The 247,351-nt window shown below is 45.0% G+C and overlaps 1 protein-coding gene and 1 long non-coding RNA gene across 4 annotated transcripts in view; both read right to left on the reverse strand.

Moving 5' to 3' along the window:
- LOC139039969 (uncharacterized) overlaps positions 1-3,466 on the reverse strand; it is a 25,593-nt gene extending 22,127 nt beyond the window's left edge. Inside the window, exon 1 of the long non-coding RNA XR_011493507.1 lies at positions 3,319-3,466. This is a non-coding gene — a long non-coding RNA (uncharacterized lncRNA). The remainder of the gene's footprint in view (positions 1-3,318) is intronic.
- A 28,138-nt stretch (positions 3,467-31,604) lies between these two features.
- On the reverse strand, positions 31,605-165,537 carry PLPP4 (phospholipid phosphatase 4). Of its 3 annotated transcripts, none has more exons than XM_014865992.3 (7): positions 164,994-165,537; positions 116,565-116,673; positions 107,674-107,764; positions 102,842-102,905; positions 100,712-100,836; positions 46,192-46,362; positions 31,605-33,947 (listed from the first exon to the last, which is right to left on the reverse strand). In XM_014865992.3, exons 1-7 carry the CDS (start codon positions 165,047-165,049, stop codon positions 33,748-33,750), a joined length of 816 nt encoding a protein of 271 aa, XP_014721478.1. In that variant the 5' UTR covers positions 165,050-165,537; the 3' UTR covers positions 31,605-33,747. The 3 variants fall into 3 exon arrangements, with proteins under 3 accessions (XP_014721478.1, XP_044605712.1, XP_044605723.1); XM_044749777.2 differs by lacking the exon at positions 164,994-165,537 and adding an exon at positions 134,831-134,957; XM_044749788.2 differs by lacking the exons at positions 100,712-100,836; positions 102,842-102,905; positions 107,674-107,764 and having other exon boundaries at positions 31,941-33,947; positions 164,994-165,198.
- Between the last annotated feature and the right edge of the window lie 81,814 nt (positions 165,538-247,351).

Here is a 247,351-nt window from a genome sequence, read left to right on the forward strand (position 1 = left end):
GCCTTCAGACTACACTTAATTCCTAATTAAGCTTTTCCCACCTTACCTCACTACCTCCCATTTATGCACAATCAAATGCAAACAAAACTATTTTAATAAAGTGTATTATCCTGTTAGTTCATGTCCTCTGGGAAGTAGATACCAAGATGGGATTAGATGTGTAAGAGATTTATTGGGAAAGATGCCTATGAGAGAAAACAGGGATGGAGCTGAGGAAGCTGGAAGAGCCGTCAGCTTGCTATGCAGGTCCAACGGTGGGGAGGATGGAGGGCAGGAAGCAGCAGGCTAGGAAGAGTCTTCGACTGCGGAACTGTTCTAAGAAATGTTTGGCCAGGTCAATAGGGAGCCCCGGAGCTGAAGTCTCCTGTTGAGGAATATTATGTCTCCCAGGAACAGGCCTCCCTTAGAATTCCTACCAAGCTCAATCATTGGCTAAGGACAATGTGAGGGAAGCATGATACAAATCAGGTGATAGACTTCAGCCGGGACCATTGCTAATTATGGTCTTCGCCGTTGGAGATCGGAGAGGCGCGTTTTCATGACCGTCATAATTATCAATTGAAACAAGCATATCTAGTGAAATATTCCGTGGGAAGGCACTGAGCTCTGACTGAGCAATGTTTTCATGGCATGCTTTATAAATCAAGAATCAGTTCCCTCATAAGAGGAAAGCTCTATACAACAAATGCCTCTTCCTCCAGGCAGCCTTCCCAGGAAACGCAGACTGAGGCAGGTGCCTCTGAGTTCCCTGCCTGGATGACCATCGGCTCTGCCCAGTGGTTGTTCATTTCTACCCGTGCCAGCCTCACCTCCTTGTCTGACTTCAAAGCCCCCATCTTCCCCCTTCTCTGAAATTCTTTTCTTCTCTATCACTACACCAGGTTTGTTTCAGCTTTTACGAGAAACTTCCTGATTCCTGACGTGGCCTAACTATCTAGAAGAGCTTGTCGGATTCCTTGGGGGCATTCACCAGGGAAGTTAAATATCAGGTATTCTGTGCAGTTGCTGAACATTTTATTTTCAAATGTGTGTGAGCATTTATTTCTCAATTCATTCCTTTTGCCCATTTTCACCTTCCTCATCGCCCTCGGCGGGGCTGTTAATAGCAGCCCTGATATTGGTTCCCCCACAGTGAACCCAGCATCAATGGGTTAAAGCTAAAAGCACACTTTCCCAGCTGCCTGCTTCTTTGGTTATACTCATATGTAAATATTTGTTTCTTTAACCTCTGACTCCCTGAGCTTTACAACCAAATAGAAGTTACAAATTGTTAAAGTCCAGATGGCCTCAGGCTGGGCTCCCACTAAAGTTGTGGCTAATCACAGGTCCTTGAAATTCTTTTACAGAGAAACTAAGTCCAGAAACCATCAAGAAACTGAAGCTTCCCAGAGTCTGCCATCCACCATGGAGATAAACAGCCAAGGACATCCATCTACGGAATCCTTTGTCTCCCCACCCCTTGGAGGCAGTCCCAAATGCAGGCAGATGGGAAAATGCTGAACAAGAAGGCCATGGGCCCCCTCCCCTACCTAAAACCCCAAATAAAAACTCCTACTCGTTTCTTAACGGGGAGCTAACAATTCTTAAGGTAGTAGCCGTTGCTTTGCTCTCTCTGCCTGGCAAAGAAAGTAAAGCCTTTCCTTTCCACTCAAGGTTCTGTTCTCCTTATTTGGATTGGCATCGGGTTCAGAGACTGAACTTTCGGTAACAACGCAATTGTTCCAAAGTGCAGTCAGGAATGAATTGTGGAAGCCAAACGGAGACGTGTGAGAGAGAGGTTGATCCCGCTGGTTTCAGCTGAAGTTGGTTAAAGGAAAATGTAAAATTGAAGCATAAATTGATTTACAATGCCACAATCTCTAACGACCAAGCTTATTACCTTAAGTTTTACTTAGTAAATTATCATCTTGGGTGGTCTTTAATCTGGATCATGGCTGCAAAACAGTGTAAATTGCACTTTATACCATTTGTCATTTGTCGTTAAAACTTTTCTTCTTGATCCAGTTCTTGTGTGTTCTTTTAATACACGTTTCATGATTTCCCAGAACAAGTCTCTGTTCTCAGTCACTTATTGGATATTTGACAGAAGCTGAATTTTTACTAGGTAACTTTTAACAACTGTAACAGGTCTCATCTAGACTGCACGTCACTTAGGGAAGGGACGGTGTGCATTTATGCAACTTCCAACACTTAGCACAGTGACTGGCATATAGTAAACATGTTAATAACCTTCAGTTTGAATGAAACAATGTGCCTTTTCCAGGCACCAAAGCCTGTGGTTTGCAATAAGTCACAAACTTTGGCTTCACGAAGAGCAATTGTTTAGATGGAAAAGACTGGCCAACAATCCAAGAGCTCCACTTAGGGGTGGTATGTACAACCAGAGAAGGATCTATGGGTGCAAAGGGCATGAAAGGTGGTGGGGGCTGCAGGGGATTCTTGGAAGGGGCCACCCCCAAGCTAAACACAAAAGACGAGTGGAAGAAGTGCATGTCCTCTGGCTCTTGAGCCTTCACTAGGCTTTTTAACACCATTTTGTGCTACACAAATAACTCTTCTCCTTTCTCATCCACTCTTCCCCATTAATCCACTAAATAAGCTTAGACGGCAATGGTCTGAATGCTCCAGCTCTCGGGGAAATGAGTGTAGGAAGCAATTCACAATGTTATAATCGCAAAATCTTGGGACAACCCAAATGCCCTTTTAACAGGCAACTGTTAAAAAAATAATGACAGATTTGTTAATTAATCCACTTTGTCATTTGTCCTGCTAACACTCATTGAGCATCTACCATATGTCAGGTCAGGTTCTAAGTGCTGATACAACATCGAACAAAACAGAAATTCCTGCCAGCAGGTAGCTCGCACTATCTGCCTTGTTCTCATTGTCAGCTGTATCTTTCTACATCTAAGTAGAATCTGATTCTCAAATCTCTTCAAGTCAAGACCAACTGGAACAAAACAAGTGAAGAGTCAACCTGATTTCCATTTCATAAATGAGAGTTCTACTTAATCCACATTTCTGTTTATGTAGACATGCAATTCAATAATAAAGCACCAAATACTGCCATTCTTCAGTATTTTTTGAATGTCAACAACTTTTCAATTACTATGTAAGCTAAGGCAACATTTTATCTGGTGCTTTTGTGTAGAGTGACTATTCAAACTGTAGATTCAATTGTAGGTTAATTTATAGCTGAGTTCACAGCATAAAATCTAGCTATTAATTTAAAAATTTTCTTTAAATCTAAGCTGCAATTTAGCAAGGGGTTTCTATAAGTTTGGAAAGATACAAGAAACAAAGACTGAAGGAGCTCACCTTAGGGCCTATAAGTTTCAGGCTTTTCTTTGTTTTCCCAAATGAAAATTTAGTCTTCTCACCAAAGGTGAAGGACTGCCACAGGCAGACATGTGGCTCAGAGAGGCACAGAAAGAGACGGGTTCAAACGCATTGTTCAGAAAGAGCTGTTGAATCACTCCTGATTTAAACTTTTGCTACCACTTCCTGAATAAGTACTTATTTTTGTTTACGCAATGTCTAATAATTAATAAGGCTAACATTCTGAACCACGGTCTCTCAACCTCAGCACTATTGATGTTCGAGGCTGAATAATTCTTTTTCGTAGGGCTGGCCTGTGAATTGTAGGATGTTTAGCAGCCACTGGATGCCAGTAGCACCCCCACCACCCTCTCACTCCATCCTTCCTTTGTGACAACTAAAAATGCCTCCAGATATTGCTAGATGTCCCCTGGGGGAGGAGGACAAAATCACTCCTGTTTGAGAATTATTTTTCTGAACAAAGACTACGACTATTGTCTACTTGTTCTTTGCAATTGCATATCCTGCTGGTACTTGGAAAACGAGACTGCCATGTATGGTTGGACAGGTTATTCACTGCACAAGGGCACCTGGCCAAAGGTGTAAGGAAGAGGTAAACTCTAGCGGTTGCTCTGCTGGCCAAGCCAGGAGCCGTGGAATAGGGCTCTGTCCTGGAGGAAGAGGCCTCTTTAGAACTTACATATAAGTGCTTGCGGGTTAGCTTCTATTAACAAGATTAACGAATGACTAGAATGTCAGATGCTAAATGCATCCAGCCCAACTCCTTCAGTTTTACACATTGAAAACTGAGGTCCAGGGAATTCTGGAAGGATAACTGTGAGGAAATCATTCAGCCTCTAATTTAGATAGAAAACGTGGGATGAGAAGGGAGAAGTTACAGCTCTTCAGGGAGCTTGACTGTCAAACGGAAAAATCTAACACACATTTTGGGGAAGGAGCACAATCCAGTTTGCAGGCCGGTACAAGACAAAGAAGAGATAACCCTTCACATGACAGATGGACTGGGCAGGAGGAATGGAGCGCACTTGACCACACAGGAAATGTCCCTGGAGAAGAACGTATCGATGCCCACTGCTAGACTGGGATTGGTTCAAAACCAAGGCCAGTGTCTGACTCATCTTTGCAGCCTTATGCCTGGCCTGCATTGTCACAGAGCAGAAGCACAGCGAAGCCTAACCCTGGGCAAAAAGTTGTTGACAGTGGAGACCTCTGGGGCAGAAACAAGTCCTCTGGTGAAAAGGGCAGGCTGTCCAGGAGAAGAGAGAGCATTCCAAGAAGTCACTGCTCAGTCTCCCTGACCCTCAGAGGGTTCTCCTGTCCCTATAAGAAAGCACGGCTAAATGTGACCCCCTCCCTCCTCTGGACGATCCACACACTGAAGGTGGAACAACAAGGTGTATTTTGCCTATCTGCCCTGGTGAGCCTGGCTGCACCCACCTGCCCCTGGACTCACCAGCTGGAACACATCCCTCCCCAGGATGAGCAGACCTCTGGGTCTCTGAGCCCACTGACTTCCTGGAACCTCAGCACAGGGGCATCTGTCCCAAGCACGTGCTTTTCTCCTTACTCTTTCAGATCGGCTTTGCCTTGGCTCAGGGCTCAGCCCCTCTTACATTCCCCAACCAGAATCCTGACCAAACTCACCACAAGTTTAACAGAAGCTACAGCAAATGGCACACAAGCTCACAAACCACCACTGACATGTTGCTCCTCCCTGGGCTTCGGGCTGCAACCCCATGGCAGTTCTTCCCCCTGCCCAGGGAACTGGAGTTTCACTGGCCTGTCTTTTCTGCCCTTCAGGGGTGATACTCAAATATTTAGGAAGCAACTCCAATGCACCAGCTTATCAGAACAGGTGCCTGGAGGCCCCTGCTGGGCCAGGTGTTAACTCACTGGTGGCTGGGTTACACGGAGCGCTGGGTCCCGGGGACCATCCCCACTAGTCCAGGAGTCTTTCAGTGTTTTAAGCCTGGTAGGCTCTTACTAGTGGATCTCAGTCCTGAATCTCTCCCTCCTTTTGGCTCTGCCTGGCTCCTGCAAACTCACAGAGGCTTCTGCAGCCTTCAGCAGGTCCCCTATGGGCACTTCAAGCTCTAGAAATCCACACTGCCTGGGAGGTGATGGGGTCTAGAGATAACCCCTCCACAAGATTCCTCTGCAGTTTTTCTGTCCACAAAGCGCCGGTTGTGGCACTTTTTGGGGACAAAACCTCATAATACAGCCCAGGCTGCTGACTCCTCTGTTCTGAAGCCAAACTTCACAGATGTTTCTGCGGGACTCTGTAACAATCCATAAGGCACTAACTACAGCTATAATTAAACTGTAAAAATCAATCCAGCAGCAACACGTAACTGGGGAGGGATTCATCTCCTGTGATGTCCCCAGTGGGCCATAACCCCCCTCTGGCTGCTGTGGCATGTGGCAGAGGGCATTATATCAGCAGCACAGAGGCCCAGAGTGCACCTCTGGCTCTTACTTCCACGGCAGGGGTTTGGGAATCTGTCACTGGTGCTGCAGTGACAATGGCATGGAAAAGTACTCCACAGGGTGAGTGTTGTTAAGATGAGTGACTCGAAGCCTGGAGCTCCGACAGCTCTGCAGTGAGGGTGGAAGATGTGATGCCAGGAAGGGACCAGCCAGGGTTGGGTTTGTGATTGAGCAGAGATGATAGGAGATCTTGGACCAAGAGAATGAAGGAAGAAAGTGATCCAGGCCAAAGTGGAGGCAGAACCCCAACACTTCAGACTGAGGTTTCCATTGGTAGGGGTGGCCACCCAGACTCGTTAATCTAATTCAGTTTGCTTAGCATTTAAAATTTGCTACATGTCTGCTTAAGTTAATGTGTGTGTATATGCAGGTCATTCTACAATGTGAAATTCATTTTCAATGATTCCTTCTGTTATCCTCACAAAATCGTGGAATTAAAAGGAATCTCTTTGGATATTGTTAAGGTGAGGCAATAAATTGAATTTGCATTTGGCACAAGAGTTCTGCAGCCTGGACTGGAAACAGCAGGTGACCACGTGCCTTATGCTGATTTCTCATTTACATGGGTTAAAGGTCTCCCTCCTATAGCTCCCTCCAAGGATATATCTACCCAAAACCTATGATGTGACCTTATTTGGGAAAAAGGTCTTTCAAAAGTAATTAAGTTAAGGATCTCAAGAAGAGATCATCCTGGATTAGGGTTGATCCTAAGTCCCATGTCAAGTATCCTCATAAGAGAAGAGAAAGGGAGTAAAAACACAGAGAAGACGATTTGAAGACAGAGGAAATGAGTCTACAAACCAAGGACCACCACGGATGGCCAGCAGCCACCAGAAGCTAGGAGAGAAGGATGGAAAAAATTCTCCTCAGAACCAACCCTGCCAACACCTTGATTTTGGACTTCTGGCCTCCAGGCTGTGAGAGAATAAATCTCGGTTGCTTTAAGCCACCCCGTTTATGGAAAGGTGTTATGGCAACTACAGGAAATGAACACATATGGTAACTGGTGACATGGCGACATGGGGAATGGCATCAAACGCTGGCTTTGGAGTTGGATTAACGTGGATTTGGATTTGAATCGTGTCTCTGCCATTTCCTACTTGTACAACTTTAGACAGATGATTTCTCAATAGTTCCTTCTGTGCAACAGGAATAGTAAATAATATCTATTTCACGAGGTTATAAATGAAATGAGACGGCACCTGGCACGCAGTAAGCACAGGATAAATTTTAGGTTATTATCATGACCTACTATTAGAAGTTGGTTGAACACCTAAGTTAATGACTAGTTAAGGGGAAGGCAGGAAAGGACACAAGTTACTTTGAATTGCATTCCAGAAAGAGACAATGGCTCCTCTTTTGGGAAAAAGTAGGGATAGAGATATTTGGAAGAAAAACTAAAGAAGAGAGTCCATTGGCTATATTTGAAAAGAGGAGAGAGGAGGAGAAGAGAGAGGAGTAGGCTGGGGAAGACAGGGGGGAGGACTGGTTTTAAAACACTTTCCAAAGAATTGCTATTTTGGAAGATGAATGGGGGGTGTTGCTTTGTGTTTGGGAGGAGGATGGAAATGGAGAAAGTATTATTTTAGAGAACAGAGGGAGAGAGGCTATAATTATGAAGGGGGTGTACATGCCCCGTGGGCTGAGTGATTAAACAAACATGGCTTAAGGAAGGAGAAGCCCAGGGAAGGGCAAATTTCCTAATCAGGATACCTCAGGTAACAGAATGGGCACCTGCCTATCTCCTGGGCTGGGGGTGATAACAGGTCACAGAGAGATTTCCAGGCAACTGCCCAGCATGAGGGAAGAGCACTGCCTGGGAGTGGCGTTGGCAGAAATTTAGAACCCCTAAAAAAGGGTATAAAATGTGTCCTTCGGGCTAGTCCTAGAGGTGCGGTTTCGACAGCAGAGAGGGTGGAGGGTGTTCTGGGAGGAAAGAACAGGTTGGGCAAAGATAGCGGGTGCATCATAAATGAAGAGGATAGAAGAGGAGGGGAGAAGCATGCAGAGTGTGTACAGGGGGGCAGTGGGAGAGAAAGGGAGAGAGGCTGGGGCACCCATCCCTCCTGAGCAAGGGGGCGCTATGAGCAGTGCTCAGGAAGGTCAATTAGGCTGCTCGTGTAGAATGAATGGGAAGGGGAGGAGCTCTCACAGCGTTTTATTAAAAAGTTTAAAGTAGTGCCAATATGTAAGAATCGACAGATTTTACTTAAAAGCCAGATTACTGGTATCTCTTGAAAAATCAGAAGGTCTGGCAATGCTGGGTCCGTCTTGTGGTGTGGTCTCGGGGGTGCACTGAAGAATGGGCTGCTAATGCTTTGGAAGGCTCATGCTGTCTGTACCACGGCCCCTCATTGCCCACAGTTTACATGACCCACTTGGGCCTTGCTGGCCAGACATAGCAAATGGAGATGTCACGGAGGGGCAATGCAATGTGTTCCTGCCCTCTCTCCCTGCAGGCCCTGTGCTGAAACGCATCTCTGATGGAGGCAGTTGATTGATAGTGTTATTCAAATCTTCTTTATCCTTAACTATTTTTCGGTTTTTGTCTACTGGTTCTAAGAATTATTGAGAGAGGAGTGCTAAAATCTCTAATGACATTTGCAGACCTATTTCTTCATTCAGTTCTGTGAGTTTTTGCTCAATGTATTTTTGAAATTTTGTTATTAGGTGCTTACACATTTAAGATTTATATGTCTTCCTGACAAAGTAACCCTTTCATCATTAGTCTGTTTAATACAGATGCTCCAGCTTTCTTATAACTGTTGTTTGTATGGTATATATTTTTTTATCCTTTACTTTTAATCCATCTGCCTTTATACTTAAAGAGAATTTCTTGTAGATAGCATAAAATTGAATCTTTTTTTTAATCCATTCTGACAGGCTTTGCTTTTTAATTTGAATGTTTAGACCATTTACTTTTTTTTCTTTTGAGGAAGATTGTCCCTGAGCTAACATCTGTGGCAATCATCCTCTATTTTGTACGTGGGACGCCACCACAGCATGGCTTGATGAGAGGTATGTAAGTCTGTGCCTGGGATGTGAACCCATGAACCCCGGGCCACCAAAGCAGAGCACAAGAACTTAACCACTACCCCACCGGGCCAGCCCCTAGACCATTTACATTTAATGTAAGTATAGATATGGTCAGATTTAAATCTACGTCTTGCTTTTGTTTTCTACTTGTGCAATGTGGTCTTTGTTCTTTGTTTCTGGTTTTCCTGCCTTCTTTTCTATTAACCGCATATTTTTTGTATTCAATTTTATCTTCTCTATTGGCTTATCAGTTATATCTCTTTTTTTAAGTAGTTTCTCTAAGATTTAAAGTATGAACCTCTAACTCACCACAGGTTACCCAGATAGCATTATACCACTTCAGGTATAACCTAAGAACCATATAATTCCATCTCTCTAACCCCTGTTTGTTATATGTGCTATTGTGTCACATTTTTCTCCTATATATATTATTAAACCCACAATACATAATATCTTTGCTTTAAACAAAAAGTTACTCAAAATGGATCATTTAAATATAAGAACAAAACCCAAAACTTCTAGGAGAAAATATGAGAGGAAAATTTTGCCACCTTAGAATACAAAATGTACCTACCATAAAGGACAAAAACTGATTAATTCAGTTCATTAGAATTAAAAATTTCTATTCTTTGATGTACACTGTTAAGAAAATGAAAAGGCAAACAACAGACTGGAAGAGATTTGCAATACGGATGTATGCAAAAGGACACATAACCAAAATATGTAAAGAATTCCTACAACTCAAGAAGATAACACAATTAAAAATAGGCAAAATATCGACAACACAAATGCATTTCACGCATGCAAATACGTGCATGCACACACAAAAACATACACAAACATACAAGAATGGCCAATAAATACACAAGAAAATGCTCAGTATCATTAGTCATGATGCTGAAGTACAAATTAACAGCACAATCGTATGCAAATACACACCTGCTAGAACGGCTAAAATTTAAAATGACTGACAGGACCAAATGTTGCTAAGGATAAGAAGGAACTGGAATTCTTAAATACCAGCAGTAGGAACGTAAAACAATACAAACAGTTTAGAAATCAATTTCAAAGGTTTTTCATAAAGTCAAACATGCATATCCCATGATCCAACAATTTTACCCAACTTAGCCAAGAAAAATAAAACTGTCTGTCAACAGAAAAACCTAAACACAAATGTTCATAGCAGCTTAATTTATAGTCAAAACCTGGAAACATCCCAAATGTCCACAAACAAGTGAGTGGATAAATACATTGTAATGTAGTCATACAATGGAATATAATCAACCATAGAAAGTTATAGCAACAAAAGAAGTGATGATACACACAACACCACAGAGGGCCCTCACAGACGTGTTGAGCAAAGAAGCCAGGCAGGAAAGAACACATGTTAAATGATTCCATTTATGTCAAGTTCTAAAGCTGGCAAAACTTAATAAAAATTGGATTCTTGGTTGCCTACAGGATAGGGATTGACTATAAAGAGGCACAAGTGACTTTCTTGATGATGAAATGTTCTATTTCTGTTCTTTATTAGAGTGCTTAGATAGATGTATACATTTGTCAAAACTCATCACACCATATACTTAAAACCTGTGCATTTTATCAGCGTAAATTATACCTCAAAAAAGTTGATTTAATAAAAGCCCCTCCCATTGGAACAGCCTACAGAAAAATGTACAGATGCAGATGTGTCATGCTGGAAAACAGACAGCACAACAGCAGCCTCCACCACGCCTCCCAACCAGCAACTAGCATCCTGAAGGGCACGTTAGAACAGGGCAACACCTTCCGAAGAAATGAAATGATAAAGGCATGGTTTCAGAGGATGTGCTTTGAGCAACAGAACAAGTGCACAGGCAGCATCCCAGCCCTCAACCACGAAGACCCTGAGGAAAGAAGTGGATATTTCTACAGGGCAGTGTGGACCGGTCCTGATGGTCTGGGGCATACCAGAGCTTCCACTTCTGGGGAAAAGAGGAGTCCAATAGAACCAAACTATTTTTTTAGCCACAGAAATTGAGAATCTTTCTTGTTGTTATTGGTGGTAGTGGTGGTGGCAGTAAGTGTTTTAACCAGCTTCTTAGGGAGGAAAAACTGCAGTCAGGAATCAGCTCACACAGAGCCTTCACGCCTGGCATCGAAGTAATTTATTGACCTGCATCTACTCCTCGCAGAGGGCAGGTTCAGACACTCTCCTGGGACCATCATAATATCTTTAGAAGGAGCCAAGAATGCAGATACAGCACCTAGGAGGACCCTATCAGGCTTATTAAATCAATATTCTGAAAGTCAGAGTTGCTAAAACCAAGTTAACTGCTACAAATTCTATATTAATAAGGCTTCTTTCTCTTTGGGTGGTATATGGTATACAAAGAAAAACTATGAGATCTTTTCTGTTTCTTCCATGGTTTCAAACTCAAGGCAGACATATCTGTAGACCACATTAGCTGAGTACCAGACCTTGTGTCAATACAGGCATCACCCCAGGATGATTTTCCCCAGGGAAAGGCTTTGGCAAACTCTTTTAATGTGAAAGTTCTGCAACCCTCTTCAATCGACCTTGAGAATTGTAAATGCAACCCAGAGATGGAACCTGGCTTTTACCTTCTTTAAAAAGATTTAATTCCAACACCCTTACTGAAACTACAAACAACTAGTAGTCACCGTGCAATTCCATTTGACTATAGTTAATATTTATTGCTTTTACTTCTCTGTGGCATTTCCTCAGGCTTGTTTTCATCCTTTGAGCAAACTTCTCTTTATTCTCCACCAAACCGTTTTCAAGTTCCTGTCCCAGCTTATGCAAGTCAAACAGTGTGCTCCACTGATCCATCCTCTGACTTGACTGGGAATCAGGTCCAGGAGCAAAATATGTGCTGGCAAGAAATCTTGCCAGCAGTATATCTCAGCAAGAATCTTGGAACACATGATAGAACAAGATTACAGTGGGGACGGGCTGGAGGTGAGCTTGAAGTCTAGAATATAGGTGGGCATAGAGGACAGATGGGGTCTTACTGATTGGAGGTTGGGGAAGGAGTATAGCCTAAGAAAAGCCCTTACTAACACCAGGCTCCCCCACTGCCCTTCTCTGCCACATGAAAGCATCATCTTTCATGTGCATCCTGTCTAGTCTAAGGGCCCAGGATCCTGGGGACAGAGAAAAAACATAGTCCAAATTGGTTTATTAGTTCAAAATTGGCACCTGTTGTCACTCCTCAGAAAAGCATGACTGGGACAAGGGTGGGTCGATATTGATAATGAGAAAGGGGAAGTCTTTTTTAACCTAGGTTAGATGAGTATTAGTGTAGGGCCTGGACAGAGAAGATCAGGACATGGTCAGCCTGTGCATCTCTGCCATTCTCCCCTATAGTGGACTTATTTATATGAACGTCTTCCCATTAAATTACAGTCTCCTCCCCAACTCCAACCTCCTTGTCCTATTTCCATTCACCTGTTTATTGTTGGTGAACTGTTGGCAGCAGACACAGTGCAACAAATGCATTGAGAGACTAGGAAACCAAGAGCTTCCACTTTTAGCTATGACAGAGCAACTGGGATTAGACTTGTCTTTCCACCATTAACTACTAGAAAACCAAACAGAATATATGAAACAACTATTTTCAGACATTGGACAATAGGCAGCACAAGACTGTGAGCCCTAGAGAAGAGAAATGAACAAGATGAGTTCTATAATCATCTTGACTTTCTGCCTGGAAGCACTTTCCAGATCTCAGTGCAGCGAGAGACAGCCCAAGCAGAACACCACAGTCTAGCTGAACTGAAGAGACAGAGATCAGAGTTCAGAGACTGAGGCAGCTTCACAGTGTAGAGCATTAGTGGGGAAGGAACTACTCAAAGCAAGATACCCAGAAGTCTGCAGAGGTGGCCCTTTGAGGCTCTGGCTGAATACTAAGCCATGCATTTTTAGAGTGAAACTCCACAGGACTGGGTAAAGAACAACAACCTGTGAGCTGTGAGCTGTGAGCGGAACAACTCCCAGAGCTCACACAGGGCGAGGAGATGTTTTAGTTCTAGCCTGTCAGAGTGGAGAGACCACAGTGAATATTGAAGGTGTTTAGTAGAGATTTTACAAGGGTCGCACCTTTGTAGTAGGGCTAACCTAGCCCAGAATAAAGGCTACTTTAGAATAAAACTTAAAAAGAAGCCTCCATAGGCTCAATTTGGTCTTCAAATAATTTAACTGCCTGCCAGAGCAAAGTCCAACTCTCTTTAAAGGAAGGCAACAAAATCCAGATGCTCAACAAGATGAAATTTACAGTGTCCAGCATACAATTAAAAATTACTAAACATGCCAAGAAGCAAGAAATGGGGACCTAGAACAAGAGAAACAGAGAGGAAGAAACTAAATCCTTAGGTGTATTTTTGTCTCGTACCCACATTCTTCCTCTCATAATTAGTAATTGATTTTACCCCTGTCAGACTCTTTGAATACAAAGCCACTCTTGTTTATAATACCATCTGATGTGCTTGACATCTAATTAACCAAACATTCACAAAAAATCCTCAGAGGCCAGCTGACAGCCTCTGCCTTGGAATTGCCAAAGGCTGGGCTTGCTCAGTTGAGATTAAAAAATCTGCTCATCCATGGCACATGAGAATAATAAATACCAGATAAATTCCTTCCAGGGAGGTGAGGTGCCCATTTCCTTTTCAGCTTCTCTGGGTTTTATAAAATTGTCTCCCATCTCTACTTCCGCATCCTCAGGCCTATAGTGATTTCAAAGCCAATGAATGAGAATCCACATAATAAATATTAGCAAGCTCTCAGAATATGAAAGTAGGGAAATGCAAAAGTGAGACTCTTTTTGGAAGATACCTTGGTTTTCTATTATTCTTGGGGAATTATTCTTAGTTATTCTTGGGGAATTATGCCAAATTATTTCTTTCCTTTAATGAGCACATTAAAAAGTGACCCAACGTTCAATAACTATGATTTCACAAGTAGCTACCTAGAACAGCCTGCAGAAAGTGACAGTCACCATGTCCATAGAATACAGCATGCTAAGAACAAGTGGGAGAAGGAAATTGTGTCCATCTAGGCTTCTAATTGGTAGTTTATAAACTTAAATTTTGCTTAGCTTCATAAAAAATGTGATCAATTCAAATTTAAGCCTTTATTTTAAATGTTACCCCCACCCCCACCACACACACATACACACAAGGCTCTTGATGTGTAGATTTGAGTGTGACAGGGAGTCTCTAACCATAAAAAAGATGTTTGTCCACTTTTAGAATATGCTGGGCCAGCTGAATTGCAGGGCCAACTGAAATGCAATAGCTCCAAATGTTATTATGCTACATGTCCTGGAGTTTAAGTGGCTTCTGCCATGCCTCTTACTCACGTCGTTGTGTGGGTGGCAGTGTTCTGGCAACAATGACCATGCACAATTTGGGACTGAGTGACTTTTATGACCACCTCACTAGGTTCTGAGAGCTCTCCAGAGCTGACAGCTCAGGGCTAATTAGAAAGGCAACTCAAGTTAGTTACTGGATAATGAGGGGAAATGCCTGTGATTTAACTTTTCCCTCCTATTGTTCCCTGTGGGGTGTTTGGAGGGAAGCAATCACCTCCTCGTTACCGCAAAGCATTACTTGGTGTGTGTTCTGTTGTTGCTGCCATGGTTGTTTCCTCCTACGAACTCTCTCTAAGAGTTATTTGTTCCCAAATACTTTGAGCTTCTTTTAGGTATTCTATTAAGATCACTTCTTAATTTCTAAGAGTCAAACAGGAAACATAGACTCTCAGTAGTTAGCTAGTCTAACATTGTCCTCAATGTGTGAATTCCCTTGTCAACACACCCTATATGTGTCTCATCTTTGCTTGTACATCTCCAGATAGGGAACTCACTACCTCACTTGGGAGCCCATTTCTCTATTAAGGAAGTTCTTAAAATTGAACTGAAGTCTCTGTCTTACTTATTGGTTCTAATTCTTCCTTCTGCCATACAAGAAACAAGTCTACTTGAGTTTTCAAAAGATGGCTCTTGATGTGTCCTTCTGTGGTCCAACCCCTGCAGCCACTCCCCAAGCCCTGTCACCCTCCAGTGTCCTCCCCTCTAGCCAATAATATGGGAATATAATTCTGACCCTCTTTGTTTCTTTTTCTTTTTCCCCCCCTTTTCTCTGCTTTTTTTCCTCCATTCTTCCTTCCTTCCTCTCTTCCTTTTTTCTTTCCTTCCTTTCTTCTTTCCTTCTCCCCTTTCCTCCCTCCTTTCTCTTTTACCTCCCTCCCTCCACTCCCTCCATCCATTCATCCTTCTTTTCTTTTTATTAAAAAACATACAATTTGAGCATTGTTCAGAAACACTACCACACGCCTCCAGCATTCCCCACTGTCTCTCTGGAAGTACTAGGCTCAAATCTGCTCCTGATAAGGGTTGCTGTCTTGCTGCATAAAAATAGAATATTGGATCCTATTTACACAAGGCAGCATAATGACAAGTTTGCTTTGGGTCTTCTTTTTTCCAGAATGTCAATATCTACCAGACTCAGGCCTCAACTTTCATTTCACTGCACAACTTCTGAGCACAAAATATAGTTGAGAGTCAAGACAATCACTCGGCTGAATTCCGATGACAAACTTTTTGGTCCAATGTAGCAGGTGATAGAAGAAAAAGTATTCCACGAACACGAGGCTTTCTGATAAGTGTCCTAAGTCTCTACATGATCATGCAATGTGCAGACAAGGCCTCTGAGTGCACACCGAGCTTCGTGACTCCTTTGCTTGTGAAGTTGCAGTGCTTCTCTTTTCGTGCATAAACTGGGATCCTAGAAACTCCCCACCTGCCTGCAGGGGGATATGTCCTTCATGAGAGATGCAACGATGACAATCCTTTAGGAAAAATTAACACTGCAACTGTAAAAATAATTTGCAAATGGAATATAGAATGTTTCATTATTGCTTATGATATTGATGGTGTATTAACCTACTTTCTTTTTGTTTCTATGGGAAACAAACCACAAAGAGAACATTTTCCCCTCAGATGACATCAAAGTAAGAGTGGATTTAAATGTGCATTTATTTATTTATATACACATATTTGGAGAAATTGGACAACCACATCCCTACATTTTCCAAAATGACATACTGGGTGTCAATAATAGGGTGAAATTGTGGCTCAGAGCCATTAGACAGAAATGGAAGTTACAGCCCAGCTGTGTATACACACTCAGACTGATGAAGGAAGGCGGTGGAATTCCAACCAGCACACTGCATTGCTTTGTATTCATTCTGCATCACCCAAGGCAGAAAAACAGTGCGCTAATGAGGGAGAAAGTCAAATAACACAAAGTTCCACTCTCCAGGTTCCAAGTATCAGCTGGATCAATGGGGTGCCATGGCTGGCTCCAGGGCTGCAGGTGAGCTAGAGAAGGGACCACGAGCAAATGAAACTCATAAAAGAAATGCAAGGCTCAGACAGACTCTCACTCAAGAGAAAGGAGATGAGTGGGAGGGAAGGAAGTGGCCACTGCCCATGTTTTAGGACTTGAACTCACTTTGGCCCTTGCTGAAAGCAGTATCCATTTTGTTTAGTTGCATGAGATGCAAAGTGGAACTAAATCTGACAAAGGAAGAAAAGGGAATTCATTGGCTCAAGTAACTGAAAAGCCAGAGGCAGGGCTAGATTCCGGCACAGCTGGGTCCAGAGGCCCAGACAATGTCATTAGTTACACTCTCTCCATCTTTTGGCTCTGATTTCCTCTGCATGGGCTACACCCACAGCAGATGCTTCTCTTCTGCTGCTAAGATGGCTACAGCTGTTCCAGGTTCTTATAACATCCTCCCAGCAACCCCATTGCTTCTCTTTTTCAATGGTTCCTGCAGAAGTCCTGGAATTGAGTCGCAGCAGCTCTGATGGGTCTTCTGTAGGCCACATGTCCATCCCTCAACCAATCACTAAGGTCAGAGGGATGTGATATTCTGATTGGCCAGGCTAGGTCACATGCTCACCTCTGAAGTGAGGTGGAGTCAGCCCCACATTTACCACTTGCACAGTGGGAAGAATGAGTAGTTCCTCCAAGGGTTGAATGCTATCAAGGGGAAAGGGTGCAAGACAGAAAGCAAAAGTAGATAACCACCTCAAGGCAACAAAATTGATTAAAGGGACTGGGGCAAAGTTTATGGGTGGTCAGGGACTCCTAAATACAACACTAAAGGTGGCTTTATTTGCCATCATCCCAAATGAACCCACACATTCTGGGGATTCTGTAACCAATTAGAGTTCTGCTCTTTCCAGCCACCATTTTGACCATGGCCATTGTTGAAGAATTATGCTCCCAACTTGGTCTTGTCTGAGGACAAAAGCTTGAGATTATCCAGGACAGTTAGAAATGAACTTGTCCTCATCAGTAGTCAGTCAGACTGCTAATGTTTGAAATATATAGTGATTGCCTTTAGTTACTTGGGACAGCTTGTAAGTTTCCATGTTTTCTTTACTGACCCTTAATAGTCACCACTATTATGACTCATTATTTATAAGTTTCCAGTGTGAACTTGTAAAGTTGTCACCATTTCTTTGCTATTTACTGTTTTATTAGAAGTGCCAGGGATCATCATTTCTAAGTTTGTTGATTATGTTGATGTCTCTCCCAAGTGTTCTGTGACTCTTAATCTTAGACAACTGGGAGAGATTGTTCTCAAAGTCACAGAGAGCAGACAAGAGCCAGCGAATTCATTTAAGAGGCCACAAAATGGCCTCTTCTTTCTAGAACTCTGTTAGTCACTTCTACTGACTGGTAGTAATTCTCTCTCTGAGCAGAAGTTCCCTGGAGGCAAGTCCCCACCATATGGCAATTTTAACTGATGAAAGAATGTAGAGTGATGTTTACAAAGCAAAAAGGCCTTCTGACTCCCAGGCTGCAGATCAGCGTCAAGTGGAGGAGACCAGGCTTGGCTATTGGGCATAGCCCTGGCTGGCACTGCCTAAGGCGTCATTTGAACCTCCATAGTCTGCTTCATGACTACCCACTCCACTCCTAATCTAACCATTCATTCCACAAATGCCTGCTTGCAGATAGAAGGGCTAAGTAAGAGAGAGAACATGAAATCCTTTCTGGTCAGATTCCTAAGCTTTCATACTCATTGTCTCATATTAGCCTGAAGGAAATCAGAATATATCACCCCAAAATAGGACACTTTGGCATAAGGGTTATTTTGAGCTGAAGGCAATTGAGAATAAGCAGACACGAAAAAAGAAGATAAAAGTTCTGCTCTCCCCCTATTTTCCCTAAAAGTGGAGTATAATTTCATGAAGGTATCCCTCCCCCATCTCTATCAGGGAGGACAGACGTTGATCACTGGAGACAATTTTAGACCCTTGTCAGTCTGGAGACAATACCAGAGGAGTCTACATAAAAACTTTACCAACTAGCCTTGACTATCATCACTTTCCCATATATTTACCTTCCCACAGTTTGCTGCCCTTGGAAGCCTAAAATTGCCTTTCTTCGTCCTGTCATTTCTTCTCTACAAATGTATTATTTTTTGTTGAAGATGCTACATAAGCCTGAATTCTAAGCCACCTCTTTGAGTTACTCATTTCTGGGTACTTCTACGTGTTATATGTATGATACATATGTAAGTAAACTTGTTTTTCTCTTGTTAAGCAGTGTTTTGTTACAGAGCCCCAGCCGAGAACCAAGAAGGGTAGAAGGGAAAGATTTTTTCCCCTCCTCTGCAGGCCTGATAACCACCTGTCAGTTAAGCAGGGCAAGTATCACTGTCATTTTACAGATGAGAAGACTAAGGCTTGTCCAGGGTCACACAGCTATCTTGGATCCACTACCTAGTAGTGCTTGAGGAATCCATCTCAAAGGGGTTGAAGTTCTGTTCGTATAGCTCACTCTCAAGCTCTAGGCCTGTTTGAAGCTGATGCCCTCATACCTCCCAAGGAACCAAAATGTCAGGTAGCCAAAAGGCCCTCTAATATGCCCATCTCAACAGAGACTCAGAGTTGATGCAAGTGAAAGGCTTTGCTAAGACCAGCACCCTCCAGCAAATTCTTTTCTCTGAGTTTGATAAGCCAACTTCTTTGTTTCAATGTCCACTTTTCTTCTTCTTTTTAGTTTGTCAAGATAATCACTTGCTCTCTGGGGTGAGTTTCAATATCTGCTGGAGGGCCCAGGGTTCCAATGTAGGGAAGATGTGTTTGTGAACTGTGCCAAGAATGCTGCCATGTACACAACCCAAACCCTGACATGACTCAAATTGTTGGTTGGTCTTCTGTGAACCCCAGGTATTTCTCTTAAAAAGCCACTGCATTGTCAGTCCAATGTGTAATCATGGCTTTTGCCCAGTGTTAGGTACAGGTAGAGAAAAGACTAAGCCAAATGAGAGATGCATGTCCATGGGATTTAGAGAAGGACAGGCCTTCAGAAGCCATCTAGTTCAAAGCTTCATGGTGGGTGATCACCAGTAGTCCCTTCCTCCAAAATTAGTCACCAAGAAACAGTGAAAAGAAGAGCCAGTATTTCTCCAACTTGTCAACTGCCAAGCACATTTTCTCAGTGCTTTACGTGCCTCAATTTATTTAATTCTCATAGTAATTCCTCAGGTGAATACTGTCATTATCACCATTTTACAGAAGAATAAACAGAGTAAAGGAATCTAGGCTCCTTGCTCAAGGCCACATGGCAGAGCTGGGTTATAAATCTGTGTTTGAGCTAAGATCTGAGGAATTCTAGAGCTGTCACTCTTACTCAGCTACACTTTTTCAACCAAAACATGGGAATGAGCTAACAAAATATTTGGGGAGTAAGGGACAATATTCTGAAGAGCGAAAAAGTCACCTACCTGTGCAATGCCACTGAGCACACACCTTCCACTGAAGTCTGGGTGAGACCTGAACATGATAAACTTAGATGGGCAAGATGTGTCATGTTAATGGATTTTCCTCAAATCAAATTAACTTTGACTCCGAGTTCCCACTCCCATCCCACTGGCCTGATAAGGAATTCAGACTTGGTGAACTGAGGGCTTGTCCCTACCCAGCATGGTGGAAAGGCCCGGGGGTCTTACCCGGAGGAGATCACTGAGGGAGCCCCATGGTTGCTCCGCTCTTTGCCAATCCACTTGCAGCCCAAACCTGGGCGATTCCTCAGGTACAGATTCTGCTACCTTCTTGCCCCTATTGTATCCATCAGTCTTTGTTGAATTGGGGGCTCTGAGGCATGGGGGTCCCTCCTCTCTAGGTAGACCACACAGCCAAACCTCTGCTCCCTCCCACATTACCTGGGATCTCCTCTTCCCCGAGTTGAGACCATCTCAGTTCTCTGTCCCCTCCAAGTGTGTGCTTCATGAGCTCCAGAGCTTGACACGCAGACTTGTGTTCCCTGCGCCCCCCCTCACCCCTAGAAGGAACCTCCCTGCCCCCTTGGAACACCCAGCACCATCTCCACAGCAACAGGCCTTCAAGAAAAGCAGGTTCTCAGGGCCTGGGGCCGAGAGAAACCCAGAGAACAGGACAGCAAAGGCCCTCATCCTTTTTGGTTCTCCTTCAGCAGCAAAGACAGAACCCAAACTAACATCTCAATAAATCATCCTACCCTTCATGTACCAGCCAGTGAGCATTCAGCACCATTTACTTATCTTTTAGCTGTTGGAAAAAAGACACAAATGTGAAGATAACCGTAAAGATTGCAAAGGTCTTTCTTACTGAAATCACAGAGTTTGAGAGGTTCTTCTCTCCAGTCCCAGGATAACGAGATAGCATTCGCACACTTAAGGGGATTCTTCCCTCTTCACAGCGCTCTTTTGTTCCACAAAAGAGCCCAGCTCTCAGCTTGGGGGAGGCTGATGAAGTCCTGCTGCCGCCTGCCAAACTCAGCACCCACCAGCGCAGGCGGCCAGACACTACACTACGACAAGAGAGACAGAGACAGACACACCGAGAGGCAGACACGCTGGCGGAAAGGGAGAAGTGAGCGTAGAAGCCACAGACACACAGCGGTACACAGAGACCCAGAAAAGACACAGAAGGACAGAGAGACAGAGAAGGAACCACTAAAAAGAAAACTGCGAGTTAGAACACACCAGTGCTGAACTGCAAATGAAAGGTTCTGTCTATCATTCCCCAAACTTAACTGATTTTGCATTAAAGCAGCAGCTGTACCGCTTAGGCATCTGGGGAAAAGATAATTTCATTTAATAGGCGATGTTATTGCCAACCTGCTTGGAGGCTCAGCTACTTAAAGAAGAGACACGTCTGCTCTCCCCGCCTGCCCGCATCCCCCCACGCTGCTCCACAAGCACTCGGGGTCTGAATTGGCTCTCATAGCCCTTCCATGTCAAATTAAAAGCTACCCCAGCCTCTCCTTTTCTGGCCTGTCTGGCAAATGCCTCTTGGTTTGCAGGTATGTTTTAATGAATAGACCTGCAGCTCTATGTGAGCAATGGGCAGCTTCTTGAAAGATCTTTATAAATTAAATTGTAATAAATTATATCATATGAGGATGGATTGGGGTGTTTGCTTTAAAAATTAGTGTGATGGTCAATATTTAGGTTAAGAAAAGAAGGCTTTTGGGGCCGGCCCATGGCCGAGTGGTTAAGTTTGTGTGCCCTGCTTTGGCAGCCTGGAGTTCGCTGGTTCTGGGTCCTGGGTGTGGACCTACGCACTGCTCATCAAGCCATGTTGTGGTGGCGTCCCACATAGAAGAACTAGAATGACCTACAACTAGGCTATACAGGTATGTGCTGGGGCTTGGGAGAGAGAGAGAAAAAAAAAGACGAAGATTGGCAACAGATTTTAGCTCAGGGCCAATCTTCCTCACCAAAAAGCAAACCTTAAAAAAAAATACCAACAAAAACCTACTTCTAAAAAAAAAGAAGAAAAGTAGGCTTTTGTTAAGCTAGTTGGTTTGTTTAATGTAAATATCCTCCTTCAGGTATCTGGGCTTGGTTGACATGTTGTTGCTATTTTTGCTTCTCTTACCACAGATACCTTTGAACCTTCTGAAGCACTCTCAGGAGAACAAGCATTCCATACCCTCTGAGAAGGGAAGCATAGTAGATTTTATTTCCAGGTTTTATCTTACTCAAGAAAGCACTCGGGGAACTGTGGAGCAGTTAGAATGACACAGGACCAAGAATCAGGAATTCTCTCTCTTTTAGCTGTCTCACCTTCAGTAGGTCACCTAAACTTGCTGAGCCAAATTTACAGGGATAATGGTGAGAAAAAAAATAAGATGCTGTGCCCATTGATTAATTCAGCAACACAGGAAGGGCCCCTGTGTGCCAGGCCCTGGGGGCAGATCTGAATGAGACAGAGGGATCTCTGCTCCTGTGAGACCTACACTCTGGTGAGGACAGTAAGAAAAGAAAACGTATTGGTTTGCTAGGCTGCAGTAACTACAAATTGGGGGGTTAAACGAAGGAAATTCACCGTCTCAAAGTTCTGGAGCAAGAAGTGCGAGTGTCGGCAGGTGCTGGTTCTTCTGAGGGCTGTGAGGGAGCATCTGTCCCAGGCCTCTCTCCCTGCTTTGTATGCAGCCGTCTCCACACAGCCTTCCCACTGAGTCTGTCTCCAAATGCAACCCTCTGATAAGGACGACAGTCATAGTGGATCAGGCTCACCCTAATAACCTCCTTGTAACTTGATTACCCGTGTATAAAGACCCTAGCTCCAAATAAGGTCACTTTCTGAGGGCCTGGGTGTTAGGACTTCAGCAAAGGAATTTTGAGGGACACAATTCAATCTGTAAGAATATAGGAATAATGTAACTGTGACATGAAGGAATTTAATAGGAAAATAGGAGAGAAAAATAATTATGTAATTGTGGTGGTAGAGGGGACTGTGAGAAGAGGAGAGGAGGACCACACAGCGAGGGCAGCTCTGAGGAGGGGGCATCTGAGCTGAGACCGGAAGAGGAGACAGAGCCAGGCCGGAAGGAGCTGAGGCAGAGCTGCAGGGGCAGAGGGCAGACACCGCTCAGCTAGTTTAAGGCACAGAGAGGAGGCACCGCGAGCAAAGGGGGGCGGAGCCTAGAGGAGAGACAATGAGGTGGAGACATCTCAAAACCAGATGGAAGTCAGAAACAGAAGGCCAGATACTGTGTGATTGTATTTATCTAACGTTCCAAAAAAGGTAAGACCTTAGCAACAGAAAGCAGATCCACAGTCTCCCGGGGCCAGGGATGGGAGGAGGGCATGGGGGGCAGAGGAGCACAGGCAAACTTCTAGGATGAGGGAGCTGTTCTGTATCGTGATTGTGGTGGTGGTTACACGACAGCATCAACGATCCAAATTCAAAAAGCTGGACACTTAAAATAGCTGAAGTTTATTCTACATAAACAATACCTTAATAAAACACACACACCCATACACACACGCACGCACACGCGCATACTTTGGCTCCTGAGTGGACCCTGGATTAGGGGCAGAGGTGGACGGAGCAACACAGGCAGGAGGCATCACAGTTTCTGAGGTGAGAGAGGGTGGCAGCTTGGACTCGGTGGCAACAGCAGGGCTGGGGGCAGTGGGTAGGTGTGAGGTGTGTTTTGAAGGTAGGACCAAGAGGAGTTACGGATGGAGCGGATGAAGGGAATCAGGCGAAAAAAAAAACCACGGAGGGAGACGTCTGGGATTCTGGCTTAAGCAGATGAGTGGATTGTGGTCCCACAGCACTAACTGTGAAATATCAACCAAAAACAAAACAACATGATCATTTCCGAGATCCCTTCCTCCCAGGGTGGAGGACACCCCAAGAACAGCCCTGTACAATGGTCTTCTCCCCATTCTGTCCCTCGGGGAGAAAGGGAGGCAGAAGCAGGGGCTCCCAGCCATAGGCGCCTGAGATCCACTGCACAGATTCCCAGTCCCCCTCCCCCAGTCTAACTCATGAGCACCTAGGAATGGGTCATCAGATTGTCACCAACTAATTACCCAAGGGACTCAAGGGAGGTTGCAGAAGCGTCTGTTTCTCCAAGTTGTTTTCTCTGTTGTTGTCATGTTAAGAGATGCATCACCAGCCACCCTGACCCAGACCGAGCCCCACCATAGGAGCAGCGCCCGCGCAGATGCACGAAGAGAGGCTGCCCGGCCTGTGCAAGCGCGTGCCCACCTCTCCCTTTTGAATATTCAGGCCCCATCCAGATAAAAGACCCCTGCTTTCCTGCGCTCCAGGAGAGCCCTGACTTTAGAAATGATTCCGGTGGCCTCCTATTTGCTGCAAATGAGTTCTCCTTTGTGTGACAACTCCTGCTGGTGGAGAGTCTGATTTTAACTAGCCGGGGGGCAAACCCACCTTGGTTCAGAAACAAGATGAACAAGGAACCCCCCCGCCCACGTGTGGGTAACCTGAACACCTGGACAGAGAGAACAGCAGGACTTGTCCCCACCACCAACACCCCCTCCCACCACACCCCCACTCACCATGCCCCATCCCACCACAATGCACAGCTGAACCAGGATCAGACACAGGCTCTGTCTTCACCTGAAGCCACTGGGCTGGGGGAACCTTGAACACCATGCCTCTCTGCACCCATCCAGATACGCTGAGTCACTTCTCCATGCCAGGTGCACAGGTTACCTGCTGAGGACACAGCAGGCTACCCTTGGGGACCAATGCTTTTGCAGCAGACGGGGACTTCTGCCTAAGGGGGCTATGAGAGAGGGGCCCTAAGCAGGCCCGGGTGGGGTTGGGGGGAGTGGACGACCCCCAGGCTGGAGGCTTGGGTGACTGCCTGGGGAGTGAGGGGTACCCTCAGGGCGTCCCTGAGGCAGGACTTCACCTCCTCCCTGAGGATGCCTGGGATGGCTGCCTGGGTGTTGTTTTGCCCATTAGCACAGTATGGAAAGTTTCAGGCAGCCCGGTTGTGCTCCAACAGCAGAGGCAGTATCCCGCGGGCTGGCAGCTCTCGGGCCAGGGCCCATCCACTGCAGCCTGGAAAGCTCCCCCTGGGCTCCCCAACCTCAGCTTGGATCCTCCGCTTGGGCTGTGTGTCCCCCACGCCCCCACTTCTCCCCAAATCTCCACCCTCTAGTGATTTCCCAGGTTCCATTTTCCCTGCACATTACTGTCCTAGGAATGTGGCCTCTGCTTCCAGAATAAAAGTCTGTCGATGAGAGTCCAGTGAACCACAGATCATGAAGAAGGAGACGAGGTGAAGAGCGAGGCTCTATTCTCCACTTCATAATGTTCAACAGTTCATGCATCATGCTGACAAGCCTCCGCTGTGTGCCGGGGGCCGCTCTAGTCTGGGGACACAGAAGCGTCCAAGGGAGGATGTCCCTGCTCAGGGGCACACAGCTTGGAGTGGACGGACCCCTCATTAAATTTAAGAGATAAAGTGGCAACTGCAGTGACACACAGCAGCTCAGCCTTCGTGCCTACGCTGCTCCCTCCTGAACCTCCACGACAATGATAGTGAAGTCCTGGACCAGCCATCTGGATGAAGGAAACTGGAGAGGAGATGATAGAAGAGAGAGAGCTCAGCAATATTTTCGAAGGTAAAAATTTAGATGGACAACAACTTCAACTTTCTTTCTCTGCCCCGACAAGTACCTGCACAGTGAGCAGCTGACAAGAACTTGGGAAAGACTTGGGAATCAGCTGCCCCGGCATGGAGAAGGAGAAGCAAATTTGCTGCAGGCCAGAACCGTGTGTAGTGGTTAAATGTGTCGGCTCTGGGGAGAGATTGTCAGGTTCAAATCCTAGTTCCCTCGCTCAGTTGCTGTGTGATTTTTGTCAAGTTTCTGGACCTCTCTGTGCCCTTTTTCTCACCTGTACACTGAGGGGTAGCGATAGGGCCTTTCCCACAAAGCTGTTCTGAGCGTGGCTGAGAGGACACAGGGAAGGTGCCTGGGGCAGCCCTGGACACAGAGTGAGCTCTCAGGAAGTGGTAGCCATCAGTGTCATTCTTTACCCTCTCAGCTCAGGGCATCTTCCAGAGCAGCCTGTGGTCTCAAACCACTCCTGCCCCACTCCTCCCTTGTCGTGTGGTCCCTGGTCATGTGGCTTCTGGTTATGTGGCACAAGGTCCTCCAGGCCCGCCTGAGAGTTCCCTCTGGCTTCCATGATCGTCCCCCAGGCTGAGGCTACTGGACAGTCAGCGGCCAGAGGCTCAGGGGAAAGCAGGTCGGGTTTGTCTGAGGAACAGTCACCAGGCAGACGGACCACCTGGGGAGAGAGGACAGCAGCCCAGGCACAGCAGTGGGCAGATGTCACCAGCCGGGAGCTTTGCCCAGGTGGAGGTTTTAGGCTGGACTAGACACTCAAGAGCCCCAACTTCTGCGCTGAAGCGTCCTGGCTCAGCTCTTAGGGCTGTGAGACCCCAGTTCCCCCCTCTCTCGGGTCATGGGCCTGCAGTCAGCCCCTCTGGAAGTCCTTTTGGCAATTTGGAGGCTCCTGAGGGAAGAGCACTTGCCAGCCTAGCCCTGGGGGTCGTCCTGTGGCCTCCAGCCCATCTCTGTTTTTTCTGCTCCTCCCGGAACCTGAAGGGTCTGGGTATCAGGAGCCCCGCCCTTCCTCCTGCCATTGAGGCAGGAGACGGCAAAAGTGCCCCACAACTGCAGCCCTATTTGTGCTTCGGCAGAGCCACAGAAAGCTCAGCTCTGTGGGCACACAGGCCTCCATGTCGGGGTCTTCCTTCTGCAAGCTGTGTGGCCTTGGAAAGGTGGCTTGCCTTCTCTGACCCCATTGGTTCATCCCTAAAGTGGTGGAAATCGTGTGAATGACCCCATTATTACACCTGGCACAGTTTATTAAGTGCTTTTCAAGTCATGCACTGCGTTCTTCAAGTGAAGGTTAACTTCCCGGAAGCGACCTTTGTGGGGGGAGCATAGGGAGGAAGGACAGAATTCAGCTGTCAAAGATTCTAACCCAAAAGCTCACTATGTGAGGAAGGCTCTGACACCACTTCCCTGGAAAATCCACCGTGTGGACCTCCCACGCTGCACAACACAGTGACAGGTCACGGTGAAACAACAGCTGGCACTTATTGAGCACTTAGCACAGACCAAGCCCTGTGCTAAGCACTTTCTGTATACACCATCCTCATCTACTCCTCACAAAAGCAATCTGGTCTATGAGGACACTGAGTCTTCAAAAGCATTTGTCACTTGCTAGAGGAGGTGTCCCAGCCAAGCACGGCCCAGAGTCTGTGCGGAGCCCTCCTGTGCGTGGCACTTAGTCCACTGTGGTGACCGTGCTTGTTCAGCAGGTCAGCCTCGAAAGGTAGCCCCTGCTTTGGCCTCAGTTTCCTCCTTTGAGCCATCGGCAGTTGAGCCGTGAGTTCAAGGGTCTTTCTGGATGACCAGCTGAAGATCAGAATGTTCTACAAAGTCGGCCGTGGGAGGCCCAGGTGAGGCGAATAAAACTGACTCACCGTCAGACAGTCTCGTGTGTGTGTGTGTACGCACCAGCATGTAAAGGGGTATCCGACTCCCATGTCACAGTACTGCCAGGCTGACCATTTCCTGCAAGTCCCTTTCACTGAAGCCAGCCCTGCCCTCTCTGCACACGTCACCTCTCCAGCTCAGGATCATCCTCTGCATCTAAAGCACAGGTCAAGCACCATTTTGCCCGAATTGTTTCCACGTGAACCAGAACACTCTGCAATCCTTAAGAAGTTCACAAGCCTTTGAGTTTCCCATGGGATTTCTAATTCCACACTTTTCTCCGATAATTCCAGTGCCCGTGGGGTCTGCCGTCTCTCTTCCTTGGGCTGCCGGAGGGTCTCCCTGCCCCTGCCCGGCCCGCTTCCCTCCCAGAGACTCCTCAAGGCCTGGCCCTCCCTGCCACACCCGACACAGCCTTCCCTGCCCTGTCTCTGCAGCCCCTGGGCCCTCGTCTGCCGCTCAGCTGGTGGCTGCAGTGACTTCTGACTCATTCTGAGCACCTCTCAGAGATATTTATTTGTATAAAAACCAACAGAGTGAATTTTGCTATGATATGAATTCCATCTTCTTGTAGCGAGGACTCGGGCTCCCTAAGAGGGCCCGCTGGGGGCAGCGGCCGTTAGTAGAGGGACCGTAATCCGGTCAGGGCTGTGATACTTGACCCCAGCACAGTGGGGCCTCGAAGCTCTGCTCGCTTGGGTTAGAATAAGCTTTCTTCCTCAGGAGTTCTAAACACCAGTGCTTTCCCTCCACATGCCTCAGATGCCCCAGGAATCCTGCAGTAACTACAGCTGCCATGGCCGACAGCTCACCTTCTTGATCACTAAGCCACCCTACAAGGTCCTATGAGGTTGGTGTTATTCCCATTTTGCAGATGCAGATACAGAGGCTCATGGGGCTAAAGCCATTTGCTCAAGGTTAAACAGCAGAGCTCTCAGCAGGGCTGCCTGGCCCCATTCTGAGTGCTTCCCACTCACCCTGCAGTGCCTAGAAGGGTAGGTGTCTCTTGATGCTAAGCACCAGTATGTGGACAAAAGCAGGAGCACAAAAATCAGAAGAGACAAAAGCAAGTGCCCAGCATCACAGTGTGTGAGCTGCCCAGGGGCGTCCATGACTGTGGTCTGTATCTGTCCAGGAACTTCCCAGGACAGAGCAAGAAGAAGGGCTGCCTCAGAGCCGAGGGGCCAGCACCAGGCTCCCCCATCACACAGCATCCACTGTGTGAAGGTGTCACTTACGTCATCCCTGGGAGCACTATTGTTTGTACTCATTTGCAGAAATCCACTAGCAGGTGGTCACAGCAGCATCACAGCAAGCACTGGGATGAAAAGGGGTCATCGAGAATGAAAAGGGGCTGATTCAGCATCAGTTTCTTTAGTGCAGGACTTTTCAGAGCCTTTCATATGCTTTTGCACATTTTGGATCTCTAAGAGGGGAATTAGAACATGTTAACCACACCTGAATTGTATGGGTTGGTACGTATCGTATCATATTGTATCGTATTTTCACAAAGCCAGACCAGTTCTGTGAAACGCCCTTTGAGAAACACCAGTATAAGGTCATCTCTTCTTTTCCTCTCCCGTCACGGAAGAATTTCTTCTAAAGTTCTACATTTCCTCTACTCCCCAGAGTAACAATCATGCAAATCACATTGTTTTTTTTTTTTTTTTTTGAGGAAGATTAGCCCTGAGCTAACTACTGCCAGTCCTCCTCTTTTTTGCTGAGGAAGCCTGGCCCTGAGTTAACATCGTGTGCACCTTCCTCTAGTTTATACGTGGGATGCCTACCATAGCCTGGCGTGCCAAGGAGTGCCATGTCCGCACCCGGGATCCGAACCAGCGAACCCCGGGCTGCCGAGAAGCGGAACGTGCGAACTTAACCGCTGTGCCACTGAGCCGGCCCCCACGTTGGATTTTTAAGCCTAATTTAGACTGGATTCCTTTGCACCAGGAAGGTTATAGCCAGGGGTGATCAAGGTCATTTTCTAATATGTTACCAGTTCTGCTTGACAAGAGTAGGGTCATCCTGTCCCCAAGCAAGAGATGTGATGAGGAGAGCCAGTCCTGCCCATCCAAGTTCTAAGGCTAAACACAAACACACCTACGAGTGAAAATATCCTCCCCAGAGAGGCACCGCATCTTTAAAATTCATGGCAAAGTTTACACTGGAATTGGCATTTCACTCCTTAAAACTTAGAAATGTGTTTTTTGTTTTGTTTGTTTGGAAGTGGGGGGGCGGGGAGAGCAAGATCAAAGCACAGGGTCCAGCCGCTCTTGTCTCAGCTGCAGCGCAAGGCATTCCGTGTGTGCACCGGAGTTGGGACTCACGGACTACTAGAGACCTGAGGAACATTCCAGTTTCGATTGCTACCTGCCAGGAATTCTCTGCAATTTCCAGCTGCAGTTTGCATGATGGACGGGCTCACCTTTGGGAGAGGTCGGTTTGGAAAGTTGGGAGTGGAATTTTGAAGCCCGGTGTCATCAGCACAATGCTCGGTGAACTTGGAAACCATCGCTTTGCGTCTGGGCAGCTGCGACTGATGAAATGAAACTTCCTCTTTAGATGTAGTTTGGGTCGTAAGCAACAGAAAACACTCTAGCGAACAACAAAAAAGTGCATGCTGGCAGGTTCCGGGTGGCTCACAGGACCGAGGCAGGCAGGAAAGAAGGGGCTCTGGGTCTGGGGTCCCTGGAAGTGGGGGCTCATGTTCATCTCCCTGAAGAGGCTGCCAAGAGGGTAGCTCAGTTCTGTCTGAGCCTCCGGGAGTGAGGCTGAGACGGGCTTACCTAAGACAGGTGTCTCCCTTCTGACCAGTCAGCCTGGGTGGGGACGGGGCAGGGCAGTTGCTAGTCACGGCCCCTGGGGCCCGACCCATGTGGGGGGATTTTCCCAGTAAAGGGAGAGCTTCCCAGGGTGGGGGTCAAGTCCAGATGTAAACAGAAAGCAGAGCGCTGCAGACCTGACCCACCGATGCTGCACTGGAGAGAGTGGAATGTGTTGTTTGCGCTCAAGTGAGGGGTGTGGAAATGAAGAGTTAAGAAAGGCAGGGTCCTGAAGGAGGTAGAGTCAGGGGCAAGGATGTCCCAGAAGGCTCCAGGCGATGGAGCATGCCTAGACAACAAGTTCCATGGCTTCAGTCAGAAGAGCTCTTTGGGAGCAGGGCAATTCAATGGCGCTACCACAGATCCATGGAAGGGCCAGCTCTTTTGCTCAAATTCTCGCCCACCGCAAAGCTATGCGATCTGTAAGGGAGACTGCAGACAGCCTGCTCTACACTTCTATTTGACCTCTGTGCCTAATTAAGTTAGGTGTTGTCATACACATTGCTCGTTGTCAACCCAACAGCCATCGTCTACACAATTCCCATGCGGGCAGAATCCATCTCGTACAAAGAGGCTGAAAATGCTGGGTACTCACTCTTCCAAGCTGCCCTTGTTTCGGAGGACGGCCATGTGACATAGTTCTAGCCAACGTAGGTAAAGGGAATTTTTCTCAGGGGTCCTGAGAAACATTTTCTCTCTTAATAAAGAAAAATTCACAAGTGGAGTTAACTTGTCACACGACTGGGCTCCTTTCTTCCTGTGCTTCAGCATGATTGGATGAGGACGTGATTTCTCGGGAGACTGCAGCCGCCTTGTGACCATGAGGGGAGTATCACTGACACACTGAAGATGGTGGAGCATGAGGATGGAAAAGGCTGGGGGCCTTTGATACCATGTTGGTCAAGCTGCTTTCAGTTGGGTGTTTTATTCCTCGTATCCTACAGCATCTCAAAGGGAATAGTTGCCCAATGTAAAATCAAGCAATTTACATAAAAATGCAGATCCTTGACTTCTCTTGAACAATCAGAAGATCTGGCAACACTAGGCTTTCCTTCCTACCTGGCACTTACAACCCGGAACCAAAGAGGGTCAGTACCTTTGACCTGGGGTGTGTACTCTTTAGTTTCTCCACAGTCTCCACCATTCCCTAATGTCCCTGACCTGCCTCATTGACTGTCATTCCTTTCCTAGTCCCTTGAGGTATTTGACCTTGTGCCTGCTGAGTTCTAATTTGACTCTGAGCAGGTTCACTCAGTGAAGGTAGAACGGTCTTGCAGACCACAGCTTCCAGGGTGGGCTCTGACTATTTGCACCATGTGCAACACGCTTTGCCAAAGAGACTGAATTAGTAAGCCCTCACATCCAAAAAAGATCAGGGGCTGAGGGACAAATGCCCTCATTCATGGCCATTTTATTAGGGCGTTACGGTGTTACATTTCCTTCACATTGATAGAGCATGAAATTAAAATATATGGATCCACAAAAACACTTGCCTTTGTGAATTGGCTTATACTGTTAATTATGGCTCCTAAGAATCCTGCCATAGCTTCACGTTATTACATCCTTTGTAATTTTAATTACAATTTAACAAAAACTTTTACGTGGCCTGTCTTAGGACTTTCAGTTTAACAATCAGCATTAACAATACTCTGTTCTTTGTTACTTTTCAGATTTCTCCCATTTATCTTTAAATGTATTTATATTAAATTTACATTTCATGGTCCAGAATTTTAAGTCACCACTAACTGAAGTGTAATGCTCTCTTTGTCCTCCTGCCTGCTCTTGCAGAGCTTGGCTAAAACTAGAATCAAACAAGTATATGGGCTACATCAGGTTTGGGTTTTTTTTTTAACAGTAGCAAAGGACTCCTTTCCTGCATTTTTATTTTTTACTTTATTTTTGACAATTACAGGATTTTTCATTAAATCAGAACATTGTTTAACTTTCTAATTTTATATGAATTTTAGCTCTAGATTTAAAATTATGTCTTATGAATTGCTAGGATTTAGTTTTTAAAATACCTCACATTTGGGGCTGGCCCAGTGGCGTAGTGGTTAAGTTCGCTCTGCTTTGACGGCCTGGGGTTCACGAGTTCAGATTCTGTGTGCGGACCTACGCACTGCTTATCGAGCCACGCTGCAGTGGCATCCTGCATACAAAATAGAGGAAGCTTGGCACAGATGTTAGCTCAGGGCTCATCTTCCTCAACAACAACAAAATCTCACATTTGTTTTCAAAGTTGCTTGTGAGCGTAACTGCTGTAACTTTAAAAAAATCAATAATCCGACTTTGGATGGAAGTCAAGTCAAGCCTTCCCCTCCCCTACCCTACAACAGGACGGTCAACCCATGGCTCTGTGCTGATGCTGGTCTGAAAGGAGCACAGCTCCACAGGGCAGGGCTGCACTGGGGCTCATTTGACAAGGTCTTTCCAAGGTGGTGCCTGCACTCCAGCACGGAGCCCGCAGCCGAGATGGCTGATCAAAGGCATCCTGATGGTTCTAACCGGCACGCCCAGCACAGAGCTGCTCAGGCCACAACTTCTACAGCCACTTGAGTCTTTCCACATGCAGCCTGTTACAATAACTGCTGGAAAGTGACAGCCTTTAGACATCAAAGATGCCTCCCTTCACAGCAGGCCCAGGAATCCGCAGACCCACATGGTGCATGTGATCAGAACTGAACAGAGGGAACGCTTGCGGCTTTGAAAAGAACAAGCTGGCCAAGGAGCGATGGGCTCTAGACTCAGACTACAAAGGTTTCTCAACTGGCATTTAAACAATGCAAAGGGCTGAGCTAGAGACGAGGGCATTCTCATCCTGCTCCTGCACCTCCTTTCAGAGCCCTGTTATGCTGAAAAGCTTCTTGCTAGACAGGAATGGGAGCACGCTGCCACTTGAACGCTTATAGCAGAGCCCTGAAAACCTGGACCCTAAAAGGGAAAAACTCCTACCCTGACGCTGCTTCTTCCCTCCAGGGTCACTCTCTTGAAAGGATATGGTGCCCACCAGCCCTCAGACAACTGCAGGGACCTCCTCCCCATACCCACAGCAGGCGTCTTTATTTTCAGTGTATGTGGTGGAAGCCTATGTATGAAGTTGTTCATCTCACTTCCTTCTAAATTCAAGGATTCCAAAAGCCCTGGACACGCTAACGCGGTGGCTGCAGCTTCAGCTCCGTTTCAGAGACATGTGCTGTGATAAGCGGACGGTTCAGAAAGCTCCAGACCCTATGCTTCCAAGCTCAGGTCCTGGAATGACTACGGCAGAGCTGGCTTTGGGCTGGCTCCCCACCCTGGCCTAGGCTGTGGAACCCACTGTGTCCCCCAGTGACTTGCTGCCCTGGACAGCCAACACCATGTCTTCCGGGGGAGCTTTATTATGCTTCACGACCATGAACACATAGGAAGGCGGCTGCTAGAGTAAACATTTCAGATGGAAGAATCGACCAAGCTGCACCCACCCCACCCTTGCAGCCTCCTTCCACACGTCTCTCAGAGCCTGTTCCTGTGTCCTTCCTTTGCAGAGTCAAGAAAGTTGAAAGGAGACATTCAAGGTAGCAGGAACACCGTCGGCAAAATGGAAGCAGAAGGATAACTTTGAGAAACAATTGATGAGAAACACACTACGGAAAACCTCTTCTATCATGTTATGATGGCGGGGTGGAAGAGCGTGCCCTGGGCTCAATGTCCATCCGCCTGAGACACGGGTCATACGGGGCCTTCGGTGATCCCCTCCAGAGGCATGCTGGGAGGGCTGTCAGCTGTGGGCCTCTCATCCTTCTTCAGCGAGGTCGGGACTCGGAGACTGACGTATGGTTTGTGACAAGCTGTGTTGGCCAGAGGCGGGTAGTGCTGTCTGTAGCAAATGTATGCAAAAATGAGGCCAATGACTCCACCAACAAAAGAATCTAGGCAGGAAAGAGCAAAACGGGAGAAATGCATCATGATTCATTCAACTGTTGCCAGTTATGTTTTCTAGAAAGCACTTTCCCCACCTGCTCCAGTGACTGGTTTGCTTATGGGACCCAGTGAAAGATTAAAGGAGAGAGAAATCATGCTGCATGTATAAATCTTGGTGGCCTCTGCAAACTCATCATTTCTAGAACTTAAACATCCCTTTTAAATGTGTACTTGATTCTCTCTTCTCTTTACTTCTTTAATACGCACCTGAGCATTGCATCAACTCGGATTTGCATTCTTGATTTTTAAAATCAATTCTAAATTGTGGAAGGATTCCAGCCATCTCTATAGGCTCTAAGTACCGTCGGGTTGTGATTTCTTTTCCTGTAGCAAGTTGCCGCTGGAGTCCTGCAACATTGCTGGTGCACTACAGAAACCCAGTGGGCGTGCCGGTCCCTGCCTGGCAGTAAGTGATTTCCCAGGGAAGAAATGAACCTTCTGGGTCACAGAAAAGTGATTAAAACATTTTATGATACTTCAGGATTGGCAAACTCAACAGACCTCTGGTGGGAGAGGTCCAATCCCTCCGATAAGCGGCAGATCTCACTAAGCTGGAGGGCATGAGGGAGGCGGACGAGACGGGAGGGGCCAGCTGCAGGCAAACAGGCCCATCTACTGCAGGGCAGCCCCCTGCCAAAGAGCGCATTCAGCTGGTGCCCAATAGAGACCCCATGAAAGCAGCCCACCCCAACAAGCCTCATTTAGTGTGTGTGTGTGCACATGCTCTTAAATGGTGTCTATGGTTTATTCTTGCAAAAAGATCCTAACACAGTGGAAAACCTCCCCTAACAAACTCTGAACTCTTAGGAAGGTCACTGCCATGCTGACCTGTCTTTCTCCACTTGGGAGTTTCCACTTCCACATTTATTATCGTCTCGGGTCACACATGCCTCCTATGGCACCAGCCCCATTTTACAGAAGAAACTCAGGCTCAGAGAGGCCAATGGCACTCTCTACATCTGCACCCCTTGTTAGTGACAGAATGGAACTGAACACTGGTGTCCTGATTCTGCGCCTGGGCTGCTCTGCAGGGCTGTGCTCGAACCCTGGCAGGTTATTCCGGGCTTTCTGATGTCCCAGCTTTCAGAATGCAGCAGGCCACGACTGAAGGGCAGTCCACCTGGGTCCAGATAAGGGGCGACAGCTTCCCTTAACCGATCAGTGCTCGGGTGGTAAGTTCCCAAACACTTCCCAGGGAGCAGCACACTGTGTATTGACCTCAGTGTAAGTCACAAGCTGATTCTCTTGTGTGTCCTGCAGGGAAATTTGGAGGAAATGTACCTTCCAAGAAAACAAACTGTTCACTGCTTAGATATGTGCACCCACTTCTCAGTCTTGTTGTGGCCCTGCTATAGCTATCCTGGCTACATCTAGATAGACTGGGATAATTTTTGAGGAAGGGGACAATATTTTGGTATCTTATTATTATTTGAAGAATTGCTTCCATCTTCAGCATTTTTACTAGGCTAATAGTAAAACATTAAAAAGTTCTATAATAAATAGCTTTAAGCTCTTTTAAATAAATTTAGTAGTTTAGGGCATATAATTTTATTTATATACAGCAGCAAAGCAGATAAAGGACACAGGCATTTCTGTGATGGCAGCATGAACATCCACTGTGTGCAGACCAAGTATCCCAGCGCTGCTCTGGAGATTGCAGTGTGGACACAGCAGCTAGTGATGTTTTTTAAGTGCAGATAGAGGAGGTCCTCCTCCTGATTAAAGTCTTTCCCGCTGCTCAGAGGGAATTAACAAAGTCCCTGTGGGCTTCAAGGCCACACACTGGGTCCTGCCAAGCCTCCCAGCCACTTCCCCCTCTCTCACTCTGCTGCAGCTGCTGTCGCCCCTTCTGTTCCTCAAAGACGCCTGCTTCTTCCCTCTTCTTCCTCTTTCTAGACATGCTGTCCCAATCCTGGAGTCCCTTCCCTTCTCCTCCTCCCCTTTTCAATTTCTATTCATCCTTCGGAACTTAACGTCATGTGCACCGAGGCCTCACGTGACCGCCAGACCAGACCAAGTCTCCTAGATACACACTTGAGTTGCTGCCCACCCTCCACGTGCAATCGGAATGGCAAATAATGCCAACCTGTGTGGTTCTCTAATGTTCAACATTGGACTCTAAACTCCACGAGGGCAGGGGCTGTGCTTGTCTTGTTGGCTGTTGATTCCTCAACATCTGGAACAACAACTTGCTCACACAGAATTAAGCTGGTTGAGGGAAATGGATGAATGACTACGTGTACACTCTCTCGGGGCTAGATCCTGGTTGCTGTCTTGCGTGTGTGCTGGCTCCGGGCTCCTCCTCAGTAACCTGAAAGCACTGAACGAGTGTGCAGCAGCCAAGAGGCCTTCCCATGGAAGCGTTCCAGGAATCTGGTCCCCCGGGTCAGCCTAGTGAGACCTAGCATTCAGATTATTTGGAAACTCTGCTAAGGCATAATTAGAAAGTAAGTCATATCTTCAGTGGGAAAAAAACCCCACTTAGAAACAAAATCATTCTAAGTGGTGAAACGGAAAGACTGAATAAATTGTGGCTGCTGCTTCTCCACAGTTGCTCAGACACAGTGAGACTGCTTGGCCGCCATCCGGCAGGCAGAAAGGCGAGGAAAACATATTAGTGGCTGCTCAGCCCTGGTGAGGAGCCACCAGGAAGGAGGGGAGGGGAGGACCAAGTGGGAGACAGCAGTTAACCCAGGAGCCCATCCCAGCTCACAGCACAGGCACCTGGGGCCTTGGTAAGGTATCCAGCACCAACTCTCACCCCCTACCCAAGAATCTTCTGGGCTGAGGAATCCTCAGGTGAAGACACTGCAACTGCAGCCCCTGCCAAGGCAAGCCACTGCCCCTCTGAGCCTCAGTTTCCCTAGCTCTCAAACAGGGATCACAATATCCACCTCATTAAGTTGTGACAATGACTTAAGGAGACCATGCTTCTAAAGATTATGTCACAGAGCGTGCCACAAAATAGGACCTTAAAATAGTGTCTGAAAAAATACTGTCCATCACTGTTATTCTTATTCTGTTCCTCTCCAGAACTCCTGGGGGCTTTCTAATCCCTTCCCATCCATCTCCTCACAGAGCAACTCCGCAGTCTAGAGCTCTAAGCTCTTTAGCATGGCCAAACTTTCACGGCATTTTAGATAAACTTCTAATGAACATAAAAAACACCTGTCACCCAAGAAATCAGAAAGTAATATGTACCATGAATTGTTGGCTGGGGTCACAAGGCTTAATGAATGTGATTAAATCCAGTTCCGCAAACGGAGAAGCTCCTCACATAGCCTTTGGCCAGGAGCCTAGAAAACCGGCCAGGGCTTTTTCTAGTTCAAGGTCTGAGAGTTGCACTATTGTTTTTTCTTTTCTAACCCCAGAGAACAGCCCATGGGGCGTTATCTTTATTACCATCTGAAATGATCCAGGCTTTGTGCATTTGAACCACTGACTATTGAACAGATCAGACAGCAAAACCTACCAATAATGCCATTTGACTTTCTGTTTTCTGTGACATGGCATTTCCTTAGGTGCATCTTTTTTTTTTAAAGATTTTATTTTTTCCCCCTTTTTCTCCCCAAAGCCCCCCAGTACATAGTTGCATATTCTTTGTTGTGGGTCCTTCTAGTTGTGGCATGTGGGACCCTGCCTCAGCGTGGTCTGATGAGCAGTGCTATGTCCACGCCCAGGATTCGAACCAACGAAACACTGGGCTGCCTGCAGCGGAGCGCGCGAACTTAACCACTCGGCCACGGGGCCAGCCCCTCCTTAGGTGCATCTTTGACCAAAAGACATCAAATCATTCCAAGTGTCCATTCCCCAGGCTTACTGATGTAGCAGCAAGCGACGGACCGGATTCCTGGATTCCTGGTAGTGCTGCTTTCCCACTGAATGGAAGAGGAAAAAGTGTATTACAGGTCCCACCAGAGTCATCAGAAGTAACCAGGGCAGAGAAAGGTCTGACCAAGCCACCTTCCCAGTAAAGTCATTCAGGGCTTGGTTTATTACAAAGGTGGAGAATAAGACCCCAAAATGACTGACTTTATGAGGGAGATTGTCATCAAGTGCCATCCAGGGGCTACTGTGGTTTTGATGAAATCAAACATATCCTGCAGGGCATGTGCTGACAGAATAGCAGGCAGGGGACAAGCAAGCCTTTATTAGGGAAACACCGCTAGGGGTTGACCTCACCCCAAGGGCAGCAGCATGGGACTGAAGGGTGCAAAAACGGAATACAGGGATCTCAGTGTCCCTGGAATACGAAACACTGCAGTGTCCTCACTCCGTATTGATGCTATTCCTTCCACACACAGTGCTGCACAGGGATCACATGTCAGGCACGATGCGGGGTCCTGGGGCACAAGACTACACAAAACAGCAAAGTCCACAGTCCTAAACAGTGCCGGCCTTATCAGTGAGCTGCAGCTGTGATACGTGCCCTGGAGGAGGAGTGCGGAGCTGTGAGACCACCCAGCAGAGGGGCCTGGCCGGTCTGGACCAGGGCAGTTTCCCTGAGGACATGACCCATGGGCCAGCCCTGCAGGATGAGCAGGTGTGAGCCAGAGGAAGCGGGAAGTGGAGGCAGGGAAAGTTCCTGCAGTCTTCCAGCAGAGGAAGGATGGGACTCGCTTGGAAAATCTGAGAAACTGAAGGCAGGCCCATCTTTTACTAGACAGCTGGAGTCTTTACAATTCTGTAGGACGTAAGTTGACCAGGCTTCTGGCGTGGGCTGGAGAAGAAGGTCTTCCATGTCCTCGAGGGCTCTGTGGAGCCCTCAGCATGGACCAGGGGCCCCCCTGGCTCTCTGGACTACCGTCTGTGCCCTCTTTTTGGCCCACACCTAGCCTCGATGTTGAGCCCCCGTGACTACCTCACTCATCCTCGTTTCCTCAGAGCCCAGCAGTTATTATTCAGTAAATGTTTGCTGAACTGAGATACACTGAACAACATTTAGAAGATGCACTAAAGAATCGACATCACCAGCCACAAAAGGCCACATATTGCGCAATCCCATGTATGTGCAACGTCCAGAATAAGCAAACCCATGGAGAAAGAAAGTAGATTAGTGGCTGCCAGGGGCTGAGGGAAGGGGGACATGGGTTTCTTTTCGGGGTGATGATATATTTTGGAATTAGATAGCTGCACAACTCTGAATATACTAAAAACCATTGAATTGTATTTAAAAGAGAGAATTTATGAATTATGAGTTAGGAATTATACCTCAACAAAGCTATTTTTAAAAGTGGGGGGACCAACACCAGATGGGCTCCATTGGCAATGGAAAGAAGCCTAGACTTTGATTCAGGCAACCTGGCTTTGAGTCCGTATGTGTGAAATGGGCATGACCCACCCTCTTTGCATGAGGTCAAAGGACAGAAAAGGACCCCACAGGATCTGGCACAGAGGTGCCAGGAGATACTGGCCATGCTCATCTGCTCTGGCACAAACAAGAAGAAAGGCTTTTGAAGATGTGCTGCCAGGTCCCAGGAAGGAACACATCCCTCCCTGTGACCATGGCAACATCCAGCATCACTGAAGTGGCTTGACTTGGGACCTTGTACGCCTTGGGCTCTGTGACCCAAGATACCAGGGTAAAAATTAACCCTGGCAAATTCAGCAACCCCGAGTGAGTATTCCCATTCTTTTTATTCCACTATTAGTGAAGCTTCCTGTTTTTATGACTTCGAGTTTCTATAAAGGAACTTATATAGCATGGAGGATGCACATCTAGCGGGTACTCTGGAAGCTGGAAGGGCTGCCACCACGTCTGTCTTCCTCAATACTGTGCCTCCATCAGAGAACATGTTTGGCACACAGGCACAAGAGACACAATGAATGAATGTTTCAAGTCCACCTTGTTTTTGTTCATTTTTAGAGGGAAAGAACTTGCAGAGAATAAGGTGAATTTTAGTAAAACCAGCGTAAAGAAAAAAATGATACTAGTAAGAAAGGAACATGATTTAGTCAAAATCATTCATTCATTTGCTCAACACTTATTCATCAAGCACTGTTATGAGTTGATGTGTCCCCACCAAAAAGATGTGTTGAAGTCCTAAGCCCCAGAACCTCAGAATTTGACCATATTTGGAAACACAGTCTATACTTAAAATGAAGTCATTAGGGTGGGCCCTAATCTGACTGGTGTCCTTATAAAAGGGGGAAAGTTGGACACAGAGACACACAGAGGGAAGCTGAAGTGAGGAAACACAAGGAAAACATCATGTGAAGAAGGAGGAGAGATTGGAATTATGCTGCCACAAGGCAAGGAACACGTGGGGCTACTAGAAACCGGAAGAGGTGAGGAAGATGCTTCCCCTGCAGGTGTCAGTGGGAGTGTGGCCCTGCCGAAACCTGGATTCGGGACTTGTGGCCTCCAGAACCATGAGACAATTTCTGCTGTTCTAAGCCACCCGGTTTGTGGAACTTTGTCACAGCAGCCTTAGGACACCAACGTAAGTACCTACTATATGCCATGCCAACAAGAGAGACAAAACTCCCTGTCCACACGGAAATTACATTCTAGTGCAGAGTCCAGCAAACTCTGTGAACTATTCATTTACACACTGTCTACAGCTCCTTTCTTGCTACTACAGCCAAGTCGAGCAGTTGCAACACAGACTTGAACGCCCACATAAAGCCTGAGATATTTACTACCTGACCCTTTACAGAAAAAGTTTGCTGACTCTTGTTCCAGTGCCTAGGGACAGGCAATAATGAATATGTAACAAATCACTTAGCTTGTCAGATGGAGGTAAATGAGAAGGTGAGAGCCATAGGGGGTGTGGGGGATGGGCTGCAATTTAAATGGAGTGGTCATCACAAGATGTCCTCACTGAGAAGGTGACACTTGAGCCATGATTAAGAGGAAGAAAGGGAACAAGACACACCCACACCTGAGACAAGGGCCTTCCAGGCACAGGGAAATCCCTGAGGTGGGATGGGCCTGGCAGGATCTTGAGCAGCAAGCAGCCCCAGGGCCACTGGGATGGAACCAGCATAAGCAAGGAGGGCAGGTAGTTATAAAATACCATCAAACAGGCAGGAACTGAAGGGCCAAATCTTATAGGCCAATGCAGGACCTGGGCTTTGACACCGAATGCAACCGGGAGCCACCCGGGCTTTTAGCAAGGAGCGGCACGTGCTGGCTCAATGATTTAACAGCTCACTCTGGCTGTGGTGTGAGGGGCAAAGGAGGAAGGCGGAAGACTGGTACGGAGGCTTCAGCTGTAATCCAGGAACAGACGATGGTGGTTGGGACCACAGTGGGAAGAGGAAGTTGAATTCTGGAAATATTTTGAACATAGAGCCAACCAGAGAAACCAGAGGAAATCACAGAAGGCAGAGGGAAGAAGGCTTCCCTGGAGTAAAACGAGCCTTGGGAGCAGCCAGTGTCCGTCTCCCCTGGGAACTAAGCAATGGTGCGCAGAGAGCTAACGCTGAGGCAGAGAGAGGGCAGACCGCCTGACTCAGAAAGCCTCTCTTGAGGCCCAGAGCTCCCCATCCAGTGGGTTCTGATGGGACAGAGGGGTGGCCTGAGGCTGCAGACAGCTGGAAGACACGGTGGCAGGAAGGCAGATGGGTGGACTCCTACGGCTGCCAAGGCTCAGACGTTCCCAGACCCCTAGGCAGCAGTCCGCAGCTGATGATAAATGTGAGTGTCAGCCCCGTGACATCAGGCAGCCAACTGAGGAGGGAAAATGAGGTTAGATCAGTTCACTCAGGACTGAGAATATCAGAGGGAGAATCTCAGGGCTTTTGTTCCATGCAAGGCTGGGAACAATAATATAGTTCCAAGGACTCCTTTTCAAGTCACTTCATTTAGAAAATCTACAGATTGTTTCTGACAGCCCAGGAGAGGCTTGGTTAGCAGTGTGTGTCCCTCAACGGTGTGTTTGGTGGGGAGGGGGAAGAGAGGAGGGGGAGAGAGAGGACGGAGCAATTTCCTACTAGCTTTTCAGAGGCCAGAAGTCTTGTGTGGCCCACGTACCTGCATGGTGCCCCTCCCCCTCCCCCATCCCCCCCTACCCCACCCCAAGAACCACTCCATCTGTAGGCTGATCATCTCCTGAACTCTGGTAACTACATACCAGTAAATTCATTGCAAATCACAAAGCCTTCATAGCCCAGTCAGGGAAACATGGCAAAGGCATGGCCGCCATCTTGAAAACTTCAGCCCAGTTAAATATGGTGTCCATGACTGACAGGGACGCTTTCCAACCTCTGCTTGGGTAGGAACAAATGACTGTTTTCTCCCTTAAGACCAGTTTTCCTGGATTACTTTCAGAGGGAGATGCTCTTTCTTATAATGAAACACCACACAGGGACCCGGGGCTGCTTAAAATGACCTATGATTAGAGAAACCATTATTGGTTAGAAGGTTACCCCTAAAGCTGGATTCACATGAGAAAAGCCTGGATCCATATTCAGGGATTTGAAGAGCAGAGGGAGCTTGTTATTAGGTCCACTAGGGCAACAAGCAATACATTTTTGCCCCTCCAAGCTGTAGCTCTCCACTGACTGGAAGCCATAAACACACAAGACTGAGAGTAGAGGCAAGAGCTGCTTCAATGAGATGCTTCTTATTTCTCCGCATTTGTTTTCTCTAAATATGTTTCCCTAGCATGGGAATTCTGCAAGTTTTAAGGCTGGAAAACACATGGTTAATTATACACGTAAGCCTCTCTGGGAAGCACTGGGCTTTGCAATGAGCATCATCCATGAAACTCCCCAGCTTCCAGTTGACCCAAAAACCAGTGTGTCACAAAGACATGGAGAACCTGAGCCATGTATAGATTTAGTATCCATCATTTCTGGAGAAGTTGTGCTAAATGTTTCATATGCCCCTCCATGTCACGGCCTGTGTCCTCCATTTTCCTCGTTTAATAAAACAACAGACTTACATATTTGGATTGGAACTGAAAAGACAGAAAAGACCAGAAGGGTGATGATGACAGAAAACAACCATGATAATGGACAGAGCAATTTGAGATTATGGGCTATTTATTGGATATGAATATGTAATCAAGTAATCAAATGTACTCCCACATTAGGCACAGTTGCTTAAACCAAAATTGAAATGGAGTCATAAAAATCTCCTAATATTAATGCTGTTAACTAAAGACTAAAGTGAGAGGGGCTCAGTGTTGCTGACGCCTATGCTTCATGGGAATTCTCATCATGATGGATGGTCCCGCCCACGGTCACTGGGCAGCTCAGTCCACCAAGGAAAAGCAACAACTCATTTACCTCAATCAGGCATCCTGCCACAAACACCCACCTACACAGTGGTCAAAGGCCTCACTGTCCATCCCCTCTCCAAGCTGGAAACCTTGGAGGCCTCTCAATTACTCCCTTAATAAGCAAGTGTTGAATGAACAAAATTTTCCACTCATTGAACATTGCTGCTTTTTAAGATGTAATAAGGGAAAAACACATAGAGCTGAGGTATGGTGTGGATCAGGGTTTCTCCACTTCAGCAGTGGACATCTGGAGCTGGAAACGTCTCTGTGATGGGAGAGGTGTACACTGCAAGATGGTTAGCAGCATCCCTGGCCTCTACCCACTAGGTACCAGTAGCACCACCACTATGACCATCCCCAGTTGTGAAAACCAAAAAGATATCTCCAGACGTTGCTAAATGCCTTCTAGGAGGCACAGTCACCCTCTGTTTAGAACACTGGTGTAGACAGGGACAGATGGCTGCACAAAAGGCCAACTGAGGCACAATGAGCCTGACTCAGAGACCATCAGAGGATCCAAGGAAAGGCGCGCTGCTCTCCTGGCTGAGTGCAGGCGTACAAATTGAACAGATGATGGCACAGCTGAACTGGAACTCGGGCCACATCAATGTACCAACCAATGCACATTCAGTTTGGGCTGCAGAAGTCTACCATGACCCAGTTTTGGTTTGCCCCCCGAGTATGGCTCTAACCATCACTGATCATAAATTCTCTTGCTTTGCTTTCTCGTCAGCCCACAAAGCATTAATATTCTCTCTCTACTGCTCCAAGTTCCTCTCTGTGCCAGTTGGACAGGGCGGGTCTGAAGCCCGGCAGCCAGTAGGCCTTGGGTGCAGCTGCATCACGAGTCTACCATTTCCTTAAAGCCAAGAGCTGGGAGTCTTCATTCTTTCGGATGTACCAGCCTCAGCTAGGTAATGACCCAGAGCATTTAAGAGAGGCCAACCTCATGTCTTAGGTTTTCAGGGCAAGATCCATACGCAAAGGCTCTTCCTGCCTTCTAAGATAAAGCAAAAACCCACCCAATTCTGAAACCCTAATCATTTCCCAAATCCAAAGTGGCTGAATAGAAGTGAAAACCAGGAATTTACAGCTTACAAACAGATCGTGTTCCAAAAACGTGTCTGCCTCTAAATCAGTTGTTTGGGAAACACAACACATCCTTCTTTAGAAACAATGCACTAAGCAACAACAATATCAATTTGCATTTGGGTAATATGTTTTCATTTACAAACTATCTTCAGATCCATTATTTCATTCAGTCTCTGAAACAGCTTTGTGAAATACTTGGGGATTATTGTGCTCGGAAGAAGAAACTGCAGTTCACGGGGGATAAGTGAGAAGCAGTCCATAAAACTCCATCCAGCCCATGATATTCTTCATGGGGAAACACCCTAGCCATATATGAGCAAAATGATTCTGTGGGAACATACTCCCAGTTCCCAGGTGAACGGGTACGCCCTTGTGCTCTTGGTTCAGTGCCTCTCCCTGCTTCCCTCTCATGATGGAGCTTCATATTATCCAGAACTTCATCCAAGACAACTTTTGAGAAAAAGAGAGAACAAGGAAGGGCTCAGGGCCCAGCCTTGTGGCGCTCTCCTGACCGCCCCCATCAGGAGGGCCTCAAGCCCCTGACATCACAGCACTGGACGCTCCCACCTGTTCGGACCATGCACCAGCCTCTCTTTCCCCTGCACCCTTTACCCACCCAGGTCAAAGATGCTGCTGGAGCTCATGAGCCCAGAGCATAAGCCCCAGGATGTGGAGGGTGGAAGTGAGGCTGGGAAGGGGCAGAAGAAGCTGGGGAGACGCTGGGAGGAGCAGGAGGGCCCCGGAGAAAATGGGGAGAAGGCGCCCCCAGCTCAGAGTTCCCTCACTTCTGGCCTCATCTGCTGCCTCACTCCCACTAGAACAAACAGCTGGGAAGGGGTGAGAAGCGGTGGTCCCACAGGCAGCTGGCCACAGAGACAGAAAAGAGGGAGAAGGGGAGCAGGGCCTGGTGGCAGCTAGAGAGCAGGAAAGGAAGAGGAGGTGCGGCACGGACTGCTCGGGGAGGACCACTCATCCAGGGATGCTGGATTCAGGCACACGTAATTCAGTTTGTTTGCTTAAAGCGGACTCAGTGGAGCTCTTCACCACTGCTTCTCAGACTTCATCAGAAATAACAGACTTGCTTGTCAACGCAGACTCCTGGCCACCACCCCAGACCCACCCCCAAGAGTCCGACTCCTAGCTCAGGGTGGCCTGATCAAGGGGACCTGAGGATTGCCCAGACCCTGCACTCCTGGAGGCCACACCCCGCGGTCGTCACCCTGTTTCCTGTGGCAGGTGCTGCCGGTCGTTCAGGCAGGCTGTGAGCTGCGGCTGATCTGCAGAGGGACACAGCATGGTCTAGTTTTATTCCAGGAACAAACCCCTGACTTGTTTTGTGTTATTTTGACTTTTCCCAGATACCCCAGGACTCATACATATAAGTAAGCCTCCCCCCAGCCTTGCAGCGGCTGCTCAGAACATCACTGGCATGGATGCCTGGGCTGGATACATCCATTGGATGTGCATCCGAGGTAAGAAATATGTCCTTGTGGGATGGATGTGAGATATGAAAGAAGCCAAAAACTACTTGGCACCAAGTCTGAGGGCTGAGGCAAGTGATCCAGCAGGGAAGTCACATTTGAGTCCAAGGCCAAGGACCTGCCATCCTGGCAGGACCTGAGTAGTCTACTTGAGCACGAAGGAGGAGGAGGAGCTCCACTTCTGTCCCCAGCAAGGGCAGTGTGAAGGCCAGAACTCACTTGAACAGGCATATTTTCTTTAAAACTGTGTCCAATCTGTCATTTCGGCCTCCTCTGGTTTCTGACAGTAGGTGCTTACTTCTCCCTGAATTGGTGCATTTCTACAGCCATCCCTGCAGGAGGGTGGCAGACTACCTTGAGGACTGGGCAGGCCCAGGGCAGGGACTCACCTTGCCAGTGATGCTTGTAATCGCACATGCGGGACAGGGCGATCATCATGGCACAGTACAGGGGCAAGATGGCGGCACAGAGCCGCCAGCTCTTCCCCCGCCCACTCTCGGTGAAGCAGTGCAGCTTGCCAGCCAAGTAGAACGTCGTAAAGCCAAGGCCCGAAAAGGCAACTGCCAAAGAGAAACAGCAGGTGTTATTCTAGTAGGTGGTAAGTGGCAGCGACACAGGGTATCCTGAACATTCTGTCTGCCATCTTGCATACCTTCAGGGCCAAGACCATGTTGGCACCAGACACCATCCAGGCAATCTGTGCTCTTGCTAGAACCACGCTGGTATGAATCTTTCAACAATGATAATGACCTTCCAGTCTTGTGTGTGATCAAAATCTATTCTATTTCATTCATTTGACAATGATTTAGTGGGTATCTACTGTGTACTAGACAGGTGTTGTTCTAGGTGGGAGGAATAAAAAGATGCATTAGATGCTGTCTCAGGCCTGAAGGGGCTCATGGTCTGGTTGAAGAACATGGCTATGCTAACAGATAATTTTAATAGAAGGTGTTGAGTTCTATAAGGAAAAAGTGCATACAAAAGACTGTGATGACAGCTAAGATTTGAAAGGTGAGGGAAATTAAGGGATTTCTGGCTTGGTGGCCTTCAGTAAGATGGGACCAGCAAATGCAGTAGAGGAGTGAGTTTAACGGAGAAGCCACTGCTGACAAATTCCTTGTTTTGTCTTAGAAAGCAGGGTTATTGACTTTTAGAATTGCAAAGACATGGCTGTGCTAAATCCATTGTCAAAAGTGTGGAGTTGGGTATAGCATATATAAGCCCCAAGCTTTTTATCCAGTCAGGTTTAAAACAGTTGGAACTCAGTGAGATTTAAGATGGGTCTTCTGTGCGTTTAGAACAATGGTCCTCAACCCTGGCTACACAGAGTCACCTTTAAACCCTGGGAAACTTTAAAAAATACTGGTAGCCAGGTCCCACTGCTAGACATTCTGTTTTTACTGGTCTATTGGTCTGAAGTGGGCCCTGGTGTGTGTATGTGTGTGCATGTGAGTGTGTGTGTGTGAACTCCCCAGGTGATTCCAATGGCAGCCAGGACTGAGCTGAGACACTTTTGTTGAAGGCGAGTGCCACAGCTCCCACCTTCTCTGGACAGCAGCCTAATCAAAACTTTCCTCTTCATCAGAAAATACCCCTGAGGGGCAGAACTCCTACGTAACCAGCCCACATAATGACTTGGTAAAACAGACCTTGTGAAAACTGTAAATGCCAGTACCAATGACTCTATGAGACTGCCTGAGGCCTGAGCAGCAGCCTCAGCATCACTGCGTTTGTTACAAATTCAAAACCTCCAGCCACCCCAGGCCTACGGAGTTAGAACCTATGTTTCACAAGACCCACAGGTGACCTGTGTGCACACTAAAGTCTACGAAGACCTGGGCTAAAACACACTCATCCTCTTTATAAGATATCTCTGAGTCCATCTTAAGGAAATAATACAAAAATACAGAGAAATCTAGAAGATATTCTGCTCAAATTTATTTATAATTATGGAAAGTGATTAATACAGAGGCATAGATAATGTTGGGCCCCAGACAAAAATATAACACAATGGCATATTGATTATTTTGAATTAAAGTTATGTGAGAAGCAGCCATTGCAAAAAGGGCATTTTGCCCCTCCTCTCTCTGTTCCCCTTGAAAGCAGGAAATAAATCTTCCTTGTGAAAGGTACCCTCCCCACACCAGGAGATAGAGAGACATCCTTATCACCAGACTAAGGAATTCAGGGCTGAGAAGCCTGTATAAACAAGTCTTGTTACTTTTTGCTAATTTACTACCCCAAGCCCAAATATTGCTTAGAGTTCTTTAGATTCTTTACTAATTAAGTGCCCAAACCTAAATTTCTCTGTCTTGTCAAATCCTCACAAATTTATCGCTTCTTTGTGTAAAGAGATATAAAAGCTGCCTGCCTTGGTCATTTCTCTGAGCATCATTATTATGATCTCCTGTGCATACATATTAAATTGGTTTTTCTCCTGTTAATCTGTCTTGCGTTTTTTTATTAGTCCAGCGAGAAGAACTCTAGGGTGGTAAGGGGAACATTTCCCTCTCCCTGACAATAAGCAAACTGTGATATTCCCATTCAATGAACTATGATGCAACCATGAAAATTACTGTGATTATTTAGCAATATGGACAATACTTAGGACAAAATGTTAAGTGAAAAAAGCAGGACCCCAAATTGTAGGTTCAAGATAATCATGGCTATAGCACAGAAAAATGAATAACTTCCACCCTTAACAAGTTATCTCTGATAATAATATTTCTTCTTTTTTTTTGAGGAAGATTGGCCCTGAGCTAAGATCTGTTGCCAATCTTTCTCTTTTCGCTTGAGGAAGATTATTGCTGAGCTATCCTCTGTGCCAATCTTCCTCTATTTTATGTGGGACACCGCCACAGTGTGGCTTGATGAGCGGTGCTAGGTCCGCGCCCAGGATCCAAACCTGCAAACCCTGGGCTGCCAATGTGGAGCGTGAGAACTTAACCACTAAGCCACTGGGCCAGCTCAATAATATGTCCTCTTAAAAGGGATCCCCCAGGTATGAAAACAAGCTTATACCAAAGCAGAACTTTTTCAGGAACCAAATTAAACCAGGCAACAATTGTTTTGTTTTGTTTTTTATGACAGAATATTAAGCCAGGTTTATCCCAGGAATAAAAATGAAGGACTTCAACATTTTTGAATAGTGATTAGCACTCAAATAAACAAAAAAGCAGGGCCAACATGTATTGAATATTCTGATTAAAGTAAGACTATGTGCAACAGTGCATTGCTCGGGCCTATTCTAGACTGCTTGCTCTGATGAAGGGTATTAAGCAATTCACAGGGCATTACTCCAAAGTGGCCCCATAGGGCCCCCATCCTGGCAACACAACAGGTTCTTAATTTCCCATCCTCACCCACTTTGTTCTGTTCCTTCTATTCACTGACACTCTCCCCTGAGGTCAGAGTGGGAGGGGGAGGCTGGACAGTTGGCTTGGTGGGTACCGGCCTCATCCTGAGCTCTTGTGAGGGGAGTGACGGACTTCATCCAAATCAGACGGCTTAGCAAACCTAGCCACCTAATTACAGTGAAGCATCACAGAGCACAAAAGAACTGTGCTGGGCTTGGTAGGGTGATAGATGAGTCTCCAAGATTTGGATCAGAGGAGAGGCAGCCCTGGGTGTTGCCAAACTGGCGTCTCTTACGAAAAGAAACAGGAAAAAAAGGTCAATGAGCACAGGTGGATGTTGAGCTGGAATTCGTATGCGTCACCATAAAAAAAATTGTTTGGAGACTTTAAGACAGAAAAGTCCCAGCTCAGCATCCAATGCTGCTTGAGCCTCTGGGCACATTCACAAGATGGACAAGGTCAGGACCTGGGACAAGTGGTTTGAGGCCAGAGCCTCAGCCTGCATCTGATCACCTCCTTGCCCCCCAGGGCCGTGAGCGTGGCCAGCTTAGGCACCAACAGCTGTGGCTCATTCTTTGGAAAGCAGGTAAGAGGCACTCTTTCCCACACTGTGGGACCCATGCTGCAGCTCTCCAAAAAGCTGAAGCGTGTGCTTCTTTGAAAAGGAGGAGGGATTCAAAGAGACCTTCAAAGGCTGAGTTCCACAGCGTGGATCCTGTGGCATCCGGCAGCAGCCGGTCTCCTCTGACACATTCTATCAGGCCTCCGGGCAGTATTTTTAAAGCAGTGCTATGTGCTCTCTCTTTTCTAGGTGGCACGACAGGCCCCAATTTCATGCTAAACCTTACGCTTGTCACTTTCTCATTGACATTTACACAGTTATCAAGCCAGCAGAACGTCCTTTGGCTTCTAAAGTACTTCTCTCTGGCCCGGGAGGCACCTCTGAGCTGTGGACAGCATGGTGCGTTGCATTCCTGTTTTTCCAAATACTACCTGGTACTTTACGCCCTACCAAACCATATTGAATTCATATGATCCCATAGTTTTTTGCCACTTCCTCCTGCGAAGTTAGGGGTTTGGGACATGGATGCAATCTCTTGTGAGCCTTCCAGCTCTGAGATCCTGGAACACGGATTCAAATTCAACTTGGGGAAAAAGAAAACAGGAAGGTTTTTGTTTGTTTGTTTTTTAGGGTATGTTTTTTGATGAGGCAGACTGGCCCTGAGCTAACAGCTGTTACCAATCTTCCTCTTTTATTATTTTTTCTCCCCAAAGCCCTGGTACATAGTTGTAGATCCTAGTAAGTCCTTCTAGTTCTTCTATGTGGGATGCCGCCACAGCATGGCTTGATGAGCAGTGTGCAGGTCTGTGCCCAGGATCCAAACCAGAGAACCCCGGTCCGCCAGAATGGAACACGTGAACTTAACCACTTGGGCCATGGGGCCAGCTCCCAAAACAGGAAGGTTTTTTTTTTTTTTTTGAGGAAGATTATCCCTGAGCTAACTGCTGCCAATCCTCTTTTTGCTGAGGAAGACTGGCCCTGAGCTAACATCCATGCCCATCTTCCTCTACTTTACATGTGGGATGCCTACCACAGCATGGTGTGCCAAGCAGTGCCATGTCCACACCCGGGATCCAAACCAGCGAACCCCAGGCCGCCAAAGTGGAATGTGCAAACTTAACCACTGTGCCACCGGGCTGGCCCCAACAGGAAGGTTTTTAAAGAAATGCTTTCCAACTCTAGCCAAACAGTATCCTATTCTCTTCTCAAAGAAACATGCATTTGAGACACCGAGGGGCTGTAAAACCTTTTATGCTAGTGTAGAACAAGTGAGATGATGTTCATTCCAGTGACTGTTGTCTTTCCCCTAAAACACAGCCCTTGCTTCCAGCACAAGTAAGAAATGAAACTAGAACTGAGCATTCAAAGATGGAGCAGGGCACTGGACATTTTGAAAGACGGGGATTATAAAACTGGATAAATTTATTCATATTTTTCTAATATTATTAACAACAGAAATAGGATTAGAAAACCCCAAGCCAGTGGGCTGAGAGGATGCTGAGGGTCTACCTGTCTCAGGAGCTCAGAAGTCATTTATTTGCTCTCCAGAGTTTGAAACACACACACACACGCACGAAAGCCCTCACAGTGATCTGTGGGGAAGAGAATATGCCCCTTCCTTTAAGAGCCTGCAGCAGGTTTTCTTGGCTGGAAGTAGCTGATTGTAAATATTTATATGTCAATCTGGCTGTGAAAAGCAAAGATATTCTTGGAGCCTCTAAACTAGGAAGCAGATGAAAAACCACAGTTTCCCCACCCTGTTTCTGGCAGTTTCAATGCTCCCGTGGCTATCGTCATTGAGAGTAGAGAAGCAAGCATCACAATATAAGTTGCTGGCCCAGGAGGTGATGCCAGGCGAGTCCCATGAACAGGGATATCTGTCTGCCTGGTGATTCTGAAAAGCAATCACTGATTCTTCTCTCTGGGTACACAGATGAGTTGCCATAGGTTTATAACTCTCCCTTTGCAAAGAAAGGTCTATTTACTGAGCTGGCTGAGGTGAAATAACGTGTGGATTGTCTTTCCTCCCCAGTTGGCTTTTAAACCAAGTGGAAGACCTTTGGACCCCAATGATGACAAGAAGTAAGAAAATTGGCACCAAAAAAAGAATGCTTTAAGAACAAATGAGATAAGAATCAGGGGGACAGAACTTGCTCTTCATGTTGTATTTTTCACTTTCGCTAATTATAATAAATTTCCCCAGACAAGTTGATCATTTCTGGCACTGAAAAGGGAACTGTGCCCCGATGAGGTAAAGTGTACAAATTTTCCATTTTAGGATGCTCAAAGAGTTATTTTCTTCTCCCAGAGGGAGAAGGATAATACCAGGTGGTTGAATAGATCCTAATGCTGAAGGGTGTGCATCTCCAAAAGACCATCCAAAACTACGGCCATGGGAACAGGCATTCCTGGTCAGTACCTGCAGACCCCTTACAAATAGGAGTGTGCTGTTGGGAGTCAGGGATCCGGGTTCCCATCTTGGCTCTGTCATTAACTGAATGGATGATCTTAGGCAAGTCACTTTCTCTCTCTGGGTCTTGGTTTGCTCTGTAAAATGAGAGGCTGAACCATAAGGGGCCACCACATCATGCCCGTGGGGGCGGGGCAGATAGGGAACATAAGCAAATAGTTGGATGTTAGGGTCAACTTTTTTGCAACAGAATACCCTCAGTCTATCTTCTATTACTCTGCTGTTGCTGGACATTCAGATCCAAGAAATATTTCACTTTCTGGAAAAAAAATCAAAGGTTCATTTGTAATGACAAATGGTAACCAATACCTGGCCTCACTGTTGGCAGACAGCTGGGAGTGGTGAGGACTGGGGTAAACTGGGGAACACTCGCCTGTTTAAAGATACAGCCTTGCCTCTGCCCCAGCTGCTGTCTGCCATGTGGAAACGTGGGCTCTGTGCTCCCGGAAATTTTGATCTCCTGACAGGAGAGGGAAATCCTGATATTTATGGGAAATGTCTCCATTTTTAAATATTAACTAATCAAAAAGTAACAGTCAGATCAAATGAAACTCACCTGTGGGCTGCCAATTTGAGAGCTCACTCAAGTCCTGCCTTCCAGTACAAATGGCCTGCTGTTTAAATGGCCCCGTAAGCCCGAGCTGAAAATTACATGTCAATCCATCCCCTCCTCTCCACACTAGAGCAAAGACGCGCTTGATGAGTTTGGCGTGATTTTGTTTAAACCAATAGCAACAGTAAATTACGTTATGCAGGAAAAAACCCAAATTAAGTTACCCAAGGGATTTGGGAGCCAAATAATCCATTCAACAGAAGGGGCTACTGTGTGCTGATGAAGAGCCCGGGCTTTTGAAGCCAACCGGGTGCACATGGCGCTCAGCTCTGCCACTTACACCCATGTGAGCTTACCTCTCGGGGCCTCAGTTTCCTCATCTGTACCATAGGGTTCATAGCACTTGACTCACAGGTCATCTGGAGGATTAGTGAATGAGGACCTGTGAAACGCTTAGCTGGTGCTTAGCACCGAGTGAGCACTCACCTACCCTGCCAGCTGCAGCAGCCGCTGTTGTGCAGTCTCAGCTCTGGAAAGCTCCATTCTGAAGAAAAGCCTTCACTAGGTCTACCCTCGCCATCTGCAGCTCTCTAGTTACATAACTGCATGCTCCCTGAGAGAGAATTCTCGAGCCAGGTTCTCAGGCTCTTCTAATTCTGCAGCCCCCGAGGTGCGCAGTAGATGTAAATTGATCTTAGCTGGTAAAATGAATAAACTTGAGGACTCAGTGAGAGGAGCTAGTGGAGACACGTTCTCATCTCCCCCTGCAGAAGGTCTGAAGTTTTCACGTGAGAGCGGCAGACAGTCAGGAGACCACTCCTGTGCTAAGTGACCCATCACAGAGCTTTTCGCCTAGGACTCCTCAGAAAGAAGTGTCGCCATGTTGGAACCTATCTTAATGTCCCTTAATATGACTAGTTTCTCATACATAGTTTCAACTTCCTAGTTCAGCCTAGCTAAGATGCTTGTTCTGTTTTGTTTCTTATGACAAGCTATATCCACTTCTATTCTCATATATTGATTAAGAGATTTCACTTTCAAAGAAAGGTCAAAAAAAGATTGCTATAAATCTTAGAGAGAATGTGAGTCCACAGTGAAACGACAGCCTAAACCATTCAGCTGAGCTTAAGGAAAGACAGTTATTTATTCATCATGAAGTTATCAACAGAAGATCATTAACATTTGATTTAGCTACCCAACCAGAGTTACAATTTCAAGGGAAAATTATGATGAAAATTACGGAATAGACCCAGTACCCACAGCGATTTTTTAAAAATCTCACCTTCTCTCTAATCCAGCAGCAACGACATTGTTTTGCTCGGATGTAAGAGACAAAAATCTATCTTTGCTAGAATGAAGAGAATTCTCAAAATCCTTGAAATCTTCTGAATCTCAAACCAACGATTTCTTTAAAAATTTTTCACGACAAAAGATCATCATAATCACTCTAATTCAACAACTTCAAAAGTACCCTTAATTCAACCAGCTAATTTAGGGGAAAGAATCTGGGTCCCGATTTATTGTAGTAAGTATCTATACATAATTCCATTTCTTTGCACATGTGTAGCCAGGCAAACACAGGTCCCACTGGACTGTAAACTCCATGATGGCAGGACTTATGCTGCCTTCTTCAACCTTGTACTTGTAGAGTCTCACACACTGATTAGCACATAGTAGGTGCCCAAATACATGTTGAATGAAGGAAGGACTCGGCCCAATGGTATGCTATTGTCATCCATTCCTTCATTCATTCACTCAGCACCTATTATTAATGGCATCTCTCAAGCCAGGGCCTTTGCTGAACCCTACTGATGGGAAGATGCATAAAAACCAGTTCCTGCCCTGGAGGGGTTTTATTTGGGAGAGGAAAACTGGAGTAACAAGGGAAGCTCCACGGAGGAGATAAGACTGGAGCCTGGAGGACAGAGAGGAAAGGGGGTTTAAGACTACCTCAGTTATCTGGAACCCAGGGGTTAAATTCCTTCAGCCCTGCAGCAGAGCCGCTGTGATTCTAGGCACCATCAGAGCGGCCAACAGCCTGGGGTGGAATTACCTACTCTAGCACCATCAGCCTTAAGATTTAACAAGAACTGGTGTTCTGGTGAGATGCTGAAAGCCATCTTCTGGGACAAAGGAGATCAGATGGATCTTAAGTACCTCGGGGAAGTCAGGTGAGGCTGCGGCTGTTGAAGCTAACACCCCTTGACTATCCAATCCTGAGGGGTGGAGAGAACCATCTCGGCCCACTGAAGGAGGCCAGATAGCAAAGCGGACCTAGTGGATACAACCCCAGATACGTGAAATGAATCGAGAGCCTACAGCTAGTCAGAGGTGGAGCGATAATCTAAGCACAAGCAAGAAGTGCTCCTGTAGTACAGCTAGGTGGACCAGGTATGCATCCTGACCCCACCACCTCCTATCTACGTGAGTTAGGGAAAGGTGCTTAACTTCTGAAACCCCATCTATAAAATGGACAAGCCAACAGCTATCCAACAGAGTGAGTGGGAGGACCAGTGATAGAGGGTCCATGACGCACTAGACAAAGTGCATGGCACACACTAGGCCCTCGGTGAAGGTCTGATCTCTCTTCCTGTCCCTCCACTTTCCCTGCTGATGCTCCTTCTGAAAACCATGCTGCCTCGCCAAAGTGAATCTGAGAATACGGAAGAGGAAACAACGCAAAAGCACAAACAAAGGGAACAAGGATGTGAGCTCTGGGGCACCAGAATGGCTCTATGACCAAGATGGTGTTTGTGTCTGATGCCATTATGTGCTCCACATCAAGAACATTGCCAGGCTCTTCACTGGCGCTCAATAAATACAAGTGAATAAAGAAACTAATGAAATGAAGGAACAATAGGATAATATGAAAGCTGGACCAGACGATGTGTACTCTTGGGGGCTCTAAGGAAACAGAGAGATGAGCATTCCTTCTCTGCTCAGCTAACTCCTAAGCACCCTTCAAGTCTCAGTTTAAACGCCACTTCTTCAGAGGTCCTCCTTGGCCCCACCAGTAGGTGTAACAGGCTCTCATTGTACTTTGTACCTGCCCTTCATAACACTTAACACTACTCTTTTTGTTTAAGTGATTGTTCGCGTCTATCTCCCTTCTACTAGATTCTAAGCTCTGAGAGCAGGGGCTGTACACCCTGTGCCTGATATCACCAGATGCTCAATAAACGTACATATTGAATGAGGACGCATCAGGCTGGAGACCTGATAATCAGGGAAGATTTCACATAAGAGAGTAGGGATTCACTCAATGGAGAAGGGCTGGAGTCAGGCTTGGAACAACAGTGGCTCAGAATAACGTCTCAGAGGGAAGTGAGCTGGGGCATATGCTGAAGTCTTCCTTACCACATCCCACCCTCCAGACGTATACACGGTCTCTCTCTGTCTCTCTTTCACACACACACAATCGCATTTCTCTGGGCTCTTCCTACAAGGGTGACCCTAGAATGTTCTGGGAGCCTTCAGAACAGGGCTATTCTCCAGGGACTGACAGCCACCTGCCAGACATCTGGGCTAGCCTCCAGGGAACAGCGGGAGATGCTCCTGGAGTTCTCAGATAAGGTAAAGCTATAGAAAGGGAAGGATGGACAGGGGAGTGATGTTTCATTGAACTAGAAAAGAAGGAAAGAAGCAAGTGTGCCAACTGGAGCAGGAACCAGGAGTGTTCCATGGGAAGGACAGCAAGAAGATCAGGTGTAGACGGCCTCCATCTGTGCCAGGAGCTTTCGATACCTGGCTTCACTTCATCCCCAGAACAACACAGTGACATATATATTAGGCCGATTTTATGGATGAGAAGTGGAGGCTCAGACAGGTCAAATTATTTACGGAGGGGTTAATGCAGCCCTTAAGAAACTGGGGGGGGAGCTGGTCCGGTGGCGCAGCGGTTAAGTTCGCACGTTCCGCTTCTCAGCGGCCCGGGGTTTGCCGGTTCGGATCCCGGGTGCGGACATGGCACTGCTTGGCACACCATGCTGTGGTAGGCATCCCACGTATAAAGTAGAGGAAGATGGGCACAATGTTAGCTCAGGGCCAGGCTTCCTCAGCAAAAAAGAGGAGGACTGGCAGTAGTTAGCTCAGGGCTAATCTTCTTCAAAAAAAAAAAAAAGAAAGAAACTGGGAATTATTTCTAAATGGATAAAAAAAATCACAGATTTTCTCAGCATAATTGTACTTATACAACTGCTAACTGCCTATTTGTTTTTATACCCCTTGCAGGCATGTGCTTATCAGGACATGCCCTAGGACCCAGCACAGTGCCTGGCAAGAGAAGTCCCCAATACACAGTGACTGAATGAATACATATGTGGTAGAGACCATTTATTCATTTAATAAACATAACTGAACCTGACTAAGTACTCTGGCAACAGGCCACAGACCTCGGGGACAAAAAGATGTATATAACCATGAAAGGTCATGTCCTCCAACCTCCTGTTTCTAGGCAGGGTGATAGTTACGCTACCTGAGCCAGATGAGATTTCCATCTCCTGATGGAAATTATTATACAGCCTTGTTTGAGAATGAGCAATGGGTAAAAAGAAAATGGACCAAAAAAAGCTCATAATTACTCTAAAAGCAAATGTCAGAGGCAGGAAATGCACACAGTGAAAAGCAGACCGTGAACTCCTTGCATAACCCCAGTTTGCATCTTCAAAGAGGATTTTGTTCTGAAAAAAAAGAACCAACTCAGGCACAATGCACCAAAGTGCAGAGGAAGCATGAGCAGTAGAGAAGAAACTGGCTTCGGGAGAAGAAGGTGGCAGTCCTTTTGTCAGCCCCCGGAGGCACAATCCTGGGACCCGGGAAGCATCAGCTGAGGAAGATTAAGCATTTTTAAATGACAGAAGCCACTCTGGCTCCCTCCACATACCCCACACTGCTCGATGAAAAATTCTTATTAGGAATCATAAATGTTACTCCTCGCCCTAGAGAAAGCGATAAACAGTCACAACGATGGGAAGTGGTTTTGCATATCAGAACAAACTCATCTACAGAAGGTCTAAATCCCCAGGACAACGTTTGCTTTTTTCAGTCTTGATTATCCGCCACAGTGATCTGAAGCATAAATATAAGAATAAGACTTCAAAAGGGAGAAATTACTTTTTTCCATAATACCATTAGGGGAGCTGATAAAAGCCTGCACAGGATTCAGATAAAGATAACATTTTAATGAAAAATAATTTTATTTTACCCGCAAAGGCCTTAGCGGAACATAAATTTGATGGGGAAATCTGACTAGTAATGCACAGGTTTGAGAAACCACTGAACGGGCAGGAGTCATGAATTTGCCCAATGTGCTCATCTAATTAGCCTCTACATGGGGTGCAGGGACTTCACGAGAAGCCCTGGAAGTCTTAATGACTGCTACTGCCTAGCTCTCCTCTTAGTAAGTGGCCTCGACTGAGCCCGCCTCCTGGGGGATGTTCGACCACCTGCAGTATGATTTGTTAGGGAAAAACAACCCTCTAACCCGCCCCTAGAAGCTTTGATAGGGGATCTCAGCCCACACAGGAAGGGCAGGTGTGAGATAATGGAAAATACATGTGTTGGTCTCTGCCCCCAGTTCCTGGCACAGAGCTCCTGAGAGCCCTGTACTTTCCTCAGTGATAAGAGCATGAAGAGCATCTTTTGTTCTATTCAGGTGACTCTAGGTGGGCTCCTGGATGGGGGCTGGTCATTAGAGAGACCAAGCCATGATTAGAAGCTTGGCATTTGAAGTCCCCGCTCACCATTCTCCACAGAGGGGAGAGGGGCTGGGAACTGAGTTAATGATCGATCATGCCTTCGTGAGGAAGCCTCCAGAAAAATCCCAAAAGTACAGGGTTCAGAGAGCTTCCAGGTTGAAAACATCCACCTACTGGGAGGGCGACCCCAATTCCATGGGGACAGAAGCTCCTGCACTCAGGACCCTCCCAGACCTCACCCTCACCCAGACCTCACGAATCTCTTCATCCGGCTATTCATCTGTATCCTGTATCATATCCTTTAATAAACTGGTAATGGTAAGTAAGTGCTTCCCTGAGTTCTCTGAGCCCCTCTAGGAAATTAATCGAATCCAAGGAGGGGGTCATGGGAATCTTAGATTTATAGCCGATAGGTCAGAAGCACAGGTGACAACCTGGACTTGTGACTGGCATGTGAAATGGAAGAGAGCAGTCTTATGGGCCTGAGCCCTTAACCTGTGGGCTCTGAGGCTATCTCCAGGTAGACAGTGTCAGAATTGAGTTAAACTGTAGGACTCCCAGCTGGTGTCGCAGAGAATTGCTTGATATGGGAAACTGCCCCCCACACCTGGTGTCAGAAGTGCTGGGAATGTGATAGTAGTTGAGAGTAGAGGAGAAACACAGGAGGAAAGACCGGGGTTTTCTAAAGAACATAAATGGGCTGGGCATTAAGATGCGCCATCCCTGAGGCGTTTGGCTCATATGCTGACCGAAGAGGCAGTCTGTGACGGGTGCTGACAACATGGCCCACTCAGATCTCTTTGGGACTGCACGAGTGGGAAGGGGGAAGGCATGCTGACTTCACTTCACTGTCCTGAGCCAGGCTAGCTCACTTTTTTGGTTACTGAAGAAAACTGCAGCACCTCCCAGTCTCAGGGCTGAAGCCCCAAGTGACTGGGTAGCTGATGAGCTGGCTTCCCAAGTTCCCCTCATGTCCTGGTTTTGCTGACAACAAACTCCCACCACCAAAGACCCTCCCTGCTCATCTCTCATGTACACCCTAAGGATGCTGACCATAAATAGGACGAGAACCTCATTTATTTGACGTATGCAAAGGCTGTCTCTCTCTGTTATGTACAGTATCCAAATTCGAAAAACACTTGTTTTAAGTTCATATGAGAATTGTGGATTTTTTTTTAAGTTAGGAGGGCCATTTAAATTTGAGAGAGCAAATACGTGGCATTTTCATCTCCTGCGATCTTGGCAGACACTGCTAATTGATCAAGGGATCCACCAAGAAGCCAGCCTTGGGCTCAGAATCTTCTTCAAGACAGTGTCCAAGCAGTGATGTGCCCCAAGCAACAAGGGGAAACCCACCTGTTGGCTTCTTTTAAATCACTTAATCTAAGATGGCATTGTCACAAAAATTAAACTCTTCTCCGTATTAGACAACTTGAGTTCCAGGTCAGAGTGGTACCCCCTTCATTGGTCTTCTCTCTTTTCCAAAGGGGGACAACAACACCTACCTCACCCAACTCTCAAAAGACAGGATATTTGTGAAAGTACTTTGTAAACAGAAATTCAACACACAATTGAAAGGAGTTGTTAGTAAAAATGAGGAAACAGATATGCAGAAATACAGAATGTAGGAGCTAGTCTTGAACCCAGATCACCTGCTTCGAAGCCCAAGTGTGGTCCCATTTTCTAGTACAGAAATACCTAATAATTCCCAAACCCAAGACTTTGTTTCCAGCAGTGTGGCAGACTCTACATCCTGATTAAAATAATTAAATGTTGGATGAAATATAAAAACAAGCAAACAATCTTTTAAACATATCCTTGAGTTGACACCAAGAGAAGAATTAATGAAAGCAAAGTTTCCCAAAATGAAGGGAAAGCAAGGAGCTTAAACACAAGGAAACAGCAAAGCCAGATTGTGCCCTGAGTGTGTCTGCAGAACCTGTAGACCTTGAGCTTCCACTCTGAGGTCTCCATGGGGTGCAGAGGCAAAGAGACAAAGTCTCAGGCGTGGCCAAGGTGGAAAACATAATAAGGGACCCTGGAGTAATCCTTGGATCCCAAAGGCTTAAGAGTAAGTAAGAAAGGAAGCCTGGTCTTCAGAGGAAAACAGCTAGGAAACTTGCCTGTCTCCATCTTTGTGCTGTGTGGAGAGATTTCATACCCATGAGATGACTCTCATAGGTTTCTGCTGTCCGATCCATGTGGTCTTCTCATATGGTCTCCAAAACACTTAGGTGGAGAATTAATTTTGGATGGCCCTGGAGTGCCCCAGGTAACGGGCAGAACTCCTCTCTGGAGGAATTCAACTTCAACAAAGACATCAAAATATTTCCCCAAATAAAGTTCTAGGCAAAATTAAAAGCCCACAGTAACAAAACTCAAAAGACAAAAATTTCAGGGGGCATACACAGGAAAATCTGACTTACAACAACTTTAGATATTATGAGGCATAGAATAAAAATAATTACTTGCAATATGTTTAGGGAAATTATAGAGAAGCATAAAAATAAAGATGGAGAATAAGCATTATAAAAATAATGAGGCAGACCAAATAGAGTTTCTATAAATAAAAAATAGACTAATTGAACTTAAAAACTCAATAGATAGATTAAATAGCACATGAGACAAAGCTGAATAGAGAATTAGTAAATTGGAAGATAGATTGAAAATTTTTCCAGAATGCAGTTAGAAGAAAAATATATAGATAGATAGACAAGGGTAGGGTGGGACTTGAAGGAAAGATTAAGCGACATGGAAAACCTGCTGAGAAAGTCTAACAAATGTCTAATTAGGGCTCAAAATTAGAGGAGATAATAGAATGGAGAAGAAGAAACGTTCAAAGAGATAATGGCTGGGGTTATCTGGTTATCTTAAGAATGCTGAAAGACACAAATGTGAGATTTAGAATCTCATACACGATATGTAAAAGGAAATCACACTCAGATATATAACAATAAAACTTTATGACACAAAAGAAAAAGCAAGATTAAATCATCCAGACAGGAAGAATAGAATACCAACACAGAAGCAGCAGTAAGACTTACAATTGACTTCAAAAACACCAAAAAAGCAAAGCTCCAAGACAGTGAAATGGTATCTTCAAAGTTCAGAGAGACAGTAACTGTCAAGTTAGAATTCCATATTTAGTAATGCTATATTCCAAGAACGAGGTCAAATAAAGAAAATTTAGAAAAATCAAAAACAGAGCATTTACTACAGGAGTATCAAAGAAGGAAATTTAAAGGACATATTTTAGGCAGAAGGTAGAAAGGCTGAGACACAAAAGGGAACAGTAAGCACACGTATCAGCATGTGTTTGGGTTACACTATGCACAGGTTGGCAGTTTCGTTGGGGGAGAAAGAGGAAGATGCAGGCTGGAATTAAAATGCCAGACAAAACTACCAGATAAGATAGGATGCATTTATCAGAGCTAAAGCACTTAATGTCTTTATATTGCTCAGAAGAAAAAAATCAAGATATTAATTGAGACTGTTAACTATGCGTGTTAAATTAGAAGCTTGAACTTCCAAATAAAAAGAGGAAAACAATGGAATCAACATGAAAATAATATAAGAAGGAAGGAGAAAACAGTACATAACGAATGATATAAATACATCCTAATATAGGAACAATGACAACAAATATAATTGAAATTAGCTCCTCAGCTAAAAGTTGAAAAAACACATACATAAAACATGGAGCACAAACAGTCACGGGACAGAAAAAGATGTAAGAGGCAAATATTAACCAATAGAAAGCTGGTTTCAATATTAAAGTCAGATGTTCTTTATAGTAAAAAGCAGCATTAGAAATAAAGACGGTCATGATTTAATTATAAAGGTTGTAGAAGGTATAATAGGAAGTATGACAATTCTAAACTACATTTACACACTTCAAAATATACAATAAGAATGGACAAAATTACAAAGATCACAGAACTACGACATCTACAATAGTGGAAAATTTTAATAGATAATTTTATAATTGATAAATAAAGCATAAGCAGAAAAATTAGACAGGATATATAAGATTTGAACAGCACAATGAACAAGCTTGGTCTAATGGACATACAGAACTTTGTGTCCAATAATTTTAAAATTCACATTCTTTTAAAGCCATCTGGAACAGTTATGAAAACTGACCAAAAGCTAAGCCTCAAAACTAGCCTCAAGATGAAAGGACTGGTCGTTTTTACAGAACACATTATCTGACCACAATGCAATTAAATTATAAATCACTTAAAAAATATAACAAGAAAAATATCATATGTTTAGGAACTTTTTAAAAAGCTCTTCTAAACAACATGAGTCACAGAAGAAAAGAGGAAAATTAGAAAATCTTCAAAAGTTAATTTAATGGAAACAATATGCATTAAAACTTATGGAATGTAGCTAAAGTAACATTTATAGGAAAATTTATAGCCTAAATCCCTTAAATTAGAAAAAGAATTGCATTAGTGAGCAATGCATTTCAGTTAACTTAATAAGTTAAAAAGAATAGCCAAATAAATTCAAAGTTCAAGAGGGAAGTAATAAAGATAACAAAAGAAATAATGAAAAGGAAAGCGGATCACAGCAACAGTTGGCTCTTTGAAAAGACTAATAAACCAGCTTAACCTCAGGAGAGATTAACAAGAAAAACTTTTCCGAGACAGAGAAGGCACATGTCAGCAATGAATAATGCAGATATTAAATTGAAAACAAACAGATATTATCAAATACTTTATGTCAACACATTTGAAAGTTTATGTGAAAGGACTAAGTTCTAAAAAAAGTGTAAAAATATAAAAAGTATCTCAAGAAAAAAATTTAAACCCAAGAGTTTTACATCCCTAAGTAAACTGATTCAGTATTTTAAAATCTAGGATGAAAATATTTTACGCATCTATTTGCCAGACATCCCAAAAGGAAATAAATCATCTTACAGAGACTCGACAGAGAATTTAAGATGAGGGAACATTCATTTTATGAAACATATATTTTCCCATTTATATTTGATCTATCAGTCACCAAAATGAATATTAAGGTTTCCAACAATTCTGGTGGATTTTCTAAGTCTTGTACTTCTTTTTTGTACTTCTGTCTGGTTTTGGTAACAGTGATTACAAAACCAGACAAGTGCCGTACAAGAAACGAGAACAATCAACCAATATCACTCAAAACATATTTACAAAAGTCTTAAACAGAATATTATCAACCAAATCTAGCACTAAGTAAAAAGGGGAATACACCTTAACCAGGGCAGTTTAAGTTCAGGAATTAACGCTGGTTTAATATTTTAAAAAACTGATTACTATAAATCACCATATTAACACATTAAAGGGAAAAATACCAATCGGTTAGATGAACAAAATTCAAAATTTGTTCTTAGCAAACTAGAAATAGAAGGAATCTGATAAAGAATGTCTACCCAAAAAAGTCATACTTCGTGGTGAAATGTTGAAAGCACTCCCTTTATAACAGTAACAAAACATGGATGCCTGCTATCCCCACTTCTAGAACACTGTCTGGGAGGGCCTAGCCAATGGAGTAAGATAAGAAAACTAAATAAAAGGCTTAAGAATTGAAAAGTGATATGATTTTCTATGTAGAAAACCCAAAATAATCTACAGATAAATAATTAGAATCACTAGGAGAGTTTAGCAAAATTTCTGCATTAAAAAAATCAATATACCAAAATCACTGCATTTCTGGACACCAGAAAACAATCAGCTAGAAAATGTAATTTAAAAAATAAAATCTACAATAGCAATAAGAATATAGATTACTTAAGAATTAGTCTAATAAATAATGTGCAAGTCCTTCAAACAGAGAAGTATAAAATGATGAAAAGAAATTAAGACCTAACTAGACAAATGCACCATGCATTTGGATAGGAAGACATCATTTCTCCCCAAATTGAACCATGATAAAATGCCAAATCCAACTGATTCAACAAAATGCTAGTCAAAATCTCAAGAGAGATTTTCATGGAACTTGGCCAGCATGTGGAAGAACAAAGGGCTGAGAACAGCCAAACGCTACTGGAGGAGAACAGGTTGGAAACATGGGAGACAATCCTCTACTTCCAGTTACACACGAATTATATTCCCCTACACTCTTGAAATTAGGTGTGGGCGTGTGACTAGTTCTGCCAATGAGATATGAGTAGAGCTGACCCGTGTCCCTTCTGGGAGGAAGCTTTAAGAGCTGATGCTCTCTTCTCCCCTGGGGAAGCACATGTTAAGATGGCAACAAAGCCTCTGTCTGTCTGGAACCCTGACTGACAACAATTCTACAGGTAGCATAAGCAAGAAACAACCCTTTTTCATTTTAAGCCACTGAGATTTATACTCAAAGACAAACCGACCAATCCTGACCAACATGGGGATTTGTCTACTAAATCTCAAAAGTTATTATAAAGCTATAATGATTTGAACACTGCAGCACTGGTACAGAATAAGCAAATAGACACATGGATCAGAATAGAGACAGACAAGAAAAAGACCCATCCTCGCGTGGAGTGGACACAAGATGGGCAGAGGTTGTGTTGTAGATCCGTGTAGATCAATAAACAGTGCTGGGGAAGATGGGTATCCATATGCAAAAAGTGAAATTGGACCGCTACTATATACTATACACCATACCCAAGAATCAATTCCAGATGGAACATAGACCTAAAAGAGAAAGAAAACTAAGAGCAATTAGAAGATGACACAGTCTTGGAGTTGGGAGATATGTCTGTGAAAAGACACAAAAAGTACTATCCATAAAGGAATGAATTGATAAAACTGAGAACTTGGTTTGTCCAAATACATAATAAACCCTGGAGTGGATACAGGTTTGACCGCAGCTGTAAAGGCTATCGGTGGTCAACTGGGGAAATCTGAAGAGGGTCTGCATGTGCCAGGAGACGGAAATTTACTCAAGTGCGAAGGTGGAAATTGTCAACTGAGCTTTCATTTTGATTACACACACACACACGCACACACAAATGTCCAACCCAGGAGAATACGCACTAAGGTGTTAATGCTGGTGACCTGTCAAGCAGTAGGAATATAAAGTTCTTTAAAAAAAAAAGTTTGCTTCTCTGTATATCCTAAAATTCTATAGTATGCATGTACTGCTTCTGTAATGATAAAACAACTATTAAAATGAATGACTAAATAAACGAAAGAAAGAATGAATTCACAAACCATGGGAAGCAAAAACAAAGATAAAGAAAAAGATAAGCACAGAGAGGGAGAAGATGTTTGCTGCTCATATAACCAACAAAGAACTAATATCCAGAATGATATCAATGAGATAAAAGCAGACAAACTAATTGAAAAATAGGCAAAAGCCCTGAACAGTAATGTCACAGAAAGAGGAAACCTAAATTCCATTAAACCAATGAGAAGATGGTCCAGCTCATTAGTCCTCAGGAAGAATATATCACAACCTCCAGGGGCTGCCATTACACCCCCGGACTGGCAAAAACTAAATTCTGACAATGCCAAGTGCTGGCAGGGCCGTGGGCAATGGGAACACTTACAACTTGCTGGTGAGAGGGTAAAACCAGCTTGGTATTATTTCTTACAGTCGAAGATGAACAAATGCCCCAGAAATCTTACTGCCAGCTATACATCTGAGAATTATTTTTGCAGTAAGTGCACCAGGACTTCATGGCAACGGTGTTCATAATTGGTCCAAACTGGAGATGACCCACATATCCATTAATAGCAGATTGATTTTTTAAAATTGTGGTATAGTCATGCCTTAGAATGCCATACAGCACAGAAAATGAATTGACCCCTGCCCTGATATCAGTTCCCCTACATTAAACCCAGCATATATGGGGTTAAAACCAAAGCACTCTCTCCCTGCTTACTCTCTGGCTCCCTGGCTCCAGAATCCACTCTCGCCCTGGAGACAAACATCCAAGGTCGCCCACCTGGACTCTTTATCATCTCCTCCTCCTCCCTGCAAGCAGCATGCCAAGGCTGAACGCAGGCTGGTGGGAAAGCTCCGACCAGCAAAGCCACTGACTCCCCCACCATCTACAAGCAGCCACATTCCTCACAAACCTTTAAAACCCCTTGCCTCCGCTCTCTTGGGAGACGAGACGAAACAAGACAAATTTGAGGGCTCACTCTCTTCTGGTTGATAGCTTCTGAAATAACACTTTCCTTGCAATAAGCCTGGCTTTCCAGTTTTTATTTGGCCCCTCTTGTGTGGCGGGCAAGGAACCTATGTTTGTAGGTGGTAACACAACTACATACATAAATAAAATAGAAGGTCCTCAAAAACAATGGTGAGTAAAAGTAGAAACTTACAAAAATATATTCCATATGACTTCATTTATGTAAAGTTCAAAAACAGGTGAAACTAAGCAATATATTGTTTAGAAGTGTGTGTGTGTGTGTGTGTGTGTGTGTGTAAAACTACCTAGAAAAGCAGATAAATTATTTTTTTAAATTTCAAGGGCCCAGGCTGGTGGCACAGTGGTTAAGTTTGGTGCGCTCCACTTCAGTAGCCTGGGGTTCACAGGTTCAGATCCCTGGCGCAGACCTACACCACTCATCAAGCTGTGCTGCGGTGGCGACCCACATACAAAATGGAGGAAGACTGGCACAGATGTTAGCTCAGGGACAATCTTCCTCAAGCAAAAAGAGGAGGAATGGCAACAGGTGTTAGCTCAGGGCCAATCTTCCTCACAAAGAAAAAACAAACAAATAAATAAATTTCAAGATAATGTTTACAGTGGCATAGAAAGCAATAAGCCACCAGGAAAGGTTCCACAGGATTTCTAAGGGTATAGTTAAATTCTCTTTCTTAATCCAAGTGGTGGGTACATCAGGGTCTTTTTTCTGCTATTATTTAATATTTATTAATATTATTACTTAATAATAATATTATTATATAAATCCATAAAGATACTTTTTATGTATGATTTTGTACATGTATTTCACTGTTAACTAATTATTCTTGTCAAACAACAGCAGGGCACCAAGAAAATTTTATGGCCCAGGAGCAAATGCAGAATTAGAACCAGCCACCGAACTGTTTGCCCCATCACAGGGACGATTCAGTGATTCATTTGGTCATCAAGCAAGTCAGTCCACTTGCAAAAAGCACAAGTTTAGCTCTCACAAGCTGGTCTCCTTTCCCTGTAAAGCTTCGCTTCTAAAGCTCCATCCTCACAGGGCAGGCACCGTGCCCGTCAAGGCTACGTGTGCCCGCTCGAGCAGCACACTAATGAACATATCGTACTGGATTTGGTTTCAGGAGACGTTAAGTATCATAATTATGGAGGCTTTAAATTGCATTTTTATGACGACAGTGATTTGTTTCACCAGAAAACAGAAGCAATGCTCCTCAAGAAAAAACAACCAAGGCAGCCTACCCGAACGTCACCTCATTATTCAAGTGCAATGAACTCCAACTAATGCTTAATTACAAGAGGCATTTGGAGGTTCCAAGTAGAATAGGACATGGCATTCTCCTGAGGCACTTGATTGATTTCTCAGATTACAAAATTCAAGCCACTGAGAATTCTGAAAACATTGATTCAGCAAGAGAGAGCCCAGGGAGCACTCCGGGCTTGTGATCGGAATAGATGCAGACCAAACGAAACCAGCCAGGCTGCCTGTTACAGATCTTACACCAGCACACATTTCAAGCTTCCTTGCTATTTTGTTTTCTAATGTGGTTATTTCTTAAGGATGAAAAGACAGACTTCATCCCTGTTCTCCTGTTCATTGCAATACACACCTGCAACTCAGGGTCATTTGTTATGATGTTTTGCATGATTCGCACAGGCTCAGAAATATGCTAAACCAGGACTCGGAATATTTATTTTCTTTGAAAATAATTAGTAATGAAGCATGCCCCACAAACAGGAATGCAAAATAAAATACTTTTGTTAGGAAGTTTCCAGGGAAGAAAACAGCTACTTCATGCATGAATCATCAAGTGGACACTTCTTCACTAACATCTTGAACTAAATATAAGATAGGTAGATATCTATGCAAAGCGGCATCTAAGTGCCTGGGTTTGAGTCCTAGCTTCACTACTTACTAGCTGTGTGACCCTGGGCAAAACACTTAACCCTCTGGTTCTCATCCGCAAGATGGGATTAGAAAGAATATCTACCTCATAGGGTTTTCCTGAGAATTAAATAAGACAACGCGTGTAGAACACATGGGGCATGCCCGGCATATGGTGAAGGCTCAGTCAATATTAGATGCACATAGTCAGTAAGCCTCTTACTTGTGTTGAGTTCAGCATACTCAATGGGAGACTGAACTCTCTCTGCGTCCTTTCTATTGCAAATGGCAAGCTTACATTTTATACTCATGTCCATACCATTTGATGCCCATGAAATTTGAACACATTTGTTTGCATCCACAAACAGATGCTTGGGGCAGAAACAGTTGAACTGCCCCCCGCCCACTGTGATTTCCAGCATGAGAAAGAGAACAATTACTCCCCAGGAAACAAAGAGCCCTTGCCCATGTGATCACAGATTACTTTCAGGAATCTTTGCAAAAACATGGACAACAGGAAAGGTGCCAGAAGCCTGATGACAGGGAAATATCCTGATTTGTTTTTTTGTTGTTGTTTTTTTCAAAAGAGGCTGAAAAAAGAAGTTAGTATTCTGGAAATTAAAGACAGAAAAGTCTCATGTCAGTCTGGGGCAACAGTCATAGCATGGAGTGTGTGACTGCCTAACGCGCGCCATCTTCCAAAGGCAGGGAGGGGAGAAGAGTTAGTCGCACAAGCCACTACCCTGCAAAAACAAGAGGTCAGGAGATAACCTGCCTACAGTTTGGTCTCACAGTATAGAGAGCCAGCCATCCTCCTGGAAGAATCCCTCCTCTGGAGTCTTGACTTCCTTACTAGACCAGAGTTCCTCAAGGACAAATGCTGTCTTATTCATCTTTGTAGCCTCAACACTGAATTTAGCGCCTGGAATCCAGGAAGCAATCAATAAATGTCTGTTGGGTGAATAAATGAGACGTCAAATGACCTGCTCAAGGTCACTGCTGGAAGTGACAGATATAAGACTCAAGATTACATTCACTCATTCATTCAAACAGGCACTAGGCTGGTCAGACCCCTCAAGTCCCACGCTCTTCCTGCCTTGCATGGTGACACTCTCAGTGGGTCTTAATTTTAGTAAGGCATTTGCCAAAGCCACACTGAAGAACTTAGGTTGAGCCATGCAGGGCTGGCTATTTTGGAGTTTTGGTAGCTGACTGAACAACTAAACTAAAAGAACACCAATGCCAACCTGACCAGGAGCTCCTGGTCTTATTTCTGTCCAAAGTCTTCCTGGATGACTTGGGCGAAAGAGATTGCAAAGTGAGGCGCCAAATAAAGTCCTCGTGACAATGATGAGCAGTGGAAGCTCTTTTTACCTAAGCAGTTTCACGTGCCCTGTGCACAGTGCAAGGAAAATCTAAAATGTGACTCAAACACTAAGGAAAAAAAAACAGTTGTGGCCAGCCCACCATTTGGAAGCTTCTACGTTATTCAGGTCAACCACCACGCAAAGACGATTTTTTTCAATCTAACTATGGGAGTAAAAGTTCTTCCATGGAGCCAGGGTTTCCCTTTTCTTCTCTAGAGGCAAACGTAAGTTCTTTGCTATTTGGGTTCTGCTTGTTTTGGGTGTTTTGGGTTCCTTTCTCGATTACTGGTACTATTCTCCATTATCTTCCACTCCCCACTCCCCAAATCTGGCACTCAGTTAACTAACAGCCTCTGGGAAATTGTCAGCATTCCCAAAACTTCCTAAATGAAGATTTGGGGGCAGGCAAGGCATATGCTGCCCACAGTGGGCAGGCAGGGCCTGCTGACATGGATCTGGGGCAGGTAGGTGCTGGGGACACTGAGGGGAATGGCCAAGTCTGGGCTGCAACTCAGGCCACTGCACTGTCCTCTCAGACCTGTCTCTTCGCCTCTTTGTGATTCTCCAGGGGTCTCAGACACCCGCGGACATCAGGAGGCACCATGTACGTGGAATCCAGGTGACTCAGGGACAGACAATCTCATTGACAGCAAAACGTTACTTAAAGTGAACCTACTCAACACAGAGAGCAACGTTTCACATTCAATAGTGAAAACAAGTTTCTGTTGAGATTCCAACTCAAAAAATTAACCGAAAAATTACGAAAATAAATTTATCTTATATGTAACACAATATGGGTTATAATTGCAACTAAGCTAATTTTCAGAACACAGAATAAATCAAGTTTTGATTGCTTTCAACATTATCTTGAAAATAAAAGAATGTAGCAATGCAATACAACGCTTTTCCCTCAAAATCACCAGGATCATTTTTTTTAACAGAAATATTAGTAGTATTCATCATTTTTCCTTAATTACATCTCATAATCCTTTGATATTCAAATCAGTCAATTCTAAAGCAACCCTACTGACCTCATCCCAGTGGATCTGCTCCTTTGTAATTGTTAACTGGTCTAGCTGGCCAACCCAGCAGTTTTGCAACATCACGTTCATTGACTTCATGAAATCCTGCAGCTTTCTCAAGACGTGCAGTTTTACTTAATCGACTTGCAATGTGTTTGCATCGTACTGTCATATTAAAACACTCAATAATCTGTAAGAACTGAACAAGGATGAAAGGCCCCCCACCTGGAGCAAGAAGAAATGTTGGAGAGTAGGTTCATTTTAGAGATAGTCAATTTATTACTATCTATTTTCTTCCTGGCCTGCTGACGTTAGTGCCCCTGTGGAATCTCATAACCGTGAAGAATCAGATGACAATAACTCAGATGTTGAGAACCCCAATGTCTGTGCCCCTCTCAAATTCAATGGAGCTCTGTTTAAACTGGATCAATTATCAGGAGAAGAGAATTTTAGCGATAGGTCTCAACTCCCTTCATTGCAGCTTTCACAGGCTTTTTCCTGCATCGATTCCATCAGCTCCAGTCCTTATCTCTCAGCTCCTTGAAGAGATCTAGAAATCAGCATAGCTGAATGCCTTTGAGATCACTGATGCAAGCCCACAGCTTTAGGGCAACAAGGCTCAAAGGTTAAAGCTAGCTGCTCTTCTGCAGTGCTAAAGTAGGTCATGGATTCAGTCAGCTCAGTCAAAAAGAAAAATCAGCAGCCACTTGTCAATTCAGTCAAAACAGTCCATCTGGCCCACCAGCCAGACCACTTTCCTGAGAAGGAGCACAAAAGAATGTGCATTTGGAAGGCAGGAGATGACAAAGTTCCTGAGACTTCCCAAGACACTCTTTGATGGCCAGTGGTGATAGAATGAGGAAGGAAAATGTTAAAACCCTGCAATCAAATCAGATTCCCACTTTCTACCCAGAGGAGGGATGACACTGTATTGCCCTGATTTTGGCTTCAGTGTTTCAGCCATTAGAAAAAGCAGCTGCGATTCAGTGAAAGGTCCTCTAACTATATGCAGCCAAATACCTGAGCTTAAAAAAAGATGACTCTCCCCTACGATAATGCAAGTTTTCGTCAATGAACAAGAATCTGGCCTGCGTGGATTTAAAATAATGTGCGGACTTCACAGGACACACAAACATATACACACATTGATTCAAAACAACTATCAGCACCAACACCACACCCGGGGCTATAAGGTTGAGCGTTTCATTATGAAGCCATCAATCCAACAAATATTCATTCAGTTCCTGCTATGTGCCTAGCCAACTATCATGCTCAGCTCTGGGGGACAAGGAGACAGAGTTGGTTTCTGGCCTCCTGGAATCTAGATGTAGAAATAATTCCAAATTATGAAGTGTTAGGAAAGGAACAAACAGGCTTTTGGAAGAGAGAATGGTTGATGGGACCAGGGGAGCGACTACGTTACATAAATCTGAAAAATGAGGAGCTAGATATACAAAAAGCATTAGAGAGAATGTCTAAGGTCGGGAACAGCAATGGAGGCCTCAAAGGAGAGCTTGACACAACCAGGAACTGTCAGAAGGTCAGTGTGGTTGGACTGGAGCACAGCTTGAGATGAGGCAGGGGCTAGAGTTCCACAGTGCTTTGTGGAACACGGTTAAGTCATTTGAATTTTATTCTCTGCAACATCTTTGTCAGACGTTGTTATCAGAATTATTCTACAATCTTATGCGTACAGTCTTATAGAAGCAGGTGGTAAGTGTTTTCTCCACCTCTATTCTTTTGAAAGTTTTGTCTAAGATTGGTATTATTTCTTCCTTCAATGTTTGAGGGAAGATCCCAGTGAAACCATCTAAGCCTGGAGATTTCTTTCCACACAGGTTTTTCATTAGAAATTAGATTTGTATTTCATCTTTATTAGTTTTGGTGAGCAGCGGTTTTCAAGGAATTTTACCATTCTGTGTACACTGTTGAATTTATTGGCATAAAATTGTTCACAAAATGTCCTTACTGTCCCTTTAATGTACTCAGGATCTTTAGGAGTAGCCCTTCCTTCTTTCCTGATGTCAGTCATTTGTATGTTCCCTCTGTTTTTCCCTTGATCAGTCTTGCTAGGAGTTTATCAATTTTATGAATCTTAAATAGTAACAATAAGGGGAAGTCCAATACCAGTTTCTCCCTCATGGCTGGAACTGGAAGTCCTCTGCCTAAAAGTTGTGGTATTCCAAACAACTGTCAACATCTCCATCAGTCCCCAAGATCTAACGCCAACCGTCTGATCCCTAGGTACTCATTACTCTTAGGAAATTCAGCAGCCTGTAACTAAAACAAATGAAAATATCAGCATAATCTGAAAGTTCAATAACATAATCCTCACAATATTATGGAATATTTATTATGTCCACTTCAAAGATGAGAAAAGCAAAGCTTAGAGAAATTAAGCAATTACTAAAGTCACACACACACACACACACACACACACACACACACAAAAGCTATTCTGGATTCGCACTCATGTCCTTCTGATTCCAACACCTATGAACTTGCCACTCAACCAAAAAGTTTCCATGAGCAAACAATTCAGGATCCTATTAGCAGCACTTGAACAGCCTGCCTTTAGAAAGGTATGGTACCTCTTGAAACTGGGGGGTCACGCAGCTGAAAAAAAGGAAGGTATGTCCCCCGGTTTTTTCACATAGCCAAGAAGGGTCACACTATACTACTGCTATTGTTGATGGAAATTACAGAAAGCAACACTTTGGCCAAGTCTAAATGAACGTGGCTCTTTTTTGACTTACTGATATCAATCATTCTCCTACTGGGTTTCTCCTCCAAATTACCAATTGTTTATTTTTTTTAAAAAATGCACAATTTTCAACTTTCACTTCAAAAGTTATGATTGATGAGGATAGGAAATGTCACTTGCAAGCTTATGAAATGCTGTGTTTGATCAAAACCATGCCATTTCCATTTATTTGATAATAAGTCCTCCTAGGGTTATGATTTGCTCTCTAATTTCTAGACATTTCTTTAAAAGGCATTTATTTCCTCTCAGTCAAGAAATCCTAGGGTTTAACTAAATACTAATTTCAGAACTTGTTCTTACTGAGTGACTCATTTGAGAAAATGGAGAAAAGTAATTTTCCTTTCCATTATCTTTGTGCATCAGTCTTTTCTGTTTCACATGGGTTCTTTCTTTTTTAATTTTATTGACGTCAAATAGTTTATAACATTGTGAAATTTCAGTTGTACATTATTATTTGTTAGTCACCATATAAATGTGCCCCTTTAACCCATATGCTCACCCCCCCCAACTCTATTCCCCTCTGGTAACCACTAATCTGTTCTGTTCGTCCATATGTTAGTTTATCTTCCACACATGCATGAAATCATAGGGTGTGTGCCTTTCTCTGTCTGGCTTATTTTGTTTTACTTAATACCCATAAGGTCCATCCATGTTGTTTCCAATGGGACGATTCTGTCCTTTTTCATGGCTGAGTAGTATTCCATTGTGTATACATATACACTACATTTTCTTTATCCAATCATCAATTGATGGGCACTTGGGTTGCTTCCACATCTTGGCTATTGTGAATAATGCTGCAATGAACATAGGGGTGCATAAGTCTCTTTGAATTGTTGATTTCAAGTTCTTTGGATAAATATCCAGTAGTGGGATGCCTGGGTCATGTGGTATTTCTATTTTTAATTTTTTGAGAAATCTCCATACTGTTTTCCATGGTGGCTACACCAGTTTGCATTTCCATCAGCAGTGTATGAGGGTTCCCTTTTCTCCACATCCTCTCCAACATTTGTCATTTTTGGTCTTGGTGAGTATAGCCATTCTAACAGGTGTAAGGTGGTAACTTAGAGTAGTTTTGGTTTGCATTTCCCTGATGATTAGAGATATTGAACTATTGTTGATGTTAAACTATGTGCCTACTGGCCATCTCTACATCTTCTTCCAAAAATGTCTGTTCATATCCTCTGCCCATTTTTTGATCAGGTTGTTTGTTTTTTTGTTGTTGAGTTGTATGAGTTCTTCATATATTTTGAAGATTAACCCCTTGTCAGACATATGATTTGCAAATATTTTATTTCAGTTGGTGGGTTGTCTTTTCATTTTGTTCCTGGTTTCCTTTGCCTTGCAGAAGTTCTTTAGTCTGATCAACTCCCACGTGTTTATTTTTTCTTTTGTTTCTCTTGCCTGACTAGACATGGTATTCAAAATGATCCTTCTAAGACCAATGTCAAAGAGTGTACTGCCCATTTTTTCTTCTAGGAGTTTTATAGTTTCAGGTCTTACCTCAAGTCTTTGATTCACTTTGAGTTAATTTTTTGTGTATGGTGAAAAATAAGGGTCTACTTTCAATCTCTTGCATGTGGCTGTCCAGTTTTCCCAGTATCATTTATTGAAGAGACTTTCCTTTCTCCATTCTATGTTCTTAGTGCTTTTGCTGAAGATTAGCTGTCATTAGATGTGTGGTTTTATTTCTGGGCTTTCAATTCTGTTCCATTGATCTGTGTGCCTGTTTCTGCACCAGTTCCAGGCTGTTTTGATTTCTATAGCTTTGCAGTATATTTTGAAATCAGGGAGTGTGATACCTCCAGCTTTTTTCTTTTTTCTCAGGATTGCTTTAACTATTCAGGGTCTTTTCTTGCCCAATATGAATTTTAGGATTCTTTGTTCTATCTCCATGAAGAATGTCATTGGAATTCTGATTGGGATTGCATTGAATCTGTAGATTGCTTTAGGTAATGTGGACATTTTAACTATATTTATTCTTCCAATCCATGTGCATGGAATATCTTTCCATTTCTTTATGTCATCATCGATTTCTTTCAATGATGTCTTATAGTTTTCATTGTATAGGTCTTTCATATCCTTGATTAAATTTATTCCTAGACATTTTCTTTTTGTTACAATTGTAAATGGGATTATATTCCTGAGTTCTCTGTTAGTTCAATATCAGAGTATAGAAATGCAACTGATTTTTCTAAGTTGATTTTCTACCCTGCAACTTTGTTGTAGTTGTTGATTATCTCTAATAGTGTTCTGATGGATTCTTTAGTTTTCTATACATAAAATCATGTCATCTGCAAACAATGAGAGTTTCACTGCTTCATTGCCTCTTCAGATTCCTTTTACTTCTTTTTCTTGCCTAATTGCTCTGGCCAAAACCACCAGTACTATGTTGAATAAGAGTGGTGAGAGTGGGCATCCTTGTCTTGTTCCTGTTTTCAGAGGGACGGTGTTCAGTTTTTCCCCATTGAAAATGATGTTGGCTGTGGGTTTGTCATATATGGCCTTTATTATGTTGAAGTACTTTCCTTCTATACCCATTTTATTGAGAGTTTTTATCATAAATGGCAGTTGAATCTTGTCAAATGCTTTCTCTGCATCTACTGATATGATCATGTGGTTTTTATTCCTCATTTTGTTAATGTGGTATATCTCATTGATTGATTTGTGGATGTTGAATAATCCCTGTGTCCCTGGTATAAATCCCACCTGATTATGGTTTAGGATCCCTTTAATGTATTGCTGTATTTGGTTTGCCAATATGTTGTTGAGGATTTTTGCATCTATGTTCATCAGCAATATTGGCTTGTAATTTTCCTTCTTTGTGTTCTCCTTGTCAGGCTTTGGGATCAAGGTGATGTTGGCCTCATAAAATGTGTTAGGAAGTGTTCCATATTCTTCAACATTTTGGAATAATTTGAGAGGGATAGGTATTAAATCTTCTTTGAATGTTTGGTAGAATTCTCCAGAGAAGCCATCTGGTGCTTGACTTTTATTTTTGGGGAGGTTTTTGATTACCATTTCAATCTCTTTCCTTGTGATTTGTCTATTCAGATTCTCTATTTCGTCTGGATTAAGTTTTGGGAAGTTTTATGCATTTAAGAATTTACCCATTTCTTCTAGATTGTCCAATTTGTTGGCATACAGTTTTTCATAGTATTCTCTTATATTCTTTTGTATCTCTGTGGTATCCATTGTAATTTCTCCTCTTTCACTTCCAATTTTATTTATTTGAGCCTTCCATCTTTTTTTTTCTTACTGAGTCTGGCTAAGTGCTTGTCAATTTTGTTTATCTTCTCAAAAACCAGCTCTTAGTTTCATTGATTCTCTCTATGGTTTTTTCCTTTGTTTCAATTTAATTTATTTCTGCTCTAATTTTTATTATTTCTCTCCTTCTGCTGACTTTTAGCTTTGTTTGTTCTTCTTTTCCTAATTCCGTTAGGTGTAGTTTAAGATTGTTTATTTGAGATTTTTCTTGTTTGTTATGGTGGGCCTGTGTTGCTGTGAATTTCCCTCTTAGGACTGCTTTTGCTACATCCCATATGAGTTGATATGGTGTATTTTCATGTTCATTTGTCTCCAGATATTTTTTGATTTCTCCTTTAATTTTTTCAATACCCATTGGTTGTTCAGTAGCATTTTGTTTAGTCTCCACATATTTGTCACTTTTCTAGCTCTTTTCTTGTAGTTGATTTCTAGTTTCAGAACATTATGGTCAGAAAAGATGCTTGTTATGATTTCAGTCTTCTTAAATTTATTGATTCTTGCCTTCTTTCCCAACATATGATCTATCCTTGAGAATGTTCCATGCCCACTTGAGAAGAATGTGTAATTTGCTGGTTTTGGATGGAGTGTTCTCTATATATCTATTAAGTCCATCTGGTCTAGTTTTTCATTTAATTCCACTATTTCCTTGTCGATGTTCTGTCTGGATGATCTATCCATTGACGTAAGTGGGGTGTTAAGGTCCCCTACTATTGTTGTGTTGTTGTTAATATCTCCTTTTACGTTTGCTAATAGTTGCCTTATGTACTTTGGTGCTCCTGTGTTGGGTGCATATATATTTATGAGTGTTATGTCTTCTTAGTGGAGTGTCCCTTTTATCATTATATACTGCCCCTCTTTCTCTCTTATTCCCTGTTTTATCTTCAAGTCTGCTTTGTCTGATGGCAATATTTGCTTTCTTTTGTTTGCCATTTGCTTGGAGTATCATCTTCCAGCCTTTCACTCTGAGCCTGTGTTTGTCTTTAGAGCTGAGATGTGTTTCCTGTAGGCAGCATATTGTTGGGTCTTACTTTTTAATCCATCCAGCCGCTCTTTGTCTTTTCATTGGAGAATTCAATCCTTTTACATTTAGAGTGATTATTGATATAGGAGGGCTTAATACTGCCATTTTATCACTCATTTTCTGGTTGCTCTGTATTTCCCTTGTTTCTCATCTCGTGTATTTAGGACTACCAATTCAGTTTGGTAGTTCTCTAGGAAGGTTTTTTCAGTTTTCTCTTTATTTATCATTTGTGTCTCTGTTCTTATTTGTTTATTGGTTACCACGAGGCTTGTATAAAAAATCTCATAGAGTCCATTTTCTGAAGCCTCTTATTTCCTTAGTCTAAGCCAATTTTGTCCCTTTCCTCTTCTTCTAAGTTATTGTTGTCACAACTTATTCCACCTTGTGTGGTGAGTTTGTGGTTAAAATGATGACATTATAGTTATTTTTTATGTTTTCCTTCTCTTTATCTTTAATTTTATAATTAAGTATTTGCTAACTTGTTCTGATAAAGAGTGGCAATTTTCTGATTTTGTCTGCCTATTTATCTCCTTCCTCAAGGTTTTGTAAACCCTTTCTTTTTTTTCAGGTATGAGGGCCTTCTTGATCACTTCTTGTGTGTGTGTAGGGGGTGGGTCTTGTGGTGATGAATTCCCTTAGCTTTTGTTTATCTGGGAAAGTTTTTACTTCTCCATCATATCTGAAGGATAATTTCACTGGATAGAGTATTCTTGGCTGAAAGTTTTTGTCTTACAGAATTTTGAATATATCATTCTACTCCCTCCTAGCCTGTAAGGTTTCTGCTGAGAAATCTGCTGAAAGCATGATAGTTGCAAAGTTCCTTTGCAAGTTATTTTCTTCTGCCTTGCTGTCCTTAATATTTCTCTTTTGTCATTGACTTTTGCCCATTTACTACCATATGCCTTGGAGAAAGTCTTTTTACATTCTAATAATTAGGAGTTGTATTAGCTTCTTTTAGTTTTATTTCCAGCTCCTTCCCCAGGTTTGGGAAAGTCTCAGCTATTATTTCTTTGAACAAGCTTTCTGCTCCATTCTCCCTCTTTTCTCCCTCTGGAATACCTATAATCCTTAGGTTGCATTTTCTAATTGAGTCAGATATTTCAAGGAGAATTTCTTCATTTCTTTGTCATCTTAGTTTCTCTCCTCTTCTATCTGAAGCATTTCTATATTTCTGTCCTCCAGACTGCTAATTCTGTCCTCCATCATATCAGCTCTGTTATTCAGGGAATTCAGATTTTTCTTTAGCTCATCCATTGTGTTTTTCATCTCCAACATTTCTGATTGGTTTTTCCTTATAGTTTCAATTTCTTTTGTGAAGAATTCCCTCTGTTCATTAATTTTGTTCCTGATTTCATTGAACTGTGTATCTGAATTATCCTGTAACTTTTTTCTTATGACAGCTATTTTATTGTTTGTTTGGTTGGGGTTTTTTTGAGGAAGACTAGCCCTAAGCCAACATCTGCTGCCAATCCTCCTCTTTTTGCTGAGGAAGACTGGGCCTGAGCTAACAACTGTGCCCATCTTCCTCTATTTTACATGTGGGATGCCTGCCACAGCAGGACTTGCGAAGCAGTGCCATGTCCGCACCCAGGATCCGAACCAGCGAACCCTAGGCTGCCAAAGAGAAACGTGCAAACTTAACCACTGCACCACTGGGCCACCCCCATGATGGCTATTTTAAATTCTCTGTCATTTAGATTGTAAATTTCTGCGCCTTCAGGATTGATTTCTGGGTGACTGTCATTTTCCTTCTTGTCTGGGGTTTTATTATATTTCTTCATACCGTTTGATGGCATGGATTTGTGCCTTTGCATAATGATAATATCTGGTCACAGATTCCACCTGCCACCACTAGGGGTTGGGTGGGAGTGTCAGGAGCTGTGTATTCTGAACCTGCTGTGATCCCTGGCATCTAAGCCTGTCCTTTGCAATCCTTGCTGACAGGGACTGTCTGTGATTGCCCACTGGCAGCTGCTGCATTTCTAACGTATGCATGGGTACTCTGGTGAGGGTCCCTTGCTCTGGCTGACTACCTGAGCTGACGCACCAGCTGTGCGTAGGGGCGCTTTCTTTCATGTGCATGATCACAGGGGCATTCTTTGCCCTTGTTATCTACTTTCCTGGGGTGCTGGCTTGATTGAAGACACCCCCACAATAGCTTAGCCTCCCCTGTGTGGAGCTTTCCTATGGGCTGTGAGGGACCTTGGAGAGCAAAGGCATTCCCACAGAGAGCTGCCCCTCCCCCTTCTTCTCTCAGAGCTGCACACGGTCCCACGGCCTGGGTCACTGCCAGGGAGGGAGAGGAGATCCCCTTACCTCCTTCTACTTCCTCCCAGGGCGTCCAGCACCTCCACCTTCAGATGTATGGCTGTGTGGGTCTCTCAGATGTCTTTTGTGTTGTGTGATTGTTCTCTGTTGGTTTATGAATGTCCTTTTTGTTGTATGTTAGGGGTCAGGTCTAAGGGAAGGGTTCACTCCGTCATGATGCTGATGCCACTCTGCTCATCACTCTTAAAGGTGAAAGAGGGCAACTATTTCAGGGACATCCATTTAGGGGAAAAAACATGATGTCCAGAGTCTCTGAACTCTATTAAAATGCTGGACATACATGTTAGACCTATTCCTTGTGAACGTCTGTTATTCACTTCACCTGGTATTCAATGCATCTAATAAACTATTTAATGCTAAAAGCAATCACAGAAGTGTGCTTTTTATTCTATTTACAGTTGAATTTACAGTGGGCAACACTATGTCTCGTGTATTCTCTAGCACTATGCATACAAATACTCTGCAAGAGAAATAAAGTAGATGATATGGATAAGTGAACATGGATCTTTACAATCAGAGAGGGCTACCAGGAAGAGTTGGGGACATGAGTCCAGCCTTGAAAGATGGGTAGGTAGGCTATGCATTCATTTTCTCACACTATTCTGTGCCAGGCAGGGTGGACTGTAGAGAAGGACCAGGAGGGCAGTTCCTGGAGGGGAAGAAAATGAGTTACAGGCTAGGGCAGAGACTATGGGTTCTTGAGGTTGATTGGTTTGAAGGGTACGTGCTGGAAAGGAGAGGAACGTGATGTCCTCGAAGTGGGTAGGAGAGTATTACGGTTAATTTTATGTATCAACTTCACTGGATCACAGGGTACCCAGATATTTGGCTAAATATTATTTTTGCGTGTGTCTGTGAGGATGTTTCTGGATCAGCATTTGAATTTGTAGATGGAGAAAAGCAGATGGCCCTCCCCAATGTGGGTGGGCACCATCCAGTCTACTGAGGGCCTGAATAGAACAGTCAGGTGTCAGGTGGAGGAAGGGAGGATTTTCCCTCTCTCTCTGTCTGACTTCTTGAGCTGAGACACCAATCTTCTCCTGTCCTCATACTGGGAGTCACACCATTAGCACTCCTGGTTCTCAGGCCTTTGGACTCAGACTAGAATTTATACCACCAGGTTTCCTGGGTCTCACAGCTTGCAGATGGCAGATAATGGGACTTCTTAGCCACCATAATCACATGAGCCAATTCCTTATAATAAATCTCATTATATATACACACTATTGGTTCTGTTTCCCTAGAGAACCCTGACTCATGCAGAGAGGAAACTCACTTTGGTTCAAGCATGGTTTGGAAAAATCTCCAGATCAGAATTCCCCAATGAATTGTTAAAGAAATTAGTGATTGTAAGTTACACAGATCCCCACATTCTCAAGGCTGGTGCCAGAGAGGAGCGCTTAGGGCTTCTGGTGCCACCATGGGTGAGAGAACTGAAGAGGAAGACTGGACAGTGCATTTGGGGGTCAGGGGAGGTGCAGAATCCAGGTCAATGTTTCATTTTCAGGAAGGATTTAAATGAAAAGCTGGAGGACAGCCAAGCCTTCATACAACCTGCCTTGAAGCTGTACTGCCATTTTCAGGGCAGAGTGAAGGAAAGAGACAACATCCCAGGGACCCACCTATGGGTCTCATGGGCCTTGCAGGCTCTGGCTCTTTCCACCACTGGAACTGGCAGGGGGCCACCGGCAGACCACACAGGAGGGCATTCTCTAACAGGCAGCTGTGAAGATGCCACCAGGGCTTCACTCCTCCTCTGCCCCAGCCATCTACAGGCAAGGACAATGCTGTTTGAATAGGAAGGACCTAAAAGGTGTTGGTGCTGAAGATACCGACTCGGTGTCCCTGGGACCTCCTGGCTTCTGGGCCCCTCTGACATTACTCACTCAGCTTGTGGCAGGCAGGTCTCAGGTGCTAGTGGGTCTTGTTGGCTCCTCCTCACAGCTCATCCCCACCAAGGTGGCCCAGCCCTGCCACCCACACACACACCTGTCCAGTGTCCTGGTGATGGCTGTAATCTGTAGAGTGGCATGACATTCTGCATGATCTCCTTCTGCCATCACATGGTCTCTATGACAGATACTTCAGCAGCCTCTTTTAAGACAAAGCGTACACACTGCCTCTGGGAGAAGAAAAACTCCATCCAAGTGAGTGTTGCACAAGCATGCACAAGAATTTTTGAAGACTTTGGAAAATGAAGTCATCATTTACCAACAATCAGGGCTCCAACTGTTCTGTGTACCTGGGATGAGAATGAAGCACCTTCGACAGTCACTCTGCAGCGGGTTTTATGGTGGTTGTTACCGCATGAAAAGCTTTTACCAGTTAATTTCTCAGCAGCAATTGAGAAATGGGAGCATGGGCCGGATGCATGAAAGGAGCTGAACATACTTTTACAAAGGCACTTTTTGCTGAGGTTACAGTTCTCCGTGTCAGGCCAAAGTCCTCCAACAGCACCTTCTTCTTCCCTGGGGGAGGCGGCCAGCTCCTCTGCAATGACCTTGCACTGCTCTGCCTGTGCTGGTCCAAATCCCATCTCTCATAAACGGACTGAAGGAGGCCCAGTGAACAGTAGTTCCTAGGTTGCCTCCAACGTTTTAGGACAACCATCCCAGCTGTACCCAGAGGCTTCCTCTGCATCTCTAGCAATTGCCTCCATAAATTATGTTATTCACTTAGAGAACTGACAGCTACTTCTGTTCTTTGTCTGTAGCCAATGTCCTATGAGCAATACAATGGAGGGAACAGCAGGTGACGACTTTCAACCTCATGGTCGAAGGCCAAGCTATGACTCTGGCAGTCTGGGTCTGGGCCCACGCTGGCCGACACACTGGCTGACCTCACTCTGGGTATCCTCACTTCTGTGACCTTTCTGGGTGTGGGTGCAACTGTTAACCAACGTTCTTGGAGATGAACCCCCAGCACGCCTCCCCACTTCTAACCTGAGGCTGGTAGGCAAGAGTGCCATGCATGTCATTGACTTGGCCACGTCCAGAGGCCTAGCTCAAGGGAGGCTCATTGAAGCACACACTGGTTTTCAAGAATGATCTAACCGGCACACCACACTTCTTAAATGCACAGCGGGACATGATCAGAGAAAGGTTTTTCCAAGTTTTTACTTTTACTTTTGCTCATGGTAAGACACTGAGTTCCTGAAGCGAATAGATCTGTACTTAGAATCAAATGAATACCACGGGTGGAGATGCGAGAACCACAGCAAAAGGAACACGTTGACTAAATGGATCGCACAACCCTCACGGCAACACACATACCACGGAGGAAATTATTAAGGATGCAATAAACACACACCCGTCGGTAGGGAAATAAACTGGGGTGATGCATTTGTCGCCTGCTGTCGTGCTGTGTTAGAAACAAATGCAACCAAATAGGTACCTGTCGGCAGGAGATTTTATTTCACTCTTGTTCTCCCATCTCTGCTGCAGGGACAGACCAGACTTCTCCGATCTTCCCCAGAGTCAGAGTTCAAAGGAGAATGGTGTTAAATCATCTCATTTAATTTCCCCCCACACCTTGAAAGGTAGAGACTAAATTCCCATTTTACAGATGAGTAAACTGAGACAGAAAGTCATGAAGCGACTTGCCCAAGATTGCATCATGACTAAGTAATGGAGCCAGGCCAAACTCAGGTCTGCCTGAGTCTGAAAATAATTCTTCTCTCTCTATCATAATCAATGGAGACAGGCTCTTGAACACAAAATAATTTATATATGTGGAGCAATCTAATGGTTAGAAAAGCAAATACATCACTTTTAGCCCCCAGGCTAGGTCTTAAAATGGCATTCTTTTGACATCCAACAATATGTAGTTATGAACATGAAGAGAAAGAAGAAATAAATGCATGCTTGTGGCAATTAGACCGGAAATCCAAAAGTCCTAACATGATCTACGTGCCCGGGCCCTCTTCTCCATCACCAGCTTGACTCCTGTCGGTCTCCTCCATGCGCACCATGACAAGGGGCAGCCATGATTGGGGTCCTTATCATCAGAAATGCTCTCGCCCCTCTTTCCTGGTCTTGCCACTCTTCCTTCAGAATTAATTATCCCACATGCCTCTGATTATGTAATAGACACCACTTAATTATTCTGTGTTATGTATTTTTCCTACTCATAAATGTCAGGCTTGTAATTAAATGACTATTTGTGTAATTATTTGTTTAATGTCCATTGTTGTCCATCAGGGCTGCCAAGAATGGTTGTTCAGAATACTCGCTGCCCAAGGGTGCCCAGCTGAGAAGGAACACCTGCTGTCTGCTCACCTTTTCCTAACTAGCATAAGGCACCATACAGCTCACAGTGGCCCGACCCTGTAAACTCTACTAGGACAGGACTGTGTCTGTCTTACTCACCATTGTCTCCTCCTGTGCAACACATAGACCTGGCTCATAGTAGGTATCCAATAAATATATGTTGAATAAATGATGGAATCACTAAAAAAATGAGTAAATGAATACTTTTTAAAGCACTTACAGAGTATCTGGAGTTTTACCTAAGATAACAAAGCCAAATGGTGAAATAGGTGGCAACACCTCACTTGTTTTAGCAGCTAAAGCTCAACAACAGGAGGAGACAACTTGGCTGGCAGATCAGGCCACGGGGGAAACAGGCAGTCGTTCATTAGGCTCCCTCGCTCAAGCAGTCAGCAAATGCCGGTCACTTTCTGCTTTTCCGGAAGGGAATAATTTTGAAAGAAAATAAATGGAATCTTGTTTTATTTGTAAGGTGAAGTAAATAGTACTCAGGCCAAAATATTCAAACCTTTGACCAAAAGGCCACATTAGTAAAGGACAAAAATATGAGCCATACTTTGTACAAGGTTACTAATCATCATGGGACCTGGAGAGGCTGGCGGGAGTGCTGGAGGTGTTCAAGGATGTCAAGTTGTACCCAGCACCTACTTAGTAAGGAAACCATAAGGAAAGCAGGGGGTTCTTCCTCCTTCCTTCCTCCCTTTCTTTTTGATGGAAAATTGTAGTTTCTCATGACGCAGAAAACTGAGGGAGATAATCCTATGAGAGACAACAACCTACGGCTTAAAATTGAATCCATTTATGGGTAGAAATAAGCACAAAGAGGCTCCCAAAGAACTCTTTACTTCTGAAAATGTCTGCTTACAAAAAAACCCCAAAAGACTCATGGAGTGTAACCACGCGAGTTCGTCTCTCCTCCCACGAGCCCCCAGTCCCTAGCTCCCACCCCAGGCTTCCAGGCAGAAACTAACTCACAGCGTCCTGCTGGTCTTTCTAGTCGGTACCAGGATCCCCCACTCTGCTGGGGGAGGCACAGAGGGCATCCAGCATGCACAGAGCACCTACTATGTGCTTGATGCAGTGCAGGGGGCTCCACAGCCTTTCTCCCTTTCAATTCTCACAACAACTCCTTGGTAGGTATTTTTAAACCCTCTTAGAAAGCTGATGACACGAGGCTGAAAGAGACCACAGAATTTCATAGCTCACAGTGAGTTAGGAAACCCCACACCAACCAAAACCCTTCATCTTCTAAGAGTCAGAGAGAAGACTGAGCAGTCCAGGGGTCTGCCACCAGATCACACCGCTCTTTAGCAGGAAAGCCGACCTCACTGCCCTGACAGCTCGGCTCTCTCTCTTGCTCTAAACAAAGGAAAGAATGAGGTGTTCTGAGAACTCAGCATCAACGGCAAATCTAGGGTCCTGAACACAGATTTACAGCATAAATGTAGCTTCAGTTAAGTCTTTACTCAATTAAACCAACACGTCAATTAGTTCAATAAACATTTTAAAGCACCTAGAATGAGCCATTCATTTGCTGTGCTAGGCACGGGTAACACATCAGTGCTGGGGACAGTCATGGTCCCTGCCCTCAGGGAGCTGAGCACTGACGATGGAAGCAGAAGAACCAGTAAACAACCAGGATGATTACAGACTCAACCAAGTGCTATGACAAAGAATAATGAGAGGAGAATTCAGGGCATTTAGGCCAACATCTTTAATAAGGCCACATTTAGGCCGAAGCTCAAGAAACAAGCAGAGTTAGCAACGGTAATGTCTTAGTTTCGCTTCCTTCGGAATGAGACTCTGAGATGGATTTGAGTGCAAGCAGTTTCTTAGGAAGATAATCCCAGGAAGTACCAGTGGGGAAGTGAGAGAGGGATGGGAAGCATGTGACATCAAGCAAGTTACCTCTGTGGGCAGCTGGAGTTCAATCCTGCAGGAGAAACCCGGAAGACACTATAAAATACACACCTCAGACCTGTCCCACCTGAGGGGCCAGGGACTGCGGTATTGATACACCAACCCCCCTCCTTATTGGCTGAGGGCTGCGCTAGTGGGTGGGGTAGGCGTTCATTCCCCACACGTCCAGTCCACCATGAGCAAAGGCAGAGTGGGTTCTGGCAGCCAGCAGAGGCCCTGAGAGAGAGAAGCAGGTGCTGGTAGTTGGAAATTGGTGTGCATGACATAGTAAGAGCTGAAGGAATATGGGCAGGGTTCTGACAGCATTCGAGAAGTCTGGGAGAAGGGCAAATTCAAAGGCCAAGGAGGCAAAGAATAAGCATATCTCTTGTTGAGGGACCTGTCGAGAGGTAGGCTCGGACATCAAGAGTTTGGGTTCTGAAGTCAGACGATCTGAGTATAAATGCCAGCTCTGTGACATGTAGGCTGTGCGACGTTGGGGTAGATTATTATCCTAACCCTCAGTTTCCTCATCTGGACAAGAGGACGAATAATAGCACTGACGTCACAGGTATGTTGTGAGGATTGAGTGAGAAGTCCTTTAAGGCCCTTAACACAGTTCCTGACACATTTTACGTGTTCAACAAACAATAGCTGTTTGCATTACTCTCAAAAGGACAGTGTGGCTGGAATGTAGGAAGATGTGGAGTTGCAAGGGAGCAGGACTTGAGGTGGAAGAGGCAGCAGGGGCCAGAGCATGCAAAGGCCTGAAGACCGTGAAAGAGACCGGATGCGCTGGAAGCCACTGAAGAGTTTTAACCTGTGGAGTGGCCTAACGTCATCATTCTAGAATGTCATACTCTTCAAGGCTTGAAATGCTTACCTACTTCTATACCCTCAGTGCTAAATCCCCTGCTGGCACAGAAGGAAGGTGGTATTTAGTGCTAATTAGCAGACCCCAGAGGCTGATGGAAGGAAAGAAGCGTTGGTTTGAATCATCCAAAGACTGCACAAACTTGGCGTAGAACGATCTGTTTAATTTTCCTTCAGCAGACTTAACTTCCTAATTAAGTTGGCTCCACTTAACATTCAAATGACTTTGCATTTCCCAAGTAGATGCCAACAGAGGAGGGAGAGATGGCTCCCAGACCCATTGGGAGGCATAAGGAAGCAAGCCTGGAATGAAATGTTTGCTGTGGAGACCCCCATGAGAATAACCTACGTATGTTTATGAGTCCTATTCAAAAGGGGAAAGAAAACATACTGGTTCTAAGGATATGAGCAGTAGATATGAATCTGAGAAAACACAGAGAAAGGGACTGGTGGTTCTAAACTCAAAACATAGTATTTCTATGGCAGGGCACAGCTGAGGACGGGCACCCACCTCAGGACTGGAACAATTTCCAGAGGAGGGCATTGTGGAACAGTGTTGGGTCATGAATTGGAATTTCTATTTGGAACAAATCTAATATTGAACGATTTCTGGGCCTAAATTTGGAAGGGTGTGTTAAAAGTCAATGGTTTGAAACAGTGATAAAAGGAACCCTCACAAAATAGCTGTCCATCCAATGATTTACATTGCAAGTCCATTTCATCACCAAGGACCACGAGCAAAAGCCATTATGAAAATGTTTCACAATTGAGGGGCCTAGGAGCCTCACATCCACAAGAAGCTATTACATGAAATGGGAAGAGATGAAATGAGGAGCAGAGGGCATTTCATAATGACAAAAGGGTCAAAATACGAAGATCAAAATATATCACAATCATAGATGCACCTATGCCTGTGAAAAGAGCTCCAAAATATACGAAGCAAAACCCAGCAAAACTAAAAGGAGAAACAAGCAAACCTATAATCATAGTTGAAGATGATCAAACCCTACTCTCAGTAATTGATAGAACAAAGGAGGCAAAGAGAAAAAAAAGCAAGGATCGAGAATCCCTGAATGACCCCATCTTAACTTACTTGCCATATATGGAATGCCACACCCCACAAATGCAGAATACGTCTCCAGGTGTGCATGGAACATCCTCTGAGATAAAGTATATACTAGGGAATAAAACAAATCTCTATAAATTTCAAAAGATTGAAATTTTGTATAGTGTTTTCTATTCACAATAAAACTCAATTAAAAATTCATAACATTAAGATAGCTAGAACAGCCTTAAATATTTTGAAAGTGAAAAACCCACTTCTCAGGGCAGGCCCAGTGGTGTAGTGCTTAAGTTTGCACACTCCACTTCAGTGGCCCGGGTTCACCAGTTCAGATCCTGGGCACAGGCCCAGCACCATTCATCAAGCCACGCTGAGGCAGCATCTCAGATGGAAGAACTAGAAGGACCTACAACTAGGATATACAACCATGTACTGGGGCCTTGGGGAGAAAAAAAAAAAGAGGAAGATTGGCAACAGATGTTAGCTCAGGGCCAATCTTCCTCACCACAAAGAAAAAGGAAAAGAAACTAGAGTTTCTCTCATTAGTAAAAAAGAAATAATAACCCACTTCTCAAGAATCTATAGATCAAAGAAGAAATCAAAAGGGAAGTTACAAATTAACCCCAATAATAAATCATGAGAGAAATTAGAACATAATAAAATAAAAATACAATATATCAAATTTTGTGGGGTACAGCTAAAGCAGGACTTATGGGAAATTTATAGCTTTAAATGCTTACATTAGAAAAGAAAAAAGACTTTAAAAAACTATGATTTAAATTTCCAACTTAAGAAGCTAGAAAATTATAAGTAAATGAAACACAAGTTACAAACAAGAAAGTAATATAGATAAGAACCAAAATCAGGGGCTGGCCCCGGGGCCAAGTGGTTAAGTTCTCGCACTTCGCTGTGGCGGCCCAGGGTTTCACTGGTTCGGATCCTGAGCACGGACATGGCACCGCTTGTCAGACCATGTTGAGGCGGCGTCCCACATGCCACAACTAGAAGGATGTGTGACTAAGATATACAACTATGCACCAGGGGGGATTTGGGGAGATAAAGCAGAAAAACAAAAAAAAGATTGGTAACAGCTGTTAGCTCAGGTACCAATCTTTAAAAAAAAAAAAAAAAAGAACCAAAATAAATGAAGTAGAAAAAAAGACAAAAAAATAGAGAAAATGAACAAAAACAAAGTTGGTTTTTTGAAAAGATCAGTAAAATTGCTAAACTCCAAGTAAAATTAATCAAGAAAAAAGAAGAGAAAACATAAATTACTCTAACAGAAGTGGAACAGGGGCTATCACTACTGATCTTACAGACATCAAAAAGTCAACATGGGAATATAGTAAACAACTTTATGCTAATAAATTCAACGACTGAGAGGAAATGTACAAATTAATTTTAAAACACAAAACTTATCAAAACTGACATAAGGGAATTCCACTTCCAGAATGGTAATGTGAGGAGCTACGTGGACCCACTCCCAAGCAAAACTGGGGAAAATTATTCAAAAAAAAATTTTTTTAAGTCTCTGCAAAGGGTCCCAAGATCATATAGCAAATGAAGAAACGTTTATTTAAGAAAATATACTAAAACTCGGTAAGAACAGTGTGAGAGTCTATGGAATTCGAACCCTGACCCATTCCTTCCTTCCTCCCTCCCAGCCCACCATGATGGAAAGCATTCCGGGGGGGATGGTGCAGACCAGAGCACAGGGCTCCCTTGCCCACTTCCCCCAGCTCCTAGCCAAGGGCAATGGTATCTTCCTGGGAGGGGGAGGCTGTCAGCATTTCTCACCCTCCAGGAAGACCAGAGGCTACTGTGCTCCCCTTCCCGCAATGCCCAAGTCCTGAAGCATGGGTGTCACTCAGAGAGAACCTCCCACCGTGCCTGACCCCAGCCCCAGAGACCTATAATTGTCAAAACAACCTTGAGAAAATAAAACAAAATGAAGGACTCAAACTCCCTGACTTCGAGACCTACCACAAAGCTACAGCAATCAATAGAGTGCGGTCCTGGCGTAAGGAGAGGCACACAGGTTAATGACCAGCATACAGAGTGCAGAAAAAGACCCACACTTACACAGTCCATTAATTTTTCCAAAGGCACCAAAGACATCAGATGGTGAAAGGAGAGTCTTTTCAACACATGGTGCTGAAAAAATGGAGATGAATACAGAAAAATATGAACTTCCAACTCTACCTCACACAATGGACAAAAGTCAGTTTGAGAAAAGCCTAAATATAAAACAAAACCCATAAAGTTTTTGCAGAAAACACATGAAGATGTCTTTGCAACTGGAGGGTGGAAAAAGATTTCTTAAATAGGACACAGAAAGCAATAACCACAAAACAAAAAAAGTGATAAATTAGATTTAATCAAAATTTAAAATTACTGCTCATCAAAAGACACCATTAAGAAAATAAATAGGCAAGCCACTGATGGGAGAAAATATTCACAAAACATTTATTTGGCAAAAGGTTTGTAAAAAGAAGATGAGGAAGCTGCACCAATTAATCATAAATAGACACACACAAAAAAAAAACTTAGGCAAAGGACTTGAACAGACACTGCACCGAGGAAGATATGTCAACAGCCATATGAACATGAAAACGTACACATCATTAGTCATCAGGGAAATACAAATTAAAACTACAATGAGATACCACTGCACACGCACCAAAACGACTAAAGAGACTGATAACACCAAATGTTGGTGAAGACACAGATTACCTGGAATTTTCATACACTGCCAGTGGGAATGGAAACTGACACAAGCATTTTGTAAAAATGATTGGCCATTTCTTCTAACACTAAACACATACCTAACTTTTTAAACAAATATCTAACCCAGCAATGCCCTTACAGATTTTTATCCAAGATAAAGAGCAATACAGTCCAGGAAAATAATTGCACACACATGTTCATAGCAGCTTTATTGACAATTGAAAGAACTGAAAACAATCCAAATGTTTATCAAAAGGAGAATGGATAAACAATTTGTGGGATAAATTCACTACAACGAAATACATTTCAGCAATAAAAAAGAACAAATTACTGATACTCGTAAAAACATGAAGAATTTCAAGACATTATACTGAAAAAAAGCTGCCAGACGCAAAAACAACAAACTGACAAAACTAAAAACTAAACTAAAGTTAAAAACAACCCACAGTGTCTGTCCTGAGGGGATGAAGATCGACTGGAAATGGACATAAAGGAAGTTTCTGGGGTTATGGAAATATTCTGTATTGTGACAGGAATATGAGTTACATAGTATGTCTATTTATCAGAACTGAATGGCAATGATTTATGCATTTCAACGTAAATTTTACCCCAAAATGTTATTAAAAAATTCATCATCATTATTGAATGGTGGTAGGAAATGGACAAAGAAAATTAGGAAGCTAGAATGGAGCATGGGTATTCATTAGATTTCTGTTTTCTTTTATATGTCTGAAATTTTTATAATAAAAAGTTAAAAAAGAAAGAAAGAAAAAGCCATTAGGCTTGAATTATAACCTTTAATCTGACCTGATCTTTTTTTTTCATAGAAATCAAATAGCGAGACAAGTCTTTGAGAGAAAGTATTTCGAATTAATTAAACAATATCCATTTCTAAAAATATTCTATTTATTCAGACCAGGAATTTGGAGAGGGGATAAATTTAACATGTGAGTGATCAATTTCTCCCGTATATTTGCCTATTACCCTAAAACAGGGTTTCTCCGCCTGGACACTATTGAGATCTTGGGCTGGATAATTCTTTGTTGTGGGGCTGTTCCGTGCAGTGAAGGATGTTTAGCAGCATCTCTGGCCTCTAAACACTATAGATGCTAGTAGCACCTTCTCCAACTTGTGACAACCAAAACTGTCTCCAGAGACTGCTAAAGGTCCCCTGGGGGCAAAATTGCCCATTGAGAACTACTGCCCTAGAACGTGCATTCTCAACCAAGACAATATCGCCCCCAAGGGCAAGAAAACTGGTTCTGGGGGAGACGAGAAAATCTCTGATTTTACCATCGTTTGTGGTCCTTGAAAGGGCCACAGCACATCAACAGATTGACAGTGTATCTGTGGCATTAAAATTCCATGGTAGAGACAAGCAATCAGGGGGAAAAAAGTCTAGAAAAAGGAAGAGGAGGTGATAATGAAAAACATACTGAAACATACCATCCTACAAAGAGGTCTGATTCTGCTTAAAGCCATCCTTCCCTCCAGGGGTTTGGCATCTCCAAAGCAAGTTTCTAGTATTCAGGGGAGTGTTCACTGGGATGAGGAAGATGGGAAACAGTGCAGGTGCTTCCTAGAACCTCTGAAATTGTCAGAAGTCTGAGATGTAGGAAAATACAAATTCAGGAAAAAAGCTATGAGGGGCTCTTGCCAAGTCTGACAATGTCCTTTGACAAGAGATCGAACCTGGAAGCTTTCATTTCTAAGTTACAAGAGAACCCATGCAAATTGAGCTGACCTCAGACAAAGGACCACTAGTTTGTCCTGGTTGAACCAACGAAGTGCCTCATGCCTTTTTATACCATTTTCAAAAGAAGAAGAAGAAGGTGGCATTTTTCAAGCTTCCCATCTACCAGCAAAACTCTTGGATAGCAATTTCGTTTCATTAAATGATGCAAAACAAACAAATCTCGCAATTTCTTCTGCTCTCTTGTTGCAAGCTGCTTTATGCAAAATTATGCCTAACCACTCTAAGAACCAGCTGGTTTGTAATACTGAATATTCATGCTTGATGGAGTTAAACCTGGCTAGTTAGCATAGACAATATCTTGCAATAAATTCTCAATCCGTTAAAACCCATTTAGATGCGTTCAGCGAAAGCAAACTTCCACACACTCAGCCTGCAGAGACCCTCAGCAAGTATACTCCCCTTTCAAGGACTCTGTCATCAAAGCAACACAGAGGCTGAACAAGAACCCTCTAACACATGGGACCTCTGCAACGAAGGAATTAGAGCCTTATGATGGTATTTCTGATTTTTAAATGATAGTGGAAGGAGGGGACAACCCTGCGATGGCTAATTTTGTGTGCCAACATGGCTAGGTCATGGCACCCAGCTGTTTGGTCAAATACCAGTCTAGAAGTTGCTGCAAAGGTATTTTTTAGGTGTGATGAGTATTTACAATCAGTTGACTTTAAGTAAAGGAGTTCACCCTCCATAACATGGGTGGGTCTCATCCGATCACCTGAAAGCCTGAAGAGCAGATAGAGGTCTCCCAAAAAGGACTTCTACCTCAAGACTGCAACAGAGAGATCCTGCCTGAGCTCCCAGCCTGCCGGCCTGCCCTACAAATTTCAGACTTGCCAGCCCCCACAATCACATGAGCCAATTCCTTAAAATAAATATTCCTTGCCCTCTCCCCCTCTCTCGTCCTTCTCGTTTCTCCCCCTCTCCTCCCTCTCCCCCTCTCTCTATACACTTTATAGGGTCTGGTTGTCTGGAGAACGCTGACTAATACAAACGGGAACACACATTCTTTCTTAAATGGAACTAGAAGCACCTCAACTCCACACCACAACGTATGAAGACGGAAAGCAGGTGGCAGAGCGGATGCTGACTCACAGAGCCGAGGAAAGGCGAGTCTGCAGGCCAGCAGAGGGTGGTGCTGACGGGCAGCTGCTCATTTACCACACAGGGCCCTGCAAAGCTTGGAACTGAGGCACCAGGCACTGCAGGAGGCAGGGCTGAGATGGGAGCTGGAAACAGGGAAGTGGGTGGAAAGTCCCCGTAACGAGCAGTCAAACTCTCCAGGTCCCCACCCCATCCTGAAAACCAGGAAACTGCCACCTCCCCGACTCCTGAAGAAAACAGAAGCTTTAACCATCCGAGGCTCTGCACTCGGGAAAAGCAGGCAAGTAAAGGGCAGGGCTGAACAATCAGACTGAAAACAGGGAGATTAAGGGAAAGTCTGCAAAGTGACCTGTGAGAACCCAAGCCCCTGTGCGCAGCTCCCAGAAAGCCAGGCTCACTACACTAGGCAAGAGCCTGGGGAATGGAACAGCTCAAAGTAAAGGCCAGATGCTAACACTCAGAGTCAACCAGCGAAAACTCAGCTCCCTCCTCATTCACCCTCCGGTGAAGCCCAGTTACTGGGCTTTAGCGCTTCAACCTTAAAAAAGAACATCCAGCAGAAGATGACCAGATATTTAAGGAAAGGTAGGCACAAAACACACGCAGATAAAGAGACAGCAAGGAGCAGATGAAACCTGCAAACGAAAAGAGGAAACAGATATTGTGTACCCATGAAAAAAAGAACGGGACGTGAATTTTTTTAAAAATCAGAGTTCTGGAAAAAGCTCTTGGAAATTAAAAACATAAAATTAATAAAAAAAATGATAAAAGGGTTGGTAAATAACATTTAAAAAGCCTTCCAGAGAGATGAACAAAAAAGACAAAGAGAGAAACAATGGGAAATAAAAAGATCAATCTGGGAGAGTCAACACCTGCCTGACACAGGATCCACACACAAGAAACAGGGAATACACAGGGAGGGACACGAAGTTCCAGAATAAAAGGACCCACTGAGTGACCAGAACAATAAATACAGAACAGGAATCCCAGTAAGGCACGTCACTGTGAAACTTCAGAAAGACCAGAGACAGAGAAAGGATCCTCAGAGGTTCCAGAGAGAGAGAAACAAGACAAAGGAAGGGAATGCCTTCAGCTTGTCTCAAGCACCCTGGAAACTACAGTCCTGCATGGAAACGACTTTCAACCTAGAATTCCACACCCAGCTACAGCACAGAATGAAGACACTTCAAACATAACTATCTCAAAACGTGTAGCTCGTATGTACTCTCCTGGGAAACACAGGAGAAAGCGATTGCCTCCCAGAGGCATCCCCCGTCCCCCGACTGGAATTCTCAGCTCCCCAGTCCCAGAACACTGTGTTAAAGCACCTGGCCTTTGTCCTCGCCCTAAACAGGACACAGGCCACGCCTGATCATCCTGTACCTTCGCAAGTGCTAGCCCAGTATCTACACAACAGTGGGTGCTCCAGACGAATCTGTTAAATCAGCAGCAGCCACATAAATAGCTTTTAAATATTGTCTGTCATTTACAAAGTGTATCCCACAAACACTGACTTTCCTATAAATGCCCCGTTTTTATACTGCAAAGGAGTTGTTTAAAAACGAAATATCTTTGTGCACATTTCAAGTGCACTGGTCTTATTTTAGTAATGCTTTTTGTTTAGACTTTAATCTTTTAGAGCAGTTTTAGGTTCACAGCAAAATCAAGAAGGTGCAGAGATTTCTCATATACCTCCTGCCCCCACACAGGCATAGTCTCCCTCACTATCAGCATCTTCCAGCATTTGCTACAATCGATGAGCTTACATTGACACATCATAATCACACAAAGTCCATAGTTTACATTAGGGTTCACCCTTGGTGGTGTACATTCTATGGGTTTGGACAAATGTATAAGGACATGTATCCATCATTATAGTACCATACAGGATAGTTTCACTGCCCTAAAAATCCCCTGTGCTCTGGCTCTTCATCCCTCGCTCACTCCAGCCCCTGTAGGAGCATGGGCAACGTTTTCAGTTTTGTGAGCCATGTCTCTTTTGCAACTACTCAACTCTGTCATTATAGAGTGCAAGCCTCTATAGACAATATGTAACTGAATGGGCATCTCTGTGTTCCAATAAAACTTTATTTACAAAAACTGGCCCACGTGCTGTTATTTGCCCACCCCAAGACAACAGCATTGCCTTCTTCATTCCCACCATTTTTACTGGAAAGAAGTTTCTTCATAGCTTGACTTGGCATTAATGATTTGTTTTTTCTATTTTTCTTTCTGAAATCTATCCTCTTTCTGGAAGTTGAATCAATACCCAATCAAAAGTCGATATTATATGATGAAAGACAATTGCCTTTTCAGAGTATCCCTGCCTTAAGCTACATGGCCTTTCTCCACTTTAAATCTCAAGTTTTTGGTAACACCAAAGGAAATCGCTCACTCTTCAAAATTGTGATCTCTGTTTTTCCAATCAAGAGTGGCTCCAGCTGCCTTACAGAGCAAGTCCCACTGACGGCTGCCACGGGGACCTGCTGTTTGCAAGTTTGCCACAAAAGCACTTCAGGGGTGTGCTGTTTGACAACTTATCATAAATTAAGAATAAGACCTTTTATTTCCAAAAGAAATCAATATCTGTTCTTAAGTTCAAAGTGAACCAAGTGTTCTGCAGGATGATATGTGGACATTGACCACCTTCCAGTCACCAATTACCTGTAAACAGAGCAGCAGCAAACCCACGTTGACCTAGCATGGGGAAGTAGTCTTAGCAGGTCCCTCGGTCCAGAACGCCTGCGTCCACTCACTCAAGTTGTTGTTGTTAGTGCCGTGGAGCTGATTCCGACTCCTAGTGACCCTGTGGACAGCAGAGTGGAACCCTGCCTGGTCTTTTTGTGCCATCCTCTCACCCTCTGGCACTACATCAGACAATGCTCCACTGCTATTCATAGGGTATTCAAAGCCAATTTTTTTGGAAGTGGGTGGCCAGGTCCTTCTTCTTAGTCTGTCTTAGTCTGGAAGCTCCGCTGAAACCTGTCCACCACGGGTGACCCTGCTGGTATACGAAATACAGGTGGCATAGCTTTCAGCTTCACTGCAACCGGCAGCCACCACAGTGTGACAACTGACAAATGTGTGGTGCGTTTCCCTGACTAGGAAACGAACCGAGACCACAGTGGTGACAGCACCGAATCTTAACCACTCAACCACAAGGGCCGGTTAGTCACTCAAGTGAAGCCTCCAAAACTGATTTTATTGAAGGGAGAAAGAGTGTATGTATTAAAATGGGAGTCCACTGAGGTCACCCCTCTGAGGTCCACTGCCTCTTCTGAGAAGCCAAGAGACACAGCAACCACTAGGCTTCCTATCAGCTACAATAAGAAATCCAGAAAACAGCACTGATGGTTTTTCTAAGTGGATATGGCAGTGAAGCAATCACTGACGCATCACAAAAAAGAGAAAGAGGGGCCGGCTGGGTGGCGTAGAGGTTAAGTTTGCGTGCTCCGCTTTGGTGGCTTGGGGTTCACAGGTTCGGATCCTGGGCACTGACCTATGCACCACTTATCAAGCCATGCTGTGGCAGGCATCTCACATATAAAATACAGAAGGATGGGCATGGATGTTAGCTCAGGGCCAATCTTCATCAGCAAAAATAGGAGGATTGGCGGTGGATATTAGCTCAGGACTAATCTTCCTCAAAAAGAAAAAAAGAGAGAAAGAGAGCAGATGAAAATAGCATCACCAAAGCCTAGAGGCTGGGTAGGATCCAGTGTCTCCCAAGTAGTAAAAATTTGTAACATTTTAAATAGCATCTTAAACAAAAGATACTAAGAGCCTCTATCACAAAGCTTGTCTAGAACAGACGGGACATCAGCCACTCATTTGACAAGGCAGCTGGCGGGCAGCCCTGTCAGAAAAAGCATTAGATAGTGAGGGTGTGCATCTAAAATAAACATTTTCGTGGGGCCTGGTCTCTCCTCTCTGTGGTCAAGCGGTCTTTCAGCTTGAGCTGTTCACAGGAGACCTATTTCCCTCCCCAGCTCAAACGTAACCGTAGACACTAACGGGGCTGCCGTCCGCAGTCAGCCATTGGAAAGCCAGGAGGAATGGTTTCCCATAGAGTTTCACTTCTTACTGCTTTTAATATTTGAAGCTCCTTAAAGCTCAGCGCCTAGTCTTTGGGAGGACAGACATGCCCTAAAACAATGGAGAACCTGAGTGACCCTGCAAGGATAGAGAGGGAGAGCCGAGGGGAGCCGACCCAGGGGAACACTCTTCCAGGTCCCGCTAAACAACGCCAGCAGCGGAAGCCCTCACTATAAGGAGACCATAAGTCAACAGAGCAGGCATTCCTCCAGCTGGCACCTACAAGTCCTCCAAAACAGACACTCGCTGAAAACGTGACTTCAGAGAGGAAAAACAAACCCCGGGAGGAAGTGACTCCAAATGGATGTTCCGCCTTAACTAACAGGCACTGCTAAGGCCTAGAAGCTTGAACCCACATCTTCAGGCATTGCTGTGCCTCCTGCCACATCACCCTCAGATGGCATTTTAAAGAAGCACACGCGCAGGAACGTGCTTTCTCACAATCTCCCCCATGACTCTAAAGCCAATTCCTTTCCGCTAACCAATAAGTGTTCAATCTACGTCTCTGTCTTCGCTTCCTAAGGCTGCTGTAACAAAGTGCCACAACCTCGGTGGCTGAAAACAAAAGACATTTATTCTCTCACAGTTGTGGAGGCCAGAAGTCCAAAACCAAGATGTCAGCAGGGCCAGGCTCCCTCTGAAGGATCCTTCCTTACCTCTTCCAGCTTCTAGTGGCTCCAGGTGCTTCTTGGCTTGTGGCTGCATTACATCAATCTCTGCCTCCGTCTTCACGTGGCCTTCTACCCTGGGCCTCTGTCTTAAATAGTCCTCTGCCCCTCTCTTATAAAGACATTTGTCATGGGATTTAGGCCCACTCTAAATCTAGGATGATCTCATCTTGGGATCCTTAAATGAATTACATCTGCAAAGACCGTTTTAGGGGCCAGCCCCATGGCCTAGTGGTTAAGTTTGACACTCTCCACTTCAGCAGCCTGGGTTCACTTCCCAGGCACAGACCTACACCACTTGTCGGTAGCCATGCTGTGGAAGCAACCCACATATAAAGTGGAGGAAGACTGGCACAGGTGTGAGCTCAGGGCGAATCTTCCTCAGCAAAAAAGAAGAAGATTGGCAACAGATGTTAGCTCAAGGAGAATCTTCCTCTGCAAAAAAAGGACCTTTTACCAAATAAGGTCACGTTCCCAGGTTCTCTGGGCGTGGACCAGGACGTATCTTTCGGGGGGGTCACTATTCAACATACTATAGCCTCCAACAAACTAGAGGGGAAAATGAGTTACTTATTTAAATGAACGTGAACTGTGAATATTTTGTTGTATTTAATCACCAAAAGCCCAAGAGACTATCATGTTAGAGGCTGGTGTGAAGGTCAGCTAAGTGTCCTTGAACGAGTTACTGAGTCTGAGCCTCACTGTCCCTGTGTATAAAATGGGGACAACCTGACCTGGCAGGGCTGATGCGCGGGTTGACAGTAATTCACTTAGAGTGCCTGGCACCCCATATGTTGTTGACAGGCCCTAGTCTCCAATGGCTCTGAACAAAATGTCCAACAACCGCTCTGCAGGAAAAGGTGTCCAGTTATGCCTTGATCCAGCCACTATCAGGGTGAGTCTTAGGCATTTAGAAAAAACCAGAAAAGATTAAGGTACCAGGCTTGCCAAAGGTAAATAATGATAGACCTGTGGGGAATCAAGGACTTTGAAACACGAAAGCAGCCTGTTCTCTCCCAAGCAGTGACTGGGACCATGGTTCTTCTCCAATTATCCTGGAATCACCAACCCAAACATCCAGTCTGCCACTGCTTGTGGACTGCCCCGGAGAGGAGCTGTGTATTATTTATCTTGGTGTCCCCAACAGCTGTCAGAGGGCCTGGCACCCAAGTCATTCGATCGACATTGATGAAATGAAGGGAGATATGAGCTAGGATGCTCTAGAAAATTCAGCCCTAGTGATAGATAATAATATGGATAACTACTGTTCATTTAAAGCACTATACTAAGTACTTCACATGTATTGAGGAGAGTAAATAAGATAATGCACCTAAGCATTTTGGCATGGCGGACTTTCCAGAAATGTCAGTGATCATCATCGCCTGTCTTAACCCTCACTCCAACCAACAATGGAGGCATTATCATCCCATTTCACACAGCAGGAACTGAGGCACACAGAGATTAAGTCACAGAGCTAATACCTGGCAGAGCCAGGACTTCTCACACTTCAAAGACCTGTGTTCTTTCCACTCCACCACACTGCACCTGATTCATTTTATTTAGTCTTTGCTTTAAGGCCGGTCCCCGCTCATATATCTATAATCAGACTATATGTTGGGGGGGTGTGTGTGTGTGTAAATATGTATACATATACGCCATATATTGGTAAACACACACACATCTAATACCTTCACTGAAGGAATAAACTAGAGAGAACACTGACCTCAAAGCAGAAGGTCTCAGGAACATGGTAAATTCCTTCCACTGTCAAGTTCATGAATCGTACAGCCAGAGAGTAAAGTGTCACATTACACTCTGCCAAGCTCACAAAAGCAACACACACAATGTTTTGTAAACTCCAGAGCCTCATCTGTAGGCTTATTACTTCCTGTTGAATATCTTGTTTCCACGCCAACCACCCACAGTGAAGAAAAGTGAACTGTGCTCAACTTTCATGCCCCAACACTCTTCTCTCCACCCAGATTCACAAAGAAAGTGATCAGGAAACATGACCAGGGAATTAAAGAGTGTCCCTGCCACTGAACTTACAGGAGGAATGGATGCTGGGGAAGCTTTTGCGGCCTTCGGACACCAGATCGGGGTCACCTGTGCAGTGCATTTCTGAGTTCATCACTCCATCTGGAAAGCAGCGGTAAAAGAAATCGGGGCGAGGTCTACAAAAGACACCATGGACATTTTCAATATAAAATGCTGCCGTCACAAATGAACCCCAAACTGACCCCCACCATTCCCGGCTTCCCCCAGCTCCTTCTTCTGCCATCAACACCGGAGCCCCCTCTGGAGCTCTCTAGACATGGTGGTCTTGGGAAAGTCTCAGGCTTCGGGGTCAGAAAGATCTGAGTTGGAACTCCCGCTCTGCCACTTATGAGTTGTCTGACCTTGGGAAGGTCATGTAGCCTTCCCCAATCTCAGCTTCCACATCTGTAGTAGGGGGAGATCAATACCTACCCAAAGGTGAGGTCCTGAGGGTTACACGAGATGACTTATAGGAGGCACGTAAGCATGGTGCCAGCAGAGTAAAAGGTAGTTCCTGCCTCTATCTATGGCTCCGCCATTCAGAGGCTGCTCCCAGGATCCAAGACTCCAGGCTCCTCACGTCCCTATCCCTTGCATTGGGATGGCCAGTTGCCTTCTTCAAATAGCAGGTCTCACTTAACCTCACTGAGAGGATTGGAAAGCTCCGCTCCATGATGCAGAGCACACGGTCACCCAGGTTAGCGTCTCTGATCCAGGTCATGGGAGAGAGACCTCTAGAGGGAAGTGAGGTAGAAGCTGGCCTGGAAGTCGAGCCTCCTGCTGCAACCACAGGCAACATTTATTGAGTACTTACTGGGTACCAGACACAGTGCTCAGCACTGCACATGCATCATGTCAGATGATTCTTATGACAAGCCTGAGGCAGAGCCTGGAACTTTCTTCATTTTACGGATGCGAAAATGAAGGCTTGGAGAGATGACACTCCTGCCCAAGGTCACACACAACCAGTAAGTGGCAAAGACGAGCTCTGAACCCCAGCCATTGGATTCTTGCACCTACACGCTTCACCCCATGCTTTTCCACCTCACTCAAGTGAGGATTCTCACAGAGATGTGTGATGGTTGATCATTTCACATTAATTCAACTAATACTTGCTGAATGCCTGCCATGGTAAACACACTAATGCTGTAAACACAAGGCCCCTTTTCTGCACATATCTGGTCACAGTTCACATACACTGACTCACTGGTCCTCCCAGGTTTGGGATCTAGGCCCAATAATGATCTCTCAATAGCTATAACATATCAATCATCAATATCAATAATCTATCAGAAGTGCTGGTGTGCTGTCTCTCTCCTACTCAGCTAACATTTCTCCAGGTGTGGCTATTCACCTCCTGAACCAGAACCTCACAGGGGACAAGGCCTGAGAATGAGCATTTTATCAGGGGCCCACAGCAACTCTAAGCACGGGAAGTTGGAAGAACCTGGCGGTACCAGTTCATGTACCGCCCGAGCTGGATCCGTCTTCTGCCCCCTCGGTGCCTGACCAGCACCCTGCACCAAGGAGAGAATCAGTAAATGCTGAGGTTCTGGGAGCGGAGCTGACCTGTGCAAGGCCAACAGTTGGCCAGGGCCAAAGTCAGGGCTCAAATTCAGGTCTTTTGATTGTTCGTCTTTACAGAGACTAGCTCACTGCCAGTGCAGTCAGGGGAGAAAGCAAGATAAATGGGGAACAGAAATCATTTCCCAGGGGGTGGTAAGAGAAATGTGCCAGAAGCCAAAGCTCAACTGCCAATCCATACTTCTTATCCCGGAGAGAACAATAAATAAGTAATCTTATTTATTTTGTGGAGGCCAAAACTGACAAGTGAGTGGGTGCCTGGGGAAGCCCTGGGACAGCAGTGGGTGGACCCAGAAATGCCAGCAGTGGGCCTTGGCCCACAGGAAAGTATGGTCTGTGAATATTTCTTTACTATGGATCTCCTGCTTTCTGAAATAGTGAGTTCGTAATTCAAAGGAGAGGAAAGATCTATGCTGAGGACAGAAACCCCAGAAGGACAGCAATTTAAGGGAAAACCAGAAGAGCTCAAACCTGTCCCATCCAGTGTCCTGTGGCTAAGGTTCCTATATAGATGACCTCAAGTGTCTAAGGCACCATTTGTTTCTTTGTGGAACTTACCTTCCCACTATTAATTTAATAGTGTTTGTGCAGACTCCATTCAAAGCAAGAGCCAAGGACACCGCTACAAAAGAAAACCAACAGACAGAAAATAACCAGCTGTCTCTCAAATCAAAATCATCATCATCATCATCACTGTTACATTATAATACTATTTCACTTATGACCACATGAACCAATACTTTAAAAAACAGAGGAAACGTTTGGGTGGCTAGAGTCAAATATAATTAGGACAGGACTTTGGCAAGTGACTCATAAAATTCCAAGCCTCTATGACATGAAATTTCTTTCTCCTCCTTGACTGAAACTTTCAATACTGCAGAGGAGCCCATCGATCATGTTCTGGCCTGATATGAACAGATTTAATACTACAGTAAGTGGAATTTCTTTTATTGGTAGCAAGAAATGTAACTTTCTAATTTCTTTCTGGCAACCGGCTCAGACAATTCTAATCAGAGCAGCTGCCAGGATCCTACTGTGGGGCAGAATATTCCCACTCGGCAATTATCTCCTCGTTGACCGACCCATCACCCGCTGACAGCTGTGTATCTGTTATCAAACAAATCATTGTTTCCGAGAAGGTGAAGGGTCCCAATGCCTCGCTGGGTTTTGAGACTTGCCCAGGTGGTGCTTTTTGCCACCAAAACCATAGGAGCTTCTGAAATACCTTATTTTAAAATATACAGCATGGGGACTTTCTCCAAGCAACCTGGAAGGGCTTTGAGAAATGAAGTACAGATCATCCAAAGGATGCAGGTGACATGAGTCACAGAGCTTTCTCCGCAAGGAACTCACACCCCTCTCCTGTGTTTATCAAGACTGCACAAAAGGCAAGTCAATGTGATGGAAGGTCAAACGCCTTGCACAAGCAATAAAAACCTGTTGATGCCCCATTCCATTGTTTTGTTGAATACTAAAGCATGTGAGTTACCATTTCCCTTTGGCAAATATTAACTCTCCAGTAACAGCTGAGATTTATGTAAGAAAATAGCAGTGGTGGGAGATTTTCAGGAAGAAGATGCCTAGAGCTATTCATGGTCATCAAGGGAGACAAATGTGTTGTTTTATAAGTGGAAAGTACCGTGGACTGACCAACACAGTCACCAGAGGCACAGCCTAGTGATAGAGACAAAGCCCACCTGCTTTTAACAAGTCGTGGGAAGCAGAGAGAATGGGAGGGACCAGTTCAAATGAACACCTCTGTCAAAGGGAAACCAATCACCTAAGTGTGAGATGGGAAATGACTGGCCATATCTGAGTGTGGCAGCAAAGAAGGGATAGGCCACTGGGGTGGAGAGCAGAGCATGAGTTGGCAGCATGGCACCACCATTAAAACACCAAGCCTACAGCTGGGGTGTACAGATCGGAACCAAGCTTGGGGGAACTCAGAGAGATCCTCTGATTACATTCTGCACGCACAGACCCTTCCTAAAATGCTGGCTCCCCTTCTCTCTTGCAAGCTCAGAACATTGCTGAGAGGTCTCCTTTGCGGAGGGGATGGAAAATGCCCCGGGCTATCTTCACTGCTGTATTCTCTCCGCAGCCAATTAACAGGCTGTGAGACTGCCCTGAAATGACTGGGCTCTTTTCCTGTTAGGGCTGGTCCAGCAGGCTCACTGCTGTGTTTTCCCAATGGGGCTGGGCTCCTTCTTATCCTAGTCCTAGCGTGCCTTAGCATGGAGGAGGTCTTCAAGAACAAGCATGACTAGCTGATCTCCCAAATCCCTTGGGGACCTTCACAGACTGCTACACCGATCCAGGACACCATACACGTCCCCAGCCTCTGTACCGGCTGGGCTTATTGTAGCACAGAGCAGTTCTTTGAAAAGCTTCAAGGAGCTGAGCTAGAAAATGTGTGGATGTGATGTAACCACCAACAGCTGGCAACTTCACTCTCTGATCCAAAAGCCTGAAGGAGACAGAAAAGATTGGGGATCTGGAGTGACAATATTTATGGGAGAAGTCATCTCAGCATTCTGGAAGTAAACGGAACCAATTATTATTTTCATCTGAATAGCACAACCCCCAGGGGACTAATATGGGGGCCTCTCACTGATACCAGAGAGAAGGCTGGCTGTGATCAGATGCAGGAGAGGCTGGCCGAGCAGGAAATGAATGGCCAATCAGGAGCGCTTGGTGATTAACAATAACTCAGGGGGTCTGGTTCATAAGGGCTGTGTTTATAGCACCCCACAGCACTGCGGGTTTGAGAGAAGAGTCAGAAACACAAACCAGACTCTGTCTGATAAAGAAATTAAAGCCATGTGTTGTGTGAGTTGGCCTGCGAGTGGCCTGTACTGAGGACACTATTGCTCATAAGCGTCCCATCAGATTAGAGCGTTTTTGCTGTTACTTTTGTTGGGAATTTAGCACTGCAGCTCTTCCCTAACGGGGTTCTCTATGGTACAGACCTGGCCGTTCTGAAGCCTAAATCTCTGACAGCCTGATGCTGCATGAAGCAAGCCTCAGCCCTCTGGTCCAACAGCAGACGTGCAAAGATGGCTGCTATGGACATGCAGCTAAGGGGAGCTCTTGGGGTCCAAGTCTGCTGAAGATGTCTAAGTAAAGAAGGGACCTGAGCACTAAGCCACTCTCACTGAGAAAGTCTTGAATTCCAGACACCATTGGAAAGCAGATATACCTGGTTTTCTGCCCTTGGTTTTTAAAGATCCCTCCCCAACACCTACTTCCACGGCTTTCTAAAAGCAGTGATTTAAAGAAAAAAAAAGGAAAAAAGCTGTGTACAATGGGAGGCTCCCCATCGTTTTTACAAGGCAGGCTCTCATTTATTTAGGCAACAGAACACCCAGTAGCTCTGCCTTCTCTGTTAACGTATAGGAGGCAGGGTATGGTGTGCCATTTTGACATGTCACCCTAAGGAAGATTTAGCTGAGCAGGAGGAGGTCTAGAGAGAGTAACTCGGAGCTACTTACTGCCGTAACCAGAGCCCGACTCCACAAGCCGGCAGTAAATTATAACTATAACCATAAAAGACAGTTCTTATCACAAACACTTATCTTGGGACTCCGTGCCAGGGGAGTGACTGGAATAAAAGGTGAGGCAAAGGGATTTCCAGGCCAACTGAAAGGGCGCCCAACAGGACATTTTGGGAACCACAGTGATATCTGTCCAAACACTGCCCTGGCTGCTTGGGCCACGTGTGGGAGGGTACCTATGCCCTTCTTGGAAAAACTGACCTTTCCACCATCTCAGCTGAGGAGTCTGAGACCATGTGACTGCAAAACCCCTAGAACACAGATGAGCAGCCTGGGCTACACATGTGACTTCAGGGAAGGCATCCACAGGCTGGCCAGAGACTCATGACTTTTGTATCCAGGCTTGAGAAATGAGTCGAGCCACAGTCTCTGCCTGGGAAGTCTGGACCAGGAGATGCAGTGCAACTCGGTGGTGGGCACTGGAGCTGAACGGTCATCCAGGTGTGGGGCAGGAACGCCCACCATGCAAGCCCAGAGGTAGGGGGCAGCAGAAACGATGTCCAGACAGGAGATTGAGGCAGGAAGCACGAGGAGAGGAGTGAGGGCACAGTACAGAGAGGAGCAGCCATGAGCCAAGAGGGCCATCTCCCCCCGTGGTGGCCGGGCTCCCTATTCCAATCCCCAGGAGGCCCCTCTGTCCTTTCTCCCCCCATTCTTGGTGTTGGTGAGAATGCTTGTTATAGCCCTCCAACTAAACCCCTAATTTATGAGCTAATTTGAGAGGGATTCTGTTCTTTTCAACTAGACAGGGCCTAACGAAAGCCGAGTTGTGTAAGAAACATTCTCTGTCCTGCTTCAAAGCAGAAAGCCTCTAAGTGCTCTGCACACCCTAGCTTTCACCCTCGGCCCCACTCCCTCACCAAGAAAAGGGAGGACCAGAAAGTGCTACAGTTTCATTTCCTCAAAGCCCAATAATTAACCAACATACCCTTTAGTTAGGAATCTCATATTTCCAGATTTACTGCCTAACTGAATGGTAAGTCCATACCACATATCAACACTACAACTTATGTGAAGTTTTAGGTGACTTTTATGTGCAGTGTCAAAAAATAAACCGAATTCAGTTTTCCTAATGATGTAAAAGCTGAAAATCTACCTACCAGGTAGTTTATCTGTTTGCTAAACAAGCCAAATAGTTTTGGCTACCTCTTAATACTGTCATTTACTCAACCATTTTATTAATGTGCAGATCAGAAAAATAAGTTTAATCCTAAAAATGTCAAACTCGTGTCACACGCAGATATGGCTTTGCCTGGGGGGAATTGAAACAATGGTGTTATAATCAATGGCAAAGATTGTAGCACTCTTTACACAATAACAATTGCTTAACTGCCAAAAGGTCCCCAGACTATAGATGAGCTATGGAGCTTGCCTCCAATTTCTATGTTATTTTACACACGCTTTTGCCGATCTTTGCCTCTAGCCAGTGGTGATTGGTCTGGGAGTCTGCGGTCCGTTTCTGAATTGCTTGTAATGTGGGCCTATTAGCCACCAATGTGGGATCGGACAGTTAGTGGTGACAAAGTTTCAGATTCGCGATGCCCTATTACCAAGAGTTACCCTGCCTCTGAGCCTGAGCCGCACAGATCTCCAATGTGGCTACAGCACTGATGTTCAAATTCAGCACAACGGACAGCGACAATGGGCTGCCATGGAAGATAAGGTGCTTATCTGCGCATTGACTCCTCTTAAGGCTTCAAGTTTATCTTGTCTTGTTTCTCCCAAGCTTAATTTGACCAAGAGAAAAATCAGTTGGGTGCAACTGAGATTTTTAAAATCTAGTGATCTAATTAAATTCAGCCCCATCCCCTAAAGCAGGAACTGTGAATACTCTACCTAAGAAGGCTTCCTTAATTTCAGTCTTGTCTGTTCGCCGGATAATTTTCACCACACAAATAACAGCCAGGGGTGTGAGGAAAGAAATTGCCTGGAAGAAATAACAAATAATCCCTTATGAGGATAGCAGTTTGCTATCTGAGAGCTGATTGATAATTAGTTCCTGTTGGCTTCATTTAGACTCACTAGTTGAATGATCTTACTGACCTCCTGACCTCAGACAAAGAAGGAGGATTAATGTCTACACTTAGAGACTGTAGACTTGAAAAACTGGAGGGCTGAGTGTGAGTTATAATTGCTTTGTAATTGCTGAGAGCCACATTTAAAGTGGCGGCTTTTTAAACAGAAAAGAATAGTCTATAATTATGAAGACTCATTTTTGCCAGTGACCCCTCATGTCCTCCCCTGCAAAAGGCTGGAGGAACACTTGGCCTCCCATCCCCAGCTTTGTGGCAACACGGGAGCACAGGGGACTCAATCAGAGTCAATCGATTCATTCCCTTTAGGTGTTCTGTTGTTGAATATTCATTTCCTCCACAAAGCGAATGTTAACCATTCTACATGGAGTCTCTTCTCTTCCCTTGCTCCATCCCCTTTCCTCCCCTGATCCAAAGCACATGGATGCACATTAAGTGGTTAAGGAAGCAAGTTGGTGAGACCCAGATGCAAGCAACACTCATCACAACACCATCTATGAGACAGGAACCACGCTTAGGTACCATCAGGCACTGGAGTCTCTTAAATCTTCACGGCGACTCTGTGGCTATCTTCGCCAGGCTCGAGGACTAAATCATGTGCCCGAGGACACACAGCTGATGCGTAGCAAGGTCAGGCTCCGGAGACCAGGTGTTCTGTCTCCCATTTCTAGACTTTATGCAGGATTTTGTATTTAGTAAGTTGTTTTCAACATTCCAACAACCAGGAAAAAGGTATTTATGTTACCTCTTTATGATTATAACGTCTCAGGATAACAAAATCAGAAGAGACCAAATATCTCACCAATCCACAACTGGCCTCGCAGACGGTGGTGAGAAGGGTGGGGAGTGATAACTACTGACAAGTAGTGCCTTCGCTTCTGGAAAGCTCCACCTGTGCTTGAATACAGTGGCCCATTTTGGAGAGGGGCCTCCTCACAGGACTAAACAATGGTCTTAGATACTTTTATAAGAACAGAATTCATCCAAATGAACACAGTCTTTCAAATCAAAGATGCTCTACACACTTGCTACAACCAGACTGCAAGAGTTCAAAACACCTTGGGGACTCCTCTTGGGGAACTGTCTTCAGAGACAGTTCATGAGACAGGAGAAAACCCCTCTCTTACTGGCGGTTTCTCTCTGACCACAAGTGGCAGTAACCCAGCTTGATGAGCCTCCTTATCAATGATGGCCCTGAACGGCTTGGCTAAACAAACAAGTTTTGTTGCCATGCAGGGTATTCAGAAGACTGTGGCACAGCTAAGAGAGCAGATTCAGAACTGAAGCAGACAGGCAGAGAACTTCCCCAGAGGCAACTCGAAAAGACACACTCACTCGTGAGTTAATAGTTCGAGTTTAAGTCCGTGAAAGTTTCCAAAACCACTGGGTGGCTCTCACACCTGACTGACTGCAGGGTTTGTGACAACGCTGAGTCCCTCAGTACACTTACAGGACAGGTCTGGGAACCTACCTTTTGTAACAAGCATCTCAGATGACACTGATGCTGGTGACCGAAAAACCCCGTGTCAGAGTTTTGACTCACACATTCGGTGTTTCAAGAGTCATGACTGAAATCCCTGCTTGCTTAAGTCCAAAGTTATGGTCAAGTCAAAGACTCCTAAGCTGCTCGTTTCCTCTCACTTTAGGCACCATAAACCCAGCCACGTGCTCCCAAATAAAATAAAGCAACTCATTGAACAGTGACCAGAGCTGCAAAGACCTCCCCAACAGTCAAACCTTAAATATGAGAACAACACAGAACTGAAGAAAACCTTACAAGACAATCCCAGATTATGTACTCTAGGGTTAGGGAAATGAAACCCCAGAAACAAACACAAGTGGGGAAGATTTTCTCCCTAGGCTCCAAAGGCTGCCGACTGGAGATTCAGAGCAGGAATGTGCAACGAAAGGAGATGGGGACACCATACAGGAGACCCACAGCTCAAAGCCCAGGAGTGTGAGCTGGAGAAGGCATGAGAGCTGCACCGGGGCTCCAGGCTCACAGCTTGATGGCCAAGGGGGTCTCTGGTAGCACTGCTCGCTGCCTCAGCAATCCTGCTCCTAATTAGACACCCACCCTGACTTGCCCAACAAAACTGCGCTTAATTTAACCCATTTTAGGACTTTCCTAGGCAGATGCACAATGTCTGTTTCCTCGAACCACTGACAAATTTCCTCCTGGGCCAATGCTGAGCATCCAGGAGGGGCCACGGCTCCGCACCTCCTAAGCTTCACCAGCGAGGGAACGCAGCCACTAGACAAAGAGCCACAGCCCCCACCCAGGCGGCTGCAACAGAAATGTCTGCATGTCACTGTGTGACCGTCTTTCTCTCCTCCTCTCACCCTAATGGCATCTGGGCTCCAGTCTCATTTCTTCTTCCTGGAAACGTATCTGCCATATCCATGGGCAGCACAGTCCTCAAATCGGGACCGATAGAGACGTATTTACACTTATCATCTGCCCTCATTTTTACAAATATTTTTCAAGTGGAAGTTGGAATTGCGAGATGAACCCCAGAATCCAACACATTAGGAAAACAACTTCCTCCTGGGCAAAAGCACCAGTGAACTGAGCAAAAAGAACGAAGAGAGATGAAGGCCCCACTTGCGCTCAGCAAACCGGACTGAATTAAAGCCAGCACACACCCCTTCCACGTTGTGACCAGAGTCACTGTCCCGCTGCCCGAGCCCACAATGGACACAGACACGGAGGTGGGGAGCGGTTACTTCCACCTCCAAACGGCTGTGCAGATGAAGGAACAAAAGGCACAAAATTTCCCCTGGTATTGTTTTCACTTAGGTTAATGTTTCCACGGCTTTAAAAAAAAAGTTTGAAAATCCTGGGTACGAGCCCAGTGTAGACAGTGAACGGTTAGCGCTTATGAAATGGAACCCGAGAGAGACCAGAACAAAGAATTCCAGCCAATCACTGCTGCAGGATGTGGGAACATAGCGAACCCTCTCTGTGCTTGAGTTTTCCTCCCCAGTCACGAGCACAGGGCTGCTGAATGCACACAGGTAGGTTAGACAGCAGAGGCCGACACGTTCTGAGAACTTCCTAAGGACCATGATCTGTTCCAGGCACTTCACGCCAATTAACTCATTGAATCCTCGCAGCAACTCTATGAAGTAGGCTTCTTACTTAATGGATAGGCAACTAAGGCACAGAGAGGTTAAGCAACCTGCTACAAGTCGAGCAGCTAATAAGTGGTAAAGTGGGGATTTGCACCTGGGCTGTTTAAATCAAGGTCTACACTTTTAACCCCAGTGATACAGCAGTTCTCACCACAGAAAGCTAGATGTGTTAACAAAACATGGCAAATGCCTTTTCTCTGGAGCTGGAGGAGGAAGTAAGCACACTTGTTTCCAGGGGCCTGGAAAGTCACAGGATGTCAGCGGCAGCTGTCACAGATGATGCACCTCCTGTGTGTTAGGGGCCTTCCTCACATTTGTCTAACCCCCTAACTACTCTGTAAACATCATTAAATGGAAACATCATCCTCCTTGGACAGACAACAAAGCCGAGCTCAGAGAGGTCAGTGAACACCCCCGCCTCCCGGGCTGGGGTCCTGAACCGCAGGGATCACCTCAGCCTGACAGCCTCATCTTACAGACGGGGAAACTGAGGCCAAGATAGACTTTGTTTTAAGGACATTTCGTAAACTACTAATTAATCGTACTACACAAATCAGGATGATATATATAAATCGTTAAGCAGGATCTGGTACGTGGCATGGTTTGCATGATGCTATTCCACAGGCCGGGAGGCCAGAGCTTTGTAGAGGAAAATGTGTGGAACTGATTCAGATTAAGGAGAGCGACGCTCAAGCCCCAGCTCTGACGCTTACCAGAGAGGTCACTTAACCTCCTCACCTTTGAGCCTCAGTTTCCTCATCTATTAAATGGGTATAACAAGACCTGCAGCAAAGTATTGTCACTAGGACTCAAATTCTTTAACAGCTATTGAATGCTTCTTACCTACCTCACATTGAGAAAGTGTGATCAGTCGACCGCCCCGTTTAACACTCTCAACACCCCGCGAGGGGGAGGGAAGTGTTGTCAAAGCGCCCCCTTTGCAGATAGGGAACCGAGGCTCTGAGAGGGTAGACGACGCTCCCAATTCACACGGCTGGCAGGAGGCACAGCCGGGAGCTGATCCGAGGCAGCCCCCTCTGAAGCCTGTGCTGACTGCCCCCATGGCGTCCACTGGAGAGTGAGCATCAGTAAATGCTGGTTGTTGGCTACCAGGCCATTATTTCCAGGCAAAACTGTTAACAAATGACCCAAACCAGTAAAGGTGTACCAGGATCCTGTGACCAGACATACGGCAATAAAGCGTTTTCAGTTCAGCCCACCTGTGCCCTTAGGTCTAAGTCGTGGGCACCTTTGCAGGCAGGAAGGAGGTCGGGGACAAGGAGGAGCCTATTTCACCCAGGGCCCTTGCCCATGCCCTTCATGACCAACGTCTCTGCCAGAGCCCTGCCTTCTGCATCCACCGATGAAACCAACACGGGAAGTGCCGCCGATCCACAGCCATTGGGACCCAAAGGTGGGCCACCCTGGGGGCTGACACATGGCACTGTGCTGCAAGGATGCTCCTGGGGACGGACAAAGTGGGAGCAGCATATGTGAAGGGAAGGGCATGAATATGCCCAGGACTTTTAACAGCCAAAAGGGGCCCACGCGAGAGTACCGGATGTCAGGATGCTAGTCAGAGATGAGCCTGTCACTGGGGTTCGTTCACATCAGACAAAACAACAGACCCAAGTGCCTTAATTTCCGGCATTTGATGGAAAAGTGTGCTGCAAAGTCATTATAAAGACAACTCAGGACACACAGACACCTGGAAAAGGCCCCGCCACGGGTAACAATTACAGCCCGTCTTGAAGAAGAGAGCTGTCTCAGACTTCCCGAAGAGTCTAGAAATTAAACTGTCTGTCACGAGCCAGCTTTGTCTCTTCTCCTTCCCATCTCCCCCCAAACTGACTTTATTTCTGTCTTCCTTAGAAGCATCTTATTCCAGAATAGGAAACTCTGTTATCAAATCAACACAATATCAGTAAAGTTCTACGAAAATAAATCTTCTGGACATATCACGGCCAGAGCAAAAAGAGGCCAGGGCAAAGGAGAGGTCTTGGGCAGATTTTTTTTCTCAAGTCACAGAGAGAAACTGGGGCATATCCGCCATTCTTCAGTTCCCTTCTTGAGTCTTCTCTATTCTTCAAGGGCTTTCCCGGGATGCTGAATCATCTGACCGGGGTTCATATCTGTGCACCCCACTAGACCAGAAACCATAGCTTATTCAGCTTTGTACCTCCACTCTCCGCACCACGCCTGGGTCAAGGCAGGTGCTTCTTAACTGTCTGTTGAATTAAGTAATAATTAACTAGTCTGAAGCCGTCCACAGTCTGCTTCTCTCCCTGCCTCCCTCAGCCCCCTCCACCACACAGATGCTCCGAACAAACTCCTAGTCACTGCACCCATGTGGACCTTGCTCTCCCAGGTCTGTGCCTTCACACTCCTGCTCTTCTGTGTGTGAACCACTACTCACCACCTCTCCGTGTCACATGAGTCATCACAGTGGAATGGCTCCATGAGGGTCTGTACTCTGGTAGCAGGCGTTCAGATCCTGGTCCAGCCACTGATGGTGGTATAACCTTGGATAAGTTGTTTGATCTCAAGACAGTTTCATTTTCTCCACTGAAATTATGGGATAACAAAAGTGCCGACTTCAAAGGATGCTGAAAAGGATTCTCTGAGACACTGCTTACAAAGTGATGAGCACCGTTCCCGTCCTCAAGAGATGTTGGCTGTTGTTGTTGTTACTACTGTGAGGATGACAATGATGATGATGATGACGAAACTCCCTAAAAGCTGACCTGAGCCTTTCCTCTGCCCTTTCCAGATTCTATTTTGCTTTAGGGTACCATCTCCCTCCAGAGCCCGCAGGGTCCCTGAGGGCGTGCCCCAGTCCAGTCTGACCTCCTCTCGCTGCAGCTCCTACCGCTTGCCTTCCCCACAGCAGGCTCCTAGAAGTGTTCCCTCAGCGCACTAAGAAGCCACACTCAAACCGACTGAGTCTTCCTACCTCAAAAAGTCGGTTTTCAAAGACACCATGATAAACGCCTCATGCTCAGAAAGGAACCACGATCTCTTTTGAATAAGCAGACACTCTCCCCCATACAGGCAGCTGATGGCTTGGGAACATCCGAGAAATGTTAAGTCAAGACTCAGTGCATGTGAAAATGCCCTCTCAGCCCATCTCTCCCGTCTCTCTGGTCAACGAGAAGCCAGAGTCATGAAGGGAAACAAGCTCTCAAAATCCAACAGTCCAACCACACCCAACTTCCATGTTAACAGACACAGTCCCCTCAGCTGACGGTACCAAAGACAGGAAAAATGCGAGTTTGGGGTTTCCTGGAGACACCATACCATTTACTCTGCACTTAACTCAATCCCGTAACCATTATTCTGATACTATTTTTGCGACATTTGACCAAGTGGCTCCTCTAAAAAACACATGCACACACACATACACAACTCCAGAGGCACTCATTTCCCCATAAAGAAACACCTGGGTTAACAGCAGCTGCCTTTGAAATACATTGGTTAGAAATTTAGAAAACTTGCCTCTAGATTAAAACATTCCGACCAAAAGTAAAAGAGACCCCAGGATTTTATTTATTCATTAAATAATGAAATTTGAGCTTTCTACAGAAACCAAGCTATTTTTAAAAACAGTGAAAATATATGTTCTATTTTAAGTTCTTTTATAAACACCTGAAGGTTTTAAAGGATCAAAAGCAGGTAAATGATATCTTATATTAAACTTATATATCTTATATAAAACCCAGGAGAACAAATCTAATTTACGTGGTAGCAGTATTTTTCATGCTTGTTACAGGTATTCTAAATGTATCTACCACTTTCCTCTTGTTGGTAGGGAATCACACTAAATCTTGCGGCCAAATGAATGAAATTTATCAACTACTGTTAACAAAACAAAAGGTTGAACTTATTTCATTAGGAAATTAGAGGGTATAAACCAGGATTTGTGGCTGAATACACCCTTCTATTCTCTGGAATCACAGCATTGAATGACTCCCTCCCGGCCTCCTCCCACCACTGCCAACATGCAAATCGCTCCATCCTATTTGCGTCTGCGGCCAGACTATTTGTAGCGTTTGTATCTAGACTTCAAAACAATCCATTGTTCGCAAATCTAGGACATGGCCACAAATTTCTCCCAATATCCTATATGAACATTCATCTCCAAATTGTGTTTTACAGCATCTGAAATGTGACATCTTTGAGGAAAGGGGATAAGTGATAAATAGAAGCTTCCCTCTCTTAAAACTATGGAGTAAACTAGCTAGTCACACGTTGGTTCCTTTATTTCTAGGATTCATAGAAGATTTACAGAAATGGAAAAGGTCTGATTTTAATACTCAACTGATAGGTAATGCCCTACTCACAAACACCCTAATTTTTCAACTCTCTTGAGATTTACAAAAATCCAGTTTATTTTCCAGCAGAAAAGTAATTATTAAAAAGCAATTAAAATAATACTTCAGTGCTCATGTAGTGTTCTGGGCATTTCAGGATGTTTGAAGACAAAAGGATCTTTCCAGTCATGTCTAATTAACAAGATTTCCTCCACAAAATCAGAGGATTGCTTTCAAAATGCAAATATATTCCTCATGTGCCCTATGAAAGCTCTCGAACAGTCATTCAAGTTCCCAGAGGCATGAGACACAATGGCTGGTCAACAGGAAGAACCTCTGAGCTACAAGGTTGCCCATCCAAAAGCTACATTACTGTTCCCTAACAGGGGGAGTTTATTTCCTCTGCTACAGAAAGGCCTGATGGCAATTCTCCAGAAGTCAATTAGCACCAGCAAGGAGTCCTGGACACTTGGCTCCCAAATTACAGGGCAGCCTCCTGGCTAAGAGCAGGGCTCAAAGCTGGCTGCTTGGACGTGAATTTTGACTCTAGCTGTCTGGCTTTGGGCAAGTTCCCTCATATCTCTAGGATGCAGTTCTGCACCTGCAAAAGGTGGACAACAACGACATCTTCCTCGCTGGGATGCAGGGTGGGACCAAATGAGATAATCCTTTCTTAAGCTGTCAGCAAAGTGTTTGGCACAGAGGAAGTGAAGTGTAAAAGGTTGCCACTGCCATGGGGCAGGGTGGAGAGGTAAAAATAATCCCAACATATCCTCCAGCCCTTTAGGAGCTTGTCCATTTATTCTAGAAGCAGAGACATGAGACGCTATCCAGGGTGGAGTCATACAGTGATCTCATCAGTGATCAACAGCTGAGCAGCTGAAACCAGAACAGAGGTTAACAGAACTATCTACGGAGCCCGAGTTTGGCAAAACCGAGGCTTATCCTAAAAGGAGAGGGCGCGGGAAGTTCTTGTCTTCCTTTCCTGTAAACACTCAGAAACAACTGTGCATGGCTCAGGGAAGCAGGGCCCTTCTCTTTCCAAACTGTCGGGCAATTACTACTTCCCACATGACCAGGCAGCACCCGCCATGATCTCAAACTGAATTTTAATGTGATGGGCCGCTCACCTTCTCTTCCTTTCAGGCTGCTCGCCGTCTTCAGCAGGGGTTAGAAAAGCAGAAAGGAAAACCCACTTGGTTCATACTTGGGAGAGTGGTCAAATCAGCCATGAAATCACGGTACTTACAAACATGAGGCGGGTGGGGATGTTGTCTGATTGCACCAGAGGATTTTTATAGAGCCAGATCTCTTCCGGCTGGATGACTCTCTGGAACGGATCCAGAAACTCTGTAAAACTGAAACAAAACAAAGAAAGGTGCATGAGGGCTGAGCACAAGGCGGTTGCCCATAGTTCCCCAGAAGGTCCCTCCTGCACGCCCTCAGGTGGAGAATCAGCCTCTGCCGGAGGGGACGGGCAGAACGGGCTGCCCCTGCCCATGGTTCTCAGCCAGTTCCAACTGGGAAAGATCCAAAGAATTACTGAGGCTTTGTAGAATCTTCTTTCACCACCTGCCAGCAAGGACCAATTCTGGGCCTAAGAGAAGAGCTGTGAGGCTGAGCTACAAAGACCCTAAGGACTTGGGCTTCCAAAGTGAACTGGAAGCTGAAGTGCAGAACAGTGGCTCGGACTGGGGCCAGGCAAGGCCAGGAGCACGGTGTCTGGGAACAAAACAGGCTTGAGTCGGAGCAAAGGGGAGGGAGCAGCCGGCTCCACAGGGGGAACTGGCCTGTTCTTCCCTGCGTGTTACCTGGACAGCGCCCTGCCATCCTCGCCACCACTAGGGGGCAGAGTGAGAAAGAACAGCTTCCAAGAGAAGACAGAAGATGGGGACGGGAGAGAAATGCAGAGGAGGGAAGGAAGGAAGGGAAAAGGGGAATGAGGTACATCCTGGGGCTGCTGCCAAGAAACCACACAGCTTTACGCATCCACCTCACCATCTCATCACCCTCTCGATTCCTCTCACACCCTGGGAACCCCCGTAGCCCAGGCAGATGAAAAGCAATCACCACCAAGAGAAAAACTGGCGGAAGAGGGACAGAGACGGCAGGGGTGCGGTTTGCTTTGTCAGCTCTCAGCCATCAGGCCACCTCCCAGCTCACCAGCCCAACTCTCCACTGGGTGCACTCGGTTCAAAATGGCTAGAGATGTGGCTGGAGATGGCAAGGGGGCCAGTGATTCGGGGCTTAAGCGCCAGGTAAAGGAAATTGGCTTTTGAGCCAATGAGGGATTCTGCAGAGAAGTGTGAGACGAGATTTCCAGTTCAAGGTAGTGGTGAGGATAGGGAACGGGAGCAGAGAAGGGAAGGTGGAGACAGTTAGGGGGGTTATGGCAGCTGTCCCAGCAAGAGATGCCTGCAGAGTGAAGAAAGGGGCAGGACAGGATGGAAGAGCGCGCAGGTGGGAGGTGGGGGTGGGCAAAGCTGATTCCAAGGCTCTGGCTTGGGCTTCCGGGAAAAGGGGCACCATTAACCAGGATGAAGAGACTGGGAGGATGGGGAGGAGCAGGTCAACCATCTCCTCCCACAGGAAACCATCCAGGGTCACCGACAGTCCTGGTTTGGACAGGATTCTCCCAGTTTTAGCACTGAAAGTCCTGTGTCCCAGAAAACCCCTCAGTCCTGGGCAAATTGGATGGCAGGTCACCCTGAAGTCGTCTCAGCCCCTGGACAAAATCAGGAGTCTCACAGCCTTGGGTTCTATTCTAGACTTGGGACTTCATATGACGGTCAGCTGTTTGCAGGTCCAGCTACACTGTGAGGGTGTGGAGGGCAGTGCCCGCTCAGGCCTGTGTCCTCAGAGCCCAGGGGGATGGGACTCTTGGTGACTGCAGAACGTGCTGTCTATGTGGGACTCTGAACAGCTGCCACAGAGAATATTCTCAATTTGATCAGCCTCACACTGCATTCTAGCATGCATCTCAAAGAGACCTAAAATTCAACCTCTTTTCTCTATATATACATCTCTCCCTCCTCCTTTCCCTCTTTCTCTCCCTCCCTACTTCTTCTCTCTCTCTCTCTCTCCCTCTCCCCCTCCATCACTCCCTCCCTTTTCTCTCTCTGTCCCCTAACTGAGGTTTAAGTCCTAAAACTCTGTTCATATATCTATGTAATTTCCAGAAGAAAGTGGTGCTGGCCCATGCCTGTTTTGCTCAGCACTGTGCCTGGTGCCTCTGCCTGGCACAGGAGAGTCACTTGGGAAACATTCACTGGATGAGTGAATGAACCCACACAATGCCAGCATCAGCATTTGACCAGGTCAACTCTTCCCCAGCCCTGAACCTGGAACATCTCTATTGCAGAACCTTATTGTAAGCACAGTGAGATGCCTTCACTGGTATGCAAGTGACTTCTGCTAAGGGCCCTCCACACCTCCTCCAAAACGAGGCACGGGGAGCATGCTGTCTGGGCACTGGGCAACCTCCTCTCTGCCCAGCTCTGCCGTTATGCTGCTCTGTGTCTCAGAACAAGCCTCTTCTCCTCACCAGGCCTCAGCGTCCTTACCTGCAACATGGGAGGTTGGACGAAGTCAGAGGCATCAACTGAGATGGGTCAGAACCATCTGGAGAGCACACCACCCCAGACCTACAGTCTCGGTATGGACAGGGCCTGGTCACATGGATTTTAAAACACTCCCGGGGTGATCCCGAAGAGCCCTGAGTCCCCAGAATTGAACCAGATGATCCCCAGGGGTCCTGCACCCTGGTCCCCAAGTCGAGGAGGCTGGTGACTTAACTGTCCCCATTAAGCATCCTCCCATCTGCTGCAGGACAGGCTCCGGAGTCAGGCCCATCTCGTTCAAATCCCAGCTCTGGCTGTGTGGCTCTTGGTGAGTTCCTTAACATCTCTGAGCCTCAATCTCCCCATCTGTAAAATGGGCACAGCTTACAGAGTGGGGACAAAAATTAAAGGAAAGAATGGTATAAAGTACCCAACAGAGCATGAACAGAACTCCTGTTTCATCACCATTATCGTTTTGCTCTCGCTCCACCTGCAAGTGTTTTCTAGACAGTTTTCAGGCTTATTTTTTGCTTGATTTGTGACAACCTACTCATTGCTCCCAAGTGATTTTAAAACATTTTAAATAAAACAGAGTAAAATGAATTTTTCTTGAATGATGGTTTTAAGAATGTGTAACCTACTTGCGAAAACCGAAGCTTCCAGAATACTCCAGTTACTAGGGCTGCATAACAAATTACCTGAAATTGAATGACTTCAAACACCCGTTTTATTCCGCTCGTGATTTTGTGGATCAGGAAATGGAGAAGGCAGTTCTCATTTAAATCCCTCGTGTGGTCACAGCAGTCAGCCGTGGGCCCGGACTGTGGTCCTCTGAAGGCTTGACTGGGCTGGACACCAAGATGGTCACTCTCCTGGCAGGCGGCTGATGCCGGCTGTCAGCTGGGGGCTCAGCCAGAGCCGCCCCCTGGAGCACCCCCACGCCTCTCCAGCTCTGTGGTCTCAGGGCAGTCCCAACTCTTCACGGCTGCTGGCCGAACCCAGAATGGTGTCCCGAGAGAACCAGGAGAAGCTGAATGGCTTTTCTGACTTAGCCTCAGAAGGCTCCTGGTTTCATGCCCACCAACTTCTCTTGATTACAAATGAGTCATAGGTCGGCCCAGACTCAAGAGAGGGGAACCGCCTCCACATCTCGGCAGGGGTGAGGCAAGGTCCCATGACAGAAAAGCAAGTAAGATGAGAGACGTGGCTGCAGCCGCCTTTAAAATACAACCTGCCACCCAGAGTGTCATCACGGTGATGGTCGTAACAGCCCCCACTCTCCGACCCCAGAGCCTGGATTCCCATTGCTTCCCCATACAGCCGGCAGCAGGGCAGGAACTGAGCACGGCCCTTCCTCACCTGTTCGTCTCCCAGGCCTTACTATCCTCAGGACCATTTTTTAAAGCCTCGTGTACCCAGCCTCTTGCACAATTCCTCACCCCAGCCCGAACGGCTGCAGCCAGGACACATCTATCAAGCAAATTATATCCCCTGGGAGCAGCAGTACCAAGAGAGATAGATGTCCCTTCTCCAGCCACCAGCTCCTGCCTGAGAATCCAGACCACGAGGCAGCTACACAGATGACATGGGTCTCAAAACGCAAATGAGGGTGGAGGCAGGCACGCGGGGAAATGGAAAGCTCTGGAGACATTAAAGGGTGTTCCCAAGAGAGCACGTGACAGGCCTAGAAACGTCTTTCTACGAGCTCTTTGGAAGTTTGGAAACTAGGAAACAGAAACCTGCTTCCAGGTGAGGAGTTCAGGTGCGGCCTCCAACTGCCTATTCCCAGGGCTCATGATGCAATGAGGACTCCGAGCAGGGTGTCAGATCAGCACTTCCCAAACGTCAGCGTGCCCAGGAACCAGCTGGGGGTCTCGTGTCTGCAGACACAGCAGATGCAAGGAGGGGCCTGAGGACTGGCATCTCCAGCAAGCTTCCCGGTGCTGCTGGTGCTGCTGACCACGGATCAAACCTTGAGTTGCAAGAGACCAGGGTGTCAGCATCACCAGGAAGCTTCTTACAAATGCAGAATCTGAGGCTGGCCTGGTGGCATAGTGGTTGGGTTTGCATGCTCTGCTTCAGGGGCCTGGGGTTTGTGGGTTCAGATCCCAGACACAGATCTACGCACAGCTCATCAAGCCATGCTGTGGTGGCATCCCACATACAAAACAGAGGAAGACTGGCACAGATGTTAGCTCCAGGACAATCTTCCTCAAGCAAAAAGAGGAAGAAAGGCAACAGGTGTTTGCTGAGGGCCAATCTTCCTCACCAAAAAAAAAAAAAAAAAGATTAAAAAAATGCAGAATGTTGGGCTCTAGCTCAGATCTACTGAACCAGAATCTTCATTTTTAACAAGATCCCCAGGGGATTCCTGTGAGCACTACAGCTGGAGACACAGCTCTCAGGGAAAGCCAGGGTTTCTCAGCTTCAGCCATTTAAGAACCAACTTGGCCAATTTCGCCTTATCCTCCCTCCACTTGTACTATGACTTTTCTTTAGACTTTGTAAGCTAAACTCAGTCTATGCTAGAAGAAACCTCATGTCACTGTTTAATTATACAGTCGGCATTCCCTCCACAAACAGCTGGTAAACGTCAACATCGATGAAAACAAGAGTGCTGTTCAATTCTACCTCGATGCTGTGGCCTCTGAGCAGAGCCCTGTGCTCTCGGTGAGGGTCAACAGGACCTTCCCACACAGCTGGAAGGACGAAGACAAGTGGCAGGCGGTGAGCATGTCCTCTCCACGCCTGAGGAGTTAGGGGATCACACCCACGTACAATCTAAACTCACTTTGCATAGCCCCTAAAATCACCTCGAGAACCACTTGTGTCATGGGAAAAAGCAGAAAAGAAAAGATGAAAAACACAAAGGACAACTAAAAAAGCGCAGCCATCCGGGGCCATTCCGTGTAAAAGAAAACAGCTCCACCGCCTTAAAACTCCGGCAAGCGTCAGCACATTCCAGGCGGGCGGGAGGACCCAGAGTTTTCATGAAAACGCTGGAGAAAGTGCAGCAACTCTTTGACCAGGGGGAGGTGTGTAAAACCATTTAGTTTACTTTCATTTCCAATAAATACAAGGCAGATAAAAACGTCTCAATGCCCAAAGAGGTTGCGACGGATCCATCAGGGCAGAGCTCCTCACTCTCCGAGGATGAGGATCAAACCCACCCTCGCTGTGAATGGTACCACCCATCTGTGCAGAGACTCATGAAGGACAGAAGAACTGGTGTGACGATCAACATAACTCGGGGTCCTCAGCACTCCCAGTTTGTGGATAAACACCCCAGTTATCCATTTCATATCACCATATGCTTACAAGTGGCCCAGATGCCCAAGACTTCCTCAGGCTTGATGGCCAAAGATAAAGAGAAGGGAAGAGCTCTCTGTGAGACAGAGGCGTGGAAATCTGACACGTCAGAAGCTGTCATTTACTAATCCGTTTCAAAGCAAAAAGTCTACTTAATGAGACCGCATAGGTAGGACAGCAATATTTTCTTCATCGCCATCAATAAACTCTGACTTAGCAGGCACTACCGATCTAGCCTCAAAATAGCTAACTTCCTGCCCCATTAGAAGCAGTCGCTGAATTTAACTATTGTGAACATCACTGCACTTGAACAGGAATTCAAAGCTAAAAATAAAACGTCTAAACTGCCTCGGTCCAAATGCTTCGATGTGAAAAGCACAGAGTTACTCTCAAACCAAACATATAATTTTCTTTCGCGAAAATTGCAACTGTCCAAAGTCAGGTAACTTGCTGTTGGATTTTGACCCAAGATGCGCTTTTTCAATTTCTTTGCTGTCTGAATTGGACAATTATCTTCATCTAACTGTACCCTAATTTCTCCTGGGCAAAGTAGGGACAGTGTGACTTGTTTTCTCCTTAGTTTTCTGATGATACAGTTTGGAGAACTCAGAAAACATATACTATGAAAATTCTAAGATGTTACGCCAATTTTACGCTGAGAAATTCTCTCTTTAATTCATGCACAATTCATGCATAGTATAGATGCCTAGATCCTCCTTAGGCCAGATTCTTACCTACTTATCTCATAAACACACACAGGCGCGCACACACATCAAGCCCAAACTTAACTGAGCAGAAGGTAAGCAAAGGCAGGCAATTTTCTGAGATACAGAGAGAATCCACTAAAACTTGCTGAAATAGAAAGAGGCAAAGGCAGCTGATGTGGACCCAGAATGAAAAGCAGGCAGAAAACGAGCGTGGAAGTGAAGCCAAAGTCAAACACAACAGGTGAAAACCTCTGAATGCTTCCCTTTTCCCTCTGGTGGCCCTTGGCTGCCAGTCACTCCTTCATGGGAAAACCACGGCCGCCTCCCTGCCTTGCTCACCTGAATCTGCACCTCCGATCAGTGGATCCAATTCGAGGGGCACACCCTGCACCCCGGGGCTCTGCAGGCCTTTGACCAGCCTGGCATCCAATAAGAACATGACCTCACCTCTCAGAGGACCCTGAGACTATGGCCAGCTGGGGTGGCATTTGGAGTAGTGACAGATACACACCACACTCACATATGCTCATGCGCACGTGGACACACACACTCTCTCTCTCTCTCCCTCTCTCTCACGGCTAGTCCTGTTTTCATAGCCCAACCTGACTTTATGCAGCCTGGGATACATATCTGCTTATACCAGAAGGAGCAGAGCAGGGGACAGACAGTAGACAATCATCTTTGTCTACTGTTTATTCATTCGACAAACACTTACTGAGTGCCTGCACTGTGCCAGGTACTGTCATCTGAACTCTGGGGAATAAAACACACACGGCCCCCACTCTCGTGGTGATGACAGTCAAGGGACCCTAAGTCCCACCCGACTGGGGAATGGGATGTTGAGGTCTTTAGCCATAGGTAGCAGCACGCTGTCTACACAGAGTGCCACCCTACTCTGCTCTGCGGAGACGTCTGATTTTGGGTGCCTCAGCCATTGTACCCATGAGATGGCCTCTAACCCACAGCCACCTGTGAGGACCCCGTTCCCCTAGGGATGGTCCAGGGTGTGTATCTACCACTGTTCACATGCTGAATGCGGCAACAGATTCAGCCCAAAGTTGGGAACCCAGCAGAATGGCTGATCTCGACATCACACTAGCAGGAACAGCAAGTCCCTGAACAAGGGACACTGACGCCTCTTCTAATTCAAAGTCAAGTTCTCAAAGCCCCAGAATTCCCCACCATCTTCTACAAGATTCCATAGATGTGTCAACGACCTTTAACTCATGTACCTTGACAACACACTTTTTCGAGACCGGTTAACACTTAGTCACACACTAGACACGGATTTCTACCTCCTTTCCTCTATTGTAAATAACACAAGATTATCCTGAAATATGAACTGAATCAGACCATTTGACTCGGTTTAAATCCTTGCTCTGGCATTTGCCAGCTGGATGGCTTGAGAAAAGTTACCTAACTTCTCTGAGACTTTATATCACCCTCCCGCCCCCCAGGATGGCCATACTTCCAAGAACAGTAATAATACTGCTGTCACTGACAGTACTAAATGTTAGGATCTGGCACAGTGCCTGGAGCGCTGAAGGCCTCCATCAAAAGTGCCTGCTCTTCTTGCAAAGGTGAACATGAATGACGCCGATGACACAATGACCGGGTCTGAGAGGGCTTCCCCACCCTCTCTATGCCCCACCCGGGGGGCAGCGAGGTTGCGTGTTGCGGGAAGGGGATCGGACAGGAGAATGTCAACAACCACCATGCATCATCTAGCCATTCTCCGAGCAAACAATAGCCCAGAAAGTCACTTTTGAACCTTGCGATGTGAAGGAGGAAAAACAAAACATGATAAAGCAGCTTTCCAGGCAGGAGTAGCAAGGAAAGCCCATTTCTTCACTGTCCTATTAACTTTTCCTCTCTAGCGGACCTCTGCCGTGCAAGAGGGAAAACACTTACACATGGGCGTCGGATGTGGTTGGCAGAGCGGGCAGGGAGGAGCACGTTGGATTTTCCCTTAGTCCTGGGGACGGGCCATTGGAAGAACATTGATGAATTACAGTCATGCACCACGTAACAATGCTTCAGTCAATGATGGACCACATGTACAACGGTGGTCCCATAAGATTAGCACCATACAGCTTAGGTGTGTAGTGGGCTGTACCACCTAGGCTTGTGTAAGTGCACTCTATGATGTTCACACAATGACACAATCGCCTAAGGATGCACTTCTCAGAACATATCCCCATCGCTAAGTGACATACGACTATATCTCTGTGAGCCAGTGAACCAGCGACCTGCCTCCAGGCAGGCCTTACCCTGAGTCAGGGTGGCTGGCCACCCCACAGACAAGGGTAACCGTGATAATAACAATAACTAGTTATCATGTTTGGAGCCACCTGTGCCAAGGCCTTTCCCTGGAGCTTTCTAACATCACTTCCTTTCATCATCATAAGAACACCATGAGGTAAAAATGACTGTTATTCCCATGTTAGAGAAGAGGGCACTGAGGCTACAGGACGCAAGGTGTCTTGCCTAAGTCTGCATAGTTGGATGTGCCACAGACTGCCCACTGTTCCACGACCTCCTCAGCATGCGCTGAATCCTAAGGAGGTCAAGGAACATGCAAATACACACACACACACACACACACACACACACACACACACACACGCCTCTCACACCAGTGTAATGGCATCTGCAATTACTTTAATAAGAGATGAAATTTTCCACAGTTAGAAATATAGCCTTGCTCTTGGGAAATGCAACATGTTGCTCTCAACTCTCACTCAGTGTGAAGACTGAGACCAGATCTTCGCAGAGAGCAGTTTGACGTTTGCTGTGAAGGAGGAAAGGAAAGAAAGGACACGCAGAGAAGGAGGAGGAAAGAAACGAAGATCCCGAGAAGTTGCTCGCACCGACTCCCTCCTCCCTGTCATTCGGGGAAGTCATTCGGGACTTAATCAAAGCCACCTGCCCCTCACCTGGATCACCTGGATCGGGGAGAACAGCATCCAGCGGACCAGTCCTGGACCAGATAGGGAACAGCGCCTGGAGTCACCAACCTTCTCTTGGAGACAGTCCCTCTTGCGCTGCCATAAGCCTCACATTAGATGAAAAGACTGAGGCTTAGCAAGCCTGACTGCTGCCAGGGCAGAGGCCGGGCCAGGAAGCACAGCCTCCTCTCCCCACTCCAATTCTCATGCCCTTGTCGACTGTGTGGGCACAGACTCTGGAGGGGCACCTGGGTTCTATGTCCACTCACCCCTCACCAGCTGTGTGACCTTGGACAAGGCACTTCACCTCCCTGGGCCTCAGTTTCCTCACCTGTAAAGTGATGCTGATAACAGGACCTATCTCAGAGGGTGATATGAAGAAAGTGCTTAAGGGGTGCCCGCATGGAGTGAGTGTTTTGTGTGTTGTCGTCCTGCAGCAGAAAGGTAAAATTAAGGACCAAGATGATGTCCTGCCTTGACATCTGAAAGCAGAAGGAATTCGAATGGCCTAACCACAACACCCCCTCCCCACTCTGCTCCCTCAGGTGAGGTCCCTCAACCAAACAACCCTCCTTACCTAGGGGACCAGGTACAGTACTTGCTTATCTCTGAGTTTTGAGTTTCAGGCCCCTGCCAACCCACAGAATTATTCTAACAAACCAATTACATCCTCCTGTGGGAACCAGAGGGCAGCCCACCCTCTTGATACTACAAAGCATTCCTCTCACAGACCCTGCTTGTTCACTCTGCTCCCCTGTGGCCCTGCACAGCATGCGGCATCCTCTTCCCCTGGGCTATGTGTACATGTGACTAATAATCTCCTGTTGATCTCGTCCATCCAATGTCGGATGTCACGTAGGGCCATCCCCATAACCCCAGGGCAGGAATCCCTCCCTTGCCAGTGGGATGAAGAGGAGGCGATTAAAACATGTAGTCCATAGCTATGCCCTCCTAAACACGATGGGGCAGGATGGGGTGAGTGTTAGGACAGTTGTGGAAAGGTGTGGGCCAAGCCTGGAGATGTTGCAATCTATCCAGCTCCCAGAAAGGAGGAGAGAGGTCCAGGAACAGGCTGCATGGACAAAGCAAAGCTACCAATGGGAAGCCTCTACCTGCTTGCACCAACTCTGAGCTTTCAGAAACATGGCACTAACCTGCATCCCCTGCCTGTGGTCACCCATACTGGGACCACAGACCCTTGCATACCCTGACACATCTTAAATGAAGTTCACAGCACCCCGTGAAGCATTCTTCCCCAACACGTGTTCTCTGAACCTAATCAAGCCTTTGGACCCAAGTTCCAGCTTATAGGAAATACAGGGCAGAGGACCAAGTCAGACACCCTCAAGGAAACAAAGAGACAAGTCCAGGAATAAAGCAAGAGGGAATGTTCCATACTGCATGAGTCTGAAGAGACAAAACAACCAAATGGAATATCAATTTTCAAATTTTCTGTGTATTTTGCAGAAGCACGATATTCAGGAACCCTATGCGACACCCTAGAAGTCCAAACGTTTAGAGCAACGACTTCCAAACATTTCCACAGAGGGTGCCTTCCCTTTGGAAGTCAACAACAGAAGACTGAAGATGTTTTAATTGCCTACACTCAAATAGAAAATTCTAGTCTATGTAAACTCAGGCTGCAACACTGACACTGCGGGTCCAGTCGGGGCTTCGTGACCTGGGGGCAAGCTGCTGAGTCCCCTCCCATCTGTAAAATGGGCAGAACACCCTGTGGGAGGCAGCGAGGACTTGGGATTATCCTCAGGGCCCACAAGAGGCACTCGGCAACCAGCACTGATACTACTAATAACTGAAAAAGTCCAAATAAAAAAAGTCACCCCTAAAATATTTGCACACCAAGTAACAATGTATGGACCTTATCTGGATCCTGATTCAAAAACATCAGTGCTACTTTCACTGGGTGTTACAAATGGCATGTGCTTTGGGGGCACTGGGGGCAGTGGGGCAGGCATTGAGTTTTGTTCGGTTTGGTTTTTCTTAGTTCTCTTTGGTTAAAGTTACTTTTTGAAGTATTTACATAAGAAATCATGCGATGTCTGGGATTTGCTTTAAAACACTCCACCAAAAGAGGGGGAGAGGGGAGCAGGGCATGAAATAAAAGTGCTATAACTGGTGGAGGGTATTTGAAAATTTCCACAACAGAAAGTGTTTTTTTTTAACGAGTTCACTCACTGGCTAGAAAGATCCTACAAAATTCAGTGTTTTATGAGCCAAGACAACAGATAGCCTTGGAAAGTATTATCAGCTTTGACTGGATTTTAGTAAAGTGATAATGGGAAGAGTAATGAAAACAAAGTCAGGAAGAAGAAAGGAGGGCAGGAAAAACAGAAACAGGAGGAAGCAGAGAAATGGGAAGACGTCAGGTCATTCACAGAGGAGCAGCCTTTGGAAACCCACACACCTGCACATCCCTGAAAAAGCCCCGGATAAAGGTGTCCCAGAGCCTGGGGGATGAGGAGCTCGCCCCCTGGCTCGGGTGCTGCCCAGACTGGATGCCTCAGAAAGCAGGTGCCTAATAACCAGGGTGATGAGAGGCCGGTGGAAGTGAGCGCTGTGGTGGCAGGTGACTAGGGGCAGAGCTACACTGCCTCTGGGACTCGGGGAAACCCATGGAATCCGCCTCCACTGGCTGCCAGGGATGCCCAGAGCCTGGCCCACACCCCAGCACAAGCTGGGCCCCTCTCCCAGCCAGGCCAGCAGCACAGAGACCCCCAGGATTGAACACCCCCTGGCTAGACACATTCCCCACAGGAAATGATGTTTGGTGCAGGGACCACTCAGCTGCATCTGAGCACCAGGCAAATGAAAGCCACTGCAAAGAAAACACTAGAGAAAAACGGAAAAGGGAGGAAAGTGTCTATTTCTTTGCTAACAGACCTCAGGCTCCAATTAATCTTTCACTCTCAAATGCCCAGTGAACCGTCCATTCTTGGATTAAAGAGCCATATTTAGGAATTTAGCCAGAGCTTAGGTGTTAAATCTGGGATATTCTACATGCCCATGCCTGGACCAGGCCACAGCAAGATCCCAGGACACACCACTGAGCAGAGATGTGGGGCAGAAGACAGCGCCCTCAACACTCGGGGGAAAAAAGAGTGAAGACACATCTTAACTCAAAGGCACCTCTGAGCTGAATTTTAATGAATATACACCAGCCAGAGAGCACTCCTTCCGAAACAGGGGCCTGTAAAGATTCTTTGAGATCTTTCTCCCTTATAAGCTCATCTGAATGCCCCTGGTGTGAGAGGGCAGCACAGGGCAGCACCAGGCCTTTCTTAACCTCACTTCCCCTGGCAGAAATCAGCAAAGTCCTGGCCTGAACGAAGGCCCTGATACTCTCCCCATGACCTCTTTTTCCCTGTGGAGGGAGAAGGCCACGTTCTCCTAGAATGGTCTTCAGTGGGACTGGTAGGTGAGAAGAGATGGATGCACGAGAAGGAACAGCCACAGCTCTAAGGCCAAGGGCTGGGGACAGCCGTGATCAGATGAGAGGCTGGTGGCAGGGCCCTGGGCAGAGCTGAGGATGTCTAAGAATGAGAGAACATGCTGGGCTACAGCCTCCCACAGCACTCCAGCCTGCTTGTGGCGAGTTCTAGAGAAGGAGGAAGTCTCCCCTCTACCCCAAGGAATGGCCAGGCCTGTGGGTTTTTGTTTTTTTCTTTTGAGGAAAATTAGCCCTCAACTAACATCTACCACCAAACCTCCTCTTTTTGCTGAGGAAGACTGGCCCTGAGCTAACATCCACGCCCATCTTCCTCTATTTTATATATGGGACACCTGCCACAGAATGGCTTGACAAGTGGTGCACAGGTCCACACCCGGGATCTGAACAGGCAAACCCCTGGCCGCCAAAGCAGAACGTGCAAACTTAACCACTGCGCCACTGGGCTGGCCCCAGGCCTGTGGTTTTTAAGCAGGTAAGGAGCTCTCACTTTGCCCCAAAAGATTTTTGCTGGCTGTGAGCATCACTGGCCACATGCACTGAAAACGCTGAACTCCTCAATGCAAAGTCAAATTGAGACTCAGGCCTGTGACCTGGGCTGGACCTTGGACAGCTGGAGACATCTCTTGCTGGTGTCTGTGGCCCCAACGATGGCCAGCTCCTGAGTCAAGGACCAAGCAATGGCTGCCCATTGGCATGGCTGCACTCTCTGGATCGAGCTGCTTACTGGAATCTTCCAAAGAAACTGAGTTTAGGAAATGCAAATCAAAACCACAATGAGATATCACCTCACATCTGTTAGGACGGCTATCATCAAAAAGACAAGAGACAAGTGTTGGTGAGGATGTAGAGAAAAGGGAACCCTTTTGCACTGTTGGTGGGAAGGTAATTGGTACAGCCACTATGAAAAATGGTATGGAGGCTCCTCAAAGTGTTAAAAATAGAACTACCCTAAGATCCACCAATCTCACTTTATATCTCCAAAGGAAATGAAAACAGGATACCAAAAAGACAGCTGCAATGTTTATTGCAGCATTATTCACAACAGCAGAGATGGAGAAACAACCTAAGCGCCTGTCAACGAATGAATGGATATAAAGAAGGGTGGTATATAATACAACAGAATATTATTCAGCTGCAAGAAAGAAGGACATCTTGCCATTTGCAACACCATGGATGGACCCTGAGGTCATTATGCTAAGTGCAAAAAGTCAGACAGACAGAAAAAAATACTGTATCATAAGCTTGAAATTTGCTAAGAGAGTAGATCTTACAAGTTCTCACCACAAAAAAAGAAATATTAATTATATGACATGATGCAGGTGTTAGCTAATGCTATGGTGATAATCATTTCTCAGCATATAAGTGTGTCAAATGAACATGTTGCACACCTTAAACTTACACAATCTTATATATCAATTATATCTCAATACAGCTGGAAAAAGAAAAAAAGACACTGAGTTTAAAGGCCAAGTAATGCTTGTAAAAGGAGGCTAATAGTATGCTGCTAAATAAATCAACGGTTGCTTCTCTACCTTAAATGTTTTCCTAAAGTGCTGTAATTTGTTATTTTATAAATGGTGCCAAGTATCTTCAAAGGAATCAGTACCCAGTGCAACCGGCAATGTTACCAATTGGAACAGTCCCCTTGTAAAATACCAAAGGTGCTTCTAACGCACTATATGCCCCATCAGCGGAAGAGTCGGGACCTTCCCCCTTGTTCCCGTAATTGCTTTCTTTAAAAACACAACAAAACTCCCCAGCTGTCTCTGAAATAAAAATCAGAAGCAGAAAAGTTATCCTCGCCATGCTCAATCTGTTGGCTGACCTGCTATATTTGTCAGAGAGACTTCCCCAGAATCCAGTCATTACTAGAAGGTCTAAATGGGCTCTCAAGATTCTGCACAGCGCTGCAAATCTGGACAATGGAGTTTGGGAAAGAGTGTATTCAAGCTGATTTATCCACAATTACATTCCCCTATTATGCTCTTTGTTATCCCATTCTGCAATTACCTGCATGGGAAATTTTTATGTAATGGGGACATGAAGGCGAAGGCAGCAGATCCCTTCTGAATCCTACAGTGAATGAGGAGCTCAGCTCTGTCCCAGGAGCCTGGGCCCCGAAGGAGATGCCTCCTTCGGCTGACCTCAAGATGAATAACATAAACAAGAGGCAAACGCCCAACAAGCCTCCACTCCAAAGCTAGCCAGCTCCTCACTCCCTACACTCACTTGGAAATTCACAATTACCGTCTCCAAGAGCGGATCCCCTCCCTGTCTGGCCAACAAGTGCACACTGCTGACCACCACCAGGCACCTTCCAAAGCAAGCCGAAAAGCAACAGCGAAAACCGAAAACCGCATCCATCAATGTTTGTTACCGGCTGACACTTGACCTCCCATTCTCCTCCCTCTATCAAGAGTAACTTAAAACAATACTATCATTTGTCACATCTGGCATTCATGGGCCACACACTGTTCTGGGCACTTTCAATGCCCTAGAGGTCTATCCAACCTCATAACCCCTATGGAGTATTAGTGGTATCACCCTCATTGTACAGATGGAGGAACTGAGGCTCTGAGAGCCCATAAGTATTAGTGCAGCCAGATCTCAGAGCTACAGCTGAGTGGCTCCAGAACCCGGCTCCTACTAAGTGGTCCTGCCTCAGGAAGGGAAAGGTGGAGACAGAGGGGTCCATGTTCACATCAAAGCATCAGCTGATCTTTTAAAGCAGCCTTTGGGAAGAAGCAAGATGACTTTAAAGAAACTGAAAGAAAGCCAGTCACAGATGGAAGCTGGTGGGGCCAACCTGATTTGAGGCTGTTGGCAGCACCGGTGAGATCTATGAAGAAGTCCGCGGATGGAGACCCTAGTCTCAACTGAACCACCAAGCACCTGGTGACCTCGAAGATGACACCTGCATCTCTAAACCTCAGTTTCTCCATTTGTAAAATGCTTGGGTGGCCTCTAGGCAATACTATTTAATGACCTGAAGGGTTTGGAGAGCTTCTAATGTGACGACAGAGCAGAGCAGCAATGCCCTGGAGTGGTGGCTCTCAACCCTGGCTGCATATTACATTCACTGGAGGACCTTTTAAACTATCACTGCCCTCGCCCTGCCACAGACCCCTTAAATCAGAACCTCTGGGAACCCAGGGTGGGGCACCCTGCGCTGGAGACACCTCACAAAGACAGGAAGGCAGGTGGCTGCTTGCAAGGTCAATGGGAGACATCTCTTCTTCTTTTCACTTGTCCTGTTCTTTTCCCTTTTATCTGGATTTTCTCTTTGATTCTGTCTTTACCTCATTTATTTCCCTGATAAATGAATTAGTAATGGTCCTTTAAAAAATGTGACAAGGAATCCATTGTATCTGCCATCAAAAAACATGTGCATGTTTCGAGTTGCACCCATGAACTACTTTACAGGGACGCCCTTGTAAACAGGCCCCCACTCACTGTGAGCTAAGCCAGCAGGCAGTGTTCTCTCCATCTGTGCCACCTGGCCTGGGCTGGGCTGGCAGCAGGTCTCTAAGCCTTGGAGGCCAGTCCCAAAGGGCAACATCAAGACTGAGGTTTGAGTTTGGGGAGGACAGACAAAGTGGACAGCACTCCAGCCCTAATTTGGAGGCACAACTCCCAAGCAGGTGCAAAGAGTTTAGTAAACATTTGCTGAGCCCAAAGGCTGTGCCAGGCCCTGGGATCCAGAGTGAACAAGGCAGAGCCCTGCCTTCAGAGAGCTAACCGTCTAGGGAGAAGGCACAGGCTTAAAACCGGCTGTACTCGTTTCCTATGGCTGCAATAATGAATGACTCCAAGGAGGTCAAACATCTGATGCAGATCTTACTGGCCTAAGATCAAAGGGCTAGCGAGGCTGCATGCCCTTCTGTGAGCTCTAGCAGAGAATCCACTTCCTTGCCTCGTCCAGCTTCTAGAGGCCACTCTCATTCCTTGGCTTGTGGCCCATTCATTGTCAAAGCAGCAGCAACAGTGGGTCAAGTCCTGCCACATTCAATCCCTGGACCCTCTCTTCTGCCTCTTCTGCCACTTTCAAGGACTCATGTAATTAGATTCACTCTGAATAATCAAGAATAATCTCCCCATCTCAAGGCCAGCTGATTAGCAACCTTAATTGCATCTGCAACCTTAACTCGCTCTGCTATGCAAAGTAACATATTCACGGGTTCCAGGGATCAGGATGTGGACATCTCTGGGGGACACTATTCTGCCACACACTGGCCATTTACGGTGATTGACTGCTTGTGATAACACACTGTCATGTGAAAGGAAAATCCTGTGCTCTCCCACATTTTTGCTGCTGTTATTTACATTACACGCAAACATGCACAGGGAAAAAACGAGACAAGAAGAAAAGCCCAAAAACATTAACAATGGTTCTATCTGCTCAGTCACTATTCCATCACAATTTTTACATTTCCCATGTGGCACTTACTACCACACAGATATTTTCTCCCTGCTGCTGAGCCCCTACCCCACCCCGGCCAGGCTGGAAGCTCCATGTCTCACAGAGCAGTGCCAGGCCCATAGTGGGGACCACAGTGGCCACTGACCGAGGACTCCCGGCATGCCTGCGTGTTCTGAGTGCTTTACACGCATTAACTCAGTCCTCCTGAGACTCCTCAGGGGATGGCATTATCAGCTCCACTGTCTGCACGTGGGCAGACCACTCCAGCTCACCTCTCAAAGCCACCCACAGGGCCCTCAAAAGGGCCACTTGGCACCCTCGCCTGCCTCTGCTAATGGAGGCCACCACTGACTCCACGTCCTGTCCTCCAACAATAATTTCTTATTTATCTCAATTCCATAGTGGGACGAGGCTCTTCCCAGAGAGATTCCATGCGGATGAGGCTGAAACCCTGGCAGGGAGCACGCCATGGGGGAGGGGAGGTGCCAGTGGACACCTCTGCAGGGCCTGAGTCCTCCAGGCGGGGGGTGGGGGACTCAGCAGACTGATTCCACGTGGGAAGAGGGAGCCTGGGGGTCCCCACCAGGCCAGAATGGTGGGAGGTACCAGGACTGCGGTGCCATGTGGCTGTACGTTAGATTCTTGGCTCTCACTTGGAGCTGTGATCCTGCGTGTGTCACTCACCCACTCCGAGCGAGTCTTGGTGGGAGACCACGGTGGTCTCTAACGGTGAGGACACGCACAGGCAGCTGGACCCAGGGCCCAGAATCTACCACCCCGTGGACTCATGCTGCTGTTGTCCCCACTATTCTCTCTCTCTGTTCTGGCCACTGGCCTCCCTGAGGTCCCGTGAACTTGCCAACATGCCCCCATGTCAGGAACCTTCTCCTTGCTGTTCCCTCTGCCTGGAACGTTCGTCCCCAGACTCTTGAACAACTCACTCCTCACTTCCTTGAGGTCTCTGCTCAGATAGCATCTAGTCAGCCAGGTTTTCTGGAACATTTCCACATAAAATAGCAACACCCCACCCCAAACCAGCCCTCCCTCCTCAAGCATATTTGTTTTCTACTGTTCTTCACTATCCCACAGACTATATTTTCACCTGTGTACTTATTTCCAGTCTTTCTCGCCGGATTTGAACGCAGGCTCCACGAGGACAAGGCCTTCATCTGAGTGTCCACTGCCGTATCCCAGGGTCGAGAGTTCCGGCTGATGTGGAACAGGTGCTCAAAAGAACGTGCTGAGGAATGAGCAATCGCTTTCTATAATTTCAGAGAAAAAAACCCACTCACATATTTACTGATATTCCCTCTAATAAGTGGCCTATAATCATATTTATGGCTAAAGAAGAGTTGTAAAAAAACAAATTACACCTTGAGGGGTAACACCCCCCCCCCCCACCCGCCCCAGACAACTGCGAAGGCAAGCGCAGGCAGGATGATACGGAGCCCTCGCGGCAGCATGAGGCTGAGGCCAGGAGGGTTTGACGATGTGATTCTCTCCCTTCCCTCCGCTCTGACATCTAACAGCAGAGAAAGCGCCAAGAGCTATGCACACTGGGTGCAAATTCTAGTAATTGGTCTTCGTGGAAATGCTCAGTGTATCCAGACAACAGATTGCTCACAGCCTCAGCCACAAGCGACACAGCTGAGGACCTAAAAGCAGACGGGAACACTGGCCATCTTTTGTCAAGTGGTCCCCTGTGTCACATGGTCTACAGAACTGGAGACGAAGTCTATATTCCACAGCTGAGGCTCAGAGAGGCTAAGTGATCAGACTGGAGGCCCACAGCCAGTAAGTGGCAGCAGGGACTCAAACCCAGGTCATTGGACTTCCAGTCTGGGAGGTCTTTCCATCACCCCACACTGCCCCAAGGTCTGCAGCAGGCCAATGTCTGCGTGTTAACAACGGGGAGGAGCTTGGCCACTTGCTCTCCCAGGAGATGGGGGAGGGTACCAGAGCGGGTCACACACTGAGGTGGTGAAGGGCGAGCTGCCGACTCGAGAACACTGATGAAGCAGAAGACAGAAAGGGACTCTGCAAGGCAGGCACAAATCCAAATCCACGGCCACTTAATTCCTACACTTACCAGATACTGGAGAAGATGTTGCTAAACCTCGAGACAGGAGAATCACAGCATCAATGGTCCACGGACTGAGAACAGACTTTAGTTATCAGCTACTTACTAGCTGGGTGACATGAAACAAGCCTCAGAGTCCTGATGAGCCCAATAGTGATAAGAGGAGCACAAAACCCCCGCAGGCAGGCCATGAGGACTCAATTATGCAAAGTGCCTGGAGCCCGGGGAGGGCCCAGGAAGGGTGAGGGGTTGATGTTGTGTTATTGTCATTAGCTTTCAACACCTCCGCTTCCAATTTAAAAATCTCTCCACAATTCAGCATTTGCAGTTAATGGTGACTCCCACCAAGCAAGCAGTCCCATGTGGCTGGACAGTTCCAGTGGGTTTAAAACTCTTCCACTCAAGGAACCGAACCATCCCTTCATCCTGCCATCCCGTGTGCTGCCCTGGAATCGCCAGGATGGTCCACATCCTCCTTCCTCAGGGTCCACACCTGGGCATAGTCTGGCTAAGCATCCACAGTTCCATCACCTGTTCCCCTCAGGACAAGGTCTGCAAACCTGTCACCGCCTGGTGGCAACAGGGATTCAAGATTCAATAGTGTGGGGTTCGGAAGCCTACCTCATACTCTGAGCATGGACATAACTCCAACCAGGGCATCCACTGGGCACCTGTTGTGTGCCGGCCACGGTGTCAATGCTCGGGACAGAGCATCTAACTAGGCAGATACAGTGCCTGCCTTCTGGGAGTCCTTGGTCCCAAGTGGAAGGTGGACAATCAGATAGACAACAGCACTCAGTTTAGTGAGCAGTGTAATGGGGGAGACGGGGTACTGTCTGAGCACGCAGGAGAGCATAACTCACTCCATCTTGCAGGCTCAGGGGAAGCTGCCCAGACAAAGTAAGAGCCCAGCTGGGACCTGAAAAGCACCATAAGTTGGGGGTGGTGTGGGAAGAAGGACGCTGGGAGAAGTGCTCCAGGAAGGAAGTGCTATGACACAGTTTCCCATCCTTTAGATCTGGAGGTCCTACTGCGTTAATAGTATATAAGGCTTATTAACTCTAAAAATTAGTATCTAGGAAGCCCGCAGGCCTTACTAGGTCTTTTGTACACAAACTGCCTTCGAGCCAGGCCTTTGTACACTCATCTCCCATCACAGGCAGCTGCTGCTGGCTCTGCTGAAGGGAGCTGAGGACTTCACATGTAATCCTGTTAGGGTTTACCTTGTTAGTTTCAGACCCATCATTCCTGCCAAGATTTTTATGAATCTTGATTCTATTATCCTACATATTAGACTTCCATCCCGGTTTTGTGTCATTCACAAATTTGATAAGCCTGCTTTCTATGTCTTTATCCAAGTTGCTGATAAAAACCTTGAACAGAGGAGGTCAGATTCCGAGTCCTGAGACACGGCCCTTGACAGCAACCCCCGGCTAGGCCCCAGATGCACAGCCATTGCCGGTGGTCTCTGGATGCCTACTTGTTCAACCTCCGACTACCATATCAGCCAGAAGACATTCTTCTGTTGCACAATGGGGGCACTAACTCAGTAACAAGAACTGTAACACCGCACTCATCCAGAACTCAACCATCCACACCATCCCTCCCTGAGAACCAGCCAGCAATCAGAGAAGCCTCTGGGCACGCAGAACAGTCAAGAACTTAAACACAGGGGAGCTATTCAGACCCTTAAACTAAACCTATTCACTCTTAGTTTACGCACAATTCTAATAGGGTGACTATCTCCTTTCAAGGCCTTGGCAGATTAGCAGCTGCAAAGTGAAAGTGAAAACCCGACTTGCTTTAAGTAAGCATAGAGTCTACAGCTTTTCAAGAAGAAGGAAAAAATTAAACCACAAGAGACAAACCACCATAACTAAAACCCCCAGTTAGTGCATGGGAAAGGGCCTCACACCTCAGGACACCAAAAGAAATGACAGGACTACCTGAGGGTCACTGGTTGCCAGCAATAGATTAAATTATGTTTGGCATCCTTTATTTTAGAATAAAGATAACAAGTTTTTTAACTTGTTATGATAACATAATATGTTATGTTATGATATATATATGTTATGATAACATGTTATGATAGCATGATAACATGAGTGTCATTGACAGTGTGGGTAAACATTTAGTCATTCAGCAAACTTGTCCTATACACCAAGATGCACAGGTGTGGTGGAAAGGGTGGTAGAAAGGCACTGCTTGACAGTGACAACCGCAAAAGCAAGGTCCTTGTGCTCAGAGAGCTTACAGCCTGCTGAGTGGTGACAGACAATAAACAGGGATGCCAATAAATAACGGATAGCACCATTTCAAGTTAAATGCTATCCAAAAATAGGGTAATATGATAACACAGCAGGGTGCGGCAGGGACATTGGACAGAATGTTCAGTAAAAGTTTCTCCAGCAAGGGACATGTGAGGTGGAAATGATGAGGAGAACCAGCCAGATCAGGCATGGCGAGGAGGAACATAAGTTGGTACAAGCTTTCTGGAGGACAATTTGGCAAAAATAGAGGGAAAAAATGCTTTGATCCAGAAATTCCTCAACCAGGAATTAATCTTAAGAATATAATCAGAGACGTGCCCAGCAACACATGAGGTAGGATGTTCAACACAGTGTTGTCTTCATCACCTAAAAACCAGAGACAGCCTACTAACATCTAACACCAGGAGAGAGATTATATTAAACTATCCGCCTTCATTAATGGACTGTGTTGCAGCTGTAGGAGAGGAAAAAATAACTTCCCTCTATCCTTCTGAGTTCTCGGCTGAAACCCCTATAACAAAAGACAGATTAACAAGAGAAAAACAAACACAAAATCATTAACATGTATACTTCATGTATACACGGGAGATACTCAAGGAAAAATGAGTAACTCAAAGCAGTGGCTTGGAACTCCAGCTTATGTAGCATCCCCAAGAAAGAACAACAAATCTGTGGAGCGTTGACAAGGTAAATGAAAGGAGCTGAGGCTTCCCCGGGCTGCAAACTGTGGGAAGCTCAACATATGAGACAAAACTAAAGGTACATAAAAGCCAGTTAGTAAAGTCTGTTATGTAGATTTCTCTGGTGCCACCTCCAGGCTAACAGGGTCAGAAGTTGTCTCCAGGGACCAACTTCCATCTTCCCTGGTAGAGAGGGGAGGAGGGACACTCTTGAAAACTTATGCCCCACTTTTAGGCAAAGAGGAGGTGGACCTTGCCTGCATCTCCCTCCGCTCAGTTTCCTTCAGCTCAAAATAACCGTAGGGGGCCGGCCCGGTGGCGCAGCGGTTAAGTGCGCATGTTCCACTTCTCAGCTGCCCGGGGTCCGCCGGTTTGGATCCCAGGTGCGGACATGGCACCACTTGGCAAAAAGCCATGCTGTGGTAGGCGTCCCACGTATAAAGTAGAGGAAGATGAGCATGGATGTTAGCTCAGGGCCAGTCTTCCTCAGCAAAAAGAGGAGGATTGGCAGTAGTTAGCTCAGGGCTAATCTTCCTCAAAAAAAAAATCCTTAGGCCAAAGTGACATGTGGCGTGTTTTGGGGCAGCATATTCTACTACCCTTCACAGCTTTTAAAAAAGCAAGTTGGGGAAGAATATTTATTGGCATAGGAAGATATTGAGGGTGTGACGCCAAGCGAAAAAGGGAGGATGGAAAATTTTATTTCAGACAAGGCATACCTTTTGTGAGGAAAAAAATATTATGTATTATGGCAGAAAGGGGGAAAAAGACTAATAGAATACAAACTAAAATGTTAACTGTGGTTTTCTGTGTAGTGGTATCATAAATAACTTCATTTTCTTTCTGTTTTTCTCTTTGTATTATATAAGTTTCCTGCATCAAGCCTATATTTGTTTCACAATTCTTAAAAATCGCTTATTTAGAATAAAAGGAAAGAATTCTAGTGAGGAGAACTTGTTTTAAAGCTGCAGTTCTGGAAGAGCTGAGCTTCAGCTATTAAGTAAAGCAGACACAGGAAACAGCTCACGCCCTGGAAAGGCACGCGCAGCAACGGAGCATGGGGTCCACACCTGGGGAAGCGGGCCTGACTCCACGAAGGAGCCCAGACCAGAAGGTTGTGGACAGTCGGCTGTGGGCACGGGCCCTGAGGGGCAAGGAGACCTGGCAAACCACAAGCATGTCTGGACATTTAATCAAACACACACACACGACATCGCTACCCCACTGTCACCTCTGCCACCTCCCCGCACAGCCTCTAAATGACAGAGCCCAATAGGGGAGGGCCAGGGGTCACCCTTTCCTTTCCGGGGAGCTGACAGAGTCGCAAACCCACAGGGTAGCTCAATACAGCTCCTGGCCTTTTCCTCATCACATTCCTTCCTGGGGAAGAAAAACCGTTCTCCTTGGGTGCCCCATGCCCTCCCACAACTTGTCCTCTGAGCGTCTCTGTACATCTGAGGGACAAGCCTTGACCTCTGTCTCCTGTATGCAGGCCAGGGCGATCCCAGCTGGAAGAGCTCTTCCCTCCAGTGGGCGAAGTGTGATCTGAAGTCAGCTCACTACAGCTGCTTTATTCACGCCATATTTCCTGAGCACCTACTGTGCACCAGGCACACATCGGGGGCAGGAGGGACAGCGGTAAACACAAAAGTCAAGGCCCGTCCTCTCAAGAAGCTCACAGTGGAGCAGGGCAAATGCTTTCATAACCCAAGGCCACACAGCGAAATTATACCTGGGCTTATTTATATCTGACATTGATTTGTACTTAGGACCTGACTCCATTCAGTGTGAAATTGAACCCGGCTCAGGCCAGAGCAAGACCTGCTTTCTGATTTCCTCTTGGAGGCCAGGCCTCATGATTTCTAGCACAGCCATCAGACAAACCCACAGTGATTCTCAAAAAACCTCAGAAACAAAAAATGAAATTTCTGGAGCACAATCTTCACAAAGTTCTTTTCTTCTTTTTGTCCAAATTTGAAATAATTAAATTTAATCTAAAAATGACTCAACACACCTTTAGATTCTCTGAGAAGGAAAAAGAAAACCCTCAGGCAGTAATTCTGAGTGCTGACACAGCAGTAGGGAGATTTTTTTAAAACACTGTTATCCTGGATGAATTCAAAGCAGGCGGCTCACATTCTTGAGAGGAAAATGAAAACCGTGATTCACACTTTAGGCATAAAGTACACAGATAATTAATCCAGCTCCGTCCGGGGCTCTCGATGCTTTTCGAGCTGGCTGTTCTAAGGCAGGCACTGGTCCCCAACAATGCCTGCTGACATCCAAGAGAGGTTCCACTGGTTCAAGAAAGAAACAACCGTTACAGTGACCCAAGACAGAGCATTTTTACAAACAAGTAGCTCGCCCAGGTAAGACAAGGTCAAGGGGACAAGAGGACCATTGGGAAAAGGGCCCAGAAAGAGACATTCTTCTCTAGAGATGGGGCAAGAAGAAGGGCAGGGAAATTTCAAGATGAGCACCAACAAATTTGATGATAACGGCTTACATTTGTGGCATGCTCCCTGCCAGCCAGGCACCGCTCTGCCAGCATTTATTCCTGACAGTTTCCAGAAGGTACTGTTTTTATCCCCACCTTGCAGATTAGTAAACTGAGGAAGGAGAGATTAAAGTAACCCAAGCAGAGGTGGAAGCAGAAATTGATGCCGGGCAGTCTAGCTCCACACCCTGGGGCCCTCAGCACTAGACTCGACCACATCTGCCTACGGGTTTATGACCAACAGCCATGCCAGGCACAGCGGGCAGGAGGCCAGTGTGTGGGTGGCTCGGGACAAAGATATCCCCACCCAACTGCAGCAACAGAGCAATGGGAACAAAGGTTTTTTGGGAGCCAGGCAGGCCTGGACTCCAATTCCACCTCTGCCACCTACCGGCAAATGACCACGGACAGATCACTCCCCTCTCTACACTTCAGTTCCCCATCAGTAAAATGAGAAAAACAGCAGCCCCTATGTCATGGCGGTGTTGTGAGGAGGTAAGGAGCTAACAGCACACAAAGGATAAGAACCTCACCTGGCAGAGAGTAAGCGCTCAAAAAAAAGAAGAGGAAACTGCTATTACTCTGGAAAAGCAGTTCCAAGGACAGACTCCGGGGCTGGAGAGCCAGCAACAGGGCCCACAGCAAGGAGGGAACCACTGGCCCCAGGCGAGGCTGCTTCCTCACGTCCTCCACTCCATCTGTCTCCCAGCTCTGAGCACTGTCATTCTCCCCACCCACGCCCCCAACCGCACTGTGCCCCCATAACTCTGGGCAAATCCTCCTGCACTGGCAGTTCCCTATGCCAGATCTATGGCTGTAATGCCAACTCCAAGGATGCTGCTGTCCGCTGGCAACGTGACCTGGGGCAGTGAGGCAGGCGTGTGGCATTATTCTTGTGTCCCCAGAGCCTGGCACAGGACCTTGCATTGGCACAGTCTGGGAAACATCTGAGGCTGCAGGAGGGAAGAAATGGAGGGGATTTCTATACTATCTTACACGAGGGGAGTGGACTCTGCCCCCAGATGTCATCCACTTCTGCCCCCAGGACAAGGGAACTGGGCCAAAGAAAGTGATGTGTCACCATCCACAGATATTCTGCCCAAAGTACAGGCATTCTCAGCGTGACAGGTGGTGCCCTCCAGTTTTTAAAGCTGGACTCGGTCAAGAAAACACATCCAGAAACATCCAGCCTGAACCTCAGGTTCCAGCCCTTTTCCTGATACTTAAAAAAGTCCACAGGAAACCTGGGGTGACCACGAGGAGGAGAGGATACCACCCCAAGCATGGCCCACTAGTCACCTCATGTTCTCTGGGCCTGCAGACACGTCTCTCTCACACGTCCCACAGAAGGGTGACAAATACACAGAAGGGAACTCTCAGGACTTCCTTTTTTTCTAGTTTTATTGAGATATAATTGACATTGTGCGTATTGAAGGTGCACAGTGCGTTAGTTCGATACACACATATTGCAAAATGATTACCACCACAGTGTTAACGTCCGTCATGTCACGTAACCATTATGTCTTTTTTGTGATGAGAACACTCCAGATTTACTCTCTTAGTAACTTTCAAATAAACAATATAGTATTGTTAATTACAATCACCATGCTGTACATTAGATTTCCACAACTTATTCACCTTATAACTGGAAGTGATGGGGAAAAATGGGAAGATGTCGGTCAAATGACTTCCTTTTGAGCAACAGTGAGTTTTGATAAAAAGTAGCTCTCCGGGCTGACTGCCCCACAGAGGCTGTCTCGAAACACAGCTGCAGTCAAGTGATCCTAACAGGATGGGGAAAGGACATCCCAAAGGTGCAGAACCTACACGTTATTAGGGGCAGAGGAGGTCACATGCTACAGCAGCCTGTGGGGTCAAGAGACTGAGGTTCTGGGCTCAGCTCTGCTGCTGAACAAGAAGGATCTGAGGAAGGTTCTCTGGGAAAAAAAAAAAAGGAAGGGGAGACAGATGAGACAATGCCTAGAGACTCTCCCAGGTCAGACACTGGGTGGAATATAATTCACTCTGTGGTGCCTTCTGGTAAAATGTCAAGGTTCCATTTGCTCAGTGTGTGTCAATCCCCTTCATGTCCATGATTTCACTGAGGGTTTTGGGGTCATTTAATTATCAGAGAGCCTCACTCCCAGTCCCCTCCCTTCCCCTCCTTACCCAAGTCTGCTGGAAATTGTTCCAACACATAAAACACTCAATTTAAATTTTTCACTGAGAGTATTCTCATCTCACTTATTAACTCTGTGAAACTAGCCGACTTCTTTAACCTCTCTAAGTCTTGCATTTCTCATCCAAAAATATGAAGAATTATAAAATTCCTACCTCATAGGGTTATTTGAAGATTTAAGGAGAAAATTGCCATAAGACACCACCTGGCATATATTAAGTGCTCAAAATGTTAGTTATTACTATCAATATCTTTATATCATCATTGTCATCATCATCATCCCTGGAGCCAAACAACCATAGTTGGCTACTTTTAGCAAACAAGAAAAGGATATTTTGTGTCAGGAAAAAGCAAAGCAAAGTATCTCTGTTTCGTGTGATTTTTCATAAATAACATTCATATTTTTAAAATCCAATTGAGTATGTTCTCATTACATGATTGAAAATCTTTTCACTGGTCCACAGGACTAAATTAAAGCACAACACATTCAGGAACCCAGTATTTCATCATTTAAAAAAATGAGATAAATGTGAGACATCTACATAACTCTGTCGCCAGTATTATATGCATTTACTCAGGGCTGATATGCTTAGACAAGATATCACAGAAAAGCAAATTCTGAGCCAAGTCTTAAAAAACAGGTAGGATTTTAGATAGGCAAAGAAGACACCACTTGAATGATGACTCAGAAAACCATAACAATATTCATGGGCGAAAGTAAGAATCAATGGATTTTTTAAAATATAATTTTATAATTACATTTATTACATTAAAAAATGTAAACATTGAGTCAAAAGAATTTTGAAAAATCTTTCCAAAGAGAAATCTAGTTCAAGATGGCTGACTGAACACATGCCTTTTGTCTCTCTTCCCTCTCAAAACACCACTGAAGAGAACAAACACATAAACAAATCCACAGCCAGGCTGAAGAGCCTCAGGAGTACCATAAGCAAAGCAGAATAAGGGGAAAATTATGAAAAAGATAAAGCAGATGGAAATAAAATAATGGATAATACAACAAAGGAGAAACCTTCCTGGAAAGGAGGGTACCCAGAGGAGGGAAACCCAAAATTCTGTGTACAAATTTCCTTCAGAGCATTGGCTGTACAAGACAAGACTCCAATGGAAAGTAATGGCCACAGTTGAAGAGTGAAGCAGAGATTCCAGCGGCTAGCCAAGGCTAGGAGATAAGAGTGTGGAGTTGATTTCTCCAAGTCAGACTTTCTACTGAAACCTCAGGAGGGCCAAACCATAGGAGTGAAAAGCACATCCCAGGACTAAAGTTTGCACCTAAGATCACAGGCAAAGCCAAATGAGACTCACCCAAGCACACCCCAGATCCAGCCTTGGAAGGACTGAGGTGACCCAGCAGCACACTAGTCACTAACTGCACACAAGAACGAAACACAACACTCTCTAGAGGACGAGAGCAATCCAGAATCTCCCCAATGTATGATTCACCATGTCAAATATACAATAAAATATTACTATACGTGCAAGGAAGCAGGAAAATGTGACCCATAATCAACAGAAAAAAACCACTCCGATGTTGGAACTAGCAGAAAAGAACTTTCTATTATAAATATGTTAAGAGATTACAAGGAAAGATGAAGAGAATGGATGAAGAGAGTGGAAAACATAACAGAGAAACTGAAACTCTAAAAAAAAAAAAAAAACCAAATGGAAATTCTAGAGCTGAAAAAATGAACATCTGAAATAAAACACTTATTGCATGGGCTTACCATCAGAATAGACAAAGTAGAATAAAGAATAAGTGAATTTTAAGACAAGTCAATAGAAATTATCTTAAACTGATCCACAGGGAGGAAAAGGATTGAAAAAAAACAGAACAGAGAATCCAGGACTTGTGGAACACCATCAAGCTTCCAACACATGTGTAATTGAAGAACCAAAAGGAGAAGAAAGAGAGGATGAGGCAGAATAAATATTTAAAAAAATAATGTTTTAAGAATATTTAATTGATGAAAGGCATCAAACCATACCTCCAAAACTCTCCATGAACCCAAGCAGAAAAAATACAAATGAGACAAACCTAGATACATCATAGTCAAACTGCTGAAACCAAAGATAGAGAAAGTCTTAAAAGCAGCCAAAGGGAAAAACGCATGACATTCAGGGAAGCAACAATACCAGCGGCAGCTGACTTCTCATCGGAAATAATGGGATCCACAATACAATTCAAAGATATCTCTCAAGTGCTGAAAGAAAACTGTCAACCTCAAATTCTATATCCAACAAAAATATCTTTCAAAAATAAAGACAGGGGAATATCTTCTCAAGATGGCGCCGTGAGTAGTCCTCTTTGTCTCTCCCCCTTCGAGTCTACAATTATTTGGACACTTATCGCTTGACAAAGGATATCCAGACAGCATCTCAGGACGTCTGAGATACCCACGCGACTATACATCAGAAGGCGGACGGACTTTCCTCCGAGAGGATGTGCAAATAGGTGAAAACTCTCCGACCCCGACCGAGCAGCCTAGTACCCGCAAGCGACTTTCTTCCAACGGACGCCCCCAGAGGATCTACACACATCTAGGGCAGGAGCGAGCACACAACAGAGGAGCGACGGTGGAAACAGGTGACCAGAACCTTACCTAAACCCCCTGCAATTACTCCTAAACGCAGAGGGAAACTTTGGAGTTGCACACCTGAGCCCGCGGGGAGAGTCTCTCCCCGCCATTGGCGGGGAGACCCTACCTGGTGTTCGCGGCGCCCAGAGGGTCCCAGAGAGAGTCGCTGAGGGTACGGAGGTCTCCCAGCTGCCGTTGCCCGCCCTGTGGGAGTAGGGATTGCCGGAGATCTCGGAGAGGACCGGGGCTGGGGGAACTTTCAAAGGCCGGCTCTGCGACCCGGAGGGGAAGCCTCGGAGTTCCACCCGGGCAGCAGACAAAACTCTCTGTCTGCCATTAGCAGAGGGGCTACGCCCAGCATTCACGGCTCCGGGAGAGGCCCGGGGAGAATCCCAGAGGGCGGGGCGACCCCCAGCTGCCGTTGCCCGCCCCGTGGGACTAGGGATTGCTGGAGATCTCGGAGAGGACTGGGGCTGGGGGAAGTTTCAAAGGCAGGCTCTGCGACCCGGAGGGGAAGCCTCGGAGTTCCGCCCGGGCAGCAGACAAAACTCTCTGTCTGCCATTAGCAGAGGGGCTACGCCCAGCATTCACGGCTCCGGGAGAGGCCCGGGGAGAATCCCAGAGGGCGGGGCGACCCCCAGCTGCCATTGCCCGCCCTGTGGGACTAGGGATAGCTGGAGATCTCGGAGAGGACTGGGGCTGGGGTGAGTTCCAGAGTCCCAGCTTCGTAGCCTAGGGGGAAACCCTACAGGCTCACAGCAGCCTTAGGGAAAGCCTCTGCACAGCACCAGTAGAAGGCACCCAGCCGCCAGCCACAAGGCTGGAAGACCCCAGGGCAAAAGCAGCATAGCTAGGTGAACTAACCACAGACTGTAGAAGATGCCAATAGCTCTCCTGTGACCCATAGAGGACAAGTGAGATTTTGTGGGTGCCAACAGCAACGGAGTGACAAATATAAGTGATCCCACCCCTGGCCGCTGGAAAAGCCCATAACACCATTGCAGACCTCAAGGAGAGAGCACATCTAGGTGGGCTGCAACAGTAGGCACCAGCAGCCTGAAGCCCCCCTGTGACGGCCCCCACGGCAGAGGAGGGAATCCAAAGGGCCACTGTGGCTACGAGGAGGGGCCCAGGCCCAGTTAGCAACTGCGGACAGGGTTCCTCGTTGGTGCACTATAAACAGCTGCTCCCCCACTGCAGCAGCTGAAACAAGTGAAAGGAGCAACTAAACTCTATCTCCATGCGGAGGCACAAATCAACAACATCAAGCAATATGAAAAAATACATTAAATCTCCAGAACAGAAAGAAAGTAACAAATACACAGAAAACAACCCTAAAGAAAATGAGATATATAACCTAAATGACGATGACTTCAAAACAGCCATCATTAAAATTCTCAATGAGTTAAGAGAGAATTCTGACCGACAACTCAACGAGTTCAGGAGCTATGTCACAAAAGAGTTTGATACGATAAAGAAGAACCAAACAGAAATATTGGAAATGAAGAACACAATAGAGGAGATTAAGAAAAATCTAGATGCTCTGAACAGTAGGGCCGATAATATGGAGGAAAGAATTAGCAATTTGGAAGATGGCAATATAGAATTGCTGCAGGCAGAGGAGGAGAGAGAAGCAAGACTAAAAAGAAATGAAGAAACTCTCCGAGAATTATCAGACACAATTAGGAGATGCAACGTAAGGATTATAGGTATACCAGAGGGAGAAGAGAAGGAGAAAGGGGCAGAAAGCCTATTCAAAGAAATAATGGCTGAGAACTTCCCAAATCTGGTGAGGGAGATGGATCTTCAGGTGACAGAAGCCAATAGATCTCCAAACTTTATGAATGCAAGAAGACCAACTCCATGGCATATAGTAGTGAAGCTAGCAAAAGTCAACGACAAGGAGAAAATACTAAGGACAGCCAGGCAAAAAAAACTAACCTACAAAGGAACCCCCATCAGGCTATCAGCAGATTTCTCAGCAGAAACTTTACAGGCTAGAAGAGAGTGGAATGATATATTCAAAAATCTGAAGGACAAAAATCTACAGCCGAGAATTCTCTACCCAGCGAAAATATCCTTCAAATACGATGGAGAAATAAAAACTTTCCCAGATAAACAAAAATTAAGGGAGTTCATTGCCACAAAACCTCCTCTTCAGGAAATCCTCAGGAAAACCCTCGTTCCTGAAAAATCCAAAAAAGGAAAGGGGCTACAAAACCAAGAGCAGAGGAGATAAGTAGAAGGACAACAACAGAGAGTAGCAGCTCTACATCAGAACAGATTAAACCATGGGACGAGAAACAAAGGAAACTGAAGAAAACCGGAAAACAAGACACAAAATGGGAGTGGTAGGCCCCCACATCTCAATAATCACTCTAAATGTAAATGGATTGAACTCCCCAATCAAAAGACACAGAGTGGCAGGATGGATCAAAGAACAAGATCCAACAATATGCTGCCTCCAGGAAACACACCTCAGCCCCAAAGACAAACACAGACTCAGAGTGAAGGGATGGAGAACAATACTCCAAGCTAATAATGAACAAAAGAAAGCAGGTGTCGCTATACTAATATCAGACAAGGTAGATTTCAAAGCAAAACAGATAAAGAAAGATAAAGAGGGACAGTATATAATGATAAAAGGGACTCTCCACCAAGAAGACATAACACTTATAAATATATACGCACCCAACACAGGAGCACCAAAATTTGTAAAGCAACTCTTAATAGAACTAAAAGAAGACATCAACAACAATACAATAATAGTAGGGGACCTCAACACACCATTAACACCAATGGACAGAACATCCAGACAGAAAATCAACAAGGAAATAATAGAATTAAATGAAAAATTAGACCAGATGGACTTAATAGATATATATAGAACACTTCATCCAAAAACAGCAGGTTACACATTCTTCTCAAGTGCACATGGAACATTCTCAAGGATTGACCATATTTTGGGAACCAAAGCAAACATCAATAAACACAAGAGAGTTGAAATAATATCAAGCATCTTTTCTGATCACAATGCTATTAAACTAGAAATCAACTACAAGAAAAAAGCAGAGAAAGGTGCAAAAATGTGGAGACTAAACAACACGCTTCTCAACAAACAATGGATCATTGAAGAAATTAAAGAAGAAATCAAATTTTATCTGGAGACTAATGAAAATGAGAACACAACATACCAAACCATTTGGGATGCAGCAAAAGCAGTCCTAAGAGGGAAATTCATCGCAATACAGGCTCACCTCACTAAACAAGAAAAAGCTCACATAAGCAACCTCAAACGACACCTAACAGAACTAGAAAAAGAAGAACAAACAAAGCCCAGAGTCAGTAGAAGGAGGGAAATAATAAAAATAAGAGCAGAAATAAACGATATTGAAACAAAAAAGACAATAGAAAGGATCAATGAAACAAAGAGTTGGTTCTTCGAAAGAATTAACAAAATAGACAAACCCCTAGCCAGACTCACCAAGAAAAGAAGAGAGAAATCGCAAATTAATAAAATCAGGAATGACAGAGGAGAAATCACAACAGATACCAATGAAATACAAGAGATCATAAGAGAATACTATGAAAAACTATATGCCAACAAATTGAACAACCTGGAAGAAATGGACAAATTCATAGACTCCTACAATCTCCCCAAACTGAATCAGGAAGAAATGGAGAATCTGAATAGGCCAATCACAAGTAAGGAAATAGAAACGGTAATCAAAAACCTCCCCAAAAATAAGAGTCCAGGACCAGACGGCTTCTCTGGAGAATTCTACCAAACATTCAAAGAAGACTTAATACCTATTCTCCTCAAACTGTTCCAGAAAATTGAGAAAGATGGAGAACTCCCTAACACATTCTATGAAGCCAACATCACTCTGATCCCCAAACCTGACAAGGACAACACAAAGAAGGAGAACTACAGGCCGATATCACTGATGAACATAGATGCAAAAATCCTCAACAAAATTCTGGCAAACCGAATACAGCAATACATCAAAAAGATTATACACCATGATCAAGTGGGATTTATACCAGGGACACAGGGATGGTTCAACATCCGCAAGTCAATCAACGTGATACACTACATCAACAAAATGAAAAACAAAAACCACATGATCATCTCAATAGATGCAGAGAAAGCATTCGACAAGATCCAACACCCATTTATGATAAAAACCCTCAGTAAAATGGGTATTGAAGGAAAGTACCTCAACATAATAAAGGCCATATATGATAGACCCACAGCCAACATCATACTCAATGGACAAAAACTGAAAGCCATCCCTCTGAGGACAGGAACAAGACAAGGGTGCCCACTTTCACCACTCCTATTCAACACAGTACTGGAGGTGCTGGCCAGAGCAATTCGGCATGAAAAAGAAATAAAAGGAATCCAAATAGGTAACGAAGAAGTAAAACTCTCGTTGTTTGCAGACGACATGATCTTATATATAGAAAACCCCAAAGAATCCACAGAAAAACTATTAGAAATAATCAACAACTACAGCAAAGTAGCAGGGTATAAAATTAACGTGCATAAATCAGTAGCATTTCTATACACTAACAATGAACTAACAGAAAAAGAACTCAAGAACTCAATCCCATTCACAATCACAACGAAAAGAATAAAATACCTTGGGATAAACTTAACCAAGGAAGTGAAGGATCTATACAATGAAAACTACAAGACTTTCTTGAAAGAAATTGACGATGACATAAAGAGATGGAAAGACATTCCTTGCACATGGATTGGAAGAATAAACATAGTTAAAATGTCCATACTACCTAAAGCAATATACAGATTCAATGCTATCCCAATCAGAATCCCAAGAACATTCTTCACAGAAATTGAACAAACAATCCTAAAATTCATATGGGGCAACAAAAGACCACGAATTGCTAAAGCAATCCTGAGCAAGAAAAACAAAGCCGGCGGAATCACAATCCCCGATTTCAAAACATACTACAAAGCTACAGTGATCAAAACAGCATGGTACTGGTACAAAAACAGGTCCACAGATCAATGGAACAGAATTGAAAGCCCAGAGATAAAACCACACATCTATGGACAGCTAATCTTCGACAAAGGAGCAGAGGGCCTACAATGGAGAAAAGAAAGTCTCTTCAACAAATGGTGCTGGGAAAACTGGACAGCCACATGCAAAAGATTGAAAATTGACCAGTCTTTTTCACCACACACCAAAATAAACTCAAAATGGATCAAAGACCTAAAGATTAGGCCTGAGACAATAAGTCTTTTGGAAGAGAATATAGGCAGTACACTCTTTGACATCAGCTTCAAAAGAATCTTTTCGGACACTGTAACTCCTCAGTTGAGGGAAACAATAGAAAGAATAAACAAATGGGACTTCATCAGACTAAAGAGCTTCTTCAAGGCAAGGGAAAACAGAATTGAAACAAAAAAACAGCTCACTAATTGGGAAAAAATATTTACAAGCCACTTATCCGACAAAGGGTTAATCTCCATAATATACAAAGAACTCACACTGCTTAACAACAAAAAAACAAACAACCCGATCAAAAAATGGGCAGAGGACATGAACAGACATTTCTCAAAAGAAGATATGAATATGGCCAATAGACACATGAAAAGATGTTCATCATCGCTAATCATCAGGGAAATGCAAATCAAAACTACACTAAGATATCACCTTACACCCGTTAGATTGGCAAAAACATCCAAAACCAAGAGCGACAAATGTTGGAGAGGTTGTGGAGAAAGAGGAACCCTCATACACTGTTGGTGGGAATGCAAACTGGTACAGCCACTATGGAAAACAGTATGGAGATTTCTCAAAAAGTTAAAAATAGAAATACCCTATGACCCAGCCATCCCATTACTGGGTATCTATCCTAAGAACCTGATATCAGAAATCTCAAGAGTCCGTTGCACCCCTATGTTCATCGCAGCATTATTTACAATAGCCAAGACGTGGAACCAGCCTACATGCCCAGAAACTGATGACTGGATAAAGAAGATGTGGTATATATACACAATGGAATACTACTCAGCCATAAAAAAAGACAAAATCGGCCCATTCACAACAACGTGGATTGACCTCGAGGGTATTATGTTAAGCGAAATAAGCCAGTCAGAGAAAGACGAACTCTATATGACTCCACTCATAGGTGGAAATTAGCATATTGATAAGGAGATCTGATCGGTGGTTACCAGGGAAAAGAGGGGGTGGGGGGAGGGCACAGAGGGGGAAGTGGTGTACCCACAACATGACTAACAAAAATGTACAACTGAAATCTCACAAGGTTGTAATCTATCATAACATTAATAAAAAAATAAATAAATAAAAAAATAAAGACAGAGGCCAGCTCGGTGGTGCAGCAGTTAAGTGCGCACGTTCCGCTTCTCAGTGGCCCAGGGTTTGCTGGTTCAGATCCCGGGTGCAGACACGGCACTGCTTGGCAAGCCATGCTGTGGTAGGCGTCCCACATATAAAGTAGAGGAAGATGGGCATGGATGTTAGCTCAGGGCCAATCTTCCTCAGCAAAAAGAGGAGGATTGGCAGAAGCTAGCTCAGGGCTAATCTTCCTCAAAAAAATTAAATTAAATTAAAAAATAAAGATAAAATAAGGACAATTCCAATAAAACAAAAGCCAAGACAATTCATTTCTATCAAACCTGTACTATTAAGAAAAGCTAAAGGAAGTTCTTCAGGCGGAAGGGATAGAATCCTAAAAGGAAAGAGCACTGGAAACAGCAAATGCATGGGTAAATATTTTTTAAAAATTTAATTTCTGTAAAATTGTATTGATTGCTTAAGACAAAAATAATTTAAATGTTCTATGGACCTTACATGTAGAAGTGAAATCTATGACAATGTACCAATGGCATGAGGGAAGAAGTGAAATTATGCTGTCATAAGATTTTTACATTGTTTGTGAAATGGTGTAATATTGACTTAATGGTGATAAGTAAAAAATGCATATTGTAATCTCCAGAGAAACTACTAAAAAAAATTTTTTCAAAAGATTTTATTTTTCCTTTTTTCTCCCCAAAGCCCCCCGGTACATAGTTGTGTATTTTTAGTTGTGGGTCCTTATAGTTGTGGCATGTGGGATGCCACCTCAGTGTGGCCTGATGAGTGGTGCCATGTCCGCACCCAGGATCCAAACTGGTGAAACCCTGGGCCGCCAAAGTGGAGCACGTGAACCCAACCACACCGCCATGGGGCCGGCTCCCTAAAGAAATTTTTTAAGAGGTGTAGCAAAAAATATAATAAAGAAGATAAAACATAAAACTAACAAGTATTTGATTAATCTAAAAGAAGACAGAAAAAGAGGGACAAAGAACAGATGAGACAAATAGAAAACAAATAACATGGCGGCAGATTTAACCCAACCATATCAATAGTTGCATTAACTATAAATGGTTTAATCACTCCAATTAAATAGCAGAGATTGGCCACTTGGCTAAAATTAAAAGGCACAACTAAATGCTGTTTACAAGAGACATATATTAAACATAAAAATACAGATAGGTTGAAAATAAAAGGATTGAAAAATATATTCTGTTCAGACTTTAGTTTCAAGAAAGATAATGTAGCTATCTATTAATATTAGATAAAGCAGACTTCAAGATAAGGAACATTAACACAAAGATGGAAACTTCATAAAGATAAAAGGTTTGCCAGAAGGAGATAAAACTTAGGAACACTAACTAGAAATGGAGACAGAAATTTTGACTTCTGAATCACTAATGGAAAAAAGGATGGTAGCAAAGAAAACTTGAGCTATTCAGCTAAAAGAAAAAAAGTAAAAAGAGGAAAAAAATACATCAAAATGCAGTACCACAAAAAGAAAACAGAGAATAAGTTGGCAGCAAATGATAAATATTAGTTGTCTCAAAAAAAAAAGTGAATGCCTTAATTACCCTAGTTTGACAGAGCTAGCATATCTTCACATTAAAAAGGACCAGTTAAAACGAGTGAATTTAAAAGAACGAGACTATAGAGGATTTAAATAGCACAGCTAACTTGCTTTATTATATTTAGAGCTTTGTACCCACCAAACAACAACTATTCATTATGTTCAAGCTATATAAATTTACAAAAAACTAACTATGTATGTGGCCATACAGAAAAATCATAACAAACTATAAAACATGGAAATCACACAAGCCACAGTCTCTGATCTCAATGTAATGAAACTATTTTAGCACTATCATTATGTACATTATCCCCATATTTAAGACTAGGCAAGCGAAGAGCAGAGATAAAGCAACCTGCCCCGTTCACATCACTGGTAAAGAGCACATTTGTGCTTCGAACCCAGGCCTCCTGGCTCTGGAGCCTGCAGGCTTAACCAGTGAGCTATATATACCCCATTCGCAGGGAGAAGGGGCCATTTCCCCCCAGATAGCTAAATATACTACAAAACCTTTACATTAAGCCACAACAGGCAAACAGATCATCAGAAGAGAATCCACTTGCAACCCCACGGACTTATGGAAATTTGTATCTAATAAAGGCATCACCAAGAAAATGTCTATTTCATAATTGACAAACCATATGCAAGAAAAAAGTTAAATTCTCTACCAAACTCCATAAATTAAAAAATAAATTTCTAATATGTTAAAGAATTGAAATTTAAAAATGAAAGCATAAAACGGCAGGCAATACAGAAGAATATTTCTGTTTTAGATGAGAAAGGACTTTCTAAATAGGGCAAAAACTACAAAACCATAAAGAAAATGATTGATAGATTTAACTACATAAAAACTAAAGCATGCACAATAATAGAAATTGCAAAGAAACCTGAAAGTCAACCACAGACATGAAAAAAAATTTGCAACATATGAAAGAAAAGCTTAATATCTATAAAGCATAAAGCACTCCTACACGTCAATAAGACAAATTTAAAGATCCAATAAAAGCAAGGATAAAGGGAAATGACAGTTATTTCACTAAAAAAAACCCCCACAAATTACCAATACACAAGTGAAGAGATATAAATGTTATATTCCCTCCCATGATATAAATATAAAACATTAATAACATCCATTATTGGCAGTGACGTCAAAAAACAGACACCTTCACACACTGTTGGTAGAATGTATGTATAGGCCTTTGGGTAAACAGTTGGACAGTGTCCATCAGAATTTAAAATACATGTGGCCTTTGACCAAGAAATTTCATTTGCAAAAGTTTACGACAGCAATACTTGAACAAGTGCACTGCAATGCATGCAGACTTGCAATATTGCTTGTTATAGCAATAAATGAAAACACCCTAAAATCCATGAGTAGGTTACTACAACGGAACACCACACAACCAGTAAAAAGAATCAAGTAGATCTATAGAGAGAAAACACCACCAAGATAAGTAAAAAATTTTAAACTGTAGATAAAATGTGTTCTTAGTTATATATGTGTGTGCTTTTAAAAGTTCAACTTCAAAAAAGTGAAGGCAATGGAATTGGCAGAGAAAAGCGAAGGAGTTTAGGAAAACGTATTTTTTGTATTATTTTATTTTTTACAATTATTTCATAATCTTCAAAAAATTTTTAAGTGAGGGGAAACATTCATTCCCATCACATTCACTTTTGTGTAATTCTTTCTAATATTTGCCCACATCAGACATATTTCAAACAGTTGTAATTCTGAGATATATTGTTGTATAGTGCTTTTTTCCTTAACTATTACATCACAAAATTCACCATGTTTCTTCATGATTTTCAAAAGGATTATTTTAGCGGCTATATAATATTCTCTTTGTGCCCATAATTCATCAAACCATTGTTCAAATGGCCATTTGAGTTTTTATTTTGATTTGACAAATATGTTTGCTTTGTATGGAAAATTGCAATGAACATTTTTATACATGAGGATTTTGGCATCTCTTACATTAGCGCTTCAACAGATTTTTTTCAAAAGATTCTAAGCCAAAGGGCAGGAATAATTTTGCAGCTTTTTTGCGCTGCAATATTGCTCTTCGAAAGGGTTGTGTCCATTTACAATTCCACCTGCAGCGTCTCATCATGTCTGTTTCACCAAAACCCTGCGCATCCTGGGTGTTAATCCTTACTTCCTGACTTTTCTTTAAATGTTAGTTGATATAAAACATAGAAAGGTTGATTTTTAACACATTCCCACTTCAGATATTTCTAAAGCAATCACAAAAGAATCATCAAGAGTTCTAACTAAGGATATTTCATTAGCTTCCCTTTTTTCCCCCCATAACGGGAAACATCTATATTGATTTTTCTGATTAGATATGAAAGTAATAAATGTTTACTGTAAGATAACTTAACAATAAACAGCATAAAGAAAAAGGCAAATATTATATAATCCCATCAGCCTGAAATAACCATTAAGATGTCACTGTGTATCTTTATGGCTATTTTTCTTACAGACACAGACACAAACTGATTTTATTACCTTACCACATGAAAGTAGCATTATCTCACTTTTGCAACCTGCTTTTCATCTCTCAACAACAGTTTATGGATATCTTCCCAAGTCAACAGTTATCTATATAACTAATTTCAATGGCTGCACAGTCCTTCACTACAGCACAGAAAAAGCTTGTGCAAATCTACACTTAATGTTATTTCGTCATTTTCAGATGCATATATTGCATCTCTATGGAAATCACCCATTTAAAGGTGTTTTGAAGTTACTTGTATTTATTAGTTCCCTGTTCCTATCCACTGCCCATTTTTCTTTTGAAGAGCTCTTCTCTTTTCTTATTGATTGGTAAGAGCTCTTTGTATATGAGGAGCATTAACTCTTAACTCTGTAAACGAGGACGCCAATATCACCTCCTGGTGGGTTACAAAGATTAAATCGTTGAACGTGTGACAGCTGCCTGGTACAAAGCTGTCACGGACCGAGTGTTAAAGCTTGTCTCCTTTCCTTCCTCCACCTCCCTTCTTACCTAGACCCAAGGTGGAGGCATAGGTCAATTAAAAGATACCTACCCATATATACACATTGGCCATTTCTTTTTCCCAGAGGCTTCTTGGACAACTATTTAGAATGCCTTCCCCCAACTTTCTAAATCCTAGTTCAAGACTCAGCTCTCCTGTGGTACTGAGAACTGCACTCGCATTGTTATTACATTGTGAAATTAGGAATCTTCTGATTGATCCAGATCTCCACCTCCCCACCAGAGGGAAGGGAGAGGAAGGAAGGAAAGGGCAGTACTTTGATGCCCACTATGTGCCAGCTTTGAACTAGGCACCTGTCACACATTACAGCCCTTCATCTTTACAGCCCCCCTGGAGGTGACATTGTAGTTTCGATCTTACAGAGGAGGAAGCCAGGGCACATCTTTACACTCAGCAGTCAGTGCGTACAAGTGGACCACGGTGCCACACGACCCACCCTCCTGCAGCGTGGAGACCCAGCTCTGGGCTTCCTCGAGTCATTCGCCAGGCCCACCGCCGCTTTACACAAAGTAGCTGTTCAACAGATCTGGATTAAAGCAGCATACAGACTAGACCTCTCTTTCAGAATTATAGCTGGACAAAGAGAAGCCAAATCCTTCTTTAAAAACCTCAGATGAATAACCCAGCATTTCCACTCCTAGGTTTATACTCAACAGAAATTCAAAATATGTTCACTAGAAAACAATAGCAGTATTTTGCTTAATAGGCAAAAGCAGTAAATAATCCAAACATCGATAAAGAGTAAAATGAGTAATTAAAGAGGTACAATCACACAACGAAATGCTCTACAACAGTGACAATTAACAAACTACAACTGTGCCCAACACGGATGAATCTCAAAAAAACACCAAACAAAAAGTCACACACACGACAGCACACTCTATGATTCCACTGACACACACAGGAGTGCACACTGCACGATTCCGTCTACACGGAGTTCAAAAATGGTGTTAGAAGTCAGGGTGGGGGAGACCCTCAGGGGTGGTGGAGGGGGACTGGCAGGGAGAGGGTATTCTGGGCAGTTGTACAGTTATGAATCGTACACTTTGTGTACGTTATTTTTAGTTTAAACTAAATTCCCGTTTTTGTAGGTCAAAATAGTCAAATAGCAATTTCATTTGATTCAAAAGAATCCTTCAATAAAAACAGATTTTTAAAACCCGCTGGTAGAGCAGAAAGAAACATCTGGCATCGATTGGCAGACTGCTACCTTTCTGAAAACCAACCTAAATGCTCCAGCAGATTCTGACCCCGTTTCTTCTTCCCTTGTCTTCAGTGGAGACAGAATAACAGCTAGTCCCTCACGTCTGCGGGACAATTTTTCACAGTCACACACTGAAAGACTGTGATGAAGCCGCCCCACAGTCTCAGCTTCCTGCTCGCCCGTCCCGGGCATCTCCAAGCCCCTCCTTAACACCTTTGAGCCTTTAGCTGAATGAGGAGGACACGCTGGCGGGCATGGTCCGGTATGAATTCACCTCCTCACTGTGAACCAGCGTCTCTAATTCATCCACAGAACACCAATGTTATAATTTTTACAGAAGCAATATTACTAAGATGATTTTCATATTTAAAAACACTATCACAGAAAAATAGAGGCTGGGAGCTTTTATGAGCCTTGTGTGGGTCATAAAAGGCATAATCTTTATAAGTAATTGAGATAACTTTAGCCAGAACTTATAAAACTAACCATCTCCTTTTGTAGGGTTATAAGCATTTATCTTCCTGTGGAAAAACATCATCAATGTTCAGAATTCTGGGTGCAGTCAACTCATTTTACAGCGGCAAATAATATTTCAAACAGAAGGATGCTCCATTTATCAGATGACAAGGCAGAAGCCTTTCCAGGGAGGGGAGAAGCACTGGGCACACTTGGTCCAGCATGAACCAATCGAGGCAGAAAGGGTGTCTGATGACAAGAACTCCCTGTACCAGGCTTCCAACGGAACTCTGTATGACGAACAGACTCAGAAGAAAATGATGCGAACACAGCATTTTCCATCTACATTATCTAACGGAGTTAAGCTGATAACACTTTTGATTCGATGTCCCAGAATCACTGTTGTAAACGGCCAGCAGTTGAAGTCACCACTGAGACACTGCAGGGCTGCGATCAGCCCCTCCATCAGACAGCGAGCCATCCACGCTGCTCTGTGCAGGTACGGCTCAGGGAACGAACTCACGGCAAGGTACATACCTCACTTTGGGGGCTAAAAGGAATCATTTGCAATATATTTAAAGGAGTTTATTCTTTTATTGAAATCTTGTAGTAAATCATAAAGTATCATTAGCTACTGTGGCTTTTCTCTTTAGTGTACATTGTGGACTCATCTCAATAAAAAGATAATAACATGACCATTTGCTGAGCACCCACAATGAGCTGAATACTCTACTCACCAGCCTTACATTCATGGATACTGTTAACATTCCCATCGAACAGATAGGGAAAGAAGGACTTAAGCTGGATAAATGCTTTCCCAAAAAGCTCACACAGCTGAAAAGCAGCAAAGCCAGGATTCAGTGCCCAGCAACCTGATGCCAAAGACTATGGTCACGACGACTTCGCTACACCGACATTCTTAGACACTACGTATATGAAGAGGGAGTCACGGGTGCAGAGAAGACACCTAATTTTTGCTATATATACCACAGGCACCTAAAGCACCTTATCTAATAAAACCCAATGAAGTTAAGTATTTCCCACATGGAGAAACTCAGGTTCAGAGATTTCAGGCAACTTGCTAGTTAATCACAGAGTCAAAACCCAAACACAGACCTGTCAATCTCCAAAGCCCATCGTCTTCCATTACACGGGAGTACATTATACACTGCTGGGCAAGTATCTGATCACTGTGATTTTTTGTTCCAAATCTCCCGGGCTCCCCAGTTAGTGCCTCCAAGGGAGCGGGCAGGCTTCCCAGCAGGGCACTGAGAGCTTCCACATTCCTGTCCCATGCTCATTTCCTGCCACTCTTACCACCCCCTCCCAAAACCCACACTCTCTGCTGAAGTCACACCTGGTGACCTGATTCCCACCCAAAATGTGCCTCCGGGCCTCCAGGATTTTGCTCTAGGACACTCCATCTGCAGGAATGTCCTCGGGCCAGGCCCTCTATACCTGCCATTGGATGCTCAAGACTCAGGTGAGCTGTCAGCTCTGGGCAGGCTTCCCTGGCACCTGTCTCCTCCTTCTCATCCCTCCCAGGACTAATTAACCCCTCCTTCTCAGTAAAATGGAGCACTATGCTCCAACTACTGTCCCCAACCTGGAGTCCTAGACTGGAATCCTAGGGGCAATAATGAAAGATGTTAGTTACTGTCACTATTCCAAACATCGACCTGACAGCCAGCGCCCTCAAGCAAGTCACCTGGACCAGCTAAAGCAGCAAGGCTCCCTGAGTCTGTTTGGAATTGCACCAACCGAAGTTCACTAATGAAAGGAAAGAACTCCTACAAGCGCAGGCACCTAGAAGGTGCCGCAAACAAGCATCTGTCAACTGGATGAATGATGAAAGAGAAATGTTTGGAGGCAAAACTTTCAAAACCAGTGATGGCATGGGGTAAGACAGCAAATAATGGTGCACTGTGTGCTTGCTCTGCCAGACTGTGAGCTCCGTGGAGGCCCCCAGTTTTCCTTCTCCGATCATCCCCAGCACCTGGCACAGGCCGCCTGCATAGGAAGCTCAACCAAGGATGCTGGACTGATCTACAGTGAGGCAAATCTGTTACCTGAGCAGCCCGGCATCCTGAGCAGACCCACAGCCCCTGGAGGGACATCCCAGGCATGGAGCCTCCAGGAGCCACAGGCAGGGAGAGAGAGAGAAGGAGGGAGGGAGGGACGGATGGATGGAGGGAGGAGCTGAGGACCCCAGCCTCACAAGTGAAATAGGCAGATCACCTTCCCCGAGTCAGCATTTCAGATCCTCATCCTATTTCCAGGGTCATTTCCGCAATGCTGTAAATAAAGGGTTTTCCAATTTAACAGATGTTGTGGAGGGCAATGGCCAACAGCTGCGAGAGAAAGGAGCATGCCACTCGTTCTTTAATACTATCACTTATGCTCCTACCAGCAATTTACTCACCACATCTTGCCCTCTGGGCTCCAAAGACCTAAGAAAGACCCCTCAAAGTCTGGAGCATGCCCTAATCCCATCTCTTAGGGAACGTGAGCCACAACTGCCACCTCCACTGTTGAGGTGTCATCCTAAGAGTCTGACTTGAGAACTAGAGTGACATCTCTTCCCACACATTACTCCAGGCCGTGCTTTTGCTTCTGGGGAGGTCACATAAGGGGATCGCTTCTAGGATGTGGTCACTTTCATTCTAGTCTGGAAGCCTGGCAGGACACATTCCATCTCAGTGGCTGGTGGCTTTGGGACAGGGGGTGGATTGCCTGTTTGAATCCAGGTGACACCTCCTGCTAGCTGAGTACCTTCAGGCAAGTTACTTGACCTTTTCACACCTTGGTTTCTTTATTTGTGAAGAGAATGAAGAGTGCACCCTCAAGTGAGACAAGGACTAAAGGAGAAATCCCACAGAATACCTTTGGCATACAGTAAGCCCTCGGCTGACCAACGCTGGCTGCTATTTTTTTCTAAAGGAGTACAGCAAGGTGAACGAGAGTCCAGATGACAGTCAGAGCATCTAGATTTAGATCTGAGATCTGCCCTCATTAGCCTGGTGACTTGGGCATTTCCTTAATCTGTCCATGCTTCAGTTTCTTCATCCATGAGCAGAAATATCAATATCCCCCCTCCATCGGGTGCGTATAAGGGTTAAATGGTATATGTGATCATCTTCATTAGTGCCTGGCACATAGCAAGTAAGCTCTCAATACCTGGTAGCTATCATATTGGGATAATAGTGAAAGTGGAAGTAACGTAGTAGTAATATACCATCCATCTGTGGGGCTGTGACAGGCCACCTTCTTTCCATGCGCTTGCTCAACAAGGTCCAGCGCTGGCTTGGCATTTGCAGAAAGGCCCACAGAATCTCTGACGGAGCCTTGGGTGGCAGCAGGATGGAGGAAGCACACTGGCGCTCCTCTCCCTGCTCTGCCTACAGTCCAGAAGGAAGAGCAAAGGGGCCTCTGGGCCCACAGGCTTCACAGCGCTAAATGCAGCCTCACAGCTACACACGGTACTTTGATTCTTCCTAAACACTGGGTTCCTCTAACCAATTTATTTCCTGTCAGGTTAAACTTTATGTGCCAGCCCTGATTTGCATTACTCATTACTAACTTTCCTCCCAGTGATTTGAGCTTCTTAGGTAGAATTGTCCAAAAGGTATGGAGCACCTCTTGGGTGACCTATGGGGGTTGCTGGGAGAGCATCCTCTTGGAATCCTGAATCAGAAAACCTCAGCACCAAATCTGGTCTACAAATAGAGAACTGGTTCCTTAAGACAGCAAAGGAAAGCTTACATCCCTACTACCTATGGGTCCAAAATGCATTTCGTTAGCCCTAACTTTGAACCTAAGGGAGCATATGGGCATCGGGTGGTGGGATTCCTGCCTTCATGCAGAGCAAATGTGGTCAGAGAACAGGTGCATCCACAGCTGATGCTCCCCCAGAGGCACAAGTTTGCAAAGAAGTAAAGTAACTCCCCCCAAAAAGACTATTCTCTTATCCTGAGAAATAGGGTAGAAATACCAAGCAGAACCTCATGATGAATTATGTCAGTTATGTTGGACCCAGCAGCAAAGAAACGGGATTCAGCTTGTCCAGAGGGACTTTCTACACCTGCCCAGGGGGTGCCCTGCTGCTGAGACCACCAGCTTCATGGGCAGAGGTGGGTACAAGCCACTGAATCTTGCCATCACATCAGTGCTGGCAAAAATTTCCCGGAAAAGTCAGCCTCTGTCATCTCGCCAGAAGCTTATCTGAGAAAACAAACGGTCATCTGTATCTCCGCGCTCCCAGCGGTCCTTGGAGAGGTCGTTATCCGCCTCTGGGCATCCAAAATTCCCACGCAGGGAGTCTCGCACTGATACCAAGGCTGGTCTTTGCCGGTAAAAGAGCCACAAGTTGGACATACTGTTAATATTCCCAATTTGATATGAAAGCAGGAAATCATCCAAAAATGCCATCAATGCCCAAGCATTTCTCTTTGGGTGACAGCAGATCCCCAATTAAGTAATTAACACAAAGGGGAAGTTTGGAGAAAAGAATATAAACTACCCGTCTGGTTTTTATACAACATCCTTAGAGGAAGCAAGAAGCACAGAGAACGGTAATTGTCAGATTTTCAAATCCACTGCACAGACCATTATATATTTGTAAACATCTTGTAAATGTTTGCAGGGATAGTTGAAGCGAAATTGGAAAACAGTATAAATATTTACATACTTTTGGACCCTTTTTTTATCTGACAATTCCCAGCAGCAATCAAACCAGGCAGCCTAAGAGCCTCCCCCACTGTATTTCAGCATTACTCACAGAAACGCTCACCCCACAAACGTCAAATTCTACGACACACTGAACACTATTTTATCATTTCTATCACATAATAATTAATGTGGCTTGGCCTATCTGCCAACTGAAAACAGACCCCATCTGATCACACGGCAATCACTAGTTTTAACCTATATTCTAAACGCAGAGAAATAGCGTGAGCAGCGGGGAAAGTGTTTTCTGTTTTCCCAAATGCATCAAGACCCAACTCAAGTTGTTCTCGTTCCTTCTTCCCACTGAATAACACTAGTGTTTAGTCAAAGCTGGGAGAGGGGGCTTGCCTGCATCTGGGGGAGATGACGGCCCTTTCTGATGGCGTGAATAAATACTCTGGATGAATTTAATCCCTAGTAAAGAAAACATGCAAGAAAGGGCATTTCTTTCCATGTGTGCATCCTGGCTGCACGGAACAGAAGTCATCTCACAGCCTCCCACCTGCCATCAATGACTCCGGATTTGGGGCAGAAATCCAGAGAGGGGCCTCCTGTTTGGAACGGCTCAGTGGGCTTTTCAAAAAGACAAAAAAAAACCCGGCGAATCCAGCAAGTTCATGCAACTTTAATATTTTACATGTGTCTGAAAACAGCCATGGGCAGAGGGGTAGAGAAAACCTGACCGGCTAACGGAGGGAAAAGTGGAGGTGTGGGCGCCTAGGTGACAGATCACACGGGGCTGTGGAGTGGGTCTAAGCTGGTGTTCTGGGTTTGGATCTGAATGACAGAGACGCCACAGCTCCTTGCTGCTTGGGGCCGTGGGAGGCAGGTGGGCAGCGGGTCCCCGGGGCGCCCTGGGGCTCAGACATCTTTGAAAGAAGCTGCGCCAGGGCCCCCTCCTCTTTCCAAGATCACTATTTCCAGGTACGAGCCGCTCAGAGCCCGGGGCATTTCGCTGCTGCCCCCATACAGTCTCCGCCTGCACCCCAAGCGGACATGGATTCCGCGCAGAGCTCCAGGGCGTATGGAGCCCACATCCCAGGCTGCGCCCCCCACCCCACCCCGACTTCCAGAGCCTCCGCAGCAACAGTTTTCCAGCTGGAGAAGTACCGCAAATGCCTCCTGGGAAAACGCTCACCAGGACCCCCGGCGCCAAAGCCAGAGACACGGCAGGAGACCGAGCCTGGCCCTGGCCTAGGCAGGGGTGGGCAATGGGAGATGGGACCAGAGGCAAAGATTGCAAACAGCGGGCTCGAAGATCACACAAAGAGAAACTTCCCCAGGGTGCGCGTCCGCGTCCAGGGAGCAGCCTTGAATCCCCGGGCAGGTAGTGCGGAGCGGACGAAAGCCGCAGGCGAGGGGACCCGAGCGACTGCCGGACCCGCTCCCCGGCACGATGGGGGTGGCGGGAGCAGGTCTCAGCCCGGCGCGCGCAGGTCCCGTCGTGCCCAGGGTCCCGGAAGGGGATCGAGGGGGGTCTCTCTTGGTCCCGCAGGACACATCCCGGGCACTGGGCAGGTAGGAGACCTCGAATCCAGGCCCCAGCGGGACGCGGTGGCGCAAACAAAGTTGGGGCGCAGAGACGATCGGTCCGTGGGTCCCCGCGTCCATGCGTCCCCGCCCGCGGCGCGCCACTACTTACACGAAGACCCCAAAGAGCAGGGCTCGGACCCCGATCTCGATGGCCAGCTCCCGCATGGTGCGGCCGGAGCAGCTCCCGCGGCGGCGGCGCCTGGTGCTCTCCGCGGCTCCCGCAGCTCCGCTGGCGCCGGCTCGCCAGACCCGGGGCGGCGAGGGAGGCGCGCTCCAGCCGCGGGCGGGGGCGGGAGGCGGGCGCCGGGCTGGGGCGGGCTGGCGGCGGGGAGGGCTCAGCCCAAACCTCCCGCCTCCGGCCCCGGGGCTCCCGGACGCCGCGCCGGCCGCTCCCCACGCTCCCGGCCCCGCGTCCCGGCGCCCAGCCGGGGGCGCATCGGGACTCCCGGCTCCCTCGCGCCGGCGCCGCCCCCGCGCCCTGGACCCGCGCCGGGCGCCCACGGCGCGGGGAGGGGAAGCCCGGGGAAGCCCCGCCGCCGCCGCGCCTCCCTGCGCGCTCCCCGCTCCCCGCCCCCCGCCAGTGGGCGGCCCCCGGGCTCGGCGCCCGGGCAGCGCGCTCGCTGGGGCTCTGCCCGCGGCCCCTCCGCGTCTCCTCGCTCGGCCTCCGGTCTCTCGCTTGCTGCCACACGCACGTGGGCTTGTAGTGGAGGAGCGCTTCGGGGATTCTCTTAGACTCCAGGCCGCCCTCACACCCTCTGTTCTTGCCGAGCAGCGTCCCCCCCTCCCGTTTTCTGTCCTCCCTCCACCTTTCCAACCTGAAAGTCGTTTTTTTTTAGGACGTTCCCCCGAGATCACTCGCAGGCTTCGCTTTGCCCTCGGGAAGTGTCAATCAGGCTCCAGAGTCCTGGCACAGACTGAGGGCAAAGGCGAGATTGGCTCCCCGCCATGCCACCAGCGCCAGGTGGCCCCTGGGGACGGGATCCCTCCCAGCCCCCGCAGCTTTGGACTGCTGCGGTGTGAAATGTGAAAAAAGAGACTGGCACGGTCCCTGCTCGCGGAGGGGATCAGGTCGTTCGTGCCTGACACAGCGTTCAGTCATCAGCGCCTGAGGCGGCCAGGCTGCGGGTAGGGCCTTAGAGCCAGGAGCCTCATCCTCCTCAGGGTTCAGAGCCCAAGGCTGGACCCTCACCGGTGACCTTGGGGTCATGACCTCAAGCCAGAGCCCAGCCAGGGCTTGGCTTTGCTTTCCCATCACCTGTCAGGATTGTCTATATTTCTCAGAATTTGAACTTCTCAGCTTTACTAATTTAAACCAAATGGACATTCAAGGTGCAAAATTCCCATTAACCGTGACCATTAGGTTGTCCCTGGGGAGCCCAGATCTCTCCTGGGTTTTGTCAGCAGGGGAAATTAGAAGGTAGTTTCTGGGAATGAGGAGCCATAGCTCAGTCTTGGACAAAACGGGGTAGGTAGAAAGAAGATCTTAGGAGGAGGGCTTCTCTCAGCAAAGGGCAGACAGACCCTACTTCCAAAGGGACATGTAGCAGTCCAAGATTCCTGAGCCAAGACAGCTCAGGGTCTAGGAAGAGAGGCAGGCAGAGGAGGAACTATCCTGGCTCTGTGTGGAAGGGACTCCATGCTGGAAGCACCACAGACAGCAACTGCTCTGGTTTGCTCATCACTGTATACCTGCTGCCTGGCACACTGTGCCTGGTGAGTATTTGGTGAATGAATGAATGACTATATCTCATCAGGCAGTGGGGTGTCAGATGTGGGTGGAATGGGAAGGCTTGGAGGGAGGAGGTGTGGGTCTGTCTCCTCTGTGTCTTGGGCCCTGCAACTACCCTGGATGCAACTGTCCTCCCATGGGTTGAGAAAGGGGTGTAGGAGAGCCCATAGTCCACCTGGTGGACTCTAATCCCTAGGTTGGAGACTGTCAGGTGTCCATATTTTAGAAGGGGGTACTAACAAGAGCCCTTGACATTAAAACATCACTTACCATGAGCAGCAACTGAGCACAGCCTGCGCAAAGCTGTGCCCTGGGTGCTAGGACTCATCGTCTGTATGTGCCCTCAAGAAGATGGGAAACCAAAGAATCATGAAGAAACATGACGGAACGATGGACAGCAGTATTGATAAGTCCAAAGAAGTGTTTCGGAAAACCGGATCTCTCAGAGGTCAGAAGCTGGAGTCATTCGTTTGGTCTGGGGTGGCCTTGTAGAGGAGAATGAGCTCTTGTAAGGCAAAGTAAGAAGGCAGAAATGGAGGAAAGTCTGGGAAAGGGCAGAGCATAGGTGCAGGAGGTGGAAGATGGGAAGGGGTTTAGACAGCATAGTGGGTTGAACTCACTCTCAGAGCAGAGGGGCAAACCAAGGTTAAGTTTGTGCTGGGGACCTAGCTGTGGATGTCCTGCCCACCAGGGTCTGTTATTAAGATCATAGAATTAGAGTCTTTGTGCCACATTAAGTTTATCATTTCTTGCTTGTATTAGAGATACCTAGAGAGGTAGTTTGACAGGGCATGTGACTTCATTACTGTAGTCATTAAGAAGTGACTTTGAAACTCCTGTTGAAAGCTCTTCGTTACAGGGAATTTCAACACACCATCCTGCAACTTTTATCCATGTGTTAGTCCTGCCCCACCTCCTTCCACCCCTGCCCACCAGCTGCATAGAACTGATACAGTTGAAATTTCTGTGGTGGCGAGCAGCAGATGGCTCAACCCAAACTTATTTAAGAAAAAGGAATTGAAAAGTCCAAGGTAAGATCAGGCTTCAGGCACAGCTGGACTCAGGGTCCAAGCAACATCATCAGGACTTGGTTCTTTCCACCTTTCTGCTCTGCCTTCAGTCTCAGATTCCTGGCAGTTGCAAGATGGCTGCAAGAATTCCAGCTTTGCCTGCCCTCAGAGTCAAATCTGGTGGGAGAGACCTCTACCTTGATCCCAACACTCCCAGCCAAAGTGTCATTGAATGTCAGCTGGCACTGCCCAGCCCTGAACCAATCACTGTGGCCAGGGAATCATGATGGGTTGATTGTTTCAGGCCTGGGTCACAGGCTTCATTCCTAAGCTGGAAGTGGAACCTTCACCCACAGCCCCTAAGCTGAGAACAGGAAAGGTGAACCCATAAAATAGAGGGCAGATGCCTTGGAGTAGAGAAGATGTTTTATGCGGAGCAGACAGTTAAGGGCGAGGATACCCCCTTCCATGCCACAACTGTGCAGACTGAAGACAACTAGCGTGCCTCCCTGAGTTCTTGTTCAACCACAGGATCTTTCACCAGTGAAAGGGTTATTCTGGGTCCCCCATGATAAGGCTGCCCCGCTTCTGCCTTTGTCAATACAGATTTGCAGGACTTCCTTTAAACAAAGCTGTGATGTCACCCTGAGGCCCATCCTCAGCTGCCCAGTCTCTTTCTTCTTCACTCCTTTTAGCTACTCTGTCACAGCCCTAATGATCTCCTTTCCCATTTATCAACGTCAGCTGTCAAGGGAAAGCTCTAGCCTCATTCATTATCTAAAGCTGGATCAGGATATTGCGTGGGCTGTCTCTAAGAGAAGAATTTATAATTTAAGGCAGGTCCCTCTTGAAGGGCAGACAGGCTCTGTTTCCCCTGAAAGGGACTGGAGACAGCATCCTCGGTGTCACAAATCCCACAAAGCAGGAAGCCACCTGCAGGGTTTGGACGTAGCTGGCTTCAGCAGCTGTCCAGCTGTGAACGTGAGCCAAATAACAGAGCCCTCCGAAAGTGCCGTGTTGCTCCCCCAGCAGATAAATGACAAGGGCCTGAAGAAGTAGAAACAGGTTAGATAAAGAAGTCCAGCCAGAGCACCAGGTGCCCAGCTTGGCAGCCCCTGCTGGGTCTTCCTGAGACTCCCATGGAATGTGGTGTGTTCTCTAGGGAAGCACGCACGGGTCAGAGGTTCTAGCAGCCTCAGAAACGCTCTCTCATTCCTTGCCTAGACATGACGAGCACCGTGACTGTACAGAGTGAGGCTGATCTTTGAAAAATCACTTTAGATGCAGACACTCAAATGAGTACAGCTTCTCCCAGTGCTTTTGTGGCTGCACACATTTTCAAAGCACCACTTTGGGAAAATCTCTCATATTTCATATTGAGCTTATGGGCATGCAGAGAAAACCACCCTTACCCCTCCGGAGCCATACCTCTGCTGTTGGATTTTTTTTTTTTAATCCCCAAACAGTATTGTTCAGGATGATGATTTCATATTGACTAGACTTGGCTATTTCCAAAAACTGAAGCCACCTTTGGAGGACCCAACTTTGCGACAGTTTCTTGTAATCTCATTTCCAAAAGTTATATTTAGGATCTCAGTGACACCTACCTGGCTGTTCTAAGAGTATGACCTGGCAACAGGCAGCCAGCGTGGTGGCCCTTACCTACAGAAACCCGCACATCCCGGCTTCCGGCTGTGGTCGCCCGGTACAAACTTGCTGATGTGCCTAAAATACCCAAGGGTCCAAGAGGAATTTCAGAAGGCATCGTCAAGTTCAACTTGGTCCATGAACATCTTCCATAATGGTCTCAATGCATATCTGTCTTCTTGAACACCTCCAAGGAACGAACTCACTGCTCATTCCATTTCTGGAAAGATCTATTGTTGTTTGAGTAGAAAGAGACTTGCCTGTAGCCTACATCTATGGGTCTGAATTGTGCTTCATGGACCACACAGAACAAATTTAATGCCTATCCTTCCAAATTATAGCCCTTTAACTTTTTGACAACTGGAAAGAGAGAGAGAGAGATGGAGATGGAGGGGTGAGGTGGAGGGACTTCTCTTTTCCAAGCTAAGTATTCTCAGTTCTTTTACCTTCTTTCAAGTAGTAATATTTATAAGACCTCTGAGGATATAGCACTGTAGATCCAGCAGTGAAGTGCTATTAAGCCAAATTCCACATAATAAAAGTTAATTCTCCTACTTCCTTCCGGGAAAGACGTGAAGCACAATGAAAGTGATTTAACCCTTTCATATCTTTAGAGTCGTTGTTATGCCCTCAAAGGAGAAAACCTATGAATTAGTGAAGGCTTCAGGGGAAAATGCTACTTCATTTCTTAGAAAGCTTTAAGGTAGGAACTTTCTTTCCTAGCAGGATTTTGTCTATTATTTTCAAATTCACCCTATGAAAAGTCAGAGCATCACTTCTTTCACTTCGTCCAGAGAAATCTACTTGTGGGAGCCACCAACAGGATTCTCATTGTCAGAGATGACGTGGCACAAATTAGAATCCTGCAACATTAGTAAAAAAGAAAAAAAATAAAGATTAAGAAGGCTTTGTACTTAGTGCACAGCTTGTTGTGCTCCTTCCCTTGTCAGAAGTCCAGGGCCTTGCCGAGACCCCCAGGGAGGCAGAGGAGGACCAGGCGTGGGACTCGAACCCAAGTCCATCATTCACAGTCCAGTGCTCTTTTTATGGCACCCAGCTGCATCTTGGGTGAAATCTTATTGTGATTTTTATTTATGTTTCCCAGATGGCTGATGATGTTGAGCATCTTTCCATGTGCGTTGTGGCCATTCTTTCATCTTTTTTGTGAAGTACCTATGCATGTCTGTTGCCTATTTTTAAAATTGGATTTTTGTTTTTCATTATTGATTGGAAGGAATTTTTAATATATTCTGAATCCTAGTCCTTTGTTAGTTATGCATATTAAGAACATCTTCTCTCCATTTGTGCCTTAGCTTTGCCTTTTCTTAACAGTGCCTTTTGAAGAGCACACATGTTTAATTTTGATGAAGTCCAATTTATCAATTTCCTCCTTTACGGTTGTTCCTTTTGGTCCTAAGAAATCTTTGCCTACTCCACATTTGTGAAGATTTTCTCCTACATTTTCTTCTAGAAGCTTTGTAATATTAGCTTTTATATTTAGGTCTATGTTACATCTCAAATCAATTTTTTCATGTGGCATGAAGTAGAAGCTGAGGTTCTTCTTTTCATAGGATATCCAGTTGCTCCAGCATCATTTCTTCAGAATACTCTCTTTTCTGGAGTATTCAATTTCAAGGCATTGAATTGCCTTGACAGCTTTGTCAAAAACTGACAATTTGTGTGGGTCCACTCGATTCTTTTCTTTTTCTCCACCCATCTCTTTGGGGTCCTACTCTGTGCTTCCCAACACTAAGGGACTTGTACAAATGTTTATAGCAGCTTTATTCATAATAACAAAATATTGGAAACAACCCAAATGTTCGTTAACAGAAGAATAGATAAATTGTGGAGTATTTCTACAATGGAATACTACTCAATAATAGAAAAGCACGAGCTATTAATGCATGCAAACACATGAATAAATCTCAAAAGCATAACTTTGAGCAAAAGAAAACAGACATAAAAGAGAGCATACCATATGATTCCATTTATATGAGCTTCGGAAGAGGCAAAACTAGGCTATGGTGACAGAAAGCGAAAAGGTGGTTACCTCTGGGTGGAGATGAGAAAGTGGCCCAAGAGAACTTTCTGAGGTATCAGAAATATTCTGTCCTTAATTGAGATGCTGGTTACATGGGTTCATGCATTTGTCAGCATCCATCCAACTGTATACCTTTAGTCTGTGTATTTCATTGTGTGCAAGTTATATCTCAATTTTTTAAAAAAAGAGGAAGAACAAAAGAAAAAAATAGGTCACAAGATTTGAAGGAAATTCTCCATGGGATCTCCCAAGCAAACCATACCAAGTCGTCAATTTGTCCAAGTGTTCTGCCTGCCACGGGGTCAGACGCACTCAGCAGAAAATGCTGTTGTTGTCTTTCAAAGACCCAAACTGAAAGGTCGCTTCCAGGAAATATTTGGAAGATGCTCAAATGCTCTCTGCGAGGAGGCCCTCAGATAACAGTAAAAGTTGTTTCCCTGAGCACTGATGCCATCTGACTTGTGAGCTCGATCCTTCCAGCCCATTCTTTTGGGACAACTCTTCATTTGTTTTCAAGTTCTTAGCCTTCATAGCCAGAAATCGTCCTCCTGGTATCTTCATGTGTGGGTCGCCTTTTGACCTTCAGAAGAAGGCAAGGACAGCTCCACACATCTCCCCACCTACATCTTCCCATCCCCAAAGGACACCAGGCTGTTCATCTGGTCAGTCCTTTTTCCTCAGCACCACCTCTTGCCTTATGAGTGCTGTAAAAAATTTCCACCAACGAAAAGAAAAATGTTCTCCTTTATGAATCAGGATGCTCCAGGCCATAACCACGATTCTGGCAATGAAGTCGTCTGCAGAGCCCGCCCTGCAGGGGCCCCAGGAGGAGGTGCAGCACAGTTGATGGAGAGTTGGGCAGCGCCTCTTACCCTCGTCCCCCTTGCTAAAGCTATCATTTCACTGTTATAGCTTCGTTCGTGTAGCAATGAAGGTCTTTCCTCTTCAAAGATCCCTTTTTAAAGAGCAAATTCTCCCAAGTGGAGTCATACCTTAGGCTGTTTATTAACAATGATGTCTTCTCTTTCATATGTCAATTTGCTGTTTACAGCACACTCTTTCACACATTACCTCCTTTGATCCTCGCTGGGAGCTCATGTAGAAGAGAATGTATTATTCTTGTTGTTGTTGTTGTCGTTGTTGTTATATCCATCTTTTTGGGAAGATAAAGCTCAAGCAGTTACATGGCTCACCCAGACCACTTAGATGGTCAGTTGCAGAGTAGGACTAAAGGGCAAGTCTTCCCCTAGAAAAATACCTGGCACAGAGTAGGTGCTAGGTAAATATTATTTGTCATATGAACAAATAAATGAGTGAGACTCAAGCATTGGTAGAATCTTCTAAATATGGTATTACCTGATTTTGTTTTGCTCATCTCTTCCTTTGTCCAAACAAGGATTTCAGGGAAGAATTGGGTCCACACCTCCATCCAGCAGCTGTGCCTGTTCCTGCTAACCCACCTTTCTGAAAGTCTATTTGCCTCTTGATCTTAAAGCACACAACACATGTTGCTTTCTAGCAAGGTGCAGGTGACATTGATGAGTTTCGCAAGTTGATATATACATTAAGATGGCACCTTGAGCCCAACTTCTGAAAAAGTCTTGCCACTCTTTATTCTCCCTCAAAGACATTGAAAAGGGTCTATTGCAGGGGACAATGTGATTAGAGCAGTGACGGATACGTACACTTTGACACAGGGGCCCCCTAACAGCACTGCTGGTGACCAACAGCACAGCCTCTGGATTTCCAAAACTATTGCCCTGTAGATGTGCAGTCTTTTAAGACACGGAATTTAAAACTGCCTCCCTCCTGGAAGTAAAGCTTACCTTGTCTGACTTTCTACTAACCAGCTTCTCCAAATATCACTCCCAAAGCTGTGGAGTTCTCTAATCATGATATATGTAGAATGTTGAGATTTTAGGGGCTGCATAAAACCCTCATAAATTGTTTGTAAAGTTTGGGGTATGTGTTTATTTTTCTGATAAGAGGGTACAAAATTTTTATTTGACTCTCAGAAGCTGGCATCTTGTCTTTACACAGATGCTGAAAATTAAGGAGAGCAGAGAGGAGATTTGGAGAAATCAGACCCATTAACACTGTGTGAGGCCCTGAGACAAGCTATGCCTGAAGCAAGTAAGACTTGGACTTCCCAGTTTTATAAGCTACTACATTCCCTGTTTTGTTTAAGACAGTTTGCTTGGGATTTTCTGTCATTGAGACCTGATTGAATCATTAAAATCTCTTATATCAATCACAGAGTGTTTGCCAAATATCTACCATGGGCCAAGTGCTGTTGAGGGATATGTGGGAGACCCAGAAGGTATAGAGGCTACAGGGTTTAATTAGGAAAGCAAGATCAACACCCACAGAGCAAGGAGCTAATGACTAAGTGCTTATTACATGGTACAGACTCTGGACGAATAGTTGAGAGTGGCTGTTCTGTGCATCCATCAACGGCAGAATAAAATTCCATTCCGGAGTGACTCACTCCCTCCTTGGCCTGTAGTGATCGTCTGCCTGACCAGGAATTGTCAGTGGTGGACAGCAGGAGAGAGTGATGTCACCAGGACAAAGCTGGCCCTTTCCCCTTTTACCAGAAGTTCATCTCCTTATTCAATTCTCAGGTCTGTTTTATAACTTTCCAGGACACAAGATGTTCTGACACTTGAGTAATAAGTGATATTCACAAGATGTTTTCCCCATCTCTATGCAAAGGGTGTTAATGAGAATGGGTGCCATGTCTCTCCTCTTCCCAACCTTTGTCCAGGTAGTAAGGCAACAGTCCTCCCTCCCTTTCAAGATCCTCATCATTAGATCTAAACACCAACATCATCTTTAATCTACACAGAGAAAAAGTAAAATGGAGATGTCAACAACCTGGAAGATTGTCTTCAGTTTTGTCCCGGAGTTGAAGCAGGTGATTAACAATAAGCCAAGGTCTCAGTGGGCCCACCAGGTAGGGCAGCCAACTATCCCTTTAGTCACTAAGAGCCATCTCCACAGCAGGTGCCCTGGGGAGGTGGTGAGCAGGTGAGTGGATCGGCCCCTGGTCACTAACTGAAACCCCCCACAGGAGGGAGACCTGCGCGAGCGACAAGTACACTGTTTTTATTGCACACACTTACAGTTCCAAGGAATTATTGGTAACAAGATAAAAATCTGGGGACGTTGGACCTCTGTGGGAGACAGATGCTGTATATTCTACACATCGAACAGCTTGTTTTTAAAATAGGGAACATGATTGTACATGATTCTTCACCAGTTTTTACCGAGTCCTACCAGCATTGTGTAGACAAAAAGACACTCTATTCCAAGAGGATTAAGACCCCCCCCCCCGCTTCAGTCTTTCCTCATCTGTGCCACTAGGAACAGTTAATAAATTTGTGAAGTGAAGGAGGAAGAGCATGCACTTTGCAATTAGGCCCATCAGGGATGTGGTCTTGAAGCCTTTGGAGTCAGAGAGACCTGCGTTTGAACCCCAGCTCTGTCCCTCCTTCACTGTGCAACTTTGGGCGAGCAATCCAACCTCTCTGTGCTTCGTCTCTATAAAATGGTGATGGTAATTATAGGTGCCTCGTGGAGCATTTGGGGCGCCCAGTGAGATGAAGCATGTAAGCGCTGAGTACCACTCATGGCACGTGGCCAGCGCTTGGGAAAGGGAGCAGCAGGTATTACACACTGAAGGAGGGAGGGGCTGGCATTTCTGCAGGCTGCGTGCCAGAGTGTGCTGGTTTCAAACCTGGCTCTGCTTCAAGGGTTGTAGTCAAATGGGTGTTGTTTTAAAATATATTTTAACCACTTCAAAAACTGTAATAAAAAAGAACATCCCGTACCTGAGTGGCATGCTAAATCTTAACACATCCAAGACTGCCAGCGCGTGAACTGGTGCAGCCTTATAAGCTCATTTCTGTGCAAACTTTGGGAAAAACTCATCTTCCCTCTCTGCGTAGGTCTGACCTTCACAGGAAGGTGCTGGTGATTAGGACTATTCCACTCTGCGCTGGTTGCTTTAAAACATTCTGGCCTCTGCACATTTCATTGCATCAAATGCACAAATGAGGACACCACTGTCTGCCCAGTGCATGCCCTTGTCACATTGAAAGAGTCAGCTGTGCAACGACAGGTGAATGTACAGGCATTCACACCATGCAAATTTTGCAGCTGTCCCGTCAAGATAGTACTGCATGCTGGAGGCTGGTTCTGCTTTTCTAGAAAGGTTCTGCTGCTTCTTGCTTGACCAAGATTTCTAGAATGGAAGTGGTGTTGGTTTGAAACCGTGGGAGCTTCGTGGGCAAAATCTGAAACTGGCCCCCATTCACAGAGGACGAGGAGAGACTGAAGAAACAGGCAGCCACTCCTGATTGGTGGGTGGCAGGTTTAATAAGCAAAGGAACCTACTTATGAGGCTTGTCTTGGGTGCTGCAAGATGAGTAGATCTCCGCTTCGGCCCTTCAGAACCTTAGAAGTTTAGATGGAGGCCCTAGCTGTTTTCAGTCATCTGTGCTGCCCTGATGGTCCCCAAAATACATTGCTCTCTCGAGGCTGTGTCCTAGAAAACGGCTCCCACTGTGGGCACCGTGGGCAGAACATACATCCCAAGGCCAGCGGTGAGGTGAGGAACCTCTGATTGCCCGGGTCCAGTACACAGGTCAACCGGCAGTCACATCCTCTTGATGACCTCCCCCAACAAGTGGTTATTAGTTCCTGTTAATGACTCAGTTCTGAAAACAATTGCTCCCCATCTCTCATGCTTCTGGAAGTTTAACTGAAGAATATATACCGTGATTGCAAAGTGAGCTCCTAAAAATCCATTGTTAGAATTTGTGACTATGTACCTGGGTGAAGACAGAATGTTTTTATGTTTCATGCAATCCAAACAACAATTTGAAGTAAATGGGATGCTGGAGGAAAACAGGCAGCATCCATCAGTCACAACAACACTGAGTCTGGGTTCTTCCAGAGGCCAACCCCAAGATGAGGGTCTGACGCTCATAGCTTATTTAGGAAGTGACTGCAGGAAGCCCTGGAGGAGAGTGAGAAAATGAGTCAGGGAAGGGCCGAGAGCCTTATCCAGCAGGTGACCACTGTGGGTAGTCCTGCTGGGGACCTCCACAGAGAGGGTCTCAGAGTCACCCCCACCTGCCTGCACCCCCGCCCAGGAGCCACGTTCTCATCCACCAACTACTGTCTGTCGGTAGTTGAAAGTCACTCCTGGGAAGCCAAGGGAATATTTCTGGGCATTTCTGGCCTTCGCTCAACTCCAGCTAAGCAGATGTAGATGACCAGAGAGAGCCCTCAGCAAAAAGCTGCAGGTGTTTGCAGCTGGAGGTGGGATACCGTTACGCAAGAGATGTGGATACCTAGGGCTATGGCTGGGGCATGAGCTGTATCTGCTAGCCCCCACCCTTTCTCCATCGATTTTAATAACAGCTTAGTTTAGTGTGCCAGACACCTTGCCTGCAACACCTGCTGCTATCCTCACACCAGCCCCATGAAACAGGTACTCTTCCCATCCCCATTTTACAGATGGGGAAGCAGAGGCTTGGAGAAATTATATAGCTAGCCTGTGATGTCATCCAATAAACTATAGATTCAGCTCTCGAACCCAGAGCTATCTGCCTTCAAAGTCTTTGCCCTTTATCACTCCATCAAATTTCAGTCTTATTCATTTTCATGCGTAGTGTTAACTAATTGGTTATTCTATTTTCTATCCCATGGCAGATTAGAAACAGAAAATGCCAGAGAGACATGCGGCAGCTGCGTGTCAGCATTCGGGGCGACAGAAGCAGTCTCACTGTGGTACCGCTCAGCCTCGTGATGAATACCCAACACGCGTAATCACATAAAGGTTCAGTTCTGGCCAGCACCTCCTCTTTTAAAAGGAAGGTAAGGATGCACGTGGTTTCGGAAAGACTTCCAACAAGAATCCTGAGTGATGTCCAGGTTTGCACTTCAGAAGAGTCTATTTCTATGATCAGGGTTACCTGTACCCTGGCAGAGCTGGGTAAAGGTGTTAGGTTCCTCGTTACAGAAGCTCGAAGCCAGCTATGTGAGCTCAGAGCTGAGGAGGAGAAATGGTTGAAGGGCCAATGGGATCATTCTGGGAGGAAGGCTGTGCAGCCTCTTGGAGGATTAGCAAAGCCACACCGGGCACTGCATCCTCTCAGCTGACAGCTCCAGGGATCCTGCAGGCAGAAGGCTGGGTTTAGGGAGAGGCCGCAAGACCAGATTAAATTATGAGGAGAGCAACATGAAGAGAAGGCACCTCCTCTTATCTTCAAAGCCCTTTGCAAAAACTGAATTTGAAAACAGCCCAGCCTCCTGGGATGTGCCGCCTGGGAGGGCTTCTGCCAGCCAGTTTTAAAGGGAGGAACGAGGCTGCAGCATCCTGAACAGGGCAGGACCAGAAGGAAAAAGTATCCTTTAAAGCAGGTGCTCTGGTCTGACCACCCACCAGCACTCCAGAGAGCTCTACAACTTTGAAAAACCACCCTTCAAAGGGAATAGGTTGATAACCATTCCCTTAAGACACAGCCTTGGAGATAGGAGGTATACACTACTACGATTCTCATCTGGCTTCTTGTTCCCATAGATTAATTGGCATTTGGAGGGGAAAATTCCTACAAGTTGCTCAGAAACCAGCCCGGACTCTGTGCTGCAGGTCACTGCTACCCAGTGACTCTCGTATCCACAACATTATCAGTCTGTCAGACAATTAGAAGCAGCAAATGCCTCTCACTTGAACATCAAACAAAATTCACCAGGTGTTCTCTTCTGCTCCTCCATGGTTTAGCTAACTCTGCAATTGCACAGTGTAAACAAAGCAAATGCAACATGCAGACGGGGAGCAACATTTAATGCAAAAGCTTGAAGCTGACATCATATCATTTCCATCCCCATCATCGTTATGAGCATTATCATTATTTTCTGTGGTTTCAAATCATCTGATGGAATTTTTAGGTCTTCCTCAATTAAAAAATTAACTCTGTCTACAGGATTTGTTCAGTGTCTCCTTGTAGAGGAAAAAGTGAGAACTTCTAAGTTGATGGACTGCATGAGAAAATCAGCCTCGAGAGAAATTTTGAAGAGATTGGCCAGTGATTCTGGGAGTTTAGCCATTCACTCAGCGCATCTGTTGAGTGTCACTCAAGCAACAGGCAGTCCCTTGCCAGCTCTGGAATATCAGACCAGACTTGGCAGGAGGAGGTGGGACACGGTCATTGCTTTTTATTATTAAAATGCCCTGCTGGAGGACTTGTACACCAATGTTCATGGCAGCATTACTCACAATAGCTAAACCATGGAAGCAACCCAAATGTCCACTGATGGATGAGTGGATAAACAAAAACGGGTCTAAACATACAATGGAATATTCTTCAGCCTTAAAAAGAAGGAAATGCTGACACATGCTACAACGTGGATGAACCCTGAGGAAATGATGCTGAGTGAAATAAGCAACAAAATAACAAGTCTTGTGTGATTCCACTTACCTGAGGTGCCTGGAATAGTCAAATTTGCAGAGACAGAGAGTAGGAGTGTGGTTGCCAGGAGCTAGGGGGAGGGGACAATGGGAAATGAGTGTTTAATGGGTATGGAGTTTCAGTTTGGGAAGATAAAATTGTTCTGGAGGTGGATGGTGGTGACCGTTGTACGACGATGTGAATGTACTTAGTGCCACAAACCTGTACACTTAAAAATGGTTTGAACAGTAAATTTTACGTTATCTATGTTTTACCACAATAAAAAAAAATCCCCTGCTGGAAGAATTTCCCATCTTGATGTCTTTACATCAACCAAAGAACCAAGCACAGCAATGACGCACAGCATCCCTCTAGGCTCGTATTGTTTACCATTTTAATTCTCATCTGCATCTTCACCTCCTCTTTTCTGTGGCTGACAAGGTGTTCTTCCTTGCCAACTGACTTCTTTTAGCTTGGAAGCAGCAGGAGGTAGACTCCACTGGATGTAAGAAGTTGGGGGACTATGGAAAACAGTACATATGGAGGGTCCTCAAAAAATTAAAACCGGAACTACCATACAATCCAGCAATTCACTTCTGGGTATTTATCTGAAGAAAACAAAAACACTATTTGAAAAATATTTCTGCACCCCCATGTTCATTGCAGTATTATTTACAATAGCCAAGATATGGAAACAGCCTAAGTGTCCATGGATAGATGAATTGACAAAGAAATCATAACATATATACAATGGAATATCATTCAGCCATAAAAAGGAATGAAATCTTGCTGTTTGCAACAACATGGATGCACCTCGAGGGCATTATGCTGAGTGAAATAAGTCAGACAGAGAAAGACAAATACTATATGATTTCTCTTATATGTGGAATCTGAAAAAAACAAAAAAGCAAAAAAACAAACCAAGCTCACAGATATAGAGAACAGATTGGTGGTTATCAGAGGCAGGGGGTGAGGGTTGGGCAAAATGGGTGAAAAAAGAAGATTCAAAAAAAGAAATTGGTGGAAAAAAGTAAAACAAAACTAGGTTATAATACCCTAACACTTCGGGCTTCCTATTTCAAAAATTTGGCAAGAGAGCTCACATTGGGTTGAACTTTTCAATACAGAATAATAAAAGCTCTGATTTTTTTTAACTAAAGATTTTAGGCACACATAACTTTTCTGCTAATAACCTAAGAGCAAAATTTATATAATATTTCATAATATGCAATGAATGAAAAGGTCAAACGAGGAAAGTGATGGTGTTTTTGAAGCTCTCTACACATTAAAATTCATTCTTCATTTTAATGCCATCAGTCACATCTATCTGGCAGCATTTTTTCATTTTCTTCCTTTCAAAAGGGACTTTTGTGCCAGCAAAGAATTACACAGAAGATTCTAAAACAATAAAAACAAAGGAACATCCCCCTTTAAAAAGAGACGGAAGCAGAATTTCCGTGTGTTCCACGAACTGTCTGTATCAGAATCACAAATACGCTTATTAAAGATGCAGATGCCCCCTGAATCAGAATCTCTGGGAATGCTGGGCCTGGATCTGTTTCTTATTAAATAAGGTCCCTGGTAACTGAGGGAAGGCCTGACTGAGGCAAGATGCTGGATAAGACGAAGCTTGATTTTGGTCAGTAGGGTTGCGTGTCAAAAGGCTGGCTAGGGAGGAGCTGACACCTGGGCCCAGGGCCTGACTCCACGGCCCCCACTCCCACCCCAGGTGCCCCATACCATGTGCCTCACGGCCCAACATCTCCACTTCCAATATCCTTAGATACTCCCATTGGTTGGCTTTGGAGGGGACAGTGGAGCACTGCTCCCTCGGGACCCTTAGTGAACAAGGACAAAAAGTCATGGCCAATCTGGTGCCAGAACCTCAACTGCCGACCTTCAGCGACCTTGACTGGCCTCACCCCCAGGGGGGTCCCTCTGACCAGAGCTGCTGCCGGTCCACACCTCAGTCAACCTGAGGCCCCATCTCAGGTCCGGTGGAGTGGCTGGACCAGGGTTGGCAAATGGCTGTTTGTCTGGAGTGCTAAGTCTCAGCAATGGCTTGCGGATGCCTTGAGGGCTGCGGCCAGGGGAAAGCTAGGTGGGGGACATGACGTCAGGGATCGGCAATGTCTGGCACGGGCAGAGCAGGCAGGGCAGCCTCAGGTGTCCAGGAGCCCTCTCTGCCCTTTAATTGCCTTAAGACAATACTTTTCATACCTCTGTGAATTATTTACTCATTTATATATTTACAAGTACTTATACAGCACCTTCTCTGTTGAAGACAATCTTCTAAGTGCTTTATAAAAATTAACTCATTTCGTCCTTATAACAGTATTGAAGCAGAGACTATTTTTATCCTCATTTAAAACTGGGGCAACTGAAGCACAGAGAGGTTCAGAACTTTGCCCACAGTCACACAGCTGGTACATGGCAGAGTCCACTCAAGCCAAGGCGGTCTGTCTTCATAATTTGTGCCAAGCTGTTTAAATACGGTACATATGCATTAATGGGAAAATAAAGCACATCAATAAAAAGAAACAGTGTGTTAAATTTTGGTTACTCTGTCCTGTGCTGAGACTTTCGCTCTCTTTGTTGAAAGAGCATTTTTGAGAGGTCTTAAAGGAAATAGCACAAAACGGAAGCTTTCTCATTGACATAATTGGAACTGAAAGAGAACTATAAAATGAGGAACTTTCTTATTTTGTGGGTCAATGTTATTTAATGACACAAAGGGCAGAATTTGCGATTCCTCTTAGGGAAACAACCTGTGGATAAAGTATCGCTTTGTCCTTAGCACACCTTTGAGTGCCAAAGGGTGGTTTGTTTTCTCACAGTGTAAACCTCTTCTTTTTTTAAAAAAAAAAAAATTGACAGCTGAACTAGCATCTGTGTCCAATCTTCCTTTTTTTTCTTTTTTCTTCTTCTTCTTCTCCCCAACGCCCCCCAGTACATAGTTGTATATTCTAGTTGTAGGTCCTTCTGGTTCTGCTGTGTGGGATGCTGCCTCAGCATGGCTTGATGAGCGGTGCTAGGTCTGTGCCCAGGATCCGAACTGGAAAAACCCTGGGCTGCTGAAGTGGAGCACGCAAACTTAACCACTCCGCCGTGGGGCCGGCCCCATAAACCTCTTCTTGATAACCATGTGTGTTACTGATTCACTGCAAAGACCTCATCATTTTTGTGCAAATTGGCATCTTACCCCTAGTCATGTGATCGGAAAATCTCTACAAGTTGAGTCTAAATTGACAAAGTCTTTATAGTTGAATCTTTCCAGTCAACACACCATCATTAGTGCTGCCGGTCTGGAACCGTGGTTCTCAGCATGTGGTCTCTGGACCAGCAGCAGCATCACCTGAAAACTTGTTTGAAATGCACAGGCTCTGCCCACCCCAGAGCTACTGAATTTAGATGTGGAATAAGGCCCAGTAGTCTGTGTTTTAACAAGCCCTCCAAATTTGAGAAAACTGATCTAGAAAAAATAACCAAATATAGTATATACCATAGTAAAAATTTTATGTCAATTCCTTGCCATGAATTAGATTTCCAAGAGATTAGCTGGGATCAAATCTGTCTGCGTGGCCTTGGGCAAGTCATTTTTCCTCTCTAAACTTCAGTTTCCTTATCTGCAAAAAGAGAATAATAAGACCTAATGTAAACTTTAAAAAAAAGAGCTAATATATAGGGTGTGACCTGGATTGAAAGAGAGAAACACATCCAGAATGTTGACAGTGCACAGAATATGACAAATGCTTAAGATATGTTTGTGCTGGTATTACAACTGTTATTATCTTTATGGGCACAATAGCATTTGATAAGGAATATTTTTAAAAATGGAAAGGATTGTGTATAAGTCACAGGTGGGAATTCTAAGACAGAAGAGGCGTTCTAACTCAGCAGCTCAGAGGGTATCCAGGCAAAGGTTGCAGACCGAAGCCATCTTGCTCAAAATCCGTGCCTGCTGGCCCAAACTCTTCCTCCCACTGGCCCACTATTAGCCTAGAGCATCAACATTCCTGGCTTTGAAGATCCCTAGAATGTAGAGATGATATTTCAATAGACACTTCCAGCCAGAGTGTCCTCCAGCCAAGGAAGTGTTTGAAGAGAATGGAGAGGGGAGGGCCCGGGTAGCAAGGCGAACAGGGTGGACGGGGCAGGGATGAGGAAGGCGAGTGGGACCGTTTCCAGGCCCATCCCAGCTCTTTCCCATCCCAGCCCTCCCCAGGCCCTGCATCTAGCCCTCCTGCGGCCACCATGGCCTGGCCTTGAAAATGTGCTTCTCTCCTGTCCCTGGACACAAACCTTTCCCTCACATCCTCCGACACAGGCTGGAATTTTCCAACCAAAACTGTACTCAAACCAAATGAGAGAGAAGGAAACAAAATGACAATAAGCAAGAAGGAATCAGAGAAACAAACACAAACCCCAGAAAACCAGCGTGCTCACCAAGGACAGGGGTTTGATCTTACAATAACGAGTACCCGCTAATTGATTTTTCCCATTCCACTGGAATCACAGGGCTGTCCAAATGGAAATGCCATCGGCAGAAGGGAGCGCGAGGTGATGGGCAGGTTCTTTTTCTAACTCCTCTGAATTTCTAACCCAAAGCTTCATCTCTTCATTTTTCTTCCCTCTCGCTCCTTTGGGCTAAATCAACGAATAGCAAGTAAGGTCAGGACATTTCGCACAGAGGTGACTTGAACCAGATCTGAAGGATGAGAGAGGCCATTAAATGGAGGAGGATAGTAGTTAACCACCACTGAGCACCTACTATGTGCCAGGAACTATGCTGAACATGTTACATCCATCACCTCAGTTAATCCTCATAACAAATCCACAAGGCAATGATAATAATAGCTATTGTTATGGAGCCCTCACTATTCCTAGGCACTCTACATGTCTTCATGAATTTAATTCCCAGCACAACTGTAGGAGCTAGATATTAGGATGCCCATTTTTCAGATGAGAAATTTGAGATACAAAGAAATTAAAAATTGGGCCCAAAATACCACAGAAGTAAATAGCAGAGGCTAGAGTTGAACCCAGGGCCTCTTATTTGAAAATCCACCTCCCAAGCACTGTGTTTCTAGAAAGAGGAAGTATGGAGGCCTGAGGATGAACAGCTATCCAGGGACAGGCGGGGAGTGGATGTTGGCCGGGAGGCTCATTGAGTGCTGGGAAAGTGTTGTGATTTTGGCTTCAGGAAATGATTTGCAAGAGACAAAAAAAGGGTGAAATGTGGGTCCCGCAGCAGATGCAGAAAAAGAAAACTCAATCTCGGATGAGAAAAGACGAACTGAGAAATGCAGATGAGCTGCTCTGTAGTAGCTACAACAAGGGTCTTGGGTGTAAAGAACAGAAACCGAAGTCAGCCGACTTAAAAAGCAATTCTTTGGATGGATTTTATCATATCAACAGAAAAGACAAAGAACCAGACTCAAAAAACAAAAATAAGCAAGAATGATCGAGATCCAAGCAGCAGAAAATACACGGTGGTCATATCTTAAGGACAATCTCAATAGGACACTGTCCTTGGACCCTAGACTGTGCCCTGTCCCTGACTCAGCTACCATTGGCTGGGAGTTACTTCTCAGTGTCCCTTCACTGGTGTGTCACAACCTCAGGTAGAGGCATCAGATTGGTTGAGTCTGGGCCAGGGACAAGGTTTCGTTCAGCTTCTAGAATCTCTGGCAGAATCCTCTCTGCCACCAAGATTCACAGGAATGCAGGATGCCCTCCCTGCTCCTCCCACATCCACGACAGCTATGACAGCTACTGAGGCAACTTGAACAAATATGCCCCTGTGCCAGGGCGACAGAGCTGAGGACCAGTTAGCCTGGATACAGAAGAATTAAAACCACTGGCAAGACATCCAAAATAGAGGGGAACCAATGTGCCTCTTTCATGAGATGGTTTAGCTTTAAAGACATCCACCCTCAAAGTCGTCTTCCTTGAGGTCAGCATCCTCAGCCTTGTGACAAGGCTCCCTCTACTCGCGAGGGCTCTAAGACCTTGAGGTCCCAATCCCATCCAGATGACGAGGTTCTTATTACAAGTGATGGATGTGTGGTGGCCAGTGACGATGACTGACTGCTCTCAGAGTCAGTGGGCTGGAAACCTCTCTGCCTGATGACCACCTTGAGCACACCGCTCTTCGCATGACCCGTGCTCAGAGGAACAGCGGGAAAGTATTCTCTAGAGGGGCAAGTTCATGACCGTCTACTGACCTCCTCTCAACAGAAGGAGCCACCACGACTATGGAATTTTTTTTTCCTTCCGAGCAAAGGCTGGAGCTGCATCCCAATGTCTCCGCCCATGTTTGTGGCGATGTGAAAATCTCAGCGTGAACTCTATCACACAATGATGCGCTTTGCCCAGCTCCCAAAACTCCCATTATTGTAGATTCATCTTTTTGCTTATTTCCAGCTCCACACTGGAGGGTCAAACAATAAATCATTAAGCAGGACTCTCTGCACATGCCTGGTGCCTAATGAATCTAGCAGCTGAAACCAAGGCACAAACAAGCATACGGTGGGGAGAGGACAATTACCACCGTGAACGTGAACTCAACAGCTGATTGAGGGTGACAGCAAAAGGAAACTTTTAATGGGGAAATTTAATTTCAAAGGAAAAACCTCCAGAAAATTATAAACGCAATCATTTGATTTAATCATCTGCATTTGAATAGCTCTGCATGAGAAACACATTTAAACATTTATAAAATTAAGATGCTAAAATTAATGTTTAGCTATTATAGAAGAGCTTATAATTGTCTGACGATCTTGCATAATTAAATAGTAATTTCCAACGTGAAGTGACGGGACGGTCCCGTTCAATGAAACTGTCAAAAAAGAACATCGGAGAGTTATTGGAGGAAAAGTTTGTGATCTGTGAGCCCTCTAGTGGCCATAAAGCGAAGTGCAGCCAAGACCTCCGCCCCCGCCCTCCTTCCGGCAAGCCCTCAGTCCTTGATGCCATGGAGTTTGGGACCAGAGTCTGAGTGGGAGGCCTGACCCCTTCACCAAGCCAGGGCCTCTGATTCTAAGGAAACTACTAGGCAGTCAGTAAATGCCCTTCTCTCTTTCTGGTGCCATCAAGGACTTTGGGACAGAGCCCAAACCTTCCCACTCCTCCACTGTTTCCTGCTATTTATGGAGCTTAAAGTTGCCTTGATGGATGGTATCATGTGATCAGTAAAGAAAGCACCGTCATTCCCACCTGCAGATGCTGAACCCGAGGCTCCAGGGGACTCTGTCACTTGCCCAAGGTCTGTCATTCTTCCGACTTGATTTTAAATGTCATCCCTCACCACCCTGTGTAATGTCACACCACCACCTACTCACCCACACCAGCGACTGTGAAACACTCTGACTTCTTTGCATCCATTTCTCAAAATGGGAGCTAGTCACATCCTGGTCACATGTTCACTATATGTCTCCCGCACTAGACTGTCTCATCCACTCATGTGCCCCTGGGCTTCAGTGCTCATCTACAGAACCATGAGTGATATGGTTAGTAAGGCGTGTGGCTGAGATGCAAGCACAGACCAGCTGACTCCAGACTCACTGGAGAAGCACATTCTTCCTTGGGGCTTGCTGGCCTGGTGTGAGCTCCGGGACGTCCAGCTTGACTCCTCCTGCAGACTCCTCACACTCCATGTGTGCAGAGTTCAACTCTGCCTTTTGTCCCACAAACTCATTCCTCCTCGTTTATGCAACATCTCGGATTCAAGGCACCCTTCTCCATCCTGTTGTACAAGCAAGAAATCGGGGAGTCATCTTGACTCCTCTGCATTTGAAAAGCTGCTTCATCTCCCACCCATAGCTAACAAACACCAAGTCCTCGTAATTCTACCTCCCAATGCACCCACTGCTCTCCATTCCTGGCCACACTTCCTCACCCAGGCTTGCATCATGATTCATTTTCATTAGGACAGAAGCCTGCCAGCTATCCTTCCCAGCTCCAAAAGCAGAGCCAAGCCTGCCCCTCTGACTTAGAAACCCCCGGAGGCTCCCTGTTGCTTTTAGGAGAAAGTCCTAAGATGCAGAGGCAGCCTCCAGTGGGAGGAACATTCCAGGCAGCAGCTCATCACAGTCACAGGAGTTGTCCATTTACACTAGTTGCCATGGCAACCTTGCCCTTCAACTTTGGAAAGTTTCATGAACAAGATCACCCTGGTGTAAATGATTTCATGAAACAAAAAGGCCAGCTCAGCCCCAGGGGGTGTACTTTCTTTGGAGGGCTCCTCCCGTGAAGCCAGCCACAGGATAAAAAGACTCTGAAGGCTGGGAAATATGAACGGGGAAGCCTCTTTCATTTTCATCCCACGAGTTCAGGATTTGTGAAAATCGAAAACTTTGCCCTGGCATGCAGTTGGTTCAAAACAGGTTTTGAATATGTGAGTGAAGAAGGGAATATATTTTTTATAAAATGGGCTTCTCTTATAAATAGATAAATATGGATATGTTCAATTGTCCCCTAAAACTACCTAGACAAATAAAGTGGCTCTGAAGGTTGGATTGTCCAATGCATTGTAATTTATGGTAGAATACCAAATTGGCCCAGGACCACTGCCACCAGTAAGCTAGGTTTCTGATTTGAGGGTGGTCATGAGAACAAATAAGACAGTCTACGCTTGAAACAGTTTGGAAAAGCTAAAGTGCTAAACCAATGCTGGTAGCTTTGTTCTATCCCGGCTCACCAGGTTCCACATCTTATGTTTCTGCTGACTTGGACTTCATTTCTCTTTTCCATGGATAGTAAATCTTACTATTCTGCTGCCTTAGGCAATCACACCAAACCAGAGGGTTAGACCAGTGCGAAGTTTGTAGAGTGGGTCCCTTTGTGGGCACTGGGCCACACGTGTTTGTGCAGGGGTGGACACTCAGCGTCAGGACCCAGTCAGTGGGCAGAAACCGCCGGCCATCTTGGAACAATAAGCAACGCGGGTGGTTGAACTCTGAGTGCTGCATTTCGCTGTAGGGCAAATGACGTCACTATTGGAAATGGGAGGTTTTCGCAAAAACCCTTCCAGGCTTGCCTCATTGAAATACCTTTACTGTGCACGTGATCCACAAAAATTCCTTCTAGATAGATCTCAGTTTCTTGGCAGGAACAGCCGTCTGTAGGTGCCATGAGAGATCTGAGGGGCCTTCAAATCCTACCCAGACTAAGATATCTACTCACCTCTCCCACCCTCTAACTGGTGAAAATGCCAAAGACCATGCTCATCCGCTTCTCCTCCAGAAGGCTGGAGTGAATGAAAATGGGCAGATGGTACCTGAGAGCAGAAGAAAGCCTCCAACTCTTTTAAATCATCCCTTCCTTTCTTCACTAATTCAACCATTCATCACTCAATCATTTATTGGATGACTTTGTTGGCTACCTACCCAGTGATATGCTCTATACTGGGCACTGGGACACCATGGTGAACAGGACCTGCGATTGACCTCTCACCTTTGCTCTCCATTCTCCCATCACATGGGCTCTGTTCTTACACACTATGTTCCTACCCCAGGACATTTGCACTTGTTTCCTCTGCCTAAAATGCTCTTCTCCCAACTCTTCGTAGAACTTGTGCCTCTGCTATCCCTCTAGGCTCAGTTCACAAGACCCCATTACAGGGAGGCCTCCCCAGACCACATTATCATACAGGAGTCTCCCCTTCCTACCTCACCCTGCATTCATTTCCTTAAGAACTGACGTGAAATTATCCTGATCTTTTGATAGTTCTTTATCTTTTTCCCTGCTGGATCCCCAGCACCTGGCACACTGCCTGGCATAAGACATAGTAGATAAAATTTACCTAGCGCTTACTACACGCCTGCCCTCTGGAGTGTTTTATGTGTGATCTTCCAATTACTCACCCCTCCAAGCCTATGAAGTAGGTACAATAGAAAAGCTAGCACAGAGCGTCGGGGACGCCTGCCTGTGGAAGTGACACATTGAAGTGACAGTGTGGAGTGCGAGTGGGAGTTAGTGGGAGAAGAGGGTCATTCATCAGGTAATCTAGTGGTGACACTGGAAACACAGCAGACAGGCTGAACACAGCGTCAGAGCTCGGGGTCGGAATCACGTCTCTGTGATGCTGTGGAGAAGCAGGCAGGGTACGTACCGAGGCAGGAGCAGAAAGCTTTTTGGAAGCCAATTTGCAGGATGCGTGCTATCTATAAACAACGTGCAGACTGTGAAACATATCCACTTTTCCACACAGCAGTTTCACCGTGAACTCTTTCCTACCAATATACTTGCATATCTTTAGAGAGGAATGTGTAGAAGAAAGGTAGCTATTGAAACAACCCAAAATAGAACAATAAGAAAACAAATGTTTATCAATAGGGCAATGGATTAGGGGCCAGCCAGGAGGTGTGGCAGTTAAGTACTCACACTCCACTTCAGCGGCCTAGGGTTCGCTGGTTCAGATCCCAGGTGCGGACCTAACACCAGTCATCAAGCCATGCTGTGGTAGGTGTCCCACATATAAAACAGAGGAAGATGGGCATGGATGTTAGCTCAGGGCCAATCTTCCTCAGCAAAAAGAGGAGGATTGGTAGCAGATGTTAGCTCAGGGCTAATCTTCCTCAAAAAGAAAAAAAAGAGAAATGGATTAAATACATTTTGGTACTACCATATTGTGTGCAATATTCTGAAACAATTTTTTTAAATGATTTTGATCAAGATGCAATGGCTTGTAAACAGCTATAAGACATAGCGCCAAGTGAAACAAAGCGATCACTTTACTATGTACAGAGCGATCCTATCTATATATTTTAAAAAGAAAAGAAACTGAAGCTGTGCACGTATGCACACAACACACACACATGTAACACAACAGATATAAACGCATGTTTTGAAATGTTGGGAATGTTTTGAAAAAACATTTAGCAAATTTTTATCCGTGATTTCCTAGGAGGAGGGAGAGAAGAAAGAAGATTCTGACTTTACACAATCTGAAATGTTTGAATTTTAATAATGAAAATATAGTCACATATTGCTGTGATTTTTTTAAAAATCAAAAACTTCACATTGAAAGAGAAAGGTAAAAGAGCGTGTGCCATCACTATAAACAGAAGTCCCCCTGGGAGTATCCCATGGGGCTCCAAGAGGCCCCACCCAGCGGAAACCCTACCGGCCACACAGCTTGATCTGGGCTGCCGTCCTAGAATTTCTAGCTTGCCCAGATTTGCCTTGTCATTCCCTCGGGGCAGTGGCTCTCGGATTCTAACTTCTGGCTTATTCCTGACTCGGCATTTGAGCTTCGTCCAGGGGTCAGGACACCTGCCTTTGTGTCCACCATTTGACTTTGGGCCTGCCTTAGACACATCAGTGTAGTTTCATTTTCCTTGTGCACAGTCTTCTTTTCCCTCACAGGGAAGCAAGGTAAAGTGTCCTCCTCAACCCCTTAGTCTCACAGCTCAGGAGGAAAGAAACTCAGCTGATCTACACATGAGATACGGGCGCGTTCACAGCCTTACCTGGTAATAAGATGAAGCTTTCCGCTGGAATCGCTCCTCTCTCTGCTGTGCGTGCTGAATTGGCCATGTGGTTTTGGTTTTCTTTCCCAGATTCTGAACTAGATTAGTTTAACATAGGGGAAGGCAAAATCATTTTTGGTTGGTTGAATTTTTAGTTGCCTAAATAAAATGATGTCTTAATTATCGCCCCTCCCTTGGTGTCCTGACCCCGGCCCTCCTCTCCTGTCTCAGCAACATCTGTGACCCGCACCTGGTACTCTGTGCCCAGCCTACGTGATCAGCAAGGAGAGAGGAAGAGAGCAATGAATGTGGGAGCGAGGAGGGAAGCACTTCCCCTTTCAGTTCAGCCAGGTCTTCGAGCCCCTGATGAGAGCCATTCCCTGTAGTTAAGGCCTGGAGGATGAAGGCCAATGACACAGAGACCTCGCCTTCTTGGAACTTCTAGTCCAGTTTAGGAGATTGACATGGGCGCACAATTTCAACAGCATCTGGTGAGTGATAAAGAGAGTCATATGCACAGGGAGCTATAAATACAAAAGTTAGAGTTTTTTAGCTTAGTCAGGAGATTCTGGGAAGGCTTCCTGGAGGAGACAGAGGGATGAGTAAGAGTATCTAGGCAGAGAAAGATGAGGAAGCAAAGGGAAAAGCATGAATGAATGCATGGGGATTTGAAAGGAGCAGATGGGCTTGCTCAAGCATGGGCAATGATTGATGTGGCACTGGGAGGAGATGGCACTGGAGAGGCCAGCAGGGCCCGGGCAATGGAAGGTCTAGAATGCCACCTCACACCATTTCCATTGCATCAGAACAGGGCCCTTCAAAGCACTGACTACTATTGTGGCGTCCTCATATTGGGTCCATATTATATTCAAATGGGCCAGGGGAGAGAGAGAAGTCATATTTGCTAAATATTGGTTGAAACTTTATTTCAACCCTCGTTGACATTCTCTTCTAAAGTAAAATGGTCCACTTTTAGAAAGTTCTAGATAACGAGCACCAGGACGATTGCTTTTCAGGGACAGCCTCCTGCACACTGACATGGCTTACAGAAAGGAGGTGGATGCAGAACTTGGCGCTGGCGCCAGTCTCCCGATGTGCCCTGAAGGGTTTCTCTCCTTCTGCTGAAGCTCGCATTTGCAATGTGTTTCCGCAGACGTGATTTGCCTCTCTCTTCAAACCAGAGAACAACCAGATGTTCTCTGACGTGAGGATTTTGCAGTAGAGCCCGGATATTGACACTGCAGCGTCCTCATGGATCTTGATATAATGGATGATTTTCCAACTTGCCGTGGAAATTCCCAGTATGACACAGCCAGATTGAAACGGGATGATTCAGTGCACATCTCCCTTCAAACTGGCATTTGAAATAACATTTATTAGTGTGGTTTGGATACAAAAAAAGAAGAAGAAAATAGTGCATTCTTTTATGGCCCATAAAACCTCAATTTACTTTTTTTTTAAATTCAAGTTTATTAAGGTATAATTTACATACAGTAAAATTCACCTTTTTTGGGTATATAGTTTAGAGAGTTTGGATGAGACCATGCATCCATCACTACAACTGAGACACAGGACATTTTCATCACCCCAAAAACTTTCCTCATGCCTTTTTGTAAGTCGTCTCCTTCCTCCAGCCCCAGGTCCTGGCAATACCCAATCTGATTTCTGCCCATACAGTTTTGCCCCAATCCCTAAGAAATAATATAAGAATCAAGTAAGAAATTTCAAATATGTATTTGAAAAGTACGAAAAGAAAGATAAAACGGTAATTTAAGAAATCTCTTCTTTTTTTATGAAGGTGCTCAGACTGGGAAGAAAAGAGAAGGCCTATTTTTTTGTCTGTTACTTTTGTTTTACTGCATAGTGGTTAGAAAAAGTAGCCTTATACTTTTGACTTAATCGAATTTATGGAGATGTTTTCCATGACCTATTATCTGGTCAATTTTTGTAAATGTGAAAAGACTACTTGAAAATAAGGGGTATATTAGATTGACCTTATCAATTATAATTATCAGATCTTTTAAGTTCTTAAATATATTCTTTTCTATATTACCTAATTCCTAAACTAGACTACTGTATCAAATATACAAGGTCTCAAGTGAACTAGAAGTTTATTTCTCACGATCATAAAATGTCCTGGTCATAAAGTGCTTCTCCTCCAGGCAGAGATTCGAGGACTCAGCTCCTTTCACTTGAGGCTCCTCCATCTCCCAAGGGCTCATCATCTTCTTGGCAGAAGAGGAGGGAGAGTGAGCTTCTTAAAAGTCTTGGCCCAGAAATGTCTTATATCACATTAGCTGGAACCCAGTCACATGGCCATATCTAGCTACAAAGGAAGCTGGGAAATGTAGTCTAGTCGTGTACTTGGGAAGAAGAGGAGAGCACAGATTCTGAAGAGCAGCTAGCAATCTATGGGCCAATTTGCTATGTTAACAGGAGTAAGTGAAAGTCTCTTTTATGTTTCTCTGTATTTCTCCCTGTATTCCTTGCCCTTTATTCTTTACATAATTTGACGCTTTGTTATTTGGTACATGTATTAGCTCCCTGTTGCTGTTGTAGCAAATTACCACAAACTTAGTGGCTTGAAGAATACAATGTATCTCTTACAGTTCTGGAGGTCAGAAGACTCACTGGGCTAAAATCAAGGTGTTGGGAGGGCTACATTTCTTCTGGTGACTCTGGGGAGAATCGATCTTCTTACCTTCCTTGCTTCCAGAGGCTGCCCACATTCTGTGGCTAGTTAACTCTTCCATCGTCAAAGTCAGAAGTTGCATTTCTCTGACTTCAGCTTCATCATCATATCTCACTCTCTGACTCCCCTGCTTCCCTCCTTCACTTATGAGGACCCTGGTGATTACATTGGGCCCACTTGGACAATCCAGGATAATCTCCCATCTCAAGATCCTCCACTTAAACACATACATAAAGTCCCTTTTGTCATGGTCACATAATTAAAGGTTCCAGGAATTGTACATGGATATCTTTGGGGGGCCATTATTCTGTTTACCCCAGAATCTGAAGATCTACACAGATGATCACTATGGTCTCATTGTGGATAATATCCTTTATCACATTAAAGTGCCACTTTTGCTTTATTTTAATCCTTGGACTTGTATTCAACCTTGTGTGATCTTATTACCGTTTGTTAATATTTGCTTAATATGTCTTTGTCCAGCCCTTTGCTTTTAACTTTATCAAACTGCTTGTTTTGAATGTTTTTCATTCAGAATTTGAACTCTTAAAAACTGGAGACTGAAGTCTTCTTATTTTAGTGTACGTGACTAACTCTTTCATAGTTACAGGTACCATCATGCACCACACAATGACATTTCAGTCAACAACAGACTGTATTTATGATGGTGATCACATAAGATTAGTACCATGTAGCCTAGGGGTGAGTAGGCTCTACCGTCTAGGTTTGTGTGAGTACACTCTAGGATGTTCGCACAATGATGAAATCATCTAACGATGCATTTCTCAGAACACATCCCTGTTACTAAGGAATGCACGACTGTACATTTTGCCTCATTCTGTCATCTTCTTTTGTCTTTGTGTTTCTTTTTAAATTTTCGGTGCTTTCTCTGGTTATGTGGGTTGTCTTTTCTCAATCTTATTTAGAGAACATTGCTTTTCCTTCTGTTTGAAAAGTTTTCTTCATGTGCTTTCAGTTCTTCAACTGGTAATATTTATACATCTCTGATATGCTTGAACCTCTCTGTTAGTTGACTTACTAATATTTGATAGATCTGTTGAACCCTATGAATGAAAACATTTATTTATCCTTCCTCTCATCTCTCCACATAAATACAGCCCTAATTTTAATTTGCAATATTGTTATTCTTGTTGTTGTCATGGTATTGACGACGTTTTAAAGGTTTATGACATTTGCCTTGTGCAGCTGTGGTGCGCAGGCTGGCTCTTTCTGTGTGTCACCATGAGTTCAGCGCTCATCACTGGCTCTTCTGCACCTTGTCCCCATTTATCTGTTCCTGCCCAAGCTCCACCCTCAAATGTGACCTGCTGTGCCCCTTAGATACCTGAAGAACATTTTCTTTCCTTTTGCATATTATTATCTTTATTGGGATGTATCTTAGTATTGATCATTCTGTATCCTTCTTGTTCAGCAATAAAAAATGATACAATGATCTCAATACTGCCTTTTGATCAGGAGAGCCTCTATTTTAGGAAAAGAAGGTTTTGTACAATATATCTTTGAATATTCTTTCTGTTCCATGTGTTGGATTCTCTGTCAAGGACACCAGTTATCCTCGAGTTGGATCATTCTGTTTTAATGCCTTTGGTTTTGTCCTCTGCATTCATTATGATTACCTCTGCCTTTTATTCTAGCTTCCTCCTTTAGTTTCCAGCCATGTCTATTCTCTTTCTTGCTGTTTCGTTATTTTGTTTAAGTTCAAGATCTTCCTTATATATTATCTAATATCTGCTAATATTTTTCATCTCTTCTTTAAGCTCTTGTTTCATTAAGTTCTTCTGTTTAGCAAAGCATTTGCTGGAATTGTCTTTTACCTCTTTCTCTTCCTTCTTTTGCAAGCTCTGTCCTTCCCTCCATTTATCTCTTATCTAGTGTTTTTACATAGTTTTCCATGTTGTTTCTTTTCATTTACTCGGAACGATTAAGATCTTGCCTTTCACCATAGAGCAAGTAAACCATCCATAACCCTTTTCTAATCTTTCTTGAGACCTGTTTACTTTCCCCTTAGAGATTCAGTTTGAGGACTGAAAATGCTGTGTCCTCTCTTTATTTCTGGTTTCCTGAGAAGGGAAAGGAGTAAGCAGAGCTGCCCCTGCGGCAGGGGAGTTGGGGCGGATGATTCTGCTCTGCTCTTCCTTTGTACTTTTATTCAAAGTCTTGCCCTTGGGCTCCCCCTTCAAAGGTGTAAACTAACCCCTTTGCCGTGGGGAGGCCCTCAGACTTCCGGTGCATTCTCTGATTCAGAGTGGAGCCTCTGGCTTCTAACAGAGATCAGTAGTCCCAACGTCCACTCTCCACACTACTCCTGCCTTGTTCTAGCAGCCATTTCCCCTTCTCCCTCAGGACTGGGAGTGGGGGGTGGAGTATTGGATACAGATGGTGAGTTGGCCATGGCGCTGGTCCGTCAGGTGGGAGGGCTACCGCTGCCCTCTCGCTGTAGGTCTCCATCATTTTGGCCTCAGCGTTTTTCCCCTGGGCTCCTAATGTCGAGAACTGAGGGAAGCTATTTTCCCTTCACCTCTTCCAGAGCCGCTGGTGCTCTCTGTGACCCCATGGTAGTCACCTGACCTATGGCTCTCTCTCCAGTAGGGTGACTGGAAGCATACCAGCAGAGGGCTAAGGCAGAGTCCGCCCTGTGGTAACACCTGACTTCTTCCCTCCTTCTGAGTTTCCTCTGGACTTGGTTTCAGCAGTGGTCACTGCAGTGGGCACCCTGCCCAGCTTATGCCTCTAGCAGCCATGGGCAGAGGCCGCCCCCCATGGACCCCCACTGCTCTCTGCTGACTGGCTGACTTCACACTAGCTTCCATTTATGGGAGGAGAGACACCCCGTGTCCAAGCTTACTTCCCAAGCAGAGAGGAGCCGGATGATTATTCTCCACAAAGACACCAGAGCAAATTTTTAAAATGTAAATGAGATTATGTCACTCCCTTGCTTAAAACCCTCCCATGGCCCCTCCCATCAAATCTTTAATAAAACCCAAAGACCTTACCATGGCCCACAAACCCTCCATGGTATGGCCTCTACCCTCTGCCCCCACCATCTGTGCATCTTGAAGAGGATCAGGATATCCCACCTCAAAGTAGGCCACTTTGGAACAAGGATTATTCTGAGCTGAAGGATTTGAAAATCAACAGATGCAGGAAGAGTTCTCTTACCCCTCATTTTCTGCCTAAAAGCAGGGCATAAACTTCCCTTTGCGAAGGTGCCCCCCTCTCCCATACCAGGAAGAGGAGTACAACCCTTATCACCAGAGATAGAGTCAGTACCAAGATGAATCTGCATAAACACATTTTACTAAAATAACCTTTATCTTCCATGAGTTCCCCTCATATATTTCCTAGTCACTTTCTTGCCATTTATTTAACACACACCCCCTTTCTTTTGTTAAAATGGTATATAAGGTCCCAAGTCTAACCAGTTCTTTGAGTTTCACTTCTTTCCTGTAAACTTCTGTGCACATAAAATATTAACAAAATTTGTATTCTTTTTCTCCTGTTAATCTGTTTTTTGTCAGCTAAATTCACAGGCCCCAGCCACTGAACCTAAGAGGGTAGAGGAAAAGTTTTTCTTCCCCTACACTCTCTCTTCCTTGGCTGCTCTACCCCAGCCACACCGACCTTCCCCAGCACCTGGAAGGCACTGAGCTCTCCCCATCCCCTGCTCAAATCCATCCCTCCACTAGAAATGGCCCCACATCTCCCCTTTGCCCATCTCATCTCCAGGTTTCAACTTAAATACAACAAGTAGGTCTCCTCTGCTGATCTCCATCATAACACAGTTTTTTCCTCAGCCCTTCTCAAAACGTGTCTTCGTGTTCAGTTATTATCCCATTAGAATGCAGGCCCCAAAAGGCAGGGCCCAGGTCTGGCGTGCTGACCGCCAAATCACCCCCGCACCCAGCACAGCACCAGGTCCACAGAAGGTGCTAAGAAACATTGTTGATGTATGAATGCATTGCGCCAAGTAAATGATTCAGTTCAGGCATGGGGCCCCACACGCTCCCCAGGATTGCTTTTGATGACTCTTTTAGTTCCCCACCTAAGGACCCACATTTCCAGAACCAAGCTGACAGTTTCACAGACTCAACACATCTTCCTGCTTCTGTCACTGGGAGAGGTTTCCCCCAAGAAGCCAGAGTGACGGCAATCTGCTCCCTCCTCCTTGACCTTGCACGCCCCCCGACAGCCAGGGCTTGCCGTCCAGTCCACCAAGACAGTTTTCTCTCCTCAGACAGGGCGAAAACGTTTTGGAGAATTTGGACACTGCCACCTAAAAGCCCTTCCTCGTGTAACTTTCCAGAGAAACTCAGAAACAAATGTTAGAACATTTTAAAGAGACGCGGCATTTGCTGCCACAAGAGGCTACATAAAGTGAATTAATTATTTAGCTATTTTCTGTAAACCAGCCCAGAAATACCTTTGAGGCATCTGTGTTTAATTCTGCTAAAGGATTAGCAGTCTGCCTAATTTCTCCCTTTCATATTTTACTAACTTTTTTCCAATCTATGTTTACTCCATTAACGTCTATAACAGCATAAAAGATGAAAGAATGTGTGTAATTGTTTTAAAATGCTAATTTCACCAAGCCTGTGGTGGCTGTTCAAGGTGATTTCTCCTTTAATGAGGAAATGACTTGGTAAATTTCTGACTCCCAATGTAAACTGCTGGGTGTTCAGTTCACAGCCGCGCTAACTTACATGTTAATTTGATCAAGAGGAATTTACATTGCAAACCTACAAAACCTGCATTTCCTTCATTGTTGGCAACAACAAGGTACCAACTTGGTGTATGCAAATCAAGCATCTACTCCTCTCTGAGAGGCTAAGCGTAGTAAACATAAGGTGGAGGAACCAGGAGCGGCACAGGAGCTGTGAGGAAGCAGAAACGATAGGACAGAAGAAATTCACCCTAGTAGCAAAAATAGGCATAAAGCGTTGATACTATGAGGGTTGAACTCCCAGAAAAGAGAGTGATGAATGGCCACTTCGAGTGGGGGACCTCTAGTGACCTCGAGAATGACAGTGGAACCCAAATGGCTTCCTGGTCTCCCTAGGAGGCCCAATCCTACCACCGATTTGTCTTTGTAACTGGGAAGTATACTTATAATCATCCCTATTCCAGGGGGTAACCTGAATGGGTCCTGGCAAGAAAAAGACCCAAGCCAGTGCCATTGATCCCATGAGATCAGGTGGCAGGTAGGGATGTTTTAGGGCAAACATACCACTGCTGGGGAGAAAAACCACTCAAATGCAGGTGCAGCTGAGGGAGGGACCGCAGTCTGTCTGTAGGTAAAGTAAGAAAGTTTCGATGGTAATGTGGGTAATAATGGTAACAGTCTTCATCATGCATTCAACAGGTAGTGTCAGGCCTCGGATCGGCAGAACCACTCGTATGACCACGCAGACTGTGCAAAGCCTCAGACCATCTCCTGGGAGTAGAGTGGTGACCAGCACAGAGTCCTTGCCCTCCTGCAGCTTACGTTCCCATGGGGGTCACAGGGAACAAGCAAGTAAACAAAGAAATCGTAAGTGTCGCTGATCAGATTGTGATCAGTGCTGGGGAGAAAGCACAGGGCAAACATTCATGGAGGGTGTGCTAGTTTCCATTGCTGCTGTAACGAATTATCACACGTCGGCTTAAACGAACACAAATTTGTTCTCTTACATTTCTGTGAGGCAGAAGCCCTAAAATCAAGATGTTGGCTGAGCTGTATTCCATCCCGAGGCTCTAAGGGAGAATCCATTTCCTTGCTTTTCTAGCTTCCAGAGGCTGACTGTATTCCTTGGCTCCTGACCCCATGCTCCATCTTCAAACAAAGGAAGCTAGCGTTTTCCTGTCTCTCTCTCTTTCTGTCTCATTATATTGCCTTTTCTCACCCTGATCCTCCTGCCTCCCTCTTATAAGGATTACATATTGTGATTACATTGGCACACCCAAATAACTCAGGATAGCTCCATCTCAAGATCCTTAATTTAATTACAGAAGTCTCTCTGTGCCACATAAAGGAAATGTTCACAGGTTCTGGGGATTAGGATGTTCCATCTTTAGGGACCATTATTCCTTCTATCGCAGAGGGATGACCTTTCTAAGGAGGTAACACCTGAGTGGAGATTTAATTCATGCAGACGGTGAGCCATAGGAGGGCCTGGAGGCGGAGGATCTGAAGCGGAGGGTCTGGGGCAGGAGCGAGCTTGGCCTATTCAAGAGCCAAGACTCGTGAGAACCGAGCTCAGGTGAGGGGGAGAGGGCATGAGATGGAAGCGGCCGTGATGACTTGCTTGCACTTTATCTACGTTTGATAGGCAATTGTCCAACGATTTTAGCAGGGGACTCACATGATAGGAATCATGCGCTTCAAGATCAAGACCACTCTGGCTGCTCTGTGTAGAATAGACTCCGTGGGGTGAACGTGGAAGCAAATAGGGAGAAAGTGAGAGGCTAAAACAGTGTTACAGTTGCAAGGTGGAGGCAGTTCGGACTGAGGCGGTGGTGGTACAGCAGATAAGTACTCGGGTAGATAAGAACCCGGTGGGTCTGGGATCCAGCTTGAAGACTGAGACCCTAAGCAGAGATTTAGGTACAAGCAGTTTACTGGGGAAGTGGATCCCAAGAAACACAGTAAGGGCATGAGACAGTGAGACCAGGAAGGGAAGAAAGGTCATAGAGTGGCATTAACTCCTACGGACACGGGGCTCAGTCCAGCTGGGGACTCTGAGAATCAGAATTTCTCCAGGGAGGGTGAGGACGCTGGAGCATTTACCCATCCGCTCCCATCCCCTATTGACTGAAGGCTGCTGGGCCCTTCCAGATTGGCCCCACACCCCTCGCCAAGTGACACCCTCGGGCAGAGAGCCAGGAGGCTGTTGACATGGAAGAGAACTGTCCCTGGTGGCCTCCAGGGTGGGCTAAGGGGAATGGGATGCCCACAGCACCTGTCACTCTCACGGATCTTTGCATCTTCCGGAAGGGATGGGGCTGGTGCCCAGGTGGAGGGGCTGGTGCCCAGGTGGAGGGGCTGCCTCAGAGAGCAACACTCACAGTTCCACTGTGACCAGGAGGGAGAGGTGGGGAGAGAGAAGAGTACAGAGGAGACGGGGTGGGAGATGCAGGAAGAGGGGCGGTTCTCATCTAACCTCAGTGAGATAAGAACAGAGATCATCAGCTAAGCAAGTGGGCAGGGGAAAGTGCTGGAGGTTTGAGGAAAGCGAAGGTGTGTCAGAGTCATCCAGAAGCGTGGGACGGTAGCTTTACCGAGAACACAGAGCATGCGCTGGAGCTGTGCCGGGTGCCCATTTAGAGATCAGAAACCACCATCTCAGTTATATATCTTCTTCCAGCCACGTTCAGATGCTTCGGCGTCAGCAAACAGGGGGTCTGGTTTAACTCGGGCTGGGATATTGTGTGAAGAAGGGAGGAGGGGGACCAGAGAGTTAAGATTTATGCTTTGGCATCACGAAGAATCCAGATTTTGGGGGCCTGAAATGTAAACACTTTGGGGTGCCCTGTTTAAGAAAAAGCTTACAAAATCACAAATATAAAATTAAATACAAAAGTGAATATTTTTTAGAATGAAAAAATAAATCATAATAAGTAAATTTTAAAACTCATCACCACAGACATTGCAAAATCCTGAAAAATAACATGATTTTCTATTAATTAGCTGCCCAACACAACTTTATATTACTTTCTTTCCTGCCTTTTTTTGCCTAGTCATGTGACAAGAATTTTGTGTTATTTTCTATATGGAGACTAGAAAGATAATTAAATCTTTCCTCTAACAAGGTTGATTGACATTTTTTTTTTCCTATTGATAGTTCGGGAAATAAAACACGTGACTTCATACAGATTTGTAATACTGCTACAGGTTTTAAGCTACAAATACGGAAGATTGATAGATTCTGCTATACATCGTGCCCATCCTAAAGTACATAGTGTATTTATAATTGTAAATGTTGCATCACTGGGGCCATTCCTTCTTCCAAGGCATCTATGAGCAATTCCCACAGACTAGCTTCTGGGTCCACACATTTCAAAGCTTAGCTCTCCCCCATTACTATATGCGCCGGTGCAGACTACTATGGGACATGCTCATGTCTCGATATGACCTTGGGCCTTGGCCTCTTGTGTCCTGCAGATGGGTAAGTCAGCACAGCAGGCAGTAGGAATACTCCTGGAAGCCACTTCTACAGGAGGACAGCTAGTAATATCCTAACTGTAGATAGATGTTATCCCACTGGCCCCAAATAGATGCATCCCCGACTCACCTTCCCCTTAGTCACATCCCAACGCTGCATGTGGCCGCTCCAACCCTACCCAATGAAAAGACGTGCAACACAGGGGAAGTTTGAGTAGAAAGAGACAGTTATTCTAACTGACTGCGGTTTAATATCTCACTTTTGCACATTTTGCAATAGCACGTGACCTTGTGACCTTCCTAGGATCTCTCCAAGGGCCTTGGATGGAACCCCTGCAAGTGGGGGCCCCAAGGCCTAAATGTCACTACCTACACAGTCAAACACCTCTGTAAGGCATAATGGTAGTGATGGGTCATCTCATCTCTAAGCTAGACGAGCAGTATGGACATCAGGGGTATTGGGCCGTAAAAACACAGCAAGGTACATGCTTAGAAAGTGTGGATCATGTTGAAAATTGTTGAAGTAGGTGACACTAGTCAAGTAGGAGTGATGGAAGTGTCTATTGGACAGCACTACTCTAGAAGATGTTGAAATCAGGAAGAATTATGACCAAAGTGTCAGAGTATAAGAAAATGAGCAAGACCACCAGAGTTCAAATCCTGGCTCCACCAATTACTAGCAATGCATTACCTTGGACACATTCCTTTGTCTGTGCCCCAGTTTCCCCATCTTTAAAATGGGGATAATTATAGTACTTACCTTAGAGGGTTGTTGAGAAGATAAGTTAGTATAGCAAGCACTTGGAACAGTGCCTGGCGCATAAAAAATACTATTCAAGTGTTCTCTGTGATGATTAGATGCTAAAACCTGCAATGAATGGGGGAGCATAAGGAGAAGAAGCGGAATCAGAAGATGATTCTGGTGATGAGGGGCAGCCAGGGTGCCCCGGATTACGGTGGCTTGAGGGTGGTGTTGGAGAGAAGCTGGGATTTTGAAGAGAGGAGGGCAGAGCCAGCAATGGGAGGAAAGAAGGCACCTAACCCTTCTCTGGGCTCCAAGAAATGTGGCGTGAAAACAATAGCCCACTCCTGAGAGGGCTATAGAGGAAGGCAGATACCCAGGGCACAGCTTAATTCTGCTGGTAGAAGAAGGGGGAAGAATCATTTGGAGAAGAGGTTGATGCTGTACGGAACTTTGCTGATGGTAACCCCAGTCCCCAAATGGTGCAGGGGCAAAGCTTGGAAGTTAGGAGAGATGGACAACTGGGTCAAATGACAGTGTCTTGCCAGAAGTGTCACTGTGGTGATGTTCACCCGGGAGGCCTGCACGTCTAGTGATGACTGAGACACACCATGGCGTGGGGCATGAAGCATGAGGAAGCCTGATGCTCTCTCTCCTGGGGGAAGGTGGGGACCCAGTGATCATCCCAGCCTCCTTTGCAGGTCACTCCAGCAATTGACAAGGTATGTTGGCCAGTATCACAGCCAGGATGGTGGAGCTCCAGGTGAGTTAATGTCAAAAATCAGGTGAACCTTTTGTTTTAATACACCTACCAACCTACCCACCTCTCCATCTATCCATCCTTCATCCATCTGTCCGTTCATCCATCTACTCACTCAAAAATCCATCCGTCCACCTACGCATCAGGCTGTCCACCCCACCACATGTCCCCCTGTTCCCCATCTGTCCATCGAGCCGCTACTATCCACCCATCTATCCATCCCTTTAAACCCTTATCAAGCACCTGATAAATATAAGATATAAGGCTTAGCGTTTTATCTAGACAACTGAAGCCTTTTCGAACTTTTTCATTTCCAATTGCATTTTCTCCATTTCTCTTTCTAAGGATGAATTTTATGCATGTAAATCCCTAGTCTTAGTCATAATTTCATCTTCAAGACCACAGTTCAAGCCATTTTTCTCCCCGTAGAGGCTCCTTCTCCTCCACGCTATTTGCATTGCTTGTGCATGAATAATTAACTTCTCTCATCATAATAAGCCTCCTGCCAACACTGTCAGTCGGTGTTAGGCAAGAAGCATCATAAGCATTGTGTGTTGTTTCCTAAAATGTAATAAGGAAACAATAGCTTGGGATTTATAATTTTTCCAACAGTAGAGACACTTGCCCCAGGAGAGATGGAGAAATAAAGTTCATCTCTGGGTTTTAGCTGAAATGTCATTTTCAGTAGCTAGTAGAAAAAAGCAAATGCATAAATAGAGGAAAGGATTGTTGAAAATATGTGCTGAGCCTGTGCTGACTGTCTCCAGAATAGTGTTTGGAGAAAGGATAATAACAGCTGACATGTATGAAACTCTTACTAAGGGCCAGGTTCTTTGCATGCATTATTTTATTTAATTATCACTGCACTAAATGATAAATTTAGCTGTTATCCATTTTGTAGGTAGGGAAACTGAGGCATTGCTCAATGTTGCAGCCAAGCACAGGCCGTGAAGCTGGGCTCTGCAGCCACGCAGCCTGACTCCAGAGCCCGTGCTCTCACTCCGCTCTCCTGCCCCTTTATATAGGGGGAACACGGAGAGTTGAGGCTTAATTGGAGACCAGGTGAACAGTGGAAGTAGCAAGGGCTGGGAGCCTAGGGTTCCAGGTGCTCGTCTCCTTCCTGCCATTCCCTCATCGTGTGACCTTGGAGAAGTCACTTTACCCTCTGGTCCTCATAAAATGAGAAGCCTGGATTGATGATCTCGTGTTTCTGTTCTGGCCCCGAAGCCTGCAATATCTATGTCGCTACATCACTGTCTATGGAATTCATTTCCAGCATGAAGCCAAAGTTGCTGCAAAGTTATCCAAGCAACCAGAATCAACTAGAGCAAGGATTGCGGGTGGAAATGTCAACACACCAGCCACGGAACACAGTCTGGGCATTTCTGTGCCTGCTGAGAGTAGCAGAGAAGATCCCAGCAATCAGAAGCTGTGGCACCACTGCCCATGGATGCCATCGCCCAGAGGATCTGCGAACCCCACGGCATCCTTTATAAGTAACAGCTTGTAAGGAGGCACATAACGAGTACCCAGCACAGACAGGACACTGGGTCACTGACTCCTCTGTTCTGAAGTGTGCTGTGTCCCTGCTGTGCCCAGGCTGGAACAAGAGCTGGTCACTGCAGATGACCACACTGCAGATTAGAACACAGAGACAGGAGACAGACGTGCGGACACCGACTTAGGGAACTCTAACACACCCTGTTTCAGGAGTATGCACAAGAGGTTTGAGGGCACAGACAGGGAGCTCTTAATCTGTGCTCTCCCCAGTCCTGCTGGTTTCCCTCAGTCCTCAAACTTGCCAAGCTCCTTCCTCCTGCTGTCACAGGTTCTGAAATGCTCTTCCCCGGTCTTGGGTGGCTGGCATCTTCCAAGGGTCAGATTACAAGTCACCTCCTCAAAGAGACACCCCTCTCACTCCCTTACCTATGAGTTCCTCCCTTAGCATGTGGTTATCTCGTTTTGAAGAAGCAGATTAGCCCTGAGCTAACATCTGCCAATCCTCCTCTATTTGCTGAGGAAGACTGGTCCTGAGCTAACATCCGTGCCCATCTTCCTCTACTTTATATGTGGGACGTCTACCACAGCATGGCTTTTGCCAAGCGGTGCCACGTCCGCACCCAGGATCCGAACTGGCGAACCCCGGGCCGCCGAGAAGTGGAACGTGTGAACTTAACCACTGCGCCACCAGGCCAGCCCTGGTTATCTTAGTATAACCGACCACCTTTTAAATCATTTGTGTTTATTTATGTACTTATTTTTTTTTGTCTTACACCTGCACTAAACTCTAAGTTCCAGAAGGGCAGGTGCTGGGTCTGCTGTATCCGCCATGGTATTCCCAGGGCCTCAGCAAGTGCCTGTTACATAATTTTAAACATGTTCTGAATGAATCGATGTCTAGGAAGGGCAGGGAAGGCTTCACAGGGGAAACATCTGAAAGAAGAGCAGAGTTTCCAGGCGTGCAAAGTGAGAACAGGCTGTTCAGGACACCAGCATGTGCAAAGGTACGGGGGTAAGATGGAGAAGGATGATCTCAGGGGACTGCCTGACGGGGAATGATGGGCTTCATCCATGTCTTGATGCCCGTGGATCTAAACCTCAGAAGTGTCTGCTCTTCCGTCTTCCTTCCTTGGGAAAATGTTGAGTCGTTGAACAAACAAAACTGCTCAGTCTAAAGTAAAACAAGGCTAATAAAAACAAGGAAATGATGCAAATTACAGCTTATCAGATGCATAAGGGGGAAGAAACCTCATGGTTGATGAAACTGCACATGAAAATGAATCATAATTTGCCTCCAGATTATTCTACTACAAAAAGGATACACTATGTCTGTCTTAGTATAATTCCTAAAAGAACTGGCAGACAGTCATTACCACATTAGTCTAATTTATATTTGCTAATAGGCCCATTGTGTTATTCTCCTCATAGATAAGATCAACTCCAGATATCAAAGCTCCAGCAAGGAAAGCCAGGGAGGCCTGGTTAGCAGGAGCATCTGTCTGCCCTCTCACCAGCCCGAGTTATCAAGCGCCTTCTTCCCATCTCATGCTGACTTCATTCGTAAGGATGGGATGTTGCTCTTCTGAGGCTGCACTTGGGGCTTCCACTGAGATGCACAGCATCACAGAAATTTGGTTTGTGCCATCTTCCTGTCTCCACCCAAATGCAGATGCTGAGTCCATTCCCTCGGTGTTACACGTTTTCATAAAAATTGTACCCGGGGGCTTCTGATTTTGAGAGAGGAGATAAACCAATGCTAAGTGACAAGGATGCCATGTTACATTCAGATGAATTCCAAACATGCTCATCACAGGGCTGGTGCCACAGTGCATCCACCAAAGGAATTAATGATGCTTAGACCCCCTCTTTGTCGAGTGGAATTGGAGAAGTGATAATTATTTGGAGTTTATGCCTCCTCAAATGAAATGAAAAAGCACCTCGTTCCTAATAGAATAAGCCCCACATCTAAGCGTTGGCTGCAACCTGGATTTTCAGCAGATGCCAGCTCTTTTATTAACCATCATAACCGAAGCATCCCATGGAACTAAGGCTGGAGTCTACAGGAGGATCTTGCTGGAATTAACTCTATAGTGAGATTGTTCAGGGAAGCTACACCGTCATACCCCAGAGATTTACTGTGTCATAGAACACGGGCAAAATTATGTTTGGAAATACCCTTGATTGAGTTTAATGAAGAGTTTCTGTTTAAGCGATAAAAAGATTTTTCTTGCCCTTTCCAAACTCAGCTTTGAAATCTACTGTTGAAAACCTTGCTTCTTTTCCTACCTAATCAAATTTTAATTTTTAAAATCATCAACGCTCCTCCAAAAGGAAATTAAACTTTTGAATCAATTAGAAACTTCTTAGTGATCAGGTGTTTCAGTAACACCCTGTCCTTGAGGTTTTGGAGTGGTGTGTGTCTCACGTCTCTTGGGGACACTTGACAGTGTGAAACCCTCGAAAAGCTCCTGGGGGCAACTGCTGTAACAGCTCTTCAACACAACTGACACCGTGTTCCTTGAATTTCTAGGAAAATGGGGGATTTCTTTCTTGCTAGGTCATGATGCACTTTAGCAAACAGTTCCTTGAACCAAACAGCTCAGGCCCACGGAATTTGTTTCCCACCAAGAAAGCAGTTAGGGGACATCAGGGCCCTGCTCTGTTGTCACAGTTGTCACCGGTTAGATGGAATGCTGACTGCACCTCACAGTGATCCTAATGTAAACAGCTCCATTAAACCTCTGGAAAGTCCAAAACACATCTAGGAACGTGCGGTGTTTCCTCCAGGAAACTTGACTCTGCTAGCATCAGTGATTTGCAGGCATTAAATATACAACAGATGATTGTTCAAAGACATAACTGGTTTTCTCTCTCTCTCTCTCTCTCTCCCGCTCCTGGGGAAGGTGGCTCAGTAAATGTATGGTGCCCTTTTATCTATTACCGAAACGACTACATAAAACAAAGATGAATAATTCTATAATTTGGCCTGTAAAATGAAATGGACTGGGTCTCCATAAACTGGAGCTCCAGGCTAACAGGCTTTGCTTATATCAGGATGTAACTTCAGCTGTCAGCCTGACCCCAACCCCGACCCGCTGTCACGTGACCCTGGAGAGACCAGGGTTATGTGAGCCAGAGGCTCTGCTGGGCTTGTTTCCCACCCTGGGCTCAGGACTCCTCCGCAGAGGACTGGCCTGCAAATGTGAGAAAATGAGTCCAAGGGAACTTCCTCCAGCTGCCCTCCTCCCACATTGTATTACCATTATTTTAATAAAGACAAGGTATTCACAGGGTGCGGAAAGAAGACCTCAAACTAGACAGAAAACGGGTTAAAATAAAAAAGGACCATTCACTCTCCTCACTATTTCCAGTCCTCTGCAAAGATAACCATCATCAACATTTCCTGCCAGTAAAATATCAATGTGTATAACTGCATATATTTGCATATGTTTTAAAAATATCCAATTAGGGTTATGTTATATATGTATGCTGTTCTTGATTTTGCCTTTAATGTATATTGGCCATTTCATATCACATCGATCTTTATTTTTTATTTATACTTTATTTTACTTTTTTATTGTGGTAAAATATACGTAACATAAAAATTACCATTTTAAGAGTACAATTCAGTGACGTTAAGTACACTCACAATGTTAAATGTATAACCATGTGCAACCATCACCTCTATGCACTTCCAAAACTTTTCATCATCCCCAACTGAGACTCCATCCCCATTGAATGGTCACTCCCCGTTGTTCCCTACCCTCAGCTCCTGGTAACCTCCATCCTGCTTCCTATCTCTGTAAATTTGTCTGCAAGTGGAATCACACAATATATATCCTCTTGTGTCTGGCCTATTTCACTTAGCATAATGTTGTCAAGGTTCACCCATGTTGTAGCATCTATCAGGACTTCGTTCATTTTTATGGCTGATTAATATTCCATTGTGTGGATAGACCACATTTCATTTATCCATTCATTCATCGGTGGGCATTTGGGTTGCTTCCACCTTTTGGCTGTTGGTGTACAAGTATTGTTGAGTTCTTGCTGTTAATTTCTTTGGGCATATAGCTAGAAGTAGAAGTGCTGGGTCATATGAGAATTCTATGTTTAACCTTTTGAGGAACCACCAAACCATTTTCTACAGTGGCTGCACAATTTTACCTTCCCACCAGGATTGTACAAGAGTTCCAATTTCTCCACATCTTCACCAACAATCACTATTTTCCATTTTTTGATAATAGCCATCCTAGTGTGTGTGAAGTTGTGTCTCAGTGTGGTTTTGATCTGCATCTCCCTCATGATTAGTGGCACTGAGTAGCTGTTCATGTGTGTACCGGACATTTACATGTCTTCTTTAGAGAAATGTCTATTCCAGTCCTTGGCTCATTTTTGAATTGGGTTGTTTGTTCTTTTTTGTTATTGAGTTATGCATATTTTTAAGTAAATTTTTAATTGAAGTATTACATATATAAAGTGCCAAAATCATCGGTGTAGAGCTGGATGATTTTCCAAGTGAATACTTCAAGTAATCACCACTATATCAAGAAATAGAATACCACCAGTACCCTAGAAGCTCCCTCATCCCTCATCCCAGTCATTACTTACCCCCAACAAACGTCACCCCCACCCGGCCTTCTGTCATAGTGTTGCCTGATTTCGAGCTTCAGACACCTGGAATCATGCAGTATGTACTATTACACTCTCTTTTCTGTCTGACTTCTTTTACTCAACATTATGTTTGTGAGATTTACCTACGTTGCTACCTGGAGCAGTAGTTTTTTTCATTTTCATTGCTGTATAGTATTCCAATTTTATGGCTATGCCATACTTTATTGATCCAATCTATAATTTTTAGATATTTGGATTGTTTCTAGTTGGGCTATTGTACACAGAGCTGTTAGAAACATCCTCACGTCTTTTGGTGATCACATGTGTATCTGTAGATTATACACACAGGAGTGGACCTGCTGGGTTAGACGGTCTGCATTTGTTTGGTCTTAACAGTAGTTTCCCAAAGTGATTGTACTGAGTGAGTTACACTCCATCCAGCAGAGCAGTTGCGTCAGAATAAGTATCCCAACTCACTTTAGTAATTCATTGTATAGATGTGAATAATAAAATTATTCCATCTCCTACTGAAAAATAGGTTGTGTATTAGTCAGGGTTCTCCATAGAAAGAGAACCAATAGAATATATAGATAGCTAGATGTGTAGAAAGAGATTTATTACAAAGGATTGGCTCGTGTGATTATGGAGACAGAGAAGTCCCATAACCTGCTGTCTGCACGCTGGAGGCCCAGGAAAGCTAGTAGTGTATTTCCAATCTAAATTCAAAGGCCTAAGAACCAGGAGAGCCAATGGTGTAAGACCTGGTCTGAGACCGAAGGTCCAAGAACCAGGAGCACCAATGTCTGAGGACAGGAGAAGGTGGATGTCCCAGCTTAAGCAGAGAGCAAATTCACCCTTCCTCCACGTTTTGTTCTATTCAGGCCCTCAATGGATTGGGAAATGCCCGCCTGCCTCAGTGAGGGCAATCTTTACTCACTCTACCAATTCAAATGCTATTGTCTTCCAGAAACACTCTCACAGACACACCCGGAAATAATGTTTTACCAGCTATCTGGGCATCCCTTAGTCTAGTCAGGTTGATACATAAAATTAACTATCACAAGTGATTTCCAGTTATTTTATTTTTTATTTCTATTTGTTTTCCATTACAAGCAGTGCTACAATGAGCATCCTTGCACATATAAATCAGCGCAGCATAACCATAGGGTAAATTTGTACCAGTATAGAAACTTACCTACACTGTCTAGGAGCGTGTATGTGCATTACATATTTAGACAGACATTGCCAGATTTTCCTCCTAAGGGGCTGCAAACATTGCCACTCCCACCAACATTCTGAGATTGCCTGGCACCCACCACCTTCCTCTGCTGCCCCCAACAACACTCAATTTAATTTTTTTCCAATTTGATGGGTGAACAATGGCATCCCTTTGTTGCTCTGATTTGCATGCTTTAATTATGGAGTGAGGTTCTCGCTTCCATTTTTAACCTGTCACTGCAGCCAGTGACAGGTGGAGGCAGCAGCTTACCCAAAGCTAGGATGAGAAGCTTCCTTCTCCCTCCACCAGCAGCCCCACCATGTGAGGCAAATGGCAAACTGACTCAAATTTAGTTGTCAGAGAGACCAACCCTCAGGCTATTGTCTCAGAAGCAGCCGGAGGATGTCAGAACTTCTGCCGTTTCCATTGCAAGTCTTAGCGCTCCAGGTGTGAGCTGGGGTTTCAGCGGGCGCGTGGCTGTCTTGTGTCTGGCTGCTCCCTCTCTCCCAGCCTCCCTCCTGAGAGCCGCTCCATCCACTCTGCAGACACAGAAGGTGACCATGGCTCCCACACTGGCAGCAGCGCAGCTCATGAGGACTTGCCTGTGCTGTTGAAGGTCCTCACACCCTCCTTTGACCAAGAAAGTTTGAGTTTTGAATTCTCCCTTTGGTTGGACACCACCTCTCTGTGAAGACTCTAAGGATGCATCCCAGACTAGCTGGCTTTCAGGAACTATTGAAGGCTGCCTATCAGTTTCCTGTGGCTGCTGTAACAAATGCCACCACCTGGGGCTAAAACAACAGAAATGGGTTCTCTCGCAGCTCTGGAGGCCAGAGTCTGACATCAAGCCGTTGGCAGGAAGGTAGTCGCTCAAAGGCTTTGGGGATAATCTACTCCATGCCTTTCCCTCAGCTTGCTTCTCATGTCGCCAACAATCCTCGGCTGGCAGGTGCATGGCTCCAATCTCTGGCTCCATCCTTGTCACGTGGCCGTCTCCCTGTGTGTCTCTGCATCCAAATTTCCCTCTTCTTACAGGGACACATTGGATTAGGACCCACTCTAATGACCTCATCTTAACTTGATCACATTTGCAAAGATCCTATTTCTAAATAAGATCACATTCACAGGTGCTGGGGCTTAGGGCTTTAACATAACTTTTTGGGGACACAATTCAACCCATAACAGCTGTTTAAATTTGCCTCTAAAATCTCACCTTTCCAAACCATTCCTCACCTTACCATCTGAGTCATTTTTTCTAAGTTATGGGAACTGTTTTCCCACTCCCTTTCTCAGAAAACTGTCACCGCCCTGGCCATCAGCAGAATCAAATCCAAACTCCTTAGCATAGGAGGGCCTCCACTATCTGGTCCTTTCTAATCTGCCTCTTCTCACTACTCCCCTGTCCATGTGCCCTGCATTCCAGCAGCTCCCAGCCATCTGTCCTTCCCCAAACATACCCTCCACGTTGACTTCTATTTCTGTGCCCAAAATGTCCTTCCCTCATCCTCTCTACCTCCTGAACTCTTACTCATCCCTCAAGCCCCAAAGCAAGCACCACCTCCTCCAGGAAGCCTGCTCCAATCCTCCCTGTAGGTTAATCCCTTCTTCTCTGAAATCCAGAATCTACTCCTTGTATTACTTCATTCTGCCAATAGCCAGGTCTTGATATGTCTGTCCTCCTTGCCAAATCATTTCTTCAAGCCAGGAACTGTGGCCTAGCACACAGCAACTGCTATCGAGGCTTCTGGAAGAGACACATGGATGGTCACTTAAGGACAGTGGTGTGAATCTCCAATTGGTTGCAACAGAGTAGAGTTGGCACATCCTCAGGTCAGATGATCATAAATATGAATAGGGACAGGGAAAACGGCAGAGTAGGAAACACCAAGAATCTGTCTCCCCACCTAGACAGCAATTGCACTGGCAGAATCTGTCTGATGTAACTATTTTGGAACTCTCGAGTCTGTTGAAGGCTTGCTACTTCCAAAGGAAGGCTTGAATAATAAATTGTGGTTAATTTCTGTTGATTTCAGCTCAGTAGCAGCTACCCATCCCCTACCTCTCAGCCACATGGCAGGCAGCTGTGCGCCTCTTCCTGGAGCAGCTTGCACAAGCTTGTAGGAGCCAGGGTGGGCAAAAAGGAGCTGTCCTCCAAATATCAGGGATCTGTGCTCCAATTGCTGACTATTGCTCTGGTCACAGAGGTGCAGACAAAGAGGTGGGCAGCCATTGTTGTTGCCTCTCCTTTCACTGTTGCAAGCCCTCCCGTCTGGCTGAAGTAACTTCCAGAGGACTTAAATGGCCAGTACCCTTTTTCTCCCTTAGTTTTTCTCTTTTTCTCCTTTTAGGAGCCAGACATTGAAGACTAAGACACTCAAAAGCAACTGCATATACAGGAAAAATTAGAAAATGTGGTCACACATGCCCTGGGAAAGGTGCAGGCTCAGAAAATAACTGAGAAGACCTCAAGTTTACACTTCAGGCTGATCCTTGGCATAGAGAAAGCCTATGACAAACAAAGCAATAAACCAAAATAATAATAATAACAATAAAATTATAACAATAACAAAAACAAAACAGTAACAAAAAAACAGTAAACCCTGGGGGAAGGAAGTGAATCTAATTTCCAGAGTTACCATCTTACGAGAGTCAAATGTCTAGTTTTCAACAACAACAACATCACAAGGCATACAAAGAAACAGGAAAGTATGGCCCATTCAAAGGAAAAAAATAAACCAACAGAAACTGTCCCTGAAAAAGAACTGGTGGCAGACCTACTAGACAAAGACTTTAAAACAACTGTCTTAAAGATGCTCAAAGATCTGAAGAAAGATGTGGAGAGTGTCAAGAAAATGATGTATGAATACAAGGGAAATATTAATAAAGAGATAGAAAACCTAAAAAGGAATTCTGTAGCTGAAAAGTACAATAACTGAAATGAAAAATTCACTAGAGGGATTTAAAAACAGATTTTAGTAGGCAGAAGAGTCAGCGCACTTGAAGATAGGACAATGGAAATTATCAAGTCTGAGGATCAGAAAGAAAAAGACTGAAGGAAGGTGAGCAGAACCTAAGGGACTGTGGGACACCGTCAAGTGGACCAACATACGCACTGTGGGAGTCTCAGAAGGAGAGACAGAGAAAGGGACAGAGAGAATATGTGAAGAAATAGTGGATGAAAATTTCCCAAATTTGATCAAAAACATGAATATAAACACCAAGAAGCTCCACAAACTTCAAGTTAGATGAACCCAAAGAGACTCACACTGAGACACACTGTAATCAAACTTTCAAAAGATGAAGACAAAAGTATAATCCAGAAAGCTGCAAGAGACATGAATCATCACAAACAAGGGATTCTCAATAAGTTTATCAGCACATTTCTCATCAGAAACATGGAGGCAAGAAGGAGTGGGCCAATATATTCAAAGTGCTAAAATTTTTTAAAAACCTGTCAACCAAGAATCCTATATCCAGCAAAATGATCCTTCAAAAGTGAGGGAGAAATTAAGACATTCCCAGATAAGTAAAAGGTGAAGAAGTTTGTTACCACTAGACCTGCCCTGCAAGAAATGCTCAAGGGAATCCTTCAGGGTGAAATTGAAAGGACACTAGAGTAACTCAAAGCCATATGAAGAAATAAAGATCTCAATAAGATACTGAAGGATTCCTGTTCCTTTGGTATGCTGAAGCCCCTGTAACCCACACTCACCCCTAACACTCCCACTGTTGGAAGAGAGAAAACTGATCCAGGTAATCAAAGATCTGTTTTAATTAATGATACATTCATCAATGATATTCACATTCTTACCCATACTGCTGTGGAATTTAGGGAGATGAAAGTGGTAGCATTATCCTGCATAACTAATCAAGGAAAAAACAAACTTTTATTCCCTCTTTTGAAACAGAGTAATTAATTTCCCAAATAATGGAGCATGGGATTTAGGGTCAGACAGACATGCGTTTAAATCTGAACTTCACCTTCCACTTGCTGTATGGTTTTGGAAAATCACTTAATTCTTTGCGTCTCAGTCACCTCATAACAATACCATAATAATAGCCAAATTATAGAGTTTATATGAGGCTTAGGAAGGATAATAAGCTCAGTAGAGAGCCTGGAATAGTTTGATGACCAGAGAAGTTGCAAACTGTTGTAATTACTATTATTCTATGGCATTTGTAAAGAATTTTTCAAAACAGCCATGCTGTTATATTGATAGATGTTCTATATTCCATTCTGTTAAACGAATTATCTTGCCTCAATAAACTGATATGAAAGCAAAAAAAGAAAAAAAGAAATGAATAGGGACCTCTTCAAGCCAACCACCTTCCCTGCCAAGGAAACAGGTCTCCTGTACTGACCCTTGACGTAATAACCTAACCCAGCACCAACTCATTTGTTTCCACGTCTCTTCCTTCTTCCCTCACCCCACTCTAAGGACAGATTCATGTCCTTTTCTCCTTTATATCCCAAGGGCCAAGCATAGCAGTGTAGTTTCCTGGCAAGGAGTGTCTGTTTAATCAATTAATTCCTTGACTACTGAACCAGAACTAGGCTCATTGTTTGCTGGTGGTCTGACCTAGAACTAAGCTTAGGTAAAGTTGCAAATGTTAAGCACCTAGCACAGTGGCCTTCAAGGAATGGTGGCTATTGATATGGTTATTTATTACCAAAAAGAGAGTAAAATTGACTTACACTTGATCTAGATAAAATCGCATTACTTTCAAAGGTTGAATTGAGTTCCCTGATGAGTAAGGAAACGTAGCAACTAGGTGGTGTTAAATGAAGAAATCTGAAAGCTTGTTCCCAGAGGTGCTGGTGGCACAAAATTCAAGAATAGCTTCTTCCTTGCGTGGAGGTGAGCTACAGGATGCATACAGGCAAGGCCCAGACAGTGTTGTAAGGAATACCTCATGATTTTCCACACCCCATCTCCACCCATCTCCCTTGGCCACCTGATTCTTTCCCAGTGTTTCCCATCTCAGGGAATGGCTCGCTGTCCACCCTGTCCTACAAGTCAGAAACTTAAATGTCACCCTTCCACCTCTATTTCTAAATCCTAAACTACATCTTGTCAAGTTTATCTCCTGAACTGCATTCAAAGGTCAAGGTGTTTCCACCACCATCTCAGTCCAATTTTCCACCATCTCTCACTGGTTTCCTAACTGCGCCCCCATTTCCATCCCAGCCCCCTCCCACACTGCAGCCAAGAGGTTCTTTCAAAATGGAAATCAAATCACGTGTAACACACACATCTGTACATACACAAACACCCATACTTAAAACCTTGGAACAGTTTCCTATTGGTATTGGAATAAAAATAGAAATTCTTGGCAATGCCTCCCGGGCTCTGCACAGCCTATATGAGGGCCTCCTCTTCAGACTCATCTTGACTTGTGCCCTCCTCACTCACTGCCACACCAACTGGCCTTTTCTCAGTTCCTGGAACATGGGTCAGATCTCCTTGCCATGAATAGTAGATCTGAATAGGTCAGGCATCCGGTACCATGTCCCTCTCCTCTTTAGCACTTATTGTTGTTTCCTTTGTAATGTTTCATTGTAAGATTATTTGATGCATGTTTCCCACTTACTACACTGTAGGCTCCATACAGCAGGCACCGTATTTCTTCCTCATTATTGCATTCCCATGACCTCCATCAGTGCCTGGCACATAACAGGTACACAGTAAACATTCGTTGAATGAATGAATGATGAGTAAACCATGCCTTTGTATTTGTTCATATGCCCCCTTATTGAAATTCCAGTATCCTGCACCAAAGAGGAGGAGGAGACCACTTGTCTTAGGGGTTGTGTAAAGGAAAGTGTTACTGGTCATCCAACTTGTCATAGAATAATCTCAGTAGGGCGACCACTGCAGCTACAAGGACAGTGAGTGAACAAACTGCATGGACCTGCCCCTCACTGATACTAGTTGAAAGTGCTCCCCAAGCAACTTATATTAAACTGTTCATTGAAGTCATTTGCGTTGATCTGTCCATGGGAACGTTGGAGGACCTCTGCCAAGAATAACGATTTCCATTTCAGCACAGGTAATGTCTCTTCTGAGAAAATTACTCAACATGTTTGGCTGCCTCTCCAGGCACTGGTTGAAGAGAGAGACATGATGTCAACAAAAGAGAAAAGGACCTCTTTTTTCCTCATTCACTATGCCAAATGGGCACGAAGCCGTTCAACTAAAACTCAAGTAATTCAGAAGGAAGTAAAAAGAAAAGGGGGTGAGAGCAATGATGATGAGAATGTTGCTGAGGGATGATGGCTACCATTTATTGAGCTCTCTCTGCATGCCAGGCTCAGTGAAAAACACCCTCCGGGTATTCTCTCACTGAATTCTCATAAACACCCTTCAGATGTGGTTGCCATTATTAGCTCCTTTTGACTGACCGAAGATGAGTGGCTCAGAGATGTTAGATGACTTGGCCAAAGTCCACATTGGGGAAATCATAGCCCAGAGTGTAGCCCAGCATTTCAGACCTGGGTCAGTATGACTCCAGCAGTGTGTGTCATTGTGGATTATACACCGAGGAAATCACCTACTTAGGTCTCTCAGCTTTTCTACTCTTAGCCTAGTCAGTCCTCCTGTAGCTAAACATAGTGAACCAAACCCACATCTGAATGCCAATTGTGTGCCTAGGAATTTGGATACGCCCCACAACAGCCCTGTGGAGTACAGTATTATTACCCAGCTTTACAGATGAGGAAACTGAGACCTGGGGAGGTAGTAACGTGCCTACAGTCACATAATTGGTAAGTGCCCATCCTGGTATTTGAACTCAAGACTCTGACTTTGGGGCTCCTATTCATTTGACTGTCTTCTCCCGTATAACATGCCCCCTTCTCTCTGTAGCCAGTATCACTCTCACCCCCGAGCAGAGGTTCCCAGGAACTCCTAAGAAAAAGGGATTAGAGAACTGAGACCCAGGTTGATGGAGGACCTGGTGCCAACATTCTTAAACCCACCCTGGTTTCTTTGTATTCATAGTAGGTGTTGATTCCAACAATTACTCTGCTTTATTTCCAGAGGCACTGAAAACAGTTATACATGAAATCAGAGACCACTTAGCAAAATAAAGACATTGCATCAGAAATCACAGGTCTGATTTAAACTAATGCTCTATAGTCTATCTGTCTATCCAGGGAGATTTCCTAACAAGATCTTCCTCTGAAGCTGTTTTCCTGCTTCCAGAGCAGGCTTATCCCGCAACACAACCTGGGAAAGCCAGGTGAAACTGCTGCTGCTGAGAAGCCAACGGACCCCTAGTTGTTAAACTATCCCTCCCTCCCCTGGGAGTTGCGGAAAGATGTCAGGTTTCATTGGAGACCTCCATCAGTCGCCAGACACTTCAGAGCCCGAGGAAGCCTCAGAATGATGGTTCTTTGAATAGTTTACATTATGTCTGCCGAGAAAGGAAAGGAGCCAAAAGACAAGGGAGAAATTCCATCAGTGTTCCCCTGACCAAAGATCTCTTCCATTAAGACTTCAATGATTCTTCCAGCATTTCCGATTAAAATATAATCACTTTCACCTGGGTCCACAGGAGAGAGGATTCTGGGAAAGAAATGACTCTTTCTGCATAGAAACAAAATTTCAGAATTTTTAAAAGACACAATCTAGAGTTAGATATATAGTATTTTGGCAGGACCCATCAACGTATAAAATCTTCATACTCTCTGACACCCCATACCCAAAACATCACCATGTATCAAGAAGTGGCTACACAAGGCTCCGTTGCTGGAAACTCCATGAAAGCAGGAACCTTGGACTAGAACAGAAGCTGGCACTTGATAAATGCTCAATAAATATTTATTGAGTGATCAGATAAGTGGAGACAACCCTCATATCAATCAGTATATTGTTAATGGCAGAATTGAATATACCCTTAGAACACTGTCAGAGTTGAAATAAGCACAATAAGTTTAGTCATAAACATGGTAGAGAAGCCTGTGGAGGATGGAACTTCGTATGAGACGATGCATCTCATTAAAATGACAACATTTCTTTAAGTAACTGAAACCTCTTCAATCTTAGTACAGCAGTAGGAAGAATGGATTAATTGTGTGAAGTTCAGAAATTATATTAGACCCTCAACTTCATGAAATAATTTAGGAAAATTTATATTAAGGAAACACCTTTCACTCTGAAGACTCTAAATTCAAAAACAGCCAAAGATGAAAGGAAAAATTGGCTATGTTTGAAATACTGAAACTGATTTGTGTGATTTTATATAAAAAGAAAGCTGAAACTATGAAATGGCATTGTCCTGCCTGAATACACACAGACAAATTAATATTATACAAGAATGGCAAAGCCCGCCAAAGTGCTAATATCTGAAAACAGAACATTCTTTACGCTTTTGACTCATGTTAATCATTATCCCACAGAAACTGCTATGCATGGTCAGCTCACAAGTGAGTTGATAAGGAAGCAATAAACATTTCCCTTTTAGAAACAATTGCACAAAAAACACTTGGATGTTCAGAATCTCATTATGTTTATGACACACTTTCCCTTTTCCAACTTGTCAAATCCAACTGGAAAGAAAAGACTGATGCCCATAAAGTTCCGTTAGAGCCCCTTGGCCTTCATACTGGCTCATCCAGCATTGACCTGAACGACCTCTATCAGACAGTAAACAAATGGGCTTTGGGTAGCTTCTTTTTCAATGGCATATTTACAAAAGACTATATCCATTTTGCCCCTCATTCTAATTTTTTGGAATAAATGTCAGGTTTTTCTTCCTACAACTCTAATGGCTTATTAGCTGGTCCAGAGGTCAGACAGGTGGGAGAGCTAAGGAAGGAAGACCAGAGCAGATAAAAGAAACTCCCAGTGGCAATACGGGTGGGAGCAAGGCACTGTTTCTAGCTTGGCTTTCAGTTGGTGGGCTTTATCCTCAAACAGATAAAGTCATATCACCTGTTTCTTTTTGTAGACAGGCTGGCCTCCTGGGAGTAGTTTGTTAGAAGGTGAATTATGGAGAAATAATTTGGGGACCCTAGACTTGAGGGAAAGGACTGGGAGACACCCCACCTCGCCTTCTCAGTCCAGGACAGTCAAGCCTTTCTCCCAAGTGATTCTCATTCAGTAGGTTTGGGGAGGTGGCTGAGCGTTGATTTTTATTTATCAAAAGGTCTTTAGATGACACTAACATGCATCTAAGGTCATGAACGACTGCCTAGATGCTCCCTACTTCCAGGAGGAAGTCAACATATTTTATTACCTCAAATCCTCTGGAAAAAGAAAAAATATATCATAATACCAAGGATTCTTTTTAAACCAACCAGCCATTGTATTATGCTATTAAATTTGTGCTCCAGACCCAGCAGAGTTTGGGTCCCGAGAGCTCCACTCTTTAGATGTCTTGGAACCAGGTACCGGGAGTGAGGAATCCGTAATTATCCCAGGGTGCTTCGTCAGTTTCTGCATTGCTTTACCCATTGCTTCATCCACAACAAAGAACGTGGAAAAGCAGATTCATCTCAGCAGACCTCAGCTGGGGGAACAGCGCTCCCATGACCAACACGATGAAGACTGAACTGAACTGAGAGCCAGCAGACTATTAGAGCTTTAGTTACCCTCAGGACAAAATTCTTTCTCCTCGCTGTTCATATTCTAGCAAAAGACTCATCAGTCTTCACACTCCACCCTGTGTTATGTTCCCACACACCTTCTATAGATGGAGCCGCCAATTCCTTATAGCATCCATCCAACTCCAGAGGGGCAGACGAGAGTGTCCCTGACTCACTCTACTAGGGACTTCTTTACCATGTACATTTCACAACCCCCCCTAGTTATCTTCAAAATGGAAGAGGAAAAAAATAGCCCCATCTGGCTATTTTGAATGCTTACATTTTAAAACATTTTATAAGAAATGGTATTTTAAAGTAGTACTCAGAAACCAATATTTTAAAAATCTTATAATCTCATTATTCAAATTTTTAAAAATATGCCAATACAGGAGACCCTCCTTATCCCTGAGGGATACATTCCAAAACCCCCAGGGGATGCCTGAAGCTGCAGATAATATTGAGCCCTATATATACTATGTTTTTTAGTTTATAAATTAGGCAGAGTAAAAGACTAACAACAGTAACTAGTAACAAAATAAAACAACTATAACAATATGTTGTAATAAAAGTTACCATAGATCTTAGCAACCTCAGCATACAATGTTTTTCCTGTCCTTCTTAAGTCAAGAACTTTCACCTTTCCACTTAAAGAAAGCACTTTAGGGCTTCTCTTCGGCATACCTGAATTGCCAGCATCACTACTCTCCCACCTTGCGGCCATTATTAAATGAAATAAGGGTGACTTGAACACAAGCACAATGATGCTTCCAACCCTGACAGTCGATCTGATAACCCAGGCAGCTACTCAGTGACTAACAGATGGGTAGCGTGCACAGCTTGGGCACACTGGGCGAGGGCTGACTCACGTCCTGTGTGGAGGGAGCAGGATGGTGCAAGATTTCATCACGCTACTCAGAACAACATGCAATTTAAAACTTATGAATTGTTCATTTCTGGAATTTTTCATTTAATATTTTCAGGCCCTGGTTGGCCAGGGATAACTGAAACCGTGGATAAGGGAGACTACTAAAGCATTAGCTGGCTCCAAGTGGCTTGAGGATCCGTGAGAAGCGGATCTTGTTCTTTTACCTTTCCTGTGAGTGTATTTCCATTACTGCTCAAATCTATGTTGCTATCATAATGGCTCTATACTGCCAGCTAATGTGACTTATTATGGAGTATGAAGAACTGAATAATTTCCAGATTATAGGACTCAAATCTACTCTTAATGGGCACCTAAACTTGTATTTATACATTCCCTCACAATAAATCACAGAAATGACCCAGCACTTTTTAAGTACATATTTGAAAACTCCTAACAGCTCCAGAAACCTCAATAAATCTCATTACACAAATTAATATGTCATTTTTCGTTTGACTTACACAAGGAAAAATGTATTTTAAATGTCTGAGCAAAAAAAAATACATCTATGTATGTCATCTTTGAGTTCATTTGTCAAAAGGCGAAAAGGAAATAAAATGATGTGCCATGTTACTGAAAAATCTGATTTAATTCCATTTCTCATAAGCGAGATATTTTATACAAAAAAGGGAAACTATTCTTTGAGGAGAAAATTTCAGTTAATTATCAGGATAATTTAAATTAAATCAATATCTATTTAAAATATTTAAATTATTAGATCCAATCTGAGGTAGAACGGCTTGAATTACTTATATAATATCATAGCAGTTATCTTTTGAGTGTCTTTGTCACTCTCCGTTCTAGGATTGTCCCAACTCTTGGCAAAACCAGTTGTGACTATAAGATTTTGGTGTTTTCTTAAGTCTCCATCCAAAAAGGTCTAGATTCCTTTTCCTTCCACGGAAAGAGCAAAGCTCATTCTGCTGATTGAACATCAGAGATTGCCCTGTAATGAACTGTAGCTCATTCATTGCAAATGGGCTTTTTCAGGGGCATGGACTTCCTCCCACTCTCTGGGCTTGTTCCTCCTCAGCCAGGGATGCTGGCAAGGCAAGCCCTCCTCACCCCACCCTCACACCAGCAGAGGAACCTCAGCTTTACATCCGGATAGTTTCCACTGACCGCTCCAGTTCGACCCTCCTCCGTCCTCCACCCCGCACTGTGTGCTGGAGGCCCCTCAGTGGACAGCATCCACTGGAATTCCACTGGGTCCTGCCAAGAGAGGCACTCTCAGGACACAGAGGGAGTGAAGAAAGCAAAGCTGGAGTATCTATGTCCCTTGGCTCATTCCTGGTCTCTGCAGTTTGCCTGGGTACCTCTACCAAAGGCTACAGCTCCTGTTGGGAGACCCTCTCCTCTAGCTTCCGCTCCTGTTTCTGGGTTCCAGCAACTGCCCCTCATGCCTTGATGGTAGGGTCATCTCCAGGGTCCTGCACTATCCCTTGGTGTTTCTCTTAACCCTGTCCACATCTTTATAAATAGCCTCTGTGACGGTGAATTTTATGTGTCAGCTTGACTGGGCCTGGGTGAGTCTGTGAGAGGGACCTCAGCACTTGCTTTGGTGGACTGAGTAAAGCAGACTGGCCTCCTCAATGCAGGTGCATCATTCACTCCACTGAGGGCATGAACAGAACAAAAAGGGGGAGGAAAGTTGGATTCACCCTCCCTCTGCCTGACTGTTTAGACTGGGGTATTGATCTTTTCCTGCCCTCAGCGCTCCTGGTTCTCAGGCCTTCAGACTTGGACCAAATTTACCAACGGCCCTATAAACAGCCCCATAGCTCTCAGCCCTTCAAACTACACCACCAGCTTTCACGGGTCTGTAGCTTGAAGATGGCAGATTGTGAGACTTCTCAGCACCCATAATCCCACAATCGCGTGAGCCAATGCCTTACTGTATATATATATATGACCTTATTCGGAAATAGTGTCTTTGCAGATGTAATTAGTTAAAATGAGGTCTAATCCAATGACTAGTATACTTAAAAGAATAGAAAACACAGACACATACAGAGGGAAGATAGCCACGTGAAGATAGAGGCAGAAATCGGTGTGATGCATCTACAAACCAAAGAACACCAAGGACTGCTGGCAACTACGAGAAGCTGGGAGAGGCAAGGAAGGATTCTGCCCTGGAGCCTTCAGAGGGAGCCCGGCCCTAATGACACCTTGGTTTCGCACTTCCAGACACCGGAACTGTGAGAGGATAAATACATTCTGTTGCTTTAAGCCACCCAGCCTGTGGTACTTTGTACCAGAAGGCCCAGGAAATCTATGCAGGGTGAGTGTTTTCCCACCATGAGAGTGTGCTGGCGTCTCTTAGGACATGGTGCTCTCGCTCTGTCAATGTTTCAGCCATTTTAGCATGTGTCCTGGATTGGAAACTTCTATTTTAACAGCTGTGTCTTCTCCCTGAGAACCTCTCCGTGTCCATGTGCCCCGAACAGCCTCCATTCACCCCTTTCTTCACTCTTGGCCTCTCATGCTTCCCTTCTCTCCACCAGAGACCCCTTTCCCCACTTCCTGGGAGAGGACAAACAGGGGTCACAAGAGTCCCATAAAAGAGAAATCACTATGGCCAGGTGGCCCCTTAAGCCAGCAGCTTGTGTCAAGTGTGACCGCACATGTCACATGTGCCCCTGGCCACCACCCTCCCAACATGTTAACCAGTAAAGACTGTGACACTTGGAGATGACTCTTTCTTTCTCTTGAATTGTGGCCTTTCCCCAGTGAAGCAGGTTGCAGATTCTGTGTTTCATTGCTTCAGGGGAGGAATATGCCAGGACAAAGAGCAACCAGCCTGAAATACTTCTTGGCTTGTGTTTTCCCAAATCCTGAGCCCACCAAATTGATCCGAGTTTGAGGAAGAGGCAGAGGGGCTCCAGGAAGCAGCGTGACGTGGTGATGGTCTTCCTTTCCAGGAAGAGATTCCCCTGAGATGGGAAGGAGAGCGGCAGGGATCCGGGACCCCGGCGGAGAGACAGTCAGACCCAGGGAGGACCTTGAAGGGTATGGTCAGAGGCATTGAGGGTCCCAGCCTTCCCACAACTCTGTGCCCCAAGCATAGCACAGAACAACCCTTTGGTCTGAGTGACGACCTGGTCAGCAGAGGGACAAACCATGGCTAGAGACCCTTTCCCTTTCCTGGCTCTGGTCACAACCAAAATGGCTAGTATGGGATTCCCCCACCCTGGTAATATGAGGACTTGGACCTAAAAATTGTTTGAATAAAAAAAATAAACTGATATTTCTTGTACACTCGAGTTTATGGCCTAAGCATCAGTAAGTCTCCCTTTTCATTTCAGCGAAGATTGAGATGGTTGAAGGATGGGTAAAATTTACAATTAAAGTAATGGGAAGCCAACATTTCTTCTTCTATGTTACACACGACAGAAATATGCACATATGCTTAACAGAATGTTTCTTCTGGAATGTTCCCAGGAGCACTTTCTATAACAGCCCCAAATTGGAAACTATTCCATGCCCATTGACAGCAGAATGGATAAATGAACTGCAGTATATCCATACAATGAAATAGTGCCCACCGTGAGAACGGGCAGTTTACCACTACACACAGGTGGATAAGCCTCACAAACAAAATGTCGAGTGAAAGAAGCTACGATTCCATTCACATAAACTACAAAAACAGGCAAATGCATCTATGCTGTAGAACGCAGGGAACGGCTGTCCTCAGGGAGAGGCAGGGATTAGAAGGGACATAAAGGGGCTTCGAGGGAGCTGATTGGAGTTTATGAGACTCTCTGAGCCGAGGGCTTATGATCTGGGCACTTTTCTGTATGTATGTTATCCTTCAATATTAAAAAAATATATATGTACTTTTTTAGCTAAGGGGAGAGTTTCAGATAAAGTGGGCAAAGATAAAGACAGAGACAGAAAAAGATATGCTGGGACAGATGGTGGCAGACAAGGACAGGCAGGGGCCAGCACTGGCAAACATCCCACCCTTCCCCAAAAGCATGTGATATGTGGCCGTCATTGGGGTGCTAAATAGCTTGGCTTGGGGTGGGAAGTTAAAGTAAAAGATATGATGTTTGAAACTACTAGATCTGGGTTGACATTCCAACTACCTATTTGTAGGAAAAAGGTGGAACATAACAGGCAACCCACAAACATTGCTCCCCACCTTCCCTTCCCTACCTGCTGACAATGAACAATGGTTCTAAAAGTTCTGAAGTTGATAATGAGCAGAGCTGTGTAAACTCTCATAAATAGCCTGGGCATGAGAAAAGGACTTCTACAGCCAGAGACAAACATTTGCATTGGTTTGTTCCTCAGTGTGGTAAATATATAGCTCGCAGTGTTTCTTAGGAGGGAAATGCCACTCACTCATAAGTCATAGTAATTTAACGACTGTTACAAATTGCTAAATAATTTTTTAAAAACACTAAAATATCCCTGGAATCGTGTGGAGGCATATAACACTGTGCTCAGGATAATTCTACTTTGGAAAGCGCGGCCATGACGCCCTGCCTCCCACACCTGATGGACTAACCAGCATCCCCATCCCCTCCAACCCCGGCACAAATGATCTTCAGACTTCCTAACGAAGACCCTCCCCATGGGTTTTTCCGAGGGCCTGAGAAACATTTTCACTGAGGGCCTATGAGCCCCTGGGGACAGGCCCATGAATTATTAATTGCTGGCGTTAATATCCATCAAAAGAGTATATATTTGGACATGACCCTCATTACTTCTCAAGCACTTTTCCACTTGATTTATTATTCTTCCTTATATGAATGCATGTTCATAATCTGCATTACCAGTCCTCTAATGATGCCATGTCAGATCCAAATGTCACCTCATTATTTCTGACACTCACAGAACCCACAACAGTAAAAGCCAATTATAGACTAGAGAAATCCCAGAAGACCTTGCCTGCTACAACAGCTAATCAGCTTCAGCATCATTACACTCGGAGACGTTGGCCCCACACAATGGACCTCTGTGCATATCCATCCTGGGCAATGGGCCCCTCCACACACAGGGGTAAAGAGATCTGGCACAGTATAGCTGGCGGTTGGAACCTATTCTGAATGTCCCAGCAAAAAGCCACAGGATTCATTAGCAGCTTCATGTCTGAAGTGCTGTGTTTTATTCTGACAGAGACAAGGAAGCAGATTCAGATAGTGGTTCATTAACTGAGTCAGCTGGGCTGAGCTGGGACCACGTTTATGGATCTGGTGGAGAGTTGGCCAGAGGAGGAATCTGCCGAAGATCTGCCATCTGGGAGCCAAGACACAGCCATCAGTTCCAGGAGGTTGTCATGGTTAGGCAAGGTGAAAACAGGCTGAAGTGCTAGTGGGTTCCAGCTTGGCCTTCTTCCCAGATGCCAACTTACTGACCAACAGCACATGCAGGCCCACCTCAGACAGAGAGAAGAGACTTCCACAGATTTGTCCCCAGCCCCTTGTGGCCCTCCTCCAGCAGGACCTGCATAGAAGCTTCCCGCTTTTGTCTGCAAGCTCTGACTCTTCCACCCGGGTTAGTACTTCCGGAGAGCTGGTTAATAACTTTTCTTTGACCTTCCAACTCCTTTCTGGATTCTCCTTCCAGCTTGAAGGACTGGCCTGGTCTTGAAGGGGTCTTGAAGGACCCCTGGTCAGTGGGGTCAATGGAGGCAACCAGTGGGAACTCAGCCCTTCAACAGACATTTATTGGGAATCTTCTGTGGGCCCAGCACTCAGGATATAGCAGGAAAGAGACAGCCAGTCCCTGTCCTCCTGGGCCTGCGCACCTAGTGAGAGGGTATAGACTGTCATTTACTGGGAGCTTGCAGGGTCACAGGCGCTGGGCTAAGCGTTTTACAGAAAGGATTTCTCTCAGTCTTCACAAGTGCAATTTTATAATGTACTCTTATAATGTGTTATTGTTACCTCCATTTACAGACAGGGAAACCGAGGCTTACTGAGGTTAAGACACTTGGACGCCACCAATTCCAGAACGCATATTCTGATCGATTCCACTATTCAGTCTCCTTGAGCAGGAAGACTCAGAAAAAGCTCAGGCAAGGTCCCCCCCCGCACCAGGCACACACAGCAAGAAAAAGCCAGCCCTGAGCGAGCTTCCCCTCTCACGCCCAGAGCTGTTAAGTGACCCCAGGTGAGGAAAACACTAATCCTGGAAGGATGCTATTTTGGCATCTGAAAGAGGCCTTACTGGAAGACAGCGGATACAGGGGCAACAGGCCAGGCCCACCTAGGTTTGGTTTTGGTTTTTTTTAATGCATAGGGATATTAAGTTAGAAATCAAGCTCAAAATACGTTACTTGATCTTTTCTCTGTTAATAGATAAATAAGTGGTAGAATGAGCACAGAAACAATTGCAAGAATACCCAACTATTAGTGTTTTTTCTGAGATGAGGGAGAGGAGACGTAATTCCAGTGAATTCTTACTTCGCAAGTCAGACATTTCATAATACGTGAATATTTAACAGTGAGGATATATACTTTTGTAACCAGAAAAATTAATGAAGTTTCTAATAAGGCCAGGAGCTCATGTAGTAGTATCGAACAATTAGAAGACATTGTCACAGCAAGCACCATTTGCGTGTAGGTGGCCCCTCGCCCAAACCATGCCTTCCTCACTCTCTGCCACCTCCCTCTGCCTTCATATATGTTCAGAGAGCAGCGGTGAATTTACCGATTGTTCCACAGTAATGAAGTCCAAGTTCACCCATCATTGATCTTGCCTTCTACCACTTTCCCAATTCAAATCAAGGCCAAACCATTAATCATTCCAGCAGAGCCCAGAAAAAGTGCGTACGCCCATCTTTTGAATTTTATCACCTGCTGCTCAGGGGATATTGAACCAAAAAAACTGGATGACGGTTTCATTACAATTTTAAATAATCATTTATAACTTTTTTGTGGTCCTGTCACAAAACAATCGGTAAATACATATTATTCAAACTGATGTACTAATAAAAAGGACAGGCTGAGTTTGCCAATATTCTTCTTGGATTGATTTTACCTTTTAATGTCAAAGAAAATAATGCAAAAACTGAACTGAAACTTTGCAAAGAGACAAGCTTTCCTCCTTGACAGTGTCAATAAGAGCTAGGAGTCTAACCGCACAGCTTGGCCTCATCAGAATTAATCTTTCTGTAGTCAATAAGAAATTCCAATTCTTAGGGATTTCCAGTTCATTGTATCGTTTGGAGTGGCAACAAAAAACCCCCAGATTTCAACAATGGTTTCATCTTTTGATGAATAAAAGTGTTTGAAAGGCACAAAGCTGTGGGTTGAGCCACATTGGACTATTCATGTCTTCTTGCATCTCCCTTCCTTAGCCCTCTGTCCTCTGACTCCCCACCCCATCCATCTCGCTCATCAAAAACCCCCAGCTGTGAGATCACTCTGGGAGTATTATGGGACCTTCAGCTTCCCTTGGACAGAATCAATCAGCAAACCTTCCCTAATCCCATAGTTTCATATGGTTTGTGAACTGTGAACTTCTCTCTTGTGGAGAGCTCCTTGTAGCCAAGGACTATTTCTGTTGCCTTTGACCCCTGTGCCCAGCCCAGCGCCCTGCCTAGAGCATGCACTCAATACTCAATGCCAACAAACAAATGTGGTGATGCCCTGGATTCCGTGTCCAGCTTTGCCACTATGGCTGCTTCATGCTGAACAGTTACCACGTCCTCTGCAGCACTGTTTCCTCATCTGTATCATGGAGAGAAAACATAACTGCTGCATCACATGAATTAGAATTGTGGAAAGATCCAAGGCTATAACAGATGGGTAAGCAATTTGTAAGGCATAAACCAATTCATACATTATGGGGCTATTGAGTGCTCAGTTCAGAGCAAGTCTGAATTCAATCTAAAGAGCAGAAGAAGTACAGTTTCCCGATTGAAGGTTGTACCTGAAGGTTACTGTAAATATCCCATAAGGACGTGGTTACCCTTCGACCTTGTTCCCAACACAACCAGAGATGAAAAGGAGTTAGTACTCAGCCAAATCAAGATAAATAACCTCAATCCCTGTTAGATCGTATTTGATTGAGAGGTTCCATATCACAATGTTCATTCAAAATTCTTTCCAATGTCCTCAAGCCCAAATAAAGAATCCACTTACATTTATTAATATGTCTCTTCAATATGTGAATTTAAAATCCTAACAGACTATCTGTAAGATCTTGATTGTCCTGGCCTGCAAATTTTTCCCAGTTGATCTCTCAGGGTATATATATATATATATATTTACACACACTGAGGGATTTCATAATATACATATAATGCCATGTATATGGCCTTTTTTCGAAAGCTAAGAATAAATGAAAATAAAGTCAGAAATTATGTTTTCTTCAACAAGAAGATTCTTTTTTCAAATTGATAGAATCTGTTCTATTTTTTCTTATTCAGAAGTTGCCTTGGGAAACTGTATCTTAATAGTCCCACAGAATTTTTAACAGATTGACTTTAAGTTAATTTTCTAGAACATTTCCACCCCATTTTCTAGTTTTCTCCTGTTCTTACCACTTTCAACCAAAAAGCAACACACGTGCATTTTATAGACTACTTGCCCCTGAAGTTAAAATTAATCCAAGCACTTTTTCAATGCATGGGCTGAAATTCCAAAAGCAATGATGAGCAAGCAGGTGGGCTGCTTCTGGGGAAACACCGATGAAATTATGCAGCCTACTTTATACACCTTCTCCGGGAAAAATAACTCCAGGTTCCTCACCACATTATTAAAGCTATAAGTTAATCTAGCTTGAGGACTTGGCAAAGAAATAACTACAGAGAGAGAAGGAGGTGGAGGGGAAGAGATGAAACGAGGATGGAGAATTGTGCTTCTGGCAGAGGAGCCGACAGTAAGCATATGGCAGGATTCTCAGCTACAACTTCCTGCCTCCTCCTGTGGGAATAACCTCCACTGGGTTTATTCTCAGTTCTTCCTCCTGATGTGTAATAGTGATCCAGAGTAGAAAAAGCGGCCTTCAGTGAGAACCAGAAGCCCATGGGACTGCGTTAGGAACGAGAGGTCTCTCTAAGACCTCTGCTTTCTATGTTGGATTTAACCATTTTGCCATTTTGGTCATGACACTGTATCCTTTTGGTTAATGGTTACAACAGCGCAGCTCCCCAATGTGAGAGCTGTAAATTCAATGGGAATAACAGCAAGCACACTCATTAGGTGCTTTTTGCACATCCAAATGATGTGGAAGATAGGGGTTCAACTAAGTGACACATTCTCCACTCTTTGCAAATGCCAGGTATTTGAGTATTTGCAAATTAAGCTATCTCATTCCTCTTTTTTCAAAGAAATAAGTGAACCACAGTTTACAACCCTAAATCATAGATTGTGCAAAATCTACTAAGCTGCCAATCATTCTTAGAAGTTAACGGGTTGTCATAGTTTAGGTTTACCACTTAACAATGGCTATTTACATACTCAGTTCTTTATAATTTCCATAATACTTAAGAGATTTTCAGGTATATAGGAAAAAAGATTATATTCCATACAATTTATATTTTAGCTATTAAAATTTATGCTCCAATTCCAAGATTTCTGTAAAATACTCTTAAAAACTGACCATTTACTAAGGTAAGAAAAAACTTCAGCTTAGAGCCAGGGTACTGGTATTCCTAGCCCTAGCTCTGACCTTGAGCAAGTCACCTCCCCTCCCTGAGCCTCCACATCTCCATAAGTAAAAGCTAAAGTTCTGTTAGATCTAGGGTATAAACAAGCTTCACTCTAAATCAATCAAAACTCAGCGTTGTATTGAAAAGGACTGTGAGGCTGCATCTGAGCCTTGTGGGGGGGATGCAGAGATCAATTAGCAATGTCTGGAATCAACAGAAAAGATTGAACGGTGCAGGAGCATGACCCTGGAGATGATTGCTAAGATCTCTCCAAGGTCTAAAACCCATGCAGAATATGAGCTCTGGTATGTCCTTTAATGTCATCTGCTCCAGAAATCCAGTCTAGACACAACCCCTTAAGGAGCAAGGAACACAGGGAGAGATGCTCAGCTTAAGAAGAGACAGCAGGTCATTTCTAGCCACAAGGAGATCCAAGAGAGAAAACCCACAGATGGTGCCCAGAGCGCGCGAGTGAGCAAGGCCCCTCTAGGGGATCAGAATATGCCACTTTGGCAGAAGGATTTTTTTGAGAGGAAGACAATTGAGAAAGCAGCAAATGCCAAAAAACTCTCTGCCTTCTCCCTCATTTGCCTAAAAGCGGCTCAGACTCTTAATCACGGGAAATAACTCTAGACTCTTATCAGCCCAAAGATGGCACCAAGAAGAAGCTACGTAACAAACCTTACTAATAACCCTTATTTCGTATCAGTTTCCCCATAAATTTGCCTTCCCACAGCTTCCCACTGATGGGGTTCTCGGCAGGCCGCCCCAAGATACACCACTCTGGCATGTGGATTATTTCAAACTGGAGACAATAAAGGCTCAGAAGACTCAGGAAAAACATTTGACCTTCCTCCCTCAAACTGCCTAAAAGAATTTAGCACAGAAGGCCTGTCCCAGGAAGGAGCTCACACCATATGATAGCTATAGGAAAATGTAAAGTAGGTATGGTAGAAAGACACCAACACACCCATTTTTTGGCCCAGCAAAACCTGTTTAACAAACATTTGCGTTCCATCTCCACGTAAATTTCTCCCCCTCTGAAATCCCAAATCACTACCCCCAACATCCTCCTTGTCTGTAGCTGAAGATATTTCAACAGGCTGCCTTGGCCAGATGGCTGAGGTACTCAGTTTTTCCTGAGTTTCGCCCATGTATACATGTTATTAAACTTTGTTTGACTTTCTTCTGCTAACTTGCCTTTTTAATTATTTGACCAGCCATAAGAACCTTAGGGGAAGTTGGTGGGGGGGCGTGGAATTCTCCCACTTCCCCAACACCACCCTTGGAAACCTAAAACCGTTTTCCTTTATCTTGCCACTTCTCTACACATTTGCTGTTCTTTGCTAGGATGCTATATAAGCCCAAGTTCTAACCACCCCTCTGAGTTACTCATCACCGAGTTTCTCCCACATGGATGCACAGTGCACATGTTATAAACTCTGTTCTTCTCTTGTTAATCTTCTCTTGTCAGTTCAATTTCCAGGGCCCTAGCCAGAGAATCTAGGGGTAGAGGACAAAGGTTTTTTCTTCCCTTATTCCACCCAAGGAAGAGGCATCGTGTTTGCGAGCAAGAGCTCTGTTCCCTTCACAGGAAGTCGCATCCCCACCCCGCACCCGGGCCCAGCCTTTTGTTCCAGCCCCTCCCCAGAGACTTACCTAATTGAGATCTTTGGAGGTGGGCCCAGGACTCTGGTTCAACAAGTCCTCCAGATGATCGTGCTCCACCCTCAGGCCTGAGCCTCACAGCTCTAATGAACGCCAGGCTTGCTGGCTCCGCCCCCTGGACCTGATTGGAGGACCCCAGGATACAGCAGAGTCCAAGCCTCTGGTCACCCATCAGCTACAAAATTAACACTGAGCGGTGCTGGCCAGGTCCTCCCGTGTTGTCAGGTTTGCTTGTCCACTAAAGAACCTCTCTGTCCTTCCTCACTCCTTGATTTCACAATTGCCTGGCTGTGCACCCAGCAAAGCAACTTCTTGGTGAGGCACAGATATCTTAGTGACCAGAAAGCCTCCTCTTGCATTTGCCATCCTGTGAAACAGCCACAGGACAGCAGAGGGACACTTCACAGCAGGGCCCTCACACTCCACCTGGGGAGCTTGATAAAAATACAGATTCCTGGGTCCCATCCCCAGAGAGTCTGACTCAGTTTATCTGGATAAGTCTCAGGAATCTGCATGTTAAACCAATCCCTCAGGTTCCTGGGGAGCAGGTGGTGGAGGGGTCCACACTGAGAGAAACCCTTCCGTCGGTGCTCCATCACACAGAAATGCTAGGAGCACCGTGTCCCCATCCTCCCTGAAATGAGCTGATAGTTCTTTCTGATTTGTATCTCATGACATCCATCTAACGTGTTAATGCCAACCACAAATTAACAACTTTTAAGCAATTTGTGTAGGTGGCTGCCCATGTAATCAATCTTAATCCACAAACACTGCAGAGCTCCCGCACAAGAGTGATAATGTGCCCAACCTCACACATAAATCTCCCAAATGGAAATTAAGCAGCTATGTGTAAGACTGGAGGGTATTATTCAGTGTCCCTTGGGGTAGCATTAGGTTAACAGAACTGAAGCTGAGAAACCAGCTGGACCCTCAGAAGCGCTCCTGTCCTGCCCTCTTCAGAGCCACACCTGATTTCAAAGCGAGTGCAGGAACCTGCGGTAGAAACCCCTCTCGTCTGTGAAGCAGATGTGCTGTGAGCCTGGAGACCCTCTGGCAGGCTGAAGTTGCTTTAAAAAGGAGGGTGGTGGAGGTGGAAGAATGCTGGTCTCCACACCTCAGGCAAAGTGCTCACACCCTTCCTCAAACGGCGGAAGTGCCTGTTATTCTGGAAGACAGAACCCAAGCATTCCGGAGAGCTTAGGTTATCTAGACCACACCACTTCTTTTGGGAGAACGTCCTTTCTCTCCTGCTCTGTAGTTCCAGTGGCCTTGTGGTCAGCCTCACCTCCTTCGTGGTAGGGGTGACCCAGATCTGCTTTCCCCACTCGCAGTGACCAGTCACAAGGATGTCATGTGACCCAAACAGAACCAATCAGAGTCTTCCTATGATATTTCACATGCTTGAGATTGGACGACACAAGGACCATGTAAGCTCAGAGATGCCACTGACAGGTTTCACTGCCATGTGGAAAGGGCTAGTGTGAGAAAAAGCAACACAGAGGAAGTGGAGCTGGAGGTAGAGAAAAAGCCCCAAGGCCATTATCTGAAAGCCCAGATCTACCCCTGAATTCTGTATGATATAAGCCAATGCATTAATTTTGCATTTGCTTGTTTTTAATTGTAGTGAAAAACATGTAACATAAAATTTACCATCTTGATCATTTTTAAGTGTACAGTACACTGTACGCTGTACACTTTGAGTATACAGTTTCCCCCATTGCATGGTCTTGGCGGCCTTGTTGAAAATCATTTGACTATGTATGTGAGGGTTTATTTTTGGCCTCTGTTCTATCGCATTGGTCTGCATGTCTGTCTTTGTGCCGGTACCGTGCTATTTTGATTACTATAGCTTTGTAAAAAAAAAAAAATCAATACCTTTTTTTGTTTAAACAAGGATGTGTGAGATCTCCAACTTTGTTCTTCTTCAAGATTGTTTTGGCTTTTCAAAGCCCCTTGAGATTCCATATAAAATTTAGGGTGGATTTTTCTATTTCTGCAGAAAACAAAAAGAAACCACCATTGGGATTTTCATAGAGATTGCATTGAATCTGTGGATCTCTTTGGGGAGTACTGACATCTTAACAATATTGTCTTCCAATCCATGAACATGGGTTGTCTTTCCCTTTATTTGTGTCTCTTAACTTCTTTCAACAAAGTTTTGTAGTTTTCAGTGTGTCTTTCACCTCCTTGGTTAAGTTTATTCCGAAGTATTTTATTCTTTTTGATGCTATTGTAAATGGAATTGTTTTCTTAATTTCCTTTTAGGGTTGTTCATTGGAAATGTATAGAAATTCAACCGATTTTCATGTGTTGATTCTGTATCCTGTAACTGTGCTCAGTGTGTTTATTAGTTCTAACAGGTGTGTGTGTGGTCCTTAGGGTTTTCTACATATAAGCTCATGTTGTCTGCAAACAGAGATAATTTTATTTTTCCTTTCCAATCCAGATGCTTTTTATTTGTTTATTTTGCTAATTGAACTGGTTAGGACTCCTAGTACAACGTCGAACAGAAGTGGTGAAAGCAGGCATCCTTATCTTGTTCCTGATCTTAGAGGGACAGCTTTCGAGCTTTCCCCATTTTCTAGGATGTCCGCTGTGAGCCTTTCATATATGACCTTTATTAGGTTGAGTTGATTTACTTCTATTCCTAGTTCCTGCATTCATTTTTAACTTGAATAAGTTTTACTTGGGTCCCTGTTGCTTGCAATCAAAGGGTTCTTAATGAAAACAAGCATATTGTAAGGTCTGAAAATGCTTGGCACTGGCAAAGGTGAGCACCTGTAGTCTACCTTAGACACATCGCAGACTTACAGAGCCAGCCCCAACCAACGCATGACAGTGTCATTGCTGGGCTTGCAGAAATGGATTTCTATGCAGTCTGGTGTGGTTTGGTTACTTTCCAGATGAACACGCCATTTACATGGATCATGGAATTTGCACTTCTGTTAATGAACCTTTTAACCACAAAGGAGATAGAAAATAAACCTAGAAACTTCGCAACAAAAAGCTGAGCACATAAGTCCCAGGAAGCGGAAAGGACATCTGACAAGCATCAAGCAACTAGAGGTTGCAGGCATCATTGTTTGTAACTGGAAGGGCATGTGTGGTGTCACCAGGTGTGACTCCAGCCTCCCCAGGCTCTGGAGGCAGAGATGACTCCACGTCGCTTCTGCAGCCCCAGAGCACAGCCTGCCATGCTGGCTCCAAGCGGTGCTCACAGAGTGCTTGACGGGGGGTCACGTGATTTTTAGATAATTCGTCTGGTTTATGGCAAATGACGGGGTTAAGCTGGCGTGTGATTAAATCGGGTTTGGGAGCATTGCTTTTCTCGCCCCCTTTGTCGGCACTTGGAGTTTGTGGGCAGCATGCTTGCTGCTGACGACAATGAGAGAGAAGATCTGAGACCAGCTGGCCACAGGCTGACTGGTGGCCGTTTAACAAACTTGAGTTCCAGGTACTGAGCTTTTCAAGGCCCATTGATCTCCACTAGCTTCAAAGGTACAAGCTAAAACCTGTGACAAAAATACCAACAGACATCTTTTAAGCACAGAGTGCTTACCACACTTGTCATCCCTCCTGCTGTCCCTTTGTGGTCCCATTAGACTTCTGGACCCCTTGTTCCCTTTCATCTTGCAGCCATGACCCTGCCTCCTGGCAGCCTTCCCCTCCTCTGTGGATGAATCTCTCCTCCAGGGTTGCTTGTACCTCCACTCACTGCTGTCTTGCACTATATTCCCTTGCACTATAAGCAGCTGTTGAATGATGTCTCTCCCAGCTGGTCCACAGCTCCTAGAGAGCAAGGACCTCCTTTTAGTTACCTTTGTATCTATTCCATCCTCTTCCCTTCCAGCCTAGCATGCTTACATATCGTAGATACACAATACATGCATATTACATTGAAATAAATCGAATCTCATATTAAATGAATATGGGAATTACATACAAACTGCAGGATTTGGGCTTTTAGGTGCTAAGGAGGCTCAAACTAGGCAGCCTCGAACAGGAAACGAAAGGAGCTTGCAAAGAAAAGACGTCGCAATCCACACACAATGGGAATAAAATGAGCGTGCGCTCTCCACACCAAGGTGCTGAGCATTCAGCAGAACTCTCATATGTGAAAGGCAGCCACTGGAGATGGAGAGCAGTGGGTTTTCCCTCACAATTTCTCACCCACATCCATCTCCAAGGAGAGAACGGGAGGCTGACTTCTAGATAATTACGTGAACGCAGATCATTCAACTGGCTCTACGAAATTGCATTCAAAGGGGAAAATGTTTAAGGGGAATCATCATTAAGCATTGATATCCCAGGAAAATTACCCTAAAATAATACATTTCAGCCCAGTCGGAGAGAGATGTGCTGGATGATGAAACCACAAGAGCTTTACTGACTGATGAGTGGAACTCATTCTGAAACTCTCATGGGCATCAAATCTCCTTGGGAACTTGTGCAAAAGCAGGAATTTTGATTCAGCTGTATGGGCGGGCCCCAGAATCTGCATTTTGACAGACACCCAGGGATTCTGATGCAGTTCGCCAGCGAAATCGGCTTCAAGAAGCACAGCTGCAAGGCGACGCTCTCTGGAACCCCCATGGGGGCACAGCTCTGTGACACGGTCATTGCTGTGCTCAGTGGTCCAAACTAAGCAGGTGATGTGGGCGGAGGAGTCACTCACCTTCTGGCTGAAAATACTAACATTTGGTCAGGCAGACACGTCCTCTTCATTCAGAGGTGGGGAGGGTGATGCATCGGGCCTCCTCAGAGAGTAAACCCTGCAACCTGTGCCCCGGATGCCTCCCACACAGGCTTTACCTGCGTCGTCCTCAATTCCAAAAACACAGTGATGGGCCAAAATCAGGCAAATGCAGAATGAGGAGTTTTTTTTCAATTAACACTATTTTATCTTTCAGGGGAATTAATTAAACGAAACTCTTTCCATCTAATAAGTTTTCAGACCTGCAAGCTTTCTGACATGATCAGAATTTATCAGACATGCAATAAAAGCACAGCAGGAGAAGACAAGAAGGAGGGGCTTCGGGGCCTGGGAGAAGCCTTCTTGCGATGATGAGATTTTCTGAGGTGGATGCGGTTAGACTTTGATTTAGTTTCTAATCACCTCATCTCACTGCACTGAATGGCAAGCTCTTAGCATTGGGTGAACATCAAAAACTCAGCAACAAAGAGGAGAGAACACATTTAATCCAAAACCAAAAAATGTGCACACATCCTCAGGTTAACATTAAGAGATTACGTAACATATCTGGTGAGAAGATGCTGTTGCCAAGTTAAAAAAAAATGTTGGAAAGCCTTTAGGGGATGAGCTGCTCGAGTCTGACATTGTTCTGCAGACCCCGAGACCAGGGGGGCTGTCATCACAGTAATGGGTCTCTCTAAATATCCCAAATGAAAATGAAGATGACAGGGGAGGGTGGAGGAGCAGGTCAGTGCTTGAGCTTTGACCTCAGACAAATCTGGGTTTGAATCTACCTTTTTTTTAAAAAAAAAAATCCAGTCTTTAGCTGTGTGGCCATTGGTAAGGTATATAACTGGTCTAAAGCTCAATGTCTTAATCTGTAAAATGGGTGTAATGATAGCAGCTATGGAGATTAAATGCAGTAACACAGCCCTGGTGGGGAAAGTTTGCTGATTTCTCTCCATTGATTTTTTTTTTTTTTAAGAGGAAGATTGGCCCTGAGCTAACATCTGTGCCAATCTTCCTGTAGTATTTGGGACGCCACTGCAGCTTGGCTTGACAAGTGGTGTACAGGTCTGCATCCGGCATCCAAACATGCAGACCCCAGGCCACATGAACTTAACCACTATACCACCAGGCCAGCCCCTTTGTTGATTTTTTCTAATGCTCTTCTTTGAGGATTGGTGGATGCAAGGACCTTTGGGGCTGCGGAAGTCAAGCCCGAAAGGCTACTCCCTTGCTCCCGCTGTCCCTGAGGGAGCAGAAGGGGAACTTAAGCTCACCCACTCCCCACTTGGATGCCCCAGTCCCATTCAGGAATGAGGGAAGCAGAAAAGGAGCAGGCAGAACAGAGTCCATCCTCCCGGTGACTGTGGTTGCATCCCAGCTCCAGGGGCAACAGCCTAATCCTGGGCCTCTGGGCCAGTGGGCATCAGGGGACTCTAACCAGGCTGGAAGAGGCGGTGACCAGCTCCCCCTGTTCCAGGCTGTAACCTGAGTGTAGGTTTCCAGCCTTCCTGTTTTGCTTCCTGATCTCCTTCCCATACATTCCTTTTCTGCTGCAATTAACCAGGCTGGTTTCTGCTTAGTCAGAGCCCCGTCTGAGGCAGTGCTCAAAACTGCCGATATTGTTGGGCCTTCAGGGAGCTAACGGATGACATTTCTTTTCTTCTCTTCTGGAGCTAGGAACTAATTGAGAAATAAGACCCAGATAACCAACAGGCAGGGTCAAAATGTCAGCTCTGCTGCACTGTCTTACTGTGAAGGCTGGGCTGGATGGCGTGGCTTTCCCGTGCCTATGAGGCTCCTAATCCTTTACTCTAGAAGGACACAGGCTGCCCAGAGCGACTGCTTGCTTTCTGCATTGTGGAGGCCCCTTACCACCCAGGAGAGGGCAGGGCAGGCGGAACATACCCTCCCTGCAGGCAGACAGTTCCAAGAGACACCTGGTCCTTCTCCCAACTCACCCTCCAGAGGGGCCCCTCCTCCTCTGGGGAGAAGGGAGGGTAGGGTGTCCAGGACTCCCTGACCGTTGCTGCAGACCTGCTCAAGCTCCTCACCTGCAAGTCTGCAGCAAGGTCAACGGCAGACCCTTACTGACAGTGATTAGCACATTTATTTAAAGTGTCATCTAGTCTTTAGTCAGATCACTTCTAGTAAGATTTTTTTTTTTTTAGTAGTGGTAGCAAATTTAAAACTATCACTGTGATATAGTCATATGCTAAGAAATACAGATTTGGTCTGCATCCCTGGTTCCTAGCACAGAGCTCCTAAAACTCTTGGAAGGTACTGAGTCACGGGCTATAGGAACGAGTTTTGATAACTACAGGAAGGGGTCTGGTCGCCAGAGGAACCAACCATGTGAGTAGGGGGTTGGAACTTTCAGCCTCACCTCCTGACCTCCAGGGAGGGAGACGGGCTGGAGATTGAGTTAATCACCAATGGTCGATTTCATCAAGCACATCTATATAATGGAATCTCCATGAAAATCCCTAAATGAAGGCATTTGGAGAGCTTCCAGGCTGGTAAATGCATCCAGTTGCTGGGAGGGTGGCGTGCCCCAAACTCTGTAGGGACAGAAGCTCCTGCACTTGGGACCCTTCTGGACCTGTCCCTCTGTACCTCTTCATCTGGCTGTTCATTAGTGTCCTTTGTAATATCCTTTATTATAAACCAGTAATAGTAAATATCGTTTTTCCCTGGGTTCTGTGAGCAGTTATAGCAAATTATTGAATCTTAGGAGGGGGTCATGGGAACTCCTAATTTGTAGCCAAATCAGGCAGAAATGTGGGTAACCTGGGGACCCACTATTTGCAATTGGCATCTGAAGTGAGGGACAGTCCTGTGGGACTGAGCTCTTAACCTGTGGGGTGGGCACTAATGTTGGGCAGTTAATGCCAGAATTCAATTAAATTGTGGGACACCCATTTGGTGTCCCCAGAGAAGTGGAGAATTGCTTGGTGTGGAAAACCCACACATTTGGTGTCAAAGTTGTGAGTAGAGAAAAGGTTTTTGTTTAATGCCTCATACCAAAGAATTCAAAACCCCTAGAAGTCGAACCCCCTGACTATTTTCTCTTGAAAGAAAACTGACCACATCATATTTCCCTTGAATATTATGCATGGAAAGTCTAAGAGCTCCTTAGCCACATAACCACAGAAGTGCCTGCTCTGCGTTTCTATATCAGAAAGTAAACTTTGAAGAAAACCAACCCCAAATTTGGACCTCTGAAGAAAAAGTACGGTATGGACTTTCATTGTGTTATCTCAGCTACTTTCTCCCCTAATAAAACCCTTCTTCAGAATTCCATCCATATTTTAATGTTTAAATTAACTTAAAATAATTTAAATTTGAATGAAGTGAGGTCGTTGGAAATTCAGATTTAAACCAGGAAATGTACAAGGAAGATTATAACTATCCGGTATATGGAAGCCTACTTGAGACTGTATCAACCAGGGCTCTCCAGAGAAACAGAGCCAGTAGGAGAGATATAAATACACATACGTGTGTGTATAGAATATACAGAGGTTTATTTTAAAGAATTGGCTTCTGTGATGGTGGCACCTGGCAGGCCTGAGATTCATAGGGCCGGCAGGCTGGATACTCAGGCAGGAACCGATGCTGCGGTCTTTTCTTTTTTTCTTTTTTTTGAGGAAGATTATCCCTGAGCTAACTTCTGCCACCAATCCTCCACTTTTTGCTAAGGAAGATTGGCCCTGAGCTAACATCTGTGCCCATCTTCCTCTACTTTATATGTGGGACGCCTACCACAGCATGGCTTGACTAGTGGTGTGGAGGTTCACACCTGGGATCCAAACAGACGCACCCTGGGCCGCTGAAGCAGGATGTACGAACTTAACTACTGCACCACCGGGCCAGCCCCGATCCTGCAGTCTTGAGTCAGAACCTTTTCTCTGGGAAACCTCAGTTTTCGCTCTTAAGACCTTCAGCTGATTGGATGAGGCCCACCCACATTATGGAAGGTAACCTCCTTTATGACATGTCTACAAAATACTTTCACAACAACACTTAGTGTTTGATTAAATAACTGGGTACTATGGCCTAGCCAAGTTGACACATAAAATTACCCACATCACAGGCTTAGCAGAACCCAACAACCCATTTCAAAACTTCCCCCATGCCGGGGCTGGCCCCGTGGCCGAGTGGTTAAGTTCGCGCGCTCCGCTGCAGGCGGCCCAGTGTTTCGTTGGTTCGAATCCTGGGCGCGGACATGGCACTGCTCATCAAACCACGCTGAGGCAGCGTCCCATATACCACAACTGGAAGAATCCACAACGAAGAATACACAACTATGTACCGGGGGTTGTTGGGGAGAAAAAGGAAATAATAAAATCTTAAAAAAAAAAAAAAAAAAAAAAAAACTTCCCCCATGCCATAATCCAGCCAAGTGAATTATTTGACAAGCTACATGGATCATAAAAATTAATCTAGTTAACCACTCCCTCCATTTAATTCATTTTTGCGAATATACATGTAACTTTACACATATGTATATATACACAGACATATATGTGACCCAGGCATCCATTTATACTCACGTGCACATATATATACACAATGTGATGCGACATAATTTTCTCATGTGTTTGCTCCATACAGCATGGTGACTATAGTTAATAAAACTGTATTGTATATTAGAAAGTTGCTAAGAGAGTAGATCTAAAAGTCCTCATCACAATAAAAAAAATTCTGTAACTATATATGGTGATGGATGTTAACCAGACTTCTTGTGGTGATCATTTCACAATATATACAAACATCGAATCATTCTGTTGTATACCTGAAACTAATATAATGTTGCATGTCAATTATACCTCAACAACAACAAAAATGTGTTAGCTCCAAAACCCTTTTCCTGCTCATTTCCTCCCCAAACTGGCTATATTTTAAGTGGACATTTTAAATTACTTTTTTATGGATGATGGTTTTGGGTTCATTGTCTCCCTTTTTTTTGTTTTAATGATGATATGTAACTTGCATTTTCGTTTCAAACCATTATGTAGTTATTGTTTAGAGCCTGGAAAATTAATCTGCTCTCTGCCCATCCCTCAGATATCAGTGATTTTGCCATATTGAGATGCAAAAAGAGAAAAACTATGCTATTCCCTGTCTAAGCTGGGACCGTGGTGCAGCAGGGCATTCGGAGTTCATTAACCTCTTGTTTAATTACTTTGGCAAATGTGATTCAAAGAAAGAACCAGACGAGAAAATCAGTTCCTGCTTCTCCACGAAGAACACGGTCGGACTGCAATTGCGCAGTACGACTAAGACTCAAAGCGCAGTGAGACAATAATTCTGGGATGTGAGAGGGCTTGATTTTAAAGTGAAAAAAAAAATCAGTAGAACTCCTTGCTTACCTAATCCTCATCTATTTGTTTTCTCCAGACTTTATGATGATCATTCTGTTAGATAAGGCCCAGGATAAGCCACAATTCGGAGGGATTTAATTGGCTTTAATAATAACACTTGCCCATGCTTAGTTTTGCTGGAGAGTCACTGCAACATGAGAGTGTAAACTGGCAAATGCCTACAACAGGGCATGCCTGGGTATAACTCCCACCTCCAGACTCCCACAAAAATCAAAGAAATGTCACCAGCCTCTTCCTCCGTCACTTTCCAGGGGCTTATTCTCCTTCAACCTCCCACCAGGCAATGAATGACACCTTCTTTGGGTTCAATTGATACTCAACACACTGAGATTGTCTCAGAAACAAACTAACATCCCTGCTTTCACTCCTTTGAACCGGTGTTTACGTAGGTCCTTTTCATCTGCAAAAAAAGTGTGCTGGTACAGACACAATCTAAATCTATTTTTGCCTGGGATCTGCCTAGAAGAAAACCAAGTGGTTTGCCTGCCTTCGCTCTCCAGAATGAACTTGGAATCCTTTTTGCTCGGTCAGGGAATGGTCCAAATAATCAGAGGTTTTTGTTTTTTTAAAAAAATAATCTGGAGTAATTTCTTCGATGTGATTATTTAAATTGTTAAATAATTATTTAATTATTTCCACTTGATCCAGAAAATAACTAATGAAATAACTAAATAATTAAATGAATAAACTAAGTGAAATAACTAAAGTAACTAATGAAAAGAACTAATTGTAACAAGGCAATATTTAGGAAGCTTTACCAGTTTACATGATGTTTTTCTATGGTTTTAAGGAATTAAATAACTGGAAGATAAATTTATAAACAGAATGACTCCAGAGACCCTTATAATAAGTATATACCGTCCTAACCAGGACAGACTACTTCAGGTAATTTTTAAAAATTTGTTACATTTATTATATGTTTAGTCTCTCCATCCCAGAGAGACACATAATTGAATCAATAGAAGCACAATATCAGGTAACTAAGTTTTATGAAAGACTCAAAAGATAGCGTAATTTCCAAATACTTTTTCACGAAATTTTAACTTCCTCAGTTTGGTCAAAGCTTACAGCGAAAACCTTCTCTTTATGTCACCTTCGTTGCTGTCCATGCTCCTCAGAAACCTCTAAGAGGCATAAAAAGTTCTTCCTTTGTAGCTATCAATACATCAGTATGTAGATCATCTGAGCAATGATCGACATTTTCTAGAAAGTCTCCTCTTTAACCCTTGGGGACCAGGCACAGAGAGCATGTTTACAGATAATAAGCTGATTCTCCCCATTTGGATTAACAGGCATGACTAGTGCCAATTTCAGGTATCACGACAATCTTACCCAAAGGAGCCCAGCAAAAAACACAGCCGGTCATGGGGAAGCTCATAGAAGGTTGAGTGGCTGGGACTGACCTTTCCTTCGGGGCACACACAGTGTTCTTAAAAATCGAGCAGTCCGTCTCCTGGTCAGAAAACGTGAAAGATCAAAGGGCAAGCGTTGCAGGCATCATGAGAAATGAGGAAGAGGGGGGAAGGGGGGGAAGGGGGGGAAGGGAGGGGGGGCGGGAGGGAGGAGAGTCGTCTTTTTCTATGCTCACTGGAGGAAATCCAATTTACTTTTTTGCAATTTTGAAAATAAGATCCAGAATAACATTAAGGGGAAAACATTTTTTAATAAAAGGAAACAAAGAATAAGGCTCCCGTGCCTGCCTCAGGACAAGCGGCCGCTTCCCCAAGTCTCAGGCTTCCAGCACCCCAGCGCCAAGCCGCGGCCTTCCTTTCTGTCTGCAGGAATGAAGAAAAGAAAAGAGAAAAGGAAAAGATGAAGTTTAAAAAGACACAAGTAGATGAGAGGGCCACCCCACAAGAATCAAATCAAATCAAAAGAAATCTGAAAGCTTCCAGAACACCAATTCCAAGTTTCTTTTTAAAATAAAATAAGATTAGGACTAAATGCAGATTTCCAGTGAGTTTATCTGATAAATTTTAAAGTGTCAGAAGTTAGTAAAACTGGCAATTTGGTAACAGTATACAGGGTGGGCAGGGGAAAGAGTTGCTTGGCTGAATTAAGTTTTAAAAGTTTAAATACTTTAGGGGCTGGCCCTGTGGCCAAGTGGTTAAGTTCATGCTCTCCGCTTTGGAAGCCCAGGGTTTCTCTGGTTCAGATCCTGGGCACGGACATCGTACGGCTTGTCAGGCCATGCTGAGGCGGAGTCCCACATTCCACAACTAGAAGGACCCACAACTAAAATATATACAACTATGTACTGGGGGGATTTGGGGAGAAAAGCAGAAAAAAAAAGTTTAAATACTTTAAAAAGTCATGCCAGTTTATCTGAGATTAGGGGTCTGTCCATTCTGTTCACAAGCACTTCCACACCCAGTACATCTGGCTTTAAGCTAAATGCTTCCTTGGTCCTCTCCCTCTAGGGATCATGTCACCAGTGGAAAGGACTTGCCTAGATTAAGAGCCGCGTCGTATTTATTTATTATTTACCTACAACTAAGCACTGCCTGGTTCCAGTTGTACAGCAGAGATGTCTTCTAGAAACAGACAGTCAAAACCAGCCAAGACAAGCACCACAAGTAATACAAACACTGTTACTGACCATTAACCGACCTTAGAGCTCTCTGTTGGTCAAAGCAAAACAGGAAACATGATGGGAATATCATTCACACTTGATCATTTGTCAGATTGAAAAGGGAAACATATGGGGCTGGCCTGGTGGTGTAGTGGTTAAGTTCACATGCTCCACTTTGGTGGCCTGGGGTCTGCAGGTTTGGATCCCGGGCGTGGACCTACACATTTCTCATCAAGCCATGCTGTGGCAGCCTCCCACACACAAAAAGGAGGAAGACTGGCACAGATGTTAGCTCTGTGACAATCTTCCTCACCAAAAAAAATAAAAAAATTAAAAAGGGAACATACATTTTTTTTTTTTAAAAAGGAAATGTGCATGTCATCCTAGATTCCTCACTGTCCCTCATCCTTCATAACCAGTTAGGCAGCGCCTGACAATTCTATCTCCCTCTTTCCATCCCTCTTCTCTACTTCCACCACCATCACCCCAACTCAGCCTCAGCACAGCTCCCCTTCACTCTGTCAGTATCCCAGTCCCAAGCCTCCTGCCTCAGAGCCTTCCGATGCCTCCCTCTGCCTGCCCATCTGATCACCTGATGACATAGCTGCCCGGTGGAAATCCTCCAGGGGCTCCTCAGCATCCTCACCAGGCTTTTAACATGGGGCTACACCCCCCACCCCCAACAGGGACTGAGTTGTGCCAAGAGCGGCAGGAAGCTACAGAATAAACACAGCACGTCTTCCTGAAGCTACAATTCGACTCAAAGATTGGAGAGGGAAAATTTTAAGTGTGTGTATACCAAGGAGTTATTTGCAAAAGTTATATAAAACTTTAAGTTGAAACCCAAGACTTTAAAATAACGTTGTACCTTGATGAGCATTTTGGACTCAGCTCTCGGAATGTGTTTATATTCTGTGCTGCAAGGAGATTTCAGAGAAAATGTTGGAAAAGGTTTGGATATGGCACAAAGTCTGAACTCTGTTTCTGCCTTTTGACATACCAACCTCATTTATGGAAATTTTTCCTTGGAAATCAGCAATTGTATGCCAAAGATATATGCAAAAGGTGATTTATCACAGCATTATTTGTAGTAGGAAAAGGTTATAATAACTTAAATGACCACCATTCATTTTGGTCAGTACATACATAGGGATACTTTCTATCATTTTACGAGATGTGGCAGAAATCTGTAAATTGACATACAAAATATGTTTGGGATATATTGTTAAGTGAAAACGTTAATTAGAAAATAGCATTTTATTGCTCATACGTAGAAGAAGAAGTATCAAGGCTTCAGATTGGTCATCTTTGGTTGGAAGGCATGGTTGGTAATTTTTGGTTCTTGTTGCTTGTCTATGCCTTTTGTAATGAACATGTATCACTTTAATAAAATACAGAAATAAAGGAATTTCTTTCTGTGGGGAGGAGGAGCAGGGAAGAAACTCCCAATTTTTGCAGATAGTACCCTCATTCAGGATCTGGCCCCTGCCTACGTCTCTCAGCTTCATTTCCTGCTCTCCTATTCTGGCCCTTCACTCACCACTAATACCAGAATAACTAGCTTTTCAAGCACGACATGCTCTCCCATATCTATATGCTCTACAGATGACCTTCCTCTTCCTGACATGTCTGTCTTTAACTTTCTTATCGACAAACTACTTTTCTGATGACCATTTCGCTTCTCATTGGGCCTTCACCTAGAGGACATTCTGGCCACACAATTCAATTGTCTGGTCCCCCTTCACAATAACACTCTTCAGGGTAAATTAATGAAGACTTCTGCTTCTATAATTCAGCCTTTGTGTGTTTGGTCAATGTGAGTCACCCATGACAGACACAGTCACTCCACAAGTCTTAGCACATCAGAGGTTTTTGATTTGCACAGGTGATATCCAGGTTCTCCATCATGATAAAAGCAGTAAGCAGCATCCCACGGGCTTTGTTGAAACAGCCCACCAACTAGGCTTTGTTCACAAGGGGCGGGGGGATGGGGGGGGTGGAACACCCCAATATCATTCTTTTTGTTAGACTAGAGATCCAATAGCATATGGAAAATCTCAAGAACTCAATTATTTGACAAGCCAGGGAGCTTCACTCCAGTTGTGTCCATAACAGAGTTCATCATACTACAGATCAATAAGAGAATGGCAATGGCCAGAGATAAGCCCATGTACTTTCGTTCCTTCCTTCAATGAATGGTTTTGAGCACTGAGAGCATGCCAGGCAGTGTGTATGTGTGTGTGTGTGAGATTAATACAGAAAACACAATTTATGCCCTCACTGTGGCATATTCAATCTGACATCTTGGCCTCTCTGATAAAGAACCACATTTCTTAGGCAATTTTTTATTCATCAAGCTGTCTCCAATTGCAAACATAAATAGCAAAAACTACAACAGGAACAGACTTTGAGCAAGAATCCTGACAATGTTTTGTTTTGGAGAATTGGCAGAAACTGTATCAACTTCCAGGCCCCACTATCCCGGTCAGAAATACTGTCTCTAAAGCTCAATCACGCTAATATATGATGCTAGAAGTAATGTTGGATACAAATCGCCTGCTGCCAGTAATGATCTTCAAGCAGATGTGTGTCTGGCCTTAGTCACCCACTGAAGTTTGCTTTATGAAGCAATGAAGTGTCTGAGGATTTCCCCTTGCTTTTAGGATGAATTTTTAATGCATTGTCCAAAAGAAAACCTTTGTCAGCACAGTTTGTACTCTTGACTGCTTTGGTGAGGAGAGAAATGGCAGCCACAGAAGCACATTTCTCAAGCTAACAAGATCCAAAGGGGAGAAGATAAAACTTGGGGATGGGGCTCTTCTTTTTGCTGGTTATCAGAACAGATTTGAAGCCTCTGCCCAAACACAGCTATTGCCAAGTGCAACATCGGCCCCACGCTTGCATCAGAGTTAACAACCTAAGCCACATATTTTCAGTCCCACCTGAGTAAGCAAAAGTAATGAATGGTGATTATCATAGAGAC

Source organism: Equus asinus, chromosome 2 (genome assembly GCF_041296235.1).
Source record: "Equus asinus isolate D_3611 breed Donkey chromosome 2, EquAss-T2T_v2, whole genome shotgun sequence".
Lineage (NCBI taxonomy): Eukaryota > Metazoa > Chordata > Mammalia > Perissodactyla > Equidae > Equus > Equus asinus.

Excerpts from the sequence above, each read along its gene's own strand:
- PLPP4 (XM_014865992.3), bottom strand. The coding sequence starts at position 165,049 with ATGCGGGAGCTGGCCATCGAGATCGGGGTCCGAGCCCTGCTCTTTGGG. Across the intron at positions 100,837-102,841 it reads ATTAAATTAATAGTGGGAAG|ACCTCGCCCCGATTTCTTTT; the intron begins GTAAGTTCCACA and ends TGTCTTTTGTAG. Across the intron at positions 46,363-100,711 it reads CCCCAGCATCCATTCCTCCT|TTGCCTTTTCGGGCCTTGGC; the intron begins GTAAGTTCAGTG and ends TCTCTTTGGCAG.